Source organism: Felis catus, chromosome E3, assembly GCF_018350175.1.
Source record: "Felis catus isolate Fca126 chromosome E3, F.catus_Fca126_mat1.0, whole genome shotgun sequence".
Taxonomy (NCBI): Eukaryota; Metazoa; Chordata; class Mammalia; order Carnivora; family Felidae; genus Felis; species Felis catus.
Window position 1 is genome coordinate 15,669,123 of NC_058383.1, and position 223,777 is coordinate 15,892,899.

Here is a 223,777-nt window from a genome sequence, read left to right on the forward strand (position 1 = left end):
GAACTGATACAACTCAACACCCAAAAAACAAATAATCCAATTAAAAACGGGCAGAAGACATGAACAGACATTTCTCCAAAGAAGACATTCAGATGGCCAACAGATACATGAAAAGATGGTCAATATCACTCATTATCAGGGAAATGCAAATCAAAACTGTAATGAGATTTCACCTCACATCTATCTGTCAGAATGGCTAACACTAACAACACAAGAAACAACAGGTGTTGGTGAGGATGTGGAGAAAGGGGAACACTCTTGCACTGTTGGTAAGAATGCAAACTATTGCAGCCTCTGCAGAATTTATTGCAGCATTACTTACTACAGCCAAATTATGGAAACAGCCCAAGTGTTCATCAATTAATGAATGGATAGAGATGTGGTATCCATATACACACACAGGTACACACACACACATTGGAATATTTTTCAGAAATATAAAAGAATGATCTGCCATTTGCAACAACAAGGATGGAGCTGGAGAGTAACTGAGTCATAAAAAGACAAATACCATGTGATTTCACTCATATGTGGAATTTAAGAAACAAATAAGCAAAGGAAAAAAAGAGAGACAAACCGAGAAACAGACTCCTAACTATAGACAACAAACTGATGGTTACCAAAGGGGATGTGGGTGGGGGGATGGGTGAAATAGGTAAGAATACACTAATGAGTAACATACAGAATTGTCAAATCACTGTATTATACACCTGAAACTAATATAACACTGTATGTTAACTCTACTGGAATTAAAATTAAAAACTTCATTGAAAAAAGTTTTGATGCATAGGAGGGATTATCTACAATACAGCCAACTGAAGAAACGCTGGCTTCTCTGATAAGGGCTTCCTGCTTCTCTGAAATCACAGTAATGAAAACATGTAAACCACCAGAATGCTTCACACATTTAAAGCTTTTATTTTGAAAAATAAAATACAAAAGTCATTAAGTTGTAAATGTATACGGTAATTCCTCAACTTCTCAAAAACAATACAATGAATTATTTAAATAATTAAGATATTTAATATTATCCACATCAATACATTTAAACAGGAAGTGTTCTACAAAACATTAGAACATGTACAGACAACCTATTCCAAGATGAAACTGCCCAATTTTTGCTTATAGAATCCCATTTTAAAACCCTCCCCTTGAAACAAAAGTTTGGAATCTGGTAAGAAAAGACGAGGACCAGAGCAGTTTTAACAGAAAGCACACGTTCCCTCTGGACTTCGCATCCACAGGGTTGTGCACGTAATTAGGATCAAGAGCACTGTACTCAGGGAGCAGATCACTCAGGAAGGCCCAAATGTATACCGACTTCCCACCCTCTCAGTGGGGAGAGCCTGGCAAGTGAACAGGAGATGTGGGCCATGGTACATACGCTCCACTGATCTCAGCAGGGGACGGCCAGTCCTAGAAAATTCCCTTCTGTTGAAAAGGCAGCAGTCTCCCCTAGGGCAAACAAATAGAATCTGGTTATAGGTGTGGAGTCACGCTTTGTCTCCCCTGCACCATACTGCCTCCTTCCCAGTTGTGGTCCTGGTGTAAGCCGGGTAGACAGGGAGGAGGACAGATAACTACAAGAACAGCTGCCTCAGAAGGACGACCAAAGAGGCACACTCTCCCTCAGTCTGCGATGCTTTTAGATGCCTGCCAGTAGCTTGGGTACGTGAAACAAGCAGACGGCAGCCAAAGCAAGGGCTGCTCCTGCCCATTTCTAAGTGACTGCAACTGTCATCTGCAGTTGAAGCTACTGCGGGGGCACTGGTAGGGATGCATGTTCAGGGGTCCAACATGCTGACTCTTTGTTTTAAAAAAGTGGAGACCAACGTTCTGTAAAGGAAGATTTAGAGAACACAGTGACTGTCATATTCAAATGCCAAAAGGTTTCAAAAGACAAGAAGAAAGACTATCATCTGTCCTGAGATGCTTTGTCTTCCTCGCTTCTTCTGAATCCTTCTCGCATTGTATATGGGCCCCTACAGGCCACACTGAGCAATGCAAGGATGAAATGATGCTGTGGAGGCAACTCGAAGGCTGAAGTCAACAGACACTGTATTCTGTCTTGTAAAACAGCTGGTCAATAAACGAATCCCTGTGTGTGTATTTCAGGGAGGGAATTTATAGATTTTAAAGTATCTTGGATCAACAAAATTATCCAAGGCTTGATAACTGCAGTTATACAAGTCCATAGAGTATATGTCTAACATTTAGCATTTGCTCCTTAGCAAAAAGGCATTCATAAATCCTGAAACTCATTAATATTACTAGCTCGCTGCCATCCATGATTTTGACATGGCTTAGCAGTGTTCATGTGCTTTTTGTCTGTTATCCACTAACACCTGGCAAGTCATAAAAATCTCTTATTCAAATTATTCAATCTCAATTATCTCATCAGTACAACAGGAATAATACCACCTACTTGCCAGAGTGGTTTGAAACCTGAAAGAATGTATCATATTATATAAATTATATAGTATATGTCATATAATATGTCATTTCTATATTACATACATAAAATGCTTGATACTTTATGCTTGGTATAGAGTATGCACTCAATCCACTGTTATTATATAAATAAAAATAAAACAACAAGTAAGACTGTAAGAAAAAAATCACATTTTTAAAAAAGTTTTTCACGTTCCAAATGAAAGCACCACAGGGTGGTGGAAGAAGCCTTGGCTTTCACCTTCCTGTGATGTGACTTTTGACAAACAACCTGCTCTCTCTCTAGGATCAGTTTCCTTATCTGCAAATAGGTGATTGGGGTTAATGGTCTCCAGATTCCTTTCATATTAAAAGAAAATATTATTTTTATCATCGTAAACTCCTTTTATTAAAAATAACGGCTAACACTATTTGAGCGCTTACTAGGTGCCAAGCTTTTTGTAGACATTGTTGTGGTTAATTCTTACTATTACTCTCTTATTTATTAATAATCTTATTTATTAGTCCTCATTTTACAGATGAGGAAGGTAAGACACAGAGAAGCAATTTGCTCAATGCCACAGAACCAAGATTCCAACCCAGGCCGACTGACTCCAGAGCTGTGCTCTCCACCCACCCCAGCCACACCTCCTCCTAAGAGCGCTTAAGCAGGGAAACCCAAAGACCCAGGAATGTCCCCTAACCCTCACCTCATATATGTAAGAGGTTCCTGGCTCTGCTACTCCACTTCCTCAGTCTGTCAAAGGAAGCAAAAGATGTTTTAAAGTCCTTGAAGTTGGTCAGCATGAAAAGTGACTGCTCCCATTGAAATATCAGGTGTAGTTTGCAGGCTCTGATCACAGATTTTCTAATGAACTCAGTCTGCAACTGTTGTATAATAAAGAATTTGACTGGCCTTTGTCCCTGGTTGCTGGTAGGGAGGCTAAATTCTTGGATTTTCCCAGGTAACAGGAATGTCTTTGTTAATTCAGGAGCTCCTTGGATCATACTTGGGTTATGCTAAGAGACGACATAACTCAGGATGGAAGATGGTCACAGAAAGACCAAACCTTTCACCAGAGAGCTGGGACTCTGAGCCAGCCCAACCCCTGGGTAGCGGACATTGACTGGGATTGAATTCAATCACATGACCAATGATTCAGTCAACCACGTCTATGTAATGAGATACCGATAAAAACTCTGGATGCAAAAGACCAGTGGAGCTTCCTGTCTGGTGAACACATGAACATGCTGTTGGGAAGGAGAAGTACCCAAACTCCACGGCGAACGGGCAGAGCTCTGTGTTTGAGACCCTCCCAGGCCTTGTCTTACATGTCTCTTCATTTGGCTGATCCTGATTTGTATCCTTTAAAATCAAACTATATTTGCAAATATAGTGTTTTGCAGAGTTCTGTGAGCCTTTTTAGCTGATTAGCAAACCTGAGGGTTCTGTGGGTTTCAGTTTTCTCATTTATGATTAGTTAAGTCAAAGTCTTTTACAGCTCTTTGTCTAAGTATGTGTGTGTGATGCATTAAACTAACCAGAATAAGGTGAGTGAAATGCTTGTAAGCCTTTTGTGCAGTTTTTTTTTTAAACTGATTTGTAGGTACCCTCCATATTCTACAGAGGAGTCCTTTGCTTCAATTATTTTATCCCACTTAAGGCATACTTTTTTGCTCTTTTTATGATGCTTTTTAATAATAAGTAAATATGATCAATTTTAATGGAGTCCAAGTTATCCATTTTAAAATTAATGATTAGTGTTTTCTATGATTTAAGATATCCTTCCCTCTTAAGGTCATGAGGATGTTCTCCTTTATTGTCTCCTAAAACTTTACTTTTTGCCTTTCACATTTAGGTCTACAATCTGTCTGGAAATGATTTTTGAGTATGCTGTGAAGCAGAGGCATCCCTTTTAGCCTCAAATTCCCTTTCTTGACTCCTTCAAACTTTTTATGCAAAACAGTCTTTGGATTTGACATTCTTTTAAGACTTGCCTCTTCTCTGGCTCTAAACGCCACAGCCTGCAAGTGAGTGATGGCCTATTCATGAATCCATCCAGGTTTCTGGGACATCATGCCCAGCCCAGGCTCAGGGCCCTGTGCTCCCTTGTCTGCAAAAGTTGGTCACAGTCTTTTGGGGAGATCAGAAGTTCCTTGAGAAAATTTTTTTTTCCTCTGACTCTTGAGGACTTTTCCAACTTCTCCCCATAAACAGAAATTTAGTAAACATCTGTTGAATAAATAGAATGAATGCATGGGTAGATTAAAACTAAATAGATGCTAATAAGAACATGCCTTGAAAGTAGTTTGAAATTCTCAAGTAAAAGGTGTCAACTATTCATGGCTGACTGTTATTAGACGAGGATTTCTTTCTTGTCTAAGATAGCTTTCTTAGAGAGCCCAGCCCATTCGCTCCAGGCTTGCTCTGGGCGACACGACTTCACACAGTCTGTGAGGTGGTATGTTTCCCTCATCAACCCATATCTGGAAAGATATTAGAAACTAAGTTCAGTGCTGAGTCTTCATTTCCTAATTCCAAGCTAATTACTGAGAGCAGAAGCCTGGAGGCAACACATATTATCACTAGGCTAGAAAGGGAAGTCTTCTGCTGGGCTCATGAGGGAGTTAACAATTTTTCCCCCACCACGATATAGGAAGGCAGATGATGTTCAGATGCAGGATACTCTGGGTTACTTCAGGTACATTGTGTCAGCTGCAACCATGCCTGTTTCTCGTCAACTCAAGACATGATACTGAAACCCAAGTAGGTGAGGGCATGACATTACAAGGATAACTCTGGATCTTTTTATTAATCTTTTAAAAAGGAAAAGTTAGAATCTTCAAATTCTCACCATCCTTTCCCAACTTGGGGGCTTTGTAGTTGAGGGCTGATGGATGTGTATATAACAAATTCACAAATCTTCAATAAGACAAGTTAAAAGGCATGGATGTATATAAGAACAGAGTAGATTTTTATTTCAAGATAGATATCAGAAGGCTGGAGCAGATTCACCAAGGCAGGCTCCTTATATGTGGAATACTGTATAGCTTGTAAGTGACCTCAAGCATTTGGATTTTAGTTATTGATAAAGCATTTCCCTAATTTTGGAAGACACTGAGCTATCTGAAAGTAAGACTATGTTAAAAAGTAACACTGTTAAAACCAACAATTATCAGAGGCCAATCTTTCTATGACCAGCACAGCACTCTTTAAAAAGATCACTTCAGGGGCGCCTGGGTGGCGCAGTCGGTTAAGCGTCCGACTTCAACCAGGTCACGATCTCGCGGTCCGTGAGTTTGAGCCCCGCGTCGGGCTCTGGGCTGAGGCTCAGAGCCTGGAGCCTGTTTCCGATTCTGTGTCTCCCTCTCTCTCTGCCCCTCCCCCGTTCATGCTCTGTCTCTCTCTGTCCCAAAAATAAATAAACGTTAAAAAAAAAAATTAAAAAAAAAAATAAAAAGATCACTTCAACACAAGAGCTCATCTATCACATTAAGAAGAGGAAGCAGATACAGTACCTGAGGTTTTTCTTTAAGAAATTCAGGTAGCTGAAATTCTCCTTTATAGACCTGGAAAAACAAAGCCAAGTGTGAGTTTAAGGAAACAGATACTGTCATCCTCACTTCAGGATGTTTGGCAGCGCTTGATGGTGGATGAATTTACTGCTTCAGTCCTGGTCAGTTTTAGAATGGGAGGAAGCCTGTCAGTTCAAAAACAGCTAGCATTGAAGGACTAACTGAAATTCCCATTTACTCTGGCCCCACCTGTTCTACATTTTGCCTGAGTGCTGGCTGGGAGAGGGAGGGTCAGAGTATCTGAACAAGAAAATAAGCACCCAACATTCCAAGCTCCAATCATTTTAGCTGAGAGAGAAAGCAAGCCCTGGGCCATCTCTCTCAAGCAACCAACACAGAATTCACACAACTTAAGAACAGGCTCCTCCTGATTTCCTCTTGAAATCTCCACCCTTACAAACTCTAGATTTATTCCAAATTTGCTTTTCTTAATGTACCCTATACCCTCATAATATTTTGAATATTAGATGATTCTGAAATCATACACACTTTTAACCTCAAAAATCTCAATTAAAAACTTACTCTTATCAATATATAAAATTACGTTTATGGAAATAATTTTTAAAAAAGACAATACCAGGGCTCCTGGGTGGCTCAGTCAATTAGGCGTCTAACTTCAGCTCAGGTCATGATCTCATGGTTCATGGGTTTGAGCCCCACACTGGGCTCTGTGCTGACAGCTCAGAGCCTGGAGCCTGCTTTGGATTCTGTGTCTCCCTCTCTCTCTGCCCCTCCCCCATCAGTACTCTGTCTCTGTCTCTCAAAAATAAACATTAAAGGGGCGCCTGGGCGGCTCCGTCCGTTGAGTGTCCACCTTCGGCTCAGGTCATGATCTCACGGTTCATGGGTTCGAGCTCTGTGTTAGGTTCTGTGCTGACGCTCAGAGCCTAGAGCCTGCTTTGGATTCTGTGTCTCCCTCTCTCTCTCTCTCTCTGCCCCTTCCCCGCTTGTGCTCTTTGTCTCTCAAAAATAGACGTTAAAAAAAATTAAAAATAAATAAACATTAAAAAATAAAAATAAAAAACAGTATCATTTATAACAACATCAAAAAACTCCCTAAATACCTAAGAATAAATCTAAAAAAAGATGTATAAGATCTTTACACAGAAAGCTATAAAACATTATTGAGAAAAATTAACAACCAAATAAATAGAAATAGCATTCTCAGGGACTGGAAGATTCAACATAGTAAAGATGTTCATTCTCCTCAACAAAGGAATTCCGACTAAAATTCTAGCATACTATTTTGGGTGGAGGGGGCAGGGGTAATTTCAAACTGATTATAAAAGTTCTAAGGAAATGCATAGGGCCAAAAATAATCAAAGTAATCTTGAAAAGAACAAAGTAGGGGACTTATTCTACTTATTAAGATGCTATATTATACAGCTATAAATAAGCCAATTATACAGCTAACATACACACATATACAGCTATAATTATTATATATATTCTATTCTATATATATATAATTAAGTTAAAGGCAGGCTTTGGTACAAGTACAGACAAATATATTAATGGAACAGAATGAAGAACGCAGAAACAGTCCCTTGTATACAAATACTTGGTTCATGACAAAGTATATGACAATTGCATTGCAAGCAATGCAATTAGAATGAATAAATAAATAAATAAATGTAGTATATAATGATACACTGAGTAGCAATTAAGAAAAATTAACTACTGCTATGAAAATAACATCAAGGATTCCCAACACATAATGACAAGGGGGATAAAAGCCAGATGCCTAAAAATGATATACATATCTCCATTTAAAGTACAGTAAAACCTTGGTTTGTGAGCATAATTCATTCCGGAAACATGCTTGTAATCCAAAGCGCTTGTATATCAAAGCAAATTTCCCCATAAGAAATAATGGAAACATATGATTTGTTCTACAACCCCAAAATATTCATATAAAAATGATTACAATACGGTAATATAATACAAAATAATAAAGAAAATACAAAATATAAAGAAAAATAAATTAACCTGCACTTACCTTTGAAAACCTTCGTGGCTGGTGTGAGGGAGACAAGGGAGAGGGGGGTTATTGTGTAGGATGACTTTCACTATCACTAATGGAATCACTGCTGTCTCTTGGTTCAATGGAATCTTTTTCTGCATGGGGGCCATTGTATATGCTCGCATGGATGTTGACTACAGTACAGTACCAAGCTCTTGTCATGGACTGTATTTAATGTAACTGGAAAGGGTCTAGATCTGCAGGCAGCCTGACTTAGAATGAAGTCAAAGCATTCCCAAGCCTACTCTTGTCTGGAAAAGCAAAGGACTGTCCACAGGTGCTTTGAAGTGGCAAAAAATACACTAGTGCCAGTTGTGGGCACCTTCCAATGTTCTGAAACATCACTGATTTCTGCCAAACTCTGCAGCCTGAGACTGAGCATCTGAGCATGGGAGATGATCACCCACAATCCCACAGTGACAGTGAGAGAGAGAGAAGAACCACTGGCTCAGTTGTGATCATGTGATGTTTGCAAGACATCGCTCGTTTATCAAATTAAAATTTATTAGAAATGTTTGCTCATCTTGTGGAACACTTGCAGAACAAGTTACTCGCAATCCAAGGTTTTACTGTATTTTAAAGTTTGTAAAAAGGCAGAAACAATTTCATGATGTTAGGAATCAGGATACTGTTCACTCTGGGGAGGAGGGAGGGAGGGAGGGAGGGAGGCAGATGAAAGAGGCTTCCAGGGTGCTGGGAATTTTCTGTCTTGATATTATGAGTAGCAACTATGAAGCTACGTTCATTTTGTGATCATTTATAGAGTTATGATTTGTGCACTTTTCTCTGTGTATGTTATATTCCAAGAATAAAATTGAACAAATTAAGTCAGTAACTTATTGCTAAAAATCTACTGCTAACACACACACACATGTACACAGTCTTTAAATATAAAGATGTTTGTTTCAACACTGCAATAGCAAAACAAAACAAAACAAAACAAAACAAAACAAAACAAAACAAAACCTGGGAGCTATTAGTGTCAATCAAAAGTAAAAAAGGTCTCCAGTAGCCAAAGTTAGGTAATTGCTGAACTTGACAAAGTATGGCAAGAAACTACAGATGGTTCTTAGGAAGAGAGTCACTGAGTAGCCCCTCAGAACACAAAGAAATCTTCTAAATGGTGAATCCTAAAGCTCACAGACCTAAAGGATTTTTACTTGGTGGGGACTGATCCACTTCTAAAAGTAGCAGCATTCCTTCTGAAATTCAGAGAATCAATGTACTTTTTGCCTCTTCTCTGCAATGTCTAAAACCTGCTTCATTCTTTGGGGTTTCTGCTACAGTCCTAAGAAGCCTAAATTAAAACAGAGATATCAGGGGTGCTTGGGTGGCTCAGTCAGTTAAGTGTCTGACTCTTGATTTCAGCTTAGATCTTGGTCTCACGGTTCCTGGGTTTGAGCCTCAAGTCAAGTTGGGCTCTGTGCTGGTGGCGAGGAATCTGCTTGGGATTCTCTCTCTCTCCCTCTGCCCCTCTCCTGCTCATGCACTCTCTCTGTCTTTTTCTCTTTCAAAAATAAACATTAAAAAAATTAAAACAGAAATATCAGACTTTTGGATAAGGTATTTCCTCAGAGATGCATCACAATGGAAGATACAGTGGGTGCCAGATAACAATACTGCGTCTACCAGGACTGTTTCAAAAGCTACCATCGCCTCTTTCATACCCTCAAATGGTCCCAGGTCATGGGATGGGTGGGCAGGGGCCGTTGGGCCTAGCTGCTCCCTGAAGTATCTGCATGTAAGAATCCTGTTTGTTCTACCCTAACACCACAGTCCATAGATTGTTCCAGCTTCCTGCACCATGTCCCTCCCACCCCCATTTTAGTGAGATATAACTGACTATAACATTGTATTACTGTTCCAGATTTCTGATGTAGGAAGTGTTTAAGCCCCTGGAGCTGTGTGCAGCATGTTAATGCTGACTTCCACTGTGCATGCCTGCAAGCACCCACTATATCTAGCACAGGGGCTCAAGCCAATAGGATGGGGTTTTTTCTTTGTTTGTTTGCTTTTGTTTTTGTTTTTTACCAGATTCCCAGGTGTCTTTCCTTCTTCCTCTATTCGTGGAACTGTGTCCCACAAACTCCCTGGGGCATAAGCTACTCAGGCTTAGGGTCTGTGCCCTGGTTGCTTTACTGAACCAGAACAAGTCTGATTTGCCCCAGTCCCTGTTCCAGTTAGTGGGTTAGGTCCCCAAGAAACTTTTGTTATATTCTTCATATCCTCTGACTCAGAAACTGACTCTCCTCTCTTTTAGCTAGCCTCCTCTGCTAGAATTCAAGCAGGAGGTTCACTGAAAGCCCAGGGGGTATATAGCTAGTCAGTGGCAGAGTGAGGCTCAGAGGGCCCTACCCAGCACTGTCTCATTATAACATGCTGTTTGTATTTTATTACCATTAGCAAATCTTATGGTTGAATCTTCCCTTCCCTTTTCAGTTCACTGTAAAAACCAGCAAGGCGTGACAGAAAACAGGAGTGGGAACATCAAGTATTATAAGTGTCTTCTAGGAACTGACAGTTCCAGAAAGGTAAGGCTTGAATGAAAGGAGAAAAAACACCCCTGAATATATGATGTCACAAATGTAATAAAAAACCAAAAAGCGGTCAGGATAAGACATCAGATAAAAGGCTCAATCAAAAAGTTACGTGGGAAAATGCCTCCTTTGATTATCCTTCAGGGAACAAATGCTTCAAAAGACAGAAACTTTAGGGCTGACAAAAAGAACACTTTTACTGACAAAGTAATTCCATTTAGTGCAGAAATGAAGCACCACATTGCTTATAAAAACAGAAAAGTTAGGAATGGAATTTCCTTTGGTTAAATGAATGGTGTTTCTGGACATACTATTCTCTGGTACTAACAGAGTGAGGACTGCACTTGACAGCAATGAGCTAGGCACTCAGATCCAAACAATCCTACAGAACCCTCCCACCTCAAGCCCTGAAGGAATGATGAGACAAAAGTAGGCTCCTGATTTGCAGGGTGCACTGGAAATAAAACTACTAAGAACAGCAGGTAAACATTATTGTCTCAGGTTAATGTTAAGTAAGTGCTTCATATGTATGATCTCACTGAATCCCACAATCTCTTGAGGGAGGTATTATTTACTCCCTGTTTACAGATGAAGCAATTAAGGCGCAGAGAAATTAAGTATTTTGTCCAATGTAGTGAAATGAGAAGCTAATAGGTACCATGATTCACTTGCATTTTAAAAGGATCTTCCTAGGGCACCTGGGTGGCTCAGTTGGTTGAGCGTCTCTTGATTTCAGTTCAGGTCATAATCCCAGGGTCGTGGGATCAAGCCCAGAGTTGGGAGCTCCATGCTCAGAGTCTCTTTCTCCCTCTGCCCCTTTCGAAACCCTGCTTGCATGCTGTCTCTAAAATAAAAATAAAATGAAATAAAGTAAAAGGATCATCCTAATTGCTCTGTTTACATTGTCAAGGACCAAGGATAGAAGTATGGAGGTTACAGTAGTAATCCAGACAGGAGAGGATGACAAGGAGGTGGTGAGAAGTGGTGGGTGTGTGGATTTTTATTTTTCTAATTATGTCTAATTACACAGACTCGATGTAGGGTGTGAGAGAGCAGAGCGGAGTCAAGGATAATTCCAAGGTTTTTGGCCTAAGTAACTACCAACGGGAAATATGGAGTTGCCATTAACACAGCTGAGAAATGTTCTGACTACAGAATATTTTCAGGGGGAAGATCAGTAGGTTCAGTTTTGGATATATTAAGCTTGACATGTCTATTAGACAATAAATGAAAATGTCAAGTCACCAATTGGATATATAGCCTGGAGTTCATAGAAGTCTGGGTTGGGATATATAAATTTGAGAATTATCAACTTACAGATGGCATTTAAAACCTTGATACCTGATATGATAGCCTGGGGCTCAGGGTAGAGAAAGAACAGCAGAGGACTTAAGACTGAGATATGGGGGCATTCTAACATTCAGAGGTCAGGAAGAAGAAGAAGAACCAGCAAATAAGACTGAAGAAGCAACCAATGACACAGAAGGAAAACTTAAAAAGTGATGTCCTTAAAACCAAGTGAAGGAAACCTATCAAGGAGGAAGTAATCAATTGCATCAAAAGATGCTGGGAGTTCAGATGGTAATTGACTACTCGATATAGCAACATGAAAGTCACCATCAACTTCACAAGAACGAATAGAATGGTAGCTGTAAAATTCTGAATGAAGTGGATGTAAGACAGAGAATGGAGAGGAACCGGAAACGGAGTACAGAAAATTTCAGTTTTGATGTAAAGGGAACCAAAGAAAGGAATGGCAGTGGCAGGGCAACTGGAATCAAGAAGTATGTTGTGTATGTGTGTGTGTGTTAAGATAGAAGAACTAAGGGCATATTTGTTTGTTGATGGCAAAGATCCCACTAGAGAGCAAAATCTGATGATGTAGGATATATGAGGAGATGGACTTGGGTGCCAAAGGGGAGGAAATGCCTTCAGATAGGATCACGGATGTAAACTTCTGTTATGCAGACTTTCTACTATGAGAGATGAGGATATCAGACCAGTAATACTTCCTATCCTCTAGTCTCTCAAAAATTACATAATAATTTTTGGTTAAAGTCACATTCTGTAAGTTTCCATTATTGTGACACTATAAATATCACCTATTTACATTTTCTTACACAAATTTGTTGTTGTCTTAGAGTTAGTAATAACCTCATCTTTTTCTTAATTAGTAGACTCTATAGTTTTTAGAGCAGCTTTAGCTTTATAGAAAAACTAGCAGAAAGTAAAGTCCCCATATATGTCCTCTCTCCCCCACAGCTCCCCCTATTAAAATCTTGCATTACTGTGGTACATGTTAGAGTTAATGAACTAGGAATGATACCCTGTTATTAATTAAAGTCTTTAGTTTGCACTAGGATTCAGTCTTTGTGTTGTAGTTTCTATGGGTTTTGATGATTCCATAATGACACATATCCACTATTACAGTAGATACAGAATAGTTCCATTATCATACCCCCTGCCCCGCTCCACTTACTTACTCCTCCTACCTTCATGCAATCTTTTTACTGTTCCAGTTTTGCCTTTTCCAGAACATTATAGACTTGGAATCACATAGTATGTAGTCTTGTCACATTGACTTCATTTAGCAACATGCATTTAAGTTTCTTCCATGTCTTTTTGTGGCTTGATAACTCATTTATTTTAATCACTAAATAATGTTCCATTGTCTGGACATACAGTAGTTTATTTATCCATTCTCCTACTGAAGGCCATCTTGGTTGCTCACAAGTTTTGGCAATTATGAATAAAATTGTTAGAAACATTGTGTATAGGTTTTGTGTGAACAGAAGTTTTCAACTCATTTGGATAAATACCAAAGAATGCAACAGCTGAGTGATACAGTAAGAATATGGTTAGTTTTATAAGAAACTGCCAAGCTGGGGGTGCCTGGGTGGCTCAGCTGGTTAAGTAGCCAACTCTTGATTTTGGCTCAGGTCATGATCTCACAGTTCGTGATACTGAGTCCAGCATTGGGCCCTGTGCTGACAGTGTGGAGCCTGCTGGAGATTCTTTCTCCTTCTCTCTGCCCCTCCCTTGCTCTCTCTCTCTCAAACTAAACAAACAAACATTTTAGGGGATGCCTAGGTGGTTCAGTCGGTTAAGGGTCTGACTCGATTTCGGCTCAGGACACGATCTTGAGGTTTGTGAGATTGAGCCCCGCATCTGGCTCTGTCTTGACAAGGTGGAGCCTGCTTGGAATTCTCCCTCTCCTCACTGCTTCCCCCAACTCTCTCTCAAAATAAATAAATAAACATTAAAAAAAAAAACTTGCCAAGCTATCTTCCAAGTGGCTGTACCATTTTGCACTCTTACCAGCAATGCATGAGAGTTCCTGTTGCTCTGCATTCTCATAATCTTAGGGTGTTGTCAGTGTTCTGGATTCTGGCCATTCTAGTAGGTGTATAGCGGTATCTTGTTTTAATTTGCATTTCCCTAAGGACATATGATGTTTTCACATGCTCAGTTGTCAGTGATATATTTTCTTTGTCAAATTGTCCATTCAGATCTTTTGCCCATTTTTTTTATTAAAAAAAATTTTTTTAACATTTATTCACCTTTGAGAGAGAGAGAGAGAGAGACAGAGCATGAATGGGGGAGGGGCAGAGAGAGAGAGACACACACACAGAATCCGAAGCAGGCTCTAGGCTCCGAGCTGTCAGCACAGAGCTCGGCTCAGGTTTTGAACCCACAAACCATGAGATCATGACCTGAGCCAGAGTCAGACATTTAACCGACTGAGCCACCCAGACACCCCTTTTGCCTATTTCTTAATTGAATTGTTTCTAAATTTTAAGAATTTGCTTATTTTGTACGTCAGTCCTTTATCAGATGTGTTTTGCAAAAATGTTCTTCCAATCTGTGGCTTTTCTTTTTCTTCTCTTAACAGTGTCTTTTACTTTGTCTGAAAGCTCCTCCAGCTGTCTTTTATTTGTGCTATCATGGTGTATCTTTTATTTATCCCTTTGCTTTGAATCTATCTGTGTCTTTATATCTACAATTTCTTGTTAAAAGAAAACTGGGGCGCCTGGGTGGCTCAGTCTGTTAAGCATCCAGCTCTTGATTTTGGCTCAGGTCATGATCTCATGGTCATTGAGTTCGAGCCTCTGCATCAGACTCTGCACTCTCTCCCCCTCTCTCTCTGTCCCTCCTGTGTGCTCTCTCTCTCTCTCTCTCAAAAAGTAAATAAAATAAACTTAAAAAAGAAAACTATTTTCTCTACTCACAGTCCTTCTGATACCATTGTAGGGTTTTTCTTCACACCAAGAAGTCCTAACTTTCAAGAATTAGCACAGATCTCCACAGGTTAAGGATGCAAGTCCAGGCCTCCTGTGTAGTGTTTCCCACAATCCCCTCCTCAGGTTCAATAATTTGCTCAAATAATACCCAGAACTCAGAGAAACACTTCACTCATGATTACTGGTTTATTATAAAGGATACAAACAGCCAGATGAAGAGGAATGTAGGATGAGGTCTGGAAGGGTCTTGAGGGCAAAAAGTTCTGTCTCTGTGGAGTATGGGGTACACCACTCTTCCAGTCCATGGGTGTGTTCACTAACCTGGGAGCTCTCTAGACTCCTTTGTTTTGTTTTAGGGTTTTAATGGAAGTTCCATTATTTAGGCACAACTGATTAAATCATTGGCCAGTGGTTGATCAACTCAGTCCCCAGCCCCTCTTTCCTCGCTGCATCTAGAGAAGGTAGGGCTGGAAATTCCAAGCCTCTAAGCACATGGTTGGTTCCTCTGGCCACCAGCTCCCATCTTAAAGCTATTTAAGGGCCCATAAAGTAACTCAATAATCTAAACTCAGTTGTGCTTGGGGCGCCTGGGTGGCTGAGTTGGTTAAGTGTCCAACTTTGGCCCAGGTCATGATCTCACAGTTCGTGAGTTTGAGCCCTGCTTCGGGCTCTGTGCTGACAGCTCAGAGCCTGGTGCCTGCTTCAGATTTTGTGTCTCCCTCTCTCTCTCTGCCCCTGCCCCACTTGTGCTCTGTCTCTCTCTCAAAAAAATAAACATTTAAAAAAAATTAAAAAAAATTCTTTAAACTCAGTTGTGCTTGAAAAAGGCTTACTATGAATAACAAAAGATGCTCCTTTCACCCTTATCACTCAGAAACTACAAGGGTTTTAAGAGCTCTGTTCTAGGAGCTGGGGACTGAATATATAGTTCTTATATCACAGTATCATACCTGCAGTAACTTATATGTAGATAACACACTTGTAGATAACATATAGTTGGGTTTTGTGTTTAATGCACTCTGGAAGTATCTGTCTCCTAATTTAGACCATCCATATATATATATACATATTAAATATATATATATATATATGTATATATATATATATGTGTATATATATATATATATATATATTTTTTTTAAAGTAATCTCTACACCCAACATGGGGCTCGAACTTACAAACTTACAACCTTGAGATCAAGAGTCGCACACTCCACTGAGCCACCCAGGTGCCCCTAGCCCATTCACATTTAATGTGATTACTGACACAATTGGTTTAATACCTATGATATTTGCAACTATTTTCTTTTTGCTGCCCTTGGACTTTCTCGCTTCTACTCTTTTTTACCTTCTCTAGTTTTAATTCAGCATTTTATGTGACTCCATTTTCTCTCCTCTCTAAACATGCCAACTATACTTCTTTTTAAAATGTCTTCAGGGGCACTGGGGTGGCTCAGTCGCTTAAGTGTCTGACTTCAGCTCAGGTGATGATCTCGCGGTTTGTGAGTTCAAGCCCCACATCAGGCTCTGTGCTGACAGCTCAGACAGAGCCTGCAGCCTGCTTCAGATTCTGTGTCTCCCTTGCTCTCTGTCCCTCCCCCACTCACACTCTGTCTCTCTCAAAAATGAGTAAATGTTAAAATAAAATGTCTTCAGTGGTTATCCTAGAGCTTGCAATATACATTTACAACTAATCTAAGTCTACTTTCAAATGACACTGTAATACCTTACAAGTAGTGTAAATAAATAAGATTACTTCCAGTTCCTCCCTCCCTATCCTTTGTACATTCCTGTCATTCATTTCACTTATCTAGAAGTTATAATCACTGACTATATTGTTGCTATTATTTTAAATAAAATGTTATCTGCTAGGTCAATTAATGAGAAAAATTAAAGATATTATTTTACCTCCATTTATTCCTTATCTAACATTTCTTCTCTTCCTTTATGTACCTGAGTTTTTCTTTTTTAGAGAGAGAGAGAGAGAATGTGAGCGGGGGAGCTGGCAGAGGGAGAGAGAGAGGGAGAGAGGGAATCTCAAGCAGGCTCCATGCTCAGCACAGAACCCTATGTGGGGCTCGATCCTGAGCTGGAATCAAGAGTCAGATGCTCTATCGATTGAGCCATGCAGGTGCCTCTAGATCTGAATTTCTGACCTGTATTATTTTCCTTCTCTCTGAAGAGCTTATCATCTCTCACAAAGCAGGCCATTGGTGACAAAGTCCCTCAATTTTGTCTGAGAAAGTATTACTCCTTCAGAGGATAATTTTGCTGGTTGCAGACCTGAGGTTGGTGGACTTTTTTCTTTCAATACTTAAAATTTTTTTTAAATGTTTTTATTTATTTTTGAGACAGAGAGAGACAGAACATGAGCAGGGGAGGGGCAGAGACAGAGGGAGACACGGAATCGGAAGCAGGCTCCAGGCTCTGAGCTGTCAGCACAGAGCCCGACGCGGGGCTCGAACTTACAGACTGTGAGATCATGACCTGAGCTGAAGTCGGACACCCAACCGACTAAGCCACCCAGGCACCCTCAACACTTTAAATATTTCACTCCACTCTCTTCTTGCTTGTATGGCTTCTGTGGAGAAATCCAATATTATCCTTGTTACTCTACAGGTAAGGTGCTTTTGTCTTCTGGGTTCTTTCAAGATTTTGTTTTCGATTTCCCATAATTTGACTATGATAATGCCTACGTGTAGATTTTTTGGCCTTTATCCTGCTTGGTGTTTTCTGAGCTTTCTGGATCTATGGTTTGATGTCTTATTAATTTTGGAAAGTTCACAGCCATCACTACTTTAAATGTTTCTTTTGTTCCTTTTCTTTCTTTGCCTCCTGGCATTCCTATTATACATATATTACGTCTTTTATAACTGCCCCACAGTTCTTCGATAGTCTGTTCTCTTTCATTCATTTTTCTCTTTAAATTTCAGTTTTGCAAGCTGATTCATTTTCATTACTGGGCTGTGTCCTGTCTACGATAAGTCATCAAAAGCATTCTTCATTTCTGTTACAGTGGCTTTGACTTCTAGCATTTCCTTTAGATTCTTAGTTTCTATCTGTGCCTGCATCCAGGTATTCTTGCATGTTATCGACTTTTCCCATCAAAATCTTTAGCACGTTCATCATAGTTATTTTAAATTCCTCGTATGATAATTCCAAAATCTCTGGCATGTATGAATCCAGTTTGAATGCTTTCTATGGTCTCTTCCACTGTGTTTTTGACTTTTAGCACACGTTGTAACCTTTTGGTTAAAAGTGGACATGATGTACTGGGTAAAAGGGACTGTGGTAAATACGCCTTCAGTGTGAGGATTTACACTTACCTGGCTACGAATCAGCCTATGTTTACTGTTTGTTGAAGGAGTACCTATCAGAGGCTAAAATTTCTTCAAGTGTCCTTGTTTTTGTACTTCTTGTTGTTTTGAGGTTTCCCTAGAGACTTCCTTTAAAAACAGACTCTGAGCATTGTAGCTCTTTTAGTAGTAATCCACTGTCATTATACAAGATATAGACTGGTGTGGTGGTAGCGTGTGTGTGTTTGCGGGGTGGAGGAGACTATTCTATAACCCCATAGTTTCCATCTAAGTATTTTAGTGAGTCTGTGTGCCTGGGCTGGAACCAGCACAAGGGCTTCTCAGCTTCCCCTCCCACCCCTTTAGGTAAGACAGAAAAACTAGAGGGGGTTGGAGCTGGGTATTTCCTTTCCCCTAGTGGCTTAGACTTTGGTAAAATAGTTTACTTTGAGGGCAAGCCGTTGTTAGAGAGTATCCCCCAAGCATATTTTAAGATGGTTACTTTTCCCTTCCCTCTGTCAGAGCGCCAGGGGATTTTTCTCTTATCTTTACCCTGTGGGGCTATGGAGGAAAAATTCACTAAGCCTCTGGCAATTCATCATTTACAGTTTATGTATTCCTAGCAGTACTGTCTTTAGTGGGAGACTTGTGCTCTTGGTAATCTATGATTCTTGGCATTTACGTCTCCCTCTTCCATTTTTTCCCCCTTTCACAAGATATCCTTTCTGAAACACTTGGTTTACTTCCATCTGGACTACTAGTTCTCTAGGTCTCCTGCTCAGGTGCGATCTTGGAATTTTCCTTTGCTGTCATCTGGTATATTCTCCATACCTCTCTGGTTTTCATTCCCATTCCCTTGCCCAGGTCTTCCCTTTACTTGGTTAATCCTTCATCTTTGGTGGAGTATACCCCTCAGTATGCCTCCTGAAAAGGCATATATAAGAAGCAAATCTTTTGTGATATTGCATGTCTGAACATGTCTTTAAGATTTTATTTTTGAGTAATCTTTACACCCAGCGTGGGGATCTAACTCACAACCCCAAAATCCAGAGTCACAAGCTCCACTGACTGAGCCAGCCAGATGTCCCTGAAAATACCTTTATTTTATCTTAATACTTGATTGAAAGTTTATCTGGTTATATAATTACAGATAAATAATTTTCTCTTTGAAATTATGGCATTGCTTCACTGTCTTCTAGCTTCCCACGTTTGGGTTGACAAGGCTTATATTCTTTTTTCTTTTCTTTCTTTTCTTTTTTTTTTTTTTTAACATTTATTCATTTTTGAGAGAGTGTGAGCAGAGGAGGGGCAGAAAGACAGGGAGACACAGAATCTGAAGTAGGCTCCAGGCTCTGAGCTGTCAGCACAGAGCCCGACGTGGGGCTGGAACCCATGAACCATGAGTCATGACCTGACACTTAACCAACTGAACCACCCAGGTGCCCCTCTTTTTTCTTTTTTCTTTTCTTTAAAGTTTTTTAGTGTTTATTTTAGAGAGAGACACAGAGTATACGTGGGGGAGGGGCAGAGAGAGAGAGCGAGACAGAATCCAAAGCAGGTTCCAGGCTGTCAGCACAGAGCCTGATGCAAGACTTCAACTCATAAACCACAAGTTCACAACCTGAGCTGAAGTCAGAGGCTTAACTGACGGAGCCACCCAGGCGCCCGCAAGGCTGATACCTTCTAATTCCTGGTCCTTTCTATGTGACCTTTGTTTTCACACTAGAAGCTTTAAGAATTTTCTTTTTATCCCTAGTGTTCTATAACTTTATGATAATGTGCCTGGATGAGGCTCATTTTCTTCACTCAGTGGTACTGGAGATGCATGTGCTTCTGTTCCTGGAAATGTCCTTTTATTACAACTTTAATAATTTCCTCCTCATCACTCTTTCTCTTTTGCTCCAATTAGTCAAATGTTGGACCACCTGACTAAAGCCTCTAATTTTTTTCTCTCCAAGACATCTGTTGGTCCTTTTATTTTACTTTCTAAGAGATTTTCTCAACTTTGTTTTTCTAATTCTTTTACTGATTTTAAATTTCAGCTCTCATATTTTTAGTTTCCAAAATTTTAAATTCTCTGTTCCTGTTGTTTTTTAAAAACCCCCATCTTGTTCTTGTTTCTTCATCTTATTTCTACAAGAACATTAATTATAGTCCATTTACATTTTCTTTTTCTCATTACATTGTTTTTATTTCCTCTGAGATCCCTTTTTCTCTTTCTTTTGGTCTCTCTCTTTCATGTTAGAGAAGTTCTGCAAACATCCAGTGCATCTTGGCTGTGAAGAACAAAAAGTTGACAGGAGGGGCGCCTGGGGTGGCTCAGTTGGTTGGGCGTCTGACTTCAGCTCAGGTCATGATCTCACAGTCTGTGAGTTCGAGCCCTGTGTCAGGGTCTGTGCTGATGGCTCGGAGCCTGGAGCCTGCTTCGGATTCTGTGTCTCCCTCTCTCTCTGCCCCTCCCTCACTCATGTTCTGTCTCTCTGTCAAAAATAAATAAACACTAAAAAAAAAAATTAAAACAAAAAACAAAAAGTTGACTGGAGTTCTGTATATGAAGATGTGCTTCCTTAGCTGGCTTTTTTTTTTGGTCAGGGTTCTCCATGTATGATGGTACACCCATAGTATGCACATTCTCTGAAGTCCAGGTAAGTATCTTATGGCTGGAGGCTGCAAACTACTATTTATGGAATTGCTGAATAGAGGAACACATCACTACTGGAAAAGAAAATTTTTTTAATTTTTAAAGTTTATTTATTTTGAGAGAGAGAGAGAGGCAGAAAGAGAATCCCAAGCAGGGAAACAGGAGGGTCAGGAAATTGGCCGAAGTACAAGCAATACACAATTCTTATTATTTGTCCTCAGCTCACTTTCAGCTTTCTTCTTTTTTTTTTTTTTTTTTTTAAAGTTTATTTATTTTTGAGACAGAGACAGAGCATGAACAGGGGAGGGTCAGAGAGAGGGAGACACAGAATCGGAAGCAGGCTCCAGGCTCTGAGCCATCATCCCAGAGCCCGACACGGGACTGGAACTCAGACCGTGAGATCATGACCTGAGCCGAAGTCGGACGGACGCTTAACCGACTGAGCCACCCAGGCGCCCCACTTTCAACTTTCTCATAAAATTAATTAGGAACTGAATATCTAAGCCCAATATGACTTCAGCTGTTACCACAGCCTCACCTATATATATATAATTTATATATATATTATATAAATATATAAATATAAATATATATAATTTATATATATAAGTTATAAATATATTTATAATATAAATTTATATATTTATATTATATATATTTATATATAATATAAATATTATATATTTATAATATAAATATATTTATATATAATATATATATTATAAATATAAATATATATAATTTATATATATTATATATATTATATATATATTTAAATATATAACAATTTACAATTAAGATGTAAGCAAAAGTCTGCAAGCAGCTAGCAGCAGTTAAGGCTTGCAGACTGCAGATTCAACCCTCCACAGGTCCCTTTTCCTTCACACACAGTTTTATTCAACCTAAGTTATTTGGTTTCAACCTATAGCGGTTAGATACAGCAAACAGGCAGGCAATGCTGGGAAGTGACAAATAAAAGAAGACAAATTATAAAAAGGCAGACAGGAGGACGCCTGGGTGGCTCAGTCGATTAAGTGTCCGACTTCAGCTCAGGTCATGATCTCACGGTGAGTTCGAGCCCAACATTGGGCTCTCTGCTCTCGGCACAGAACTGGCTTCAGATCCCTGTCTCCTGTTCTCTCTGTGTCTTCCCAACTCATGCACACCTACTAGGTCTCTCAAAAATAAACATTAAGTAAATAAATAAATAAAGGCAGACAGAAAGCCTTGAGTCCTTTAAGAAAGAGATCAACAATTCTATATCCTATGGAGAAGGCCAGCATTTTCTCTTTACAACACATACAATGATTTTTTATGAAATAAAATTTCATATTATCATCAGTAATTTCTTTAAGCAGTTAAGGAAGTATGTGATCAAAAAGAGAAGGACTTCTACACCAAACTGTTAATTAAGATTTGGTCTGTAATGGGACAGATCTATCTAGAAACTTGCCTTTCTAGAATGACTGGCTCTTCAAAGATTTCATTCAGATAGTCAAGTTTTTACAAGTTATAAGAGAAACTCTCTATGAAGCCAAATTCTGAATGTGGGTTGATCTTACGGAGAATATTAAGCTTTCTCTAAGTTGTTTTCACCCTGAAAGTGTTCGTGGCACATTCTGAGACACACATGCCTTGTTATCTGTGTTAAGCAACCTCTGAGGCTGAGCCCCTATGTTCCCTGCCTGGTATTCATGACTTGTGGAATCCCCTTCCTTTAAGTGTGAACTGGACCCAGTGACTTGCTTCTAACAACTAGAATATGGCAAAAATGATGGCATGTTATTTCTGAGATTAGGTCACAAAAAAGTCTGTTTCTTCTGTCTTGGGGAATCTCTCTTGCTCTCTGCTTCCTTGCTCTGAGGAAAGCCAGCTGCATGTCATGAATAGGCTTACGCCAAGGTCTCTGTGCCAAAGAACAGATATCCCCAACCGATTTGGAGACCTGTGGCCTGCCAACAGTGACAGGAGTGAGTTTGGAAAGGGAACCTCTTCTCATTGAGCCTTGAGAGGACTGCCGCCCTGGCTGACAGTGTGACTACAACCTCCTGATGAGCCTAGACCAGAGGCATCTAGTTAAAATGCACCTGGATTCCTGATCCTCGGAAACTGTGAGAGAATATGTTTGCTGTCTTGAGTGCCTAACTACCCTAAATTTTAAAGTGCCAGAGATAACTAACAGATTCTGGTGTCACGAGTGGGGTTCTATTATCACGAATACTTAAAATGTGGTAGCAGTTTTGTAACTGGGCAGTAGGAGGTAGCTATAAGGACTTTAAGGAGAGCAGTGATAAAAGCCTAAATTGCCATGAATTGAAATTGACAGGTTTTGGACTTTGAGGAGGCTCCCTGTGAGGTTTTAAGGAGGGTAGGAACATCTGATTAGAAACTGGAGGCAGGGGGATCTTTGTTATGTAGAAACAAAGTTCAGTAACCCTGTCACTTGCAGTTATACACAAAGTAGAAAATGAGCCAAACGAACTGGGTGGTCCGGTAAGGGGATTTCCAAGCAAAACACTGAAGGTGTCATGGAATTTCTTCTTGATGATTATAGTAAAATATAGCAAGAGGAGAGAGAAATTGAGGAAAGGATTGTTTAAAAAAAAAAAAAAGAAGCCAGGACTTTATGGCTTTGAAACTGGGTGTGAAAATTCTTAGCATTGCCATCTTCAATGACAGCAGTGATGGCACTGTCACATTTCTCTCACTGATTATCACCTTCTCTGCTTTTACCTCTCTTGCCTCCCTCTTACAAGGACCCTTGTGATTACATTGAGCCCATAAGATAATACAGGATACATTTTTAATTCCTTAATTACATCTGCAAAGTCCCCTTTGCCATGTAAGGTAACATAGTCACAGATTTCATGGATTAAGACATGGAAATCTTTAGGGGGCCATTCGTTATTCAGGCTACAAGTAAGCAATAGATAACTAATACTTAGAATTTCTACAGTTTATAAATGGGAACACAGAGGTGAACAAGGTGCTATAGAAAGACAGTTGTATAGCCCTTACACACAAACAAAAAGCCCATACATGTGTCTTTAAATTTAAAACCAGTAGGTTATATAGTGGAATGCTCTTAGTCTTAGAGGGGTATGCTGAAGCACAATATCTGTAACTTTCAAATAAGTCAACAGCAGCAGCAGCAGCAGCAGCAGAAGAAAATGCATGTATGTGTAATGTACATGGAGAGAACAGATGAAGCAAATATGGCAAAATTTTAACTAATGAAGCTACATTAAAGGTATAAGATGTTCTTCAAATTCTTCTGTAAGTAAGAAAAAGTTGGGAAAATCAGGGGCTCAAAACAATGTTCAACACAACAAATATATTAACCTTACAAAGCTCAGTGGATCATAAGAAATATACAATCTGTGTATGGGGCTGAAACTGAGGATTCCACTGAGGGGTTGGCAACCCACTCTGTAAAAGCCAGCAAGTAAACATTTTAGGCTTTGTAGGCTATACAGTCACTTTCCTAACTACTAGATTCTGTTGCTGTAGTGCAGAAATAGATGTAGACAATATATAAATAAGCATAGTGAGTTCTAATAAAAGTTTATCTACAAAGGCAGATAGCGGGCCAGATTTGCCCTGCAGGCTGTAAAGTGCCAACCAATCTCTGCTTTAACTCAAAACCTTCTTTCAAATGTAAATTAAAAATATAAAAATTTTTTTAAAAAAGAAAAAAAAAACCTTCTTTCAAAATAAGAGAATTTAAACAATCTCCAAAAACATGTAATAATGACCATATTATGTGCCAAGTAAGCACTGTAGTAGGCAGTGCACACTTTGTGTTGCTTCTGTTCATCATTTTCTTCTCAGTGTGTGTGTGTGTGTGTGTGTGTGTGTGTGTGTGTGAGTGTGAGTGCGTGCGTGTACGCACAAAGAAAGTTTAGTCTCACCATTTGAATTGTGAATTCAAATTTCACTATAAACTCAAATCTAACTTATTCCTCCTTCTTTCTAAAGTAAACCCACTGTAAACTCTATAATATAATCCATCCTTCCTTTTTTTCTTCTTTCTTTCCATCCTCCTTCTAAATCTACTCAAATGTGCAAAATTAATCACAATCCTTCCTTCATGACAAACTTTCATCATTGGTCTATGCTTTGCCTTCTATTATTTATTTCATAATGTAATTCATTGTTTTTAATAATGTAATAAGCATCCCTCTTGAGAAATTTCACATTCAGAGAAAACACAACTCCAGCCAGATACGATAATACAGGAAGGAATCTAGATTTTTAAATTTATATCTTTAATCCCACTGGGCTCTGGTGGCTCATTAGAGACTTATTATCTCTAAAACACAAATATAAAACAGTTGATAACATGTATGTTTATATATTCTCATTTGTCTTAAAATATTTTGGCAGTTTGGAAAATCTCAGACTGGATTCTTGGAGAGTTCAATAGTCTTGTGCTGCCTAGAAACAACTAGATAAATGTTATTAATATTTTCTATATCAAGAAAAAAATTAATCACCTCAAAGCATGATCTTCTACTCCAACAATGTTTTTAAGAAAAAGAAATGTTTCAGAGTGCCTGGATTGCTTAGTTGGTTAAGCATTTGACTCTTGATTTTGGCTCAGGTCATCATCCCACAGTTCATGAGATCGAGCCCTGCATCAGGTTCTGCACACACAGCCTGCTTGGGATTCTCTCTCCACCACCCCCCCCCTCCCCCCCCCCCCCCCCCCCGCCTCTCCCCATGCTGGCTCTCTCTCTCTCTCTCTCTCTTAAAATAGACACTAAAAAAAAGAACTGTTTCAGTGTATTGACTTAACTGAAGTTTGATAAGATGGATTGGAATGTGAATTGAATTGGGAAAGCGTAGTAACTGTAAAATAGGAACCCACTTCCATTATTCAAAGCTGTATAAACACAGCAAATTTAGCATTAAGGCTTTGATTTCCTGGGGGAAAATTTTTAGCTTGCAGATTGCTTAAGAAATTGTATCATTTCACTATAGGACACTTATCAGGCAAAGATGCTAATCATTTCCATTCAAAGGTAATGGTACCAACCAAGTTTTCAGGGACACTGAATGATAATTGATGCATACAAGTACAGTCAACACTGTGCCTACATGGCACCCTAAATGCCCTACTTTTATGACAGTTATCACACTGAATTACAGCTAATTACAAATCCATCTTCACCATACTTCTTAGGAGAGGGACAGAGTCAATCATCCTTATATCCTGGATAGAGGTACAAATGGATAGTTGGATGAAAAAGTAATAAATAAATGAGATCCTTTCATAGTGGTCTCCATTTTTACAGATGAGGGACTTAGAATAGTTTCTGAGGCCAACTTACAGTTGAGATTGAACACAGAGAGGTAGAAAAAATAACTGTAATGGGACCTTCCTGATTTGAACCTGCTGAACCATCAAGGCTACGTATTATTACTTGATAGAAGACTGTCATTCATTGTGTCATGCTATTCAATCCTACTCTTCGAAATAAAAGAATTTAAGCATCTAACATTACAATTTGATAAAAACATTAGATAGCTTAATAACAAAAGTATTCTCTTTTGCTCAATTACATTTTAAAATGTTCATAAAGGAACGCATTTGGTGACAGGTAGCAAAGGGAAAAAATGGTAGAAAATCTAAGAAATTCTCCCTGGCCCCAATATTAGCAATGCTTCGATAAGAGAAAGATGAGAGTACATCTTCCAAAACTTCTAATCACAATATTTTTTTCTTGCCTGGAAGACCATTCGAGAAAAAAATCAAATTACAGATATAAGAGCTTTGCCTCATTTTCCTTTTTTATTTTTTTATTTTTTATTTTTTAATGTTTATTTATTTTTGAAGGAGAGAGAGAGAGTGGGGGAGGGTTAGTGAGAGAGGGAGACACAGAATCGGAAGCAGGCTCCAGGCTCTGAGCTGTCCCTCAGAGCCCGATGCAGGGCTCGAGCTCATGAACTGCAAGGTCTTGACCTGAGCTGAAGTCGGATGCTCAACTGACTGAGCCACCCAGGCGCCCGCCCCCCTTCTTTTTTTTTTAAATGGTCATGATAAAAAAGGAAAGCTAAGCTAGGACAGTGATATTCTCTAGAGAGAAGAAGCGGCCCTATAAAGAAAATGGGAGATTAAGAATAATCTCCCATTAAGAATATTAAGAATATGGCACACCTTCACTCTGTTAAGATGTTCAGTTAAACTAGATTTAAGAGTAGGATATCACTGTTGTGGCAGAAAGATAAGGTTCAAAGTTTCCTTAAAGCCAAAAGTAAAATCTGGTTTAATTAAATGGAGATCGAGAACTGCTGAGTTCAGTGAAAAGGAGTCCAAACCTTGTGTGTGTGCGTGCATGTGATGTGCACAATTTTCTCCCCTAAGTCTCCATTTAGAGGTATTTGTACTCTTTTTGGCTGCCGGATCTGAATCTCTTTTCTACATCTGGGAAATGCCTTACCTCATGAGACTTGTTGGGAGATAAATCTTCTCTATAGGTGAAGCTAACAGACACTTGCCCTTGCTTCATTATCTCTTTCAGCATAATTATTAATATTTTTTAAGTAGGCTCTGCATCCAACGTGAGGCTTGAACTCATGACAAGAGCTGCATGTTCCATCAACTGAGCCAGCTAGGTACCCCATTCATAATAATCTTTAAAAGGGGATTACTTCATTAATTAAAAAATATTCATGGCTATATGCTGGTCAAATTTTCCTCTGGTGTGGATTCCTTTTTGATGTATTACTCATTATTGAAAGAGGGGAGTTGTTCATATGTCAAACATTTACAAGAGATTCACATTAGGGAAGGTCCAGGGCCTTATGACACAGGTTGTACATGAGAATTGGGTTTTTTACCTTCATTTCTCAACAGCTAACCAAGATCCGCACTGTAGGGCTGCTTTCATTGCTGACTCTTTCCTTCCACCTACTTCACAACAGACAGTATTGTACGGAAATAGCTTATAGTCTATGTTCAGTCTCCACCTTCCCTGCTTCATGACATTTCCTGTCAAGTCCTGACTAGGGAAGTACTGGCCCTTGGTTGTGTACTGTTCTTGTTACAGAAAAGGGACTGTTGGTTTTGCCCTCAGAGCTTCCAATTCTGTGGAAACACGTGTTCTTGCCGAAAGTGTCCACACCGAGTGTCCCCCTCACCTTTACTTGACCTTCACTGCATCTGTTGATCATCTTCAACGTCTTTTCCCAATGTGTCCCTCTCATTTCTATTTGCTCTCCCTTGCATTTGTTGCTCTTCCTCTGTGTCTTCTTAGTTGGGGCAGTGGATTCCTTTAAGTGTCAAACCAAGCACCTGTGTCTCCATTTCTTGTTATGGTTATTATTTTTAGATGATTCCAAGATGAGGAGAAAATGGCTATCTTTTCAGCCTTTAAAAGCTGAACTCTTTTCTTTGAGGAAGACATAGTGGTAGCTACTGCAGAGCTCTGAGTGCCTGGCTCTTGCCTCCCCCCTGTTTTCTCCCAGGAACCAGTTGGTCAGGAAGCTGTGTCACAGCCATGGCTTCTAAGGACATGGGAAGATACCCGTGGAAGCGGAGGTGGTGATTCACAGAATTAGAATCACTCTAACCAGCTGCCAATGGAAAGTCTCTGGAGAACTTATGAGCCAACCTGATCAGAGGTGCAAAGGAAAAGAACCTCAAAGTGAAAGGATCGGTTTGGAAGTCTTCCAAGACTCTGAGAATCACTACAAGAAAACCTCTTCCGGTGAAGGTACTAAGACTTGGGATTGTTTTCAGATGAGGATCCATAAGTGACTCACTGATCTGTACAGTCCTTCTGAGACTGTTAAATAGATTGATTCCATCAGTACTGAACGAGGAATCAAGGCCGAAACCACGAATGCACGTGCTTAATCAAGTCAACCTTTTTAATAAATTATCAGTTGTTAAAAAAACTCTGGGGGCGCCTGGGTGGCGCAGTCGGTTAAGCGTCCGACTTCAGCCAGGTCACGATCTCGCGGTCCGGGAGTTCGAGCCCCGCGTCGGGCTCTGGGCTGATGATGGCTCAGAGCCTGGAGCCTGTTTCCGATTCTGTGTCTCCCTCTCTCTCTGCCCCTCCCCTGTTCATGCTCTGTCTCTCTCTGTCCCAAAAATAAATAAACGTTGAAAAAAAAAAAAACAAAAAAAAAAACTCTGAAATACAGATATCTTTTTTCCCCAATTTTAAGTAGACTTTAATTAAAGTATAACATATCAAGGGAAATGTGCAAATTATGGCTGAACAGCTCTTGACCTTTTATAGAATGAACACAGATTGAGAAACAGAAAATGACTCAGCAGCTCCTCTTGTGCCACCTCTAGTCATAATGTGTCTCTCTCCCCCAGTAAGAGTAACTTTGAATTTTATGGAAATGGAATCATAGCCCAGCCCCTGATAAACTCTGTTACTTTCTATTTCTATGAATTTGCCTGTCCCATCCATCTCATAAGTAGAATCATATAATATTTGTTCTTTTTTTTTCTTAATTTTTTTTAACATTTATTTTTTTTAATTTTTTTTTCAACGTTTATTTATTTTTGGGACAGAGAGAGACATAGCATGAACGGGGGAGGGGCAGAGAGAGAGGGAGACACAGAGTCAGAAACAGGCTCCAGGCTCTGAGCCATCAGCCCAGAGCCTGACGCGGGGCTCGAACTCACGGACCACGAGATCATGACCTGGCTGAAGTCGGATGCTTAACCGATTGCACCACCCAGGCGCCCCTTTTTAACATTTATTTTTGAGACAGGGAGAGACAGAGCATGAACAGGGGAGGGTCAGAGAGAGGGAGACACAGAATCTGAAACAGGCTCCAGGCTCTGAGCTGTCAGCACAGAGCCTGACGCGGGGCTTGAACTCAACTGACCACGAAATCATGACCTGAGCCGAAGTTGGCCGCTTAACCGACTGAGCCACCCAGGCGCCCCCATATATATTTGTTCTTTTGTGTCTGGCTGATTTCCCTTAGCATAATGGTTTCAATTTTTATCCAAGTTGTAGCAGGTATCAGAATTTCATTCATTTTTAAGGCTGAATAATATTCCATTGTATGTATACACCACCTATTTATCTATTCATCCATTAATGGACATATAGGTTGTTTCCACCTTTTGGCTACTGTGAATAATGCTGCTTTGAACATTGGTGTATAAATATCTGTTTTGAGTCGTTGCTTTCAATTCTTCTGGGTATATACGTAGAAGTGGAATTCTGGGTTATGTGGTAATTCTATGTTTAACTTTTTGAGGAACTTCAAAAGTGGCTGGATCATTTTACATTCCCATCAGCAATGCACCAGGTTTGTAATTTCTCCACATCCTTACTAACACCTGTAATTTCTTTTCCTTTTCCTTTTTGTAATAGCCATCCTAATGAAAGTGAAGGGGTTCCTTGTTGTGGTTTCGATTTGCATTTCCCTAATGACTAGTGATATTGAACAGTCTGTTAAATTATTTTTAATTTCTGCATATTATGATATTTTGGCACCATAACAACAACAACAACAACAACAACAACAACAACAACAAGCAAAAAATCCACCCCCAAAACAACTTTCTGTCTGGAAAGAGATTGCCTCTCCAGGACTAGCTAGTTCTTACAGACAGGAAAGGGCTGAGCCCGAAGCATGTCTCTGATATACAAACTAGTCAATCCAGGGCCATGTCTCCTCTATCTGGTCCTGGTGCCCCAGAAGACACTATTCCTCTGCCTTAATCCTCCTGGGGCAGGTGCCAGATAAGTGGGACCACCCCAAGGCCCAAATACCACTGAAGTAAGTTAAACTAGCTAATCCTAAACTGTTCACCCTGCCCTTTCCTGCCTATCATTTACAAACCTCAATAAAGGCTCTGGCCTAACCCTCCCCCCCTCTAGTCTCCTAACCACCCTGGTAGCCTTTCCACAAGGCCCTGCATGGGATGCCATGCCTTCTCTCTCTAGGACCTGTAAGCACCTGTAATACATCTAGTTTTCCCCAGCCTCTCCTCAGGCTTCTCTTATGGACACACCTGATTGTCTCATAAAAGAATTCAAAGCAAGCATCTTTTCATATGCTTATTGGCCATTTGGGTTAATCTTCTTTGGAGAAATATCTATTAAGGCCTTTGTCCATTTTATGTTTAATTTTTAGAGGAAATCCCAGCCAGACTGTTTTCCAAAGTGACTGCACCATTTTACATTCCCACCAGCAGTGTATGAGGATACTAATATCTCCACATACTTGGAAACACATTATTAAATATTTTTTTGTTTTTATTGTGGTAAAATATATATAATAACATTTCCCATTTTAATTCCAGTGTAGTAAACATACAGTGTTATATTAGTTTCAGGTGAACACTGTAAGTGATTCACCAGTTCCATACCATTTTAACCATTTTAAAGTATATAGTGTATGGCATTAAGTGCATTCACACTGTTGTGCAACCATTACCACTATCCATTTCAAGAACTTTCCGTCCTTCCTCCAGCCCCTGATAACCACTGTTCTACTTTAGTCTCTATATATTTGACTATCCTAGGTACCCCAAATAAATAGAATCATACAATATTTGTTCTTTTTGTCTGGCTATTTCACTTAGCATAATGTCTGTCTTCAAGGTGGTAGCATGTATCAAATTTTATTCCATTTTAAGGAATTTCATTCCACTGTATGTATATAGCACATTTTATCTGTCTGTTCATCTGCTGATGGACAATAAGTTGCTGTTCACACCTTTTGGCTCTTGTGCATAATGCTGCTATGAACACTGGCATACAGATATGAGTACCTGCTTTCATTTGTGTATATACCCAGAAATAAAATTCCTGGATCACATGATAATTCCATGTTTAATATTTTGAAGAACTACCATACTGTTTCCCATATATTTTCATTACAGGTATCCTAGTGGATGTGAAGTAGTATCTAATTGTGCTTTTGATTTGCATCTCCCGAATGATTAATGATATCAAGCATCTTTTTTTTTAAAATTTTTTTTTAACGTTTATTTATTTTTGAGACAGAGAGAGACAGAGCATGAACGGGGGAGGGTCAGAGAGAGGGAGACACAGAATCTGAAACAGGCTCCAGGCTCTGAGCTGTCAGCACAGAGCCCGATGCGGGGCTCGAACTCACGGACCGCAAGATCATGACCTGAGCCGAAGTCGGCCGCTTAACCGACTGAGCCACCCAGGCGCCCCATCAAGCATCTTTTCATGTGCTTTTTAGCTACTTCTGTATCTTTTTAGGGAAATGTCCCCTCAAAAATCTTTGCCCATTTTTATATATCTATTTTTTTAAATTATTTTTGAGAGAGAAAGAGATAGAGAGAGAGACAGGGAGCAGGGGCGGCGCAGAGAAGGAGACAGAGAATCTGAAGCAGGCTTGGCACGGTCAGCGCAAAGCCTAATGTGGGGCTTGAACCCACGAACTGCAAGATCATGACCTGAGCTGAAGATAGACCTTAACCAATTGAGCCACCCAGGCGCCCCTCTTTGCCCATTTTTAAACTGAGTGATGTGAATTCTTATTATTGAATCATAGAGTTCTTTATATATTCTAGATACTAGTATCTAGATACCATTCTGTGTGTTGTCTTTTCACTCTTTTGATGATATCATTTATAGCACAAAAGTTTATAATTTCAATGTAGTCCAATTTTCCTATTTTTTCTTTTGTTTTCCTTACGCTTTTGCTGTCGTGTCTATAAAACTAGTGTCAAATCTAAGGCCATAAATATTTATTCCTATGTTTTCCTCTATGAGTTTTACAGGCTTAGCTCTTATATTTAGGTCTGTAACTCATTTTGAGTTAATTTCTGTGTTATGATATTAAAGAAGGGATCGGGGCGCCTGGGTGGCTCAGTCAGTTGAGCATCCAGCTTCAGATCGGGTCATGATCTTATGGCCTGTGCATTCAAGCCTGGCGTCGGACTCTGTGCTGACAGCTCAGAGCCTGGAACCTGCTTCGGATTCTGTGTCTCCATTGCTCTCTGCCCCTCCCCTGTTCATGCTCTGTCTCTCTCTCTCTCAAAAACAATTAAACATTATAAAAATTAAATTAAAAAAAGAGAATGGATCCAACTTCAATCTTTGCATGTTGGCATCCAGTTGTCCCAGCACCATTTGTTGAAAAGACCATTGAATTGTCCTGGCATTCTTTTTGAAAAACAACCATTAACCATAAATGGCAGGACCTACTTACAGACTCTCATGTCACCTTACACCTTTTTAATAAGTTATCTTTCTGCTTAAATCAGCCTGAGTTGGTGCCTGTTGCTTGAAACTAAGACTATCATATCAGGAATGAGAAACTGTAATATAAAGTTAAGATCTCTGAGGATCATCAGAGAGTAGTAGGGGCCCCACAAGATCAAACAGGGAATTTGAGAATTCTTATAGTGGTTTCAGTCCCTTTAGCTTAAACTATCAAATACTGTACCTTTGGGACACTGATCATGGGACTATGGAGGCCATATACAATGTTAGGGAAAACTGTAAGTTAAAGTCCAGATGTTGGTATATGTTAACTAAATTTTTTAGCCTTCAATAAATCCTATAATCAAGAAATTTTTGAAAGTAAATACAGCTCTGTTAAGAGCAAACTGAAACTGACTGAGGATACACTAATTTGTGCATTTTTAGGATTGAAAAAGTCAAATTCTGATATCAAGCTAAAGTAAGTGTATGCAGAGACAGTGAGGTGGAAGACTTGATAGGAGATAAAACTGAGCAAAGGAAAAACAAAAGCCTAATGTAGGCCTTTCGAGGTACTGTTAAGAATTCTCCAATAAACAAAGAGAGAAGCCTGGGGACAAAGACTAAATTATGAGTTATGCCTTTTCAACCTGAGGCTGTTACTTATTATTTTTTTTTAATAATTGTTCACAGAATTCTTTGATTTTTAAAAACCATTGTGTATATGTTTTTATTATTTTTTAATGTTTGTTTTTGAGGGCAGGGGAGGGGCAGAGAGACAGGGAGACAGAGAATCTGAAGCGGTTCCGGGTGAGAGTCACAGAACCATGAGATCAACACTTGGCCTGAAGTCAGATGTTTAACTGACTGAGTCATCCAGGTGCCCCCTGAAGCTATTTTTAAAAAACTGTCTCAGAGCCAAGGGGATGGACAGGAATTTCCATGACAAAGAGACTAGACCAGAACTGTCCACCTAGTGACTAGAAGCAGAGGCTGGAGGTTGACTCATCTAATCTCTCTGATTCACTGGCTCTACTCCACCCACATGTAATACCTCAGACAAAATAGGTGTTCTCCTGCCTGAAAGCCTTTGCACAGACTACTCCCTCTACCTTGTACAGGCTTGCCCCCAGGTATCTGGATGGAAATTCCCTTACCACCTTGATGTCTTTGCTTAGACACATTTTTTTTTTTTTTAATAAGAGTTGCTCGGATTCCTCTGTGTGTAACTGTAACCTGTTTCCTCACCATTCAACTCTCTCAATCCCCCTAACCTTGCTCTATTTTTCCCAAAGAAGTTATCATCTAATAATATATAGCTTCCTTATTTGCTATAATCATTACTATTTTCTGGGGAAAAAAAGCAAAGATTTTTGTCAGTTTTGTTTCCCAATGTTCTCAAAAATTTCTATTGATTCAATGATTGAAATGTGCTACACTAGCTAAATTTCATATTTTGAGAAGAAAAAAATAGTGGGAGAATGAAATCATATGGTAAATGGTAGCATAGATATTATAGCATGTATATCAACCTTTTATTTCTATAAATGACAGACTTAAAAATGCTAATTCATATTTTTTGACTATCCACTAAAAGTTTAGTCCATTGCAAAGGAAGAATTTGGCATGCTATTATTAAACCATCCAAATTTACCAAAGATTGACCATAATAAACTGCTAAGTATAAGAAAAGCAAATGGTTTCTCATCAGAGGTAAATTCAATGTGTACTCTTTTATATCTATAGCCAATTAGAAAATATTACTGCTTACTGTATTGGGGAAGTTTAATGTCTTCCTCTCACTTACTTGTTCAACAAGTATTTCTTGGTTATAAGAGATATTGACCTAGGTGCTCATCACACTGTGGTGAACAAGGTCCTTGTGCTCAAGGTATTTATATTAATGTTCCTTAAAAACATCATTTCAAAGAGAGTGGTAAGCATTTGTACTGCTCACCAATATATTCAGTCCTCCTTTCCTCTGTCACATGAGAGGACTGTACTTCCTGAACTGTTGAAGTTAGACAGGACCACCTGACATCAGGCATGGCTTTTACTAGCAAACATAAAGAGGAATTATGTGTGACATTTCTAAGAGGAAGCACTTAAGACTTTATGCACGGGGGCGCCTGGGTGGCTCAGTCGGTTAAGTGTCTGACTTAGGCTCAGGTCATGATCTCACGGTTCGTGGGTTCAAACCCCACATCAGGGTAGTGCTGACGGCTCAGAGCCTGGAGCCTGTTTCAAATTCTGTGTCTCCCTCTCTGCCCCTCCCCAACTCGTGCTCTGTCTGAAAAGTAAAGAAACATTAAAAAAAAAATTAAAAAAAAAAAAGACTATGCGCGATTCTCCACGCTCAGTCTCTCTCTTCCTCTGCCACATGTTGCTATAGAGGTGCCATGAGATCAAAGAAGTCTGAATGTTGAGACAACACATGGGACATGCCTGAGAGTAGCCTAGACTCCAGAGACATTTTAAAAGTGACAAACTTGGGGCACCTGGGTGGCTCAGTCGGTTGAGTGTCCAACTTTGGCTCAGGTCATGATCTCACAGTTTGTGGGTTCGAGCCCCGCATCAGGCTCTGCGCTGACAGCTCAGAGCCTGGAGCCTGCTTCAGATTCTGTGTCTCCTTCTCTCTCTGCCCCTCCCCCACTCACGCTTTGTCTCACTCTGTTTCTCAAAAATAAATAAATGTAAAAAAAAAAAAAATTAAAAAAAAAGTGACAAATTTATTTTGGTTAAGTCTCCTGAAGTCTGGAAGGGAGATTATACAAACTTCTTTCCACTTTAATATCTACATCAGAAAAAATACTGACATCTGCCAGACATCTTTTTTAATCCAGAATAAACTAACACTTCGTGGTTGCTTGAAATTGACCAGAGGTTCTCAAACTGGTTTTGAGACCCTTTCAGGGATTTCATAAAGTGAACACCTAATTCTCTCTTTAGTGTTATAGTACAGCTTTCCAGAAGGTACTTGGAAAAGGTACCTGATATTGAAAACACTGAATACAAAGATATGAAAATCCATGTATCAAGTTAGATAGTGAAGAGATTTTGCAAAAATGTAAAATATTCTTCTAATTCTGTTACAGAAAGTAGTTATTTTTCATAAAATTAGGCTATATGTTTATATATAATAGATTTCTTGTTATTTCTAAGTGAATTTAAAATATTTTAAAAATTTTCAGTTTTAGTTTCTAATAAAATACTGGGATATATACACAGATGTAATGTAAACAAATGTAAACAAATGTAAACAAACAAAATGTAAACAAAATGTAAACAAATGTAAACAAAAGCTCTTTAGAGTCTGATAATTTTTAATAATTCCGGTCCTGGCATCAAAAATTTTGAGAATTATTGGACTAGACTGTGCTTCCATCAGTGAAAAGCTACTATTTTTAGCTACTGTTTTTAATCTTTATCATTCATCCCTTTACTTCACTAGGAAATAATTACTTTCCAGATAATACCAGAGACTTCATAATAAATATCAATATATGTCACCAAATTTCTGATCAAAAGTACTTTAAATTAGAATGTACGCTTAAAAGACATTTTAAGAATTCTGAAATTTGTATCTCTTTGAACCTAATCTGGAAAAATTATTAAAGAAAGTAGAAAATGCTTTTAGGGAATACTAATCTCATGACAGTATTGAAGAGAAATTCTACAAAGTAATAATTGATTATGAGGTCACTGACCACTGGATTCTAGTTAATGGTAACTGTTTCCATACTGCAGCAACAATACTACACTGCTTTATAATTTAAGAGCTTAACTGAGATTATCTGTAATGGTTGCATAGTAATTAGGACATACAAACAGAAGATTTGGATTGTTCAAATAATTTAATTCAAATTGAATAACAATGAAGACATTTATTGATGCGCAAAGCCCTATGTTTGGCTTTACAGGTATCAATGATGATGTAAAGCAGTCATCTCTCAAACCAAATTACCAGGAAATCCATTCTAGTGTTGGCCAAATGCCAGTCAAAACAGAAAATAAACTTGATGTTTTTATGGCTAATCATTTATTTTCTAGCAACACAAAGTCTTGAAAATTAAGCTCAAGTATTTCTGTGTTTTCAAAAGAGCCTTTTACTGCTTCACTTAAAAAAATTTTTTTGATGACTCCAAAAGAAGTACAATACATATTTATATAAAACTTAACAGAATTCCAATTCTGATGGTTGTAGCATACTGTTCTATATATTTTTTTCTCCTGTCACCTGTTGCATTCTGGGAATGGTATATAACAGAGCCTAACACAAGAAAGCACTAATGAGGAAACAAGAGGGAGAGAGGATTGAAAGGAAAAGAAAAAAAATTTAAAACCAATAATAACAGTTATACTATATGCTTGAAATATATGTTTTTAAATCTTGTTTACAGCCTCTTCTCATTCTAATCCATATGGCTATAGTGCACATATGAGCAAGTGACTGCCTTGCTGTATATCTGTCATACCCAGTCTGAAGGCCCAAGCATGGTACACAAGGCCATTCTAACTTCATTCAACCTTACCATCCAGCTTCCCCTCCTACAACTCCTTGTCAGATCTCATCACCAAACAACAATCTGCCATTCCCAACATAGCTTCATGTTCTCCTACCTTTTTTCTGGCTGTTCCCTCTGACTGAAATCCCTCTTTGGAGCCTTGTCTTGGCTGGCGAACCTCTATTTAACTCTTAAAACTCAGCTAAAATAACGCCACCACTGTGAAGTCCAAACTGAATTAAAATTTCTAATCTTCCAGAGTACTTAGTTACCCTTTTTATAGTATCAATCACTTTACTTTTGGAATTATTTTTTTCCATGCCTCTCTCCGCAGTGATACTACCTTAATAGGAAAGACTATATTTCATTTATTCTTAGCTCATCTCATATGGCACCTAGTAGGTTATACACTTCTGCTGAATGGAAAATTAGAGCAACAACACATGATTATCTCCATAGACTCAGAAAAAGTATTAGAAAAAAATTCAAGACTTTTCATGATAAAAACACTCAGTAAACTAGAAGTAGAAGTAACATGTATCATTACTTGTATCATTAACATGATAGAGGGTATTTATGAAAACCCAACACATCATATTTAATGGTGAAAGACGGAAAGATTCCCATTGAGATCAGGAATAACACAAGGATGCCTACTTTGTTTTTTTAATGTTTTATTTATTTTTGAGAGAGCATGAGCAGGGGAGGGGCAGAGAGAGAAGGAGACAGAGAATTTGAAGTGGGCTCTGTACTGACAGCAGAGAGCCCAATATAGGGCTCGAACCCATAAACCGTGAGACCATGACCAGAGCCAAAGTTGGACACTCAACCCACTGAGCCACCCAGATGCTCCAAGGATGCCTACTTTTGTGCTTTTATTCAATCTCTACGAGAAGGCTTAGCCAGAGCAATTACACAAGAAAAAGAAACAAAAGGCATCCAATTTGGAAAAGAAATATAACTGTTTCTATTTGCAGATGACATATTTCTACATGCAGAAAATCCAAAAGAATCCACATATACATAAAGTAGCTACTAGAACAAACAAACAAATTCAGCAAGTTGCAGGCTAAAAGATCAACATATGAAAATGAGTTGTGTTTAGATGCACCAGCAATGAATAATCAGAAAGGAAATTAAGAATCCATGTATAGTAGCATTAAAAAAAAAAACACCTACATTAAAAAAATCTAAAAAAGAAACACCTAGGAATGAATTTAAAGGGAGTAAAAGACATGTATAGTAAAAACAACCAAACACTGATGAAAGAAATTAAAGAAGACATAATTACTTGAAAAAACATTTCATGTTCATAGACTAGAAGACTTAATATATTTTTTAAAAATTTATTCTTGAGAGAGAGACAGAGTATGAGCAGGGGAGGGGCAGAGAGAGGACACACAGAATTCGAAGAAGGCTCCAGGCTCTGAGCTGTCAGCACAGAGCCGGATGCGGAGCTTGAACTCACGAGCTGTGAGATATGACCTGAGCTGAAGCTGGACGCTTAACCGACTGAGCCACCCAGAAACCCCAGAAGACTTGATATTCTTAAATGGCACTACACCCCAAAGTGATCTGCAATTTAATGCAATCCCTATCAAAATCTCAATGGCTTTGTGTGTAGGGGTGTGTGTGTGTGTGTGTGTGTGTGTGTGTGTGTGTGTGTGTGTAAATGGAAGAGCCAATCATCATATTCATTTGGAATCCCAAAATATTGAATGCCTGAAAAGCCAAAATATTGAAAAAGAAAAACAAGGCTCAAGAACTCACACAGATTTCAAAACTCACTCCAAAGCTGTAAAAATCAAAACACTGGTACTAGCACAAGGACAAACACATGGACCAATGGAATGAAACTGTGGCTTGAGAAATAAACCCACCATCTACAGCCAATTGATTTTTCACGAGTGTACCAAAACCATTCAATGGGGTAAAGAACAAGCTCTTTAACAAATGGTGCTGGGCCAACTGGGTATGTAAAAAAACATGAAGTTGGAATCCTGCTTCATTACATATATGAAAATTAGCTAATAATGGATAAAAGACTAATATATATAAACTAAAATTAAAAACTATCATTAGAAAGCACAGGAGTAGGGGCTCCTGGGTGGTTCAGTCGTTGAGCATCCGACTTCGGCTCAGGTCATGATCTCACAGTTTGTGGGTTTGAGCCCCATGTCAGGCTCAGAGCCTGGAGCCTGCTTTGGATTCTGTGTCTCCCTCTCTCTCTGCTCCTCCCCCACTCACACTTTCTCTCTGTCTCAAAAATAAACATTAAAAAAAAAAATAAAACACAGGAGTAAATCTTCATTACTTCAGATATGGGAATGGATTCTTAGATTTGACATCAAAAGCATGAGTGACAAATGAAAAACAAACTGGATACACACAGATTAAAACCTTTGTCCATCAAAAGACATTATCAAGAAAATGAAAAGACAGCCTATGGAATGGGAAAAATATTTGCAATGGTACCTCTGATAAAGGTTTGGTATCCAGAATAAAGAACTCTTACAACTCAACAAAAAAAATAAAAAATAGGCAGTGGACTTGAATAGACAGTTCTCCAAAGATATACAAGTGGAAAACAAGTACATGAAGAGATATTCAAATTCATTTGTCATTAAAGAAATGCAAATCAAAACCACAATGAGGTATCACTTCACATTCGCTAGGATGGCTAGAATTTTTTAATTTTATTTTTACTAAGTAGGCTCCATGCACAGCATGGAGCTAAATGTGGGGCTTGAACTCATGACCCTGAGATCAAGACCTGAGCTGATATAGAGTCCGGCACTTAACCAAATGAACCATCCAGGGACCCCAACAATTTTTTTTTAACGTTTATTTGTTTTTGAGAGAAAGAGACAGAGCACGAGCAGGGGAGGAGCAGAGAGAGACAAAGACACAGAATCTGAAGCAGGCTCCAGACTCAGCTGTCAGCACAGAGCCCGACGCAGGGTTCGAACCAACAAACCATGAGAACATGACCTGAGCCAAAGCTGGATGCTTAACTGACTGAGCCACCCAGGAGCCCCTCAACAATTTTTTTAAAGGGAAATAACAAGCACCGATGAGGAGGTGAAGAAATAGGAACTCTTGTATGTTGCTGATGGGAATGTAGAATGCACAACCACTGTAGAGAAGAGTTTGACAGCTCCTCAAAAAGTTAAACATAAAATTCCCAAATTACCCAGGTATCCCATTTCTAGGTACATATCCAAGAGAAATGAAAATATATGTCTACACAGAAAACTGTACATTAATGTTCATAGCAGCATTGTTCAGAATAGCCAAAAGGTGTAAACAATCCACATGTCCATCACTGGACAAATGGATAAAGTGTGGTAGAAATGTACCCTGGGGTGGTGCCTGGGTGGCTCAGTTGGTTAAGTGTCTGATTCGATTTTGGCTCAGGTCATTATCTCACAGTTTGTGAGTTTGAGCCCCGAGTCAGGTTCCGCGCTGTCAGTGCAGAGCCTGCTTGGGATTCTCTGTCTCTCTGCCCCTCCCCTGCTCTCTCTAAAAAATAAATAAATAAACTTTAAAAAAATGTACCATGGAATATTATTAAGCTTTAAAAGGACACATGAACCGCAAAAACACACTAACAGAGACAGAAAGCAGATCAGTGGTTCCCAATGAGATGAGAGAAGGAGGAATGAGGAATGATTACTTAAAGGTTATTTTGAGGCTATATAAAATACTAAACCAGAAAGAGTTGGTAACTATAACCCTGTGAATGAACTGAATGCCACTGAATTGTACACTATAATAATGTTAACTGTGGTCTGAGTTTCACCTCAATATTTTATTTTTTTTATTTTTTTATTTTTTTAATTTTTTTTTCAATGTTTTTTATTTATTTTTGGGACAGAGAGAGACAGAGCATGAACGGGGAAGGGGCAGAGAGAGAGGGAGACACAGAATCGGAAACAGGCTCCAGGCTCTGAGCCATCAGCCCAGAGCCCGACGCGGGGCTCGAACTCACGGACCGCGAGATCGTGACCTGGCTGAAGTCGGACGCTTAACTGACTGCGCCACCCAGGCGCCCCTCACCTCAATATTTTAAAAGGTAATTAAGAGGTTATTACGGATTCCTTTTGCCAATAAATTTGTAATATTAGAAGAAATAGACAAGCTCTTGGAAAACACAACTTAAACAAACTGATGTAAAAAGAAATATATATTTAGGGGCACCTGGGTGGGTCAGTTGGTTGAGTAAGCGACTTTGGCTCAGGTCATGATTTCACGGTTTGTGAGTTTTTGAGCCCTGCAATGGGCTCACTGTTGTCAGCACAGAGCCTGCTTCGAATTCTCGGTGCCCTCTCTCTCTGCCCCTCTCCCGCTTGCACACATGCTCTCTCAAAAATAAACTTTTTTTTTTTTTAAAGAAGAAATCAACAAGCTCTTGGGAAAACTAAACAAACTGACATAGAAGAAATAGATATTTAGGGGCACCTGTGTGGCTCAGTTGGTTAAGCATCCAACTCTTGATCTCAGCTCAGGTTATGAGGTCACAGTTCATGAGACTGAGCCCCGCATTGGGCTCTGCACTCACACCATGGAGCCTGCTTGGGATTTTCTCTCTCCCTCTCTCTTTGCTCCTCCCTGGCTCTCATTCTCTTTCTCTCTCTCTCTCTCTCTCTCTCTCTCTCTCTCTCTCTCCCCTCTTCCCTCTCCTTCCCTTCCTCTCTTTCTCAAAATAAAATAAACTTTAAAAAAGGAGGAATAGCCTGTTATAGACTGCAAAAGTGGCCTTGGTTAGTTAGAAAAGGCTTGAGAGGTCCTAGATATTCTAGCTGGGCTGACTGATAGTGAAGATCTTCCCCTACATGAAGCCCATCCATAAAGAATGGGAGAGGTGATTGTTTTTTCAAAATTACAAATGTCAACAAGACCAATATACTCAATACTACTGAACTGTACATTTAAAAATGTTTAAAATCATAAATTTTATGTTATGCTTTTTACCACAATAGAAAATGTCAATTCTAGGTAGGTTGTGACCTCAATTAGAAAGGTAAAGCATTAATGTTTTCAGATATAACACAGAGAATATCTTCATGGCCTTGGATTATGAAAAAGATTTATTCAATGATATAACAAAAACACTAAACTAATGGCAAAGACACCAGATTAGGGATTAAAATTGAGAACTTTCATTCTTTTTAAAAAAGTGTTTATTTATATATGTTGAGAGAAAGTGCAAGTTGGGGGGGGGGGGGGCGGGGAGGCAGAGAGAGGGAGAGAGAGAGAATCCCAGGCAGGCTCCAAGCTCAGTGAGGAGCATGGCATGGGGCTTGATTCCACCATGGCCAAGATCAGGACATGAGCTGATGTCAAGAGTCTGATGCTTAACCGACTGAGCCACCCAGGTGCCCCAAGAACTTTTATTCTTGAAAAGACTTATGAGAGAGAAAAGGCAAGTCAGGTAAGTAAGAGAGGATTTGTGAAATACATATTAAACTGTACATAAAAATATGTACAGAATTCCTAAAGATCATTAAGGGAAAAGCAAATAATTCAGTAGGAAATCGGGTAAAAGACTTAAGTAGGCATTTTATAAAACAGTGCAGTTGCAAATACCATATGGAAAAGTGTTTACTCTCATTAGTTTTTAAGTACATATGAATCTTAACCATAATGAAACATCACTGTGCATCTACAAGAAAACACTAACATTTTAAAAGATTGATTCTAACAAATACTGGCTGTGGGGAATAAGTTTAGGAATTCCCTGAGCCTGCACTGATGGGCTAACAAGGCACCTTTCTTTTGTTAATCAGCTCTGCTCTGGGCAGCATCACCCGCAGCACAGTGGTCTATAGCCCTATTTACCTGTTTACCTAATTTGGTCCTTCCTTCCTCTGAAAGCAGCTTTCTGCTATAGTACTCAATTGGGGGGGTGCTTTCACCCTGAACACTCTGAATCTTGGTTACCTCATATGAGGTATTTGTATTGGGTGCCTTTGCCCCCCCTTTCTATTCTGGGGGACTTTCCCCCCCTTACTTTATTCTGGAGGGCCTTTGCCCCTCCACTCTATTCTGGGGGCCTAGTCGTGTTTACCCAAGCTTGGGTGTAAGCATCCTATGGCTCTGTAATTCTTTATGCCTTGTTAGCCCATCGGTGCAGGCTCAGGGAATTCCTAAGTTTATTCCCCACAACTGGCAATGTGCAACAAGGGAAATTCACATACATCCATTGGTGAGACAATAAACTGGTATAATCACTTTGGAAAACTCTTTGGCATTATCTCCTAAATTGAAACATACAAATACCCTTTGACCCATCACTTTTACTCTGTGAAGGAAAAGATTAACTCAGCAGGCCCAGGTTGCTCACATGGTGCATACTCCAATGAAAGGTCTGTTTTCAGGACTGGCTATTGGTTGGCTCTTGGATCTGAGTTCTGAGTGTTCTGTCTATAATGTTTGTGCACAATTGGACCAGGCTGTACCAGTATGAGCAGATAGTTTATGTTAATAATTTATTTATGGTGAACACCTGCTTTTTCTCTGCGGGGTCTGGAGCATGAGAAACTGAAGCTAGTCTTGCAGGCACTACATGCCTGTGACCAATCCCCAGTAAAAACCCTGGATACAAAAGCTCAAGTGAGCCCCCTGGTTGGCAACAATCTGTATGTGCTGTCACATATGTTGCTAGGTGAATGAAGCATATCCTATGTCACTCCATTAGAGGGGACATTTGAAGATAGCACCTGGTTTCCTCCGGAGTTCAATCCTAAGTGCCTTTTCCCCTTGCTGATTGTACTTTGTATCCTTTTTCTGTAACCAACTGTAACTGTGAGTATAAGAATTATGGATTACTGTGAGTAGTCTTGGCAACTCCTAACATAACTCTCAGGAATATTCTCAACAAAAATGTATATTCATTTTTACCTAAAGAAATTCACAAGGATATTTTATATCAATATTAAAACATTCCTAAAACTACAAACAACCAAAATGTCCAAATAGTTATATAATCAAAGTATAACATCAAATAACAAAAATGAACCACTGTGAAATCCAACATGAATCCCATAAATATTACATGAAAGAAACCAGACAAAAATGAATACTGTCAGTGCCCTCAAGCAAAAGACTACCAGAAATATAGCTGTAGTTGAACATGCGGAGTTTATTACTCATTTCAAGCAAGGACAAACCCACATCATGGGGAAATGTGGGGTGTCTCAGTAAAAGAGCACTGGAAACCATACATGATTAAGGAGTTTGCTCTGGATTGGGTGCTGCCAACAAGAAGGGATGATTCTATGACTTTATCGTACCTAGAGGAAGGCAGACAAGAAGCAAGACTAAAGCGATTATTGGTAAGAAAGCAGTAGTCACTCATATTAGACAAGAGGTGGATATTTGATATTCTGTGGTTTGCAAAGTAACCGTAATTTTCTCCATGCTTAGACAAAAGTATCAAGGGGTCTTGTCTTTTCTCAGTTCATTATGGTTAAAAAGTAATACTGTCCAATGTTGGTATTTTGTGAGATCATTTATATCAAATAGGAGACCAGCATGTCCTAGTGGTGAGCACAAAGCCAGCTTTTAATAAACTGTTGCCTAGATGCTGTGTGTGATCAGTTCCTGTTTGTCACAGACTGATTTTTCTTTCCTCAATATGTATTGTATGATTCCGTTTATATGAAACTTAAAAACAAGCTAAATCAAATCCATTATAAATTCAGGACAGAAGTTATGGTTAGAAAGGAAGAGGGAATGATTTGGAGGGGCAGGAAGGAGGCTGTTGGGGGTACACTTACTGTCTCCTTGAAAAGGAAAAGAAGCATCTCTGGGTTAAAACATGATCCCATTTACAGTTGTACCAAGAACCACAAAATACCTAGGAATAAACCTAAGCAAAGATGTAAAAGATCTGTATGCTCAAAACTATAGAAAACTTATGAAGGAAATTGAAGAAGATACAAAGAAATGGAAAACATCCCATGCTCATGGATTGGAAGAATAAATATTGTTAAAATATCTACAGTACCCAAAGCAATCTACACATTCAATGCAATCCCAATCAAAATTGCACCAGCATTCTTCTCAAAGCTAGAACAAAGAATCCTAAAATTTGTATGGAACCACAAAATACCCCAAATACTCAAAGTAATATTGAAGAAGAAAACCAAAGCAGGAGGCATCACAATCCCAGACTTTAGCCTCTACTACAAAACTGTAATCATCAAGACAGTATGGTATTGGCACAAAAACAGACACATAGACCAATGGTCCAGAATTGGACCCACAAATGTATGGCCAACTAATCTTTGACAAAGTTGAAAGAGTGACCAATGGAAAAAAGACAGTCTCTTTAGTAAATGGTGCTCGGAGAACTAGACAGCAACATGCAGAAGAATAGAACTAGACCACTTTCTTACACCATACACAAAAATAAACCCAAAATGGATGAAAGACCTAGATGTGAGATAGGAAACCATCAAAACCCTAGAGAAGAAGGCAGGCAACAACCTCTTTGACCTCACCCACAGCACTTTCTTGCTCAACACATCTCCAAAGGCAAGGGAATTAATAGCAAAAATGAGCTATTGGGACCTCATCAAGATAAAAAGCTTCTGTACTGCAAAGGAAACAACCAACAAAACTAAAAGGCAACCAACAGAATGGAAAAAGATATTTGCAAATGACATATCGGATAAAGGGCTAGTATCCAAAATATGTAAAGAACTTACCAAACTCAGCACCTGAAAAACAATCCAGTGAAGAGATGGGAAAAAGACATGAATAGACATTTTTCCAAAGAAGACATCCAGATGGCCAACAGACACATGAAAAGATGCTCAACGTCACTCCTCATCAGGGAAATACAAATCAAAACCACACTGAGATACCACCTCACACCAAAGTGGCTAAAATGAACAACTCAGGAAACTACAGATGCTGGCGAGGATGTGGAGAAACAGGAACCCTCCTGCACCGTTGGTGGGAATGCAAACTGGTACAGCCACTCTGGAAAACAGTGTGGAGGTTCCTCAAAAAATTAAAAATAGAACACTATGACCCAACAATAGCACGACTAGGAATTTATCAAAAGGACAGAGGAGTGCTGATTCACAGGGGCACATGTACCCCAATGTTTACAGCAGTGCTTTCAACAATAGCCAAATTATGGAAAGAGCCTAAATGTCCATCAACTGATGAATGGATAAATAAGATGTGGTTTATATATACAATGGAATACTACTTGGCAATGAGAAAGAATGAAATCCTGCCATTTGCAGCAACGTGAATGGAACTGGAGAGTGTTATGGTGAGTGAAATAAGTCAGTCAGAGAAAGACAGATATCATATGTTTTCACTCATATGTGGGTCTTGAGAAACTTAACAGAAGCCCATAGGGGAAGGGAAGGGGAAAAAAAATAGTTACAAACAGACAGGGAGGGAGGCAAACCATAAGAGACTCTTAAATACACAGAACAAACTGAGGGCTGATGGGGGGAAAATGGGTGATAGGCATTGAGGAGGGCACTTGTTGGGATGAGCACTGGGTATTGTATGTAAGCGATGAACCATGGGAATCTATCCCAAAAACTAGGAGCACACTTTATACACTGTATGTTAGCCAGTTTGACAATAAACTATATTAAACAAACAAACAAACAAACAAACAAACAAATAGCTAGCAGAAACAAACTGCCAATAGCCTGCACAACCTTCATTCAATTATGAAACATGATCAATAGATTTTTGCTACAAGATGAAGCCTTTGTACACTCTCGTCTATCAATTTATTATTTATGAGAAAGTGTCATTTGTTAAAATGCAAAATATATTAGGTGAAAAATACATGAAGGTTCACATGAAGGCCACTGATGTTTATCCAAGAGTTCAAGTCCCCAAAATGAATGTTTTAACAAAGCAACATTGAACTTCTATCAAATTCAACTACTCTGATTCAACAAAAACAAAAGAATATAGGAAAATTTGGGGACGGTATCTATGTCTCTAAGAAAGTGAACATAAATCGTTGATTAAAAAAAAGAAATCTAGGAATTTCTCAGTAGTTGAAACACCCAAGATCACACTGATGTTTTAAAAATTACCATAAGGGCATCTGGGTGGCTAAATTGATTAAGCATCCAACTCTTGATTTTGGCTCAGGTCATGATCTTATGGTTTGTGGGTTTGAGCCCTGCATCAGGTTCTGTGCTGACAGCACAGAGCCTGCTTAGAGTTCTCTGTCTCCTCCTCTCTCTGCACCTCCCCTGTTTGCATGCTCTCTCTCAAAAATAAATAAATAAACACTTTAAAATGTCATAAAATACACATATTCAAAAAATAAGCAAGGAACAAGAGAATATTTTAATATAGCAGGCAGATTAAAAAGAGCCAAGAGAGAATTAGAAAATGAATCCAAAGAAATTACCCAGAACATAGCAGACAGACAAGACAGAAAACATGAAAGAGATGTTAAAATATTTAGAGGGCAGAATGAAACATTTTAATATTCAACTAACTGTGGAGTCCAATGACAAACTGGAGAAAATGGAAGAAACACAACTTTCAAGGAGAAATGGCTGAGAATTTTACAGAAGTAGTGAAATATAGGAATTTGCCTAAAATAGGTACACAGAGCCAAATAAATAAAAGAAAAAAGCCACTGTTAGATATATTGTAGTAAAATAGTACAGTTGTGTGTATGTACATGTATCTCCCTATATATACATAGGGACACCCACCTGATAAAGATCTTAGATGCAAGTACTCAAGAAAAAGGCAAGTGGTAAACATGTACATAAACATAAGTAAATATTCTCTACAGATAATAATAATGATTCTAACATGTGGGGTTAGAAAAAAGAACTGAAATAGTCAATAGTAACAGCAAAAGCATTAAAAGGGTGGTTATCTAAGGGTAAATGTTTATAATTTTTTTTCAACGTTTTATTTTTATTTTTGGGACAGAGAGAGACAGAGCATGAACGGGGGAGGGGCAGAGAGAGAGGGAGACACAGAATCGGAAACAGGCTCCAAGCTCTGAGCCATCAGCCCAGAGCCTGACGCGGGGCTCGAACTCACGGACCGCGAGATGGTGACCTGGCTGAAGTCGGACGCTTAACCGACTGCACCACCCAGGCGCCCCTAAGGGTAAATGTTTATTTGAAGATTTAAAATATCAAACAGCTTTACATTTTATCAGGTAGAGCTTGGACAGTAATAATTTAAGACTAACAAAAGAATATATGTCTAACTTCTAAAACAGCAGGAGGGGAAGATGGAATTTTAAAAATCAAGCAAAAAAAGAGATAGCTAGAACACAAAACAAGTGGGGAAAATAAGAAAATACTTGAAAATAGAGTTTTAAAAAGTAAGGACAGGGGCTCCTGGGTGGCTCAGTTAGTTGAGCATCTGACTTTGGCTCAGGTCATGATCTCATGGTTTATGGGTTCAAGCCCCACGTTGGGCTTTGTGCTGCCAGTGTGGAGCCTGCTTTGGATTCTCTGTCTCCTTCTTTCTGTCCCTCCCCTGCTCATGCTCTCTCTCTCTCAAAAAGAAATAAACATAAACATAAACATGATAATAATAATAAAGTGATCCTAATAAATGTAGAAAACTTGCTAGAAAAAGGATATTTGCCAGATTAAATACAATTCTAGCTACAGGCTAAGAAACCATTCAAACATAAAGACTTAGAAATGTTGAAATTTACAAAATAGAAAAAGACACACAAGGGAAATTACAACCAAAGTCAGGGTAGCTATTAAGTACTAAAAAAAAAAAAAAAAAAAGTCTTTTAAAGATAGGGTTGCCAAATTTAGTGAAAATAAACAAAACCGAGGACTATGTAAGTTAAATTTGTATTTCAGATAAATGATGAATAGTTTTTAACATTACTTAGGACATACACTAAAATTTATTTGTAGTTTATCTGAAATACAAATTTAATTGGGCGTTCTGTATTTTATCTGGCAACTCTACTATAAGACAAAAAGCATTTTTAGTGACAGAATCTTTAGATTATGATAAAGTGCTCAATTTGCCAGGAAATGGTAATGATTGTAAACTTGTAAGCTTCCAATAAAGTAGCCTCAAAATAAAGCAAACTTTGACAATTTCATGAAGAAATGGACAAACCTGGAGTGCCTGGGTGGCTCAGTTGGTTGAGCGTCTGACTTCAGCTCAGGTCATGATCTCACGGTTTGTGGCTTCGAGCCCCACATTGGGCTCTATGCTGACAGCTCAGAGCCTGGAGCCTGCTTCGGATTCTGTGTCTCTCTTGTCCTTCCTCTCTTTCAGAAATGGACAAACCTGTCATGGTGGACAAAACCTCTATCTTGTCTCTCTGTGCTGTCAGTGGCTGCTTTCCTCAGGAGCTACGGCACCCAAGTGCAGTTCCTCCAGGTTTTCACCACAGTGGCAAGTGGCAAGGCCTCTCTGCAGCCCTACGGGTGGTAATGGCTTCTCTTTCTTTCTAGTTATTGGCCCTTTCTCATTCCTTGTTGACTCTTAACCATGGCCACATTTCAGTAAAGCAACCCTTCAATAAAATCTTGTTGGCTAAACTCTTTGAAGTGTGCCATCTGTTTCCTGTCACTATCATAACAAATACAAGTAGGTGCAGAATTATGGAGAGTGTAACAGGGTTGGAAAAATCAGCATCTTGTGATTATCATAATAAAGACTGCTGTGGGCAAAAATCATCAGTGGTTGCTAAATCTAGGTTGAAAAGTCTAATGAAAAGCAAGATATTCACACAGTCTTAAAGTGTAAAGTTGCTTTAATTGAAAGGGAGAAAATAATAAATGTAGAGTGGGAACACTGGAAAAAATACCTTCACAAACAGAAAAATTAACATCACCAAGGAGGAACAGACGAACATCATATGCCTTCAGATATGATTCCTTAAGAATGAAACAAAACTGTGTATCCAGTATCCTGCTGGGAATGTACAGTCTGATTTAACCATGAGAAAACATCAGACAAACAAACCCACAGTTAGGAACACTGTATAAAATAACTTGCCTCAATTCTTCAAAAATGTCAATGTTATGAAAGACAGAACATATGAGGAAATGTTACATATTAAAGGGAACTGAAACAACAACACGGAACTAAACACAATATGTTACCTTAGACCAAAACCTATACTGGTAGGGGGGAAAAACTAGAAAATACATTACTGGGACAATTGACAACACTGAAATACAGACCATAAATCAGATAAAAGCATTATGTCAGTGTGAAGGTTTCTGAATTTGAGAACTGTACCAAAGTTATGTAAGAAAATATCCTCACTCTTAAGAAATATTAAAAGCAAAGGGGCATGGTGTATACAATATATCGTCAAGTTATAAATGAATAAATAACATAATACAATATAGTTTGTATATGTGTGTTATTGTAAAATGAGAAAACAGAAGTAAACCTAGTAAATATATTTTATACACATACAGAGAGCGAAAGAGAGGAGGAGGAGAAGTAGTAATAGTAGGGGGAGGTTGGTGAAGGACAGAATTATGGCCAAAAGATACAAAATGACTAAATCTGAGAAAGGATATACAGGAGTTCTCTGTATTGCTCTTGCGACTTTTCTCTCTGTTTTAAATTATTTCAAAGGAAAAAGTGCTATGGATATTGCTCCATTAACACTCTTTGTTACACTTGAAAATATGATGAAAGATATTGATTCTATTTCCAGGAAAATCAATTTGCATCGACATACATAAGTTTGCATATTATTTTAGGGAGTTCAAAGACACCATAGAGTATGTGCACGTTAAGAACCACTGCTCCATTATTTCTAACATCCAGTACTGCAAAAGAGAATTCTGCCATCAGCATAGTTTTTATTTTTTTGTAAGTAACCTATTATTTTCTGTCTCATTATATGTAGGTTCCCCCCACCCCAGGATATTTGAAATTTTAGAAATACCACCAAATATGGTACCGACGTGTTTTTTTCATATGTTCTTTAGAAAATGGCAAGCCCTTTTATTCTTCAGGTCATTTTCAGCCTTAGACACTTTCTTTACAATGACAAATGTGATTGATGCTTCTGTTCCATTTCTTCTGACTTTTCCTTTGGAGATTTCTATTCACTGGTTAATTTTCAATTTTCTGTCTTTCATATGCGTACTTTTTTCTACCTATCATTTCCATCTCTGTCCTTTCAATGTTCATTCTAGAAGAGCACCCCAAGTGTGGTCTCTATGTCATTAATTTTACTTTTTTTTTTGTAGCATCAGTTCTGCCCTTTATCACATGCTCCTTATACTCCAGATATGTTGTTTACCTGGAGCTGTGACTTGAGAATGGATACAGAAAGACAGAGTGACTATAGAAAGAGGGGAGAGATACCAGGGTTAGGATGTTTTGCAAACCAGCTAACAACTCTAACTTCTTCATTTTCTAGTCAGGGCAGCCCTTTCAATCTGGAGTTAGAAATGGATAGTAAAGGTGAGTCCAATCCTTGGTCTGCCTTCTTTGTGGCCATTGGTAAAGCTGGGATTAAGGAAGTGACATGAGGGGTGCTTGGGTGGCTTAGTCAGTTAAGTGTCCGACTTCAGCTCAGGTCATGATCTCACAGTTCATGAGTTCCAGCCCCGCATCAGGCTCTGCAATGACTGTGGGGAGCCTGCTTAGAACCCTCCATCTTCCTCTCTCTCTGCCCTCCGCTTCACACATGCTCTCTCAAAAATAAACATTAAAAAAAAAAAAAACAACAAAAAAAGGAAGTGACATAAATGTGGTCCTCAATGTAATCAATGATAAAATTATTGGAAAATTTCCCCATTCTTTAGCATAAAGCTCTTTCATATCTTTGTTCCTCTTTATTAAAGTTTTAAGGAATTTTTATTTAAAAATTTTAAACATTTTTATTCATTTATTCTTGAGGGGTAGGGGCAGAGAGAGAGAATCCCAGGCAGGCTCCATGGCATCAGTGCAGAGCCCAATGTGGGGCAAAACTCTCGAACTGTAAGACAATCATCTGAGCTGAAACCGAGAGTTGGACACAATTGACTGAGCCACCGAGGTGCCCTTCTTTATGGAATTTTAAATGATTGGAGGGGTGCCTGGGTGGCTCAGTTGGTTGAGTGACTGACTCTTGATTTTGGCTCAGGTCATGATCTCACAGTTAGTGGGTCTGAGCCTTGTGTCAGGCTCTGTGCTGACAGAGCAGAGCCTGCTTGGGATTCTCTCTCTGCCCTTCCCCCACTCATGTGTGTGCTTGCGTGCTCTCTCTCTCAAAATAAATAAATAAATAAACTAAAAAAAAGGCCAGGAGGCACCTGGGTGGCTCAGTTGGTAAGCATCTGACTCTTGATTTCAGCTCGGGTCATGATTTCATGGTTCATGAGATCAAGCCCCATGAAGGGTTCTGTGCTCACAGCACAGAGCCTGCTTGGGATTCTCTCCCTCCACCCCTCCCCTGTGTGCTTTCTCTTTCTCTCTCAAAATAAACATTTTAAAAAATGGTAATTGGAAAAAGCTGTTTCAGGCACTGGAAATCTGATACCAAGTTAGCCTAGAAGTGTCTTTTCCCATATTTTCCCCTGATGAGGAGCACAGGGTAAAAAAATGACTTCTAATTATTCTGGTTTATTATATTCCCATCATAGATGTGGATCGTCTAAGAGTTAGATATTATTGTTTAGTACAACCATTTCTGAATGTTTACAATATGTATTAATTGACATAAAGAGAATTGGTTTCTTTCTATAAAATTCCAAGGGAAACTGTAAATAGCTACCCAACCAAACCTCTTGGCTGCAAATGTTCTCTTTCTCAAAAGGTGGTCTTACTAATGAAGGCAGAAAGAGAAAAATGAGAGGAACGATAGAACCTGCTTCTTTTGTTTAAGAGACTGGATTCCTCATAGGCCTTCAGATAGGGTCACACCTGAAAACAACTGCTGTTAAAGATGGTTTAAATGTATTAAATCAGAAATGACACAAGTAAGGAACACAAGGCTTGTACACACAACAAAGGGGCTCCTTTGACATTTGATCTAGGTAAGTAAAAAACAAAGACGATGACTCATTTTATACAGCAAAAAAGCAAATATGGATGCATGAAACTCATTACCCCCAAGAGGATTTCTGGCAGAAAACAAATTATTGGTATACACTTATGAACGACTGTGCCAAAATGGTGACAGAGAATGAGACAAGATTTGACTTTGAATGATGAGTCACAAAGAGCACAGTCTTGCTGTGGCTACTCCCTTGGGGTAGTCTCAGATTTTAGACTGACCCAGTGGACAAATTCCTGGGTTTCTAAGACCAGTTTTTATACCTTTATTTTATTAAAACTTTTTAATGTTTATTATTTATTTTTGAGAGAGAGAGAACGTGCAAGCAGGGGAGGGGCAGAGAGGGACACACAGATGCAAAGCAGGCTCCAGGCTCCGAGCTGTCAGCACAGAGCCTGACAAGGGGCTCAAACTCACAAACCGTGAGACCATGACCTGAGGCAAAGTTGGATGCTTAACCGACTGAGCCACCCAGGTGCCCCCAGTTCTTATGCCTTTAAAACACAATGGAAAATTTTCTGTCCTCTTATCATGATCTTATTACTTCTACATCATGTCTTTTCTAAATACCTACATCTTCTTCCTGTATACAAACCCAATCTTTGCTTCTTCAGAAGCAACTAGGTGTTATGCCTAGAGCACTTATTTACTTATTACCTGTTTAATAATTGAAGCCTTAAAATGATACATCTAAACGCTGACTGAAGTATTCTGAGAGATGGTAAAATGTACAACTCTGAACTTCCTCATATATTCTTCATAAAATGCCCTAAGGAAACAATTCTGCCTATTTTCAAAGTCAAGGCAAAACTCTTGGGCAGGGAGGGAAGCCAAATTAAGGAACTGAACTTAATTCTACAGTTGTTGCTTTGAAGGTCTATGAAAATTTTAAGAGAGTAAGTATTCTTTTAACTAAAACAGCTAAAATTTGAGTACAAAAAATCAAGGAAATGAGGAATAGCTAAAGACTTATCATCTTCCAAATTCACCAAGAATAGTATTGGTTGGAATATTCCTACTATGGCCCAGAAGCCCAATTAAAGGAAAGGAGTCCAAGGGGGAATTTTTTCCTGGATGTGAATTACGATGTCTCACATAACTGTGGCAAGAGCAGAGTCGAAGATGATATTCACAGACAGCCAGAACCAGGACTTCAAATAATGCCAGACTCTCTTGGACTCACTCTGCTTGCCTCACTGGGTGGGCTTTATTCCTGCTACACACTGAAGAGTAGGAGTCCACTAGCATTAACTGCTAGTTACTGCTTAACGCTACAATAACAGAATAACTGGTTAAAAGTAGCTCAAACATATAAGAAGTCCAGAGGTGAAGTGAATGGTCAGTCCTGAGCTGTGCTCAGTAGCTCAGAAATCAAGGGTCTCAGGCCCTTTCCTTGTCTTCCTTTTATCATCTTCAGGGTATCAGTGATACCTTCTCTTACAACCTCAAGACGGCTGCAGCACAGCCATGCATAATGTTCTTCCATAGAAGTGTTCAAAAAGCAGGAGGGGAAGGATGAGCTCTTTTCACAGAATTCTTTATTTTTTTTCCAGAAAATTCAATGTCTCCCAGAAAACTCTAAAAGACATCTCCTTACATAGCTTTGCCTAAGTAAAAATTGGCCACATCCTTATCCCACCTCTAAGAAAGTCTAGAAAAATTAATAACAGGAATTTTTATTTTTTAAGAGATAGTTCCTACTACAGGAAAAGATGGAACAGGCAAGCAAAAATGTCTAACACTTCTGCTAACAGTTCCTATGCCTTATATCAAGTTCCTTCTTGCTTGCAACTGTGGGTTCTACACCCTGATATCTGCTTTTCCATTTGACTATTTGCTCTGCATTAGTACTGTCTATTCAGGTTTCCAACGCATATTCCATTTATACTTTGATCTGCTTTTCAGCTCTCTCTTCAGGTTTAGTAACAAGGTCTTTAAACTGTTTTCTGGCTTGACTCATGTGCCCTGAGGACTCTGTTCCTCCTACCTGCTCAGTGACTCATAGATGCTTCAAGTATAGATGATCATATCCTATCTCACCCCTACTTTAGATTCCTACTCAGTTTAACGAACAACTCCATCGAGCTTCTTCCTACCAAGGAATGCGTTTGGTAAATAAGTTCAATGTTGGTCACCAAGTTTCAGGTCTCTGTGAGCACGTAGGTGGAAGGATTCAAATGGCAGATGGAAATATGGAGCTCGGAGCTTAGGAAAGAAAACCACTAGGAGATACCAAATTTATGATCATCAGCAAATAGGCTGTAATCAAAGCCATATAAGGGGCGCCTGGGTGGCTCAGTCAGTTAAGTGTCCAACTTCAGCTCAGGTCATGATCTCACGGTTTGTGAGTTTAAGCTCGGCATTGGGTTCTGTGCTAAGAGCTCGGAGCCTGGAGCCTGCTTCAGATTCTGTCTCTCCTTGTCTCTCTGCCCCTTCCCCGCTTGTACTATGTTTCTTTCTCTCTCTCTCAAAAATAAATAAACATTAAAAAAAAAAGCCACATGAGTGGATGAGTTTGATTAAGGAGGCCACAAAACAGAAGTCCTTAATCTGATGGGCTTCAGGGACATCTATGAATTCACTGAAATTGTGGGTAAAATTCTGTGTATCTATGTGTCAGTATTTCTAAGATAGGAATCCATACATTTCATCATGTTCTCAATTAGGTTTATAAATCTAAAAAGATAGAGGGCACTATTTACTTAAATGTGCCACAATTTTGGGATTAGAGACTATGATGGGAAAGAGTATGGAATATGTTAGTATTTAATTTCCAATTTACCCTCTGAGTCACAGCAACCACCAAGCACATGATTTTCTATTCAAAATTGGGCAATATGTCCCCAAAATATGCTGACTCAGAGACCAATACTTCCAGACTACCCAGAACTGTAAGAAAACCAGCACGTTTAGTCCTGGAGCTTTGTATTCTGTATTCTTGGTCAAAATGTGAATTTCTTCCCACTCCCATCCCATAAATAAAGGGAACAATCTCCTGAGCCATCTTCTTTTTCTGGAGCCATTCTCACATCACATCTGACAATCAAAGATCACTTTCTAAGCATTACTTTAGGAAACTTCATGATCATCAATGCTGCACATAATAGCATCTGAATTTTTGCAGGCAAAAAAGCTTTGAAAAAACATAGGATTTGGATTACAAGAAGGGCTACGAAACCCAACCCCACAAAACGGGAATGCCAGCTTGTATGCATTATCATGAAGTGCTCAAAAATGCAATTATAGTTCACACTTTATCTTTTTTTGGCTCAAAATTATTTGTCACTTTAGAAATAGAGATGGGGGAGGAAGGTTTTTATCCAGTGTGAATTCAGAAACCCTTTAAAAAGCCACAGATGTGTATGAAACAAATTCTCTAGTCACATGGATTCAAACCACAGCATTCTTCCCAACCTTTCAAGCAGACCAAGAATAATGTAGCCAGTCAACTTGCATGTAGGAAAACTATAGTGTCTATTGCCTGGAAAACCTCTAAATATCATTTGTACATATTTCTGGTTTATAAAAAACATTCTGATATCATACAAAAGAGAAAGCTATGAATTACCAATTGTCAAGAGATTACCAAGGACTATGATAATGGATGTTAGATTGATGTGTACTTCATCTTTAGCAGAATGTAAACTTTTTTAAAACTTCAGAGATGGTTCACAAAAGAATGTGGACATGTAGGTAATAACTGGAAAATGTTCAACTACATTAATCAATGAGACCTATTAAAATCAGCAAAAATCAAAAATAAAATTACCTATATTATATGGATAGTCCAAAAGATTAAAAAGAAATTATCAACATATATCAAGCAACTTAAAAAATTTCAGATACTTGGACCTGGTTTAATTCTACTTTTTTTAGTCTACGTTAGAAAAAGACACTAGGGGTGCCTGAGTGGCTCACTCATTTGAGTGTCCGACCCTTGATTTCTGCTCAGGTCATGATCCCAGGGTTGTGGGATCAAGCCCTGCATCGGGCTGGGCTCCATGCTGAGCATAGAGCTTGCTTGGGATTCTCTCTCTTTCTGCCTCTAACCCTCTCCTTGACTTGCATTTTCTTTGTCTCTCTAAAAAAATAAAAAACAAAACAAAAAGAGACGAAAATGTAATTTGTACCAAAAAATGTATTTTGTGCAAAGATGTTCACTATAATATAATTTGTCAAACAAAATTGTAAGCAGCAAAAGGAAAATGGTGAAATGAATTATAGGACACATACTAGGGAAATATATTTTATTTGTTCATTCATTTACTGACCTACTACTGTGCTTCAGAAAGGATTTGAGGTAGCTCATCTGGTAATATATTATGTAACCATGAAAAATTATGTTTAAAAAGCAACATGCTAACGAACATTAGGAGGAAAGGGCTGGATACAAAATCGTGTGTGTGTGTGTGTGTGTGTGTGTGTGCGTGCGCGCAAAAGTAAGATTATAAAACAATGCTATCTTACATTTTACAATAAGCAGGGAAGGAAGGGAAAACCATCAAAATAAGAATGGTATGTGTATGGTTGGTAACAGAGGCGAATTTTATTCTCTTATCTTTTTAATTTTGTAAGTTGTATAAGTTTACATTTTTATAATAAAATGTTTGTAGATATGAAATCATAAAAAAGGATAAAGATTATGTAAAAAGATCTGCCTGTATACATGATGCTTTATAAGAAGACAGATAGCTCTTCCTATATAGCTACTACAAACTAAAAAAGGAAAATGAAAGTATATAATACTTAAGAGAAAAAAAATCTGCATGGAAATTAACCTCATGAAATGTAAGTGTGTTTGTCAATTAAAGGTATCAAAAGAAGGACAGAATAAAGAGATGATTTAAGATTGTAGAGAGAGAAGGACACTGACACAAGCAAGAGAATACTTGAGAAAAGCAAGGAATTTTCGTCTTGAAATCAAACAGCCTATCAGTGAACTTACACTAACATAGCTGTGTTGTTGAAACTGCAGTCTCAGACAAGAATGCATGTAGAGTCAGAGGGTAGAATTGTGGTTGCCAGGGGCTGGAAGGAGAGGGAATGAGTAATGACCATGTAGTTTCAGTTTGGGAAGATGAACTTCCAGAATGTTTCTCATCTGGGTGGTGGCGGCAAGTACACAAGCAACGTGGGTATACTTAATACCGCCGAACTATACACCTATAAATTGTCAAAATGGTAAATTTAACGTTATGTATATTTTACCACAATAAAAAAAAGAATACATCAAGGTCTGATTTGAAATAAATTACACTTGGAAATGTATATACTCAGATTAGCTGAGTTTTCAGTTTGTCTGAAACAATATTTTATAAAGATGTTAGCATAATTTATTAAGAGAAAAAGCTGTAATTACACTTTAATACAACTTTCAATCGCAAGGTTGCTTATTACACCTCTGTAATAATTCTTCTGATGTAGCCAGTGTTCAGTTTTCAAGTATCAAGAAATCATGCCTCATTTAAACAAAGGTTTAAAAGTAAAGTAAGCTATTAGGTTCAAAGGGAAAAAAAATCCTAGAAGTGAGGACACTAATAATTCTGGTATTTCCAGCAAATTTGTGGTAATCGGCTATGAGAATAAATCTCCCCAACAATCAGCACCATTCCTAGAAACTGCACAAAAAAGATTAAAGAACTGTCCCCATACTTCCTGGGAAGAGCCACAGTTACCCTTCAAATGCAGGAAGAGTTCTCATGATAAAGCATTCTACAAATAGAATTTCTCAAACTTAAAATAAATTTCTGATCACAAAAAATAAGAAGCAAAATGAGAAAAAAATGCTCAGGACCCAAATTCCATATTCAGTTTTCTCAATTCATTTTAAAAACTCTCACTTACCCTTCTAGTGTTTTCAAGAATTTTGGGATCAGGTTTTCCATAGTTAGGTGGATTGGCATATGGGTCATATCCAAGTTTGGCAAGCATGGGTGCAATCACTGCCATGTCTTGTAAAACATCTGGGGGTATCTTCCCAACCCATTTTGATAGTGCTCCTACATTGACTGGCTTGATGACTTGGTCTGTAGATCTCTCCACTCTGAAAACAATACAGTATGAATAAGTATTTATTTAGAATACCAAAAAATAATATTAAAAGACCAATGGAAATTCTTTTTGATAACTTTAACAATTATAAGTGTCTCAGTTATAAATCTATTGAGAAAGAAGACACTAATCGGGCTTGACACTATTTACCAGGCTTTTTTTTTTAATGTTCTAAGTTTGACAGTTATTATTGGCAACTTCATATTTCTAGAAACAGGAAAAACGGTCAGCTGAAAACATCTGTACAAATTACAACATCCAGAAAAAATAAAGCTAAGATTTCGTACGAAAACAGCCAATCAACTTACTTGAAAGGCATCAAAATTAAACAAACAAACAAATAAATAAATAAGATGGATAGATGAATGACTAGAGGGATAAACAGATGGACAAAGAGATATGTGATAAAGCAAATATAGCAATATATTAATTATAGTTAGTAGGTGTAATTCTTTCAATTCTTTGTATGTTTGAAATTTTTCATAATAAAATATTAGGAGGAAAATAGCCAGCATAATCCACTAAGAATGCAAAATGTTCATTTGTTCTATTTTTCCTTTTTTCCTTTTTTTAAAGTTTATTTTGAGAGAGAGAGAAAGAGAGCCAAGCAAGCGCAAGGGAGGGGCAGAGAAAGAGGGAGAGAAGGAGAATCCCAAGCAGGCTCCTGCAGTTAGCACAGAGCCTGACGCAGGGCTCGAACTCAGGAAATCATGAGATCATGACCTGAGCTGAAATCAAGAGTCAGATGCTTAGGGGCGCCTGGGTGGCTCAGTCGGTTAAGCGTCCGACTTCAGCTCAGGTCATGATCTCGTGGTCCATGAGGTCAAGCCCCGCGTCGGGCTCTGGGCTGACAGCTCAGAGCCTGGAGCCTGTTTCAGATTCTGTGTCTCCCTCTCTCTGACCCTCCCCCGTTCATGCTCTGTCTCTCTCTGTCTCAAAAATAAATAAACGTTAAAAAAAATTTAAAAAAAAAGAGTCAGATGCTTAATTGACTGAGCCACCCAGGCGCACCCCTGTTCTATTTTTCTGTTGACTTCCTGAAGAACACTTTTTTATAAGGAAGGAAAAGAAGTGCTGTTTATGATTTTCAGTATTTCAGAAAAAAATGTGTTCTATCTCTTGACCTAGAGATTTACTTTGTGCTTGTAGTGGTTATACTTACATATTTGACTAAATAACTCATACTCTTAGGATAAAATAAATAAATATAAATAAAATAAATATAAAATAACACCTAGATTTAAACTGGATCTGAATTAGCAGATTTTGGCCAAATGACTGCAAAACAAAAGTGCTTAAGAGAGTTTTATAATAACTAAGTCATTCAAATTAGTATTCTCATAAAAGGTAAAAACCCCTTTTTAACAGGTACATGTTTAACATGTACATGACCTCTCACTGCAGAGAGGTCTGCATCTGATGATGAATCCTTCAAAGGGGCTCTACTCCTAAACAACAGACAAGAGAAAATAAAATGATTATTCCTTGGGATTCTGTGAGACCACTAGCTCCAGGTTCCCTTCCTGCTTCAATGATCACATTTCCTGCCCCTCTTAAAAATTTCTTCAGGACTCCACTTAACCCACTGCTCTTTCTACTCTATGCTTTTTCCCTGTATGGCTTGATATTTAATGATCTTTTCTTGACACCCTTGGGTTTTCTGGGCCAGGTCCAGTTTATAAATTTTGCCCCAGCTTCAATATTAAGGGCACATCCTACTCACTCTCATAAATGTTCAAGTTTGTATGATAAATTCAAGTAATTTTAAGTAAATGATAAATATGGTCACCCTGCCCATATACCCCACACACACCTCATAACTAAGATGGTCTAAAACTGGACCCATCATCTTCTGCTCAAGATCTGATCCCTTTTATGTACATCTTATATTGATAAATGGCACCACCACCTATCCATAAGGCAAAGCCAGAGATCTCAGATGGGGCAGAGAGAAAGAAAGCAAGATCACTCCCAAGTTATCCAGTTCTACAGTCTTTATCTTTGAGTAAGACATCTCTCCTTCATTCCTACTGCCACTACCTCAGTTCTTATCACCATCACATCTCACCCAGATGATTACAAAACCTCCCAATCTCCCTGCACTTAAACAGTTGGCTTCCTTGCCCAACTATCATTCCACCAAAACATAAGGAGGGTCTATGTCTTGTTAATCTATCATTGGCACCTAGCACATTAACAAGTAATAGATGCTCAATTAACGTTTATTAAGTGAATGACTGAAAGCTTTTCATGGGGGGGGGGGGGAATGCCCCGTAAATTTAGTTTAGACAGACATGCTCAAGAAAAGTCAAGGATCATTTTTATAAGGAGATCAACTGACACAAGATGAACTAACCAGAAAACATAACAAGTGCTAAACTGCATGATATTTTCTGTGGGGGCATTAGCAATGTTAGAGAATGGGAGTCATGTCTGCAGAAACAAACATCTCCAGAAAAATAAGGCTTATAGTAAACAAAGAATAACATTTTCTATTCATTCTATGTTCGGCTTTACATGTGATATCTAATTATAGATCCCTAAAACAACCTTAAGAGAAAGATATCAGTCCCCATTTTTCAAATGTGTAAACTGAAATCCAGATAAGTGATTTATCCAGGGTCACACAGCCTGGAAAAAGTGGAGTTAGAATTTGAAGCTCTGGTTCCAAAGCTCCAATTTTCCCCAGTTTCTCTTATTGATCTTCTTAATTTTTACATTCTGTGTTTCCCTGAAAACTTTACTCTTTTGTTCCTTACTGCATAGTGTGAGCAAGTTGGTTTGCCACAATGGTAAAAATACACAAATATACTATAAATATATTAGGAATACATACAACGCTTTGCTGGTAATGTTTAACAACCTGATCTCCAGGGAGGGGAAAAGCCATGATTTGTTGCATTTACTGAGGTCCATGGCATAAATACCATACCTTCCATGGCTGATTTCAAACTACCAACGTGCCTCACCAACTGCAGAGTCGAGAAGAGATGTGCAAACTGGGCTCTTGACAGCCAGGGCAAGTCAGCTCTAGCAGACCACTGGGTATCTACAGGGCCATAATCTCCTATCTCAAATTCTGAGATCTAAAAAAACTCTAAAAAGTAAACAGTTTCTTGCCTTCATCTGGCAGCAAAACATGACCTGAACTGATAGGAATCTATTTATAGTCATTATTCTAGTTGGCATAAACAACCAAACTCTTTGATGAAGAAATACTAATGTGTATGATTACACAGTGCTGACACAGAATAAGCAGAGGGTATTTTATAATATTATGTACATCATACGACTTTTCTGAGGTCCAAATATTTCTGAGTTCTGAAACGTGTGTGTTAAGCTCTGGAGTCACACATAGGGTCTTGTATGTCATGACTGGGAAATTGACTTTATCTTGAAAATGATAGGAATGAAAGAAGAGTTTTAATCATGGGACTGACATGATTAGGTTACTGCTAGAAGCATTCAATGCTGATAATTATGGGTAAGGCAGATTGAGGGACAGGGTAATCAAGGTCAGAAGAACTAGTAAAGATGTTTAACTATATATTGGAAAACTTGAGAAATTATTAATTCAGTAGAGCAAGTGATAGAAGTACAAGGAAAACTCGACAGATTAAAAAAAAACACTGATAAGATTTAGTGGCCAATTAGATATGGGGAAGAGGGGATGGAGTCTAGGTGAATTCAGATTAGATGTGAAGGGCAGAGTAGACAGTGTTATCACTCATTACAGTAGGTAGTATGGAGGAAAAGCATTACAATGCTGTTGCTTTGTTTTGTTTTAAGAGTATAGAACCCAGAAAAAGAGGTAAATTGATGGTAATCAGAAAGTTACCAGAAGCCTAAAGAAACACTAGCGTTCACTAAGAGACTGGAATGTGGTATATGCTCAATAAACAATAGCTATTATTGTTTTTTCATCCAGATTATAGCACTGTTCATAAGAAACATGAAAGCCATTGTTTGTCATTATGATCAAAGTAATAAAGTACAACCATCCCTTGTCTGAAAGTGATAGAGAACTCTAAAATGAAAGAATCTGGAAAGGTTTTTGTTATGTAACCACTGAGTCCAAAGATCCACTAGCAGCACATGCAGTTATTATGGACTGCTAAAGGGAAGAACTTGGGAAGGCCTACTGCCTATCAGTCAGGTGTTTCTCTAGTGTTTCAGTAGTAATGACATTTTTTATTTATTGATCATAAAATTCAAATTAAACATTTTCTGAATACCCACTATGTGTCAGGTCAAGTGGTGGATACCAAGGATGCAAAAATGACTGACTAGATCATGGCCCTCCTCTCAAGAAGCTCAGAGTCCAATAAGAGAGAAAAACAAATACGTATGATTAATATGCAGCATAATAGATGTAATGACAAAAGCTAAAAACTATGTAAGTGATTCCAGATAACACAACTAAGCCGTTCTTCTCCTAGGGTGGGACATGAATCAGGGCAAACTGCCAAGCTGCTAAGGCAAGGGTTAGCAATGTATGGGCCACAGGCCAAATTCAGTCCCACTGCCTGTTTTTGTCTAGCCTTCAAGCTAAGAATGGTTTTTACATATTTAAATGTTTTTTAAAAACTCAAAAGAATATTTCTTAACACATGAAAATCATATGAAATTTCAATGTCATAGTTTTATTGGAATACAGCCATGCCCATTTGTTACACATTATGGCTGCTCTTCAATGGCAGGGTTGAGTAGTTGAGGTAAAGACCATCTTGTTCCCCAAACCTAACATATTTAGTATTTAGCTCTTCATAGAAAAAAAACTGTCGGGGCGCCTGGGTGGCGCAGTCGGTTAAGCGTCCGACTTCAGCCAGGTCACGATCTCGCGGTCCGTGAGTTCGAGCCCCGCGTCAGGCTCTGGCCTGATGGCTCGGAGCCTGGAGCCTGTTTCCGATTCTGTGTCTCCCTCTCTCTCTGCCCCTCCCCCATTCATGCTCTGTCTCTCTCTGTCCCAAAAATAAATAAAAACGTTGAAAAAAAATTTTTAAAAAAAAATAAAAAAGAAAAAAAAAAGAAAAAAACTGTCAATTGTAATCTGAGACTGCATTTTAAGGGCACGTAGGGTCTGTGTGAGGGAGTCTCGGGTGCTGTCCTTCATCACAGAAGGACCCCATCAACTTTTACACACAGGAGAGACCTGGTACACTTATAAAGTGGAGAGCCAAGAATGTATTGAAGCTGCTTGGGTGGGGAAGGTGAGAGGAAGAAAAGAAATAAAAAATAGTGTTTACTTTGCACTTACCAGGTTCAAAAGAGTATTTGTTGAGCTACAGTATAAAAAAAAATAAAATAATAGAATGAAATAGAAAATAAAATAAAAAACAAGAGGGTGGGTATGGTCCCAATCCTCCAGGAGGTCACTGCCTCATGAGCCACACAAACTTTCTACAATTAAACTTTTAGAGTTGCTTCTTAGTTCCAAATCAGCTCTTCAGGCTCACCTTTCCTCTCTTCCCAGGGGCTCTAGCTGTTTCGTTTGCCTTTTTCTATGAGGCAGCAAGGTGCAGTGGGAGAACGCTGACCTGGAAGTTGGGCCTGTGTGATCTAGCTTTGTGATCTAAGAAAACTGATCCTCAGAGACTGAGGATAATAGCCACTAACACTCAGTTTTACAATACATTCTTCAAAAGCAGAGATTGGCAAACTGTGGCCCAAATTTGCTCTGCTGCCTATTTTGTAAATAAAGTTCTACTGGAACACAGCCACATCCACAAGTTTCTGTACAGTCTATGGCTGTTTTTGCTCTACGTCAGAGCTGAATATTACAACAGAAACTGTATGGCCTGTCAAGTCAAAAATACTTGGTCCTTTACAGAAAAAGTTTGTTGATCTCTGTTCAAAAGGATACCGTTATTAGAGAGAAATGAGCTTCGTTCAGAAAGCCTGATTTTCTTTCCTAGAGAACAACAACCTGCAGGCTGCATGCAGTTCATCAAATTCCCTTCACTCCTTCAGTCTTTCTAGAAATTAACCACCACTTACGCCTAATTGTACTAGGATATAAATTAGTTACCATACCACTAGTCTCACTGGGACCTTAACACATAGTGCCTGCTAGACTGGGATTTCTCAACACCCACAGCCTGGGAACAGCGCTGCAAGGCCAGATATCTATGAATCACCAGATTCTCCCCCAGTCCTAGGCATCGAGGCTCACTTCCCTCCGCAGTGTTCATAGTAGAAGGCACCTGCCCTCGGGGACAACGCCAAAATCTTGAAATGACTGAGGTGAATATAATCTTCCAAAACACTCATTTTAAAAGCACGGATCTTTCTTGAACCAGGCAGGCTGCCAAACCACAGGTATGAATTATGATACACAGCAACTACTACAGGAAACCAAATTCTCTGGACTAAAGGAAGCATCAGGGCTAGAATGGACAGGCAAAAACGAATGGGTAAGAGTATATAATCCATATGGTTAGACTTATTAGACTAAAACAAAAGATGAAATACCATTAAAAGTCATGTTTTCAAAGACCATTTCACTCTTAGCAAGTGCTTAGGTTATGTCTTGTGAAAGTGGATTTAGGGGACCTGGGTGGCTCAGTCAATTAATAGATGACTCTTGATCTCGGCTCAGGTCATGATCCATGGTCTGTGAGACTGAGTCCCATGTTGGGCTCTGCGCTGACAGTGAAGACTCTGCTTGGGATTCTCTCTCTCCCTCTCTCCCCTTCTCCTGTTTTCTCTCTCAAAATAAATAAACCTTAAAAAACTGTGTACACAACAGAAATGCAATTTTGTGATGTGTTATATATTCTCACAGAATCATATCAAAATGCTCACAATGACCGTGATGTGATTGTGATTTTTATATTCTTATCTAACTTTTCTGTATTCTCCAATTTTCTATAATAAGCAATGTCTTTCTTTCTCAGTCCATGGAATAGTGGGATTGCAAAGATCCATGCAGAAGTCTAATAACTATCTCAAGCTCAACACAGGTCAAACTTAACTCCTGATTTTATCCCCAAATACTATACCCATGGCCCTCCCAATTGTATCTGAAAACCACTCCATTCTTCTGGCTGTGCAGAATAAAATAAAACTGGAACTATCTTGGGGCGCCTGGGTGGTTCAGTCGGTTGAGCGTCCGACTTCAGCTTAGGTCATGATCTCGCAGTTCGTGAGTTTGAGCCCCGCGTCGGGCTCTGTGCTGACAGCTCAGAGCCTGGAGCCTGCTTTGGATTCTGTGTCCCCCTCTCTCTCTGCCCCACCTCTGTCTCTCTCTGTCTTTCAAAAATGAAAAAACAGAAAAAGAATTTAATAAAAAAAACCTGGAACTGTCTTTTGACTACCCTCTTTCTCTCAAACTCCACATCTAATCCATCTGAAAATCTTATCAATTTATACTTCAAAAATGTATCCAAATATGGTCATTTCTCATCAACTCCACAGCTACTCCCCTGGTCCAAGCCAACATTATCTCTTGCCTGGATTTCTATAATATTCTAATAGCTACCCTGCTTCTTCCTTCACATCCTGTGGTCTATCTACATTACATATACCAGAGAGAGTTAGATTGTGTCACTCCTCTGTTCAAAATCCTGCAGTGCCTCCCCAGGTATTCTAAGTCCAAGACCTGAAAATGAGAGGGAATCTGAGAAACCACAAGAATAGGTTTTTAAAACTTGTCAAATCATCCACGAAAACCAAGAAACCAGATAGCAAAGCCAAAAAACCATGAAAAACATTTAAAATAAAATTAGGTGACAAAGTTGCCCTACAGACCCCAAAATACAAGTGGTTGGAAACAATAACATAACGGTAATACCTACATGAAATGAGTGGGAGGAAGGAGAAGGTAGCAACAGGGCATCGAAAAGACATTTACAAGACTGACCCTTGAAGAACATGGCATTTAGGGTTGCTGATGTCCACGCACTTGAAAATCCTTGTATAATTCTTTACTTTTGTTAAGTAATTTCTATGCCCAATGTGGAACTTGAACTCATAATTCCTGAGATAAAGAGTTACATGCTCTACCAACTGAGCCAGCCAGGCATCCCTCTTGTATAACTTTGGCGTTCCCCAAAACTGAACTACTAATAGTGTGTTGACAGGAAGAGTTACTGATAACACAAAAAGTCAATTAACACATATTTTGTACATTATATATAGTTTATACTGTAAAGTGATACAATAAGGTAGGCTAGAGAAAACAATGTTATTTAAAAAAATTTTTTTTAATGTTTATTTATTTTTGACAGGAAGAGACAGAGTGTGAACAGTGGAGGGGCAGAGAGAGAGAGAGGGAGATGCAGAATCAGAAGCTGGCTCTAGGCCCCAAGCTGTCAGCACAGAGCCAGACACCAGGCTTGAACTCATAAACTGCGAGATCACGACCTGAGCTGAAGTCAGATGCTTAACCGACTGAACCTTCCAGGCACCCCTAGAAAACAATGTTATTTTAATAATCACAAGGAAGAAAAAATGCACTATTTATGATACTGTAAGTCTATTCATCTATGAATTGTCTATCAATACCTACATCAATATCATTGTACATGATATAAAACACTGTAGATATTATACATATTTCTAACATTAGCCATCAAAAAATGAAAATATGTACAGTCTCTAAGTCTGTGGGCATAATTTTTGGTAAAACTTAACTTTTTTTTATGTTTATTCATTTTTGAAAGAGAGAGACAGAGCACAAGCAGGGGTGGGGCAGACAGAGAGGGGGGACACAGAATCTGAAGAAGGCTCCAGGCTCCGAGCTGTCAGCACAGAGCCTGACGTGGGGCTCGAACTCACGAATCATGAGATCATGACCTGAGCCGAAGTCGGATGCTCAACCGACTGAGCCACTCAGGCACCCCAAAACTTAACTTTTTATAATAGATTTGTATATATTTTATGATAGTAAATGATAAAAGACTAGTACCTATATATCTTATGCACATGACATACCTTACTTTTTATTTTTTTTTTCAATATCTCCAGGCCACATGGTTTGTCTGAGAATTTTTTCAAGTTGTCACAAATCTCCCAAAATTTTCCCAATATATCATTGAAGAAGTCCATATATTAGTGGATCTGCACATTTCAAACCCATGTTACTCAAAGATCAACTGTACTTTGAAAATTACACCAGATCTATTTTAGAATATAGTTGAAACTGGAGGGGTGTCACCCAAATCTAAAGATGAGTACAAAGGTTAAGTTCTGAAAGGAGTCAGAGAAGGCTGGGAAACATGAACTCTTGAAACCAACCAGCCAAGGAGCCATAGCTCCTTTCCAGGACAGGGCACCGCACTAAACAGAAAGTTCTAAGAGTAGAGTCAGAATAGGGTCAGAGACAAAGGAATGAGAAGATTGAGAATATGATTGAGAATAGGGCAGAGAGCCAGGAAATATCAAAAAGTAAACCACCACATTATTTAAAATATTCCAAAGAAAACAGAAAGAGATCTGTGAAATATATAAACATATCTTGAACTATTACTCCTTGAAAATTTCAAGAAAACTATTTTCATGTACAAATGGACAAAAAAAGTTAAGATCAAATTTCATACAAAGTTCTTATAAGAAAAAACAGAATGTGGGGCGCCTGGGTGGCTCAGTCGGTTGAACATCCGACTTCAGCTCAGGTCATGATCTTGCGGTCCGTCCGTGAGTTCGAGCCCCGCGTCGGGCTCTGGGCTGATGGCTCAGAGCCTGGAGCCTGCTTCCGATTCTGTGTCTCCCTCTCTTTCAGCCCCTCCCCCATTCATGCTCTGTCTCTCTCTGTCTCAAAAATAAATAAACGTTAAAAAAAAATTAAAAAAAAAAAAAAAAAGAAAAAACAGAATAACATCCCTATGGATATGAAAAACAACCAAAAAAACCAGCTCAAAAACATACTAGAATTATAACTTACCATTTCATTTTTTTAATTTTTTATTTTTGAGAGAGAGAGCACAAGTGGGGAAGGAGCAGAGAGAGGGAGAGAGAGGATCCAAAGTGGGCTATGTGCTGACAGCAGAGAGACTGATATGAGGCTCGAACTCACAAACTGTGAGATCATGACCTGAGCAGAAGTTGAATGCTCAATTACTGAGACACCCAGGTGCTCCTATAACTTAGTATTTTAAAACAAGCTAAAAGACATTAAGACAATGATACAAGACATGGAATAACAACATAAATCATAATTATAATAATTCAGAAATGAAGTGCTAGAACTCAGGAAAAAATCAGAAATGAAAAAAATCATTTCATAAATGAAGACTAAGCTTGAAGGAAGGCAAGAGTTATTAACTCAATACAACAGATACCCTTAAAAGAAGTTAAAAGTGAAATAGAATAATGCCTTAAAAGAGTTCAATGTTTTCCATTTTAAAATAATTTTATATCCTGGGAGCACCTGGGTGGCTCAGTTGGTTGGGTGTCCAACTTTGGCTCAGGTCATGATCTCACGGTTCGTGAGTCCAGGCCCTGTGTCAGGCTTGATGCTGACAGCTCAGAGCCTGGAGCCTGCTTCGGATTCTGTATCTCCCTCGTCCATCTGCCTCTCCCCTGTTTGTGTGTGCTCGCTCTCTCTCTCTTGAAAATAAACATTAAAAAAAATTAAAAAATAAATAAAATGATTTTATATCCTGGGACCTTACTGAATTTATTTATCAGTTCTAGTAGTTTTTTGGTGGAGTCTTTCAGGTTTCCTACATATAATATCATGTCATCTGCAAATAGGGAAAGATTAACTCCTTTTAACCAATTTGGATGACTTTTCTTTTTGTTGTCTGACTGCTGAGGCTAGGACTTCCAGTACTATGTTAAATAACAGCAGTGAGAGTGGACATTCCTGTCTTGTTCCTGACCACAGAGGAAAAGCTCTCAGTTTTTCCCCATTGAGTATAATGTTAGCTATGGGTTTTTCATATACAGCCTTTATTTGTTGTGGTATGTTCCCTCTAAAACCTACTTTGTTGAGGTTTTTTTTTTTATGATGACTGTATAGTGTTCTTTGTCAAATGCTTTTTCTGTGTCCATTGAAAGGATATGGTTCTTATTCTTTATTAAGTGGTGTATCACACTGATTGATTTGTGATTACTGAGCCACCCTTGCAGTCTAAGAGTAATCCCACTTGATCTTGGCAAATGATTTTTTTAATGTATTGTTGGATTCTGTTTGCTAATATTGTATTGAGATTTTTTGCAATTATGTTCATCAGAGACATTGGCCTATAGTTCTCTTTTTAAGTGGTATCTGTATCTGGCTTTGGTATCAGAATAATGCTGGCCTCAGAGAATGAATTCAGAAGTTTTCCTTCCTTTTCTATTTTTTGAAATAGTTCGAGAAGAATAGGTATGAACTTTTCTTTAAATGTTTGGCAGAGGGGTGCCTGGCTGGCTCAGTCAGAAGAGCCTGTGACTCTTGATCTTGGAGTTGTGAGTTTGAGCCCCACATTGGGTGTAGAGATTATTAAAAATAATAAATAAACTTTAAAAAAATTTTAAAAATAAGTGTTTAGTAGAATTTGCCTGTGAAGCCATCTGGTCCTGGATTTTTGTTTGTTAGGAGTTTTTTGATTACTTAATTTCTTTACTGGTTATCAGTCTATTCAAGTTTTCTATTTTTTCCTGTTTCAGTTTTGGTAGTTTATATATTTCTAGGAATTTATCCATTTATCCATTTCTTCCAGGTTGTCCAATTTGTTGGCATATAGTTTTCATAATGCTGTCTTATGATTTTTCATTAAAAAATTTTTTTTAACGTTTTTATTCATTTTTGAGAAAGACAGAGCACTAGTGGGGGAGGGGCAGAGAGAGCGGGAGACACACAGAGCTGTCAGCACAGAGCCAGATGTGGGGTTCAAACCCACGAACCGTGAGATCATGACCTGAGCTGAAGTAGGATGCTTAACCGACTGAACCACCCAGGCACCCCATGATTGTTTTTATTTCTATTATTTTTCTATTATTTTTTAGTTTCTATATCATTTATTTCTACTCTAATCTTTATTTCCCTCCTTTTGCTGGTTTTAGGTTTTGGTTGTTTATTTGAGATTTTTCTTGCTTGTTGAAGAAGGCCTGTATTATTATAAATTTCCCTCATAGAGGCCCTTGCTGCATACCAGAGTTTTTGGACCATTGTGTTTTCATTTTCACTTGTTTCCATGTACTTCTTAATTTCTTCTTAGATTTCCTAGTTGATCCATTCATTGTTCAGTAGCATGTTATTTAACTTTCACATATTTGTGGTCTTTCTAGATTTTTTCTCGTGGTTGACTTCTAGTTTCATAGTGTTGTGGTCAGAAATTATGCATGGTATGATTTTGATCTTCTTTAATTTGTTGAGGTTTTGTAAGCTAATATGTGATCCATTCTGGAGAATGCTGCATGTGCACTTGAAAAGAATGTGTATTCTGCTGTTTTAGGATAAAATGTTCTGAACATATCCATTAGATCCATCTGCTCCTGTGTGTCATTCAGAGCCATTGCTTCATTGTTTCGTAGTTAGGTGTCATTGTTTCGTATTTAGATGTCATCGATGTAAGTGGGGTGTTACTATTACTGTATTATTATCAATTAGTTTATGTTTGTTGTTAACTATTTTATGTATTTGGGTGCTCCTATGTTCGTTCAGTGCATAAATATTTATAACTGCTATATCGTCTCACTGGATTGTCCTCTTTTTTATTATATAGTGTCCTTTGTTGTCTCTTGTTACAATCGTTTTAAAGTCTACTTTGTCTGATATAGTATTGCTACTCTGGCTTTCTTTTGACATCCATTTGCATGCTAGATGTTTCTCCATCCATTCACTTTCAATCTGCAGGTGTCTTAGTATAAAATTGGTCTCTTACAGCCAGGATGTATATGGGTCTTGTTTTTTGATCCATTCTGTTACCCTGTGTCTTTTGATTGAAGTGTTTAGTTCATTTACATTCAAAGCAATTATTGATATATATGTATTTATTGCCCTTTTATTACTTGTTTCGTGGTTGTTTCTGGAGATTGTCTCTGATCCTTTCATGTCTTTCATTCTTTCATGTTTGCCGATTTTCTTTAGTGATATATTTGGATTCATTTCTCTTTATTCTTTGCATATTTGTTAGTGGTTTTTGATATATGGTTACCATTTGGTTTGTATACAGCCTCTTCTGTATATAGCAGTCTATATTAAGATGGAGGTCATTTAAGTTTGAACCTATTCTTTTCTCCTCCCTCCCCATATTTTAGGTATATGTTATTATATTTTATACCTTTTTTTATGAATTCCTTATTTTCTACAGAAATATTCATTTTTACTGCTTTTGTGTTTCCTACCTCTGTACTGCTGCTTTTAGCCTCTCCTTTCCACTCAAAGAGTTCCTTTTAATATTTTTTGCAAAGCTGGTACTTAGTGGTCATGAACTCCTTCAGCTTTTGTCTGGGAAACTCTTTATCTCCCCTTCTATTGTGTATGATAGCATTGCTGGATAGAGTATTCTTGGGTGCAGATTTTTTCCATTTCACACTTTGAATATATCATGCCATTCCCTCTGGCTTACAAAGTTTCTACTGAAAATTCTCCTGCTAGCCTTATGGGTTTTCCCTTGTAAGTTAATGACTTCTATTGTCTTGCTGCTTTAAAGATTTTTTTTTTTTAGCACTATATTTTGTGAATTTAATTACATTTTGTTTTGGTGTGGGTCTTTTCTAACAGAATTTTCCCTGAGCCCAGGGCCGAGGTTAGCAAGCTTGGAGTGGGCAAGTACTCAGGAAAACTCTTGGGCATGGCACACTGCTAGTAGGTGAGATACAAGTGCCTCTTACTGGTGGCTCTGTGTTTATCCTGGGGGGCAAGGGAGGAAAATGGTGCCTGCCAGCTCCCTCATTTTCAGTAAAGTCCCCCAACATGTTCTGAAATCAGTATGAACAGATCTGTCTCCTGTTTGCCCCCCTGCTCCCCCACATTGTGTAAACTGCCTTTTTTATGTTCCCTCTCCGTCCAGGCTGCTGTCTTTTTAAGGGCAGCAACTGAGCTATTGCTCACCCTCCTGGCTCACTCTGTGCTGATTCAGCAGACTTTTAAAACTCCAGGCTCCAAGTACCACTGGTTTTATAAACACATGGAATTCAGCCCCTCTGGTTTTTAAAGCCAAATATTTTAGGGATTTGTCTTCCCATGTGAGCTCCCTGGTGCAAGGGCCCATTTCTCTGCCCTCTCCATGCACACAGCTCCCATCCTCTTGCGGGCAGCCTCCCTCTGCCTTTCTGACCTTCCTAACCTTTCAGCTGCAGCTTCTTCTCTATGTTTAGCTGTGGAGTTTGTTTTGCCAGTCTTCAGATCACTCCAGTTTGTTACGCTGGATGTGGAGGGTATCTAGTTGAAAATGTGGGACAGAGTGAGCTTGGGGGTCCTTTTACCCCGCCATCTTCCCAAGCTCCTCCAAAGAAAGCATTCTTTACATTTTTTTCCCCAAGTATATGTTGACAGAGTACATGATCTAACCAAGAATAAATATTTGCTTTAAAACGGCCAACGTCAAGATGTAATCCAGTGGGACTTCAAAAGAAAAAATCCACTGAGCACCTAGGCAAAATAAGCATGTGACTTATAGTAGAAAAATAAAGTAATAAAGAATAAGAATCAAAATTAGATTATCAGACTTTACAACATCAAAACTTTTTGCCAGCGATTAAACATGCACATGGAAGAAAACTGAGCCAAGAACTTTAGATGTAGAAAAACTGACTTTCATGTACAAATGACATAGAACAGCTGTTATCAAAGTTAATCAGAGAATATTGTTTCTATGGACACTTTCTGAAAAAGCTACTAGAGTGCAAGTTAACAAACTTTTTCTGTAAAAGACTAGATAGCAACTATCTGAGGCTATCAAGGCACAGTCTCTGTTGCACATCCTCCTCTTTAATTTTTACAACTCTTTAAAATTTTGTAAAAACCATTCCTACCTCACAAGCCATACAAAAACAGGTGGTAAGCCATTGTTTCCAACCCCTGTACTAGAACATGAGTTTCAGACAACCAAAATAGTTAGGGGGCACTGACAAAGGACTGGGATAGCCTCACCAGACAAAAGTAGTAAAATAACATTTTCTGCTAAAAGAAACTAGGGCATATTAAAGAAATGACTCATTCCTGATCTGAGCTGAGCCTGTAATATCTTCTCATACCAATAGCTAGGAAATTATGAGACACTCCCATGGTCATGGCAAAAGTCTGCAGGAGCCAATCTGAAGAAGCTTCTAGTGGGCCAGAGATGGGACAATTTGAACTTTAACAAAAATAATAATTTGCAACAGATTGAAATCTCAAGTTAGTCTCTTGGAAAGATATGAAAAGGAATCGACTCATTATCTTGAAAACTACCAAATAAATGTTAAGAATCAAGTATTTATCATGACTTTTCCCTATGTGGACCATAAACCCAGGTAACCAAATAGTAGACGGAGGGATGTATCTCTTTATAAACATTTTTCAAATAATATATAGAAAAGAAATCAGAATTAGATTATCAAAATTTTGCAAGGTCAAACAAACTGATGAATCTAGGCACTGAGGATTAATGGCTGCTAAAATCACAAAAGGTAAGACAACTATGCATAACAGCCTTGCCAAATCAAATCTTGAGTATGATTAAGCCTCTGGATTCAGCCACCAATTTGTATGAAACACAGAATTAAAAAGAATATGTTGGATAATCAGCAGTCCAATTGCAAAAGTTTTGTAATCAGCAAAATTCAGATTATACATAATTTTACTAGCAAATAACCTGGGCTCTTCAAAAAATAGCATATGGTAATGATAGAAATTGAGCATTGGAAATCTATAGATTAAAAGGAATTTAAATACACGCCAGATTATTTTTGATGGGTAAAACTATAGTATATAGGGATGTGTATTTGGATGATAAAACTATAAAGAAACATCAGGAAGTGATTTCTAAAAGTATCAGATTAGTGCATAGTTTTGGGAAAAGTATGAGATTTGAGATTAGGATACCTAGAAAGGCTTCTAGATTGGCATAGTTCAATTTCTTGACATGGATGGTAGTTATAAGGGTGTTTGCCTTCTTAAAATTCATTAAACTGATTTTTATTTTATTTATTTAATTAATTTAGAGTGTGCACGTGACAGCAGGAGAGAGGAGAGAGATAATCTCAAGCAGGCTCCACGCCCAGCACAGGGCCCAATGTGGGGGCCTGATCTCACAACCATGAGATTATGACCTGAGTGGAAATCAAGAATTGGACGCTTAACTGACTGAGACACCCAGGTGCCCCCAAACTAATTTTTTTTAATGTTTATTTTTGAGAGACAGAGTGCGAGCAGGGGTGGGGCAGAGAGAGAGAGGGAGACAGAATCTGAAGCAGGCTCCAGGCTATGAGCTGTCAGCACAGAGCCTGATGTGGGGCTCAAACCCACAAATTGTGAGCTCATGACCTGAGCTGAAGTCGGATGCTTAACTGACTGAGCCACCCAGGCGTCCCCCCAAAACTAATATTTAAATAGTCCTTACAGTGGTAGTAACCTAATCTGACTTCTACACTCTCCTACGTCCACTCTGTTTCAGCCCCACTGACTTTATTGTGATTGCTTACCTAGGCTAGGTATGCTCCTCACTGGTGTTTTTATAGTGGCTGTTTGCTCTGCCTGGAATATTCTTTCCCCAGATATCCATTTGGCTAACTCCTTCACCTCCAAGATATCCTTAAATCTCACCTTCATGAGGAATACTCTGATCACTCTATGTAATATTATAACCTGCCCCTCAAAACCCCTTGGTCCATGGGACACCTGCTGGTTCAGTCAGTAGAACATGTGACTCTTGATCTTGGGGTTCCAAGTCTGAGCACCCACAATGGGGGTAGAGATTACTTAAAAACGTTTTTTAATTTAAAAAGTCCCCTCATTATTGATCCCCTTTATCTCCTCTGATTTTTCTTTTTCCACAGCATTTATAAATGCTACTATCCTAATACATGATTTTCCTATTTAGTAAAGTTTTTGTTTTTTGTTTTTTTCTCCTTCCACTAGATTGTAGGCTCCATGAGGGCAGCAATTTTTTTGTATTTTGTTCACTTGCTCTTGCTCTCTCATAGGTCTCTGCTAGAAGTATCACCTTACCAATGAGGACCTCCCTACTATTCCTATATCCCAGCTCTTGGCAACAACCTATTTTCTGCTTTATTTTTCTCTAAAGTACTCATTACCATCTGACAAACTAGACATTTAACTTGCTTATGTTTTAATGGATTGACTCTCAAATACTAATGTAAGTTTCACGAAGAAAGGGCTTATTTTTATTTGTTTTGTATGTTTTGTTAACTGCTATAACCCTAATGCAATGGGTACTCAATGGGTACTCAACATGTTAAGTGAACAAATAGTCTTTATTATGTTTCAGTAGTTTTTTCTTATTCCTTAACAGTTTGTATTATGAATGACAATTGAATTTTACCAAGAGCCTTCCAGCATTAAATAATATGATCATTTGGATTTAATTTATTGACATAATGAATGATGTTAACAGATTTTTCTGATATGAACCATTCATTTTTGAAATAAAATTAGTCATAAAAACTTATCAATCTTTAATACACTGCTGAATTCTGCTTACTAATATTTTACTTATGACTTTATAATTTATGATTGTAGTATCAATATGGGAAGAAAACTCTGAGGTTTTCTTTTCTATAATTTCTACTGGGTTCTGACATTAAATCATAGTTTCATAAAGTGAACAGCGGCGTTTTCCATCTTTTTCTATGACCTAAACTAGTTCAAATAGCATTGGACTCATCTGTGCTCTAAAAGTTAGAAACAATTCAATTTTGAATCATCTGTGCCTTTTATTTATTTAAAATAAATTTGGGGGGGGCGCCTGGGTAGCTCAGTCGTTTAAGTGTCCAACTTCGGCTCAGGTCATGAACTTACAGTTCCTGAGTTCAAGACCTACATCAGGCTCTGTGCTGACTGCTCAGAGCCTGGAGCCTGCTTCAGATTCTGTGTCTCCCTCTCTCTCTGTTCCACCCCCGCTGGAGCTCTGTCTCTCTCTCTCTCTCTCAAAAATAAAGATTAAATTTTTTAAAAAATAATAAATTAAAAAAAAATTAAAAATAAGAAAAAATTTTTTAATGTTTATTTGTGAGAGAGAGAGACAGAGACAGAGCACGAGTGGGGGAGGGGCAGAGAGAGAGAGAGGGAGACACAGAATCTCAAGCAGGTTCCAGGCTCTGAGCTGTCAATACTGAGCCCAACACGGGGCTCAAACTCATGAACTATGAGATCATGACCTGAGCCAAAGTCAGATCCTTAACCGACTGAGCCACCAGGCACCCCACATCTATGCCTTTTAAAATGTTTTCCTTAATCACCTTTTCAGTCTCTCAGAGACTAATCAACCTATTTAAGTTCTCCATCTATCCTGAAAAATCAGCTATTATCTCTGGGCTTTCAATTTACTACAAAGATACTCTTTCATAGCATTCACATATAATTCTTTTAATTTCTTTTTTTTTTATGTTTTATTTATTTTTGAGAGCAAGAGAGACAGGGAACGAGCGGGGGAGGGGCAGAGAGAGGGAGACACAATCTAAAGCAGGCTCCAGGCTCTGAGCTATCAGCACAGAGCCTGATGTGGGGCTCGAACCCACAGACTGTGATATCATGACCTGAGCTGAAGTCGGATGCTCAACCGACTGAGCCACCCTTCTAATTTCTTTCACATCTGTATTATGTCTCCTTTTTCATCCTTTAGGTGATGTACGTTTACTCCCTTATATACCTTCATTGATATTGCAAAGGGTTTACCTTTTTATTGACCATTTCAAATAATCAATTTTCATTTTTGTTTCTCCTTTCTACTATTTTTCTCTGTTTTATTAATTTCAGCTTTTCCCTGCATTGACTTTAGGATCCAGTAGTCAATCCTTATCTACCAGGGATAAGTTCCAAGACCCTCAGTGGATGCCTGAAAACACTGACAGTACTGAACCGTGTGTGTGTGAACACACACACACACTATGTTTTCTACCTATGATAAGTTTAATTTATAAATTAGGCACAATAAGAGATTAACAATAACTGAAAATAAAATAGAATAATTGTTACAATGTATATATATGTTATGTGAATGTGGTCTCTCTCTCAAAATATTAGATTGTACTGTATTCACCCTTCTTGCAATGATGTGAAGATGATAAAAAGCCTATGTGATGAGAAAGTGAGGTGAGTGATACAGCATTGTGACCAGCATCAGGCTACAATTGACCTTCTGATGACATGCCAAAAGGATTATCTGCTTCTAGGCTGTGGTTGACCAGCAAAACTGTAGGCAAGGGTGGGGGCTACTGCACTGCTTTGCGTATGATACCACTTGTCCTAAATTCCCATATGATTTGGGTCTAATTCTAACCCTATTCTTTACCACTTATCAAGACAAACCAACTGATTTATAGGCAAGAAGATCTTATTATTTAAGAACAAAGGAGGGTCTCATTAGAAAGGGTAATGGGGCTTAAACAGCATTCAACTGGAGGTTCCATGGGTTGAAAACTAAACTATGGCTAAAGAAGAAAAGTAACTACCTAATATAGGCTTACTGCAACATGTATAATGTGTGTTAGGAATAATGCATTCCTACCCCACCCCTCACCCTCAATATATGTTCCATAAGGGCAGGATTTGTGTCTCATTTGCTGCTGTATCTCAAGTGCTTACAATGTGCTAAGGAACATAGCAGAAGGTCAATAAATATTCGTTGAATAAATGAATAAACTGGACAAATCTGTTTCTGATTTTTCAGATGAAATCAGCATTTCTAGGTTTAGAATAATAGTTAACACAAGGTCAAGAAAAAAAAAATAGATTCTCTCTCCTCCCTTGATTACCCTTCCTCTCCTCTATGTCTGGTTATGTCTCAGTCCTTAAGTTCTTTAGGTCCTAGAACATTCTGGGATGAAAGCAGCTCTGTTGTGGTTTTGTCTCTGATTGTTTTATTTTCCCTATGCAGCAACATCTTGGTGTTTGGCCAGACTTGCATTCTTTGCAAGGAACAGATTTCGTTTCTTTTTTACAGCCTACAAGTAGTTGTGAAAACACTGACACTTTATTTCTCAAAAGTTCACTTATTTGTTCATTCTACTGTGGTCCTCCAGCATGAAATAACAGAACCAAGCTAGTTAAATGTTGGTAATAATTGCCCTTAGCCTGTTCTGGATTTCAAGAATAGCATATATGACCAAATATTTAAACACTGCCTAAAATCAAATAGGGTAATCATCAGATTCATTATTAAACCTAAAGTTATATCTTCACCTCAAAGGTAAATTACTTTAACATGTTATACTTTAATTAAGACCAAAAAAAAAAAAAAGACTTTTAGTACTTATAAATAATGAAACTGTGGTTGAATTTCCTTCCAGTGATTTAATTACATAGTTTTATTTATCCCTGATTTGAACAACACGGACAGAGTAATGACACATATTTCAAGGCAAACTATCTCACATAACATAAAGTACAAACAGAACTTCAAGAATAGCAACTTTTTTTCAGCATTTAATTAAAATTTTTATGTATATACTCATGGAACCAACATCCAGAACAAGACAGGGAACATTCTCAGCCTCTAAACTGGCTCTTTTGTGCGACATGCCAGTCAGTACCCATAAGATAAATGGTATTCTACTTATTATATAGATCAGTTTTACCTGATTTTTGAACTTTATACAAATGGAAACTTAAATTATATATTCTTTTGTGTCTAGCTTTTTATGCAAAGCCTATTTGTGAGATTCAACATTTGTGTATCAGCAGTTTGCCCTTAGCCCTTTTTCTTGCAGAGTAGTCTGTAGCTCACTGCATGAAGATACCACATTATCTGTTCTCCTGTTGATAAGCATTTGGTTTTGCTTCCAGCTGTTGGAATAGATTTGATAGGTCAGAAGGTAGGCAGGCATTGTGACAGGGAAAGAGAGAATAAAATAGGCAGAGAGGGAAAGGTTAGGACCTACAGTCCCTGGGTGGGGAAAAACACATATTTTAAAACACTGCTGGGAGCATCTGACCCATGAGCAAACCCCCTCAGGCCTAAAGTTCCTCTTAAAAATGTAACAGACACCACCTACTCCCCTTCAGGTTCCCCTTAGGAATTTGACAAGCAAAATACCTAACTAAAATAAGTAAATCATAAAACTTACGTTATATGTGAGATGGTAGGACCATAGTCTGACTCCTCACATAATGAAATCAAGTCAATCAGGAATGGACAAGCCAGCACCTAAAATTATCAAGCCAATAAGGGTAGAACCTGAGAAGGAACGAGGGGCAAGGAACGGGGCCGAGAAAACCCCATAAAACAAAGTCCCTTTCCTACAGTTGCGGGCATTCACTTTCGAATGCCCCTTTTGTATAAAGAGAGCTTTCATACTATTCTTACTTTCTGATCTTATACTCTAATAAAGTTTTGCCTGCTGATTTTAGTTGTGTTGACCTCTTCATTCTTCAAAGCAGGAGACAACAAACTCTGGTAAAAAATCCTGCAACAGCATATTTGCTATAACAAATAGTTTTCCCAAGTGGCTATACTAGTTTACACTCCCACCAACATTAAGAATTCCAGTTGTTTCATATCCTTGCCAACACTATGTATTGTCCAACCATTTAATACTAACCATTGTGGTGCATATGTAGGCGTATCTCACTATGGTTTTAATTTGCATTTCCTATTGACTAATAATGGTAAGCCCACTCTTTTATTTACTTATTTTTTTATGCAGAATTAGAATGGTGAAAAGATCTCACTTCATTAACCTATTCAAAAATTATATGCTGGATGAAGGAAAACAGCAGGACTCCTGAAAAGTGGAGAGAAGTGATGCAAGTGATCTTTGAAAGACTTCCTTTTTCTAAGGACCATCTTGGCCAGCGCTGAGTCAACCTATGGGACTTTACCCATGTTCTTTAATTTTTATATAGATTCAAGTCCAGTGTTCTTTCATTTCATCCTGAAGCATTTGTTGTAGGCAGATCAACTGCTGACAAATTCTCTTGCTTTTTACGTGCAAAGATTGTCTCATTTCTTCTTCATTTCTGAAGGGCAGTTTTGGCAGATAAAGAATTCTTAGTTGAGTTCTGCCTTTCAGCACTGTGAATATGCATCTCACGCATTCCGGAATCCATGGTTTCTTCTTTTTTTTTTTTTCTAAATGTTTATTTATTTTTGAGAGAGAGAGACAGCAAGTAGGGGAGGGGTGGGGGGGTGGGTAGGGGGGACAGAGGATCTTCAGTAGGCTCTGCACTGATAACAGAGAGCCCAATGCATGAGATCATGACCTGAGCCAAAGTCAGATGCTTAACTGACTGAGCCACCCAAGAAACCATGGTTGCTAATGAAAATGAAGTTTTTACTCTTATTAAGAATCCCGCGTCGCCTGGGTGGCGCAGTCGGTTAAGCGTCCGACTTCAGCCAGGTCACGATCTCGCGGTCCGGGAGTTCAAGCCCCGCGTCAGGCTCTGGGCTGATGGCTCAGAGCCTGGAGCCTGTTTCCGATTCTGTGTCTCCCTCTCTCTCTGCCCCTCCCCTGTTCATGCTCTGTCTCTCTCTGTCCCAAAAATAAATAAACGTTGAAAAAAAAAATTAAAAAGAAAAAAAAGAATCCCTTGTAGGCCATGGATCCTTTTTCTTGCTGCTTTAAAGATTCTCTTTGTCTTCTGAAGTTTGATGATGATGCGTCTATGTGTGGATCTCTTTGGTTTTATCCTACTTGGGAGTTCGATGAACTTCCTGGATGAGTAGTTACATGTTTTTATTTTTTTCTGCTCATTTGGTATCTCTTCTCTTTGTAGGATTCCCATTATGTGTATGTTAATACATTTGATGGTATCCACAGGTTCTGTGTGTGTGTGTGTGTGTGTGTGTATACAGACATACATTTTTTTTTTCTGTTTCTCTGATTGGATAGTAGCAATTAATGTATCTATAAGTTTGCTAGTTTCTTTCTTCTTCTAGTTCAAATCTCTTGGGCCTCATGAGTGAATTTTTCATCTTATTTATTGTCAACTCCAGAATTCCCATCTGGTTTATTATCAGAGAGAGTTCCATCTCTTTATTCTTATCCTCTATTTGGTGAAGACACTGTTCTCATACTTTAACTTTTCTAAAAAATATTTTTTTTAATGTTTATTTGTTTTTAAGAGAGAGAGAGAGTGCAAGTGGGGTAGGAACAGAGAGAGAGGGAGACACAGAACGTGAAGCATGCCCCAGGCTCTGAGCTGTCAGTATAGAGCCTGATGCAGGAATCAAACTTACCTGAGATCATGTGAGATCATGACCTGAGCCAAAGCTGGATGCTTAACCAACTGAGCCACCCAGGCACCCAGGAATCTATGGTTTCTAAAGAAAAGGAAGCTGTTACTCTTATTAAGACTTCCTTTCAGGCCAACTGACAGAGCCACTCAGGTGCCTCCATTTATAATTCTTGATAGGTGAGAACTTATTGCTATTTTTTGCTGTTCTGCTATTGTTTTGTTCCCCTCTTCATCTCTTCCTGTCTTCTTTTGTTATTTGATGGTTTTATGTAATGGTTTCCTTTGAGTTTTTTTCTACCTTCTAAGTATCTATGATAGGTTTTTGTTTTTTCTTGTGGTTACAAGAATTCCATAAAATTACCTTGTAGCTATTATTTTCTGTTTTAGGTTGACAACAACTTAAGTTCAGTCATATACAAAAACTCTACACTCCCCTTCACACATACTTTTTTTTTTTTATAGTCAGAGTTTGCATCTTTAAAAAAATATTTTAAAATGTTTATTTAATTTTGAGAGGTGGGGGGGGGTGGGAGGGAGGGGGAGAGAGAGAGGGGGACAGAGGATCCAAAGCAGACTCTGTGCTGACAACAGACAGCCCAAGGCAGGGCTTGAACTCATGAACCATAAGATCATAACCTGAGATGAAGTTGGACGCTTAACCGAGCCACCCAGGTGCCCCAGAGTTTGCATCTTTTAATAATGTGTATCAATTAACAAGCTTTTGTGACTAGACATTATTCTACTTGTTCTTAATGTTTTCATCTTTTAACTTTTATATTATGATTAAAAGTAATTTATATACCACCATTACAATATTACATTGATGCTGTACTTGACTATATATTTACCTTTACCCATGAGATTTATGCTTTCATATGGCTGTCTAGTTTGTTTTAATTTCAATTGAAAGAACTCCCTTAAGCATTTCTTGTAAGGTAGGTCTAATGGTGATGAACTCTCTCAGTTTTTGTCTGGGAAAAACTTAATCTCTCTTTCATTTTAAAAGGTTAGTTTTGCCTGACACTGAATTCCTGGTTGGCAGTTTTTTCTTCCAGAATTTTGAATATATCATCCCACCCTTTTCTGGCATGGTAAGTTTCTGCTGAGAAATCCACTGATATTCTTATGGGGGTGCCTTGTAAGTGATGAACCACTTTTCTTCTGATGCTTTCAAAGTTCTCTTTACCCTTTAATCTTTTTTGCTTTTACTTTTTAATTGAAATATAATTGACATATAACATTGTATAAGTTTAAGGTATACAATGTCCCTAATTTTTGATTATTTTATTATAATATGCCTCAGTGTAGTTTTCTTTGGGTTGACCCTGATGGGACACTTCTGAGCTTCATGAATCTGGATTATCAATTTCCCTCGCATGATTTGGGAAATTTTCAGCTGTTATTTCTTTAAATAAGCTTTCTGTCCCTTTCTCTCTTCCTTCTCCTTCTGGGACCCCCATAACGCATATACATTTTATTTTAGTATGATGGTGTCCCATGAATCCCTTGGCTTCCTCATTCTTTATTCTCCCTTCTCTGGGTAATTTCAAATATGTCTTTGAGTTTACTTATTTTTTCTTCTGCTTAATTGAGTCTGATGTTAAAGACCTCTGTTATATTATTTCACACATTATATTCTTCAGGTCCGGAATTTGACTCTTCCTTTTAGTGATTGCTATTTCTGTTGAACTTCTTGTTTTGTTCATGTACTGCTGCCCTGATTTTGTTGAATTGTCTATCTATATTCTCTTGTAGCTCATCAGTTTCTTAAAAACAATTATTTTTAATTCTTTGGCAATTCATAGATCTCCATTTATTTGCAGCCAGTGACTAAAGGGTTATTGTGTTTTCTGGTAGTTTCATGTTCACTGTTGCATGACTGTCTTTGCATCTGAAGAAGCAGTCACCCCTTCCAAACTTCATGGCCTAGCTAGAGAATGATGTCCTTTATGAGGAGATGTGAGGTCATCAGTTGGGTGAGGTGTACAGCAGCTCCAAGACCAGATGTGGGGGCATGCCAGTTCTGGGGCAAATGAGGGCACCTGGTCCCACAGTTGCATGTGTGCAGCTATGGCAAGCACCTAGTTGCATGGATGCACTTGAGCAGCTATGGTGGACTCATAATCCTTTGGACATATGGATGGGTGTTCAGTGGTACCAGTGTGTGCTGGAAGCTATGCTCAGGTTTGCCATCATGGGGGGCACTGGAGTTAGGAAGTGAGAGGGGCAGCTCTAACTCATGGATGGAAGGGGAAGTACTTGGCAGCTCCACTTCCAGGGGATGTAGCACTTCTGGTATGAGGAAGCTCTAGCTGCTGGGGTCTGCATCAGCAAAGAACACAGGAGTCCTCCGTAGCAGTAACTAGAGTTGCTGAGGTCCCTCACTCTCCCTCTTTCCCAATGAGGGGAATTCAAGGCCAAGGGAATTCCTTGTAACACCCTGCTGACCTGAAGGATGGGACAATGCAGGCAGAATGCTTTTTATCCCATTTATGCAGTCATCTCCAGTGTCTGCACTCCTCTGGTTCACTGCAGCCCCCTAACTGTAGCCCAGCATTTCCCCAGGATTATCCTTGTCTGTGATAGTTGACTTTATCATTATTTTTGTGTGGGAGTGAGGGTTAGAATCTCCTAGTCTGCCATCTTGGTGACATTACACTGCCTCATACTTTCCTTTAGTTCATTAGACATGGTTTAATTCCTTAAGGAACTATTTAAAATAGCTGATGTAAAGTTTTTGTCTACAAGTGCAATATCCAGGCTTCTTCTGAGCAGTTTCTATTGATGATTTTCCCCTTGTTTATTTGCATGCCTCATAATTTTTTGTTGAACACTGAACATATTGAATATTATACTGTAACAATTCTGCAGATCAGATTCTCTCTCTCCCAGAGTTTCTCATCACTGATGCTTATTACGGTAATTGTTTGCTTAGAGACTCTTCAAAACCAATTTTGTAAAGGTATAGTCTATATCCTTTGCTGTGTATAGTCACTGATCTCTGTTCTGTTAGCTTGGACAGTTTTCTTTAAACCCATAGAACCCAAAAATCTCCCATTCATTGTAGAGGTACTCTGTGGGTTTGGGGGTATACCTTAAACACTCACTCAGTTCACAACTCTGTCTTAGCCTTCACTTCCTAGTTCCACAGACCTCCAAGATGAGCCAGAGGTGTGAGCTCAGGGCCCTCTCAGGTCTTCTCTAGGCACACACACAGTCCTGCCCAAGTGCATGGCTTTCTATATACCCAAGGACACGTTGGTGTTTTCAAAGCCCCAAGGACACCTAAATCAAGGCTTTTTTTGTGTACTGTTTGCCCCACCTGTTTTCCATTGCCTCAGGCAGCAGTAATAAAATCATTTGCTTGTAAATGTTTTTGATAAATGCTGCTCTTCCTGCTCCCAGTAGCTTTAACACTTAGCCAGTTGTGAGTCAGGAAAATAAAGACAAGAGTTTTGAGTCAGTCTTCCAGGTAGCCTCCGACCAAGGCAAAACAAATAATTATAATTCTTTGAGAACCAGGTCTGTTCTCTCAAGCACTGCGACGTAACACAGGCTCAGCTGATCTGAACAATGAGGAATGAGACTAGAGTATACTGAAATGCCACAAGCTCACTCTTCTTACTGAATTTCAGCTATTTTGCATGAATAAGTATTCCCCAAATTGTTGCAAACCTTTGGTTAATTACCAGAGTTCTGAAAAGTTGATTCTAACAGTTTTTGTCAGTTTTTCTCTTGCGTTTTTTCCTTAAGTTTATTTATTTATTTTGAGAGAGACAGAGACAGCACGAGTGGAGGAGGGGCAGAGAGACAGAGACAGAATCTTAAGCAGGCTCCACATTGTCAGTGCAGAGCCTGACACAGGACTCAAACACAGGGCTTGAACTCACAACCCATGAGATCGTGACCTGAGCTAAAACCAAGAGGTGTATGATGCTTAACTGACTAAGCTGCCCAGGCACCCCTTTTCTGTTGCTTTTAACGAAAGAGCTAAATTTCAGATTTCTTGGGGTGCCTGGGTAGCTCAGTCGGTTAAGCACCTGACTTGGCTCAGGTCATGATCTCATGATTCATGAGTTCAAGCCCCACGTTGGGCTCTGTGCTGACAGCTGGAGCCTAGAGCCTGCTTTGGATTCTGGGTCTCCCTCTCTCTCTGCCCCTCCCCTACTAATGCGCTCTCTCTCTCTCAAAAATAAACATTAAAAAAATTTAGCAATTATCAGGGAATACTATGAAAAATTATATGCCAACAAACTAGACAACCTGGAAGAAATGGACAAATTTCTAAGCACTCACAGACTTCCAAAACTCAAACAGGAAGAAATAGAAAACTTGAACCAACCCATAACCAGCGAAGAAATTGAATCAGTTATCAAAAATCTCCCAACAAATAAGAGTCCAGGACCAGATGGCTTCCCTGGGGAATCCTACCAGACACTTAAAGCAGAGATAATACCTATCCTTCTCAAGCTGTTCCAAAAAATAGAAAGGAAAGGAAAACTTCCAGACTCATTCTATGAAGCCAGCACTACTTTGATTCCCAAACCACACAGAGCCCCAGCAAAAAAAAAAAGAGAACTACAGGCCAATATCCTTGATGAATATGGATGCAAAATTCTCAACAAGATACTAGCAAATCAAATTCAACAGCATATAAAAAGAATTATTCACCATGATCAAGTGGGATTTGTTCCTGGGCTGCAGGGCTGGTTCAACATTCACAAATCAATCAATGTGATACTTCACATTAATAAAAGAAAAGAAAAGAACCGTATGATCCTGTCAATCGATGCAGGAAAAGCATTTGACAAAATTTAGCATCGTTTCTTAATAAAAACCCTCAAGAAAGTCGGGATAGAAGGAACATACTTAAACATCATAAAAGCCATTTATGAAAAGCCCACAGCTAATATCATCCTCAATGAGGAAAAACTGAGAGCTTTCCTCCTGAGATCAGAACACGACAGGGATGTCCACTCTCACCGCTGTTGTTTAATGTAGTGTTGGAAGTTCTAGCATCAGCAATCAGACAACAAAAGGAAATCAAAGGCATCAAAATTGGCAAAGATGAAGTCAAGCTTTCACTTTTTGTAGATGACATGATAGTCTACATGGAAAACCCGATAGATGCCACCAAAAGTCTTCTAGAACTGATAAATGAATTCAGCAAAGTCGCAGGATACAAAATTAATGTACAGAAATCAGTTGCATTCTTATACACTAATAATGAAGCAACAGAAAGACAAATAAAGAAACTGATCCCATTCACAACTGCACCAACAATCATAAAATACGTAGGAATAAACCTAACCAAGGATGTAAAAGATCTGTATGCTGAAAACTATAGAAAGCTTATAAAGGAAATTGAAGATACAAAGAAATGGAAAAACATCCCGTGCTCATGGATTCGAAAAATAAATATTGTTAAAATGTCAATACTACCCAAAGCAATCTACACATTCAATGCAATCCCAATCAAAATTGCACCAGCATTCTTCTCGAAACTAGAACAAGCAATCCTAAAATTTGTATGCACAAAAGACCCCGAATAGCCAAACTAATATTGAAGAAGAAGACCAAAGCGGGAGGCATCACAATCCCAGACTTTAGCCTCTACTACAAAGCTGTAATCATCAAGACAGCATGGTATTGGCACAAAAACAGACACATAGACCAATGGAATAGAATAGAGACTCCAGAATTGGACCCACAAAAGTATGGCCAACTAATCTTTGACAAAGCAGGAAAGAATATCCAATGGAAAAAAGACAGTCTCTTTAACAAACAGTGCTGGGAGAACTGGACAGCAAGATGCAGAAGAATGAAACTAGACCACTTTCTTACACCATTCACAAAAATAAACTCAAAATGGATAAAGGACCTGAATGTGAGACAGGAAACCATCAAAACCCTGGAGGAGAAAGCAGGGAAAAACCTCTCTGACCTCAGCCACAGCAATTTCTTACTTGACACATCTCCAAAGGCAAGGGAATTAAAAGCAAAAATGAACTTGGGACCTCATCAAGATAAAAAGCTTCTGCACTGCAAAGGAAACAATCAACAAAACTAAAAGGCAACCCACAGAATGGGAAAAGATATTTGCAAATGACTTATCAGACAAAGGGCTAGTATCCAAGGTCTATAAAGAACTCACCAAACTCCACACCCAAAAAACAAATAATCCAGTGAAGAAATGGGCAGAACACATGAATAGACACTTCTCTAAAGAAGACATCTGGATGGCCAACAGGCTCCTCATCAGGGAAATACAAATCAAAACCACACCGAGATATCACCTCAGGCCAGTCAAAGTGGCTAAAATGAACAAATCAGGAGACTATAGATGCTGGAGAGGATGTGGAGAAACAGGAACCCTCTTGCACTGTTAGTGGGAATGCAAACTGGAGCAGCCGCTCTGGAAAACAGTGTGGAGGTTCCTCAAAAAATTAAAAATAGATCTACCCTATGACCCAGCAATAGCACTGCTAGGAATTTACCCAAGGGATACAGGAGTACTGATGCATAGGGCCACTTGTACCCCAATGTTTACAGCAGCACTTTCAACAGTAGCCAAATTATGGAAAGATCCTAAATGTCCATCAACTGATGAATGGATAAAGAAATTGTGGTTTATAGACACAATGGAGTACTACGTGGCAATGAGAAAGAATGAAATATGGCCCTTTGTAGCAACATGGATGGAACTGGAGAGTGTTATGCTAAGTGAAATAAGTCATACAGAGAAAGACAGATATTATATGTTTTCATTCTTATGTGGATCCCGAGAAATTTAACAGAAGACCACGGGGGAGGGGAAGGGAAAAAAAAGAGAGGGAGACTCTTAAAAACTGAGAATAAACTGAGGGTTGATGAGGGGGTGGGAGGGAGGGGAGGGTGGGTAATGGGCATTGACGAGGGCACCTGTTAGGATGAGCACTGAGTGTTGTATGGAAACCAATTTGACAATTTCATATTAAAAAAATAATAAACATCAAAAATATTAAATTTCAGATTTCTTGACTCTGCCATTTTTGCTGACATCATCTCAAAATAACAAAACTTTTAAAGCCACTTTAAAATGCATCACCCCCAGTTTCCCAATAACTCAAATATTTGTTTAGAGTTTATATTGTTGTGTGGCTATCAGGATAACCAAGACAAAATGTTTCCACTCAAGTAATATGATTTCAGTAATTTCCACATGAAATTATTAATAATTATGACACTGGAGCAGAGTCCAGAAAGCTGCAATTTTAATAAGTATTTCAGGTAGTTCTGATACTGGTTGTTTGGCTTGGACAAAAATTGCCTTGGGTTTTCTTGGCTTCTGAAACCTAAGACCGTATATTGACAAACATAAGCGTATGTAAACATAAATGTATTACAAAGACCTGGCCTAAAACTGGGCAGTTGGGACAGGAGAGAGTACTGTAGAAAACAATATACTAACTGCAAGAGAGGAAGAAGGGGGCATGAACTTTTGCATCTGTTCACAAGTATTCTTGATCCTAGTTTTGTCAATACTAGAAAAACGCCTTGAAAAGGTTCAGATGTTATTGCCTCAGAGAAACCTTCCTTGTTCTCTATCTAAATTGGCAACCCCACCTCTACCCCAGAATTTTAATTCATTTAATAACATAATGGTTTTTTAAAATACTTCCCAACCTGTGTTTCCTTGTCAGGAAGCTGGTTACTCTTTCCCTGTATCACACCTGCCATTATGCCTTAAAGAAACTGGCAGAGGTAGGGCATCTGGGTGGCTCAGTCAGTTTAAGCATCTGGCTCTTGATTTCAGCTCAGGTCATGATCTCAGGATCATGAAATCGAGCCCCACATGGGGCTAGGTGTAGAGCCTGCTTGATATTCGTATCTCCCCCCCTCCTCCCGCCCCTCCCCTGCTTGTACGTGCACACTCTCAAAAAACATAAAATAAAATAAGAGTCGGACACTCAACCAACTAAGCCACCCAGGTGCCCCAGGGAACGGAGGGTTCTTAGCAGAATTTTACTAACTGCAAAAATACTATGAGAAAGGGGTTTGCCTTAGGGAAGGCAAAGAGATTCTATAGCTGAGGGCTGTAGGTCTTACTGTCCAAATAGGATAGCCAGACCTCTCACAGTTAATATGAGTCAAGATGGGGGCCAGTGCAGCAGGGAGAACCACCGAACCATGGTGGAGCTAGAAAGAGAGATCATGACTTAACTGGCTGTAGAATGCAGCAGCACATATCAGCAGGACAAGCGGCAATCAGGTGGACAGGGATACCAATATCTCAGAGATCAATAAGGACTCAGAGCATAACAAGACTACACACAGTCACCTATTCTTTGTCAACATATGTAATCTAAGAAAGGTTAGGTGGTTCTCTCCCTGCATTTATACTACTAGTAATAGATGGAGTAGTGGTAGTGGTATGAATAACAATAGCTAATGTACTTTTATAGCACTTATTATATGCCAAGCATTGTCCTAAGATTTCTACATATGTTAATTCACTAAAATCTCACAACAACCATTTGAGGTAAGCACCAAAATTATCACCATTTTACAGATGAAGAAACTGAAGCATAAAGAGGTATGGCTCAAAGCCCCACAATTAGTAAGTGGTAAAGCCAGGATATGAACCCAATTTGACAACATATGTATTAGGAGAAAATAGATGTATCAAATGTGTTTTTTTTTATGTATGAAAATGACAAACACTTAATTCAGAATGAGTCCCACAGAGATTTTTCTAGTTAAAAAAAAAAAAAAATCAAGGTGTTATATGCCTCTGGAACCAGGACAACATAAAAAAGTAGGAAAAGGAGAAAAGAGATAGTTATCAGTTGCCTCCAATTTAAAGGTGGTCACTGATCTATCAAATGATTGTTACAGGACAAAACTGATACACTGGGAAATACAGCAAGTTAGCACATGAATTTATAAATATTTCATGAACTCAGAGATACAGTGGTGACTACAGGTGACCAGTCTAAGCAATATAAAAGACTTGAGATTAAAATAAAGAGCTCTTCTCTTTTAAAGGATCATACTAAAATACCTATAAGTAAAATGCTTTAAAATAATCCAGTGGGAAACACTATTTGAAACAATTAAAAAAAACTCCACACAACACATGACAAAACAGTTCAAATGTTGGACATCAGGAATTAAAGAGCAATGATCCCTGAGAGATGGGGAACAAATAAGGTAAGCCTTCTGATTGCCCCAGATCTTCCCTTCAGAGGTTTACAGGCTGTGGTACAAGGGGAACCCAAGTGGAGCTTGGTGGATTCCCCAAATTGAGGAAATGGGAGTTTCAAGTCAGAGAAAATCTGTGTGGTTAGTCTGAAGGGCAGAGAATCAAAGAGGAGAAAGGTGCACAGAGAGAATTTGGAGATCTGCGAAGGAGAAAGAATTATCTGAAATAATAACAAGGAACTGCATCTAGGACTCACACAGGGCTGGGAATAGTACCTGGTCCCACCACATGAAATGGAAAAACTCCTATTTCATCAGATATTGGTAGAGTACTCAGGAAGGTCTTTGACTCAAGACTGGGGAATAATTACTCCTAGACGAAGTACTTCTTCAGACTTAACTAACAAATCAGAAAATTAAAATACAAAGATCAAACTGCTCAAATAATTTAATAGCATCCCAGAATAAACCTAAAGAATATTTATAGAAAAACAAAAATACCCAGCACCCAACAAAGTAAAATCCATATCTGGCATCAAGTCAAATATTATCAGGCATGCAAAGAAGCAGGAAAATACAACACATAAGAAAAATAATCAACCAAAACTGGCAGAGATACTAGAATAGTAACAGATAAACACATTAAAAGCTATGCAATATGCTCATGGAATAGTTATACAAGTATACAAGACATGTGTGACACTGTGATTTATAAGAAATACAGGTTTGGTCTTCACCACTCATTTTGTGAAAGAGCTCCTAAAACTCTTAGACTTTCTTAAGTAACCAGAGGAATACCGGTGTCTTTACTTCTGTTAATGAAGTGAATTTTTGAAAGCCCCTAGGTTTTCAAAGGATGGGGGCTAGTCGCCAGGGGAACCAAATGTGTGATCTAAGGGTTGGAACTTTCAATTCCACACCTCAATCTCCTAGAAGGGGAGAGAGGCTGGTGACTGATAGCCAATAATTTAATCAATCGCACCTATGTCATGAAGTCTCCATAACAGCCCAAAAGGACAGGTTCAGAGAGCTTCCAAGTTGGTGAATGCATCCATATACCTGCAGGGTGGATACCTCAAACTCCACAGGAAGAGAAGCTCTTGTGTTCAAGACCCTTCTAGACCTCACCCTATAATAAATATGTATCTCTTCATCTGGGTGGTCATTTGTATCCTTTAATAACCTTTGTAATAAAGAATAAGTAAACTGGTTTCCTGAGTTCTGTGAGCGGCTCTAGCAAATTAATAGATCCAATGAGGGGAATGTGGGAACCTCCAATTTGTAGCCAGGAGCACAGGTGACAATGTAGACTTATGACTGGCACCTGAGGAGGAAGCAGTCTTGTGGGTCCAGTGATATGACACTTCCCAGAGAGACAGTGCCAGAATTGAGTGAAATTTGTGAGATACTTCATCAGTGTCCTTTGAGAACTGGAAAACTGCTTGGAGGTGTGGCAAAAACACACATAGTGGAACACAGAAGATATAAAAGGCCCAAATCAAATTGTGAATTATGAAAATTCTGAGTTGAAAAATAAACAAGATAGTTATGGCAGATCACATATTTCTTTTTTTTTTCAACGTGTATTTATTTTTGAAGAGAGAGAGAGCAAGGGAGAGGCAGAGACAGAGGGGGACAGAGGATCCAAAGCAGGATCTGCACTGAGAGCACAGAACCCAATGCCTGTGAGATCATGACCAGAGCTGAAGTCAGACGCTTAGCTGACTGAGCCACCCAGGCGCCCCAGATTACCCGGATTTCAAACGATAAGATTAGCGAACTTAAAAGACAAAGCGATTAAACCATCCAGAATGAAACAGAGGAAAAAAAAATTTTTAAATAAAAAGAGCGCTTCTAGTTCCTGGTCAAACATGAAAGAAGCTTGGAAGTCCAAGTCCCCCTTCCATCCTAATAAGTAAAAAGCTGAACAAACAAACTCTTCTTAGATCAAGTCACAAGGCAAACTGCTGCCCCCAAACTGGAAAGACAGACAGGCAGATACCAAGAAGCGTGACTTACCAGAGCACGGACTTATAGGCAGAAACCTCTGGGGAAAGCAGTACTGGGGCAGAAAAATCTGAACCATAACAAACTGCTAGAGGCTCAGAGTAGGCAAACTTATGACTTAAAGATTCCAGGGGGCACCCCCACACTTTTGCGAGTTTTTACCATCTGGAGTACTTCCAGGTTCTCACTGTAAAAATCAGAGAAAAATCCCCTTCTGCTTCTGTCAGGGACAGGAGAAATATGCCAGAGCCTTTGGTTCTTAATGGGGCCTGCCCTCAAAAGAAACTAATTTACCAGAGCCTAACTGACCTGAGGAGAGGCAAATACTCAATTCCAGTCCTCTCCAGCCATCCTGTCCAACCTAAGAGACAGAGCATAAGGGGGGCAGAGGGAGGATGAAACTAAAAGGTACTGTGAAGTTCACAGCTAAAGGGCACCAGCTCATGAAAAGACTGAGACCTACTCCTAGGACTACAGAATGCCCCCCTCCCCCGATACCATAGCACCACATCACTAAAGAACTACTCACCAGAGTTCCCATCACCCAGCACATCATGCATGGCTTTCAACAAAAAATTATAAGGCATACTAAAAGGCAAAAACCAATTTGAAGAAACTGAACAAGCATCAGAACCAGATTTGGATATGGCAGGAATGGTGGAATTATCAGACCAGGGATTAATATGTTAAGGGTTCTGATGGGAAAAGTAGACAACATGTAAGAACAGGAAGATACTATAAAGCACACAGATATAAATTCTAAGAAAGAAAAAATGCTAGAGATCAAAAACACTGTAACAGAAGTGGACAATGCCTTTGATGGGCTCTTTAGCAGTGAACACAGCTGAGAAAAGAATCTCTGAGCTTGAGGATATGTCAATAGAAACTTCCAAAACTGAATAGAAATGAGAGAAAAAAAAAAGACTGAAAAGATAAAACAGAATATCCAAGAAACGTGGAAAGTGTAACATGCGTGTAATGGGAATACAAGGAGAAGAAAGCCAAAAAAGAATAGAAAAAATATTTGAAACATTAATAACTGAGAATTTCCCCAAATTAATCTCAGATACTATGATGGTTAATTTTATGTGTCAACTTGATTCGGCCATAGGATGCCCAGACATTAAGTCCATTACTCCGGGTATGTCTGTGACAGTGTTTTTGAATGAGGTTAACATTTGAATCAATAGAGTAAAGCAAAGTGCCCTCCCTAATGTGAGTGGCTCTCATCCAACTAATTGAAGATCTGAATAGAACAAAAAGGCTGAGTAAGAGTGAACTTCTGACCTCAGACTGGAACTTACACCATGAGCTCTTCTGGTTCACAAGCCTTCAGACTCAGACTGGAAATACATCAGTTGCTCTCCTGGGTCTCCAGCTTGCCAACTGCAGATTTTGGGACTTCTCAGCCTCCAAAATTACAGGAGTCAATTCCTCAGAATAAATCTCTTTACATATATAAATAGAAATATACATATCACCATCCTATTGGTTCTGTTTCTCTGGAAAACCCTGATTAATATATACACCAAACCACGGATCCAGGAAGATCAATGGCCATCTGGCAGAATCAATGCAAAAGGCGGGGGGGGGGGGGGGGGGGGGGGGAACGAAAATGAAAAAGAAAAGAAAGACTATACCTAGGCATACGATATTCAGATTGCAGAAAACCAAAGATAACGAAAAAAATCTTTGAAGAAGCCAGAGGAAACATCTTGCCTACAGAGAAGCAAAGATAAGAAATACCTCCAACTTCTCTTCAGAAACCATGCAGGCAAACAGAGTGGAGTGAAATATTTAAAGTGCTGAGAGAGAAAAAAAAAAATCACAAACTTGTAATTCTGTATCCTGTGAAGTTATTCTTTAAAAGTGAAGGGGAAATTAAAGACTTTCACAAACAAACAAACATTAAGGGAATTCGTTGCCAGAAGACCTACCTTGCAAGAAATGTTAAAAGAGTTCTTTAGAATGGGGCAGAAACTTGGATCTACATAAAGAAAGGAAAAGGATTAGAGAAGTAATAAGTGAAAGTAAATTCAAAACTTTCATTTTTTATTCTTAAATGATCTAACAGATAAGAATTTGTTCAAAATAATAATAGCATCAATGTATTTGAGTATGTGGCTTATGTATAAGTGAAGTGAATGAAAGCAATGATACAAAGGACAGAGAAAAGACAAATATTTTGTTATAATAAGGCACTTGCACTACCAATGAAGTGGTGTAGTGTTACTTGAATGCGGATTTGGATTAGTTGTAAATGTATATTGCAGACAAAAGGGCAACCACACACACAATAGTGCCACCACCCAACTACTGTAACAACCAAAAACATTTCAGACACTGCCAAACATCCCCCAGGGGAGCAAATTGGCCTAAGTCAACAACCACTGCTTTAAAACAGGTTGCTTGTCAAAAATGAACTACTGGGAACTTATGAAGATAAAAAGCTTCTGCACAGCAAAGGAAACAACAAAACTAAAAGGCAACGGAATGGGAAAAGATATTTGCAAATGACTTATCAGACAAAGGGCTAGTATCCAAAATCTATGAAGAGCTCACCAAACTCCACACCCGAAAAACAAATAACCCAGTGAAGAAATGGGCAGAAAACATGAATAGACACTTCTCTAAAGTAGACATCCGGATGGCCAACAGGCACATGAAAAGATGCTCAACGTCGCTCCTCATCAGGGAAATACAAATCAAAACCACACTCAGATACCACCTCATGGCAGTCAGAGTGGCCAAAATGAACAAATCAGGAGACTATAGATGCTGGAGAGGATGTGGAGAAACGGGAACCCTCTTGCACTGTTGGTGGGAATGCAAATTGGTGCAGCCGCTCTGGGAAACAGTGTGGAGGTTCCTCAAAAAATTAAAAATAGATCTACCCCATGACCCAGCAATAGCACTGCTAGGAATTTACCCAAGGGATACAGGAGTACTGATGCATAGGGCCACTTGTACCCCCAATGTTTATAGCAGCACTCTCAACAATAGCCAAACTATGGAAAGATCCTAAATGTCCATCAACTGATGAATGGATAAAGAAATTGTGGTTTATATACACAATGGAGTACTACGTGGCAATGAGAAAGAATGAAATATGGCCCTTTGTAGCAACATGGATGGAACCGGAGAGTATTATGCTAAGTGAAATAAGCCATACAGAGAAAGACAGATACCATATGTTTTCACTCTTATGTGGATCCTGAGAAACTTAACAGAAACCCATGCAGGAGGGGAAGGAAAAAAAAAAAAAAAGAGGTTAGAGTGGAAGAGAGCCAAAGCATAAGAGACTCTTAAAAACTGAGAACAAACTGAGGGTTGATGGGGGGGTGGGAGGGAGGGGAGGGTGGGTAATGGGTGTTGAGGAGGGCACCTTTTGGGATGAGCACTGGGTGTTGTATGGAAACCAATTTGACAATAAATTTCATATATTGAAAAAAATAAAAATAAAAATAAAACAGGTTGCTTGTTACTATAGGAAGTCCTAGCATAGGCACATAAAACACATAAGACATTAGGAAAACTGCAGGATGTAAATATATAAAATCCATTTGAATTTCTATACAAATGCAACCAACAGAAATTTAAAAACACATTTACATTAACAAGAAAAAAGGCACTTAATCATAAATTAATCAAAAGAAATACAAGACTTTTATGAAGAACATTATAATATACCATCAAAAGATGCCAAAGACCTAAATAAATGGAGAATCATGCTGTGTCATGGATAGGAAGGCTTAATTAATATAATGATGGCTATGGGTCTATCTACAGATTCAGTGTAAATTTAGGTATGATTAATATGGAGGAAAAAGGGCTAAAAATAGTCAAGACCTTCTGAGAGAACAAGAATGAAGCAGGGGGCTTGCCCTAAGACATTTTTGAGAAACAATAATTAAAACAGAGTAAAATTGAAGAGATCTCACTAACAGAATAATACATACATGTAAACACAATATTAAACTAGCTTGGTACTACACATCACTAGAAGAACAACAACTTTCTAGAAAACTGGTCATCTGTATGGAAATAAATTAAAAATGGATCTGTATCTTACACACACAAAAGAAAACCATGTTGAATAATAAATTTCAGGCTAATTAATGTGAAAGAAAAAAATTGTTCAGTTTTAGAAAAATATGGTAGACTATTTCTATGACCTTACAGTGAGGAATAATTTCACTACAAAACACAGAAAGGTTCAAACCATGAAGGAACAGATTGATAAATGCAACAACTTTAAAATCTACATTCATCAAAAGAGATTATAAACAAAGTCAAAAGACAAGCTACTGGGACAAGGAGTTTGCAACATATATATCAGGTAAAGCCTATCACAAAGAAAACAATGAAACTTACCCTTCTGAAAATGGGCAAGGATCATAAACAGGCATTTCACAAAACAGAACCACAAATGGCCACTGAAAATATAAGGTGCTCTTGCAGGGATGCAAGTGTGGTTCAATATCCACAAATCAATCAACATAATATGTCACATCAATACGAGAAAGAATAAAAACCATACAATCATTTCAACAGATGCAGAAAAAGCATTTGACAAAGTACAACATACATTCATGATTAAAAAAAATTCAACAAATTGGGTTTAGAGGGAACATAACTCAACATAATAAAGGCCACATGTGAAAAAATTAAAGCTAACATCATACTCAGTGGTGCAAAACTGAGAGCTTTTCCCCTAAAATCAGGAACAAGACAAGGATGTCCACTCTCACCACTTTTAGTCAACACAGTACTGGAAGTCCTAGCTGCAGCAATCAGACAAGAAAAAGAAATAGAAGGTATACAAATTTGTAAGAAAGAAAAAGAACTTTCACTATTTGCACATGACATGATACTATATCTAGAAAACCCTAAAGACTTTACCAAAAACTACTAGAACTGATAAATGAATTCAGTAAGGTCTCAGGATTCAAAACCAATATACAGAAATCCATTGTATTTCTATGCACTAATAATGAAGTAGTGGGAAGAAAAATGAAGAAAACAATCCCATTCACTCCAAATAATAAAATACCTAGGAATAAACTTAACCAAGGAGGTGAAAGACCTGTACTCTGAAAACTATAAAACACTGATGAAAAAACTGAAGGTGACACAAAGAAATGGAAAGACATTCCATGCTTATGGATTAGAAGAACAAATATTGTTAAAATGTCTACACTACCCAAAGCAGTCTGTAGATTTAATGCAATCCCTATCAAAACACCAACAGCATTTTTCACAGAACTAGAACAAACAATTCTAAATTTGTATGGAATCACAAAGGACCCCAAATAGCCAAAGCAATCTTGAGAAAGAACAAAGCTAGAGGCATCACAATTCTAGACTTCAGGTTGTATTACAAAGCTGTTGTAATTAAAACAGTATGGTACTGGCGGGGCGCCTGGGTGGCGCAGTCGGTTGGGCATCCGACTTCAGCTCAGATCATGATCTCACGGTTCATGAGTTCGGGCCCCACGTCGGGCTCTGTGCTGACAGCTCAGAGCCTGGAGCCTGCTTCGGATTCTGTGTCTCCCTCTCTCTCTGCCCCTCTCCCATTCACACACACTCTCTCTCTCTCTCTCAAAAATAAAGATTAAAAAAAATTAAAAAAAAAACTGTATGGTACTGGCACTGAAAGAGACACATACATCAATGGAACAGAATAGAACCCAGAATAAACCCACAATTATATGGTCAAATAATCTTCAACAAAGCAGGAAAGAATATGCAATGGGAAAAAGACATCTCTTCAACAAATGGTGCTGTGAAAACTGGACAGCTACATGTAAAAGAATGAAATTGGACCACTTTCTCACACCATACACAAAAGTAAACTCAAAATGGATTAAAGACCTAAATGTGAGACCTGAAACCATAAAAATCCTAGAAAAGAGCACAGGCAATAATTTCTCTGACATTGGCCAAAGTAACATATTTCTAGATATGTCTCAAGGCAAGAAAACAAAAACAAACTATTGGGAATACTTCAAAATAAAAAGCTTCTGCACAGTGAAGGAAACAATCAACAAAACTAACAGGCAACCTACAGAATGGGAGAAGATATTAGCAAATGACACATCTGATAAAGGGTTAGTATTCAAAATATATAAAGAATTTATACAACTCAATACCCAAAAACCAAATAATCCAATTAATAACTTGGGCAGAAGATTTGTACAGACATTTCTCCAAAGAAGACATACAGATGGCCAACAGACACATGAAAAGATGCTCAATATCACTCATCATCAGGGAAATGTAGATCAAAACCACAATGAGATATCACCTCACACCTGTCAAAATGGCTAAAATCAAAAACACAAGAAACAACAACTGTTGTTGATGATGTGGAGAATGCAAACTGATGCAGCCACTGTGGAAAGGCATGTGGAGGTTCATCAAAAAATTGAAAATAGACTTACCATATGACCCAGGAGTTCCACTACTGGGTATTTACCCAAAGAATACAAAAACAATAATTCAAAAAGATATATGCACCCCTATGTTTATTGCAGCATTATTTATAATAGCCAAATTATGGGTGCAGCCCAAGTGTCCATCAATAGATGAATGGATAAAAAAGAGGTAGAATATATATACAATGGAATATTATTACTGAGCCATAAAAAAGAATATCTTGCCATCTGCAACAGCATGGATGGATCTAGAGGCTATAATGCTAAGTGAAGTCATTCAGTCAGAGAAAGACAAGCACCATATGATTCTACTCATATGTGGAATTTAAGAAACAAAGCAAGCAAAGGAAAAAAGGGAAAAACCAAAACACAGACTCTTTTTTTTTCAATTTGAGAGGGAGCGAGAGAGCAAGCAGGCTAGATGGTCAGAGAAGGGGAGAGAGAGAGAGAGAGAGAGAGAGAGAGAGAGAGAGAGAGAGAGAGAATATGAATCTAAGCAGGCTCCATGCTCAGGGATCATGGGATCACGATCCAAGCCAAAATCAAGAGTTAGACACTCAACTGACTGAGCCATCCAGGTACCCCATAAAACAGACTCTTAACTGTAGAGGACAAACTGATGGTTGCCAGATGCCAGAGGGAAGTTGGGTGGGGGGTGGGGGAGATAGGTGAAGTAGGTGAAACGGATTAAGAGTACACTTATAATGAGCACTGGATGAAGTATGGAATTATTGAATCACTATATTGTATACCCAATCTAATACAACACTGTATATTAACTCTACTGGAATTAAAATTAAACACACACACACACACATATATGGTACTCAAATTCCCTTAATCAGAGAATTAGCAATTAAAATCACAGTAAGGTACCATTTACTTTTACCCAATCAGAAAATTAAAAAACCAGGCTGCCCTACATAATTAAATAAGATGGTTGTAAAATGCATCATATTTCTGTGCACCAAAAGATTCTAATTTTACTACCTAAATATTTGGTGCAGATGTACATGTAAGTTTAAAACTACATACATGTATGTGAATGAAAGATAAACATAAAATATTAACTTAAAAAAAAAAAAGCCAGACTTATAGATACAGATCCCTGGGAATTTTTATACTATGACAGTGGCAGTGTAAACCACTGCAAACTCCTTAGAAAAAAATCTGGCATTACTGTGTGAAGTTGAACATCATATCCTCCATGACTCTACCAACTCTATTCCTAAGTGTTTATTTTTTGAGAAGCTCTTGAAAGGACACACCTTAAAAAATGTACATAGCTCCAAACCAAAAACAACCCAAATGCTCATCAATAGCATAAATGTATAAGTAAGCTATATCACAGAATAGTATTGTGGCAATAAAACCAAACTGATGATAGCTATACATCTAAAAATAAATCTCAAGATAATGTTAAGAAAAAGAAGACAGGGAGGACTGGAAGGAAGGAAAGAAGGGAAGACACATGCAAGAAAGAAGAAAACAGACTATGATCCCATTTATGTAAAGTTCATAAACAGGCAAACTAAACAAACAAAAACAGGAAAAATATGACAAGGAAAGATCAGACATCTACAAGTAGTTTCAAATACTGCTATTCTAATGCTGAAACTCCCCACCTGCCATGTCAGTTTCCCCACTAGGGTTGTTCAAATCAGGTGCCCAATTTGCTCTGTTAGACAAACATTTCATGAGTTAAGACTATCTCTACCCTAAACAAGGCTACAGGAGAATGTGTGATAACATTAACAAAAGTCCATGAAGCACTTGACTGTGCTAGTTTCCCAGTTGTTTTTTTTCTGAGAGCATAAGTTATTATTAGATTATTATATTTATGTAATATACAATATTATAAAAATAATATTCTAATAATAAGGACTATTTACGCCAGGTTCTATGCTAGGGGCTTGACAGTAATTTTATTTTATTAAAATTTTTTTAATGTTTATTTACTTTTGAGATGGAGAAGACAGAGCGCAAGTGGGGGAGGGGCAGAGAGAGAAGACAGAATCTGAAGCAGGCTCTGAGTTGTCAGCAGAGAACCTGATGCGAAGCCTGAACCCATGAATCGTGAGATCATGACCTGAGCCCAAGTAGACTGAGACATCCAGGCGTCCCTGGGCTAAATGTTAATAGTCATTCTAATTTAATTCTCACAACGACCCTATGAAGTGGGTATTATTACCATCCCTATTGGATATTATTACCATCTCTATTTCTAGGATAAGGAAAGGGGGAGGATGAGGTAACTAAGAACTGGAAAAATCAAGAAACTCATCCAGGGTTTATTATTACAACTAATAAAGGATTGAGCTGGAATTTAAATCTCTGTTCATCTGACTCAAAAGCCTGTGATTAGCCACTTTGACACTCATTATTTTATTTACTACTCAAAAGCCCTGTAAACTAAATATAACATAGAGATTAAGAGTACCATTCCTGAAGACAGAAAGACTTGGTCCATGCCCTAGCTTACCTGTTTTCAACTGTGAGTGAGGAAAAGCTCCTCAACCTCTCTGAGAGACATAGTCCTTTATTTATAAAATGGTTTTGAAAGTACCTATGGGTAAGTATGAAAGGATAAATATGAAACATCAGTGAAGTAATGCATGTAAAGAGCTTAACAAAGTGCCTAGCACACAACAGATATTCAGTAAATTTTGGATGATATCATCATTATCATCATCATCTTCTCCATTTTATAGTTTAAAAAACAGAGACACAGAGAATAACAGTAGTGTATCGGATGTTATAAAGCCAGTTAGTATCAGTGAAAGGTTTTAAACACGAATCTAATCAGCTTCAAAGTCTGAACTCTTTGAGCCCCCTGACCACAGAGCTCAGTTTGGTGGGGAACAAAGGCGCTCGCCAGCGCCATCTCCCCCGCCCATCCCCCAGCCAAAATCCCAAAGAGAACCAGTTCCTGCCAGGGAACTTGCTCGCTCCGCACAAACACCCAACTCTGCGCTTCTGCGGAGCCAAACCTCTGGCTGCGGATCTGACTCCCTCCCGCTGCCACAGGGCCCCTCCTGAAGTGGATCACCTAAGGAGAAGCGATCTAAGCCTGCCCCTCCTGCCCCTGTGCACCTTGCCTACCCACCCCAGCTAATACGCCAGATCCCCAGCATCACAAGCCTGGCAGTGTGCAAGTAGCCCAGACAGGCCACACCATCCCACAGTGAATCCCACCCCTAGGAGAGGGGAAGAGAAGGCACACACCAGTCTGAATGTGGCCCCAGCGGTGGGCTGGGGGCAGACATCAGGTCTGACTGCGGCCCCGCCCACCAACTCCAGTTATACACCACAGCACAGGGGAAGTGCCCTGCAGGTCCTCACCACGCCAAGGACTATCCAAAATGACCAAGCGGAAGAATTCCCCTCAGAAGAATCTCCAGGAAATAACAACAGCTAATGAGCTGATCAAAAAGGATTTAAATAATATAACAGAAAGCGAATTTAGAATAATAGTCATAAAATTAATCGCTGGGCTTGAAAACAGTATACAGGACAGCAGAGAATCTCTTGCTACAGAGATCAAGGGACTAAGGAACAGTCACGAGGAGCTGAAAAACGCTTTAAACGAAATGCATAACAAAATGGAAACCACCACAGCTCGGCTTGAAGAGGCAGAGGAGAGAATAGGTGAACTAGAAGATAAAGTTATGGAAAAAGAGGAAGCTGAGAAAAAGAGAGATAAAAAAATCCAGGAGTATGAGGGGAAAATTAGAGAACTAAGTGATACACTAAAAAGAAATAATATACGCATAATTGGTATCCCAGAGGAGGAAGAGAGAGGGAAAGGTGCTGAAGGGGTACTTGAAGAAATCATAGCTGAGAACTTCCCTGAACTGGGGAAGGAAAAAGGCATTGAAATCCAAGAGGCACAGAGAACTCCCTTCAGACGTAACTTGAATCGATCTTCTGCATGACATATCATAGTGAAACTGGCAAAATACAAGGATAAAGAGAAAATTCTGAAAGCAGCAAGGGGTAAACGTGCCCTCACATATAAAGGGAGACCTATAAGACTCGTGACTGATCTCTCTTTTGAAACTTGGCAGGCCAGAAAGAATTGGCACGAGATTTTCAGGGTGCTAGACAGAAAAAATATGCAGCCGAGAATCCTTTATCCAGCAAGTCTGTCATTTAGAATAGAAGGAGAGATAAAGGTCTTCCCAAACAAACAAAAACTGAAGGAATTTGTCACCACTAAACCAGCCCTACAAGAGATCCTAAGGGGGACCCTGTGAGACAAAGTCCCAGAGACATCACTACAAGCATAAAACATACAGACATCACAATGACTCTAAACCCGTATCTTTCTATAATAACACTGAATGTAAATGGATTAAATGCGCCAACCAAAAGACATAGGGTATCAGAATGGATAAAAAAACAAGACCCATCTATTTGCTGTCTACAAGAGACTCATTTTAGACCTGAGGACACCTTTAGATTGAGAGTGAGGGGATGGAGAACTATTTATCATGCGACTGGAAGCCAAAAGAAAGCTGGAGTAGCCATACTTATATCAGACAAACTAGACTTTAAATTAAAGGCTGTAACAAGAGATGAAGAAGGACATTATATAATAGTTACAGGGTCTATCCATCAGGAAGAGTTAACAATTATAAATGTCTATGAGCCGAATACCGGAGCCCCCAAATATATAAAACAATTACTCATAAACATAAGCAACCTTATTGATAAGAATGTGGTAATTGCAGGGGACTTTAACACCCCACTTACAGAAATGGATAGATCATCTAGTCACATGGTCAATAAAGAAACAAGGGCCCTGAATGAGACATTGGATCAGATGGACTTGACAGATATATTTAGAACTCTACATCCCAAAGCAACAGAATATACTTTCTTCTCGAGTGCACATGGAACATTCTCCAAGATAGATCATATACTGGGTCACAAAACAGCCCTTCATAAGTTTACAAGAATTGAAATTATACCATGCATACTTTCAGACCACAAAGCTATGAAGCTTGACATCAACCACAGAAAAAAGTCTGGAAAACCTCCAAAAGCATGGAGGTTAAAGAACACCCTACTAACGAATGAGTGGGTCAACCAGGCAATTAGAGAAGAAATTAAAAAATATATGGAAACAAACGAAAATGAAAATACAACAATCCAAACGCTTTGGGACGCAGTGAAGGCAGTCCTGAGAGGAAAATACATTGCAATCCAGGCCTATCTCAAGAAACAAGAAAAATCCCAAATACAAAATCTAACAGCACACCTAAAGGAACTAGAAGCAGAACAGCAAAGGCAGCCTAAACCCAGCAGAAGAAGAGAAATAATAAAGATCAGAGCAGAAATAAACAATATAGAATCTAAAAAAACTGTAGAGCAGATCAACGAAACCAAGAGTTGGTTTTTTGAAAAAATAAACAAAATTGACAAACCTCTAGCCAGGCTTCTCAAAAAGAAAAGGGAGATGACCCAAATAGATAAAATCATGAATGAAAATGGAATTATTACAACCAATCCCTCAGAGATACAAACAATTATCAGGGAATACTATGAAAAATTATATGCCAACAAATTGGACAACCTGGAAGAAATGGACAAATTCCTGAACACCCACACACTTCCAAAACTCAATCAGGAGGAAATAGAAAGCTTGAACAGACCCATAACCAGCAAAGAAATTGAATCGGTTATCAAAAATCTCCCAACAAATAAGAGTCCAGGACCAGATCGCTTCCCAGGGGAGTTCTACCAGACATTTAAAGCAGAGATAATACCTATCCTTCTCAAGCTATTCCAAGAAATAGAAAGGGAAGGAAAACTTCCAGACTCATTCTATGAAGCCAGTATTACTTTGATTCCTAAACCAGACAGAGACCCAGTAAAAAAAGAGAACTACAGGCCAATATCCCTGATGAATATGGATGCAAAAATTCTCAATAAGATACTAGCAAATCGAATTCAACAGCATATAAAAAGAATTATTCACCATGATCAAGTGGGATTCATTCCTGGGATGCAGGGCTGGTTCAACATTCGCAAATCAATCAACGTGATACATCACATTAACAAAAAAAAAAGAGAAGAACCATATGATCCTGTCAATCGATGCAGAAAAGGCCTTTGACAAAATCCAGCACCCTTTCTTAATAAAAACCCTTGAGAAAGTCGGGATAGAAGGAACATACTTAAAGATCATAAAAGCCATTTATGAAAAGCCCACAGCTAACATCATCCTCAACGGGGAAAAACTGAGAGCTTTTTCCCTGAGATCAGGAACACGACAAGGATGCCCACTCTCACCGCTGCTGTTTAACATAGTGCTGGAAGTTCTAGCATCAGCAATCAGACAACAAAAGGAAATCAAAGGCATCAAAATTGGCAAAGATAAAGTCAAGCTTTCACTTTTTGCAGATGACATGATATTATACGTGGAAAATCCGATAGACTCCACCAAAAGTCTGCTAGAACTGACACAGGAATTCAGCAAAGTTGCAGGATACAAAATCAATGTACAGAAATCAGTTGCATTCTTATACACTAACAATGAAGCAACAGAAAGACAAATAAAGAAACTGATCCCATTCACAATTGCACCAAGAAGCATAAAATACCTAGGAATAAATCTAACCAAAGATGTAAAGGATCTGTATGCTGAAAACTATAGAAAGCTTATGAAGGAAATTGAAGAAGATTTAAAGAAATGGAAAGACATTCCCTGCTCATGGATTGGAAAAATAAATATTGTCAAAATGTCAATACTACCCAAAGCTATCTACACATTCAATGCAATCCCAATCAAAATTGCACCAGCATTCTCGAAACTAGAACAAGCAATCCTAAAATTCATATGGAACCACAAAAGGCTCCGAATAGCCAAAGGAATTTTGAAGAAGAAGACCAAAGCAGGAGGCATCACAATCCCAGACTTTAGCCTCTACTACAAAACTGTCATCATCAAGACAGCATGGTATTGGCACAAAAACAGACACATAGACCAATGGAATAGAATAGAAACCCCAGAACTAGACCCACAAACGTATGGCCAACTCATCTTCGACAAAGCAGGAAAGAACATCCAATGGAAAAAAGACAGCCTCTTTAACAAATGGTGCTGGGAGAACTGGACAGCAACATGCAGAAGGTTGAAACTAGACCACTTTCTCACACCATTCACAAAAATAAACTCAAAATGGATAAAGGACCTAAATGTGAGACAGGAAACCATCAAAACCTTAGAGGAGAAAGCAGGAAAAGACCTCTCTGACCTCAGCCGTAGCAATCTCTTACTCGACACATCCCCAAAGGCAAGGGAATTAAAAGCAAAAGTGAATTACTGGGACCTTATGAAGATAAAAAGCTTCTGCACAGCAAAGGAAACAACCAACAAAACTAAAAGGCAACCAACGGAATGGGAAAAGATATTCACAAATGACATATCGGACAAAGGGCTAGTATCCAAAATCTATAAAGAGCTCACCAAACTCCACACCTGAAAAACAAATAACCCAGTGAAGAAATGGGCAGAAAACATGAATAGACACTTCTCTAAAGAAGACATCCGGATGGCCAACAGGCACATGAAAAGATGTTCAGCGTCGCTCCTTATCAGGGAAATACAAATCAAAACCACACTCAGGTATCACCTCAGGCCAGTCAGAGTGGCCAAAATGAACAAATCAGGAGACTATAGATGCTGGAGAGGATGTGGAGAAACGGGAACCCTCTTGCACTGTTGGTGGGAATGCAAATTGGTGCAGCCGCTCTGGAAAGCAGTGTGGAGGTTCCTCAGAAAATTAAAAATAGACCTACCCTACGACCCAGCAATAGCACTGCTAGGAATTTATCCAAGGGATACAGGAGTACTGATGCATAGGGCCACTTGTACCCCAACGTTCATAGCAGCACTCTCAACAATAGCCAAATTATGGAAAGAGCCTAAATGTCCATCAACTGATGAATGGATAAAGAAATTGTGGTTTATATACACAATGGAATATTACGTGGCAATGAGAAAAAATGAAATAGGGCCTTTTGTAGCAACATGGATGGAACTGGAGAGTGTGATGCTAAGTGAAATAAGCCATACAGAGAAAGACAGATACCATATGGTTTCACTCTTATGTGGATCCTGAGAAACTTAACAGGAACCCATGGGGGAGGGGAAGGAAAAAAAAAAAAAAAGAGGTTAGAGTGCGAGAGAGCCAAAGCATAAGAGACTGTTAAAAACTGAGAACAAACTGAGGGTTGATGGGGGGTGGGAGGGAGGAGAGGGTGGGTGATGGGTATTGAGGAGGGCACCTTTTGGGATGAGCACTGGGTGTTGTATGGAAACCAATTTGTCAATAAATTTCATATAAAAAAAAATAAAGATCTGTTCATTAGTAAAGAAAGAAAAAAAAAAGTCTGAACTCTTCCATTCACCAAGGCATTTCCTGAAGACACAGGAAGTTCACTGGACAGAGGGAGATCTCAGAGAGACCCTTAGGAAAGACAGATCTGAGCTGAATGCTGCAATGCAACTTGCGTTGCTCAGATGAAGAAGTGTGAGGAAGGTACTACTACAGGCAGAAGGAATGAGCAGTATGGTATATTTGAGTAGATACAATTATTTCAATGTAGTGGGGGCCCAGAGGGTAAGGGGTAAAAAAGTCATAGTCTGCATATGAAGCCAACATAAGACATAGAACGATTTTGGGGAAGTGGTTCTCAAAGTGAAATCTCCAGACCAGGACATCAGCATTACCTAAGAACCTGTTACAAACGCAAATTCTTGGACTTATCACAGATCTGAATCAGAAACTCTGGGTCTTTTCAAAGGTCCTTTAAGTGATTCTAATATATGGCTGACATTTGATGATTTTGAGCAATGATGGCATGTAATGATGTTTTCAAAAATAATGAAATTATCCCTCATCAGTCAGGTAATTTAAAAGAGGCAGAGGACCATGCTGTTCTGAATTCAGAAAAGGTAGAAGACAATAATATCTGAATAGGCACTAGTTGTAATACTTACAATATGCCTTATTTTTCTTTGACAACAGTCAATTTCATAGGTTACTCTATTCACAGACCAAATTTGCCCTATGCTTCATTTTTCTTTCTTTCTTCCTTTTTCCTTCCTTCCTCCTTCCTTCCTTCCTTCCTTCCTTCCTTCCTTCCTTCCTTCCTTCCTTCCTTCCTTCCTTCCCCTCTCTCTGTCTCTGTCTCTCTCTCTTTCTTTTGAGACAGAGACAGTACAAGCAGGGTAGGGGTAGAGAAAGAGGGAGAATATCAAGCAGACTCTGAGCTGTCGGTGCAGAAACCATGTGGGGCTCAAACTCACGAAACTGTGAGATCATGACCAGAACCGAAATCAGGAGTCAGACGCTAAACCGACTGAGCCGCCCAGGCACCCCTAACCTATGCTTCATCTGAAAATACATTCCCAAACAGGCATACATTTAAAAAATTTTTTTTTAATTTTATGATAGAGGGATCCTCTATGTTTTATACAAGAAAAACAAAGCCCCAAAATGGTGTCAAACCAAGACTTTAATCTATTGCAGTTTCAACCTGTCAGGAATGTAACTTTTAACCAGTCAACACAGAATTTCTGGGCCAATTCTAGGAATGTGCTGAAAGACCCTTTCCACTACCCTTAAGAAGGCAACCTTGCCTAAACAATGCATTCCTTGTTAATAAATGCCTTTCTTCTTTTTTTAATGCCCTCTCTCTGCCTTTAAAAACCTCCCTCTGGTGTAGCTCAGTGGAGCTCTCCTCTACTTGCTAAATGGGATGCTGCCTGATTCATGAATCATTTTTAAAAGCCAGTAATATCTTCAAATTTACTCAGTTGAATCTTGTTTTTTAACATATTTGATGGCAGCAGTGGGATCCAAAGCAAACTTCCAATGGCATTCAGTAACAACAAAACACACTGGCACGGTACCCTGTGAACTCTTTTGAGCTCACGGTCTTTCTTGCCATTTCTGAGGGCCATTGGTAAGTCCTTCATGGTTGGAGTTCTACTCTTTTTGCATTCAAACTACCGATCTAATTGGCTTTCCAGTCCACGGTTAACTGGTCAGCCTAGACTGACATGGGGCTCTAACAGAGCACCAGTCCTTAGCCCTTGTCCATAGCCCAGTCCACAATTCCACGCTGGAATCCCTTCCCCAGTTCCAGTCTGAAATCCCCATTTACTAGAATCTGCTGGTTTAGTCTACTGGTTTAGTACTCGAGGTACACAAGATCTTCTCTTGGCCAGCCCACAGTAATATCCTCTGGTTACCACTATGTGTTAAGTTGCACATTTGTTTGTCTGGTTTTATGTAAACAAAGACTTAGCTAATGAAATCCTTAAATTCTAGAGTCAAGTGTACCACCTCTGGCACACTTGCTTACTTTATGTCCAAAAACTATGGTGCTAGGTGCACTGAATATATACAGAAATGGCAAAATTTTAGTCAAACAACCTAGAATTACAGTGGTCATGATGGGGAATGTTCCAACTAGATAAGATCATTTAAGAAGTGCACGTGAAGGGTGCTTGGGTGGCTCAGTCCGTTGAGCATCTGACTCTTGGTTTCAGCTCAAGTCATGATCTCGTGGTTCATGAATTCGAGGCCCACATTGTCAGGCTCTGTGCTGACAGTGAAAAGCCTGCTAGGGATTCTCTTTCTGCCCTTCCCCCACTCATGTTCTCCCTCCCTCTCCCTCTCTCTCAAAATAAACAAACTTAAAAAAAAAAGTGCACTTGAAAGGGTTCCCAAATTAAGCAGAATGGGACACCTATTTTAATGGGCAAGCAGAGGCCTCCAAAAGGTTCCAAAATTCCAAAGTAGTTTCATTGAAAAATTCATTGCAAAAGCTTAGAGAAAGATTAATGTAAAAGGGACCTAAAACAAGCCTATAACTCCCATTGCTCCTCTTATTCCTCCTTTGAGTAGTCTATCCACTAATCCTGTCTGAATTGTTTTCCACTCTGAAAAGACTACATAACCATAAACAAAAGTCTTCCAAATTAATGGCCTTACAGACAACTCCACCTTCAAAGGAGGGCCCCCATTTAGACCCCCTCCCAGAGTCAATGAAACTGAGAAATTTTCCGGTAAACTGCTATATTATTTCTTTAAACAGACAAGAGGAAACTCTGGTAGATACCAGAGTCTGCAGAGGGTATCCTAGAAAAACTGACAGAAACCAGGGAAGGGTGAAAATTCTTATCAGAATCAGTTCTTCTGAATATGTCAGTAATGCCCAGTTGTAAGAGGGAAATAGAGTTTCATATTATCCCTTACTTTCCAAATCCAAACCCATTGTTGATTGATCTTTCTCTCTCAGGGATAGCTACTGTCTTCTTGCTTACTCAACTGGGCTTGGCTTTATACCTGCCTTGGACATATAAGTTGTTGGTTCTTTCTTTTGGCTATCTTTGGCAGTGACTCTGGATTTGGAGAAGGTAACATCCTTTACCCTCTTTGGGGCCCATCTTACACCCAAGAGGGGTTATTTAATAATGACAGAAATATTTAAAATTAAAAACTCTGAACCCAAAGGGAAAGAAACAAATTAAGGGTAATGTAGTTGGATAGGTGGATCAATCTATGATGTCATTTAAGTTACAACCCAAGTCTTTGAGGAACTGAAAGCAAATGTCCAAATCTTACAAAGCTTACAAAACAAAAGTCAGCCCCAGAGGCAACTCAAAATTAATCTATTTCTTTACCAATCCCCAAATTTTCCTTATTTATCTCAAAAGGCTTATAAGTTTTTGGCCTTAGGAAAGCAAAGTCCATCTTGGAGAAACTTAATATTCTTTGGTCTCTTGGGGTTATAAACACAGCCCACAATCATATGACTCTCAAGGAAGGAAAAAAAGGGGAAAAGGTCTTTTTAAAATACAAACTGGTGGGGTGTCTGGGTGACTCAGTTGGTTAAGCGTCAACTGCAGCTTAAATTATGACTGCAGCTCAGGTCATAATCCATGAGTTTGAGCCCCACATCTAGCTCTAAGCTGTCACGAGCCCATCATTGGGCTCTGTGCTGATAGCTCAGAGCCTGGAGAGCCTGCTTTGGATTCTGTGTCTCCCTCTCTCTCTGCTCCTCCCCTGCTTATGTTCTGTCTCTCTCTGTCTCTGTCTCAAAAATCTTTTAGGTGAGCAAGTAGTGATAAAGCAAAAATGTTATGACCTGTGAATGCCACACAAAGGATCAACAAAAGCTGCTAAGAACTACAGAGTAGTAGCTGAGAGTGGTGCTAATGCCTTAAATTTTGATCATATCTCTCAGTTAAGATGAGAGTCTGATCAAAAGGGGCAGAATAATTGTTAAAAGGAAAACCACAGGCGCAAAATGGGGCCACTTAGGTTAAAGCCCAAGTCAGGAAACCAAGACTTAATAACTAACCTAACTGCAGTTTCAACCTGCCAGGAATGTAACATTTATCCAGTCAACAGAATTTCCTGGTCAATACTAGGAATTTATTGACAGACCCCTTCCACTCCTCTTAGGAAGGCAACCTTGCCTAAACAATGCATTCCTTGCAAATAAATTCCTTTTTATTTTATGCCCTCTCTCTGCCTTAAAAAACCTTCCTCTTGGGGCGCCTGGGTGGCGCAGTGGGTTAAGCGTCCGACTTCAGCCAGGTCACGATCTCGCGGTCCGTGAGTTCGAGCCCCGCGTCAGGCTCTGGACTGATGGCTCGGAGCCTGGAGCCTGTTTCCGATTCTGTGTCTCCCTCTCTCTCTGCCCCTCCCCCGTTCATGCTCTGTCTCTCTCTGTCCCAAAAATAAATAAAAAACGTTGAAAAAAAAATTAAAAAAAAAAAAAACCTTCCTCTTGTGTAGCTCAGTGGAGCTCCCCTCTCCTTGCTAGATGGGATGCTGCCTAATTGAAGAATCATTTAATAAAGCCAATTAGATCTTCAAATTTACTCAGTTGAATTTTCTTTTTGAATAAAGTCAAACTTATACTTATTGAGTGTTCTTAGAAACGATTATAATACCCAAATTTTTATCATTTCTATACATTTTGGAAAACATTATAATCAATTTTTTCTTTTAAAAACAAAATAGAAATTTTATAATTCCACGAGTTTCATTTCAGTTTTGTTAAATACAAGCAGAATTAAATGTTGCTTCAAACAAACCCACTCCACTTCTAGGTACTTTAGAAATCAAGGTTCCTCATGAGATTTTAAATGAGTGTCCCACTAATAAGAGAAGTTTGCAATCAACTGGTCTACAGGATAAAATTCAAGATCTTTAGCATAAAATATAAGGCCCTCCACAGCTTGATCCTTACCAACTCTCTCAAGCCTTGTTTCCCACTACGTCTTACCTGAAAATGAACTTTCTAGCAACACCAAACTGCCTATAGTCCTCATAAATACCACAGTTTGAGATGTTTTTCATCTTTTTTTTTTAAACTGTTGTAATATTTATTTATTTTTGAGGGACAGAGAGAGAGGGAGACACAGAATTTTAAGCAGGCTCCAGGCTCTGAGCTGTCAGCACCAAGCCCAATGTGGGGCTCAAACCTATGAACTGTGAGATCATGACCTGAGACAAAGTCAGATGCTCAACTGACTGAGCCACTCAGGCGACCCTAGATGTTTCTTTGAGAATTTGTCCATATTGTAACTTCCAAGTGACTACTGCCTTGTTTTATTTTACTATATTTTAAAAATTATATTAGGTTATATTATATTAGGCTATTAAACATTCTGGGTCCAGGTGGGATTGTGTGTACATGACTTTCACTGTATGGTGGAAGGGAAGGGTCTATAGGTCCGGTGTAACAGGGACCAGTTGTTCTCTAAGTCTTTTTGTGCCTGCCGCTAGGCCCCTAGGTTGGGCCAGGAGTCATGCCACAAGAAACCTTCCAACCCATCTCTTCTTTTTGGACACTGTAGGGCTAGAATTAGACACAGGCTGCTTCTAGGAGTAATATCTCTTGATGGCTCATTTGGCTAAGGAAGAGAAAGACACTGGACAGTTAAGGAACAACTACAGCGCTCTAGCCATGTCTCACCCAAGGAGCACCTTATCCTGCAAGTTAAAACTGAATGCTCTTTCCTTTATTTGTTGAGCTACTTATCCTTTAGGTCAATGATTCTCAACAGGAGGGGAGATGGGGAGCGTTTTGCCTCCACAGGGGGCATTTGGCAATGTCTGGAAACATTTCTGATTGTCACAAAGTGGGGAGGGGTTTTGCTACTGGCATCTATTGAGTAGAGACTAGGGATGCTGCTCCATCCCACAATGTACAGGACAACCCCCACAATTATAGGACAACCCCCACAACAAAGAATTATCTGACCCAAAATGTGAATAGTGCCAAGGTCAAGAAACACGACTTTATTTCTTGGTTTGATACCACAATCTCCAGGAAGGCCTTCCTGAACACCACACATTACCTCTTCTTAGTTCCCCATAATACTTAACATTGTACTGTTATGAATCTGTATCTGCTATTCGATCATGTGTACCTTTAAGACAGAGACCTTAACACTGTATCTGGCACGTAGTAGGTACTCAGTGAATTGCAGAGACTGTTATCTGCCTATCCCAATATCCAGTCTATTCCCCTTGGTAAAAGAAACACCAACTCTTGGTTAGAATAAAGACTACATTCCCTAGCCTTTTATATGTGGCCATAAGACTCAGTTATGGCCAGCAGAATGCAAGGAGAGGGGCTACCTGGAATGTAAGGGAATGAAGGAAATTCATGGGAAATGCCCTTAAAAAAATATTAAATTCACCTTCTTATTTGCCCAGTCTATCCCCTGTTCTGCTACTTAAGGACACAGATGATATGACTGGGACTCCAACTTGAACCACGGGCTGAAAGAGCCAAAAGCTGGAAGCAGCCTAAATGCCAGATGACTACAGAGCTTCCAAACCAGCCTTGGTCTGCCTTCTTTTATGTAACAGCCACTATTTTGTTTAAAACCATGGTTATTTTAGATCTCTATTTTTCGAAAAGACACTTAATCTAAATTAATAAATGATCTAATACCCAATTTCTGCTTTTTGCCATCAAATGCCATAGTCTTCAAGAAAAGTATGCACTGTGCTTTATTAACGTTCTTGCTCTGTTTCTTCACATTCTTCACTAAAATTTTCTGAAATACAATTTTTCCTCTGCTCTTTTTCTTTTGCAACCTGTTTTGCTGTCATCTGCATTCATTGTTTATGCAGTTACCCTTCTCAGCTACTTATCTCTTCCATTTGTAATAGAAGAACAGCGATTTCCACAACTACAAAAATATTGCTGTTAGCTAACATTCAATTCACAACCAGATTTATAAAGCTAGGTTTACTGCCTTCACAAAGGATAAGTAATCCAAAGTAATTAAAAAAATAATATTTATAAAATTATTCTGGGATATTTTAATCTTAGCTACTAGAGTTGTAATCCTGATTTGCATGCTATTAATTTTACATGCTATAGAAGTGATCATCATTTGCATGAACATAGCCTTTCTCTTAACTTGCTCATAATATTCTTCCCATCCTTCAATTTCAGAAAATTCTCAGGTGGACATTTTGTTATCCTTCCCTGTTAATCCTATATTATAAAAAATTTTAATTTCTAAACTAAATTCCATTTTGAACACTAAGAAGAAATTTAATATTCAAAATTTAATAACTATTCTACTTAGGAGTATCTCCATTTCCAAAAAACAGTCTTCATTGCTCTCACCTATTTATTTGATTGTTTTAAAAAAAAAACCCACAAGCCCAAAATGGTGTCGCTGCATTGAGGAAGGCTCCAAAGTCAGTCAACCAAGACTTAATACCTCGCTTCCCTCCCCACTCCCCCCCCCCCACCTGCCAAGCGGTGTGGAGGCAGAGGCTCGAGGGCACTCAAGATTCAGCTGCAATATCCAATATCCAGTCTATTCCCCTTGATAAAAGAAACACCAACTCTTGGTTGGACACATGGTCACTTAGAATAAAGACACATTCCCTAGCCTTTTATATGTGGCCATAAGACTAAGTTATGGCCAGCAGAATGCAAGGGTTACAGAGGGGGTCATTGCTGCTGGAGGTGTAATGGATGTTTATACTTCCTTACAAGAGTCATTAAAGATGGCCCTAATTCATGATGACCTAGCACATTAAGCTGACAGGCACCAAGCCCATCTTTGTGTGCTTGCATCCAACTGTGATAAGACTATGTATGTTAAGTTTGGTGGAGGTCCTTTTGTTCAACATCAAATCAACCTAATTAAGGTCGATGACAACAGAGAGGCAAAGAACAAATTAAACTGGTTCTTATAACTAAAAAAACAAAACAAAACAAAACAGAATTAATACCTAATCTAACTGCAGTTTCACACCCCCTGAAATGTAACCTTTAACCAGTCAAAATGGGAATTTCCTGGTCAGAACTTATAAATTTAATGATAGACCCCCTTCCATTCCCCTTAGGAGGGCAACCTTGTCTATAACAATGGATTCTTTGCTAATAATTTCCTTTTTTCCACTTGCTTTCTACCTTTAAAAACCTTTCCTTTTCTGTAGCCCTTTGGAGTTCCCCTCTACTTGCTAGATGGGATTCTGCCTGATTCATGAACTGATCAATAACGCTAATTAAATCTTTAAGATTTACTCCGTTGAGGGGCGCCTGGGTGGCGCAGTCGGTTAAGTGTCCGACTTCAGCCAGGTCACGATCTCGCGGTCCGTGACTTCGAGCCCCGCGTCGGGCTCTGGGCTGATGGCTCAGAGCCTGAAGCCTGCTTCCGATTCTGTGTCTCCCTCTCTCTCTGCCCCTCCCCCGTTCATGCTCTGTCTCTCTCTGTCCCAAAAATAAATAAACGTTGAAAAAAAAAAAAAGATTTACTCCGTTGAATTTTTGTTATTTAATACTTTGTTCTGGATCTGACTTCTAGTTTTCTCTCTGCTTTACTTACTAGAAGCTTCAGAGACTGTCAATTATTGTATTCCTATTTGTTCTCTTCTACTTACCGCTGCTTTTTTTCCTTCTAACCTATTTGTGGTTAATAGTTACATATCTTTTTTTCTGCCCTAAAAGCAGATAACTTGTCTCTGAATTATAGCTGTGATTCTTTGGTTCTAGTTTAAGGGTTACCATTATATTTTGTTTTGTTTTGTTTTCTGACTTTGCTCTTTTGACCTAATAAACTTGTTTACTGATCCTAGGATACTGTTTTATTTTAGTCACTTTTAAGTATACGATGGTGCATTGTTTTGTTATTGTTATTGATGATTTTTATTTGTTCCAGGCAATTTTACGGTATAATGAGTTCAAAAGCAGGAACAATGCTGTATACTCTAGTAACTTCCTGAATGTTCCCAGATGGAAATTACTGAAATTCCACAAAAATTCCACAATTCATGAGAAGTTAATGTAAGTAGCCTCAAACTTTATTTCCATTTCCTACTCAAAATATTGGAGGAGCAGGCATCAGCAGTAGATACCATTCACTAATCAGCAAAATCCTACTCCATATTCAATCTCTTGGAAAATTCTATTAGAATTTGCATAAGGTATTTCCCTTAAAATGTATACCCCTCTACTTTGCTGTACAAACATTTCTTGAAAGGCAAAAAGACATTTAGAAATGTCTCATTTTTTTTTTCTATTCTCTGTAAGTTTGGAAGAAATAAAAGCAATCAGTAAATTCTCTATCATATTTTGGAGCCATCATATTCAAGACTATAGCTCAATTTAATATGAAATTGAAGAGTATGGGTGAATAATTTATTAAAATAGAACACAGTATTCAAAACATCAAAGTTAACAACATCAATCACTGGAGAAACTAGTTCTACTACTGAACCTGAAATGACTATCTAAAACACAATAAATAGTATACCTAAAATTCTATGCTTGTAACCTTAATGCAGAACTAAACTTATCATCCAGTCAAAGAATCTGTTTTCATCCCTTCCCGACTCATTACTTGGCTTTTATTTTCAGTTAAAAAGAAAAAAAAGAAAGGAAAAAAAAGCCCATCCTATATTCAGCAGTCTCTAATGAAGACTCCCTTCACCATCCCAGAATGAAAGAATGCTTTCTTCCACCAAATTCTTTCATAGAGGAACTCTTAAATATACTAGCAGATGATTACCCTATGCTCCTACTGTAACTGGAAAGGACAGACAGGCAAGAGGTACCACTCTAACTGAAAACAACTGGAAATTCCTAAGCAAAGCAAAGGAAAGCTTAACTTTCATAGTTAATAAAATAAGGCAGGTAGAACTGTGAAGGCTTTCCTTATCACTGTCTTCAACAATTTCTACATATGATCCTGAACCATCTGGTGATATCTTCAAGCCTTCAAAACTGCGTAAATATTTTCCATATTTTAGTACTAAATAATACAAAAATAAATATTAAAATACTGACTTTAAACAATTTCCCCAGAATAAAAACGTTTATAGGAAAGCAAAGCACACAGGATGACTGACTCTGGGCTATGAATTCCTTATGGTCACAACTCTCAAGTAATATGAGATATTTACAACTTGGTACTTATTAATGGAATAATTCTGTATGTTTCTGCCTCATCTCCCAATTAGCTCTTTTTGAGAACAGAGACTCAGCTTTAAAAGCAGTACAGCCTAGATTGGACCTGCCTCAAACAAAACAGCTTTGTTTTTATCTGTTTTACATTGGAACTCTGGGAAGATTTGTTTCAAAAAGGAATTCAAATGTTGTTATTTTGTTTTGCTTTTAAGTTTAAAAAATACTTGTAGCCCTGCTAAAATTAAAAGGACTGAGAATACAAGTTGTTAGCAAAGATGCAAAGCAACTATAATACATAAGTGTATACTATAGCCATACATTGCTGGTGCAGACACTGTGAAAAACAATTAAGCATCTGTTAAAGACATATAAATATAGAGATACAGAGATATTTTATGATCCAGTGACTTTACTCATTTTTCTTTACCCAAGAAAAATCAATGCTTATGTCCACCAATAGTAATGTACAGGAATGGTGTTAGCAACTTTATCCATAATAGCCCCAAACTGGAAACACCAAATGTTCACCAAAGGAACAATGGATAAATTGTGTTATATCTATACGTTGGAATATTACATAGCAATGAAAAAAATCAATCCATACAATGGTATGGGTATATCTAATGTTAAATGAAAGAAACCAGGCAAAAAATAATAAATAGGCATGCTTGCATTTATAGGAAGTTCAAAAACAAGCAAGGCTATTTCTGAACTTCATATACAATGTCATAGCACCTCTGGTGACAGAGGATGAAACAGTGGTTACTTTTGGGTTGAGGAGGATGTTAACTGAGAAGGAGCATGAAGGAGCCTAGTGGGTACTGGGAATTTTCTGTATTTTTATACAGATGGTGATTATACAAGTGTATACAGATACAAATATTCATCAAATTGTACACCGAATATCTGTGTATTTAATATGTAAGTATTCCTTAATTTAAAAAAACTCATATAATAGCAAGAAATTTGGAATAAGCATTGGAAATTCTAGTCATGGTTCTGCCACGTATGATTCTTGAAAAAGCACAGAACCTCACTGGGCCTCCATTCTGTATGCTAAATGTTAAGTAAGGTCTCTTCCCCTTCTAAAATCCATTTGTTTGTAATTTCTATGAATTTCCTTGGTATTCATGTTTGCCTTAAACATAGTAATTATATATGTAAAATGATCTTGTCCTGATTTCCACCAAAATTTACCTTGAGCATATCTCCTTAATCCCTCCTTGGAGAGACTAGGGATGGCAAGGGTGCAGGGGTTTGGTGTTATTTTGTATTACTAGAAGGAGCCAGCAACAGAATCTCTGGGCCAACATACAAGCACACAAAGTGAAATGCTAACCTATGAATACAAGTGATTAGAAATTAGTTACGGTCTATTATATGAAAAGAACAATAAACTGTGATGACATTAGCTATGGCTATAATTCTCTTTGAATCAATAAACAGAACCCAGAGCCAGTAGAGTGATAATACCTAATAATTTATCATCATACCTGTAAGTTAGGTGCAGAAATGCAGCTGCTCCTTTCAAATTATCTACATCAGGAATCAATACTCACTGTACAAGTTCTATACATTGAAAAAAGAAATCAAGAAGATATTCCCTGGTAGGAGAAAGCAGGTACAGAAGGGAAGTACACTGTTTTTTGTTTTTTGGGGTTTTTTTGACAGCAGGTACATATTACTTTTATGAATGGAAAAAGATAAGAAATAAAATAAAAAGTTACACCCAACTTCTTCCTCATAAAAATATGCTATGTGAATTTAACAGTAGTTTCCATTTTTATATCCATATTCTAGGTATATAAGTCATCAAATCAGGTTGTCGGATCAAGTCAGGGCACCCCAGTCACTATTTCATAAGAAAGAAAGAAAAATGCAATAGTTCTAGAAGTATTTGAATCTAAGGAACTTCCTGTATGGATTATGGATTGAGCTTCCAAATTTTGGAGTTCTCTACCCTTTAAAAAAATCAAGATCCATCAGATGACAAAAGAAGCACTATGTGTTATAAAATGCCATGGAAAATGGCACTACCCCATTGAGACCAAAGCACAGATTCTAATCCTGGCCTTCCCATCTCAATTTGAGTAAATCATTTTTACTTTCTGACCAAGTCTTCCTACCTGTAAAATGAAAGGACTGGGTTAGATCATTTTAGTCTTTATATTTTTCTATCACTAAAAATTCCAAAATGCTTAGAATTCACCACTTGCTCACCAACATTAGATGCTTCTCCTCATATTAACCTTAATCTACACAAAAGTCGACTATTGTTATTAATAAAACTACCTAGAAATTAGAAATCAGGAGTCGCTAAAATTGAATGATGGACATTAAAGAAAAATACCTTTCACTGCTATAAATTGGGCTGACTTCTATCAAATAAATAAGAACCACAATTCATAAAAATACAAATGAATTAAATAAATGAAAGGGCCTATAATGAATTTTTAAAACAACTCATTGAAAGGGACACCTGGGTGGCTCAGTAGGTTAGGTGTCCCACTTAAGCTCAGGTCATGATCTTGGAGTTTGTGAGTTTGAGCCCCATGTAAGGTTCTGTGATGACAGCTCAGAGCCTGGAGCCTGCTTCAGATCCTGTGTCTTCCTCTCTCTCTCTCTCTCTGCCCCTCCCCCACTCACGCTCTGTCTCTCTCTCACTCTCTCTCTCTCTCAAGAATAAACATTAAAAAAAATCTTTTAAAAAACTCACTGATGAAGTTATATCTGTTCCAGGAACACGTTCTGTAGTTTACACACACACACACACACACACACACACACACACACACACACACACACCTTTACTACCTGAACACAGGGTCAAAAAAAACAAAAAACAACTTCTACTCACTTTGACAGAGATACTCCCCCAGCTTTCCCAATCATCTCTTCATGATGTAATACTGAGTAGTTCCATGGAATATGAAGGAACTTTAAGAGCGTTCTCATCCACCGTTCAGGATGTAAGACAAGTTGTTCATAGTGAACTAACATGCATTTTTTATAGCCAACTTCCATACATTGATTATACATGGTCTCTATGGCACGATTCCACTTGGTCAAACAGTCTCTATAGCTATTCAGGTCAAACCCAGCTATAGTAACTTTCCGAGAAATCATTGAATGTACTGATGCCCGGCCATCTCGGACCATGAGGAGAAATTTGGCATTAGGGAATAACCTAGCAAGGTAAGTTAAGGATTTCAGGGCAAAAGGATCTTTATTACATAAATAAGGGGCTGGTTCCCCATGCTTAACAATAATTTCTAGTAAGAAGGCTTGCATGGCAGAATCCAGCACTTCATCAGTAACACCAGCCTCATCCAAGCGTATTTTCTCTTTACTTGACCGTGACCACATCTGCTTCAAGGCCAGGATTCGGGGAATGACTCTGGTTTCCTCTCCACAGCGAATATCGGGGTGTGCATCTAGCATGGCCCTCATGAGTGTGGTTCCACTCCGAGGCACACCTCCAATAAATATCAAAGGCATATCTTTGTGATAGGCAAAGGTTTTATTCACTTTGATGTCCAGGCCAGTTCTCACAGTGGTCTTTGTGCTCTCCAATTTGAGGGGCTGGCTACGTTCTTCTATTCGGTGATGACATTCCATGGCGTGTTGGCCCAAGTAAAACACAGTCACAGAACTAATAACCAGACATGCCAATAGTAAGTTCTGCTTCAGTTTTCCAACCATCTTGATGTAGTTATCTTGTTATTAAATAGATATTCTGCTCAAAATAATTTTCAGAAAATGTTCAGGCCATGGAGATTCTACTTCAGAAAGATGATCAACATCTAGTGAGAAAAGGAAAAAGCTATTTTATCATCACATTAAAACTGTTCACAAATTAGTCATCAGTGATCACCATTACATTCTGGCTAGAAAGAAGCTAAAGCTGTCTTACATACTGTGATATTCTTAGAACACAAGTATACACAAGTGCAAGCAAAAATAAATCATTTCTCATCAGAAACAGCATTTCTTAATGTGACAATTCTGAAGCTTTGTACCTTCCACAGAATGGAAAAATAAATAAAACTATTTCTATCAGTGGGTTATGCAAATATTTAATATGACCAAGTATGTTTGAGGTCTAACCCAAGGCTCATCTCTAGTATTCAGATTTGCTTCATCCCCAAGAAGTCATTATCTCCACATTCTACCCTAAAGAGAAATTACAGAAGAAATATAAAACTTCCAAATCTTTAACATAGATTTAGTTTATTCATTCCACAAATTATTTATTTAGATACTACAGGCCAGATACTTGGGTGTGGCTGAGGATAAGCTTTGAAAACAACAGCAGTGCACTGACCCTTGCTCTCAGGAAATAAAGTCTCATGGACAGATAGATATGCAAACAATGACAACAAAATGCAATCAGTGCCTTAGTAGATATAAACAAGAAGAGTATAATGAAAAGGAGCACATAAGTCCACCAGATGAATCTATAAAAGCCTTATAGAAAATAAGAGGGAGAGGTACTCTAAGCAGTAGGAACTTGTGTGCAAAAGCACAATGGCATGACAGAACACAGCATGTTTAGGCAAAAAGTAGTTCAGAAGAACTGGTGTGTACTGTGAAAAGACAATTACGTGTGTGTTTGTGATCTAGCCTTCAGAAGAACAGAGAAGGTTTAGATACACAGAGTATTCTAAGCTGAAGATACACTATGACCAAGGTGTGGATGTGTAGAAGCAAGGGCATGTATGTAAAACATATATACTATGTAAAATATATATACTATGTATATGTAAAATACACATATTATGGAAATACTAGTTTAGCTGGAGCAAGGATATATACTACAAAGCAGACAGCAATCACACTACACCTAGACTAAAAAAATGTACCCTGAATCCTCAGAGGGCAAGTGTGATGGTTAATTTTATATGTCAACTAAGCCATTATGGTGCCCAGTGTTTGGTCAAACACCAAACACTAGTTTGGTCTAGATGTTGCTGTGAAGGTTTTTGTTAGGTATGATTAACAATGAAATCAACAGACTCTGATTAAAGCAGATTACCCTTCATAATATGAGTGGGCCTCATCCAACAACTGAAATCCTTAGAAGAGACAGGTTTTCTGAAGAAAAAGGTATTCTCTTCAAGACAGTAACACAGAAACTGTACCTGAATTTCCAGCTTGCTGCCCTGCAGAATTTGGACTCAAAGCTAACATCAAGTCTTACCAGCCAGACTGCTCTGTGGATTTTAGAAATGCCAGCACCTCAATAACATGAGCTAATTCCTTAAAAATTCTCCCTTCCTTATATGTCTCCTAATAGTAAGTACACCTGGGGAAAGGACTAGCTATGCTAAAAAAAGAATACCTCCTGAGAGGCAGGACGTCTAGCTATGGACTAGTGAGAAGGTAGGCAATTCTCCCCCAAAACTAAGCAAGATGAAGCTGACAGAAACCCCATCAGTCCTCTGGAAATCAACAAAGGAATACAACAACCTAAGCAGCATCTATGTTTGAAAAACTGCTAATTGTTGAGGAAGAACAATGAAAGTCTATGACATTCTTGCCTAAGACTATTCCCACCCCACCATCCACTCACTTAGCAGGACAGAGGTTCTGCAGAGCAGAGCGAGGCAGGGAAACTATGAAGACTATGGCTTTGCTCCCAGGATCAAAGGGAGTCACTCATTTTGGAGTGGTGAATAACACACACTCTCAGCTGTGCTGTCAGTGTAAGTGATGTTCCAGGTGGCAGGTGAGCAAGAAGGATGAACAGCTCCAGTAGTCTCAGTTTGTAATCATAATTGGCAAACTCAATGCCAGCTCACAGGTGCATGGAGGCAGAGGAGACACAAAAGGAACTGTCAGTCCTTAAACACCAGTGCAGATTTGAAAATGGCCTCAACTTTGAATGTGCTCCTCTACCCAAATGCAGATCCACTGGCAGATGAAAAGTCACACTGGCTTAAGATATCAGAGCACAACCACTGTCCAATGAACTGTGCTGACAGGAAGGCAACCCCTAGAAAGCCATGCTTAAAAATGCAAATAATTTTACGTGTGTGTGTGTGTGTGTGTGTGTGTGTGTGTGTGTGTGTGTATCTGAGCAACTACATCAGCATACATTTATATGAAATGTCCATAAAAGGCAAATTGATAGAGACGGTGGAAGCAGGAATTTAATGACAAATAGGCATGAGGGGACTTTTTGCAGTAATGGAAATGTTCTAAGACTGGACTGTTGTGAGACTTGCACAACCTTATAAAATCTACTAAAAATCATTGAATTACACTCTTACAATGGATAAGTCTTAGGGTACATAAGTTATACCTCAACATAGCCGGGCTTTTTGTTTTTTGGGTTTTAAAGGAATACTTTCGTAGAAAAATATTTTGATAGTCTCAGTAGGATACACCAAGATCTGGTTTTTGTTTACTCATGTATTCATTCCTTTAGTCACATATTTGAACATATATTACTGTACCAGGCACAGTACTTCATTATAAAGCTGCAACAAAGAACCACAAAGTGAGAACAGGTTGAGATTAAAAGATCAGCTTAATACGAAAACACTGCAAAAAAAAAAAAAAAAAAAGAAAGAAAAAAAGCATTAATTAAGAACACTGGTAGTGGGGTGCCTAGGTGGCTCAGTAGGTTAAGTATCTGACTCTTGATCTCAGCTTAGCTCTTGATCTCAAGGTCGTGAGTTCAAGCCCTGCATTGGGCTCCATGCTCAGCATGGAGCCTACTTTAAAAAAAAGAAAAGGGGTGCCTGGGTGGCGCAGTCGGTTAAGCGTCCGACTTCAGCCAGGTCACGATCTCGCGGTCCGTGAGTTCGAGCCCCGTGTCAGGCTCTGGGCTGATGGCTCAGAGCCTGGAGCCTGTTTCCGATTCTGTGTCTCCCTCTCTCTCTGCCCCTCCCCCGTTCATGCTCTGTCTCTCTCTGTCCCAAAAATAAATAAACGTTGAAAAAAAAATTTAAAAAAAAAAAAAGAAAAAAAAAAGGAACATTGGTGGCAACATAGCATTGAAATATCTATGCAAAAAACAGAATCCGTGATATAGAAGACACACTTAAGATGTTATAGCAATATTCAGTTTAAAAGGGGGCAGGTAGGAAGAAAACAATGGAGAGAAAAGAAAGTAACACAGAAAATGGAATGAAAAAGAAAAACAACATTTTAAAAATGATATTTAGGTAGAGATCTGAACAGTGAGTAGGAATTAAGTAAAGTGAAAACAAGAGCATTCTAAGCAAAAGCAAATGGATATACAAAAGCCTTGCAATGGAAAGGCATTTTAAAGCTTTTAAGGAGCTAGGTAAAGCAGTGAGCAAGAAAAACAGGTCAATGATGAAACTGGAAAGATGGGTAGGGGTCAGATTGTAAATCTGGTGGATCAGTTTAGGGATATGAAATAGGGATAGATGCAATCAGATGTGACTGATTTAAAGATTTTTAAGCAGGGAGTTACTTAATCCTATTCAGATTTATACACTCTCACTCTAGCCAAAACCATCTTGAAAAAGAATAATGCTAGAATATGCACAATTCCCAACCTCAAAACTTAACTACAAAATTACAATAATGAAGACAATGTAGTGCTGGCATAAAAACAAGCATACAGATGAATGGAACAGAATCACAAATCCAGTAATATACCTTTACATTTATGGTCAATTGATTTTTCTTTTCTTTCTTTTTACTTAATTACGTTTTTTATTTTTATTCCAGTACAGTTAACAAAAGGTGTTATATGAGCGTTAGGAGTGCAATATAGTGATTCAACACTTCTACACATTACTCAGTGCTCATCATGATAAGTACACTCTTTAATCCCCTTCATCTATTTCACCTTATCCCCTACCCACAGCTCCTCCGGTAACCATCAATTTGTTCTCTACAGTGAAGAATCTGTTTCTTGGGGCGCCTGGGTGTATCAGTCGGTAAAGTGTCCGACTTCGGCTCAGGTCATGATCTCACAGTTCATGAGTTCGAGCCCCGCGTCAGGCTCTGTGCTGACAGCTCGGAGCCTGGAGCCTGCTTCGAATTCTGTGTCTCCCTCTCTCTCTGCCCCTTCCCCACTCTCTCTCTCTAAGAAAAAATTAAAAACATTAAAAATTTTTTAAAAAAAGAACACATTTCTTGGTTTCTCTGTTTTTTTCCTTTGTTTGTTTCTTAAATTCCACATATGGGTGAAATCATACAGTATTTGTCTTTCTCTGACTATTTCACTTAGCATTATACTTTCTAGCTCCATCCACGTTGTTGCAAATGTCAAGATTTCATTATTTTTTATGGCTGAATAATTTTCCATTGTATGTGTATGTGTGCGGTGTGTATATATATATATGTGTGTGTATATATATATATATATATATATATATATATATACGTGTATGTGTGCATATGTGTGTGTATCTCCTGCTTCTTTATCCATTCATTTATCTATGAACACTGTGCTGTCTCCATATCTTGGCTAGAGGAAATAATGCTGCTATAAACATGGGGTGAATGTATTCCTTTGAATTAGTGTTTTTGTAGTTTGGGGTTAGATACCCAGTAGTGCAATTACTAGGTTGTAGGGTAGTTCTATGTTTAACTTTTTGAGGAAACTCCATACTGTTTTCTAGAGTGGCTGTACCAGTTTGCATTCCCACCAATAGTGCACAAGTGTTCCTTTTTGTCCACATGCTCATCAACACTTATTTTTTCTTGTGTTATTTTTTTAATTTTAGCCATTCTGACAGGTGTGAGGTAATATCTCATTATAGTTTTGATTTGCAATTCTCTGATGACGCATGATGTTGAGCATCCTTTGATGTGAGGAAAGAGCAACCTTTTCAACAAATGGTGCTGGGAAAACTGGATATCCACATGTGAAAGAATGAAGTTGAACACCTGTTCACAAAAATTTACTCAAAATGAACCGGAGACCTAAATGTAAGAGCTAAAACTATAAAACTCTGAGAAGAAAACAGGTGTAAATCTTTGTGGCCATAGTTTCTTAGATACAAGACCAAAAGTATAAGAGACATATTAAAAACAGATAAAATAGACTTCATCACAACTAAAAACATTTGTGCCTCAAAGAACACCATTCTGAAGGTGAAAGACAAATCAAAAAATGAGAGAAAATATATACAAATCACGTATCTAATAAAGGACTTCTATCCAGAATATATAAAGAACTGTTACAATTCAACAATAAAGATAAATAACAACTCATCATCAAGGAAATACAAATTAAAACCACAATGAATACCACCTCACACCAGTCAGAATGACTAAAATTAACAACTCAGGCAACAACAGATGTTGGCGGGGATGCGGAGAAAGACGATCTCTTTTGCACTGCTGATGGGAATGCAAACTGGTGCAGCCACTCTGGAAAACAGTGTGGAGGTTCCTCAAAAAATTAAAAATAGGCCTACCCTATGACCCAGCAATTGCACTACTAGGTACACATCCAAGGGATACAGGTGTGCTCTTTCGAAACATGCACCCCAATGTTTATAGCAGTGCTATCAACAAGAGCCAAAGTAGGGGAAGAGTCCAAATGTCCATCGACAGATGAATGGATAAAGAAGATGTGCACACACAGACACACACACAATGGAGTATTACTCAGCAATCAAAAAGAATGAAATCTTGCTATTTGCAACAATGTGGGTAGAACTAGAGGGTATTATGCTAAGCAAAATAAGTCAGAAAAAGACAAATATCATGTGACTTCATTCGTGTGGAATTTAAGATACAAAACAGATGAACATAAGGGAAGGGAAGCAAAAATAATGTAAAAACACGGAGGGAGACAAAACATTAGAGACTCTTAAATATAGAGAATAAACTGAGGGTTGCTGGAGGGGCTGTGTAAAGGGGGGATGGGCTAAAATAGGTAAGGGGCATTAAGGAAGAAACTTGCTGGGATGAGCACTGGGTATTATACATAGGGGATGAATCACTGGAATCTACTCCTGAAATCATTATTGCACTATATGCTAACTTGGATGTAAATTTAAAATTAAAATTTTTTTGAAAAAGATAAATAACCCAATAAAAAGTGGGCAAAAAATCTGTATAGACATTTTTCCAAAGAAGATATATAAATGGTCAATGTGCACTTGAGAAGATGTTCAATATCATCTCTTTAGGAAAGTGCAAATCAAAACCACAATGGGATAGCATTTAATACCCATTAGATGGCTACAATCAAAAACAGATCACAAGTGTTGATAAAAATGTGGAAAAATTGGAATACTCATATACTGCTGGTGGGTGGGACTGTAAAATGGTGTAGCCACTTTAGAAAAGTTTGGCAGGTCCTCAAAAGGGCAAATGTGGAACTAGCTAGCATATGATCCAGCAATTCCGCCCAAGAGAATTAAAAACGTATTCACAGAAAAACTTGTACACAGATGTTCACAGCATCATTATTCATAGCTAAAAAGTAGCAACCCCAATGTCTACCAACTGATAAATGGATAAACAAAATATGGTATATCCATGCAATGGAGTATTATCCAGCCATAAAAGGTGTGAAGTACTGATATAGAATTTAATGTAGACAAAGCATGAAAACATTATTCTGATTAAAGCAACTCATAAAAGATCATATATGATTCCATTTATATGAAATGTCCAAAACAGGCAAATCTGTAGACAGAAAAATTAGTAGTTGCCTGGGGCTGAGGGGAGAGGGAAGATGAAAGTGACTACTATGTAGTTTCTTTTTGGGGTGATGAAAATGTTCTAAACCTAGACTGTGGAGAATTTTTTGGTTATGTGGATTATATCTCAAATAATATTGTTTTTTTTTTTAAAAAAAAAACACCATACACTTAATAGACTGGCTAAAATAAAAAAAAAAAAACAAAAACACTTGGCAATATTGAGTGCTAATAAAGATGAGGAGCAACTGAACTCCTACATTTCTGGGAATACACAATGATACATCTGAAAAGGTGTTCTGTAAATTCTAATAATGTAAACATACTTACCTACAACCCAATAATTGTACTACTGAGATTTATCCTACAGAAGTGAAATCTATGTTCACATAAAACCTGCATGTGAATGTCTATAGTAGCCCTGTTCACAATCACCAAAAACTGAAAACTAACCCAATGTCCTTCAGTGTGTCAATCTAGATAAACCATGGTACATCCATTGCTGGGATACTACTCAGCAACAAAAGGAACAAACTCTTGATACACACAACTTGGGTGAATCCCAAAGGTATTATGCATGCTGAATGAAAGAAGCCAATCTCAAAAAATATTCCTATTTATAAAATAGTCTCAAAAATGCAAAACTATAGATCACTGGATGCCAGAAAACTGTTAACTTTAAACGGATATAGAGTTTTCTGAGATGACAGAACTATTCTGTCTCCTGACTGCTGTAGTTGTTACATGAATAAATATATGTATTAAAATTCACAGAACCGGGGCGCCTGGGTGGAGCAGTCGGTTAAGCGTCCGACTTCAGCCAGGTCACGATCTTGCGGTCCGGGAGTTCGAGCCCCGCGTCGGGCTCTGGGCTGATGGCTCAGGGCCTGGAGCCTGTTTCCGATTCTGTGTCTCCCTCTCTCTCTGCCCCTCCCCCGTTCATGCTCTGTCTCTCTCTGTCCCAAAAATAAATAAACGTTGAAAAAAAAAATTAACAGAACTATGCATCAAAAGAAAAAATCTATTTTACTATACAATAATCTTTAAAACAAACAACAACAACAACAAAAACTGGGGTGTCTGGGTGGCTCAGTCAGTTAAGCCTCTGACTTCAGCTAAGGTCATGAACTTGCAGTTTATGAGTTCAAGCCCCACACTGGGCTCTGTGCTGACAGCTCGGAGCCTGGAGCCTGCTTCAGATTCTGTCTCCCTTTCTTTCTGCCCCTCCATAGTTCACACTCTGTGTCTCTCTCTCAAAAATAAATAACATTAAAAATTTTAAAACAAAAAAAATTTTAAGAGAAATTTGAGAAGAAAAATGGGGGACGGGGAAGAAAGATGAACACCAAAGAAAGATCGAACACCAAAAACAGGTGAATTTTTTATTCTAAATCTTCTAGTTAATGTTTCTGATCAAGAATTATTTACTGGTGATAAATTCAGTGGTAATAGAAATACATTAAATAAATAATGGGTTTTACTGAGAAGAGCAGAGAAATGATCTTAGGAAAATTGTTTCATGTTTTCCATTTTATGAACACCGAGATGAAATAAAAATTCATTTAAATCTGAACATAGCAAGCAAAACTTACTTAGTGAAGCAAAGAGAAGTGCTCTTAGGGATGCAATTAACTCTAATAACGGTTGGTTTCACTTTAGATAATTATATAGGAATGATTCCTCTAGCACATTCCATTTGTTTGTGCAGTGGTAGGTGTGTAATGCATGTTTAATGAGAGAAGAGCAGTAATCGCTAAGAAATCACTCTAAAATGGCAAAGCTTTTTGGTAAAATTTAGTACTACATGCATTTTAAATTACATTTAACTTAACCTCTGATACATGTCAGAATTCAATATGTAACAAATGAGTCAACTTCTTTCAAAAATAACTTGTGCAACAATTTAAAATTCAATTGTATAAAAACAAGATAACTACCTCTGTGAAATCTTCTCTAAGCACATATCAGATACAAAATATTCACCAACCAAAAGCTAACATGACAGAGCTCCAAGTTACTATAGCAGCAACCAATGGGAAGTAAAACTTCCCATTAAAATACCCCAAATTCTCAGTAAAATACCTAACAAGACAAAACCCATAAATATGTTAACATGTTTCCATGTCCAGAAACATACTTGTAAGTCACTTTAATGGCTTCCTAATAACTTTACTGAAAGGATCTAGAACTAAACCAATGTGGGTTTGCTCTCTGGTAAGTTATAGGTAGAGACCAGGTAGAGAGTTATCACACAAAGGAAACTATTTGCAGCAAATAAAGAGATCAGGGAGCATAACTTCCAAAGTAGTGAATCCCTGAGCAGGGGTGAGTGGGTTCCTTTTTTTTTGTTTTTAATTTTTTTTAAGCTTATTTGTTTATTCTGAGAGAGAGACAGTGTGCCTGCACAAGAGCAGGGAGAGGGAGAGAGAGAATCCCAAGCTGACTCCACACTGTCAGTGCAGAGTCCAATGTGGGGCTCAAACCCATGAACTGCGAGATCATGACTGAAACCAATAGTTGGACGTTTAACGGAGTGAGCCACCCAGGCACCCCAGTGAGTTCCTTTTATTTAGGGATAGGATGAATATTCAGAAAAGGAAGCTCTGTCATCAAATGTAAAGGCAGGCATAAGACTGCATGGGGGTACTTAGAAAACAGTTCTATACATGCATCCTATGTTACATTTAATGAACCTCATACTCCTCCGAGGATGGAGATTTTAACATAATGAAGCAGAGGGAATTGTCAGAGGAGGGGCTTTGGATATGCTCTGAGAGCCTGTATAAACTAGATGGGGTTTTGGGCTCCTTATCTCAGGAAAAAAACGCAGGACTTTGCTTACTTATGAAACAGCGCTGTAAGTTTTTACTACTGATTTATTGTCTCTGAAATGGTTAGGCTATCTCCTGGCCTAGTAGAGACTGTTAGTTTTTGCATTCCATTTGTTCCTTTAAAATCTTTAACTACTGAAGTTTTTGTATTTCTTTGTAATTCTAACCTTCAAGAAAGTTCTGAGAAAGTTCTCCAAGAAAGTCCAGGAAAGTGTGCTTGGGCAAGTAGGGCACAGACCTTGGGGGTGAGGGGTGGGGAAGATGGCTAGGGGCTTAAAATGACCTCTCTTATGTCACAAATGTTATGTTTTTTTTCTGGGGACCCCGAACTCTTTCTGCTTACAGAGCTACCAACAATTATTTGGCCAGTTCTCTATAGTTATCTGTGATAATATTCTTGTATAAACAAACTTCTTGGGGCGCCTGGGTGGCTCAGTTGGTTGGGCGGCTGACTTCGGCTCAGGTCATGATCTCGTGGTCCGTGAGTTCAAGCCCCGCACTGGGCTCTGTGCTGACAGCTCAGAGCCTGGAGCCTGTTTCAGATTCTGTGTCTCCCTCTCTCTGCCCCTTCCCTGTTCATGCTCTGTCTCTCTCTGTCTCGAAAATAAATAAACGTTAAAAAAAAATAAAAAAAAACTATAAGACATTGATGAAAGAAACTGAAGACAACAGATGTAAAGATACAGCCATGCTCAGGGACTGGAAGAACTAATACTGTTCAAATGTCCATTCTACCTAAAGCAACCTACAGATTTAATGCAATCCTTATCAAAATACTAATAATATTTTTCACAAAACTAGAACAATCTTAAAATTTGTATGGAACCACAAAAGACCCCAAAGAGCTAAAGCAGCCTTGAAGGAGAGGAACAAAGCTGGAGGTATCACAAATCTCAGATTTCAAGATATACTATAAGGCTATGCTAATAAGAACAGTATGGTACAGGCACAAAAACAGACACACAGATCAATGGAACAGGATAGAGAGCCCAGAAGTAAAACCATGCTTACATGGTCAATTAAACTATGACAAAGGAGGCAAGAATACAGTAGGGGGAAAAGACAGTGCCTTCAATAAACGGTGATGGGAAAACTGGACAGCTACCTGCAAAAGAATGAAACTGAATCACTTTCTTACACCATACACAAAAATAAACTCAAAATAGATTAAAGACCTAAATGTGAGACCTGAAACCATAAAACTTCTAAAAGAAAAACAGGCATTTATCCTGTGGACATCAGCCTTAGCAACAACATATTCATGGATATGTTTCTGTAGGTAAGAGAAACAAAAGCAAAAATAAACTGCTGGAATTACACCAAAATAAAAAGCTTTTACACAGCAAAGGAAACCATCAACAAAATAAAAAGGTAATGCACTGAATGGAAGTAGATATTTTCAAATGATATATCTAATAAGGGATTAATACCCAAAATATAAAAGGAACATATACAATGCAACACCAAAAAGAACAAACTATCACAAAATGGGCAGGGGACCTGAGTAGACATTTTTCCAAAGAAGATATACAGATGGCCACCAAACACATAAAAGATGCTCAACATCACTAATCATCAGAGAAATGCAAATTAAAGCCACAATGGGATATTACCTCACATCAATAAGAATGGCTATTCCAAAAAGACAAGAAACAAGTGTTAGTGAGGATGTGGAGAAAAGGGAACCCTCATGCCCTATTACTGGGAATGTAAATAGATGCAACCACTGTGGAAAACAGAATGGAGGTTCCTCAAAAAAATTAAAAGTAGAATACCATATAAATCCAGTAATTCCACTACTGGGCATTTATCCAAAGAAAAGGAAAACATTAATTCAAAAAGATATATGCACCCCTATGTTTATTGTAGCATTATTTATAAGAGACAAAATATGAAAGCCACCTAAGAGTCCATCAACAGATGAATGGGAAAGATATATATACCACGTGTGTGCATATATATGTGTGTATGTATGTATATATGTGTGTGCACATACATGTTTGAATATATTTTTTAACTTTAAAAAAAGTTTATGCATTTTTTAAATTTTTTTTAACTTTTTATTCAGTTTTTGAGAGAAAGAGACAGAGTATGAATGGGGGAGGGGCAGAAAGAAAGGGAGACACAGAATCCAAAGCAGGCTCCAGGCCCCAAGCTGTCAGCTCAGAACCCGACGCGGGGCTCAAACTCATGAACGGTGAGATCATGACCTGAGCTGAAGTCAAACACTTAACCGACTGAGCCACCCAGGCGCCCCAAAATGTTTATGTATTTTAAGAAATAAAGAGAGAGAAAGACAGAGAGAGAGAGAGAGAGAGAGAGAGAGAGAGAGAGAGAGACAGTCTGTGTGTGTGTGTGAGCAGGGAAGGGACAGAGAGAGAGAGAAGGGGAGACAGAGAATCCTAAGCAGGCTTCATACTGTCAGCGCAGAGCCTGATGCAGAGCTCAAACTCACAAACAGTAAGATCATGACCTGAGCCAAAATCAAGAGTCTGACACTTAAACCGACTGAGCCACCCCTGTATGTATGTGTGTGTGTGTGTATGTATGTATGTATGTATGTATGTATGTATGTATATATGTGTTAGGGGTGTGTGTGTGTGTGTGTGTGTGTGTGTGTGTGTGATGGAATAGTCCTAAAATAGAATGAGATCTTGCCATCTACAACAACGTGGATGGACCTAAAGGGTATTATGCTAAGTGAAATAAGTCAGAAGATAAATACCATAAAATTTCACTTATACATGGAATGTAAAAAAGTAATTGAACAAAAAACAAAAACAGGATCATAAATATAGAGAACAAACTGGTGGTTGCCAGAGAGGAGGGGGTTGGGAGATACGCAAAATAGGTGAAAGAAATTAAGAGGCAGAAACTTCCAGTTATAAAATAAATAAGTCACAGAGATAAAAAGTACAGCATACAGAATACAGTCAATAATATTGTAATAACATTGTATGGGAATGGATGGTGATTGTAAGCATTATCATTGTAAATATTGAGTAATTCATAGAACTGTCAAATCACTATGTTGTGATAAAAACAGAGAGAGAGGGGCGCCTGGGTGGCTCAGTTGGTTAAGCGGCCAACTTCGGCTCAGGTCATGATCTCACACTCCGTGAGTTCGAGCCCCACATCGGGCTCTGTGCTGACAGCTCAGAGCCTGGAGCCTGTTTCAGATTCTGTGTCTCCCTCTCTCTGACCCTCCCCCATTCATGCTCTGTCTCTCTCTGTCTCAAAAATAAACGTTAAAAAATAAATAAATAAAAAGTTAAAAAAAATAAATAAAATAAAAACAGAGAGAGAAAGAAACAAATCAAGAAACAGACTCTTAATTATAGAGAACAAACTGATGGTTAGCAAGGGGGACATGGCTGGGGGATGGGTTAAATGGGTGATGGGGAGTAAGGAATTCATTTGTCCTGATGAGGACCAGGTGATATATAGATTGTTCAATCATTACACTGTACACCTGAAACTAATATAACACTGTGTGTTAACTAACTGGAATAAAAACTTTAAAAAAAATTACTATGTTGTACATCTGAAACTAATATAACATTGTTTGTCAACTATACTTCAATAATTAAAAAGGCGGGGGCACCAGGGTGGTTCAGTACGTTATGCAATTGATTCTTGATTTTGGCTCAGGTAATGATCTCATGGTTCATGAGATCGAGCCCCGTGTGAGGTTCCACGATCACAGCGAAGAGCGTGCTTGGGATTCTCTCTCTCCCTCTTTCTGCCCCTCCCCCACTTGATTCATCTCTCTCTCTCTCTCTCTCTCTCTCTCTCTCTCTCTCTCTCAAAATAAATAAAAATAAAACATTAAAAAAAACAAAAACAAAAAAAGACCACAGGCCTGTGGCACTCTTCATACACTGGCTCCTCCTCATCTTCCAACTTCACTTCCCAGCTCTCCTCCCATGCAGCCTGCCCCATTCAGGACCACTCTCACTCCACACAAAACACCTCCATACCTGCCCTCTACTCATCCTGCTGCCTCCTGGGTTATGCCCTATTCTCCCTTTTATACACACCTCCTCAGTGTTCTTTTCCTGTCTCCCTCGCCCCCAAAATAGATTGTTCCAACTTCTGTAACCTCAGGCACTTGGGAACAACATGTTGGTTTGCACACTCATGCACTGTATTGTGGTTAGTTTACCCTCAGTAGATTACAAGCTCCTTTAAAGTACAAATTAAAATACATCATCATGCAGTGAGTGCATAAATATCAGATAAAATATAAAGCAAAGAAAATACAGATGAATAATAAACACCTAGTGAAATCTTCTCAAATCTCCATAACATACCTTTAGAGTCATCTGAAACAAAGCAAATGTTCAACAAATGTCAAAAATGAAGCGAGGAGATACAAATAAACACAAACAAAGTAATCTGGAAGTCATAAAAAATTTTGCAATTTCAATCATTATCCCAACAGGACTTTTTAAACTGAATCTACAAAATTTATAGCACGTAGAAAAAATAGTTTTTCCAAGAGTTTGGGAAAGAACACACACAAATATTAAAGTATTAACAAAACTATTATAACTGTTATGGTATTAAGATTCATTGGTGGAACAAAATTGAAAGCCCAGGGAAAAATAGCCTCAACTATGTACACAAATTTGATATGTTTCAAAAGCAAACATCACAGAACACTGACAATTGTTTAATTTATGTGCTGGGTTCCCTCATCCACATTCCCACACTCACCCTCCTTCATCTACAGCTATCCTCTACTTACATTCTGATGCCTCTCAACTCTATTTTCAACCAAGGCCTGCATCCCAAATCTCAACCTGATCATTCAAAGGCCAAGGCACAACTCAACTCTATCTAGATGTTCCATTGGCAGTCAAATTTAAGAAGACCAAATGGAACACATCTTCCCTAGTAAATTTCTCCCCCTCTTCTATTTCTTCTACTGGTAAATGAGCCGCTTCCTCCTAGATGCCCAAGATAAGTATCTGGGAGCCTTTACGTAGTTTCTACCTTAACTTCTCCACGGTAACTTGTGAAGTCCTGTCAATTTTTCTCGCTTCGTGTCTCTTGAATCTATTCTCCCTCTCTCTTCTTCCCCTCCTGACATGGCTTTAATCCTCACCCTCATATTTTCTTACTTGCGTAACTCCATGGCCTAATAACTGATACTCTCTGACCTTCAGTCAGTTCATTCAATATCCTGTTTCAGAAGTAATCTAAGATGCAAATATACTTATGATACTCCCCTACTTAAAACCTTTCAAGCCCTTTACTTCTCTCAAAACAAAATCCTCGCCATAACATATAAAATCCTTCCAGATCCAGTGCTTACCTGCCCCTAGCCTCTTCTTTCATCAATCCCAGGCTCCAACACCCCCCTACACACACACACTCACCCAGTTCTGCTTGCATCTCTTAACTAGGCTTATCAAAAAGAAAAGAGAATGAACCCAAATAAATAAAACCACCATAAGGAAGGAGAAATAACAACCAACATCACATAAATACAAGCAATTATAAGAGAATATTATGAAAAACTATATGCCAATAAATTGGACAAACTGGAAGAAATGGGTAAATTCCTAGAAATATATAAACTACCAAAACTACCACAGGAAGAAATAGAAAAGTTGAGCAGACTGATAACCTGCAAAGAAATTCAATCAGTAATCAAAAAAATTCCCAAGAAACAGAAGTCCAGGGCAGCTTCACAGTGGAATTATACCAAACATTTAAAGAAAAATTCATACCTATTCTTCTCAAACTATTAAAAAAAAGAAAAAGAAAGAAAGGAAAACTTCCAAACTCATTCTATGAGGGCAGCATTGCCCTGATACCAAAACCAGAGAAAGACTCCACTAAAGAGAACTACAAGCCAATATCCCTGATAAACATGGATGCAAAATTTTAATAAAATACTAGCAAACTGGGGTGCCTGGGTGGCTCAGTTGGTTGAGCGTCAGACTCCGGCTCAGGTCATGATCTCACAGCTCGTGAGTTCGAGCCCCATGTCAGGCTCTGTGCTGACAGCTTGGAGCCTGCAGCCTGCTTCAGATTCTGTGCCTCCTCTCTCTCTGCCCCAACCCACTTGCATTCTGTCTCTGTTTCTCTCAAAAAATAAATAAACATAAAAATAATTTTTTTAATTAAAAATAAATAAATAAAATACTAGCAAACCAAATCCAGTAATACATTTCAAAATAATTCACCACAATCAAGTAGGATTTACTCCTGGGTTGCAACACCAGTTCAATACTCACAAATTGATCAACATGACACATCGCATTAATAAAAAAAAGGATAAGAACCATATGATCATTTCAATAGATGCAGAAAAAAACATCTGACAAAGTACGATATCCATTCATGATAAACCCTCAACAAAGTAGGTTTAGAAGGAACATCCCTCAACATAACAAAGGGCATATATATATAAACCACTGATAATATCACCCTCAATGGAGACCATAGAGCTTTTTATTTTTGTTGTACTGGCACATAAATAGACACATAGATCATTGGAACAGAATTGAAAACCCAAAAATGAATGCACAGCTATATGGTCAATTAATCTTCAACAAAGCAGGAAAGAATATCCAATAGGGAAAAAGACAGTTTCTTCAACAAACGGAGTTAGGAAAACTGGACAGCAACACGCAAAAGATTGAAACTGGACCACTTTCTTATACCAAACACAAAAATAAAATCAAAATAGAGGAAAGACCTAAATGTAAGACTTGAAACCATAAAATCCTAGAGGAGAACATAGGCAGGAATCTCTTGGACATCAGCTGTAGCAACTTGTTTCTAGAGAGATCTGCTGAGGCAAGGGAAACAAAAGCAAAAATAAACTATTGGGACTTCATCAAAATAAAAAGCTTCTGCAAAGTGAAGAAAATAGTCAACAAAACTAAAAGGCAACCTAAGGAACCAGAGAAGATATCTGCAAATGATATATCCAATAATGGGTTAGTATCCGAAGTATATAAAGAATTTATAAAGCTTATAAAGCTCAATTTATTTTGGATACTTTATATCCAAAGTATATAAAGAATTTATAAACCCAAAAAATGAATAATTCAATTCAAAAATCAGGAGACATGAATAGTCATTTTTACAAAGAAGACATACAGATGGCCAGCAGACACATGAAAAGATGCTCAACATCACTCATCATCTGGGAAAATCAAATCAAAACTATACCTGGGCGCCTGGGTGGCTCAGTCAGTTAATCATCTGACTTCGGCTCAGGTCATGATCTCACGGTTCATGAGTTCAAGTACTGCATCGGGTGAGCTCCTCCCCACCTTCAGGAACTCTCTCAAATGAAACAACACAAAACAAAAAAAACTACACTTCACACCTTTCAGCTAAAATCAACAACACAAGAAACAGCAGGTGTTTGTGACAATGTGGAGAAAGGGGAACCCTCTTGTACTATTGGTGGAAATGCAAACTTGCGTAGCCACTCTGGAAAACAGTATGGAGGTTCCTCAAAAAGATAAAAAACAAAACAAAAACAGAGCTACCCTACAATCCAGTAATCACAATACAAGGCAGTTACCCAAACAATACAAAAATACTAATTCAAAGGAATACACACACCCTGATGTTTACAGCAGCATTATCTACAATAACCAAATTATGGAAACAGTTCAAGTGACCATCGACTGATGAATGGATAAAGATGTGGTATATCTATACAATGGAGTATTACTCAGCCATAAAAAAGAATGAAATCTTGCCATTTGCAATGACATGGATGGACGTAGACAGTATTATGCTAAGTGAAGTAAGTCAGAGAAAGCAAGAACCATATGATTTCACTCCTGTGTGGAATTTAAGAAACAAAACAAACAAGCAAAGGAAAAAAGAGAGAGAGAGGCAGACAAACCAAGAAAGAGACTCTTAACTATAGAGAGCAAACTGATGGTTACCAAAGGGGAAGTGGATGGGGGAATGGGTTAAGTAAGTGATGGGGAGGGGCACCTGGGTGGCTCAGTTGGTTGAGCATCTGACCTTGGCTCAGGCATGATCTCACGGTTTGTGAGTTCAAGCCCCACATCGTGCTCACTGCTGTCAATGCAGAGCCTGCTTCAGATCCTCTGTCCCCCTCTCTCTCTGTCCTGCCCCCACTCATGCTTTCTCCCAAAAAATAAAAATAAATAGGTGACGGGAATTACAGGGTGCACTTGTGATGAGCAATGGGTGTTGTATGGAAGTGGTGAGTCACTATATCATACACCTGAAACGAACAATACGTTGTATGTTAACTAACTGGAATTTGAATAAAAACTTTAAAAAAAAATCTTTCAAACATATGTTTCCTAAAAGATATACTTTAGTTTCAATGACCAAATGGGCTGAAAGCAAAAGGAGGGAAAAGATATACCATGCACCATAACCAAAAGTCTCTGGAGTAGCTAAACTAACATCACATGTGATGCACTTTAAGATAAAATTTGTTACTAGCAACAACAGGCACTTTATAAGACCTGATATCCATAAAGAAGTTACAATTATAAATACATATACACCTAAAAATAGAATTTCCAAACACAAGAGGCAAAAATTGATAGCACTGAAGGGAGAAACAGACAATTCAACAATATTTGGAGAATTCATTACACTATTTTTGATAATGGATAAAACAATCAGACGAAAGATCAAGTAAAGAGATTTGCCAAGTAGACTCAGCAAACACCTACAAGACTGCAGGCTGCAACAGTAAGCAACAATACATACATAAATACATATGTATGTATGTATTTACACACACACACATATCATTTTCATGTGCACATTCTCTAGGATAGGCCATGAAACAAATAATAAAAATCATACAAAGGATAAAAATCATACAAAGTATATTCTCCAACCACAATAGATTTAGAAAATACCATGAAAAAATATTTGAGAAATTTGCAAATATGTGAAAATTAGACAACACTCTCCTAAATAACCAATGAGCCAAAGAAGAAATACCAAAGTAAGTTAGGAAATACTGAGATAAAAAACACAAAACTTATGGGATGTAGCAAAAGCACCAAGAGCTATGCGATAAGCAAAATTATAGCTGTAAATACCTATATTAAAAATAAATCTCAAATCAATATGTTGCACACCCTAAACTTACACAATGTCAATTATATGTAAATTTAAAAAATAAAATCTTAAAAGTTTAAAACTTTAAAAGTTAAAAGGATCTCAAATCAACAACCTGTTAACCTTAAGAAACCAGAAAGTGAAGAGTAACTTAAATCCAAAGCCAGTAGACAGAAGGAATTAATTAGACTACAGTGAAACAAATACAATAGAGAACAAAGAATAAAGAAAATCAACAGAATAAAAAGTTGGTTCTTTGAAAAGATCAACAGAATTAATCATTTAGTTAGATTTAGCAAGAACAAAAAAGAAGACTCAAATTACTAAAATCAGTAATTACTACCAACCTTACATAAATAAAAAATATTCTAAAGAATTATACAGAATACTATAAACAATTGTAATCTAACAAATTAGGTAACTACATGAAGTAGACAAATTCCTTGAAGACACAAAGTACTAAAATCAATTCACAAAGAAATTCTCTGAATCAAGCTGTAACAAGTAAAAAGATTTGAATTAGTAATCAAAGCTTTCCACAAAGAAAAGTCTAAGATCAAATGACTTCACTAGTGGATACTACCAAACCTTAAGAATGAACACCAATCCTTAAAACTCTTCCAAAATATAGAAGAAATGCAAACACTTCCCAATTTATTCTATGAGGCCAGTTTTCCTTGATTCCAAAACTAAAGACACTACAAGAAAACTACAAAGATATATTTATCTATATACATGCAAAAACTGAGCCAAATGCCAACAAACCAAATCCAGAAACATATATAAAGGATCACAAACCATGACCAAAGGTGGATTGTCCCAGTCATGTAAGATTGTTTCAACATATGAAAATCAAGTAATGTCATACACCATATTAATAAAATAAATGACAAAAACCACACAATCATCTCAATAGGCACTGAAAAAGCACTTGACAAAATCCAACACTCTTTCATGCTAAACACAAGGAATAAGTCAGAAATAGAAGAGAACATCATCAACATGAAAAAGGACATCTAAGAACCCACAGCTAACTTCACACTTCATGATTACCCCCTAAGATCAGCAACAAGACTGGATGTCTGCTGTACAGCAGGTTCTAGCCAAGGCGATTAGGCAAGAAAAATAAATTTAAAAGCATCCAGATTAGAAGGAAGAAGTAAGACTATCTCTCATCAGAGATGACATATCATGTATATATAAAATCCTAATAACTCATTTGGGGTGCCTGGGTGACTCAGTTGGTTAAGCGTCCAACTCTTGATTTCAGCTCAGATCATGATCTTGTGCTTTGTGGGTTCAAGCCCTACATCGGGCTCTTTGCTGGCAGCATGGAGCCTGCTTGGGATTCTGTCTCCCTCTCTTTCTGCCCCTCCCCCCTCATGCATGCACATGCTGTCTCTCTCTCTCTCTCTCTCTCTCTCTCTCTCTCTCTCTCTCTTTTTCTCTCTCCCTCATAAATATTTTTTAAAAAATCCTAATACCTCATTAAAAAAACTATCAGAACTGTTAAATGAGTTCAGGATGGTTGCAAGATACAGGACTAATGTACAGAACTCAACTGTATTTCTTTGGGCAGGGGAGGGGCAGAGAGAGAGAGAGAGAGAGAGAGAGAGAGAGAGAGAGAGAATCTTAAGCAGGCTTCACATCCAGCGTGGAGCCCATGACCCTGAGATCATGACCTGAGGCCAAAATTAAGAGTCAGATGGTCAACTGACTCAACCACTCAGGCACCCCTCAACTGTATTTCTATGTGTTAACAATAACAATACAAAAATGGAATTAAGAAAACAATTCCATTTGCAATAGCATCAGAAGAATAAAATATTAAGTAACAAATTTTACCAAAAAATGCAAGACTTGAACATGGAAAACTAGAAGAGATTATATATGTTATTGAAAGAAATTTAAGATCTAAATAAATGAAAACACATTTCATGTTCTTGGACTGGAAGGCTAATACTGTTAAGATAGCAATATTCCTCAAATTGATCTACAGGTTCCATGCAATCCCTACCAAATTCCAACTGGGTAAGAGTGCCAAGACAATTAAAAGTGGGAAAGAATAGGTTTTTTTCAACACATGGTACTGAGATAACTGAATATCTATAAGCAAAAAGATAAAGTTAGACCCGTATCTCACACCATATACAAAATTCACAAAAATAGAACACACACCTAAATGTAAGAGCTAAAACTATAACACTCTTGGAAGAAAACATAAGATTAAATTTTCATGACCTTGAATCAGGCAATGGTTTCTTAAATATGAAACCTAAAGGGTGCGCCTGGGTGGCTCAGTAGGTGGAGCATGCAACTCTTGATCTTGGGGTCATAAGGCCCACATTGGGCATGGAGCCTAACAACAAAACAAAACAAAACAAAAACCACAAGCAACAAAAAGAAAAATGATAAATTGAACTTCATCCAAATTAAACACCTTTGTGCTTCGAAGGGTACCATCAAGAAAGTTAAATGACACCCAAAGAATGGGATATTTGTATTTGCAAATCATATAACTGATAAGTATCTAGAATTATAAAGAAATCCCACAACAATAAAAAGACTACTTAATTTTAAAATAGGCAGGGGCGCCTGGGTGGTGCAGTCGGTTAAGCGTCCGTGAGTTCGAGCCCCGCGTCGGGCTCTGGGCTGATGGCTCAGAGCCTGGAGCCTGTTTCCAATTCTGTGTCTCCCTCTCTCTCTGCCCCTCCCCCGTTCATGCTCTGTCTCTCTCTGTCCCAAAAATAAATAAACGTTGAAAAAAAAAATTTAAAATAGGCAAAGGAATAGAGATTTCTCTAAATATATACAAATAGCCAGAAAGCACATGAAAAGATGCTCATCATCATTACCCATCACGGAAATGCAACTGGAGCCCCAAAGTATTACTTCACCCATTAGGATGGCTATAATCAAAGAGTCCGGGAACAAGTGTTAAGGAGGACTTTGAGAAATTGGAACATTCATACATTGCTGGCAGAAATATGAAATGGGGCAGCCACTTTGGAAAACAGTCTGACAATTGCTCAAAATGTTACACTTAGAGTTCTAGAGTTACCATATGACCCAGCAATTCATGTCCACACAAAAACTTATACAAAAATATTCATAGCAGCATTACTGATAAGAGCCAAAAGTGGAAACAATCTAAACACCTATTAACTGATTAATGAATAAAAAATGGTATGTCCATAAAATGGAATATTATTCAGCAATAAAAAGAAACAAAATACCGGTACATTCTACAACATGGAAGAACACTGTAAACCTTAAGCTAAGTGAACCAGTAACAAAAGAGTACATATTATATTTTTACATTTACATGAAATGTCTAGAATAGGCAAATCTACAGAGCCAGAAAATAGATCAGTAGTTTCTTAGAGACGGAGGGGATAATAAATGGGACAGTTGGGGGTGACAAGTAAGGAGTGCACAGTTTCTCTGTGGGGTAATGAAAATGTCCTAAAATTGATTGTAGTAATCAATGCACTCTGTAAATATACTAAAAAATCTTATAACTTAAATGGGCAAACGTATGGTATGTGATTTATAACTCAAGTTGTTACCAAAAAAAAAGTAGGCTAAGACCTACGCACTAAACCTCTTAGGGTGACTGCTTACTAAAACAGAAAATTTTAATAGGATCCAGAGTCTCCAACAAAACATCAAAAATGTCTAGGATACAATAAAAAGTCAATCATCATACCACGAACCAGGAAAACACAGCTTGAATGAATAAAAGACAATTAACAAACACTAATACCACACATGAATCAGATGTTAGAATTACCTGACAAGGATCTTAATTTTTTTTAACTTTTTTTTAAGTTTATTTATTTTGAGAGAGAGAGAAACAGAAAGCAAGAGCACAAGTGGGGGAGGGCCAGAGAGAGAAATCCCAAGCAGGCTCTGTTCTGTCAACACAGAGCCTAACTCAGGCCTCCAACTCATGATGTGAGATCTTGACCTAAGCCAGAATGAAGAGTCAGAGGCTTAACTGACTGAGCCACCCAGGCGCCCCACCTGACAAGAATTTTAAAGCAGCCATCATGTTTTAATGAGCATTGAGCTATACAACTGAAACAAACAACAAAATAAAAAATCTTAGCAAAAAAATAGAAGATACAGAAAAGAACCAAATGGAAATTACAGAACTGAAAAATAACATAACCAACACAAAAAGTCACTAGATGGGCTCAATCGCAGAATGAATACAACAGAGGCAAAAATGAGTCAAGCTGAAACTAGAAGTAGCACAAAAGTGAAAAGATCTAAACAATAGAGAAAAAAAATAATGCCTCCCGCACTGTAGGACAATCACAAAAGTTCTAAGATTTGTATTCTCACAAAGAAAGAAAGGAGAAAGAGAACAGTGCTAATAAATTATTCTAAAAATGGCTGAAACACCCAAAATTTGGCAAAACTCATGAACTTAACAGTTCAAAAACCTAAAAGAACTGCAAATAGGATAAACTCAAACAAATTCATGCCAAGATATATCATACTTACACTTATGAAAACTAAAGACAAAGAAAAAACCTTTAAAGCAACCAGGGAGAAAAGATACGTCACCTGTAGGGAAACACGAATTCCAATGATAGAGGGTTTCTCATCTGAAATCATGGAGGTGTCAAGGAAGTGGCATAATATTTTCAAGTGCTAAAAGTAAAGAACTGTCCATCACAAATTCTACAAACAGAAATAGCAAGAAAATCTTAAGAAAACTAAAGAACAAAAGAAGACAACTCTATTGTTTAAATCTTAATTCTAACTTATTACAAAGTATACAAGTACCATTATATGAGCAATTACAAGTTTTTCTCATAATAGTAATTAAATATTTGGGAATTACCGATTTCCCCCTCACCATCACCAATGCCAATGAGATTCATATATGTAGATGGCTTCCCTATTTCCTTAATTCTCTTAAAAAGAAATAGTTCTGCCACTGTTCAAGATCTTTTATCAATTTAACAGTTCTGTTCTACTTGAAAAATCCAAAGCTTATGAGCCTAAAATCAGAGCTATTTGTTTAAAAAAGATGGAAGATACATTATGTCTCAACCATCCATAAAGTCTATTTTAAATAGTATCTCCTAAAGAGGAAGTCCTGAATGAACCTCTATAATCATGTAACAGCTTAACCATCTTAAAAGCCAAATCCTAAGAGCAAATAATATTTATCTTAATCCACTCTAATTTATAAAGAGTGTGTGTGTGTGGTTTTTTTTAAACAAGAATGACTATGCAAGTATGACTAGTGACCTGTTAAGCAGCCAAGAAAGAAACAGATGGTCATCTTGCAAAACTGTAAATTCAAGATCTGTTTCACATTATTTACCAACTGATTCACTGAACTAATTTTTATCAAGTTTTTAAAATATACTAAGTACTGTACAAGGCAGTGACAAAAAAATAAATAAGGTACTACCATACTGTGATATAAGAATCACATAACAGAATATATATTAGGTCTTCATCCCTGGCTCCTGGCACAGAGCTCCTAAAACCTTCGGAATTTCTTGATGGGGTTGGAGGAGCATCTTTTGTTATTCATCATAAGCCCCTTTCAACCATATCTTGGGGGATGGGGGCTGGTTGCCAGAAGAACCAACCCCTGACCTCAGAATGGGGGAAAGGGGCTGCAGGTAGAGTTTATCCCCATCGACCAATGAACCATCTACATAATGAAGCCTCCATAAACTCTAACTGAAGGGATTCAGAGACCTTCTGGATTGGTGAACACATGGATGTGCCCGGATGGTGCCCCCAGAGAAGGCATGGAAGTTCATGGAGGTCCCATACCCCTTCCCACAAGAGATGCCTTAGGTATCTCTTCCATTTGCTGTTCCTGAGTTACATCCTTTCTAATGAGCAGGTAATGGTTAAGTAAAGAGCTTCCCAGAGTTCTGTGAGCCATTATAGCAAATAACTGACCTGGGTTGTGAGAAGCCCCAGTTTACAGCCAGTTAGACCGAAGTACAGGTCATGACCTGGGACTTGCAACTGGCATGGGGGGGAGGGGGGGGGAGGAGGACAGGCAGAGGCTAAAGTCTTAATGTGTGGGATCTGCACTAACTCTAGGTAGGTGGTGCCATAATTGGGTTAAATTATAGAACACCAGTTGGTGTTTGGAGGGTCGGAGAATTGTAAAGGGAAAGCCCACATATTTGGTGTCAGAAGTGTTGTGAGTAGTGTAGAAGAGACATAGCTTACCTTCAGGCGTGATCCTAGACCTCAAGGAACTCCTAGTCATGAGAAAAATGGGCCCACGAGAAATAATTTAAATAAAATGATATGTACTATAATAGGTATGTCTACCAAGTGCCAGGAAAGTAAGCAACTAATCACGCCAACAAAGTGACATTTATGCTGATTTTTAAATACTATAGTATTACAATTAAATACTATAGTTCCTCAGGGTTCTATCAGTTCCTCTTAAGCTCTCACCCTAGTTCTCCACCCTAGCTGCACAATACAGTCACATGGGAAACATGTTTTTTTTTTAATTAAAAAAAATTTTTTAAAGTTTATTTATTTTGAGCGGGGGGGGGGGGGGCACCTGGGTGGCTCAGTTGGTTAAGCGTCTGGCTTTGGCTCAGGTCATGATCTCGCGGTTCATGGGTTCGAACCCTGCATCGGGCTCTGTGCTGACAGCTCAGAGTCTGGAGCCTGCTTCGGATTCTGTGTCTCCCCTTCTCTCTTCCCCTCCCCTGCTCATGCTCTGTCTTACTCTATCTCTCAAGAATAAATAAACTTAAAAAAAAATTTTTTTTTTTTTTTTTGAGAGAGAGAGCAGGGGAGAGGCAGAGAGGGAGAATCCCAAGCAGGCTGTGCACCATCAACACGGAGCCTGACATGGAGCTCAGAACCACAAAATCATGACCTGAGCTGAAACCAAGAGTCCAGCATTTAACCAACTGAGCCACCCAGCTACCCCAGGAAGCATTTTTTAAATGACAATGTCTGGTCCCAGAGCAAATCGACTGAATCAGAATCTCTGTGGAAGCCTTCATCCCCTCATCCTTACCCTTTAAAAGCTATCCAGGTGGTTTCATAAAGTAGTGCCTGGGTTAAAAATGACCAACTCCATTTGAGAAAAACATAACCCAGGCTTCAACCAATCTTCTGGCAATGAGGAAAGAAAAAGATTTCAAGTAGAAACAATATGAGCTATAACAGAGTTACTGTGAGGAGAGAAGAGGATTCTAAGGTTTCTAGGATGAAGGCCTAAAACGGAACAAGAAATGTTTATATGTGCTTGAGGGGGCTATGTGAGTAAAGGGGAGGGAAAGGAAAAGATAACCAAGTTTGGAGCATTCACTATCCAAGTTTAGCTTTCCAATAGACAAATGAAAATAAAGAACACTTGAAATTCAAGAAAAATGGGGACCGAATACACATCTTTGAAAACCATAAGTACAGCACTATTTGAAGCCATGAAAGGAGGTATAATCAATCACACAAGGAAATTAGAGAAAAGAACATAAACCGAAACTCTAGTGAATATCATGTTAATCGGAGAAAATGAAAAAGAGGGAAGCGTCAAGGGAAGGTTTTTGTTTTTGTTTTGGAAGGTGGAAATCTGAGCATGTACGCAGGCTGAGGGAAAAAATGACAATGCAGAGATCAAAGATGTTAGTTTTAGAAAGGAGGACCCTTCTTTGATAAAAGGAAAGGAGATCAGAAATCAGATAGGCATAGGCACACAGAAAAATGATAGAATTTTAGTAGTCAGGGCTGAAGTTCACCAATTTCTTCTGTGAATTTTCTGCTTATTGCAAAATAAGCAATGAAAAACATCCAGTAGGACACCGAGAGGAGAATGGTAAAAATCTACAAACAGCCATTTAGGTTTTAGTACATAAGATTAACCTAGGGGAAAGTCAAAGCATCTCCAGCCAGTGAGAGTAAAGTCAGAATCCAGAAGTTTAGAACAGCATCAGCAGCTCACTTACATGATTTTCTCCAGTCTGCTCTGGAGATCCTAGGAGCAGAAAAAACCAACTGTTTGATTCATCCTGACTTGGAGACCATCAGAGCAAATGCAGCAAGAATGGCTTGAAGCCAGTAACATTGTTTTTATACTTTTAAAAAGTTACATTTTTATTTCACTCTTAAAAAAGAAAGGGGGGGAAAAAAAGACAAGGCTGTAGCTACTTCCCTGGGTTGCCAGAAAGAGAGTTTGGGAAAGTGAGGGATAATTACTGTCACTCCTACAGCACTTGTCAGAACTTTCGCTCCTAAGCATTTTTGATCCCTTCAAGAGCTGATTCCCAAAATTCTAAACCTGATTCCTCTAAGCTCTTAAAGGATGAAAATTCATTGCAGGATTGGACTATCCAACCGAGAGAGAAACAAGTGAAATACTTCTTACATACAACGCTGTATTCTGGCTAGTAGGTAAACACTGCTGATTGAAGGTGGGAGCTGATAAGGGAGTGATTATATTTGAGGCTCCCTAAGAATCATTTACAAAGCCAATTAATATAAAACAATACTTAACACAAAGACTGCAGAATTCAGGGTGTTTTTTTTTTTTTCCTGAATATATACAGTGAGTAAATAATTGACAATTTAATCTCTTTCTCACACTCGGAGTTCACTAATTTGTCCTGCCATCTACCGCACCGCTCTTCAAGGAGTGGGAAGAATCCCTCCGGATGCTGAACCTCTTGCTACGACCATCTGGAGAGTACAGAGACCTGAAGGAGGAAGAGACTAACACGCGTGAGCATCCGCTATGTGGCAGGCCTACTGTGTGCCAGGCTCTGGGCAAGACACTTTACATGTTATGCGTGCAGGTCATTGAAAGACGAATTATGATGTTCAAACTACGGATCTGGCGTTCAGGAGGGTATTAGGGTGTCTGACGGTTTAAGTGTAAAGGAAAAGAAGTGTTAGTGACCGTGGCTGATGAAAGTGAGGGGAAAAGAGGCGAGTTGGGAAAGGAAGGCATCTGAGAGCAAAAGGGCAAAACCCAGGGACATGGCGGGGGGGATGGGGGGCGACTGGAAGGTACGGAGGACATGGCAATATGGGGCAGGCATGAGGGTGAGTCTGTGGAAGCGAAGCCGGGGTACAAGTGAAGGCAAAAGTCTGATCTGATCCCGGCGGGATGGGCGGCGGGCGAGGGGTGGGGTGGGGCGGTGGGTCTCATCCCGGGAAGGCGCCCCAAAGGACTGCAGGGGCTGGGAAACGGTGCCAGCGCTACGAAAGGGGAGGGGACGGAGAGGGGGCGGCGGGGGGATGACCACGGCGGGGACGGGGACGAGGCGGACGACGGCGAAGCGGAGACCGGGAAACGCAGGCGCTGGGGGAAGGGGAGCGGGTGTGGGTGCAGGAGCCGGCAGGCCAGGGCGAGGGGCGCCGCGCTCGGGGGGCGGGGCTGGCCAGCTGCCCGCAGGGAGATGGGGAGACGTGCGGACAGGAGGTGACGCGGGGCCAAGGGATGTCAGGACCGAGCCGCCCGGGGCCCGGAGCCATGTGGGCGGCGGCGGGAAGGCAGCGGGGCCGGGGAGGCGCTCCGAGCCGGGCCACAGCGAGCGCGGCGTTCCCCTTACCTGGGTTGAGTGAGGAGCCGCCGCGCCGCCTCGCCAGCATCCTGCGCTCAGCCGCTTCTCCCACTGCCCTAGGTGGGGGCCATTCCACCCGCCCCGGGAGCCCGCCTTCACCGCCAGGCGCCAGCTGCTGCCAGCCCGGCCCGGCCCCGCGGAGCAGCGCCGACGCGACCCGCGCCCGCAGCCGCCTCAGCAGCGACTCCCGCCGTGGCTGCCTCAGCCCCTGCCGCCAGCCTCTCGGGTGGGCCTGGGATCACAAGTGTGCCACGATTGGTTGCCGCACGCCCGGCCCGGGAGATGTGTCGGCTTCTGTGATTGGTGGGTTTCCCTAGCTGCCGCCCGCGGGAGGTGGTACTGGGAATAGCGCCGGGTCTTGCAGGCGTTGAAGGGCGGGATGGGTCTGACGTCGCGGCCGGACGGGCGCCTCTGCGTCCCTGCGTGTGCTCGCTCCGCGAGAGGGCTCCGAGCAGCCACCTGCCCGGACGGGTTGTTGCCCTAGCAACGGCGCACTTGACCTGGCTGGAGGGGAGCTGCGCAGGGGGTGCGCACCACGCCGCCTTAACCCCCACGTGGGCAGCCTTCATCGGTGAAACCTTGCCGCTGGACAAGAAAAGGAGCTTTTCCAAGAAATCCTCTTTTTGCATGTCCACTGCTTCAGGTACCACCCCTCTGGCCGCTGCTGGCGGAGGAGCTTTCGTCTCATAGGAGATATAACTCAAGAACAGATATCAAATTCACACAATATTGCATTCCACAAAAAAAGTGTGAGTGACTGGAGATTCTGTCCCAACCATAGGAATGGGGAACTGATACTTGAGAGAAAGAAGTGAAAGCTGGGATTGGAGAAGAGGCAAAGGGAAGAGAAACGTTGTGGAGAGGGCTGACATTTCCCACCTGAAAATTAAGAGTTCATGTCTATGTCAGTTAGGAACTGACATATCCATACCAGATTCTGTCAAAGCAATTATTTCACTTCTATAAACTGTGGAACAAGATTCAAAATAAAGTAAGCATTGCCAAAGGGTCACTGTCTATAGAGTCTAGAGCACATTGAGTAAATTTTTTGCCTAGTGCAATTCTGGGAATACCTCAAACGTTTTACTTTCGTCCATTGAACTTTGGACTTTTGTCAATTGCAACTTGTCAGTGTCAACTCCACTGTCTCCTCCCATTCATCCTTCCACTTTGGACTGAAAGAGAAAATGTTAACACCTGGTAGCTAAAAAGTAAATCATGCATTAGATTTTAAGTTTAAGGTCTGCTAGCAACAATCATAATATTAAAAAAAAAAAGTTATGTAACCTTGTGGCTTTTGCTTTTATAAGCCTGATCTGCTTCCTTGATATTCAAAGCACACCTTCAACTTCAGTGGACTCCATGTCTCCCTGAAATAAATGCTTTGATTGCTTTATATCCTCTTCTTGAAGGACAGAACATAGATTGCAAAAAGCATGGGCTCAGGAATCTAACATCTTTGTTCAAAATTCCTGTCTACCATATTGGAATGTTTTGTTACCTGCAGAATGAGATCTGTAGAATATGTATCAGAGAGTTGCAGGTGTGTTCATGTGAGGCCACACAAAAACTTGTACATGAATGCTCATAGCAACATTATTCATAATAGCTGATAAAGTGACAAGAACCCAAATGTCCATCAACTGATTAATAAACAAAATTTAGTATATCCATACAATGAAATATTATCCAGCTGGGCTTGAACTCACGAACCATGAGATTATGACCTGAGCCAAAGTCAGCTGCTTAACCAACTGAGCCACTCAGGCATCTCTCGTTTTGTTTTTTAAAAACGTAACAGCTTTGGGGTGCCTGACTGGTTCAGTTCATAGAGCATGTGACTCTTGATCTTGGGGTTGTGGGTTTGAGCCCCATGTTGGGTATACAGATTACTTAAAAATAAAATCTTTAATAAAAGTAACAGCTTTACTGAGATATAATTCATCCCCTATAGGGTGCCTGAGTAGCTCAGTCGGTTAAGCCTCTGACTTTTGATTTTGGTTCAGGTCATGATCTCACCGTTCATGAGTTCGAGCCCCGCATCAGGCTCTGTGCTGACGTTGCAGAGCTTGCTTGGGATTCTGTCTCCTTCTCTCTCTGCCTCTCCCCCACTTGCTCTCTTCTCTATCTCTCTCTCTCAAAAAAAAAAAAAAAAAAAAAGGAATGAAGTTCTGATTTGTGCTACAATGTGGATGAATCTTGAAAATATTATGCTCAGTGAAAGAAAATATTCACAAAGACCCCATAACATATGAGTCCACTTATAGAAAAATGTCCAAAATAGGTAAATCCAAAGCGACAGCAAGTAGATTAGTAAATGTCTTGGGCTGGGGAGGCTGAGGAAAATGGGAAGTGACTGCTAATGGATATGGGGTTCCTTTGGGGGCAATTGATGAAAATGTCCTAAAATTGATTGTGTGATGGTTACACAGTGTTGTGCATATACTAAGAACCAATGAATTGTATACTTTATTTTTTTTAAATATATATTTTTTAACGTTTATTTATTTGTGAGACAGAGAGAGACAGAGCATGAACGGGGGAGGGGCAGAGAGAGAGGGAGACACAGAATCGGAAGCAGGCTCCGGGCTCCGAGCCATCAGCCCAGAGCCCGATGCGGGGCTCGAACTCATGGACCGCGAGATCATGACCTGAGTCGAAGTCGGACGCCTAACCGACTGAGCCACCCAGGCGCCCGGAATTGTGTACTTTAAATAGGGGATGAATTATATCTCAGTAAAGCTGTTACTTTTATTAAAGATTTTATTTTTAAGTAATCTGTATACCCAACATGGGGCTCAAACCCACAACCCCAAGATCAAGAGTCACATGCTCTATGAACTGAACCAGCCAGGCACCCCAAAGCTGTTACGTTTTTAAAAAACAAAACGAGAGATGCCTGAGTGGCTCAGTTGGTTAAGCAGCTGACTTTGGCTCAGGTCATAATCTCATGGTTCGTGAGTTCAAGCCCCTCATCAAGTTTCCTGCTGTCAGCGAGCCCACTTAAGATCCTCTGTCTGCTCCCCCCACCCCACTCTGCCCTTCCCTCACTTGCTCTCTCTCTCAAAAATAAACATTTAGGGGCGCCTGGGTGGCGCAGTCGGTTAAGCGTCCGACTTCAGCCAGGTCACGATCTCGCGGTCCGTGAGTTCGAGCCCTGCGTCGGGCTCTGGGCTGATGGCTCAGAGCCTGGAGCCTGTTTCCGATTCTGTGTCTCCCTCTCTCTCTGCCCCTCCCCCGTTCATGCTCTGTCTCTCTCTGTCCCAAAAATAAATAAACGTTGAAAAAAAAAATAAACATTTAAAAATAAATAAATAAAACGAGATAACAAACCTCTGAAAGCTCCTGGCTCTGGTGCCTCTCTAACAAGGGCTCAGCATATCTAAGTTTGTTTTCTCTTTATTCAGTTAGCAAAATCTTTTTTTTAAGTTTATTTATTTTGACAGAGAGAGAAAGAGAGAGAGAGAATCCCAAGCAGACTCCATGAAGACAGCACAGAGCCCAACGAGGGGCTCCATGTCACAAACTGTGAGATCACGACCTGAGGCCAAGATCAAGAGCTGGACATTTAACCAACTGAGCCATCCAGGTGTCCCAAGTTAGTAAAATCTTGTAAGCAACTTGATCTGAGGAAATTTAAACAAATACCCACCGTGACAATTTTCTTTTGTTTGCTTATTTATTTATTTTGAGAGAGAGAGAGAGAACACGCACAGAGGGGACGGGCAGAGGGAGGGAGAGAGAGAATCTCAAGCAGGCTTGCTGCTGTCAGCACAGAGCCAGACATGGGCCTCGAACTCATGAACCATGAGATCATGACCTAAGCCGAAACCAAAAGTCAGATGCTTAACCAACTGAGCCACCCAGGTGCCCCTGGAACATTTAAATCTAATGAAGAACATGCTCAGATTTGTCCCTAGCTGCTTTGGAGCAGAAGAAATGGACCACTAGGATTACAAAGCTTAGCCAAAGAAAATGAGCAAAATTAGCAGGCCGAGAGCAAGAGGAGAGGGAAGGAAGGAGATAGCACTCCTCAAAGTGATTATAGATAGACCCAAGGGCTGCCTCCCAAATCCAATCTTTCAACATTAAGGGCTATGTCCCCCATTCCACTTCCTGCATTCTAGACCCCTTCAAGAAAAGTGTTTACCATGGCCTGGAGCTGCTGCCAGTCCCTCTCCACAAAACAGAATTGCAACTGAGGTGACCTTCATACTGCCCCCAAAATACTTCACCCAACTACAAGACCTGAAGAAAAACTGAGGAGCGCCTGGGTGGCTCGGTCAGTTAAGCGTCCAACTCTTGATTTCAGCTCAGGTCATGATCTTACGGTTTGTGGGATAGAGCCCTGCGTTGGACTCCACACTGACAGCACAGAGCCTGCTTGGGATTCTCTCTCTCCCTTTCTCTCTGCTCTCTGTCTCTCTCTCTCTCAAAATAAATAAACTTAAAAGAAAAGAAAAAGAAAAAGAAAACTGAGTAGCCAGGTGAGGGATGGTGCTTGTATGTTACCTATTAAACTGTGAGAAAAAATTCCAGACGAGACTTTGGTAAGAATGAGACACAAATCCCTTCAGTGAAATCTGGCAGGGAGGTTGACCTTCCTTCCTGTCATGTGATGGGATGTCTCCCTGAGCAAGACAGCTTTAGGTGACCCAAGAGCCACACTGTAGAAGGTAGCCAGAAGCAAGGAGCTGCTTGAAGTGAAGTGAAGCTCAGAGCCCTTTGGAAACAAGTGTTTCTGCTTTCTAAATCTACCTCCAATCCATGTAGTATATCTTAAGAAAAAAGACTCCAGGGACACCTGGATGACTGTCAGTTAAGCGTCTGACTCTTGATTTCAGCTAAGGTCACAATCTCACAATTTGTAAGATCAAGCCAGTACGGAGCCCTCTTGGGATTCTCTCTCTCCCTCTCTCTCTGCCCCCTCCCCAGCTCACACTCTCTCTCCCTCTCTGTCCAAATAAATAAATAAACTTTAAAAAGAGAAAAGCTTCAAAATATACTCTTAAGTGAAAAGAACAAAGTTAAGAACAGTGTATATAATATGCCCATTTGCAATTTTTTTTTAAATTTTTTTTTCAATGTTTATTTATTTTTGGGACAGAGAGAGACAGAGCATGAACGGGGGAGGGGCAGAGAGAGAGGGAGACACAGAATCAGAAACAGGCTCCAGGCTCGGAGCCATCAGCCCAGAGCCTGACGCGGGGCTCGAACTCACGGACCTCGAGATCGTGACCTGGCTGAAGTCGGACGCTTAACCGACTGCGCCACCCAGGCGCCCCTGCAATTTTTAAAAGTACACACGCATGCCTATGATTTTCAGAAATAACCTCTGGAAGGGCACACAGTAAACTGCAGCAGTGGCTCTTTCTGGCTGGAAACCTGAGGGACCTGGGGACAGGAGCGAGAAAGAGACTTCTTTTTCACTGTATCTATATACTTTGGCACTTTTTGAAATTTTGCGTCATGTGCTTGGATTACCTATTTAAAATAAATAAAGTCAGAATTTTAAAACCCCTCTTCTGCAAAACTCACCACTGAAGCCTATATGAACATCTGGTTCCCATGACATGTATATTGCTTTGTGTAATTTTTTAAGCCGCGTACTCGGTACGCATATTCTGAACAAGCTGTATCTATTTTCCCTCCCCGGCTTTACCTCCTTCAGGTGATCTCTCCTCAGATAAGCTCACCTGAGGGCATGCACAGCATCACCCCGACCAATCCACAGGCAATTCAAAGGACTCAAAGTTTGTTTCTTCCAAACAGCCTAGGCAGCCCCACAGGCCCAAGGCAAGAGAGGAGGTGGGCACCTCCAGTGACAGCCTGGAAGCCAGTGACAGCCTGGAAGCCACTGCCCTGTAAGGCCAGCCTTGCACAGCTTCCGCCTCGGGGATTCATCTCCTGGGAAGGCCTGGCCCAGGGTGAGGACTCCTTAACACAGTAATCTCACCTCCTGCAAGGAAAGTCCGTGCACCACACCTAGCAACGTTCAGGCGGCACAGCCCTCCACCACGTCTACCTGGGGGGACTGTTGGCTTTGGTTTGGTTTTTGGTGCAGCAGATCTCCCTTCATGGCATTGCCATTCTGGAATCTGGCATGGGGAGAGGATGGTGCCGAGGTGAGAGGCGGAAGGGAGGTGGAGGCCCTCAGAAATGGAAAATAGGAGAAGAGAAGCATGCCAGGTCCCACTTTATTATCCTCTCTCTGAGTCCAAGGGAGCTGGAAATGAGGGTCAGGAGCAAGGGGTTTGGAAACAGAGAATGGAGACGACACACTACCTTTGCAGTTCAAGGTGAAGGACCCTGGGTCTTTCAGAGGCACGCGTATGGCTGTGGGAGAAAGGGTGGGGAGTGGAGAGCTGGGGACAAAAGGAGGTCTCAAGGATAAGGAGAGAAATGGTAATGACAGGAGATGGCTGGGTCTACCCAGCCCTCTGTCCTGTCCCCAGCACAGGGCCTCACATGCGCTGAGTGAATGGATGAGTGAATGAATAGATACAGAAATAGCAAAAGCTGCAGCTGTCAACAAAGGCCACCAAGGCAAAGCAGAGGGGGACACGGGGAAGAGAACAGGAGGGCACTCAGGGTCCTCCCTGGGAGGGCAGAGAGATTCTGAGTGTGGGCTCCAGAGGCAAAAATCCTTGAAAGGGAAGTGAGAGTTAAATTAAACTTTCACCCAACTTAAAGTGACCCCAAAGTCCTGGCTGACCTGGGACAAAATGAAACACTTACCTGCAAATAGCATCAAAGGGCTAATGTGCTGCAGGAGACACCTCACAATTCTCTCGAAGCTTGGGAGATAGAGGGGATTTGAGACAAAAAAGAAAATGGTGATATGAGTTAAAGAAAAGGAAAAGAAAAGAGCATGCCTCCTCTCTTTCCCCACCCCTAGCTCTAGGAAAACTGGCCAGGTCAGGCCCCTCAGCCACATCATCATTTTTAAAATGAGAATCCAGCGCAGCCTATGAGCAGACATTTTCCAAATGGCTACAGAATTCCTGCACCTTCCAAAAATACCTCTTCATGGAATTCCTGCCAGGGAGCGAGGGCCACATGCCCAGGCTGGAACCAACCAACTGGGCTTCCTGAGCCCAGGAGCTACTACCGGCGTGCTCTGCAAACCCTAGATACAGGAAATGCCCACTGTTCCATGGGTAAACCCAGCCAGACAGCTGCTGGTGCTGAGCCGAAGACAGGAGCAAAGCATCTTCTAGCCCCACTTATGACAAAAGAGATTATGGGACTTCCAGGAGTGACTTTCAAGCCTCACTGTGCCTATAAACCACCTGTGCAGCTTTGTAAGCTAGACACCAAGCCTCTCATCAGTTATATCGAGCAGAAGCTCTGGGGGAAGGGTCTCCTCACCCCGGGGGGCAGACAGGTACTGGAGTAGCGACTGGGAGGTGACATCAGGGGGACTTGAGAGAGGCTAGTCACTGATACTCTGTTTCCTGACCTAGAAATTAACCCAGTTTGTTCACTTTGTGAAAATCTATCAAACTATACTCACATGTGCACTTTTCTGTATGTTACGCTTCATTTTTTTACAAGCTGCCAGATAAAGTCTACTGGCCTACCTGGTGTGAGAACCCCTGAGTCAGAGGTCCAGGTTGAGGGCCTTAGGTTACGCTAGGGATGCTGAGTGCTTTGGGGTATGGGTTGCAGTAGCTACAGGGGTCTGCCTCTACTCTTAGGCAAGCCTCTGACTTTCAGGGGAGAGAGGCTCCAGGGAATAGAGGGGCCTCAGGTGGGAGGTGCACCAGGGAATAGGCCTGTGCCCACGGATGCTGACTACTGACACCAGTGCAGACCAGGAGCATCTGCCAAGCCTAGTGACTTGTCCTGCACCTAGCTTGGGCAGGCCTCCGTGAGCTAATTCAAGAGGGCCATTTTCTCCTGTGGCTTTGGTTTTCCTTCCCCAGTTAAATAGGCTGCAGAGACTTCCAGCTTCTTGCCACCTGCCTAGGTCTCTTTCCCAGAGCAATCAGCTTCTTGGAAGGATATGCTACTCCCTGCAGGATCTGGGGGATTCCAGCCCATATTTACTAATGTCTTCCACCAGGCAGTGTTCTAGCTGCTGAGGGCACAGCAATGAACAAGTCAGACCCCGCTGCCCTTATTGGCTTCAAGTTTAATGTAGAGCCTGGCATTCAATTACATGTGAAGGAGATCAGAAAACGCCACCTCAGAATCTGCCACTGTGGCTAAAGGAGTATTTTGAGGTGAAGGCAATCAAGAAGCAGAAAACTTGAGTTCTTTGTCCTCTTCCTTTCTGCTGGAAACAGGGTGTAAATTTCTCTTTTGCAAAGGAAATTTTCATTTGTAAAGATGCTCCCCCCTCCTACCAGGAAGAGGAGAACGATGTGGAGTTAACTCATCACCTCCTCATCTCTTGAATCTGAATAGTAAACCTTACTCTATCACCCTCATTTTCCATTAGTTTCTCCTGTATATTTAACCTATCAGACTTCGCTGCCCCTAGAAGCCCAAATCCTCCCCTTTTCCCCTATGAAGTTAAGAATATAAACCTATGGGGTGCCTGGATGGCCCATACTTAACTGGATACAGTTAAGTATCCAACTTTTGGTTTCAGCTCAGGTCATGATCTCACAGTTGGTGGGTTCGAGCCCCACATCAGGCTCTGTGCTGACAGTGTGGAGCCTGCTTGGGATTCTTCTCTCCTCTCTTTCTGCCCCTCCCTCACTCACATTCTCATTCTCTCTCTCTCTCTCTCTCTCTCTCAAAATAAATAAACTTTAAAAAAAAAAACAGAATATAAACCTTTAACTAAGAAGACAACTACTTCCTTTGTTGGCTCCTGTGTGCCTGGGCAATAATGAACCTTTTCTCCTGTTGTCAGTTTAATCCTCAGGCCCCAGCCTCTGAACCTAAGAGGGTAGATGACTGTGTTGCCTTTCCCATTGCTACTTAACAGAAGCACTCAAGACTTGCTCACCACCAGTATGCTCAGGTCTCCACTTCTGTTCATTTGTTCATACACATTCTTCTACCTGCATTGACCTCAACCCAGCTCTGCCAGTGAAAATTCAGCCAACCTTCAAACATTGCAAACACCAATTCCATTTGGAAGTGTCTCATCTCTGTGACCTTTGTGACTGTGTCCTACATTATACTTTTCTTAAGAAACCCTTCCCATTCATGGAGAATCATCTATCTTGCTACCGGAAGGCATAAGAAAGCTGGAGTAGCCATACTTATGTCAGAAAAACTACATTTTAAACTAAAGGCTGTAACAAGAGATGAAGGGCATTATATCATAAGTACAGGGTCTATCCATCAAGAAGAGGTAATAATCATAAATGTTTATGCCCTCAGTTTGGAAGTACCCTAATATATAATCAATTAATCATAAACATAAACAATCTTATTGGTAAGAATATGGTTATTGTAGGTGACTTTAACACTCAATTTACAGCAATGGACAGATTATCTAGGTAGAAAAATCAATAAAGAAATAAGGGCCTTGAATGATACACAGGACCAGATGGACTTGACAGATATATTCAGAACTTTTTACCCAAAAGCAGCAGAATACACTTTCTTCTCAAGTGTACATGGAACATTCTCCAAGATAGATCACGTACTGGGTCACAAAACATCCCTCAATAAATATAAAAGAATTGAGATCATACAATGCATATTTTCAGATCACAATGCTATGAAATTTGAAATCAACCACAAGAAAAAGTTTGGAAAACACCCAAATGCATGGAGGTTAAAGAACATCCTACTAAAGAATGAATTGGTCAACCAGGCAATTAAAGAAGAAATTAAAAAATATATAGAAGCAAATGAAAATGAAAACATGACAGTCCAAACCCTGTGGGATGCAGCAAAGGCAGTCCTAAGAGAAAAATACATTGCAATCCAGGACTATCTCAAGAAACAAGAAAAACCCCAAATACAAAATCTAACAGCACACCTAAAGAAACTAGAAGTAGAATGGCCAAGGCCAGCAGAAGAAGAGAAATAATAAAGATTAGAAGAAATAAACAATATAGAATTAAAAAAAAAAAAAAACAGAACAGATCAGTGAATCTAAGAGCTGTTTTTAAAAAAAAAAAAAAAACAAAATTGATAAACCCCTAGCCAGACTTCTCAAAAAGAAAAGAGAGAGGACCCAAATAGATAAAATCATGAATGAAAAAGGACAGATCACAACCAACACCACAGAAATGCAAACAATTATCAGAGAATACTATGAAAAATTATATGCCAACAAACTAGATAACCTGGAAGAAATGGACAAATTCTTAGACACCCACACACTACCAAAAATCAAACAGGAATACATAGAAAATTTGAACAGACCCATAACAAACAAACAAAAAAACGAATCAGTTATCAAAAAATCTCCCAATAAATAAGAGTCCTGGGCCAGATGGCTTCCCAGGGGAGTTCTACCAGACATTTAAAGCAGAGTTAATACATATCCTTCTCAAGCTGTTCCAGAAAATAGAAATGGAAGGAAAGCTTCTGGACTTCTTCTATGGAGCCAGCATTACCTTGATTCCCAAACCAGACAGAAACCCCACAAAAAAGGAGAATCACAGGCCAATATCCCTGATGAATATGGATGCAAAAATTCTCAACAAGATCCTAGCAAATTGAATTCAACAGTATATTAAAAGAATAACTCACCATGATCAAGTGGGATTCATTCCTGGGTTGCAGTGCTGGTTAAATATTCACAAGTCAATCAATGTGATACATTGCATTAATAAAAGAACGGATAAGAACCATATGACCTTGTCAATAGATACAGAAAAGCTTTTGACAACATTCTTTCTTAATAAAAACCCTCAAGAAAGTCAGGATAGAAGGAACATACCTTAACATCATAAAAGCCATTTATGAAAAGCCCACAGCTAATATCATCCTCAATGGGGAAAAACTGAGAACTTTCCCTCTGAGATCAAGAACACAACAGGGATGTCCACTCTCACCACTGTCATTTAAACATAGTGTTGGAAGTCCTAGCCTCAGTAATCAAACAACAAAATGAAATAAAAGCATCCAAATTGTCAAAGAAGAAGTCAAACTTGCATTTTTCACAGTTGACACGATACTCTACATGGAAAACCCAAAAGACTCCACCAAAAAGCTGCTAGAACTGATACATGAATTCAGCTAAGTCTCAGAGTACAAAATCAACGTACAGAAATTGGTTGAATTTCTTTTTTTTAAACTTTTTTTTTAACGTTTATTTATTTTTGAGACAGAGAGAGACAGAGCATGAACGGGGGAGGGTCAGAGAGAGAGGGAGACACAGAATCTGAAACAGGCTCCAGGCTCTGAGCAGTCAGCACAGAGCCCGACGTGGGGCTCGAACTCAAGGACTGCGAGATTGTGACCTGAGCTGAGGTTGGACGCTTAACCGACTGAGCCACCCAGGCGCCCCAATTGGTTGCATTTCTATACACCAATAATGAAGCAACAGAAAGAGAAATCAAGAAATCAATCCCATTTACAATTGCACCAAGAACCATAAAATACCTAGGAATAAACCTAACCAAAGATGTAAAAGATTTGTATGTTGAAAACTATAGAAAACTTATGAAGGAAAATGAAGATACAAAGAAATGGAAAAACATTCCGTGCTCATGGATTGGAAGAATAAATATTGTTAAAATGTCAATACTACCCAAAGCAATCTACACATTCAATACAATCCCAATCAAAATTGCATCAGCATTCTCCTTAAAGCTAAAATGAACAATCCTAAAATTTGTATGGAACCACAAAAAACCCCAAATAGCCAAAGTAATGTTTTAAAAGAAAACCAAAGCGGGAGGCATCACAATCCCAGACTTTAGCCTCTACTACAAAGCTATAATCACCAAGACATTATGGTATTGGCACAAAAACAGACACATAGACCAATGGAATAGAATAGAGAACCCAGAATTGGACCCACAAATATATGGCCAACTAATCTTTGACAAAGCAGGAAAGAATATCCAATGGAAAAGAGACAGTCTCTTTAGCAAATAGTGCTGGGAGAACTGGATAGTAACATACAGAAGAATGAAACTGGACCACTTTCTTACACCATACACAAGAATAAACTCAAAATGGATGAAAGACCTAAATCTGAGACAGGAAGCCAGCAAAACCCTAGAGGAGAAAACAGGCAACAACCTCTTTGACCTCAGTCACAGCAATTTCTTGCTTGACACATCTCCGAAGACAAGGGAATTAAAAACAAAAATGAACTATTGAGACTTCATCAAGATAAAAAGCTTCTGCATTGCAAAGGAAACAATCAACAAAAGGCAGCTGACGGAATGGGAGAAGATATTTGCAAATGACATATGGATAAAGGATTAGTATCCAAAATCTATAAAGAACTTACCAAACTCAACACCCGAAAAACAAATAATTCAGTGAAGAAATGGGCAGAAGACATGAATAGACACTTTTCCAAGAAGACATCCAGATGGCTAACAGACACATGAAAAGATGCTCAACATCACTCATCATTAGGAAAATGCAAATCAAAACCACATTGAGATACCACCAAAGTGGCTAAAATTAACAACTCAGGAAACAACAGATGCTGGAGAGGATGTAGAGAAATGGGAACGCTCTTGCACTGTTGGTAGGAATGCAAACTGGTACAGCCACTCTTGAAAACAGTGTAGAAGTTCCTAAAAAATTAAAAATAGAATTACCCTATGACCCAGCAATAGCACTACTAGGAATTTATCCAAAGGATACAGGAGTGCTGATTCATAGGGGCACATGTACCCCAATGTTTATAGCAGCACTATCAACAATAGCCAAAGTATGGAAAGAGCCTAAATGTCCATCAATTGAAGAATGGATAAAGAAGATGTGGTTAATCCCAGACTTTAGCCTCTACTACAAAGCTGTAATCATCAAGACAGCATGGTATTGGCACAAAAACAGACACATAGACCAATGGAATAGAATAGAAACCCCAGAACTAGACCCACAAACGTATGGCCAACTCATCTTTGACAAAGCAGGAAAGAACATCCAATGGAAAAAAGACAGTCTCTTTAACAAATGGTGCTGGGAGAACTGGACAGCAACATGCAGAAGGTTGAAACTAGACCACTTTCTCACACCATTCACAAAAAAAACCCCTCAAAATGGATAAAGGACCTGAATGTGAGACAGGAAACCATCAAAATCCTGGAGGAGAAAGCAGGAAAAGACCTCTCTGACCTCAGCCATAGCAATCTCTTACTCGACACATCCCCAAAGGCAAGGGAATTAAAAGCAAAAATGAATTACTGGGACCTTATGAAGATTAAAAGCTTCTGCACACCAAAGGAAACAACCAACAAAACTATAAGGCAACCAACGGAATGGGAAAAGATATTTGCAAATGACATCGGACAAAGGGCTAGTATCCAAAATCTATAAAGAGCTCACCAAACTCCACACCCGAAAAACAAATAACCCAGTGAAGAAATGGGCAGAAAACATGAATAGACACTTCTCTAAAGAAGACATCCGGATGGCCAACAGGCACATGAAAAGATGTTCAGCGTCGCTCCTTTTCAGGGAAATACAAATCAAAACCACACTCAGGTATCACCTCACGCCCGTCAGAGTGGCCAAAATGAACAAATCAGGAGACTATAGATGCTGGAGAGGATGTGGAGAAACGGGAACCCTCTTGCACTGTTGGTGGGAATGCAAACTGGTGCAGCCACTCTGGAAAGCAGTGTGGAGGTTCCTCAGAAAATTAAAAATAGACCTACCCTATGACCCAGCAATAGCACTGCTAGGAATTTACCCAAGGGATACAGGAGTACTGATACATAGGGGCACTTGTACCCCAATGTTTATAGCAGCACTCTCAACAATAGCCAAATGATGGAAAGAGCCTAAATGTCCATCAACTGATGAATGGATAAAGAAATTGTGGTTTATATACACAATGGAGTACTACATGGCAATGAGAAAGAACGAAATATAGCCCTTTGTAGCAACATGGATGGAACTGGAGAATGTGATACTAAGTGAAATAAGCCATACAGAGAAAGACAGATACCATATGTTTTCACTCTTATGTGGATCCTGAGAAACTTAACAGAAACCCATGGGGGAGGGGAAGGAAAAAAAAAAGAGGTTAGAATGGGAGAGAGCCAAAGCATAAGAGACTCTTAAAAACTGAGAACAAACTGAGGGGTGATGGGGGGTGGGAGGGAGGGAAGCGTGGGTGATGAGTATTGAGGAGGGCACCTTTTGGGATGAGCACTGGGTGTTGTATGGAAACCAATTTGACAATAAATTTCATATATTGGGGGGAAAAAAAGAAGACGTGGTTTATATATACAATGGAATACTACTTGGCAATGACAAAGAATGAAATCCTGCCATTTGCAGCAACCTGGATGGGACTGGAAGGTATTATGGTGAGTGAAATAAGTCAGTCAGAGGAAGACAAATAACCTACATTTTCACTCATATGTGGACCTTGAGAAACTTAACAGAAGACCATGGGGAAAGGAAGGGGAAAAAATAATTTCAGACAGAGAGGGAGGAAAAGCGTAAGAGACTCTTAAATACAGAGAACAAACTGAGGGTTGATGGGAGGGTTGGGGGAGGGAGGAAATGGGTGATGGGCATTGAGAAGGGCACTTGTTGGGATGACCACTGGGTGTTGTATGTAAACGAAGAATCATGGGAATCTACCCCCAAAACCAAGAGCATACTGTGTACACTGTATGTTAGCCAAGCTGACAATAAATTATATTTACAAAAAAAAAAAAAAGAAATTCTTCCTATTCTTTTTTGCATTTTTATTCTCTGTGTATTTGTCTGGTTCTCCTCCCTCACCCTTAGCAGACAGGAAGCCACTTGGATGAGGGTGCATATTCCCCATGGCACCCAACGCTCTTCTGGGCCCATAAGAGGCCTTGGAATGTTTGTTGAGATGGATTAAATTGAATGATGGGACAGTGTTTCCCTTAAGAATCATCACCTCACTTTGTTCTGTAATTTACAGACAAAAAGTCCTCTTGTGTTTTTTTGAAAAATTTTAAACATAAAAAAGGGCTAAAAAGAGTACAATTAACTGCAGTATATATATATGTGTATATATACTGTGTATATATATATATACATATATATATATATATATATACTGCATATATATATATATCCTTTACCAAGTGTCCAACCGGTGATTCTCCAATTGTTAACATTTGGTACCTTTGTTGGATATCTATCTGTATGTAATTATCATTGTTGTTATTGAACCATTTGATAACAAATTACAGACACTGTGTCTTTTCTTTTCTTTTTTTTTATTTTTTATATGAAATTTATTGACAAATTGGTTTCCATACAACACCCAGTGCTCATCCCAAAAGGTGCCCTCCTCAGTACCCATCACCCACCCTCTCCTCCCTCCCACCCCCCATCAACCCTCAGTTTGTTCTCAGTTTTTAAGAGTCTCTTATGCTTTGGCTCTCTCCCACTCTAACCTGTTTTTTTTTTTTTTCCTTCCCCTCCCCCATGGGTTCCTGTTAAGTTTCTCAGGGTCCACATAAGAGTGAAACCATATGGTATCTGTCTTTCTCTGTATGGCTTATTTCACTTAGCATCACACTCTCCAGTTCCATCCACGTTGCTACAAAAGGCCATATTTCATTTTTTCTCATTGCCACGTAATATTCCATTGTGTATATAAACCACAATTTCTTTATCCATTCATCAGTTGATGGACATTTAGGCTCTTTCCATCATTTGGCTATTGTTGAGAGTGCTGCTATGAACATTGGGGTACAAGTGGCCCTATGCATCAGTACTCCTGTATCCCTTGGATAAATTCCTAGCAGTGCTATTGCTGGGTCGTAGGGTAGGTCTATTTTTAATTTTCTGAGGAACCTCCACACTGCTTTCCAGAGCGGCTGCACCAATTTGCATTCCCACCAACAGTGCAAGAGGGTTCCCGTTTCTCCACATCCTCTCCAGCATCTATAGTCTCCTGATTTGTTCATTTTGGCCACTCTGACGGGCGTGAGGTGATACCTGAGTGTGGTTTTGATTTGTATTTCCCTGATAAGGAGCGACGCTGAACATCTTTTCATGTGCCTGTTGGCCATCCGGATGTCTTCTTTAGAGAAGTGTCTATTCATGTTTTCTGCCCATTTCTTCACTGGGTTATTTGTTTTTCGGGTGTGGAGTTTGGTGAGCTCTTTATAGATTTTGGATACTAGCCCTTTGTCCGATATGTCATTTGCGAATATCTTTTCCCATTCCGTTGGTTGCCTTTTAGTTTTGTTGGTTGTTTCCTTTGCTGTGCAGAAGCTTTTTATCTTCATAAGGTCCCAGTAATTCACTTTTGCTTTTAATTCCCTTGCCTTTGGGGATGTGTCGAGTAAGAGATTGCTACGGCTGAGGTCAGAGAGGTCTTTTCCTGCTTTCTCCTCTAAGGTTTTGATGGTTTCCTGTCTCACATTTAGGTCCTTTATCCATTTTGAGTTTATTTTTGTGAATGGTGTGAGAAAGTGGTCTAGTTTCAACCTTCTGCATGTTGCTGTCCAGTTCTCCCAGCACCATTTGTTAAAGAGGCTGTCTTTTTTCCATTGGATGTTCTTTCCTGCTTTGTCAAAGATGAGTTGGCCATACGTTTGTGGGTCTAGTTCTGGGGTTTCTATTCTATTCCATTGGTCTATGTGTAGACACTGTGTCTTATGTTCCTTTATATTTCATAGGTGTCACCTAAAAACAAGGACATTCTCTTATTCGCTGATCCAGTGAAGGAAATTTATCTAATGTATGTAATATACAGTCCATATTCAAAGTTCTAAATTGTCCCAATAATGTCCTTTATGAAAGAGGATTTCAACAACCTCCATTTTGACCTCAGTCTCTACTTTCTAATTGATTAGGTTTTTCTTTCCAGTTTATCTCTGAACTCAGGCAAAAGAGCTTGCAGGCAAAGCATCCCCTGTTGGGAACCGAAAATACCTGCTAGAGCTGTAAAGACCGGACTGAGCCAGCAAGACCCTGCCTGTGACTGAGCCCAAGACAATGAGCGACCTGATCTTCACTGCCCACCTGCAGGTACCCACCGACCTTTGTCCCATATTTTCCTTGTTTAAACCTGGAGGTATTTTTGGCACTTTGGAGACAGTGTTTGAGATGCTAGTGCAGCTGTCTTTGGGTGGTAGCCTCACTGAAATAAATCCCTTTCTTGTTTCACGGCCACTTGTGTCTCTGCCTTTGTCAGCGGCACGTGGCTGAAGCCGGTCTGTTTGGGACCCCAGAGCCAAGCTCTTGCACCCCTGTGCCCCGGCTACATTTACAGCTATTTTTTTTCCTTCAAATCTGCGTGTTGCCTTTAGTTATGTCACTTTTGTCTCTTTCCTCACCCTTTCTCTGTCTTCTGAGGCATACTAGTTATTTGTAAATACCTTCAAGTTGAGTTTGTCTGCTGTTTGGGGGTCAGGAACACCCCAAAGGGAAGTGCCATCATAGCAAGAGGCACACAAGGTCAGTGTTAACTTCTGGTTAAGTTAGGTTTCTCCACTGTGAAGTTAACATTTTTCCCTTTGTAAGTTACAAGTAATCTGTTGAAACTACTTAGTATTTCAGGGACTGTGGAAATATCCTGTTCCCTGTCTCATGGTGATTCCTGCCTGGCCCTGCTGTTTTTGCCAGTCATTCAAGGAAAGTGGAGCTGGCCAACGCCCAGGGGCTGAGGCTCTAGCCAGATTGGACAGAGAAGGAAAAGCAACCAGGACAGGAAACTAAGCAGAAGACAGTGAAGGCATTCTGAATGCCACGCTGGGACCTGAGCTGCAGCTCACTGAAGTATGACCGGCAGGCACCCCCCTCACCCTTCAGTGCGCTTCAGGCCCCTTAGGGCTGCCACAGTGGGGCTGGCCCTTCATAGGATCACGCTCTGGAAAGGGACCAGTTTGCAGGAAGCAGAAAAACCATCCTTTCCTTCCTTATTCCCTAGTGGTCCCTGGTAATTTCCAGGGGGAAGTGCCTCAGACATATTATTTCTGGAAATTTTCCAGGGGCCCAGTGAATCTGAAGGGTTCTGGATCTCTGGGCCCTGCCTGGCCCTCCCAGCCAGGCTCCCCCATACACCCTCTGCCTGTTTGCTCCACTCCTTGCAAATATTTGCTGTGCTGTTGTACACAACCCTGTGCTGGCAGTCAGGGTGGAACGTGGGTGTGCATACCCACAGGACACACATGGCCCCAGACAAATTGGCCATAAGCTCTTGTATGCCCAACAGAAGGTGTGTTCGCTTCCTGCGGCTGCCATAACAAATCACCACAAACCAAGTGGCTTAACACAGCAGGAATTTATTTTCACACAGTTCTGGAGGTCAGAGGTCTGAAATCAAGGTGTCAGTAGGACGTGCTCCTTCGGCAGGTCCTCTAGGGGGACACCTTCCTCAGCCTGTACAGCCTCTGGTAGCTGCAGGCATTCCGTGGCTTCCTTCACTGTATCTTGCAATTTCTGCCACTGCGGTCACATTGCCCCTCTCCTTTCACAGACAACTTGTCATTGGCTTTCAGGCAGGATCCTGCAGATACTGGATAATCCAGGCTGATCTCATAGTGAGATCCTTAACTCGATTACTGTGCAAAGACCCTTTTTCCAAGTAAGGTCACATTCACAGGTTCTGGGGGTTTGCACGTATCTTTCGGGGCGGGAGGCACCATTCAACCCACTACAGATGGATCCATGTACTTTCTTCTTCCATTCTACACAAATGGCAATTTTCCAAATGTTCTCTGAACGAATTCTAAACTCATGGCTGGAAGTCATTAAAATAGTCTCTAATGGCTCTTTTGGGGCTACCCAAATATTTTTCTTCAACACAACAAATACACACACATGCACACACACTCACACACACAAACACCTAGACAGAGATTTACACATTGTACAAACGTGCTTTACAGAAATGTGTATGTATTCGGTACTCATTCATTTGTCACATATTGATTGAGTGCCCGCTACGTGCCAGGCCCTGTGGAGCAGAGGAAACACAACAGTGAACAAGGCAGCAAGCCCACTTCTAGTTTACACTCCGGTAAAATATTTACATGCACACAATGAGAAAAATAAAAATGCAGAATACTCCAGGCTTGTACAGGCCCAGTGCTCCCAGAAGAACTAAATTCAAAAATTCTAGGCCATAGGCAGCAAGGGAGTGTGAAGGCATTGATGTAAATAACCAAAGTACCGGCAAAGTGGTTTTTAAAACAACAAATCATTGGGGCGCCTGGGTGACTTCGTTGGTTAAGTATCTGACTTTGGCTCAGGTCATGATCTTACAGTCTGTGAGTCTGAGCCCTGTGGCAGGCTCTGTGCTGACAGCTCAGAGCCTCAGCTTGCTTTGGATTCTGTGTCTCCCTCTGTCTCTGCCCCTCCCCTGCTCATTCTCTCTCTCTCTCTCTCTCTCTCTCTCTCTCTCTCTCAAAATAAACATTTAAAAAAATTTTAAACAGCAGATCATTGATTAAGTGAAACATTTGTGAGCAGGGTGAATCCCATTTCTGAAAGAACAAATATTGTTATGGAGGGACATGCAGTTCTGGGGTGTGAGTTAGAGGAGTCTGAACAAATGGGCCCACCTGGGCCTTAAAACAGCCAGAGAAGGCCAGAATACACGCCTATGCCAGTTTTCTGAGAACAAAAAACACTAGGCTGGATGGGGAAAGAGAGATTGCCCACAGGAGGCAAGTGCAGGAAGCAGAGGGTCAGAAGTTGGCAATAATGTACAGACAAAGGTGAGACTAATGAATATAATATCATGGCATTGAAAAAGCAGACCTAGGCCAGCCACCTAGTGACTATGTCCCTGACATGGCCACAGAGAGAGGTTCCCACTCAAACCTCAGACCACGCCTCCTCCCCTTGAGTAACTTATGTTTTCTAAGAAAGCAAGCTACCGATTGATGCATTCTTCCGAAGTCTGAGGTGGGAGGAAGGGGAGTGTGAAAGGCGTGGAAAGTGTGAGTAGAAGAGGGAGGGCTTCTCTCAGGTAGGGGCCAGAGGCAGGAGCCCTCAACCCTGTCCAGGCTTAGAATGACCTGGGAGCATTTTACCCCTCCCCAAACCAATTAATCAGAGTCTCTGGGGATGGTGTTTGGTGCTAGGTATTTATATAGCACAGCGAGGCTGACAGCCAATGGTTAATAGGTGACCAGTGAGAAATGTTCTGTATACACTAGGCCAAACATGTTAGAGATCCTCAGACACAGTGGTTCTTAAACTTCAGGTGCATCAGAATCTCCTGAAAGACTCGTTCAAACACAGATTGCTGAGCCCCACCCCCAGAGTTTCTGATTCAGTGGGTCTGTAACCACCAGACCCAACATTTGCATTTTTAACAAGATCCAGGTGACGATGATAATTACTGATCTGGGACCACACCTTGGCAGCCATTGTTCTATCCTTCCCCAGCCAATCGGCTGAGGCCATGATCCCTATAAGACCTTTGTGCTTTTGAAACCCGCTCTCTCTCTCTGGTATCTCACCACTGCCTCGGTGCAGGTAGGGGATTGAGCTCGAGCTAGCTCGAATAAAGGCTCTTTGCTTTTGCATCGGACTCGGCTCCCTGGTGGTCTTTGGGGATCACGAATTCTGGGCATAACAGCATTACCTACTGAAACTGGCATTCACACAAGTGTGATGGGTATGTGATGCGGCAACTCAGCTAGGCTTAACTACAGAGCCCAGAATTCTCTTTCTAGTGTGATCCTAGTTAGTGTGGGCTACAAGCAATATTCTTGCCTGGCAGTCTGAGGGTGGAAGGAAGGCAGCAGCCATTTGGTAGCCTACACACAGTTTCTCCTCGTTATTCACACAATTCTTATCTATTCCCTCTGGATCTTCCTTCCCTCTGTCTGTGAACAAGCTTCCACCTGTGTATGTGGAATTCCAGCCTGCTCGTGACCTTCCCTTCCTGACTGCCTGCCGGCTGCGAACTTTGGACTTACTTTGCCAGCCCCCACAACTGCAGAAGTCAATCCCTTAAGATATAAAACATATTTAAAAAGAGAAAAAAAAATGTATCTATAGGCTGAACTCTTTTTTTATAAAGTGTTAGGAATTAAAAAACCTTTTTAAGTTTTTATTTTTGAGAGGGAGAGATTGTGTACATGTGTGAGTGAGTAGGGGAAGGGCAGAGAGAGAGGGAGAGAGAATATCCCAAGCAGGCTCCATGCTGTCAGGGCAGAGCCCTCCTCAGGGCTTGATCTGACAAACCATGAGATCATGACCTGAACTGAAATCAAGAGTCAGATCCTTAACTGACTGAGCCACCCAGGTGCCCCTCAAATATTTTTTAAAAAGTTAAACTACATGTTGAAATAAATTTCAAATACAAAAGTTTATAATCATATCATAAAACGTCAAAGTATTATCACAAATTATATATTATAAATCTATAAATTGTTAACAAATTCATTTAATGAAAATTAAGTATCCTTTAGGGGCACCTGGGTGGCTCAGTCAGTTAAGCATCTGATTCTTGATTTCTGCTCAGGTCACGATCTCATGGCCCGTGAGTTCGAGCCCTGTGTTGGGCTCTGTGCTGACAGCTCAGGGCCTGGAGCCTGCTTCAGATTCTGTGTCGCCCTCTCTTTCTCTGCCCCTCCCCCACTCACACTCTGTCTCTCTCTCAAAAATAAATAAACATTAAAAACATTTTTAAAAAGAAAAGAAATGGAAAGACATTCATGGTTCATGGATTTGAAGAACAAATATTGTTAAAATGTCTACTACCCAAAGCAATCTACACATTTAATGGAATTCCTATCAATATGCCAACAGTATTTTTCACAGAACTAGAACAAACAATCCTAAAATTTGTATGGATCACAAAAGACCTTGAGCAGCCAAAACAATCTTAAAAAAAGGAAAGCAAAGTTGGAGGCATCACAATTCCGAACTTCAACTTATACTACAAAGCTGTAGTGATCAAAAGAGTATGGTACTGGCACAAAAATAAGACACATGGATCAATAGAACAGAGTACAAAATCCAGACATAAACCCACAATTTTATGGTCAATTAATCTTTGACAAAGCAGCAAATAATATGCAATGGGAAAAAGAATGTCTCTTCAACAAATGGTGTTGGGAAAACTGGACAGCAACATGCAAAACAATGAAATTGCACCACTTTATTATACCATACACAAAAAATAAACTCAATATGGATCAAAGATCAAAATATGAGACCTGAAACCATAAACATCCTAGAAAACAGCACAGGCAGTAATTTCTCTGACATTGGCCACAGCAACATTTCTCTAGATAGGTCTCCTGAGGCAAGGGAAACAAAAGCAAGAATAAACCATTGGGACTACATCAAAATTAAAAGCTTCTGCATGGTGGAGGAAACAATCAACAAAACGAAAAGGCAACTTACATAATGGGAGAAGATATTTGCAAGTGACGTATTCAATGAAGAGTTAGTATCCAAAATATATGAAGAACTTATACAACCCAATGCTCCAAAACAAAATGATCCAATTTAAAGTTTTTTTTTTTTTAGTGTTATTTATTTTTCAGATAGAGAGAAACAGAGCATGAATGGGGGAAGGGTCAGAGAGAGGGAGACACAGAATCTGAAACAGGCTCCAGGCTCTGAGCGGTCAGCACAGAGCCTGACATGGGGCTTGAACTCGTGACCACAAGATCATGACCTGAGCTGAAGTCGGACACCCAACCGACTGAGCCACCCAGGCGCCCCCCAAATGATCCAATTTAAAAACGGGCAGACATTTCTCCAAAGACATACAGATGGTCAACAGACACATGAAAAGATGTTCAACATCACTCCATCATGAAGGAAATGCAAATCAGAACTACAATGAGCTATCACCTCACATGTGTTAGAATGGCTAAAATCAACAACACAAAAACAACAGGTGTTAGCAAGGATGTGGAGAAAGGGGGAACCCTCTTGCACTGTTGGTGGGAATGTAAACTAGTGCAGCCACTCTGGAAAACAGTACGGAGTTTCTCAAAAAGTTAAAAATGACCTACTCTATATTCCAGCAATCACATTACTGGGTATGTACCCAAAGAACACTAATTCAAAGGTATACATGGACCTCAATGTTTATAGCAGCATTATTTACAATAGCCAACATATGGAAGCAGCCCAAGTGTCCACTGATTGATGAATAAAGAAGATGTGGTATATATATACAATGGAATATTATTCAGCCAGAAAACATAATGAAATATTGCCATTTGCAACAACATGGATGGAGACAGAGAGTATTATGCTAAGGGAAATGTCAGTCAGAAAAAAGACAAATACCATATGATTTCACTCATATAGAAACAGAACAAATAAGCAAAGGGAAAAACAGAGGAAGGCAAACCAAAAGACAGACTCTTAGCCATAGAGAACAAACTGATGGTCACCAAAGGAGAGGTAGGTGAGGAATGGGTGAAATAAGTGATGTGGATGAAGAAGTGCAGTTGTCATGATAAGAACTGGGTGATTAACAGAAAAACTTAAAAATAAATAAGGGGCACCTGGGTGGCTCAGTCAGTTAAGTGTCTGACTCGATTTTGGCTCGGGTCAAGATTTCAGGATTTGTGACTGGACTGACAGTGCAGAGCCTGCTTAGGATTCTCTCTCTCCCTCTCTCTCTCTGTCCCTCCCCTGCTCATTTGCTCGCTCTCTCTCTCTTGCTCAAAATAAATAAATAAACTTTAAATTAACAGATAAGTAAATAAATAAATACCAAAAAAATAGTGTCTGGAGTTATAACTTCTGTGCAATTATTTCCAGATACTGAAAAACTCCTTACCCTTCACTAGTTGGGAGAAGATGACGAGTTAGACACAAATATTTTTCTGTTAAAAAAACACAGAATTTGGGACACCAGGGTGGCTCAGTCGGTTAAGCGTCCAAATTCAGCTCAGGTCATGATCTCATGGCTCGTAGGTTCTAGCCCCACATCAGGCTCTGCACTGACAGTGTGAAGCCTGCTTGGGATTCTCTCTCTTTCCCTCTCTCTCTGCCCCTCCCCCACTCATGCTTTTTCTCTCTCAAAAATAAATAAATAAACTTAAAAAAAATTCACCTGAGTAAATTGCAAATATCTTATTGGCTTTATTCAATGATTCATGAATCAGCCAGCAGACAAAAGGCAGAAGAGAACAGGAACAAGGAAGTTATACTAGCGAAAAGCAGATTGGTTGTGGCAATCCTTTAGGGGATGGCAGGAGACCATGAAGCAGGTTGCCTCGCTAACTGATTTGACCAGGTAATTTCTCACTAACTGATTTAATATTCCATTTCTGGAAGAACCAAAACTGTAATTAAGTTAAGTCTTTGGTTTGTGGGGATTAAAATAATCGATTCCATTTGGGGCATGTTGTTTTGTTTTCAACAATTCCCCCCTTTGATCAGACTCAGTCTGAGAGCAGTGATAAAAATGTAAGGCATTAGCGCTGTTCCCAGCTACCACTCTGAAGCTGCTTATTCTCTGTGTGGTATTCATTCGTCACAGCATTTGGTTCACATTCTTTAAGTCGGTCATTCCCTTTGTTCCTTTTCTGATGTTCTAGTCTTAGGGAGGTCATTTGCTTGGTGGTTACCAGCTGTGAACATGTATTTAAAGTTTCTGAGAGGGGCGCCTGGGTGGCTCAGTCGGTTAAGCGTCCGACTTCGGCTCAGGTCATGATCTCACAGTTTGTAAGTTCGAGCCCCGCGTCAGGCTCTGTGCTGACAGCTCAGAGCCTGGAGCCTGCTTCACATTCTGTGTCTCCCTCTCTCTCTGCCCCTTCCCTGCTCACGCTGTGTCTCTCTCTGTCTCAAAAATAAATAAACATTAAAAAAAATAAATAAATAAAGTGTCTGAGAGAATGCAGTATGCTCAGGAGATAATTGTGATTATTATAAACAGACTAACTCCCAATATCTGAAGTGCATTTCAGAGCCATGGTCCCCAAGACTCAAATCAATCAAAATCAGAGAAGTAAAAAAAAAGACATTGAAGGGTCACTTTTGTAAGCTAAGTGGATTATTCAATGATTTTATGTAGCTTCCAGTGACATAAAAAAGCGTTCATCCAGGCACAGCAACTGGTGTCGGCCATAGCTCAGACATCTTGCTCAGCTAAAAGATAATCAAAGGCTATCCTTCGGCCAGAGAATCTAAGGAATGTTGTTGGGCACCTACTGCTTCAGTAGCAGATTCTGCAACATCTTCAAGAGAGAGGTTCTTGACCATAGTGTCATCTGTAGTTACTCCTAACCAGGAGAAGAAAGATCTGCCAAAGGAAGAGACTTTGAATCATTGAATGTCTCTTGAAAATTCCTGTTTGGGTCTGTCATCAGGACTAGAAAGGTGACAGCCATAGAGGCCAGTAAAACTTGAGGATCTGTAGACCACACAAGAAGTTATTTTGGTTATTCTTGCCTTGTGTACCTTTCTGTGTAAGAGCCTGGATGCAAGATTCCCAGGTTTGGGGTTTTGAACCAGAAACAGGGAAATAGACACCCAGGGTTAGGGAGCCTAATATGTTGGAGAGGAAGCTGAGTTTGTTGTAGAGAAGTTGAGGCATTGGAAATCAGGAAGAAGTTTGTGACAGGCAAAACCACAGAATCTTCAGAACCATGGCAAATCCAAAGGACGTTTGGAAGTTGGATTATCTCCCTTTGCAATGTCTGAAATATGTAAACAATGGTATTTCCCTTCCAGGCCAGAGCAAGGCAAAAGGTGAACAAAAGAATCATAAGGCACTTCATGGTGTAAGAACTGGGAAAAAGGATGGTTAGGGGCACCTGGGTGGCTCAGTTGGCTGAGCATCTGACTCTTGATTTTGGCCCAGGTCATGATCTCACAGTTTGTGGGTTTAAGCCCTGAGTCGGGCTCTATGTTGACAGTGTGAAGCCTGCTTGGGATTCTCTCTCTCTTCCACTCTCTCTCTCTCTCTGCCCCTCCCCGACTCACATGCATGTCTCTCTCTCTCTCTCTCTCTCTCTCTCTCTCTCTCTCTCTCTCTCAAAATAAATAAATAAACTTAAAAAAAAAGAAAAAAGATAATTAGATAGGGAAAGAGAAATGGAAAGAAATGGTCTTGATCTGATGTCTTGGAAAGAAGCAGTCTACCTCAATGTCAGCTACTTCTCTTCCGAGGCAATTTGATTTTGAGGTTTCCAGCATTTGCACAGGACCAGATGTAAGGTGGAGCCTTCTTCAGTTGTGAAATATGCACCCAAGGTTCAACACCTTATAATTTGGCATCAGTGTTGGTAGTAAATACTTGGTACAGTTCTTTCCATGAGGCTCACTTTTACAAAAGTGTCAGGATAAAACAATAATTGTCTGTAAATGATAAAAGACTTTAAAATACCCATTGCAGGGGCGCCTGGGTGGCGCAGTCGGTTAAGCGTCCGACTTCAGCCAGGTCACGATCTCGCGGTCCGGGAGTTCAAGCCCCGCGTCAGGCTCTGGGCTGATGGCTCAGAGCCTGGAGCCTGTTTCAGATTCTGTGTCTCCCTCTCTCTCTGCCCCTCCCCCGCTCATGCTCTGTCTCTCTCTGTCCCAAAAATAAATAAACGTTGAAAAAAAAAATTTTTTTAAATACCCATTGCTAAAGATCTGATGAGAGTTCACTACTGACCAGAAAATTTGGTTATTTCTGTGACACAACATCTTGACATAATTAGAATTATTACTAATAACATTATACCAGGACATATCAGATTCCTAGGAATTTCAAACAATTTCCAGAACACTTATATTAACAGAAGCATTGCTTTTTGCTTAATAATACTTACCAAGTAATTTATTTTTTTTAATGTTCATTTATTTTTGAGAGAGAGAGAGTGCAAGCAGGGGAGGGGCAGAGAGAGAGGAGGACAGAGGATCCAAAGAGGGCTGTGTGCTGACAGCAATGAAAATCAGATGTTCACCCAACTGAGCCAACCAGGCCCCCCCCATGTAATTTAATATATCAAATAATCCTAATTAGTTTAGTATCTCTTTTTTTATAAAGAGAGAAAACAATTCTTTTTTTTTTTAATGTTTATTTATTTATTTTGTGAGAGAGGGAGAGAGAGTATGAGCAGGGGAGGGGCAGAGAGAAGGAGAAAGAAAGAATCCCAAGCAGGCTCCATCCACATCCAGTATAGAACCCAATGTGGGGCTTGATCTCACCTGAGCCAATATCAAGAGTCGGACACTTAACTGACTCACTCACCCAGATGCTCTGAGAACAAACCTTTTGAGATGTTCCTGGGAGCCACTGAAAAATCCCGGTTAGTTGGAGGTTGAAAAAAGACTTTATTTAGAATTAGATTTTGGGAAGTTATTTTAAAATATCAAAGGGTTTTGGGCACTTGACTAAAAAGGATCACAGAGCATTATGAAATAATATTTAATTATCCATTTAATCAAAGTGATAATAAAAAATGTCAAAGGCAAATACAGAAGGTTACATAGTTCAGAACAAAACTTAGCCCTTTTAATATTGAGAAATTTAGGTTTACTTGAATAATCAAAGACATGTTGATAAAGATAACATGAAACACAGGAAATTATTATTATTATTTATTTTAGGGAGAGAGAGCGCAAGCAGGGTATAGGGGCAGAGGGAGAGAGAAAGGGAGACTCTTAAGCAGGCTCCACACTCAGCATAGCCCCACAAGGGCCTCAATCCCATGACCCTGGGGTCGTATCTGAGCCGAAATCAAGAATTGGATGCTAAACCAACTGAGCCACCAAGGCACCCTGAGATTACTTCAGTAAAACCCAAATTTTTTTCTTTCTAGGCAGATTACTTAAAAGATAAAAAACAAAAACAAAAAAACAAGCAAAAAAACCCAACACCTTTGTTTAAATTTCTTATTGAGAGCAGACCAATATTCTAAGAAAAAGTTTGCCTTTTTAACAGAGAGAACCCAAATTCTAATTTTGTATCAGTGTACTTTTGATATTAAAATTAATTAAAATTTTAAAAATTTAATTAAATCCATTTCAATATTAGCCAGCTTGACCACACATAAAATTCCTTCCCCAAGATCTCTTTTCCACAAATCTTCTACAACTTTCTATGTCCATTTAGTTTGCCCTTTGTTCTCTTTCCCATTCTGAAACCATCAGCTTTACTTTAGGACAAAATTACTTTCTTTTCCTTCAACAAAAATACATCTCTATTCCTCATACTTTACTTACTGAAAATACACTTCTATTTTCCTTCTATACAGAGATGTTTCCCTTATTATTTCTATTACTTTTAATTAACATATCAGAATTTTTAACCCCTAAAAACCTTAATTTATAGTGAAAATTAGGAAGAAAACAATTGTCCATTACCGGCAAATTTATAAATATATTTCATAATTTCTAGGAGTATATTCTTGTTCCTAGTAAATTTTCCAGTATGGCACGAACATGTTTACTAATAGACCCAAATATATTTAGTTTCTCTGTGAAAGGAAGCCAAAAGTGTGCTTGGGTGTCTCAGTCGGTTGAGTGTCCAACTTCGACTCAGGTCATGATCTTGCAGTCCATGAGTTCGAGCCCTGCATCAGGCTCTGTGCTGACAGCTCAGGGCCTGGAGCCTGTTTTGGATTCTGTGTCTCCCTCCCTCTCTCTCTGACCCTCCCCCGTTCATGCTCTGTCTCTCTCTGTCTCAAAAATAAATAAACGTTTAAACATTTTTTTTTTAAAAAAAGAAGCCAAAAGTAAGTAAACCTATGTCCAGTAATTAATGTTTTATTATTTTATCTTATTTGACAGTGTTCTAGATATTCATTTTAACTTAACTCAGCAAAACTCTAAAGTTTCAAGTTACCAAAAAGATTTGGGGAAACTATGTTAGTAGACATACCATAAAACATAACAGTTGCTGAAAAATTCACTTAATAACTCTTATCTCATTTATGTCTATCTAAATCACTTGCTCCTGCAATCATGCTTAGACAATACATGAAAACTTCATGAGACACTAGACAAAAGTTAGCCATTTTTCTTGCTGATAAATTCTGTAACAGAGATAACATGAGTTTGTCTTTTAGTAAACCTAGATAAAAGTGTTATACTTAATGCTGATAATTCAAAGGACACATCTATTTTAATTAAACCAACAAACTTTAACCAGTTTTTATTTACTAAAGACTTATCCTAGATCATATGAACCTGAAAAACACTGAGGTTGTTTTTATATTTCTGAGAATATACTTAATTTATATGGTGCTTGATTGTTTTCTTTTTTTAATGTGTTATTTATTTTTGAGAGAGAGAGTGAGCATGAGTGGGAAAGGGGCAGAGAGAGAGGAAGACATAGGATCTAAAACAGGCTCTATGCTGACAGCAGTGAGCCCGATGTGGGGCTCAAACTCACGAACCATGAGATCATGACCTGAGCTGAAGTCAGACACTCAACCAACTGAACCACCCAGGTGCCCCAGTGCTTGTTTGTTTTTAAGCCAATTAAATAGAGCTCTTTGCAAATTACTTTTTAGCAACACCATACAGAGGTAGAAAAATATCACACATCTATAATAATGCATACATAGACAGACATAAACATACAGACATCACAGAGATCTTAAAGCTTTTGTTTTAAAATTTTCATACAGGGGGCACCTGGGTGGCGCAGTCGGTTAAGCGTCTGACTTCAGCCAGGTCACGATCTCGCGGTCCGTGAGTTCGAGCCCCACGTCAGGCTCTGGGCTGATGGCTCGGAGCCTGGAGCCTGTTTCCGATTCTGTGTCTCCCTCTCTCTCTGCCCCTCCCCCGTTCATGCTCTGTCTCTCTCTGTCCCAAAAATAAATAAACGTTAAAAAAAAAAATTTAAAATTTTCATACAGAAAATGGGTATGGTAATGCAAAAGTTGCTAGTTTATAAAAGAACAGTTGAACTCAAATTATATTTCTGCAACAGGTGTTGGCAAAGATGTGGAGAAAGGGGAACCCTCTTGCACTGTTGATGGGAATGCAAACTTGTGCAGCCACTCTGGACAACAATATGGAGTTTCCTCAAAAAGATACAAATAGAACTACCCTACAATCCAGCAGTCGCACTATAGGTATTTACCCAAAAAATACAAAAATACTAATTCAAAGGGATACATGCACCCCAATGTTTATAGCAGCATTATCTACAAGAACCAAATTATGGAAACAGCCCAAGTGTCCATCGACTGGTAGACGGATAAAGAAGATGTAGTGTATACATACAATGGAATATTAGTCATAAAAGAGAATGAAATCTTGCCATTTGCAATGACATGGGTTGAGCTACAGAGTATTTTCTTTCTAACTTTTTTAAAGTCTTATCTTGAGTGAGTAGGAAGTGGCTCATTCAGTACAGACTAGACCTTCCACTACAGGCCAGTATCTTGACTATTCTTGGCTTTTTGCACTTTCATGTAAATTTAGAATCAGCTAGTCAAGATCTATTAAGAAACATGTTGAGTTTTAATAAGAATTATGTCTAATCTATAAATCAACTTGAGGAGAATTAACCTTTATAATATTGAGTTTTCTAATCCATGAACATGATATGTTTCTTAAGACTCACACATGGATAGGGGCGCCTGGGTGGCTCAGTCAGTTGAGCGTCGACTTCGGCTCAGGTCATGATCTCACAGTTCGTGAGTTCAAGCCCTGCATCGGGCTCTGTGCTGACAGCTCAGAGCCTGGAGCCTGCTTCACATTCTGTGTCTCCCTCTCTCTCTGCCCCTTCCCAGCTCATGCTCTGTCTCTCTCTGTCTCTCAAAGGTGAATAAACATTAAAAAAAATTTTTTTAATTAAAAAAAAAGACTCACACATGGATTAATGACTGCAAAAGAAGATATCAAAAAGGTGGGATTGTTGGTTCAGTGGACATATATGGGAATGACTGGCTGGCACTATCTACCTTCTAGTTGCTGCACTTGCCCCTTCCTTTCTGCTTTCAGGCTGCCCAATTATTATGTGATCTGTCCCCTGCCCATAGCTGATTGGTTCAAGGTAAGGCACCTGCCCCAAACTGATCTAATGAAAGAATTCTCATGTATTTTTGGACCAGAGAATGAAAAAGAGTTGAAATACATTTTCTTTTGTGTCTGAAGTTGTAAAAACATAAATTTTAGGTGCTCTCTGTAACCACGTTTCAGACCATGTAGCCTGGAGGATTGGAAGCAGATGAATTGTTGAGAAAAAAGGGTGAAACTTAGAGATGCACAGAGAGAAGACAGAGAAGCTGGTGGTATTTGAGTCTCTGACTCCATATAGCTCTTGAGGCCCAATTGCATTCATGCTTATGGGTTCCAAGAGACCCATGATCCAAGAGAAAATGCAGAGGTCCCAAGAGTCCACTGTCCCTTATAATAAATCCATCTTGAGACTTAAACTAGTTTGAGTTGGGTTTCTACCACTTGCAACCAAGAATCCAACTAATGGAGTTGAGTAGACTTAAAAGAGGTATTCTCAAATAGATTTCAGGTAAGCCAGACAGGCTCACAGTTTGGATTGCACTTCATTCCCTCGGATGCCCTTAGACAGAGTCTTCTCTAACACAGGTCTTCTCTAACACATGCCTCTGCTTGGGATAGATAATCAGAAGTGGTATCCCTTATCCTCTTTTTTTATGCAGGATTTATCTAATGTAAGCACTTGTCTTATTTTTATGTTTGGATGCCAAGCTTTGGTTAGAATTTAATGACCATGTTTGTCATTAAGATTACCCAATGATCATTTTAGGGCTGTTACAGGTCTAACTGGCAAATGCTACCATCAAGATGTTAAGATTTTCCCAAAATAAGATGCCGGCACTGGATGGGACTTCAAGAGAAATACTAAATATTTGCACCACTTTTGCCTCTCTTGACAACGACCTTATACACCATGAGGCAGACGGTAAGGTTCTGAATTTCGAAGAAACAGAAGGGAAGAATTTTGGATAACGTGATGTGGGGAAAGGATGTGTCCTATATATACAGATGGTTCTCAACCTTGCCTAAGTCCAATCCTGAACAGTCTACACTGTCATACATTGAATGCACGGTGTACAGACAGACCAAACACACTTTTCAAAGGCCAAATTTGAACTTTTATATGCCAGCCAACTCAGGATGATTTCAGGCTAACTCATGAGGGTGTTGTGTAGCTGCCGACAGTCCCTCTTTAGCGTCATCAATTGTCATCATTATCAGTATAGCAGTTGATGTCGTTATTTAAATGTTTAATTGAATAGGTATTGATTGGTGTTAAAAAGCAAAGGTCTCATAAACTTAATGCAATTGTGACAAAAGTGGGAATGATTAGGTGGGACAAAATTGGTGAAGCTTTAGCTTCAAGTCAGATGTCCGCCATACTGAAACTAGTTAATTTTGTGTTTATTTGTGAAGGAAAAAAAATCAGTTTATGTAGGATAACAGAAGACCTTGTAGACATTGGGAAAATTCTTGCCTCTGGACAGGGCCTGAAATGTTCTGTGGCCTGCTTCCATGGGCCTGAGAAGCATAATGAAGCCAGTCAAGTTTCCCAAGATTCTCCAAGGCAGCCTGTTCTTGGCATTTCCTACGTTACCGTAACAACTCCAAGGAAGTTCTGACCACTAAACTTTAACAGGATTGTAAAAGTTTTAGTGCATTCTAAACTTTCTAATTCAAGGTTATATAACTTTGTAATAGAAATATTTCTACAACTATCTATCTATATCTAGATGATGATATCTATATCTGGATACAGGTTGTTAGATGATAGATAGATAGATAGATAGATAGATAGATAGATATAGATAGATGCTAGATATATAGATAGACAGGTGCTCTATGGGATGTATAGAACACTCTAGTCAGTGGTGTCTGTGTCTGTTCTCCAGGAGAAAAAAGATCCAGACCTCAAGAACTGAGGACAGGAACTCTAGAATTTCTGAACTGATGAGTTAAAATAGCTTAGGAATGTGCTGTCTGTTGGGGACTAGCCACAAGAGGACACATTTTAATCATTAGTGCTGATGCAGGCCAGATTGCTTTCCAAGAAACCCTGCCCTGTCACTTTTTCCAGCCATTCTTGTCTGAGGACAGAGGAAGTTAAGCAAGCCTGGGTATTCTTGGAAGGAAAGCTATGCCTGAGCTGGATGGCCAAAGTTTCAGCAGGGGTGTGTGCAATGCAGGCTGTGATGACAGAAAGTGTAGCTCCCTGGATCCTGAGGCAAGAGAGGGGATTTCAGCAACTGAGCACTTCCAGAGACCACACTCCTCTGGGTTTGGAGACCACAGAAAAAAATCCACTTCCAGAATCCAAATATGACCCCATTTCCCCTGTGTTTCTGAAATATGGCCAGGGCACACTTCTTATCCAATGACTTTATCTCAAGAAATTTTACAGTTTGAAAAATTGATTTGGTATGATGCAGCTATGGACCCAGTACTATTAGATTAGAGGATCTTAACTGGAGACACATCACCTGGAGAGACATTTCAAAACTCATAGACCCTGAATCCCCATGCTGAACCCATCAAATCAGAAAATCTGGGGCCTGAACTCGTATAGTTTGAGAAAGGTCATGGAGATTCTATTTTTTTTTTTTTTTTTTTTAAGGAGAGAGGTTTCTTTCTTTTTTTTTTTTTTTTTTTTTAACGTTTATTTATTTTTGAGACAGAGAGAGACAAAGCATGAACAGGGGAGGAGCAGAGAGAGAGGAAGACACAGAATCTGAAACAGGCTCCAGGCTCTGAGCTGTCAGCACAGAGCCCGACATGGGGCTTGAACTCACGGACCGTGAGATCAAGGTCAAGGAGATTCTAATGCAAGGACCAAGTTAAGGGCCAGTGCAAAAAAAAAAAAAACAAAAAAACAAAAAAAAAAAAAACAACACCGTGCCAATAAGTCTAGGCCGTGGCCTTGATATTTTTTCTTTTTATGTTAAAAATGTTTATTTCACCTGAGTCACCAAAATACATTAGAGGCTACAGGGCGTGTAGACCAGGCTTCTCACGTTAACGAACTTATAAATTATATCTTGTTAAAGTACAGATTCTCATTCATCAGGTCTAGAGTGGGGCCTGACAATTTGCCTTTCGAACAAGTTCCCAGATGATGCCTATGGTGCTGGTCCATACTGTGAGTAGCAAGGGCCTAGGTCAGTGGTTCTTAATCTGGGGCAATTTTGTCACTACCCACCCTAGGGGACATTTGGCAGTGAGAAATGTCCACAGATGTTTTTGGTTGTCAACTGGGGAAAGGGATGGTGTTAACCATCTAACCGGTAGAGGCCAGTTGTACTGCTACACGTCCTACAGTGCACAGGAAAGCCCCCATGACAAAGACTGGCCAGCCCAAAACGTCTGTGGCTCTAAGGTTGAAAAATGCTAGACTAGACCAAATGCAAAACGTATAAGGTTTCTGAAAAGTAGTTATTTTCGTCTTCTTTGCTTCAATGTTGGGAATTAAGAGAATTTTTTTTTTTTGAAGAGAATTTTATAGAAGGAGATGTGCATTTGCCCTGTACCCAGTGATTGAGGAAAGGAGTTCCTCAGAGAATTCCCTAAAGTACCCAAGCATCAAAGAGCTGGCTTTAAATATTTAACAAATCTGAAGCCAGCCCACAGCAGTAGCATTCAAACAAGAATGTTCCTGTTACCCTCTCCTGTCTGTTTCACCCAAGTGTTCACAAGTTAGCCACCCACAACACGTTCCCCAATTTCCCACCTGTATTCCTGTGTTCCAGATCACAATCTTCACCCTGAGAATCTTCTTACCTCCTCTTCCTTCCCATTAGGTTTTAATGTTTATTTATTCTTGGCGGGGGGGGGGGGGGTGTGCAAAGTTGGGGAGGAGTAGTGAGAGAGGAAGACACAGAATCGAAAGCAGGCTCCAATCTCTGAGCTGTCAGCATAGAGCCTGAGGCGGGGTCCGAACTCCTAAATTGTGAGGTCATGACCTAAGCCGAAGTCAGATGCTTAACCAACTGAGCCGCCCAGGTGCCCTCCTTCCCATTAGGTTTTAAGGCCTCATTGAAACACTCCTCCCTTGACCATCCTCACCTGGAGTGATCGGGCCCTTTTCTGGTTTCCCTTGATTTGCTGTCACAGACCATATGTATGCCCCTATCATCATAGCTCTTCTTTTTAAGAACAGCTTTACTGAGATAAAATTCATACAGCATACAATTCACCCATACCACTCAGTGGTTTTTCGTATATTCGGGGGAGATGTGCAACCATCACTGCAATGTTGTGATTTATAAGAAATATAAATTTGGTCATTCAGATGACCAAAATATTTTTCTCAAATATATTTGGTCTTTATCCACAGTTCCTGGCTCACAGCTCCCAAAACCCTTGGAATTTCCTAAGTGCTGAAAGTCATAAATGTGTCTTTTGTTACGTTAATGAACATAACATTTTTAGACCCCACCCAAGGGTAGGGGCTGTTTGCCAGAAGGACCAACCATGTGGTTAGAGGGGTAGAAGTTTCAGTCCCCCGCTGTGTGTCTCTTCATCTGGCTGTTGATTTGTATCCTTTATCGCCCTTTAATAAACTGGTAAATTAAGTGTTTGCCTGAGTTGTGTGAGCTGCTCTAGCAAATTAATTAACTTGAGGAGATTGTTAGAACCTTCAACTCGTAGTGGGTTAGAAGCACATGTAACAGCCTGGGGCTTGCAACTAGCATCTGAAATGGGGGCTGGGGGGCAATTGTACAGGATTGAGCCCTTAACCTGTTGGAATCTAATCTCCAGGTAGTGTTTGTCACCAGAGACATCCTGTTGGTGTCCTGTTGGTGTCCAAAGTGTTTCCCCCACACACATTGGAATTGGGTCTGGGAACACTAAAAGAATCATCATACCAATTTTAGAACATTTTCATCACCTAGAAAAGAAACACTGTACCCTTTACTTCTCACTCCTCATCCCCATCTCTTCCTAGTCATAAACACTAATCTATTCCATAGATTTCTCTATTAGAGACATTTCAAATGAATGGAATAATATAATATGTGGTCTTTTGTGACTAGCTTCTCTCAGCACAAAGTTTTCAAGGTTCACCAACATGGTAACATGAATTAGTGCATTATTCCTTTTTATAACCAAATAATATTTCATCGTATGAATATGCTACATTTTTTAAATTTTTTTATTTAAAAAAATTTTTTTAATGTTTTATTTATTTTTTGAGACAGAGAGAGACAGAGCATGAGCAGGGGAGGGGCAGAGAGAGAGGGAGACACAGAATCTGAAGCAGGCTCCAAGCTCCGAGCTGTCAGCACAGAGCCCGACGTGGGGCTTGAACTCACAAACCAAAAGATCATGACCTGATCCAAAGTCGGAAGCTTAACCAACTGAGCCACCCAGGCGACCCTGAATATGCTACATTTTGTTTAGCCACTTGTCAGCTGACAGACATTGGGTTGTTTCCACCTTGTAGCTATTGTGAATAATGCTGCTACAAACATTTGTGTACAAGTTTTTGTGGGGATATATGTTTTCATCTCTCTTGGGTGTGTACCTAGGAGTGGAATTGCTGGGTCATGTGGTGACTCAATGTTTAGGTATTTCAGGACCTGCCAGACTTTTCTAAGTGACTGTACCAGCTGCAACATCAGGAGATCCTGCTGCCCTTTCTCCCACCCCATCCTGCTGCACACCAAAGGAGTCTCCCATGAGCACAGCTCTTCTCCTGCATCAGAGCATGCATTGGAATAGACCATCCAAAGTGTGGGGTGAAGCCAAGGCCCAACACATAGAGACTTAGAGCAGAAGTCTTGTCAAGTGGACACTGAAGAAAATAACTGGACTGGATGCTATTTGTGGCCCTCTGAAGATCTAACAACCCAGGAGGGAGGGGGGAAGGAAGAGAGAGAGAGAGAGAGAGAGAGAGAGAGAGACACCACTCAGATTTTATTGCATGTCCCAGCTTCACTCTTCAGGAAAATTCGGTCCCTGGAAAGCAACCAGCCTTCCAGCTGTAAATCAGTTTTAGGAGTTCTTTCTTCCTTTCCTCCCTCAATTCTTCCCCCTCTGCTCTTTCTCTCTTTCTTCTTTCCTTCTCTCTTTTCCTTTCTTTCTTTCAACTTAATTGTTTCCCATGATAAAAAAAAAAATACATATTATTACAAACACCTTAGAACATGCCACAAAATATTAAAATGTAAAGAAAAATGCCACTCAGAAAGGGTCACTGTAAACATTTTGATAGTTCCTTTTGACTTTATTAATATGCAGTTTTTATTTTTTTATTAAAATTTTTTTCAAACGTTTTTATTTATTTTCAAAAGACGGAGAGAGCATGAGTGGGGGAGGGGCAAAAAGAGAGGGAGACACAGAATCCAAAGTAGACTTCAGGCTCTGAGCTGTCAGCACAGAGCCCAGTGCAGGGCTCAAACCCATGTGAGATCATGACCTGAGCCGAAGCTGGATGCTTAACAGACTAAGCCATGCAGGTGCCCCAATACACAGTTTTTAAAAATCATAGATGACCAAGAATCATAAAATACCTAGGAATAAACCTAACCAAAAATGTAAAAGATCTGTATGCTGAAAACTACAGAAAGCTTATGAAGGAAATTGAAGAAGATACAAAGAAATGGAAAAATATTCCATGCTCATGGATTGGAAGAATAAATATTGTTAAAATATCAATACTACCCAAAGCTATCTACACATTCAATGCAATCCCAATCAAAATTGCACCAGCATTCTCCTCAAAGCTAGAACAAGCAATCCTAAAATCTGTATGGAACCACAAAAGACCCCGAATAGCCAAAGTAATATTGAAGAAGAAGACCAAAGCAGGAGGCATCACAATCCCAGACTTTAGCCTCTACTACAAAGCTTTAATCACCAAGACAGTATGGTATTGGCACAAAAACAGACACATAGACCAATGGAATAGAATAGAGACTCCAGAATTGGACCCACAAAAGTATGGCCAACTAATCTTTGACGAAGCAGGAAAGACTATCCAATGGACAAAAGACAGTCTCTTTAACAAATGGTGCTGGGAGAACTGGACAGCAAGATGCAGAAGAATGAAACTAGACCACTTTCTTACACCATTCACAAAATAAACTCAAAATGGATAAAGGACCTGAATGTGAGACAGGAAACCATGAAAACCCTGGAGGAGAAAGCAGGGAAAAACCTCTCTGACCTCAGCCTCAGCAATTTCTTGACACATCTCCAAAGGCAAGGGAATTAAAAGCAAAAATGAACTATTGGGACCTCATCACGATAAAATCTGCACTGCAAAGGAAACAATCAACAAAACTAAAAGGCAACCAACGGAATGAGAAAAGATATTTGCAAATGACATATCGGACAAAGGGCTAGTATCCAAAATCTATAAAGAGCTCACCAAACTCCACACCCAAAAAACAATCCAGTGAAGAAATGGGCAGAACATATGAATAGACACTTCTCTAAAGAAGACATCCAGATGGCCAACAGGCACATGAAAAGATGCTCAACGTCGCTCCTCATCAGGGAAATACAAATCAAAACCACACTCAGATACCACCTCACACCGATCAGGGTGGCTAAAATGAACAAATCAGGAGACTATAGATGCTGGAGAGGATGTGGACAAATGGGAACCCTCTTGCACTGTTGGTGGGAATGCAAACTGGTGCAGCCACTCTGGAAAACAGTGTGGAGGTTCCTCAAAAAATTAAAAATAGATCTACCCTATGACCCAGCAATAGCACTGCTAGGAATTTACCCAAGGGATACAGGAGTGCTGATGCATAGGGGCACTTGTACCCCGATGTTTATAGCAGCACTTTCAACAATAGCCAAATTATGGAAAGATCCTAAATGTCCATCAACTGATGAATGGATAAAGAAATTGTGGTTTGTATACACAATGGAATACTACTTGGCAAGGAGAAAGAATGAAATATGGCCTTTTGTAGCAATGTGGATGGAACTGGAGAGTGTTATGCTAACTGAAATAAGTCATACAGAGAAAGACAGATACCATATGTTTTCTTTCTTATGTGGATCCTGAGAAACTTAACAGAAGACCATGGAGGAGGGGAAGGAGAAAAAAAAGAGAGGGAGGGAGCCAAACCATAAGAGACTCTTAAAAACTGAGAATAAACTGAGGGTTGTTGGGGGTGAGAGGGAGGGGAAAGTGGGTGATGGGCATTAAGAAGGGCACCTGTTGGGATGAGCACTGGGTATTGTATGGAAACCAATTTGACAATAAATTTTGTATTTAAAAAAATAATAGATGAGACCATACTTGTAGTAGAATCTTGCAGTAAAGACCTCCAGCTTGCTCACCTCCTCCCCACCACCCCACCATGGTGACTCTGCGCTTGGTTGTCCTGACTTGCTTTGGCCAACGGGACATTAGCAAACGTGAGGCAATCTGAGGCGTGAAAAGTGCTCACACATTGACACTTGTTCTTTTGCTGCTCTTTGGGCCCATGAAAGTGCTGTGAGAAGAAGGCTGGGCTAGCTTTTTGGAGGATGAGAGATCACGTGGAATAGAGATGAACGGTCCCACATGAGTCCCATTTAGACCAATCAGCCTGCCAGCCGCCAAATGTGAGAATGAGCCATCCCAGACTATCCAGACCCAGCTGCAAAATACCCAGACACACAAAACAAGGGAAATAAATACTTAAGTGACTTATGTGACTAAATTTGGAGTGGTTTGTTATGTGGCAAAAGCTGACTGGTATACTAATTTATATAAAATCCTGTGACCTATTTTTTTGCACTTGATATTTCCACACAAGCACTTTGTCATATAATTACAAGTCTTCATGAACATATGTTTTAATGGTCACATAATAGTCCCTTAAGGGACATATCTAGTTGATAAAATTGTGGCCCTGTTGTTTGACATTTAGGTTGTTGTAATTTTGGCATTCATAATGCTCGTGGGATTGATATTCTTATGCGTAAAGAATTTTCCTATATGTTAAATTATTTTCTGAGAATGGGTCGTCTGGAGTAGAATTACAAAGTCAAGGTGAAAGACCTTTTACTTTCTTTACCTCCTGACTGTGGAAATTTAAACAAATGAAACACCAAAGAGTATAATGCATCCCATGGACATGAAGATTTTGCCATTCTTCTTTTATGTATCTATTCCTCATCCCAAGGTTTTTTTCCCTGAAGTATTTTAATCTCTCCTTTAACATGAACATTTTTAGTATGTATTTCTAACTGATAAGGATTTTTAAAAAACATGAGCACGGGGCGCCTAGGTGGTTCAGTCAGTTGGCTGGCCGACTTTGGCTCAGGACGTGATCTTGCGGTCTGTGAGTTCGAGCCCCGCATCGGGCTCCGTGCTGACAGCTTGGAGCCCGGATGCTGCTTCAAATTCTGTGCCTCCCTCTCTCTCTGCCCCTTCTCCATTAGCACTCTGTCTCTCTCTGCCTTTCAAAAATGAATAAACGTTAAAAAAATTCTTTAAAAAAATTAAAATTAAAAAACATAAACACAATTTTATTATCATAATTAACAGCATGAACAATAATACATTAATATCATCCAACAATCAGTCTATGTTAATCTCCCCTGATTGTCTGAAATTATATTGATTTATTCAAATCAATATCCAAAGAAGGTCTTGGTTGATATATGTCTTAACTTTTCACTCTTGTAAATTCCCCATAAACTGGATTTGGTTGACCACATCCTTCTGATGACATTTAACACATTTCTCTAGCCTCCATATTTTCTGTTATTCTAGAGACATTTGATTAAGCTAAAAGAATTTTTTTTTTTGCATGAATACTTCATTGGGAATGATATGCTGCCTATTACATCACATCAAAAGCTCAACATCTGGTTGTCCCTTTGTATGATCTTAAAATTGATCAGTGGGTCCAGAAGCTGTCAGTCTGCTTACTTCACCAAATGTTTTCAACAGCCACTGATAATCACTGCCTAAATTTATTACTTCATTAGGTATTGTAAATAATGATTTTCTAAGCCTATAATTCCTTTTGCTGAAATTCTGTGAAAAGAAGAAATTTCTTTCATCAGCAATTTGGGTATCCCAAAATAGAGTTGATAAGGAAAGGCAGGATAAATGCTTAATTCTTTTCTTCCTTTGCCAACTTGCAGAATGAATTGGTATCCTAGAAGTTCAAAAGATAATGTTTTGCTTTTGTATTTTAGTAGTAGGAATGCTTAGATTATTATATTCTTGATGTGTTTCAATCCGTTGCAGTCATCGTTCTTTTGAATACCAAATATTCTTTTGAATGCCCTGTTTTTCTCCAAATAAGGTTATTACATATAAGCTATGTGTGAAAATACCCATCTATTCTTTATTTCATTAAGACTGGATATTCTTGGGGCACCTGGGTGGCTCAGTTGGTTGAACCAGCTTCGGCTCAGGTCATGATCTCACGGTTTATGAGTTTGAGCCCCGCGTGGGGCTCTGTGCTGACAGCTCAGAGCCTGGAGCCTGCTTTGGATTCTGTGTCTCCCTCTCTCTGCCCCTCCCCAACTCATGCTCTGTCTTTCTCTGTCTCAGAAATAAACATTAAAAAAAATTTTTTTTAAAAGACTGGATATTCTTATTAAGAGAGAAAGAGATAACAAATACATACCATATATATACATATATTACATGTGAATCAATTGTTGTCATGGAGAATGTAAATGGACATCAATATTGTTTTAAATGGCCCCTGAGTGATTTTAAAGTACAGCCAGCGTTGGGAATCACTAGACCAGTGCTTCTCAACCTGTGTTTACAAATCCCCTGGGCATATTGTTAAGAGGCAAATCAGATTTGGCAGGACTGGGGTGGAGCTAAGATTATATATTATATATTATATATGTGTGTTATAGATATATTATATATTTGTATATATTATATATAATTTGCTATCAATATTTTAATGTTTATTTATTTTGAGATAGAGAAAGGTGTGGGGAGGGGCAAAGTGAGAGGGAGAGAGAGAACCCCAAGCAACAATGCAGGGCTTGAACTCACAAACTGTGATATCATGACCTCAGCCGAAATTAAGAGTCAGAAACTTAACCAACTGAGCCACCTAGGTGATTTTTTAAAAAATAGATTTTTTAAAAAATACCTTTGTGCTGGTTTGTCTTTTTTTTTTTCATTCCCAGTGAGGTTGAAAATTTTCTGTATGTCATTAGCCATTTGTATTTGGCTCTTGGTGAACTGTGTAGATATATCCTATTGGTAAATGAGTTAAAAGTTCTTAGCAGTTAAAAAAATTAATTTATGTGAATTTTTATATATTAAAGATATTAACATGTTGCCTGTTATATTTATTGCACATTATTTTCACAGTTAATTGTTTCCCTTCAATTTTAAGTATATAAGTTCTCTGTTTTATAAAGGTAAAACTATTTATCTTTTTATTTGTGAGTTATTCCAATATTATTAAATTTAGAAAGTTATTTTCCACCATGAAATTTGACAAATATTTTACTCTATTTTATTCTAGTATTTTAATGGGTTAAAAAAATCAGCTTAGGGGTTACTGGGTGGCTCAGTCAGTTAAGCGTCCAACTCTTGATTTCAGTTCACGTCATGATGTCACGGTTCATGAGTTCAAGCTCCACATCAGGCTCTGTGCTGACAGGTCAGACCTGGAGCCTGCTTCAGATTCTGTGTCCCCCTCTCTCTCTCTGTCCCTCCCCTACTCACACTCTGTCTCTCTGTCTCTCTCTCTCAAAAATAAATAAACGTTAAAAAATTTTTTTTAATTTAAGAAAAAATCAATTTAACTCAAAACTATCAATTAATTTTGATATAAAGTGTGAGGATCTGGATCTAAGTCTTTTCTTGATTTATCTATCCATTCTGATTCTAATATCACACACTATTACAGTTTTACAATGTATTTTTCCATATAAGAGGGGAAGTCTTTATTACTATTCTTATTCTTCATAGATTTCTCAGACTTACTGCATTTATTCTTTCAAATAACTGTATTGGACATTTGTCATGTTTTGGAGGGCCTTCTTGAGCATTTTTTGCCTTATGAATCTTTCCTATTCCCCTCCCCCAAGGGAGAAGCCAGGAAACATGATTTCCCAGCCTCCCTTGCAGCTAGGGAATGGCCATGTGACCTAGGTTCCAGCAATCTAACATACTCGTGTGAAACTTTGGTGCAGAAATATGAACATGAGAAAGCAGGCTCTTTGTGGAATCCATTTGCTGGTGAGGGTGACAGCAGACATCCAGTTTGGGGGGCTGGCAATAACTTGCAGTAGAGTTCCAGGCACACGTGTAGCATTGGTGCTGGTGGCAGCTGTGGGTGCGGTTGGTTTGCATCACTGGCATGAGTGCAGATGGGCTCAGTGCCTGGCAGTGGGAAGACTGGTTCCCTCATTAGGTCAGTTCTGCAATGTGGTCTGGCACTGTTCCTGGCAGCTCAGCTCCAAGCTCCTAAATGGTTCTGAGAGTTGCCCAATGTCCACTAATGCATGCCTTTTCTGAGCTAGAGTGTGTTCTGTTGTTTGTAACTGAGAGTCTTGACTAACAAGTAGGCAAAACTAAATTGGGGAAGGAAGGTATCGTATCCATAATTGTAGCTGTTGTCTAGAGGCTAGACTGAGCCTTGATATGTAAAGTGTGGTCCATGTGGACCAGCAACACCTGGGAACCCGTTAGAAATGCTTAGTCTCAGTCCACCCCAGTCCTGCCGCAGTTGATTTGCCTTATAACCAGATGCCCAGGAGATTTGTAAACACAGATTGAGAAGCACTGGTCTAGCGATTCCCAATGCTGGCTGTACTTTAAAATCACTTGGAGACCATTCTCCATGACAACAGTTGATTCAGGAAAGAATCATCGACAGAGCCTAAAACCACAAAGCAAAGGTTGTTAGGGAATTGGTTATTCGTACAGGTCGAAGAATTTCCCCACAGATCACTGGCTAATTACAAAGGGGAAAAAATGAACTTTACAGCAGAGAAATCTGGCAGACTCTGCATAAACAAGTGACAAAATTTAACATCACAAATAGTTGGGCCAAGTAACATCATGGGCCTCCTGATAAGAGCACATCATCATCTATGTAGAATTTCTGCCAAAAATGAAAATGATTAACCTGAATCAAATACCGAGTGACAAAAAAACAGTCAAGTCCAGAGAGATGACCTGAACAGCTGTCCTGGCTGGACTCTTCAAAAATGACAGTTTCATGAGAGCCGAAAAAGACTGGGAACTGGTCTAGATCAAAAGCAACTGACAAGACATGAAAACTAAATGCACTGTATAGTCTTTAATTAAATCCTGAACTGAGGGTGGAAAGGCTAGAAAGGACACTTTCAGGCCAATTTGGGAGGACTTTGAATAGTAGTTACTAGAATTGTGTTAATGTTAAATGTTTTGGGTGTGATAATTATGATGTGGTTTGTGGAGAAGAGTAAACCTGTTCTTAGGACACACATGCTGAAATATAGACAGACAAAGGGTCATGAGATCTATACATTGTTTTAAGTGGTCTAGAAAAAAAATTCATAGATGAAAGAGAAATAAAAACAAAAGCTGCAAAATGCCAAATGTTAGTATTTGGTGGACCTAGACCAAGGGCCGGCACATTTTTTCCATTTAGAGCCAGATAGTTAAGTACATTAGGCATTACAGGCTCTGTCGCAATACTCAATTCTGCTGTTTTAGTGTGAAAACTGCCATGAACAAAATAGGTCTGGTGTGTTTCAATAAAACTTTATTTGTGGACAATTATGTGCTAATTTTATCTCAAAGTTAGAAAACAGTCATTTCAAAAATTTGCTTCTCTGAATAGATATGAACCAAAATGTTATCAAAGACGACTTCCTGAAGGAGCAGGGAGTTGGTGAAGGAGAACTCTGTTTTACTGTCTATACTTCCGTATGGTTTAAATGTTCAAATGAGTGCTTTGGATTTTTGTTTGTTTTTCCATTAAGTTGCTTCTTTTTTTTTTTTAAAGTTTATTTATTTGGGGCGCCTGGGTGGCTCAGTCGGTTAAGCGGCCGACTTCAGCTCAGGTCATGATCTCGCGGTCTGTGAGTTCAAGCCCCGCGTCGGGCTCTGTGCTGACAGCTCAGAGCCTGGAGCCTGTTTCAGATTCTGTGTCTCCCTCTCTCTGACCCTCCCCCGTTCATGGTCTGCCTCTCTCTGTCTCAAAAATAAACGTTAAAAAAAAAATTAAAATAAAGTTTATTTATTTATTTTGAGAGAGACGGAGAGAGCATAAGTGGGGGAGAGGCAGGGACAGCAGGAGAGAGAATCCCAAGCAGGCTCTGCACTGTCAGCACAGAGCCCAACATGGGGCTCAAACTCACAAATCCATGAGATCATGACCTGAGCCCAAACCAGGAGCCGGTCGCTTAACCGATTGAGCCACCCAGATGCCCCTCATTAAGTTGCCTCTTAGATTAGTCGGCTTTACTGTAGTAACAAACAACTGCAAATCTAAGTGGTTTATAACAAATACCAGTTTCTCATGTTATGTGAGGGCTGAGAATAGGCTGCACTTTGGCTCCGTGTATTTACTTACTCTGGCACCCAGGCTGGAGGAACAGACCTATCTGGAACGTACTGTTCTTCTAGCAGAGGGCAGAATCACCAGAGACCAAGCCAAGCCATGCAACTGCATTTAAAGCTCCCGCTCGGACATGATATGAGACGTGCCTGCTCGCATGTCAAAGGCCAAAGGCAGTCCCACAGCCAAGCCTCTCAACGGAAGGCTTAAGAGGTGGGGTGTGTATCATTACCTCACAGGGAAGGGGATGAGTACTTGTGAAACAATGATACACTTGACTACATTTCTGTTGAATTAAGTAAGTCTCCTTTGAGGAAATATTTTCTTTTTTTGTTCTTATATAATTTTTTTCCTGCTGACCCATTTTCTCCCCCCTGTTTTCCTTTCCCTATGGAAGGGTAGCTTCAGCAGTGCTTTTCAAACTGTGGATGGTAACCCATTAGTGAGTCATGAAATTAATTTAGTGGAGGCACAACTAGTATTTTTGCTTAAAAAAGAGAATACAGTAGAAAATCAGGAGAACACTGCACATAATAAAGTTAAGGATTGTTTAATGAAACCTTTATTTCAGTCACATATATTTGTCCATATACTGATATAAGCTATATTTTTTGCTATTTCAGTTAAAAAAAATTAAAAACTTTTTAAATAGATTTTTTAATGATTGATTTTGACAGAGGGAGCATAAGGAGGGGAGGGGCAGAGAGAGAGGAGACAGGATCTGACAGCAGAGAGCCTGATGTGGGGCTTGAGTTGAACTTCGAGATCATGACATGAGCTTAAGTGGGATGCTCAACCGGCTGAGCCACCCACGCGTCCCTCGGTTAAAAAAATTTTAAAGCCTTGGGGCACCTGGGTGGCTCGGTCGGTTGGACATCCCACTTCAGCTCAGGTCATGGTCTCACAGTCTGTGAGTTTGAGCCCCGCGTCGGGCTCTGTGCTGACAGCTCAGAGCCTGGAGCCTTCCTTGGATTCTGTGTCTCCCTCTGTCTCTGCCCCTAACCCACTCGCATTCTGTCTCTGTCTCTCTCAAAAATGAATAAACATTAAAAAGAATTAAAAAAAAATTATAAAGCCTTGACCTAAAGGACAGGCTAGGTCGAGGGACTGATTGATCACTCCCAATTCCCATCTGAACTCAAGGATGCTGGTACCAAGGATGAAGAGAAGCTGGTTGTAGAATCTGATCCAAGACACCACTGAACGCCAAGAGACTGTGATGGATACAGCAGATTGACTGCCTCAGCCTCTTTCCTGTGTCCCATTCTCCTTCTATGCTGCAGAGACTAGAAATCCTAAAACGATATTTCCCAGGCTCCTTCGCAGCTGGGTTCCAGGTGGGTTTTAGCTTCCACTCATGAGCTGCTGTGATAGATTTAAAACCTGCACACATTCTTTGCTGCTGCACCCACTGAGAGGTAGAATCTAATCCCCCTCCCCAAGAATCTGATCTGGCCTTGGAGACCTGTGTGGCCAAAAGAATGCAGCAGAGATGATGTTCTCAAACTCTGAGTGCATTGCCTAGGAAGCCTCACAGGGTCCACCTGGGACTCTGGGAATGGAGGAGCCAATTTCTCTGTCAGAAGTCCAACTGTCCTCAGCAGCCATGCTGTGAAAAACCTGAGCATCTGGAGGTCCTGGAGGATGAGACCAGCATGGGACTGAACAAGATATCTTGGAGGTAAATCCTCCAGCCCCAGCTGCCCCAGCACGGATCAGACAGAGATGGACCACCCAACCAAGCCCTCTCCTGAACTCACAAAATCATGATACAAACAAAACGGTTTTTGAAGCCACCAAGTTTCGACGTACTGTGTTACATAACAATAGATTAACAGAAGAGATGCCTTTTCTCAAGACTTCTGTTTGGAACTGAGTCAAGCAGGGAGACAGACAGTGGCACGCAAGGCTCCTGAGGGATAGGAGGTTGCTTCTTGTTTGGATGTCTTGAAGATGTGTGGCATGCAGGGTACTTTCTTTTTTAGGCCTCTACCCTTAGCAGCACCCAAGCTCCAGGACAGGACACGTGGGAACCAAGAGCTACTATGCTGAGAGAATCCAGAGGCTAACACTAAGGACCACAGGAAAGCCAAGAAGAACATGGGGTATGGAGCCATAAATGAAGCCAGATAGAGTGATAAACTCAGACGGCTAACATTTGTTGGGCACTCACTGTGTGCCAAGAATGTATTAGCATTCTATGAACATGATTTTATTTGATTCCCCCCCAAACTGTCCCAGGAGGTAGCTACTACTATTCATTCACATTTCATAGGTGAAGAAATCAAGGTACAAAGAAGCTAAGTAATTTCAAGGTTCTGCAACCAGTAAATGGCAGAGTATAGATTTATCTGACCAAGAGCTTGTGCTCCTACTAGCCACTCACACTGGAATGGCTTCTAGGAGCAAGGGCCAAGTCACTCCAAGGAGGTTGAAACCATGATGAACATTAAAGGGCATGTGAGGTGGGTGTATGTTCTTGCACAAAACTGCAGATGGGATTCGCCCCACAGAACAGTCCTTTACTCAAGATAACTTAAGAGGGTGCCCCTACCCTCATTCTCTAAGACACTGTTTATAGCTTCCATCACTGCTTCCACACTGTGGAACCAAGGACGTTCCTGTTGGGTTTAAGGCTCTTCTCCATTCCTGATAACCAGAGGCTGAGTTAGCCTTAGCATTGCTCAGAACCCCAAACAGCTCAGACCTCTTGGTTCAGGTATGATCCAGGTAGGGGCTGGTGAGGAAAATTGCTGGAAGGAGGGCTGGGAATTTTAAGATGGCCCCTATAACCTTCACTCCTTGGTGTAACTCCCATGACTATGTTATGCTATATGGCAAAAGGGACATTATCCAAGTGGGCCTAATCTGATCACACGAGCCCACTTAAACGCACAGTTTCTTTGGCAGCAGCAGAAGTAGTGACAAAGATCCCCTTGTTAAAATTTTTTTTTATTTTATATATAGAGAGAGCATGTATAAGTGGGGGAGAGGGGCAGAGGGAGAGAGAATCTCAAGCAAGCGCCATGCTCAGTGCAGAGCCTGATGCTGGGTCTGATCCCACAACCCTGGGATCATGACCTGAGCCAAAATCAAGAGTTGGACATTCAACCAACTGAGCCACCAAGGTGCCTCAAAGATTCCCTTTTTGACCAAACTCTGGCCAAGCTCCTCTGAACCGTCTTCTTCACTGACCTTTAAGTCGATAAAAAATGGAAAGGAAGTAAATTAAAACTAAAAGACCTATCTCAGCATTAGCCTACACAGACTTCAACAGACACTAACATACTTTCTACCAGCTCAAGGCCACATCCCTAGGATAACCCTAGCCTTTCTTAAAATGTCTGCCTGAGAAAGCTCAGAGTTGAGTTCGGTTCACATTGGACTTTTTTCCCTATTGCAATAGCTGTTACTGATTAAAATCTGTCCTTACTGCTTTAACTAATTTCCGGCTTTGCTTGCCTTTGACAGAAGTCAAATTCCAAGCAAGAACGATTCAACACACTGTTGCTGGTTTAAAGTTGGAGGGGTCATGTGGCAAGGAAAGGGGGAGGCTGGTAGAAGCTGAATGCCCACAACAAAATGGGAACTGAATTCTGCCACTGAATTTTCCTGGAAGCTGATTCTTTCTAGAGCCTCCAGATAAGATCACAGTCAATATCTTTGGTTTATGCCTTGTTATATTTTGAGCAGAGAGCCCAGACGTGCTTGCCCAGACTTCTGATCTACAGAACCGTGAGCTAATGAATAGGTGTTTTTTTTTTTTATTTTTATTTTTTCAACGTTTATTTATTTTTGGGACAGAGAGAGACAGGGCATGAACGGGGGAGGGGCAGAGAGAGAGGGAGACACGGAAACAGGCTCCAGGCTCTGAGCCATCAGCCCAGAGCCTGACGCGGGGCTCGAACTCCGGGACCGCGAGATCATGACCCAGCTGAAGTCGGACGCTCAACCAACTGCGCCACCCAGGCGCCCCGAATAGGTGCTGTTTTAAGCTGCTAAGTGTGTGGTAACTTGTTACACAGCCATAGAAAAGGAATGTACCTTTTGTTTGACCCAACAATCCCACTTCTAAGAATTTATACTGAGGATATACTGTCAATAACACAAATACATAGGTTTTTCATTGCAATATTAATATTAACTGGAAACTACCTAAATGTCCAAGCAGAGGAGATTGGGTGAATAAACTCTGGCATATACAAAAGCTCATGGAGTAAGAGAACGAGGAAGACTCTTGTGGACTGAGATACAATGATTTCCAGGCGATAAGCAAAGAGATTTAATTGCAGAAAAGCATATTATGAAGGGAAAACCTTTGTTTTCCTTTATACTACACAATACTCTGAATACTTATGTACTCCATATATGGGGTAGCTTGTCCCACATTAAGCAATTCTGTGACACTGCCTGGGTGGCCTTTAACTCAATGTTTACATTATCTGCCTGGAGAGAGCATCAGACGGCCCCCCCCCACCCTTAGTCCCACAAGACTGCCCCACTTCTGACATCAATCACAAATCCAGGTTTTTACCTGTGCATTTGACAGGCTATACATTGGAGTTTCCCATAAACTCCTCTTCAGATTTCATTTATTCACTAGAGTAGCTCACAGAACTCAGAGAAAGATTTATTTATGTTTATCAGTTTATTTTAAAGGATACAGATGAACAGCCAGATGAAGAGGTATGTAGGTTGGGGCCTAGAAGGGTCCTGAGAGCAAGAGCTTGTATCCCCGTAGAACTGGGAGGTGATACCCTTCTGGCATGTGGCTGTATTCACCAGCCAGAAAGCTCATTGAATCTTCTTGTTCAAGAGTCAGTGGATGAGGCTGAAAGCTCCAACCCTCTAATCACCTGGTCTTTCTGGTGACCAGCCCCATCCTAAAGCTATCTAGGGGGCCCACACTGTCACCTCATTAGCCTAAAGTCAGGTGTGCCCAAAAAGGGGCTCCTTAGGAGTAACTAAAGACACTGCCATCACTCAGGAAATTGTAAGGATTTCAGGAGCTCTGTGCCAGGAACCAGGAACAAAGACCAAATATATTTCTTATACTACACATATGTAGTATGCTATGTTTTGCATGAGAAAGAAGGGGAAAGAAGAAAATATACATATATCTACTTATTATTACAAAATAAAACACAAGAAGGACAAACAAGAAAACAATGCAGTTGGTTGCCTACAGGGGTGGAGGGGAATAGATGGAAACGATATTTCTCTGAGCATATCTTTTTATATAGCTTTGACTTTTGAAAGCATGCTAATATCCCGCATATTCAAAAACAAAATTAAGTCGATAAAAAATGGAAAGGAAGTAAATTAAAACTAAAAGCAAACTAAAACAAGTAAACTAATATTTCAAAAAAGTACCATAATCACACTGAACAGGAGAAAATGAACGAATTTGAAGTAATTTAACACAGTATTTGACTATATTCCCTCAGTTGGGGACGGGGAGTATGGTGGAGGGGAAGAATTGCAAACAAGTCCTGAACTGTGTTTACTAGGTCTGCTGTTTGTAATGGTGTGGGAAAAGCAATTCAGAAACCATTATAGATGTTATAAACTATTTCAAAGCATTTAAAAAAATATTTGTTTACTTCTGGATTTTTTAAACTAAAGTTTATTGTCAAATTGGTTTCCATACAACACCCAGTGCTCATCCCAAGTGCCCTCCTCAATGCCCATCATTCACTTTCCCCTCTCCCCCACCCCCCTTCAACCCTCAGTTTGTCCTCAACATTTAATATGGTTTGCCTCCCTCCCTCTTTGTAACTCTTCTTTTTCCCCTTCCCCTCCCCCATGATCTTCCGTTAAGTTTCTCTAGATCCACATATGAGTGAAAACATATGGTATCTGTCTTTCTCTGACTGACTTATTTCACTTGGCATAATACCCTCCGGTTCCAACCACATTGCTGCAAATGGCCAGATTTCATTCTTTCTCATTACCAGGTGGTATTCCATTGTATATATAAACCACATCTTCTTTGTCCATTTGTCAGTTGCTGGACATTTAGGCTCTTTCCATTATTTGGCTATTGTTGAAAGTGCTGCTATTGAGAGAGAGCGAGGGAGAGAGAAAGAGAGGCAAAGAGAAAGGGAGACAGAGAATCCCAAGCAGGCTCCGCACTGTCAGCGCAGAGCCTGATATGGGGCTTGAACTCACGAATCATGAGATCATGACCTCAGCTGAAACTAAGAGCCAGATGTTTGACTAACTGAGCCATCCAGGAGCCCCAATATAATAAACTATATTAGATGTAACATAGGACTGAGCAAATGGGAGCCAGGATTCTCATGAAAGGAGAAGGGATATACAAATAAAGAATGGGGAAGATAAGAAATAACCTTGTTGAGGGTATATTAGTGTAAATTCATGATTTCTAAGATCTGTATATGCATGTTTGTGTCACACATCTATGACTGTGTAAACATGCGTACATATGTACATACAGATATACCTGCGTATATTTCCTGACTCTGTCCATTGAGAGAGCCAAGAAGAAAGGACACTCCAGGAGCACTGAGGGCACCAAATTCTCTGACCTTGATCTCTGAGACCTTCACCACTAAACGAATCAGGGTCCTCAGAGAACTAGCTGAGTTCCAGGCTGGCATAAAGAATGCTTGGAATCCCTTGTTATACCAGCAAGTAAGGACATGCTTTTTTAAAGAGTGGGTTTATGTCACATGGACCAATGAGACAGCTTGAAGGGGTTCTCACTGGCAAGTCTGCGACAATTTGAACACCAAAAGAACTAAGAATTAAATTATAAATCCCTAAAAAAAAAAAAAAAAGAGTCCACAAATACATAAATCGAGAGAAGGAAGCTCTTTTGTTTACTGGAAAATGCTGAGGGCAGAATGGAAAATGTGGAAGGAATGTGGGATCACTGTTTTGCAACCATCATGGTAAAGCTGGATTAGGCAAGAATCATCAGTGGATGCTAAATCTAGGGGGGGATCTTCGATAAAGAAGGCAATATTTGCATGACGTTCCCACACTGCTTATTAGTTGCAAGGGAGAAAAAAACAGCAATAATTATATAGTGAATTACTTAGGGGTAAAGGGCCTTGATATATTTAACTCACTTTAAGATGGCTCAGTGAAAAGTATTTTTATATTATGCTGCTTTTATTTTTCTGGATGGTTAAAAAACAAAAAAAAACCCAAAAACCCTGCATGGAAAGTCTCTTAGAGCAAAGGTCTTGTAGAATGCAGTTTTCATCCAAAAAGAGGGTTGGGGCCTGAGTGATCATAGCAGATGAGTAGCTGGGCTAGGTGATTGCAGCTAATAGGACACAGAGGCTGAGCCCCTGAAAACTGAGGTGGGTATGGGCCTGAGAGGCCTGTAGGAGAGGTGAATGTTCACCACAAAGTCTGATCCAACAGGCTACCCATGACTAATGTATGCTCCTGGGCTTATGCATCCCCAGACTAGGCCAATCTACTAGGCTTAGGCCACTGTTAGCCCTGAGAACAAGCCTCTATCACTGGAGATTTCTAGACATAGGTTCAAGATCTCCCATACCAGCCTCATATGATCCTAAACTTCTAGAACTGTTTTAGGCTCCAACCCTGATTGCCTCCTCTCCTGTGACCTCGGCTATATCTGGTGAGTTCTCCCTCCTCCCAGCATTCAGACCATGGCTTTCCTCCAGATTTTCTGGCTCAGCATGTCTTGCCCTGGCCCTGACTCCTCGATCACCCTATGACTCAGGGCTCTGGCTCCCTACCCCAGGACCCCACCCTGCCTATGTTCTGGTTCTCCCAGCTAAGGTCCCACAAGAGCCCAAAGAATGGGGATGTTTAACCCGGAACCTGCCAGGTTACTGCCCCCCCACCCCCGCCGCCCCATCATGTCAAAGGACAACTTGGGGCTTCTGGTTCTCTCAACCCAGCTACTGAGCCTGCCATACCACAGGACCCTGCAGATATGTAGTGACCCAGTGGATGGAATTGGCACCTGACTGTTGAACACACCCAGCATGTCACAGTCCTTGGCCCTGAAGCATGCCTGCCCTACACTCTCCCTAGGTTAGGCAGTGTTTGGGAGACACAAGAAAGAAGCATCAGAAACAGCCTTGCTCAACAGACCTGATGCTTGGAGTTCCCTACTATTTTCAGCTAACACTTGCTTCCCCAGCTCTAGCACATGAACTCTAGCTCCTGGAGTCTCCTCCCATTTCCGCTTACTAGCTGTGTGTCCTTGGCCACTGTTTCACCTCTTCAGCTTCAATGACATCTGCCACATAAGGATAATGTACATGAAGCAGCCAGTGCAGTATCTGGGGCATGGTTGGTGGCTCAAAAATAGCAGTCATTGATTCAAGAAAGAATCAACAGATGATGATGGAAAGTTTGATGAGGAAGAGGATCTTCATATAATCTTAAAGTAGCTCTGCATAATTTACTAATTAATTTAAAAAGGGAAAATAATCAAAGCACGCTATCAAAAGTGTGAAAAGACAACCCACAGATGGGAGTAATATATCTTATATCTGATAAGAGGTCAATATCCAGAGTCTATGAAGAACTCCTTCAACAATAAACACAATTCAAAGGACTTGCGTAGACATTTCTCCAGAGAAGATTTACAAATGCTCCATAAGCACATGAAAAGATATTCACCATCAATCATTAGGGAAATACAAATCAAAACCACAATGAGATACTACCTCAACCCCATTAGGATGGTTATGATTAAACCAAAAACAAAATGGAAAAAAAGAAATGTTGGCAGGGGTGTGGAAAAACTGGAACCAATGTACATTGCTGGTGAGGATATAAAATGGTGCAGCTGCTATGGAAAAATGGAAAAGCCACCGTGACAGTTCTTCATAAAGTTGAAAATACAATTACCATATCATCTAACAATTCCACTCGTAGATGTATATCAAAAGAATTGAAAGTAGGGACTCAAATAGATACTTGTACACCAATATTCATACCAGCGTTGTTCACAATAGCCAAAAGATGAAAACAATCCAAGTGCCCATCAACAGATGAATGGATAAAGAAAAGGTGGTATATACATACAATGGAATATTGTTTAGCTACAAAAAGGAATGAAATTCAGATAATGGTACAAAATGGATGATTTTGAAACATTATGTTTGGTGGAATAAGACAGACACTGAAGGACAAATGGTGTATGAGTCCACTTACCTGAAGTCCTAAAATAGACAAATTCATAGGGACAGAAAGTAGAATAAAGTTTACCAGGAACTAGGGGAAGGGGGATTATCTCAGTTTGAGATAATAAAAAAGTTCTGGAAATACACAGTGGTGATGGCTGCATGATATTGTGAATATACTTAATGTCACTGAATTGTTAACCTTAAAAAATGTTTAAAATGATAGATTTTATGTTATATATATTTTACCACAGTTTAAAAAATGTCTGAGTGCTAAGGTCTGAGACCACTCTCTGGTGAACTCTCAAAACTGACTGGTAGGGTCTTGCTTCTAGGACAGGGCCTGACTTTGAGAAGACACCGCTGGGAGTCCAATCAAATTTGAGCAGAACAGAGGCAATAGAGACAAAGAAAGAAAAGGTCTAAATCAGGGGCTAGGTAATAGCATTTTTGGTTTATTGGCTTGAGGGTTCATGTTGCAACTCCTCAGCTTTGCTGATTTGGCCTGAGAGCAGCTATAAACAAGATGTAAAAAAAAATTGGGCAGGACTGGGTTTCAGTAAAACTTTATAAAAACAGGTGGCCTTTGCCAGTCCTTGATCTGGGAGGGAAACAGAGTTGGCAAGCCATCATATTTTTTAATATTATATAAAAACAAAAGAGGGAGCTCTGTGAAGTTAGAAAAACCATACTGAACCACACAACTCCTTCTAAAACCTCCAAAAAACTAATCTCACATAAAATAAACAGCAGAAAAGGTAAAGATAAAATCTCATACAAAGTCATTACTAAAAAAAGAAAAAGAGCAGAATAACATTTTGCCCACAAAACAGCTCAAATTGTAACCTACTATTTTATTTTTTAAGTAAACTCTATGCCCAATGTGAGGCTCAAACTCATGACCCTGAGATCAAAGTTCCATGCTCTACCAACTGAGCCAGCCAGGTGCCCCTGTAACCTGCTATTTTAAAACCAGCTTAAAACAAAACAAAACAAAATTTTTTTAAGTAGGCCCCATGCCCAGCATGGAGCCCAACGTGGGGCATGAACTCACGACCCTGAGAAGATCTGAGCTGAGATCAAAAGTCGGATGTTTAACTGACAGAGACACCCAGGTACCTGCTATCTAAAATTATTAAGAAAATGATACAACACAAGAAAGAACTACAGTAAAACAAATTCGAAAATCCTAGAAATGAGTAAAGAATTGGAAACAAAGGGGGGAAATGAAAAGTAAATTAGAAGAAACACGAGCAAATAAACACAATAAAAAATATCTTAAGAGAAATAGAAGGGAGGAAAACATTTTCTTAAATTTTTTATGTTAAAAAATTTTTTTTCTTCTTTCTTTTTTTATTTTAGAGAGAGATAGAGCGTGCACAAGCGGGGAAGGATTGGATTGAGAGAAAGAGAATTTTAAGCAGGCTCCATGCTCAACACAGATCCCAATGCAGGTCTCAATCCCATGACGCTGGGATCATGCCCTGAACCGAAGTCAAGAGTCGGATGCTCAACCACCTGAGCCACCCAGGTGCCCCCACCCCCCAATTTTTTTTTTCTAAGATTTTATTTTTAAGTAATCTCTATACCCAACATGGGGCTCAAACTCACAATCCCGAGATCAAGAGTTGTGTGCTCCACTGACAGAGCCAGACAGATGCCCTGGGAGGAAAATCATTTTTAATTGTAAAGAAGTCTGATAGAAAAGAACAAAATGGTTTGAGTGAAAATGACAAATATGTAGGACAGGCAAAGAAGAGCCAATACAGAACATAGAAGTCTCCTGGCGCCTGGGTGGCTCAGTCGGTTAAGCGTCCAACTTAGGCTCAGGTCATGACCTCGCAGTTTGTGTGCGGTCTGTGAGTTCGAGCCCCGCATCCAGCTCTGTGCTGACAGCTCAGAGCCGGGAGTCTGCTTCAGATTCTGTCTCTCCATCTCTTGGCCCCTCCCCTGCTCATGCTCTGTGTCTGTCTGTCTCTCAATAATAAATAAAGATTTAAAAAAATTTAAAAAAAAAGAACATAGAAGTCTCTGAAGTAGAGAAATGAACCAAGTAAATAAGATAAATATAAAAATCAAGAAAAATATAAAAAATCAAGATACGTATCTATAATTAAATTTTTTTTTATGTTTGTTTTTGAGACAGAGAGGCAGACAGACAGAGCATGAGCAGGAGAGGGACAGAGAGAGAGAGAGAGAAACAGAATCCAAAGCAGGCTCCACATTCCGAGCTGTTAGCAGAGCCCCACATGGGGCTCCAACCCACAAACCATGAGTTCATGACCTGAGCCAAAGTGGGATGCTTAACCGACTGAGCCACCCAGGCATCCCTATAATTTCTTAAAAATGTCTATTCATTTATTTTGAGAGAGAGAGAGAGAGAGAGAGAGGGAGTGGGGGAGGGGTAGAGAGAGAGGGAGAGAGAGAATCCCAAGCAGGCTCTGCACTCAGTGCAGAGCTCAGTGCAGGACTCGATCTCACAAACCATGAGATCATGACCTGAGCCAACATCAAGAGTTGGATGCTTAATCAACTGAGCCACCCAGGTGCCCCTGTATGTATCTTGATATAAAATATGCATAAATCAAGACATTATGCAAAATACAAAATTTAAGAAAATGTTCCTGAATTGATATTTGAAACTACACACACACACACACACACACACACACACACACACCATGTACCTAAGAATTCTTGACCCAAACCCAGTGTCGAGACATACTAACAAATTCACCAGGCTTTCAGGGTACCTGGGTGGCTCAGTGTGGAGCCTGCTTGGAATTCTCTCTCTCTACCCCTCCCCTACTTGTACTCTCTCTCTCTCTCTCTCCCCAAATAAATAAACTAAAAAAATAAATTCACTACACTTTCAGGAGAAAAACATCCTTTGGCATCTGGGCAAAAAAAAAAAAAGTGGCTTATATGAGAAACAAAATGTGGACATTGCTAGACTTTTTAAGAGCAATACTTGATAAGAATAGGAGAAAATGATTAAGATATTCAAGGAAAAGGTAATGTGACCCAAGGACTTTATATCCAGCAGAACTGACTTTTATAAATTTTTTTAATGTTTATTTATTTTTGAGGGAGAGAGAGAGAGAGTCAGAGTGTGAGTAGGGGAGGGCCAGAGAGAGAGGGAGACACAGAATCTGGAGCAGGTTCCAGGCTCAGAGCTGGCAGCACAGAGCCCAACTCGGAGCTCGAACTCAAGAGCCGTGAGATCATGACCTGAGCCAAAGTCAGAAGCTTAACTGGCTGAGCCACCCAGACACCCCAGAAAAACTCACTTTTAAATGTAAAGAGCATGTACTATTATCAACATTCGAGATATTGTTTCCATGAACTCTTACTGAAGAATCTGCTAAAGAACAGTCTCAGATAACCAAAATGAGAGGTATGAACATAGCATAACCAAAACTAGAGCGATATCAACATAAGGTATGGTGAGGAGCATTATAGATATGTATAGTCAACTGTGGAACTAAGACTAAATAAAGGTTAAAAGAAGTAACTGTTATACTTCCGGTCATGTGTGTATAGAATGATTATAATGCAGGGTAAAAGGGAAAGCATATACAAAAAATATATTTAAGTATTTTCAGTCATCACATCGGTAGTGGTAGTATTAGTTTTGTTATTCTGAGATTGTTATATATTTAAGGTGCATAAAGTAAATAAATAATTGTGAGGTATTCTAATTCTATCCTATAGAAGAGTTTAAGTAAAAACCCTGAATCTCAAGCGGAAGTAGCATCAGGACGAACTCAGAAGTTATCTTTTAAGATGTACATATATATGTATCATCCTCGCATAAATATATTCGTGTATGTATATATTTTGTGTATTTTACCTCCCTTTTACAACACAACTTGTATCTAAATTCCTAGCTTTGTTGACCGAAAAGGCCTAGAAGCAAGGTAGACACAATGACCATCCAGTGGCACTGCATAGATGATCTTGAAATACCATTTTGCCCTAGAAGAAACCAGGGCTTTTTGAAGAAACAAAGGATTCAAGGGTAGGAAAGGTGCAAGATGAGCCTGGAACTCTTCGCATAGCAGATCACAAGGCAGCTCTCAGAGAAACTCAGGAGCCAACTTTGAAGAGGTCCCCGTGGACCAGAGGACTATTTGAGTCGCGCTAAGGATAATGATTGTGTAGATTGAAACCCATCAATAATGGGTTAAGCCCCTGGGTTAGTAATGGTGCTTAAAACAAACAAAACTAACTGGTCACCTTTGGAGGATATTTAGGAGCCAAGTCATTATTTTGAAAATAGGTAAATAAAAGGAAAGAGTCAAACATGTATCTTGCTTTCCCTACCCTAGTGTAGGGTAAACAAAAATCTAAAAAAAAAAAAAAAAATGTTTTTTTTAAACCGCTGGTGCTTAAGGAAGAGAATGTTCCCCTTCCTTCTTCCCCTTCTTCCTTCTTTTCAGCATTTCGTTTTCTTTTAGAAAACCTGAAATTATAAATGCTTTCTCTGTCTCTCTGAGATATATGTAACTCTTTAAAAAAGTTAAACAGACCTCATACCAGGAATGCCTTTCTTGGAGGCCATCTCCTTGAAATGTGAACTTGTCTCTTTGGAATTTTAAGCCTAGGTGCTTGGCTCCATAATGTAACATCCTGCTTGTCATAAAGAGACAAGTTTTATTTTTCCTGTTGATGAAGACAATTAACATGTATGTAATGGATTTTATTTGCCTGGCTGTATACAAGCAGATTTATTTTTCTTTGCAGTCTCCTTGATGGATTGCTATTATGTGAACTGCAGTCTGGTTAAATGCTTATTCAATAATGAAACCATTTCCTCTCTTGCCTATATTTTGTAGAAGGAAATTTCTGTGTTGGCAGGAGATCTGATTTGTAATTATATTTCCCCCAAATGGGTAACCAATAGAAGATGAGGAAAAATATCTCGTTATAAAAATATTCCATTTCATAAAGAAAGAAAAAGTGATAGAATTAGAATACCACCATCGTGCAACCCCCAGCAAATTAATCGATCCAGGCACTGAGCATCAACAGCTGCTAATATCACAGACAGACAATGCAGAGACTATAACGCCCCTTGCTGAAAGAACACGATACCACTTCGAGTCTTGCCAAAGGGATCAACCCTGAATCTGACCAAGTCTCTGGACCCAGTTGCTAAATGGTTGGAAAAACATAAGACAGAGGCACAAGTTCAACTGCACCATGAGTATGCCACCAGCAAAATCCAGGACTCTGTAGGTCAAACAAACTGGGATGTTGGCCATGAGATTGTAAGAAAAAGAAAGGCATGGTGAGAGATCCTAAAGATGAAGAGGCGTAAAAGGTAGGTTTAAAAAAAACAACAAAAGTGCAAGAGAAAACTATTGTGGTGGGGGATGCACACTTGGGTAACAAAACTGTAAAGAAAGCCAGTGAAGTGGCTGCCGTAAAGTTCAGGATTGTGGACACTTTATGCAGGAGGAAGGCAATTGTGTTTGGGACAGGGTGAAAGGAGGGTTTCTGAGTGACTGGCAGAGTTTTATTTCTTGACCTGAGTGTTAGTTATAAGGGTGTTCTTGTTAGAATTCATTAAGCTATTAATCATAATTATAAGTTCTCTTTATAATTTATCCCCTTATAATTCACATGACTTATATGGGGTTTTTTTTAGTAGCTATAGTTGTGTTTTATTTTACAATAGAGAGAAGTTATGATTATTTAAACCAACTCCTCTAATCATTGTCTTCTCAGAAAATTCTGCATGGTATTAAAACAGAAGTGACTTGCTAGTGAACTGGATGGAGGCGGGAATCAAGGGTGACTTCTCAATTTATATAACAGGGCAAGGCAAGAATTGTGAAACCATCACAAAGCCATGCATGGCTTATAACTAATAACCAACAAATGTGTCCAGTTTATAGCGAGGAGAGAATACTTCAGCATAAGATGATCAGGAAGGGCTTTCTGGAGAAGGGAAGATATGAGCCAAATTTTGAGTTAGAATTTGGATTCTTGAAGAAAGCATGTAGTACAAGCAGATGGCACCACGTACACAAACCATAGAGATGGGAAGACACAAACATCTCTTCAAGGAATGTTCTTTCCTTTACTGCCCAACTTATCTCATCCTTCAAGTCCAAACATTACTTTCTCCAAGAACCTTCCCTGATTCTCCCAGACTGGGTCAGGTCCTCTATTTCCTTTTTTTGTTTTTCCAGTTTTTACCATAGCTATAATTAAATGGTGAGTTGTGAAACTGGTCATTTAGCATCTCTCCCCCTAGAATATAAAACTTCCTTTAGACAGACTCTGGATGTCAGAGTCATGTTATACTTCACTACTCAGCTCTAAGCCTTGCATGGTAGACATTCAAAAGCTTGTTGAGTAAATAAATAAGTGAAGCCATTCAGCTGGAATGAAGAGTTGTGCAGGGGACTAATAAAGTTGGAAATTTTATCAAGAGACAGATTGTGGAATGACCTAGAATGCTAGGGTTAAATGCTTAGGTTTTTATCCTTTTTGTTAAAAAAGAATTAACACCAAATTTATTGTCTCACAGTTCTGGAGGCTAGAAGTCCCAAGTCAATTACATTCACCAATTTACAGATGTCAAGGGGGTTGGTTTCTTCTAAGAGCTCTCTGCTTGGCAGTCCATGGCTATCTTCCACATGTGTCTCTTCACATGATCTTTTCTGTACTTGTATCTCTGTGTTCAAATTTCCCTCTTATAAAGGTTTCAGCGTATTGGATTGGCACCCACCCTAATGACTCCATTTTAACTTGATTACCTATGTAAAGAACCCTATGTCCAAAATAAGGTCACATTCTGAGGTACTATGTTAGAATGCCAAAATATGTTTTTTGTAGGGAACACAATTCAACCCATAATACATGGCTAACTTCCACTCAACATTGAGATAGTTCAAAGGTTTTATTTATTCTACATAAATTTCTGTGATACTCCCTCTTTCCTGGAGCAATCTCCATGCTACATGCCCCTCCCAATGTGTTTCCATAGTATGTTTTCCTTTCTCTTGGTATTTATTAAGCAGTATTAGAAGAGCCAGCATATTATCTCTCAGTGGACTATGAGTGCCTTTAAAAACAGAGATACTCTAAATTATTTTTGTATTTCATATGCCTAGAACCATTTTTGGAATGAACGATACTACAATCTATATTTTTCTAAATCTTAATTTCCCTTGGTCACAGTAGCAAAATAAAATGTTTTTCAAAGACATGCATGCATTGCATATTAATATACAGTTTTACTTTTTAATATTATTTAGGCAAACAGTACACCTGATATTCTAAAAACAAACAAAATATTGAGCTTTATACTCCTAAGTAATAAGATTTCAATCTTAATTCAAGGATATATTCTCTTAAGTGGTTTTCAACATATAACTACAGTAATATGACCCTATTCTGGAGGAAATCTGAAGCATGATTGGTCTGATGTATTGGAAAGGGTGCCTATTACAATCCTACTCTTTTGTCTGATCTTGAGATCCAGGAATTGGCTTCTAGAGTTCTTAGTACTTTAAGGGTTGAATAGAATACAGTGTAAAAATCACTAATCTATAGGACAGAAAATGAAGACTCTGAATACATATTGCTTTCTAAAAATCCTTGTTTCCTCTATTAACCAAAGAATCATAATCTCTGACTTTTGGTCTATGTATTTTTGTATTCAATGTTTAACTTTCTACTATCAGGATCTACTTATGCGTGTATATAGTTCAGAATTTTAGCTGCTATAACTTGAACCAGTGCAATAGTTTCCATTAAACTACTGAACCATTCAACACATTCTTGGCACCGTGAGAGGAATACATCTTTTCTCTTGGTTCCAGGAGGCTCAGAGCCAAAGTGGTGCTCAGTTTTAACTACACCAATGTTTCTTGTTAACATATCTGTTTCTTCTGTCTTCCATACCCTGGTTTTCTAAAAAAATGTTTTTACTGGGGTAAAATAAACATAACATAAATTTACCATTTTCACTATTTTTAAGCGTACAGGTCAGTGGCATTAAGTACATTCACCACCATCATCTCCAGAACTTTTTCATCTTCCCAAAATAAATTCTGTACCCATGAAATAGTTAACTCCCCATTTCCCTCTCTGCCCAGCCCCTGGCCCCTACCACTCTACTTTTTACCTCTACAAATTTGGCTGTTCAGGTATCTCATATAAGTGGAATGATGTAACAGTTGTCCTTTTGTGTCTGGCTTATTTCACTTAGTATAACGTCTTTTTTAAGGATTTTATTTTTTTGAGTTTATTTTTATTTAGAGAGAGAGATAGAGAATGACTGGCAGAGGGGCAGAGAGAGAGGGAGGAAAACCCAAGCAGGCTCTGAGCTGTCAGCACAGAGCCTGATGCGGCTCAACACCACCAACCGCGAGATCATGACCTGAGCTGAAGTCAGACGCTTAACCAACTGAGCCACCCAGGCGCCCCGACCAATTGGTTTTTAAAGACTGTGTTATTTAATTTCTACATAATTGATAATTTTTCAGTTCTCCTTCTGTTGATTTCTAATTTCATTCCATTGTAATAGGACAACATACTTTATATAATTTCAGTAGTTTTAAAAATGTATTAAGACTTGTGGCCTATCTAACCTATGGTGTTTACTAGAGAATGCTCCATGTGTACTTGAAAAAATTATGTACCCTGCTCCTGTTGGGTAGTGTCTACATGTCTGCTATGTTCAACTGGCTTATAGTATTGTTCAGGTCCTTTATTTCCTTATTGATTCTGTCTGGGGTTCTATCATTATTGAAAGTGGTACTGATGGGAATGCAAGCTGGTGCAGCCACTCTGGAAAACAGTATGGAGGTTCCTCAAAAAACTAAAAATAGAACTACCCTACGACACAGCAACTGCACTACTAGGCATTTATCCAGAGGATACAGGTGTGCTGTTTCAAAGGGACACATGCACCCCCATGTTTATAGCAGCACTATCGACAATAGCCAAAGTATGGAAAGAGCCCACATGTCCATCGATGGATGAATGGATAAAGAAGATGTGGTGTGTATATATATAATATATAATGTATATATTATATATATGTGTGTGTATATATATATATATATATATATAATGGAGTATTACTCGGAAATCGAAAAGAATGAAATCTTGCCATTTGCAACTACGTGGATGGAACTGGAGGGTGTTATGCTAAGTGAAATTAGTCAGTCAGAGAAAGACAAAAATCATATGACTTCACTCACATGAGGACTTTAAGAGACAAAACAGATGGGGACGCCTGGGTGGCTCAGTCAGTTAAGCATCCGACTTCAGCTCAGGTCATGATCTTGCATTCCGTGGGTTCCAGCCCCATGTCGGGCTCTGTGCTGACAGCTCAGAGCCTAGAGCCTGCTTCAGATTCTGTGTCTCCCTCTCTCTCTGCCCCTCCCCCACTCACACCCTGTCTCTCTCTCTCAAAAATGAATACATACTAAAAAAAATTTTTTTTAAAGAGACAAAACAGATGAACATAAGGAAGGGAAATAAAAATAATATAAAAACAGGGAGGGGGACAGAAGAGACTCATAAATATGGAGAACAAACAGGGTTACTGGAGGGGTTGTGGGAGGGGGGAGGGGCTAAATGGGGAAGGGGCACTAAGGAATCTACTCCTGAAATCATCGTTGCACTATGTGCTAACTAATTTGGATGTAAATTTTAAAAAATAAAAAATAAAAGAAAAAGAAAGTGGCACTGAAATCACCGACTATTACTCTAGAGCTATCTATTTCTCTCTTCAATTCTGTCAGTTTTGCTTCAAATATTTTGATGTTTTGTTATTAAGTACATTCATGTTTTTAATTGTCATATCTTCTTGCTGTATTGAATCTTTTATTAACATATCTTTGTCTCTTATAATCTTTTAAAAATTTAAAGTTATTTTGTCTTATATCAGTATGTTCACTACTGCTCTTGTTTGGTTACTATTTGCATGAAATATCTTTTCCTATCCTTTCATTTTTACTCTATTTGTGTCCTTAGATCTAAAGGGAGTCACTTGGAAACAGCGCTGAACAGTTGAATCATTCTTTAAAAATCTATTCTGTCAAATTGTGCCTTTAAGTCAAGGAGTTTAATCTGTTTACATTTAAAGTAATTGCTGATAACTGCTGGTGGGAATGCAAACTGGTGCAGCCACTCTGGAAAACAGTATGGAGGTTCCTCAAAAAATTAAAAATAGAACCATCCCACGACCCAGCCATTGCACTACTAGGTATTTATCCAAGGGATACGGGTGTGCTGTTTAGAAGGGGTACATTCACCCCTATGTTTATAGCAGCGCTATCGACAATAGCCGAAGTATGGAAAGAGCCTAAATGTCCATCGACGGATGAATGGATAAAGAAGATGTGGTATAGATATATAATGCAGTATTACTTGGTGATCAAAAAGAATGAAATCTTGCCATTTGCAACTACATGGATAGAACCAGAGGGTATCATGCTAAGCGAAATTGGTTAGAGAAAGAAAAATATCATATGATGTCACTCATATGAGGAATCTAAGATACTAAACAAATGAACATAAGGGACGGGGAGCAAAAATAATATAAAAACAGGGAGGGGAACAAAATATGAGACTCTTAAATATAAACAGAGGTTGCTGGAGGGGTTGTGGTGGGGGGGCTACATGGGTAAGAGGCATTAAGGAATATACTCCTGAAATCATTGTTGCACTATATGCTAACTTGGATGTAAATTAAACGGTAAACTAATTAATTAATTAATTAAAAAATAAAGTAATTGCTGATAGGGAAGAACTTACTTTTGCCCTTTTGTTGTTTGTTTCTGTATGTCTAATAGCTTTTTTTGTCCCTCGTTTCTTTAATTGCCACCTTCCTTTTTGTTTAGTTGACTTTTACTGTTTAAAAAAAATTTTTTTGGGGCGCCTGGGTGGCGCAGTCGGTTAAGCGTCCGACTTCAGCCAGGTCACGATCTTGCGGTCCGTGAGTTCGAGCCCCGCGTCGGGCTCTGGGCTGATGGCTCAGAGCCTGGAGCCTGTTTCCGATTCTGTGTCTCCCTCTCTCTCTGCCCCTCCCCCGTTCATGCCCTGTCTCTCTCTGTCCCAAAAATAAACGTTGAAAAAAAAATTAAAAAAAAATTTTTTTTAATGTTTATTTATTTTTGGGAGACCGAGACAGAATAGGGGAGGGGCAGAGAGAGAGACAGACACAGAATCTGAACCACAGAGCCGGTCAGCACAGAGCCCGACATGGGGCTCAAACCCGCGAAGCATGGGATCATGACCTGGGCTGAAGTCGGACGCTCAACCGGCTGAGCCACCCAGGCGCCCCAATTTTTATTGTTTTTGTGACATATTTTAATTCCTTTCTCATTTCCTCTTGTGTAGTTTTGAAATATTTTACTTGTGGTTATCGTGGGGATTATACATAACATCCTAATGTTATAAGAATCTATTTTCATTGATACAAATTTAAATCACAAACCACTGCTTTGGATCCTGTGTCTCCCTTTCTCTCTGTGCCCCTCCCCTGCTCTTGCTCTGTCTCTGTCTCTCAAAAATAAAGAAATGTTAAAAATTTTAAAAGAAAAAGGTGGGGGGGGGGCACCTGGATGGCTCAGCTGGTTAAGCATCAGACTTCAGCTCAGCTCAGTTTGTGAGTTCAAGCCCCAAGTCGGGCTGACAGCTTAGAGCCTGGTACCTGCTTTGGATCCTGTGTCTCCCTTTCTTCCTGTGCTCCTTCCCCATTCATGCTCTGTCTCTCTCTCTCTCTCTCAAAAATGAACAAACATTTAAAACATTTTTTTTTTAATCACAAACAAAAACACTTTTGCCGCTCTACTTCTATCCCTCTCCACACTTTGTTACTGATGACACAAATTACATCTTTGTATAATGGGCACCTTTTAACATAGGCTTATGATTTTTTATGCTTTTCTCTTTTAAATCCTATAAAAGAATAAAAAACAAAATTACAAACCAAAATTACAATACTGGTTTTTATATTTGCCCTTGTATTTACCTTTGCTGGAGAGCTTTATATCTTCATATGATGTTGAATTACTACCCAGAGTCCTCTCATTTCAACCTAAAGTTCTTTCCTGAGAATTTCTTGTAGGTCAGATCTAGTGGTAATAAACTCCTTCAGCTTTTGTCTATCTAGGAAAGTCTTAATTTCTCCCTCATTACCAATATTTTTTTAATGTTTATTTATTTTGAGAGAACATGAGAGGGGGAGGAGCAGAGAGAGGGGGAGAGAATCCCCAGCAGGCTCTGCACCATCAGTACAGAGCATGATGCGGGGCTTGAACCCATGAAACATGAACTCATGACCTTTGTTGAAACCAAGAGTTGGTCACTCGACTGAGCCACCCAGGCACCTCCCAAAATATTTTTAAACTGTGATAAAAATATAAAATTTGCTATCTTCACCACTTTAAGTGTACAGCTCATTAGTGTTAATATATTCACATTATTGTGCAACCTATTTCCAGAACTCTTTTCATCTTGCAAAACTGAAACTGTAAGCTCATTATACAACAGTAACCCATCATTTCCTCCCCTCAGTCCGTGACAACTACCGTTCTACTTTTGTGTTTATGAGTTTGGCTCTATTCTAGGTATCTCATATAAGTAGAACCATGCAGTATTTTTTTTGTGACTGGCTTATTTCACTTAGCATAATAGCCTCAAGATTCATCCATGTTGTACCCTGTGTTAGATTTTTCTTCCTTTTTAAAGCTGACTAGTATTTCATTGAGTGTGTATACCACATTTTGTTTACCCATTAATCTGCCAATGGACACTTGGTTTGCTTCCTTGATTAGGGAATTGTGAATAATGCTGCTATGAACATGGGTGTACACATATGTCTTTGAGAGCTTGCTTTCAATTCTTTGAGTATATACCCAGAGGTGGAAAATTGCTGGATCATATGGTAATACTGTTTAATTTTCTGAGGATGTGTCTTGCTGTTTTTGGACTGCTAAGCCATTTTACATTCCCATCAACAGTGCACGAGGGTTCCAATTTCTCCACACTTGTTATTTTCTGTTTGGTTTGATAGAAGCCATCCTAATGGGTGTGAGGTGGGTCTCTCTTGTTTTGATGGACAATTTTGCCAGGTATAGAATTCACATTGGGGTTTTTTTCTCTCAACACTTTAAAGACATTGTCCCATTCCCTTCTGGCCTCGAAGGTTTCTGCTAAGAAAGTGGCTGATAATATTGTTGAGGGTCTCTGTAGGTGACAAGCCACCTTTCTCTTGCTGGTTTCCATTCCATTTTCTGTCTTCCTATGGTTTGATTTTAATGTGTCTTGCTGTGGGTCTTTTGAGGTTTCTCCTACTTGGGAATTTAAATTTTTGCTCTTTAGATTGCCTTTCTTCAAATTTGGGTAATTTTTGGCTGTTATTTCTTCATATAATCTCTTTCTCTTTGTCTCTTCTTGTCGTGCTCTTATATGTTGATATTTGTCCTTTTGAAGACATTCCCTAAGTCCCTCAAGGTGTTTGTTTCTTCATTCTTTTTCTTATTGCTCCTCAGACAAGGTAATTTCAACTGTGCTACTTTCAAGTTTGCTGATTCTTCTGTCTGCTCAAATCTGTTGTTGACCCTTACAATGAAATTTCCTATTATTGTTTTTCAGCTCCAAAATTTGTTTGGATCCTTTTTATAATTTCTCTTTGTTACTGTTCTCATTTTAGTGATTTACTGTTTTCCTAACTTCCTTTAGTTTTTTTGTTCACTTTAACCGCTTGAGCATATTTCAGCTATTTTAAAGCCCTTATCTAATAATTCTGATGCCTGCATTTCTTCAGGGAGGATTCCTGCCACTTCATTTTCTTCTTCTGAATAGGCGCAGGTTATCCTGCTTCTTGTGTTTACTTTCTTTGGTAGAAAATTGGGCAGGTGAAAAACAGCCACTTCTCCCAGTCTTTGCAGACTGGGTCTGTGGCAGTGCATTCTTTTACTAATTAGTAGGATATGTTCTGAGCTTCGGGATCAAAGGAGAAAACTCAGTCTTCAGGTGTTTTAGCCTGCATCTCACCTGGGTTTGTGTACCTGTTTACAGTTCCTCCCTATACATGCTGCTTTTATGTCTTCATTTCCCAGTTTCACTCCAATTTCTTCTTGGGGCCTCAGATTATCGATCGTGTGTCTCCACCCTCAATGTCTTGCCCCAGATGTCTGTGAATCATAGTCTTTCTATAGATGTTATGAGCAGTTCCTGCCACTTTCTGCCACGTTTCCTTTGCAGAACTCCAATTATGGGGAAAAGAAACTAGTCCTTTAGGCAGCCCCCAGACAAGTTAGAACATTGCAAGTAAGATTTGTTCTGTTCCCTTCAGTTTAAGGTGGGGGGGGGGGGATGTTGGAAAATGGGCTGCTCCCACCGCCAGACTGAGATTGCTCAGAGGTGGAGGGACAAGGGTAAGCAAAACTTTCATGAATTTTCTTACCATTTCGAATGTAGCTTTTTCTTGACCTGACATTCACTTGGTTACTGTAGATGTGACTGTTTTCCTGAGCTCCCATAAGCTCATCTTAGCTGGCTTTTGGTTGTTTTCATGGTCTCTGTGGGAGAACGAGAGCTTCCTAGCCCTCCATTTTGTTGATGTCATTACAGAATTTTTATTCTCAGTGCTATAGAAAGACTTCCAATTTTTGAGCTGATGATATGATGTAAAGAAAAAGTACTTTAGGATATTAAGCACAGGCAGGGTACACAATAGATCAGAGAGGAAACAGGTTAGTATCTTGTAGGCAATATGCAGCTTGAGGCTTGACTATGTGGCCAAAATATACAGCACTGATCCTGGCACATACTGTGTGCTCAACAAAACTTTTGTTGAACTAGATACCCAAAATTATAGTTGTAAGGGTTAAATTGTAGTGTAGGGCTAATGCTTAGCTTGAAAAATAACAGCTTTGTGTTGACACTGAAGGTTAAGAGATAACAGCCTTGCTTTGCTCTGGTAAACTACACATCATACCCTTGTAAATTAGGCTTCACCAATTAAGGAAACAAAAGTTCAAAGAAAAGAGCGTCAGAGGCAGGGTCAAGGAGATCCACTGGTTGCAACTTAGAGGCAGAAAGTCTAAAGTAAACACCTCATTAGGCAACTGTTTCTAACTCATCTGGAACCTGTTTCTTTGTTCTGTTCCCAGGTGATGATAAAACGATGTGATCGGTTATAAAAACTCTGTACCCCGGCTGTTCGGGGCCGCACTCTTATCAAGAGTGTTGGTCCCGATCGGTCGGCCTTGCCTCTCATTGTAATAAACTTTGTTGTGACTGTCACTGGTGCCCATAGCATTCTGTTTCAGGAGTCGTGTGGATGCAACATAGTAGTTGTGACAAAGCACAGAATCCTTAAGGCGACCTCCTTGCATGCAGTAGACAAGGCAGTCAAAAGTAAACACACTCCATGAGATTTCTGTATCATGCTAGTAGGTAGAATCTCAACCAGGATTGGGCATGGCAGCCCTTGTAGCATTTATAGAAAAATCCCAAATGTCTTGCAAAAAAATAAGCCACACTGAAGACCTCATGACTCCAGAACCATCTAAACAAGGGATCAGCAAATAATAGCCTGTTGCCTGGTTTTGCAGTTTTACTGGAACACAGTCACAGTCCTCTATTTATAAATTATCCATAGCTGCTTTCATGTTGTAATATCAGAATTAAATAGCTGTGACACTAATCCTATGACCTACAAAGCCTAAAATATTATCTGCTCCTTTACAAAACAGTTTGCAGACCCCTCTTCTAAACAATACAGTGAAGTCTAAAGGGGCTAGAGGCTGCTGTAAATTATCATATTTAATAAGGGTCCAAGATGACAAATAACTAAGTAGTCCATAGGACCTGACTGATGAAACTTAGTAGTCACTTTCTTTTCAGGGACAGAATACTTGGAGGGAAATAGGTTTCAACAAATGGTACTAGGACAAATGGATATTCACATGCAAAAAGGTGAAGTTGGACCCCTTCTTCACACCATATATAAAAATTAACTCAAAATGGATGAAGACCTAAATGTATAAAATTTTTAGAAGTTACAGAGTAAATACGATCTTGATTTAGGCAATGGATTCTTAGATACGATATACCCAAGTCACAGGGAACCAAAGAAAAAAGATACATCGGGCTTCATCAAAATTAAAACCTAATGTGCTTCAAAGAACACCATCAATAAAGTGAAAATAACACCAAAAAAATGACAGAAAATAATTATATATTATATATCTGAAAGGGTTTAGTATCCAAAATATATAAAGAAATTTTGCAACTCAACAATAAAGACAACTCAATTAAAAAAGGGTTAAGTTCTCTGAAGGACTGACACTACATGACTTCAGGACTTAATACAAAGCAACAATCAATAATCAGGACAGAGTGATATTGGTGAAAGAGTACACAAATAAATCAATGGAACAGAACAGAATAGAGGCCAGAAATAACCATACAAAGACAGTCAACTGATCTTTGACAAAGGATCGAAAGCAATTGGATGGAGAAAAGGACAGTCTTTTCAACAAATGGTGTTGGAGCAACTGGATATTCACATGCCAAAAAAAAAAAAAGTTGACACAGACCTCACATCTTTTGCAAACATTCACTCAAAACGAATCAGACCTAAATGTGAAATACAAAGCTATAAACCTCCAAAACATAACATAGGAGAAAATCTAGGTGACTTCATGATGACAACCTAGGCTTCATAACTTTTTAGTTACAACATCAAAACCATGATCCATGAAAGAAAAGGACAGGTTGGACTTCATTAAAATTAAAAACTTTTGTTCTGTAAAAGGCTGTTAAGAGAATAAAAAGACAAGTCATGGACTGGGAGAAAATATTTGCAAAATATTTATCTGATAAAGGTCTAGTATACAAAATACATTTTATTTATTTATTTTTAAAAATTTTTTTTCAATGTTTATTTATTTTGAAGGAGAGAGAGACAGAGTGTGAGTGAGGGAGGGGCAGAGAGAGAGACACAGAATCTGAAGCAGGCCCCAGGCTCCAAGCTGTCAGCAGAGCCCAACATGGGGCTCGAACTCACAAACCGCGAGATCATGACCTGAGCTGAAGTTGGATGCTCAACCAACTGAGCCACCCAGGCACCCCTACAAAATATATTTTAAAAACCACTTAAATTTCAACAAAAAGAGAACAACCTAATTTAAAAATGGGCAAGAGATCATCCGGGTTGGCTCAGTCGGTTAAGCTTCTGACTTTGACTCACATCATCATCTCACAGCTCATGGGTTCGAGCTCCACATCAGGCTCTGTGCTGACAGCTCAGAGCCTGAAGCCTGCTTCAGATTGTCTCCCTCTCTCTTTCTGCCTCTACCCTACTTGTGCCCTCTCTCAAAAATGAATAAACATTGAAAAAAAAAAGTGGGCAAGAGATCTGGACATCTCCTCAAAAAAGATATACAGATGACAAATAAACTTATAAAAATATGAATGTTATATGCCTTTCGGGAACTGCAATTTAAAACAATGTGATACCACTACGGATTAGAATGGCCAAAATTTAAAACACAGATACCACCAAATTCTGGTGAGGACATGAACAAAAAGAACTCTCATTCACTGCTGCAAAATGGTACAGTCACTTTGTAAGACAGTAAGGCAGTTTCTCACAAAACTAAACATACTCTTACCCTATGATCCAGCTATTATGTTCCTTGGTATTTACGAAAATGAGCTGAAAACTTCTGCCACACAAATGTGGACACAAATGTTTATAGCAGCTTTTTCGGATAATTACCAAAACCCAGAAGAAATTAAGATGACTTTTAAGTTTATTTATTGACAGAAAGCAAGGGTGGGTGGGGGAGGGGTAGAGGGAGACAGAGAGAATCCCAAGCAGGCTCTCTGCTGTCAGCACAGAGCCCAACACAGGGCTCCATCCCATGAACCGAGAGGCCACAATCTATGCCGAAATCAACAGACAGACACTTACCGCCTGAGGCACCCAGGCACCCCAGGTTGACCTTCAGTAGGTGAAACAGTAAACAAACTGGTACATCTAGACAATGGAATAGTATTCAATAATAAAAAGAAATGAGCTATCATGCTATGAAATGACATGGAGTAACCCTAAACACCTACTGCCAAGTGAAAAATCCAATCTGTAAAGGCCACATCCTCTATGGTTCCAACTATATGACATTCTGAAAAAGGCAAAACTATGGGGACGGTAAAAAT

At 39.4% G+C, this 223,777-nt stretch overlaps 1 protein-coding gene across 2 annotated transcripts; it reads right to left on the minus strand.

The window, feature by feature from the left end:
- Nucleotides 1–895: 895 nt before the first annotated feature.
- Nucleotides 896–151,121, minus strand: TPST1 (tyrosylprotein sulfotransferase 1). Of its 2 annotated transcripts, XM_023247102.2 has the most exons (7): nt 150,985–151,121; nt 145,994–146,110; nt 121,709–122,654; nt 59,272–59,470; nt 5,950–6,000; nt 3,141–3,187; nt 896–1,455 (listed from the first exon to the last, which is right to left on the minus strand). In XM_023247102.2, exons 3-6 carry the CDS (start codon nt 122,551–122,553, stop codon nt 3,170–3,172), a joined length of 1,113 nt encoding a protein of 370 aa, XP_023102870.1. In that variant the 5' UTR covers nt 122,554–122,654; nt 145,994–146,110; nt 150,985–151,121; the 3' UTR covers nt 896–1,455; nt 3,141–3,169. The 2 variants fall into 2 exon arrangements, with proteins under 2 accessions (XP_023102870.1, XP_023102869.1); XM_023247101.2 differs by lacking the exon at nt 145,994–146,110 and having other exon boundaries at nt 150,985–151,118.
- Nucleotides 151,122–223,777: the final 72,656 nt, after the last annotated feature.

Bases quoted from the DNA above. Each gene is read 5' to 3' on its own strand.
- TPST1 (XM_023247102.2), bottom strand. From the start codon at position 122,553: ATGGTTGGAAAACTGAAGCAGAACTTACTATTGGCATGTCTGGTTATT. The intron at 59,471-121,708 runs GTGAGTAGAAGT...TATTGTTTTCAG, and splicing joins GGGGGAGTATCTCTGTCAAA to AGTGGAGAGATCTACAGACC. The intron at 6,001-59,271 runs GTAAGTGAGAGT...TTGTTTTTCCAG, and splicing joins TTCTTGAAAACACTAGAAGG to GTCTATAAAGGAGAATTTCA.